This window comes from Notamacropus eugenii, chromosome 3, assembly GCF_028372415.1.
Source record: "Notamacropus eugenii isolate mMacEug1 chromosome 3, mMacEug1.pri_v2, whole genome shotgun sequence".
In the NCBI taxonomy this organism is placed as follows: Eukaryota; Metazoa; Chordata; class Mammalia; order Diprotodontia; family Macropodidae; genus Notamacropus; species Notamacropus eugenii.
In genome coordinates this window covers 298,794,936-299,038,728 of record NC_092874.1, presented here as the reverse complement: position 1 = coordinate 299,038,728, position 243,793 = coordinate 298,794,936, and the positions used below count along the sequence as shown (strand labels likewise).

Here is a 243,793-nt window from a genome sequence, read left to right as displayed (position 1 = left end):
AGGAAAGGAAAGAGGAATGAGGGGCTGGGATCTGCTGGAAGTATATCCATTTTTGCTTCTATCTCTGTCAGAGAAGGGACATCCTAGAGAGCTACAAGAGGAGACAATTTGGGACATCAGATGGGAGAGGGCAGTGTGGCACAATGGGCAGAGCCCTGGATGTATGTCTGAGCCCCTGCTCCACTCCTTAGGACTTGTGTGGCCTTGGGGCAAGTTACTTCCCCCTCCCCAGGCCTCAGAAGCCTGACTTCTAAGAGGAGGAGGATCCCTTCCAGCCCTGACTTCCTCAAATCCCTGGGGCAGAGTATGGGGTTTATATGAATGGACTGTGCTTTTCTGAGGGACCCTGGGTGACTCAGAGCAGACTGAGGCAAAGGGAATGGGGACACTGGGATGACATTCTAAACAGAGGGAGGGCCTTGATGGAGTCACTGTCCTGTTCTTTGGCCATCCTGGGGCCCAACAGATGTGAACTTTGGGTGTATGTGGACACCATGACTCATACTGCCCATATTGGCTTCGCTCAGTCCTTCTCTCAGGCCCAAGCCACTGACCACATGATGACTTTAAAACAAGTGAGGTCTGCTAGTGGAAATATGCTTCTGTCCCCCACCCCAGTCAATGCACACACAAGGTAAAGTCAGCTTAGTGCTTGGGCAGTTTTCCTCAACTGTCCAATGAGTGAACTGGCTGTGGCCAAACTCTTCCAACTCTAAATCTATGATCCTCCCTGGGTCTCAGTTCCCTTATCTGTAAAATGAGACTAGATTGAACCTGATGGCCCCTGATGTCCGCTTGGACCTAAATCTGTGATCTTTTCTACCCAGTAAACAAAAACATGGCAGCCCTGAGGGGATGGAGGAAGGCTCCCTTTCTTGAACTATACCCAGGTCCCTGCAAAAGCAGCCTCCACTTCTCAGACCTCCTCTTCTCCTGTCTGGCTTGCTCAGAAGCTAAGCCACTTTCCTCCCCCTCTCCTTCACCCTCACCCCCTTCACCTTCTTCAAAAGAAAGAGCCCAAGACCTCTATGAAGGAAATCTTCCCCTGGCAATCCCATTCCTTGGCCCTTTTCTCAGAGCCATGGTGTAAAGACCCCCCCCCCCCTTGGCTAGGCCACCTACACCAGGAAGCCTTCCCTGATTTCTCCTGATCTTTCACATGGTTCTTTCTTTTGCTGCCACCCTGACTCATGTGCCATCTGCAGGGTCATTTATGAGTTCAGTTCATTCCCCCCTCTTCAACTCTAAGTTCCATGATGGCAAGGATTGGGTCTTGGCTGAAATTCTTTATCTCCCCTGGTGCCCAGCCCACACACAGTAGGTGCTTAATTAATGCTTGTTAAAGGTTAGTCAAGGCTCTGCAATGAAAGTGAAAGCTCAGAACCATCTAGCACATTGGGGGTTCCAAAGCACACTAGAACCCTTTCATCATTTTTTCTCACTCTGACCTTGTAGGGATGGGTACATTGGTGATGCCCAGTTGATGGAGGAGACAAGCTCAGAGAGGAACGGAGAACAATGAGGGAGAACCTGATACCTTCCCCTTCTGGACTTCTCTGACTGATGTCAAGTTTAAATCTTGCTCTTCTCAGCTCCCCCCAGCCAAGGCTCTAGACAACTACCTTTCACATTCTGGAAGCCAGACACCAGGCTGAGCCCATTTTTCTCTTTGTCAAACATACCCTACTCTTTAAACCACTCCCCTCCTGTGTCAACAGACTCAAAGCTCCTCCCCAGCCTCTCTGCCTCCACTGGATTCAGCTTAAGGTGCATCCAGAACACAGCACCCTTTTCCAGGGATGGCATCCACCAGCAAAGGACAACACGCCTGTCACCTCCTCATTCCCAGACACTTTCTGCTCCTCTTAATGCACTCTAAAATCCCATTCACTCTTTTTCCTGACTTCCCCATCAGACTGGATGACTCTGAGTCTCCTCTTTGTCTCTCATTGCTCTAGGCCACTCTAGGCTGCAAAGATAATGCCAACCAGACCGGTCAGAGGGAGTTCCTTCTACCATGGAAATCTAGTCTCTGTCTCTGTCTCTCACACTGTTAAATCATGCTGAACTTATGGTCCTCTAAAACCCTCAGCTCTTTTTCAGGTAAACTGCTATCAAGCCACCTCTCCCCTTTCTTCACCCCACCCTTAGGAAGCTGACTTTTTAAAGCATCAGGGTTTTACATTGCTTTGCACTGAATTTTAAATGTAGTACAGGATATCCTGTTAGGACAGGGCTTGGGATTGATGCCTTTCTCTGAAAAACCCACCTGTCTCTAAACCCACCTGTCTCTGCCTGAAAAGTCTTCCTGCCTGACCATGTGTCATCACTCCCGATCCCCAGGTGATGAGCCCAGGTAAGACAGACATACCCTCCCACCCTGAAATGCCCTGAGCTGAGAAAAACACAGCACAAAGCATATTCTTCCTCATTCGGCTTCACCCAACTCAATGATTGTGGCAGATTGGAGTTTTAGAAACCGACCCAAACATTCTGCATCTGATAGTGTATGTAACACTCCACACCTGTAGACCTCCACCCCTCCACTGAAAATTCCCTTTTCTTTCTCATCCTGGTGAACATCCACAATTTGATTCTCTTGCTCTGGCCAAGCTATAGTTACCCTTGAGGCCTGGCAGGCTGCCTAGATTCCCCTTCCCTGACAGGCTGGCCTTGGAAGTCAGAAGGCCTAGGTTTCAGTCCAGCCTCTGAAATAAAATAAACTGTGTGATCACAGGCAAATCTCTGGACCTTAGCTTTCCTAGCTGTAAAATGGAAATAATAACCTTTGTCTCACCTACCTCACAAGGCTGCAGGGGGTATAAAGTACTTTCACTCCTTAAGGTACTATAGAGATCTTCCAACCCATTCAGGGACAGAGGGGTAGGGAGAAGAGTAGTAAGCTGTCTGAGTTTGCTTCTGTCTGGGTAATAGGAGGAAAGATCACTGGCCTGGGAATCTGCTCAGAAGGTGTAAAAATAAAAGGCATTAATTAAACTGCAAAAGTAAAAAATTCACGCTGTAAAGAAAAAGCTATATGGATGCAGAGAAGGATGTATATGTTTCTAATTACATTAGAAGTCAAATGTCCCAATGACTCATTTGGAAAATGGGGCTGTTTTCCAGCCTTGGCATCCCAGTTAACCTACATCCTTTTCTTAGGGCTGGATCTCTTCCCTGAGAATAAATACAGGTACCAACTGAACTCCCTTGTAGGTGACAACGTGGGAGATGAGTAAACCAACCCACCCTTACCTCTCCAGCCAAAAAGATCACCTCTACAACTCCTCACAGGCCTTGGTGGGAGGCTCAGAGTGGTGTCTGAACCTCTCACTTCCCTCACATACCTTATTAACCCTCCAACAGGGGGGAGGATATGAAGCCCACCCTTGGGTCTTGTTTTGCTTATGTGGAACTTGACCCAGTACTTTGGAAAATATTGAGGAAGCTAGAGCCAGTGTGAAAGCACATGTTTTTGTGTGTGTGTGCGAGTGAAATGGTATTTATGGGTGTGAACACATGGTGGGCATATGTGAGTAGAAGCCTGTACTTGAAAGTGAATTCTATGCTTTTCCCCCTCTTTGACATGAGTTGGACAAGATGACCTTTAAGGTCCCTCCCAGTTCTAAAGATGGGACCTATATAGGGATATGCAGTTCATTGACTGGAACAACTTGTGAGAAGACAGGAACCCCAATTGTCCAGGATGGGATGGCATGGAGGGGCTGAGATCTGTGACAAGTGGAAGGAAGTCTTCCTCAGAGGCCTGGCTGCCTTCTCCTCAAAAGCCCAGGCCAGTGATGGACTGAGGACCTGTTGTCTAGCTAAGTAGAGGATACAGGTATGTGGGGGATGCAGGGTGACAGTCAAGCAGGGAGCTCCTCAAAGGGCCAGATCTCAATCCCCACCCCCAGCCCCAGCCTGCATGTACTTAGGACAAGAGAATGGGAATGCCCAGCCCTGAATTCTGGAATTTGCTTAGATACATTTGGCCCCTTAAGGCCAAGACTGAGGAGAAAATCAGCTGGACTCAGGGAAAAATAAACGGATGAGCCCAGCTACATCCAAACGGAACTCTCACAGTCCAATCCAGTGTCTATCTGTCCTGGGCTAACCTCACCCCCCAGCCTCCCTCCATTTTCCCTCCTTCCAGCCACTCCCCTCATAACGGATAAGAAATTGTACTTGGGAATCAGGAAGACCTAGGTTCAAATCCTGTTTCTGATACTAACTAGATGACCCTGGGAAAGTCACACATACTCTTAGGGCCTCAATTTCCTCAGCTGTAAAATGAGGGAGTTGGACTCACCACTGAATCTCTTCTAGTTCTCATTGGCAGAGACTTTGCCTGGGCCTGTGATGGTCTCCTGGTTGTATGTATGCCCTCCCCCTTTATTCATTATTCTTTATCCTTTTCTCTGTCTCCATGAAGCCTAACTCTAATGCTTAAAACACTTGGAGCTGATGGGGAGACAGAAAGACAGAGGATTGGGGAGATCACAATCTCCCATAGCTCCTCCCTCCCCGCCAAGTACTGGAGCATCAGGTGGTCACACCAAGAGGCCCAGGGAGGGGTAGACTAAGGAAGGGACCCCACCCTAGAAGGGCAATGGTGGCCACTGGCATTGTCCAGGCCCTCAGCTCCAGGAGTAAGAGAAAGGCAGGGAGGGAAGGCCACATCCATGGAAGGTAGATCTTGGTCTGGAGTCATCGGTCATTCTGTGACCAAGGGAGGGCATGGTCAGCAGAGGAAGATGCCACCCATCCACCCTCACAACCTGCCTGCACCAGAGTGCCAGACTCATTGTCCAGACTCCAAAGACCTAGGTTTGAGTCCAAGTTCTGTTGTTCAATGACTCCCTGAGTGACCTCAGGTAGGTCACCTTACTTTCTGAGCCTTTGGTCCCCCCTCTGCAAAATGAGGGGCTTGGATCAGGCTGGTGGGTTCTGAAGTGCCACATGGTTCTGAATGCCACAGGAGGTGACTCTGGCTAACCCAGTGAGACATGCTCACCTCCTTTCTCCTATTACTGGAAAAATATACTTCCTCCCCTCATCTTTTTTTGTTTTTGTTTTTGCTACAAAAAAAAATATATATGTACCTATTTGCTAATTATGGATCCTGTGCCTTTGGGTCTCCTAAATACCACCAAGAATGAAAGCACAAAAAACTGACCCGTTCCCAGGGTACTAGTGGCCTCAGTGGGTTGCCCCAGAACATCCCTGAGCAGAGTGAACAACCTCAGGGCCTGCCAAGGGCAGAGCCCCAGCCAGGATGCAATGGCTCTGTCCCGCTGCGTCCTGCTCCTGGGGCCCAACTGGTTCTCACCAAGTTTTGCTTCTCAAACGCTTGCCCACCTCCCCATCCCAGCCCTTCTCTATTCTTAGCACTTTCTGGAAGTCATAAGCTTTCAGTAAAAAAAATAAATAAATAAATATGTCTTTGTGTGTGTGTGTATATATATATGTATATATGTATATGTATATACGGATAGGGCCTCATCTGGCTCGGCGTCTGGCCAGAGGCCCCCACGCCAGCTGAGCTGCCCCTGGCTCTTCCTGCCTCCCTGCCCACAACGCTCCCAGCTCAGGGGCATGTGCCTGCAGTCTCCCATGTGCCTGAGGTAAGTGTGTTGGACACCCAGCCGGGACCCTGGTAGACTCTCACTAGCTTGCTCACTTCGGTGGGAGTTTGGAAGTGACAGCCACAGTGAATGGCCTCCCCCGCTGGGCACCCCTGCCACAACCGCTCCTCAGCCTGCACCCCCCGGGGCCAGAGAACCTCATCTGTTCCTCTTGGCCACCCCTGCTCCCAGCTCCACCTGGGGAGGCAGCTTGTGTTCATGGCCACCTGGCCCCTGGGTCTCCTTGCTGGCTGAGTGGCGGTCCTTGCAGAAGTCTGTCCCCCAGGAGGGGGTGGACAGGAAGCCCCTGGGGTCGACTGAATAGGGCTGCATACCCTCAGTCCCCAGGGGAGGCAGTGGGCCCTTGGTGGAGGACAAAGGGCCCACCGTGGACAGGCTACTTGTGCTGTTACACCTCTTAGCCAGCCGAAGGCCTGGGGGTGGGAGGGCAGGGGAGAAGAGGGATGTGAGCGAGAGGCTGCTGAGGGTCTCTGACTGCTCACTGCTATTGGTGCCTCCACCCCGGAGGCTGCTGCCTACCCCCTCCTCATCAGAGGGGTCCATTGAGTCATGGTGAGTGCAGCCGGGGCTGGTGCTGCCCCCGCTGCTGTGGCTGCGCTGGTGGCCTCGGAGGGTGCGAAGGCTGAAAAGGCCACGGCCTCGCAGGCTCCGGCGCCGAGAGGCAGGAGACACGGCAGCTGCTACCACAGTTCTGTGGGAGGCCCTTGCATCAGGGCCGGGCAGCCCAGGGCACAGGGCAGAAGGGAGGTCCAGGGTGCACTGGGGAGAGTCGCTGAGATTCAGGCTGTCATCCAGGGTGGTCTGGAGGCTGCCCACCGAACCGCTGCTCCGGCTCTCATCCAGGGAGGTGTCACTCTCTGTGGTCTGGGAGAAAGAAATGAGATGGGGGGAGACAGTTGGTGGGACCCCAGTGATAGATGAGGAAACAGGTGCCTGAGGGCCCATGGAAGCAAAGACAGGATTGGAAGCCAAGTCTGACTCTAGAGCTAATGACACTCTCCACCACACAGGCACCTACTGAGCCACCTTCCTGGGAGAGGCCCAGGCCTTATCCCCAAGCTGAGCTAGCAGTTCTGGCCCTAATTCACTGTGGGACCCCAGACAAGCACACTCCCCTCTCTGGTCCTCAGTTCCTTCATCTGTCCAAATGACATGGTTAGAATTCTGAGATACAAAACAAAGCAAAGCCAAACCTAGGCTTTCTTCTAGTTTTTGATTCTAAGCATTTATTCAAGGGCACATGGTGCCTGACCCTGAGCTGAGCACTGTGTGTGTGACAGAGATTAGAAGGATGAAAATAAGTCAGGCTTTTCCTCTCTCTCTCTCTCTCTCTCTCTCTCTCTCTCTCTCTCTCTCTCCCTCTCTCTCCCCTCTCTGTCTCTGTCTCTCTGTCTGTCTCTTCTTTTTCCTTCCTTCTTTCTCTCCCCCTTCCCTCTCTCCTTTTCTCTCTGTCTCTTCCTCTTTTTCTTCTCTCCCTCTCCTTCTCTGTCTTCCCTTCACCTCCCTTCCTTTCTTTATCCATCTCTCCTCCTCAAACTCTCTCTCTCCTCTGTTCATTCTGGCACTTACTTCTTGTGTGACCTTAGACAAATGATTCTGAAGGTGCTGGTGGCACAGTGGATGGGTCTGGAGTCAGGAAGACCTGAGTTCAAATCCCATCTCAGACATTTATTAATTGTGTAACTCTAGCCAAATCACTTGATGTCTGCCTCAATTTCCTCCTCTATAAAATGGCACTTACCTCTCAGGGTTATTGCAAGGATCAAATGGAATAATAATTGTAAAGCACCTAGCATATATTATATAAATATGTCCGATTATGATGATGACTTCACCTCACTCTCTTGGCTGCAGCATCCTCATCTACTCTGAGGGCTCTTCCCAGACCTCACTGTGATCCTCCGACACTGTTAGAATGGTTGGACACTTGAATGGATCTTGTGATTTCCCCTGATAGATTGTAAGTTTCTTGAGGGTAGGGACTGTTCCATTTGTCTCTTTGTATCCTCAGCACTTAGCACAATGCCTGGTATTGTAGGCATTTTATTAAATCCTTGCTGACTGAGTGACTGAGATCATGGTATTCCATCCTTTATAACTGTTGAACGTTACTGGATTAGGGAGCAATGGTGGGAAGAGATAGGCCTTGGTGCCAGGAGCAGCTCTGCTTCTTGCCATTTTCCAAAAGTGAACCTGCCTGCTCTCCTCCCCCATTCAGTTCTGGGCTCAGCTGAGGGTCCAGCTCAGCTGCCTGGGGCTGTCCAAGGTGTGATCTACACTCATGCACCAGAGCCGTGGGCTGCCCATCCAAAGGAACAGGCATGCTTGAAGCTCGAGGCTCCTTCCCACTTGGTCCACAATGACTTTTTCTCTCTGAAGTCCCTCCAAGTATTCTGTGGCTTCATACAATCAGGTCAGCATGATCAGAAAATGGGAACACCCTGAGGGCTTCCCCATCTACAGGTGCTCTTTTCTGCAGACTCTGTGCAAGACCTAGTGAGTTTCCACTTGATTTTTCTCCCTAGTGGGATCAGATGCAGCACAGGAAGGTGGACAGAGCTCTGGTCTGGTCATAATAAGGAAGCCAGCCGCCAGGGACATTCAGGTGTCAGAAGTTCAAATCCCACCTTTGAAACCTGTCAGCTACATGACATTAGGTAAGGTATTGACCATCTAAGCCTTGGTTTCAACCACAAACAAGTCAGGTAATCTCTCAGCATCCCAGATATTCAAAGATGCTACATTGCAAAGAAGGTGCCCTCAGCACTGGTGAAGGTCATTCCCAAAGTGAGAGTTCTCTGGACTACTGAAGTCACAGGTTTGGTCCTCTGTCCTAGAACCAGAGAGAGGTGATTCTTTTTCAGGGATAGGGTAGACTACATTGCCAGTAGGTTTCCTTCCTCTTCTGGGGTTTTATGATTTTGTTTCAAATCTTTCTTTAAGTTTTCCTTAATGCCCAGTTGTCTCAATCGCTAAGAAACAGTGGCTTCTTCCTTTATTTATATTAAACTACAATAATTGAAGGAGCAGCTAGGAGGTGTAGTAGATAGAGCTCTGGGCCTGGAGTAAGGAGATGAGTTCAAATCTGACCTCAGACACTTACTAGCCATGTGACCCTGGGTAAGTCACTTAACCCTGTTTGCCTCAGTTTCCTCATTGGTAGAATGAGCTGGAGAAGGAAATGGCATACCACTCCAAAAAACTCCACAAAGGGGGTCACAAATAATCAGACATGACTAAAAAACAACTGAACAACAACAATTTATATTCAAGGGAGACACCTTGCTGGAGAATGGCTTATGAGACTACATCTTTCATGAGTCAACAGCTTGGTAAAGGAGACCCCAAAAATGCTGCAGAAAATAACACTTTAAAAATAGACTAATCTAAATGGCAAAAGAGGTCCAAAAAGCCAATGAAGAGAAGAATGCCTTAAAAAGCAGGATTGGCCAAATGGAAAAGGAGGTGCAATAGCTCACTGAAGAAAATAATTCCTTAAAAATTAGAATGGAGGAAATGGAAGCTAATGACTTCATGAGAAGCAAGAAATTACAGAACAAAACCAAAAAGAATGAAAAAAATAGAAGACAATGAGATTGCATCTTCCTCTATGGAATCAAATACTCCTTTGCAATCTACAAACAGTTGGGATGGTAGGTATCTTTGAACCTTTAGTCCATTTTGTGGCTATAATGATGTGGGCTATTTAGAGACCTTTCTACAAAAATCTGACTGTTCCCATCTCCAGTTTTTTTCAAGGACACCCCTGAGGTGTACACAGACCACAGACAATTTACATAAAGATTCTGTGGAGATTAAGTGGGTATATGGGTCACTAGTTATAGATATCTTCTACATCTTCCCTTTTGGGGGGTAATAATACCATTTATGATCCATTCTGTAGGAATCTTCCCTTCTCTGAGATAATTGTGAAAATTGGTCCCTGGTTATCCCTTCACAGACTTCTTCTCGAAGTCAGGTCCAGCCACATTCTTCCTGACTCCATTTCCTTGGCCTTGGGCACACTCTCACATTGTGCATAGGGCACTGAGATGGTAGAATCCAGACAGGACCATTCCATAGTCATTATGGATTAGCATAAGCCATTATGGAAATGCCACAGATCTTTTCTGCTTCATGAATAGTCCTTGAGCTCCTTCCAGTTTCATCTGGATGTTCTTAGGATGATCTATGTGGCTTAGTCGGATCTCACACTAAGCTCTCCAAAGGCTCATTTCCCATCTACTGATTTTCACTGTTTATGAAAAGCCCACAGTCACCCATCATTTTCTTCCATAATATTTTGCAAATGAGCTTGTACTCTAAACCAAAGACTAACATGTGTCTCTGCCTGTCAGGGTGTTTGCTGGCCCAAGTATTTTCTGAGATCTTTTTACCTCACTTCTCTGCAGTGGGTACACTCTTCTAAGAAATGGAGACTTTTCATCAATTTCCCATTTTTCAGTCAACAGCTTGTTTAAATCAGTCGTGTTAAATTACCATGATCACATCCAGTGACATTTCATCTTTGTCCTGTTTCTTAATGCAGGGTTCATTTTGACCTTCACTCTAACCAGTGGAGCATCCAACTACACATGGAGAGTTGATTCAGAAATGAATCAGCACCCCCTCCCCCACATCCCTAACCAGCCCTTTCCTGCCTGCTAAGGTTTGAGCAGTTTCACTTTTCATTAAGCTCACTGTTTGCCATGTTCAGCACCTTCTTCTTGAATAGAATATTTATCACATATTCACGTAAGACCTTTGAGTAATCTACAAGACTTCTTTTATTTCTTGATCCTGAATCATATTTTCCAAAATAGATTTTACTGTCACCCTCCAGGCTCATGCTGGCATTAGGGTCGCCAAGTATCAGGGTGAATACTGGGCCATTTCCTGTTCTTTATGGGAACTTCTGGCTTCTGCAATAGATGCTCAGCTAATGAGCAAGCACTGAAGTGCCTACTGTGTGCTGAGGATACGCAGCCAAGACAGAACCGTCCCTACCCTCAAGGAGCTTACGTTGTATCAAGGGAAACAATGTATATGCATATATATATATATATATATATATATATATATATATATACACACACACACACATACATATAAATATACATATATATAAATACATGCATGTGTATGAATATGTGTAAAGTTCTGTGTGTATATATATACACATATATGGATATAGATATGTAAATATATATAAAGATCTCTATATAAATGTGCATGTATATATGTATAAAGACATGTGTGCATGTATAGAAACATATGTACACATAAATATGTATGTATAAATATATGTGCACATAAAAATGTTTGAACATACATTTATACATGTATAAAGATGTATAAAGATACATATGTGTCTATGTATAAGTGCATGTAAATATGTATAAATATATGTATACATGCATTTATATAAATACGTACGTGTATGAATAAGCATTTACATATGCATAAAGATGTATACATAAATGTGTATAGATATAAATGTATTTAAATATGTATGGATATATGTCTAAAGACATATGTACATGTATATGAATACATGGGCATATAAAATGTGTGTATAACATGCATGTATATATGTGACTGTATTTATATACGCATAAAGATGTATATAGGTATATACGTATAAGTATGTGTGCGTAGGTATAAAGACATATGTATGTATAAATATATGTATGAGTATGTATTTACATGTATATAAAGATGTATATATGCATATGTGTGTGTCTAGGTATAGATTATGTAAACACATAGGACAGCTAGGTGGTGCAGAGGATAGGGCACCAATGCAGGAGTCAGGAGGACCTGAGTTCAAATCTCACCTCAGACACTTGACACTCACTAGCTGAGTGACCTTAGGCGAGTCACTTAACCCCAACTGCCTCATCCTGGGTCATCCCCAGTCATCCTGATGAATATCTGCTCACTGGATCCAGATGACTGTGGAGGAGAAGTGAGGCTGGTGACCTGCACAGCCCTCCCTCACTCAAAACAAAGTCAAGTGCAAGTCATGTCATTATTTCTCTGATGGCATGGTCTTCTTCGGCAACGAAGGACGAACACACACCATGTAAACATGTATATATAAGTATGTATGTATAGTATAAAGACATGCATATTGTATAAACATGTATGAGTATTTATATATGTATAAAGATTATACATACATGTGTATAAGTATAAATGTATGTAAATATGTATAAATGTATGTATAAATATGTGTGTATAAATATATGTATATTATATGTGTATAAATATACTGTATATAAAATATACACGTATTGATATATAGATGTATAAGATGTAGATATAAATATATGTGTAGGTATAAATGCATGTAAATATGTATAAAAATATGATATATGTATAAATATCTAAATAAGTGTCTATTAACATCTACATACGTATAAATACGCACAGATAAACAAACATAAAATATTGGCACTATTGAAGAGGGGGTGAGTGTCTTCTAGGAGGACCAAGAACGTGGCCTTGGGAAGCTGAGGCTTGAGCCAAGCTCTGAAGGACTCCAGGGATCCTTCAAGATGAAGGGGAGTGCACTGGGAGGGGTGGAGCAGGGTGGGGGGAGGGAGCATGGCAGGGCAAGGGGCAGTTGGTTCAAAGGTCTGGAGACGAGAGGATGCTGCTTGTGGGAAACAGCGCGAGGACCAGTATGCTTCACCTCTGGAGACCATGAAGAAGAATCAGCCTGGAAAGGTGGCTCCTTGATCTCAGCTGGGCGTGACCTCAGAGAGGATTTTACAGAGGGGGAAACCGAGGTCCAGAGAGAGAAAGCATTTGACTCCAGGTCACACTGAAGTAAGAGGCAAAGCCAGGATCTGAACCTGGGTCCTCTTGGCCCAGAGACAACCCTCTTTCTGCTCTTCCACACTGCGGCCTCACTACATCTATAGCCTGGAAGACCACAGGCTGGGGCTGGAAGACAGCTTGGAGGTCATTCCATCTCCCTCCTTCCCTATTTTACAAATGAGGGAACTGAGAGTCCTCGAGGTGTCTTGATCAAGGTGGGATTTGAATGTGGGATCTCTGACTCTGCCCCAGGCCTAGCCTTCTGGGAGCCAGTGTTACACTCTCCTCCACCCCACTGGACAATCCTGCCCACCCCTAGCCCAGGGCCTCTGCTGCCCCCTTTCTCTGGGCTCCAGGAGATGGCTGCTTTCACCATCTGCTGACTGGCCTTGAAGGTGGCATATAGGCCTAACCCTCTTGGTGGTCACCTCTAAGCTGGAGCTGGCCCCCATCTCCCTGCCCCCCTCCTCCTCCTTCCTTTGCCTTTGGAAAAGGGAAGCTAGGCTGGCTCAGTCCCTACCTGTCGGAGGAGGGCACAGTTCACACTTGGAGATCGTAAGGATGCCCAGGAGCCCTGCAGAGAGATCTTGGGGAGAGTGCCCTTGCAGGTGGCCTTGTCCTCGACTTTCTGACTGCTGGCCACAGCTGGATGAAAGAACTCTGCGGGCACAGGTAGGAGAGGGCTGGCAGCATCGGGCGAGAAAGGACTGGACAGAACTGTTAGAGCAGAAAGAAAGGAGGCCCTGAAGTTGAGACTCTCGCAGCAGTCAGGGCTGCTTGTCACTCTGAGCAGAGGCAGTGAGCATTGGGGACAGGCTCCTCTGAGCTAGGCCCACCCTCCTCCAGAATATTTAGAGTCTAAACTTAATAAAAGGATTTGTTCTGTGAAGTTTGGATCAAAGGATCACCCTTGAGGACCTATAAGGTCACATGTGGCCTCAAGGCCACAGGTTCCCCACCCCCTGCTTTCAGAACAGCAATGATGTAGTTGTCAGGAAAGGGAGGATTTCAACTGGCCACTACCAGATGGAAAAGATCAACAGTCACCCAGCTGATGATCCCTAATACTCTCATGCTCCCAGGGCTCAGCCTTGGACCCTGTCTCTGACAGGAGCCCAGGGCTGGGCTCAGGAAATTGATTTCCATTGTAGTATGAGATGCCATCACACCTGTAAGACAGAAGTGGTGGGGAAACAAGTTGGAGTTTGATCCAATGAAAGGCTTTCTAACCATCAGGGATGTTCTGCGATAGAAGGGGTAAGTTCCCCATCACCAAGGATATCCAAGTCAAAGCTAGATGGTCCTTCATTGTTTATGCATTGAGGAAGGGTTAGACCAGATGGCCTCTGAAGTCTCTTCTAGCTCAGGAGAGTCTAGGATTCCTCAGAGGCAGTCATCCTAAAGTCAGCCCCCTTCCCTACCCCCTGCCCCCAGAATATTGGCAGGAACCCTCCTTACCTTGACTCTCGTGTTTCAGCCAGGACTGGACAGGATTGAAGGGGTCCTTCTCCACCTCACACAGGTAGCTCTCTGGGGCTGCTGAGATGGCCGTGTTGGACAAAGGAAAGAAGCATTCTCCCAAGTCTCCAATATTGATGGGGTCAGGGGTCTCTGACTCTCCCTGCTGGAAAAAGGGAGGGCAGATTAGGAGGTGGAAGGGTCTCTGACCTCAGGGATTTGGCACTTTCCAATGGAGAGAAAGCTGGATGAAAAATCAGAAGACTTGACCCTGGTATTGGCTTTGTCTTTGTTAGCTGTGTGGTCCCTGGCAAGACTCTTAATGCCTCTGATCTGTCAAATGGGTCAATAATCCCTGATCCTTATGCCTGGTTTATTGCCAGACTCAAATGAGATCACAGTATCTCCCAAGTTTTGTGCTGGGCACTAGCGATACGAGGGCCAAAATAAAATGGCTCCTGAACTCAAGGAACTAACTTTCTACTTGGGAAACCATGGTTTTTTACATGGGCTGGAATCACAGGGGGTGAGGAGTCATGGAAGAAGGGAGAGCTGCCCCAGGTATGGACAGATACTGCCTTAAGAAAGGCACGAAGGACCTTTCTTAATCTGTGGTCTATGACATGGTGCATGGTAGAATATAAGCTGCTTGACAGCAGAATTTTGCCTTTATCTCTGTAGACAGTCTGGTGCCCTGCACCTAGTAGGTAAGTGATAAATGTTTATTAAATAGAATTGCGCTGAGGGTTTATCAGCGTCTCTCTCTCATTAATGTTCTACAAAATATTGGACCCAGAGGCCGTCTCCTCATCCACAAAGTGGGGGTGATCACGTTTGTACTATGTGTGTAACAGGGACTATTTATTAGATCACAGATCTGAGGGTGAGAAGGGACTTCAAAGGTCTTTTTACAGATTAGGAAACTGAGGCCCATGTGTGAAGGGACTTGCCTAGGGTCACAGAGGCAGTAAGTGGGGGATTGGGGATCTGACTGCAAATCCAGAGCCATTTCCACTGTATCACACTTGCAAGATTAAATTACATTGTCTAATTTCGGCGATAAATGCATTCTGATATAGTCTAATTACGTGACAAGTGGAAACCTGTGGAGTACTTGGCTCTCAGAACACTGGATTTGTAACCAGGAGATCAAGTTTGCTGTTTACTCTCCATATGACCTTGGTCAAGCCATTTCATTCTCTGAACCTCATGGCCTCTAAGGTATCTTCCAGCTCCAAGTAGAAGATGCTTTGCTCTGGATTCAAATCCTAATGCTGTAAACATAGTAACCTATTAACCATACTATAATAACAAAAATATAGTTACATAGTAGCTAACATTTAAGGTTTACATAGCACTTGTCTCATACGTTATCTCATTTGATCCTAACAACCCTGTGAGGTAGGGCATATGATCAGCTCTATTTCAAAGACAAGTAAACTGAACCCAAGAGAAGTGAAGTGATTTACCCAAGGACATACAGTTAGAAAGTATCTGGAGTGACATTTGAACTCAGGTCCTCCTCACCCCAAGTGCAGGGCTCTTACCCCCACCCCCCTTTACAGGACCTCTCCTGCCCTCGGTTCCTTTCTCTTCCGTCTCCATAACTACAATGTTAGAATTCTTTGTTGGTTCAAGTGTGTGGCTCACCAGTTTTCCCCACTCCCTCACTCCCAGGGAATTAGGGGAGGGGAACCCTTTGTATTTTGTTTGGGTCACAGAGGAAGCACCCAGGACCCTGGGGAGGGTGAGGAGAATGGAGAAGAGATGAACATTTCTGATTTAAAAAGAGAGAGAGGCTGGAGGTGGGGAGTCAGCAGACAGAAGTGCATAAAGGTAGTGTGTGTGTGTATGTGTGTGTGTGTGTGTGTGTGTGTGTGTATGTGTGTGAAAACAGTTGGCTTCCCTCCAGAAGTATTCACACAAAGAAGATCTCACTGCCTGGCTGACTGCAAGGTAGGACTCCCAATGGGGGAAGTTACCAAGGGCTCCTGGCTCTTACTATGGGTCTGCACAGGCCCTGCCATCAAACAGGGGACACATAGGGAACTCATCTCTCCCCCTCAGACTGGAGACCCCCTGAGGGTAGGGACTTGAGTCTCCTTCACCAGACTGTGGAGTTGTAAGCTTAGGGAATCTGACTCCTACCTACCAGTTTATATTAGAGCTGAAGGAGACCCCTGAGACTATGTAGTCCAAGCCCATGATTTTACCTAGATGTAAGCTAAGGCCTAGGAAAGGGAAGTCACTTGGGTAGAACCAGACCAAGGGAACCTGCAGGGGGCCGGGGAAGACTAGAGCTGGACCATGCAGGGATCTTAGGGGGCTTCCCCTCACACGGGTATTTTCTGGGGGCTGGCCTGGATTCTAGACCCCCAGGAAGCTTTCTGAGAGTCAAGAAGGAGGAATTGTTTCAGAGTGTCTGTGTCTCCTCCTCCTCCTTGGCCTCTTGTGAGCTGTGGACAGGCACAGTAAGGGGTTTATTTATCAGACAGTGAATCTGTGGAGACAAGAGTAATTCAGTTGCAGCCCAGGCTGAATCTCTAAAAGACCATGGTTCTGAGGCTGCCTTGGCCTCCCATGGGGGAGTGTGTAGGGCTCCTCGTATTAGCACGAGAAAGTCATTACAATAGTCCAGGGGAGAGGGAATGAGAGACTGACTGGGAGGTGGCCACAAGACTGGAGAGGAGGGTGGGTGTTCTGGACACTGGACTGAGCAGTTGCTCTGATAGAGGGTGGGGGCCAGGGAGAGGGAGGGGCCAAGGGTGGCTCTGGGTGACTGGATCTGGGTGATTGGGAGGGCATTGGAACTATTGACAGAGTTGGGGACATCTGGGGAAGAGCTTGTTTTGGGCTGGCTTTGGAGAAGTTGTACCTTTAGGTATATGTGGGGCTTCCAGGCAAAGGGGGTTTTACCTACATGATCAACGAATCATGGGATCACAGAGACATGGTTGTAGTGCTGTATGGGACCTCTGAGTACATCTATAGTCTGCTCTCTCATTTTACAAAGGAGGAAACTGAGGCCAGGGGAAAGAAGGGACATGCCCAGGCTCACACAGGAAAGAAGTGCCAGACCAAGAACTTGAATCCTGGACCTGTGGACTCCAAATCCAATGCCTTTTCTGCTTTACTGGGCTGCCTTCTCTCCCTTCTGAGAAAGGAAGTTTGCTTGTGATGACCAACAAAGCTTAGGCTTGGACAGTGGATACAACCGGGATGTGAGGGTGAAACAGGCTTTAATTTCTTGCTGTTTCCCAACAGGAGAAAAAGCGACTCTCAAACACAAGTGTGTAGCCCTATGAATGGAACTCAGTCTTAGATTCTGAATTCCAGGTTCCAACCATGCCTCTGGCCTTCACTAGATGGGTGGCCAGAGACCAACTACTTTATTTCTCCAGCCTCAGTTTCCTCATTAGAACAGCATCTCCTGCACCACGCTGTTGTGAGGCCCTAATGAGATAACCTTGCCAAGGTACTCTGCAAGCCTGAGAGAGCCATTAGAATGCCAGGCATTCTGAGATTGGCTGCTTAGTTTCCCCATTCCCCAGATGTCACCATCTGGGGTGACCTGGAGAAAATCATTCCTGTTCTGGTTTCTCCACTTCAAGTCCAGATCTAAACCTCTAATGACCAGCACCCTACTCTGTTTCTCCTTCCCAGCTGCTCTCCATTGAATACAATTTCTTTTCCAGAAATTCTTTCACACCTATGACCTCACTTTGTCCTCCTCACTACACTATGTGGAAGATGAGGAAAAAATTATCCACCTCATTTAACAGATGAAGAAACTGAAACACAGAGAAGGCAAGTTATTTTTCTAGAGTCACACATCCGGTTAATGGAAGCACTGGGGCTAAGAATCCAGCTCTCCGGACTTTATGTGGGGCATCATCTTGTATAGTTTGGTAGCCAAGAGCTCCAACACAGAGTTTGAAGGGAATCCCAAGGACCCTGTACAGCCTCTCATAGTCATATGGGGGGAGGGGGGGATGTGGGGACAGTTCTGCTCAGCCTTTCCTCCCACTTATCCTCTCTCACCTTGATCTCCTTGGAGGCCACAGGGCAAGCAGGAGGATCCTCTAGGCTCACATCATCCCCCAGTAGGATTGAAGAGGACTTGTCTGAGTTCAAGGAGAAGGCTTCAACCTCAGCCAGCTGGACCTGGAAGAAGTCACAGACTACCTGCTGAATCCTCAATGGGCTTGGGGAGGGGGAATGGTGGGTAAGGTGGGGGGAGGTGCAAAAGGAGGCAAGGAAAGGAAATATTTATACTTATTTATAACCATTCTAGTAGCAAAGAACTAGGAAAAATTGGGTGCCCAAAAATGGGGGGACTAGCTGAACTGATTATGGCATATGAATATCGGGATATTTTCATACCATGAGAAACGGCAAAAAGGCTAGATTCAGAGAAACCTGGGGAGACATATGAACTGATACAAGTAGAAGTTAAGCAGAACCAAGAGAACTATTTATACAATAGCCAGCCACAAAAATAAAAAGGGAAACAACTTGGAAAGACATATGGACTCTGATCAATGCAAGGACCAATTAGAAGGCTAAAGAAATGATGCAATTGATAAACTAGAGGTAAAAAAAGAGATATACATTTTCAGATAGTCATCCTTGGGCTTGTGGGAGGAGGGATGGGGAGTAATCATGGAGCCATCACTGAGCTTGAGGAATGGCTGAGGGATGGTCAAAAGGAGGTCAGGGAGGGCAGCATGTTACAGTGGAAAGAGCACTGGCTCCAGTCAGAGGACCTGGGTTCAAGTCTTGCTTCTGAAGTTTACTACCTGGGGGACCTTGGGTAAGACACTTAACCTCAATGAACCTCAGTTGCCTCATTTGTAAAATTAGGGAGTTAAAATATATGGTCTCTGATCTTCCAGATCTAGATCTATGATGCTATAACCACCCAGTGAGTCAGAGTTGGGGCTGGAGGTAGAGAGAGTAGAGAGAAGTTCCATGCTTGGAGGGAAAGAGAATCAAGGGAGATAAGAAGAGATCATAACACCACCACCACCCCCCATCCTGCCACAGGCTGTCACTGCACAACTTAGGAAATAAGGACCATATCTGAAGAGTCATGAAATTCTGGGATTTTAAAGCTAAAAAGGAACTTTCCAGGCCAACTGGTTGAATCTCCAAATTTTACATGTAAGTAAACAAGCCTGGAAAGGGGAAGCTATTTTCTCAAACTCAGAGATGGGGTTAGAAATGGATGAGTTTTCCCCCTGTTCTCTCTCTGGATTCAATCCACTTTCTCCAAATACTGTAGAGCTATTTGAGGCTGGGGATCTGGAGTACACAAACGCTGTGAGAGGCCTCAGTCAGGGAGGGCTAGCCTCCAGTTGGAAATCATATCAATAGCAAGAATGAGATGAGAGGAAGAGGGACCCAGTAATGTGATTACATAGCAGATTGAGAGAACGTTTTTCTGCCTAAGTGAGGATGATGGATGGCACACTACAGCTCAAGGAGCAGAGGGCTCTCATTCATGGAACAGTAAGGAGTTTCCTCCCAAGCTAGATGGATGGGAAGATGTCTTGTGCTTCCTGTCCATTGGAAAGGGAATTTCAAAATCAGCAGACAGAGCTACAGGCTGAGACTAGAAGAGGAAGACCCAAGGATGCACTGGTGGGAGAAACTTTGGAACATATAATGTCAGAAATGGGAAGGACCTTGGGACATGGAATGTCAGGGCTGTGAGGGGCTTTAGAACAAGGGATATCAGAGCTAAGAGGGGCCTTAATACAAGGGATGTCCAAACTGGGAGGGGCCTTAGAACAGGGAAGGTCAGAGCTGGAGATGGGACAGAATGTTAGAACTGCAAGGAACCAGTTCGACTCCCTCATTTTATCGATGGGAAATCTGAGGCCCAGAGATGGATTATGCTTTGTTCAATATCACACTATATGTTAATGGTAGAGCCAAGACTCAAATCTGGTTTTCCTTGGCTCCTAATCTAGTGTTCTCTCCTCTGTTCCATTCTGGGAACAAGGAAAGCACCCTCAGATCATTAGAAATGCCCCAAACCATGATCACTTCAAGCAGAGGTCAAGAATGCCAGCAGTCTTGGAATGAACACTGCACCCTTGGCAGACCTGTAACTAGGGCAGGGCAACCAGAGCTATGACCCAGGATGCCAATATTTAGAGGGTGCTTGACAGTCTTTGAAGTCTTTCCAGAGCTAGAAACAACCAAGCTTTAGTGCCTAATTAGGAAGAATAATTAGTTAAAATAGGAAGCTATCATTTAGTGAGGTTATTCCTTCTAACTCCAGCTGGCCAATATTCGAGGTACCCACCCCCAGCTTCTCTAGAAACTACTCTATCTCTAGCTTGCCATATTCCCCATTCTCACTCCCAACTCAAGTCTTTAAAAGACTTGACTTGAAGGCACGTTCCATGCTATCTGCCCCACTTACAAGAACAGCTCATTTGGTACTGACCACCTTCTCCCACCCCCAATCTCACACTATTGCTGAATTCTCTTCTTATAACAACCCCATGAGGTAACTAGGGAAGGGTCAGACAGAGCTAAAGAAAACAGGACCCAGAGAGGTCACTTAACTGGCCCAAGGTCACACAGCATGTTACAGATGGGGTCAGCACTTGAATTCAAGTCTGCAGAAGTCCTAGCCAAATATCAATGGATAGAAGGAGCTGCTCTGGCAACTGAGGAGCACACAGTGGGGCTGCCCCTCTATGCCATACACAAGGCTGCCCTTTCTGCCCTCTCACCCCACATTCCCACCCCACCTGACCCTGACAAGGAAGATGCTCTGGCCAACCCTGAAGGGAGCCAGGTCATCGAATAGCTCCCAAGCTGCTGCCTAAGCCTGTGCCAGCCTGGGGATGGGGTAGGGTGGGGGAGTGGCCCCCTCCCCCCCAGGACCCCTGCCCAGATGTTACCTCTTGCTGGTCATGATCACACCTCTCGCACACGGCCGGGGAGGAATAGTGGTGGAACACGGAGCCTGACAGGTTATCGATGATCATTAACTCTCCTTCGAAGGAGTCCTTAATAATTAAAGAGACACTGTCCAGCCACAAGTTCTCCTAAGGGGGGACAAGAAGGAAGGGGGTGGGGAGGAGGAGGGGAGAAATTACTGGAAGGAGTCGAAATGGAATATTGATGCCTGGTGGGAATTTGGGGGAAGAAGGGCAAGGAAGTGGAGGTGAGGAGCATATCCTTCTAGATCTTGGGCAGTGTTGGGAAACCATTAAGATCCGGAGTTGGAGGAGACTTGGAGATTACCTAGTCTAACCACCTCATTTTACAGAGGAGGAAACTGAGGCCCAGGGAAGGGAGGAGAATTGTTCTAGGTCACACAGCTAGTAAATGGGGAGCCAGGATTTGAACCCATATCCTCCTGGAGTGCTCTGTCCTCTGCACTAGGCTGTATTTCCAGGTTTTGCCCACTCTCCCGAAAGAAGAGGCCAATAGTTGGTCTTGGGAGAGGTATGTACCTTTCTGCCCTTCCAGGCCTCCAGGCCCACATCAATCTATACCAAACCACACCTGGCCTTCAAAGCCCAGGACTGCTCCAAAGACCCCATCTGCCAACTTTCCTCACCAGTCATGTTTGGAGGCAATCATGCCCCGGTCCTAGCCCCTGAGGGCTAACTCATTCCAGAACCCCAATACAACTCTGAGAGTCCCCCACCCCTAACCTCAGCACCTCGCCTTCGCCATTCCAATCTGTCTGGGTCTCCGAGCTGGCCAGTCGCCCAAATGTAGATCTCGGCTCAGCCAGGTCAGCGCTGGCCAGCGAATCCACACTCCCACAGTGCCCCGCGTGCACGGCCAGGTCTGTAAGGGCTGTGCCCCTGGGAGGCCCCTACCTGTGCCGGGGAGTAACAGCGCATGCAGCGGTGAGCTTCGGGCTCAGCCGGCGGCCCCCCGCCTCCTATCCCCGCGCTGGCCGTACAGCCCCCGCCTTTGCCAGAGCCCGGGGAGCCCGAGCCCCGCGGGCAGAGGCCGTGGGCCATCTCCAGCTCGATCTCGGCGTCCATCTCGGCGTCCTCCTGGGCCTCCTTGTTGCTGTCGTCCAGGTGCTTCATCAGCACGGCCACCACCACGTTGATGAGGACGAATTGGGCCGTGAGCACGAAGCTGACGAAGTAGAGCGGCGAGATGAACTGCAGGTTGCTGAGGCAGCTCCGCTCATCGTGGGTGCAGTCCCGCAGCGTGTCCTGCGTGAGGCAGAGGAGGACAGAACTCGTCTCCCCTGCTGCGCCCGGAGCCGAGGCTCTAGGGAGCAAGGATGCCCTTTCCCACATCGCCCAGATGAGTCTGTGGCAGACCCCCGCGGTCGGCCAAAACCTGGAAATACAGCCTAGTGCAGAGGACAGAGCACTCCAGGAGGATATGGGTTCAAATCCTGGCTCCCCATTTGTCAGACCTTGGCCAATGGCACAGTTTGTCCCATTGGGATTTTTCCGTCTTGTCGGCATTTATTTCATGGTGACGAAGATAGCTAGAGGGGCAAGGGAGTTTCCGGCCTCTGCCTGCCTACTTTAGGAAATTTTCTGAGATTAGTCCTTCTTGGTTTGAGTCCGTTGGGCTTCTCATGGATGGGAAACCCAGAGTAGTGGAATTTTCCAGTGAAAAGCAGCCTTGGAAAACCAATGAATTCGACTGTTACTTTACAAATGTAGAAACTGAGGCCCTCAGAGGAACAGTGGGATGCTAAGGTCACACAGCCCGAGTCTGCGGCAGAGCTGGCATTCACCCCCTCATAACCAGGACTCTTTTTTGGGGGGAGGGGGCAGTTTACATTCTATCTTCGGGACTTATTTCCAGTGTTGATTTATTCCCATGGCTCCTTTGTGGGTACCTTGTGCCCCTGCTGACCTCAGGTCATACTTTGTGTCCCCAACACCGTGTAAAATATATTATAGTTATCGGCACTCGTGTTTCAACAACCTTCTAGGCTGACCACTGTGCTGAGGGCACAAACTATATCCCTCAGAGCTGGCCCAAGTCTTTGTTCAATAAATGTTTGCTTAATGAATGAATGAGTGAATGAATGAATGAATTTTGGGACCACAGCTCAGTCCTCTTCACTAGATCACACTGCCTCCCCCAAGATATCACCAAGTGCAGATAGGCAGACAAGTGAAGAGGAAGTGAAAGGAAGGTCTGCTGATGTGTTCAAGTCATTTCACAGGAGAAGTCATTGATTCCAAAAAGCTGAGAATGCTCTCCTTGCTCATCGCTATCTCTTTAAACTCTTGGGTTCTTTCCAGGCTCAGCCCAGGTACCATCTCCTTCCTGAGACCCCTCTACATATCCCTAGTGGTAGTGACACTTCCTGAAATTACTCTGTATTTATTTTGTCTTGATCTATCAGTGACTGGTCGTTTCCCAGGAGACTGGAAGGTTCTTGAGGGAAAGGAGTGTTTTATTTTTGTCTTTGTATCCCCACTGTCTGGTACAGTGCCTAGCATATAGGAGATGTTTAATAAATGCCTATTGAATTGAATTGCTGAAAATGTGAAAATGGGACCCACGCTAACCTGAAATTCCTTTCATCACTTTGTTCTTCAACCTTTCCCTACCTCCAACCCTGGGGAATGCTGAGAGGAACATTGTTCCCTCTTTCATTTCTTCATCCATCCTTTCTTTCCTCTCTCTTCTTCTTTTCTCTCTCTGTCTCTGTCTCTGTCTGTCTGTCTGTCTGTCTCTCTCTCTCTCTCTGTCTCTCTCCTTCAGATGTCTAATCTTGCTGCTCAGGGAATTTTTTTTTGCTTCCTTCCCTATATCCATTTATCCATTAATTAAACAAAAATTATTTATTTTTCCTTTCTTCCTCCCTTCATTCACCTGTCCTCCCCTTTTCCCTTCTCTTCTTTCCATCCCTTCTTCCTCCATCTGTCCTTTCCCCTTTTTTCTATCCATTCCTTCTTTCCTCTTTCTCTCCCTCCACCCTGCCCTCCCTCCTGGTCCTCATTCACCTTCATGATTCCATTCCAGTTGTCCCCAGTAGAGACCTGGAAGAGCGTGAGGAAAGCCATGCCGAAGTTCTCAAAGGTGGCATGACGGCTCATGCCCTCACAGGGATGCTCATCACTGCACACTAGGAAGGGAAGGAAAAATGATGTCAGAAGTGGGCATCCCCTGCCTCCTCTGGGTCTATGGATGGTTTCCTTGCACAGACTGGCTGGGCATTCTAGGGCGCAAGCGACCCCTGTGCCCGTCAGACCTTCCCACAAACCCTGCTCTGGCCAGCGGAGACGCTCTGGGATGGAGCATGATTTCTTGGTCAGACTGAGCTGTCATCCTTGCCTCTTGGGACTGCAGGTGAGAGGGTGAGAGTGGGCAGCACAATGCCATCTGCTGAGCCAGCCTCCCGCTCTCTGAAGTGTGTCTGGCACATTGCATGGCAGAATAAGCTCAAGGAAGAAACCTGGGTGGTAGGAAGGCTGGGGCTGGAGGCAGCAGACGTAGGCTTGACGCCACTTCTGCCCTTCACTGGTCATGTGTCCTTGGTTAAGCCCTTGAAGCTCCCTTGGGTGCTTCCTCAGTCAAAAAAAGAGGGGGCCAAGCTGGATGGTCTCAAAGGGCCCTTCTCATGCCAAATGGAGGAGTTGGAGATTTTTTTAATGGTGAATTAAGAATATATCACCTTGGTAACATGAAAGCCGGCACCTTTGTATGAATTCAAATTGTAAGTGAAATCACAGGATTTTGAGTTAGAAGGGAACTTAAAGATTATACAGTTCAGCTTCCTCACTTTACAGGCAAAGAAACTGGCACCATATAAAGGAAGGGATTAGTTCAGTGTTGCACAGATAATAAGGAGCGAAGCTGAGAGCCAAACTCAAGTCTTCTGAAGCCAAATCCAGTTACCTTGCTACCTCTCTGTCTCCGTCTCTCTCTCTCCTCTGTGTGTGTTTCTGTCTCTCTCCCTCTATCTCTGTCTTTTCTCTCCTCTCTCTCTGTATTTCTCTTTTTTCTATGTGTGAGCGTTTGTCTCTTTCCCTCTGTCTCTTCTCTCTCTGTGTTACTCTCTCTATCTCTCTCTCTCTTTTTCTCTCTTCCTCTCTCCTCTTCTGTCTCTCTGTCTCCCTCCCTCCTCCCCCATCACTTGGTCTCCCTCTCCTCTCCCTGTCTCTCCCTCTCTCAAACATATAAGACCACAGATCTAGATTGGGCTAGTACGTCAGTCCTACTTTCTCATTTTACAGATGAGGAAACTGAGACCCAAGGAAGAACAGTTGTCTTGTTAAAAGTCATGCAAGTAGCCTAGAGTCACATGCAGCTTTCTGTCCTCCAGTTAAGGTCACCTTGGAGGGAAAGACCACCACATGAGCTCCATAATATCACAGAGATTATCTGAAGGTCTCATCAATCTCAGATTTCCACAGGGAACCACCTTTCATCTCTGGCACAAAAGCAATGAACTTTCCCAACAACCCCAAACCACAAGAAACCATAAGATCATAAAGCCTGGAACTAGAGAGGCCCTTGGCGACCCCCCTCCTTATTTTACAGATACCAGCCAGAGGCCCCAAGAAGCCAAGTCACAGCTCCTCTGTGCTCAGCCAGGATCAGAGCAAGGGTTCCAGGCTGTGACTTATGGCTCCAAGCTACCTCTCTGAGAGCACCTGGGCAGGACTCTAAACTTGGCTCAGAAACAAGGGACCAATTCTTTCCCAGTCTGAGACTTGGCCCATGCAAGCCACTATCCTTGCAATGTAATGGGAAAACTAGCCCCCAGCCTACTCCTGCCTGCGCCTTCCCTACTCACCCAGCTTCCCGAACAGTTCCACGCCCAGTGCAGCGTAGATAAAGAAAAGAAGCATGAAGAGAAGGCCCAGGTTCCCCACCTGAAAGAAACACAGACATGTTAGGAGGTTGCAGGCCCACTTGGCAGGTGGCAGCGCAGGGGAAGACCTGGACCGTTAGCCTTTGGTCTGCCCTTCCTCCCCAGAACAGAACCTGAGGGGTAAGTGCCTAATAATTGTGGTGGAGCGATTGCAAGGGCCACTTCCTCCTACCACGGTGAGCACCCTCTTGGTCAGCTCGCTTTGGGCAGGACCTGTGGTTTCATTGGACCACTGAGGAAGCTTCCACTCCCCAGCTTATGAAAGCATTGCCTGAGGCCTTGGGTGGCTGGTTTGGTGGGCCACAAGTCAAGCCCTTCCTGATTGAAGGCCAGGTGTAGACTGACCCCTCTCCTCTGTCTTCCTATGGATCTTCTGCCTAGCCACTATTCCAAGGCTTTGTATTGGTCCCTCTGCAAATACCACTCTTTCATTCTCATGGCTTCCACCACTATTTCTGTCTGAACCATTCCCCAATTGACATTTTTAGTCATGAGAACCATAGAGTCATAGGTCTTGAATTGTACAACCCCCTCATTTTACAGATGAGGAAACCAAGGCCTGGGCTGATTAAAAATGCCTTGTCCAAGATTACACAGGGATCAAATGTCAGATCCAACCAGCCCTGGATCAATATAAAGCATTTCTACACATCACCCCTCTCCTTAGGTTCTGCAGTTCCACCTTTCTGGCCTGCTCACTGTCTGGTACTCCATCTCTCACCTCCATGCTTTTGTACTACCCCATTTCTATGGTCACCCACCAGACATTTCTACTCAGATGAATCACTGTGGAGGGGGTTGACCCCTGGCTCTCAAAGGCCCTGAGGGCAGTATATAAGCTCTGACTGATCCCACCAAGCAAGATGGCCCAGTGTTGGCTGTGTGCCTATCATTAAAGTTGAAAGGGGAGAGGTCCATCACCCCACTCAGAAAAGTCAACAGATGAAGACTTGTTTTTTTTTAACCACAGCATGTCATAAGACTATCCATACCCTGCATACCATATATTTTCACGATGGTTTACATGTTTTCTCCTCATTGGAAGGTAACCTCTCTGAGGGCGGGGCCTGTCTTTTGCCTCTCTTTCTACTGTTTAGCAAAATGCCTGGCACACAGTAGGCCCTTAATAAATACTTGTTAACTGATAGAAGGGTTGTGAAACAGAGATATTATCTGTGAAGAGTGTCCCCATGGGTGAAGATCTCTTCCCCACCTGGTCCCTTCTTACCTTTCCATCTCCTAGCTCTAGGCCTTCGAACTGACTACCCCCCACTCCATAGTTGGATTACGATGCTTACTTTGGGAGCTTAATGAATGTTTGTTGAATTAAGTGATCTAGGTCTGTCTAAGCAGTAGGGATACAAAGAGAATCAAAATTTGGGGTGAGGGCAGTATCAGAGATGAGAGAAGGGGGAATATTTAAGAGATGTTGCAAAAGTGAAACCAGTAGCCTTGGCACCAGCTTGCATATGAGGGGGATGAGAGAAAGGGAAGAATCCAGGAAGATTCCTAGATTTTGAGCCTGAGGCACTGGGAGGATTGTGTTGTCCTCTGCAGTAAACAGGTAAGGTAAGAAGGGGAGGAGGGGTTGGGGGAGAGATAATGAGGTCACTTTTGAACATGTTGAGCTTAAGATGTCTACTGGACATCTGGTTTGAGATGTCTGTAAATCAGCTGGAGATACAAGATGTACACACACATCACAGGGTCACAAATTTAGAGCTGGAAAGGAGCTTAGAGACCATTAAGTCTAATTCCCTCATTTTATAGATGAGGAAACTGAGGCCCAGAGAGAGGCAAGTTAGTAAGAATCTGAGGTGGGATTTGAACTCAGGCCTTCCTGGTTCCAGCACTCTATCCACTACTCTGCACTGTCAGTGCGGAGATCTGTTGTGCTAATTGTTTGATGACACTAAAAAGAGCAGTTTATTATGCAAATCAGATGCCATCTTAATGGACTTTTCCCCAGCCAAGCATGTGTCAAAGCTGTGTAAGAGACTTTCGAAGATGGAACAACAGATTCTCCTTCCTCTGGTCATTATTACCAAGCAGGCATATGATATATCTTTGAGATGTTTACCACTGTCATGGAGAATGGCCAGGGCAAGGTCCAAATAGAGGAGAGAATACCAATAGATGATGGAGCCCTGCAGATGTTCTTGTTTGTGGGTGCCATTGGATTAATTACAGCAAGCCCTGGAACATTACAGAGCTTCCCTACATAAGAGCCATAAATCATTTGGAAAAGTTCTGCCTATCCACACAGGAAAAACCAAGTGGATGAGAAATGCTCTTTGTCCAAATATTGATGTGCAGTTGGAGAGACAGCCCATTCAAGTTGATGCACTGTGGATGGAGAGTGAGCCAGGCCCGGAAGTGAACAGAAGGATAAAAGTGGGCTGGGTTGCTTCTAGGAAAATTGTACAATGTTTTTAATGACCCTGAGCTTCTACCAGAAGTAAGAATCCAGTATTCTTCCAGTGATGTTGAGTGACTGTGAGTCATGGAATCTACAGTCTTGGAAGAGTTGAAATTGAGGCCATGGAAAAGTGCCCAGTGGGTGTGAATAGGCTGCAGGATCTTACCAGTAAGGAACTATGCAGGAGAAAGATGCCATCAGAGAAGTGCCTAACCAGAAAAAAAGATGAGTAACAATGAGAAAAAACATGATGAGAGGAAAGGAGAAACTGATGTGTGACTCATGTAGAATTAGGGGAAGATGCCCTATAACATGGGTAGCTAGTTGGTGTAGTAGAAAGAGCACTGAGTCTGGAGTCAGAAAGAACCAAGTTCAAATCCAGCCTCAGATACTTAATAGCTGTGTGAATGCAGACAAGTCACAACCCCTCTCTCGGACTCAGTTTCCTCATCTGTAAAGTGAGGAAGTTGGGCTTATTGGCCTCTGAGGTCACTCCCAGCTCTAAATCTGTGATCCAGTGGGCAAGCATGGTTGACCTGTGATCTGCCTCTTGGAGGAATGACCCGTATCATAAGATCATGGCTCCATTCAGAGTACTAAATTGTCTTATGGGGCAATTGGTCATGCTTTCAGGATAGGCCCGGGAAGAGACCATATGTCCTCTATCTGAGGACTAGCGGAGCTTAACATGGGGAGGCTTCTCATCAGACTGGCCATAAAGTGGAGAGTTTTTAGCCACAACAACTCATCAAAAGTTTCCACCAAGGTAGAAAAGGGTTGAAATCTGCAATAGTGGAGGGAATATCTATATCACTGAAATCACAAGATCCTTAACATATTGAATTATTATTCTTAGTCTCTACCTTTCCCCTGTTGTGATGAGACTGTCACTCATCATCACCCAGACATAACCGTGACCCATAGAAAATCTAAGAAATTTTTAATAGCTATGACCACACCAAATAAGTGTACTCTCCAATCTCCATTTGGAATTAAAAACTCTCAAAATCCATACTCTTAGTAGAAGAAATTAAAACCACATGGGAGACAGATGAGATCTGGGCCTTCCTCATCATCCTATCCACAGCAAGCCTACACAAGAGGAGTCTGCATCCCAATACTTTCATTCAATTACAAAAAGCAATCATTTTAACTATCTGAGCAGGAGTCTGAAGAATATTAAGCATAAAATAAAAAAGGAGGATAGTAACATGTCCGAGGAATATTCCTATCTGAGCTCCTTTGAAGATAAGATGCTGCTACTGCTACTACTACTACTACTACTACTACTACTACTACTACTACTACTACTACCACTACTACTACTACTACTACTACTACTACTACTACTACTGCTACTACTACTACTACTACTACTGCTACTACTACATTAATAATATAAATAATAAGAATAAGGTAACAATAATGTTTTCTAGAGCTTTAAGGTAAACATTTAGCTCATGTCATTTGCACAGACACCACGGAAGGTAAATATTACAGATGTTAGCATCATTATAAAGATGAAGAAACGAGGCTCACAGGAGAGAAAGGAATTGGCCAATGATTCACGTTGATTCAATGATTCAATGATACACGCAATCTGAATGAGATCCCTGAGACGAGGGAGCTGTATGGAGGTGTAACATGGGCTCTTTGCACTTGAGGCTGTTAGCACCACCAAGAAGGCAGAGCAGCTGAGCTATGAGAACAGGAAGGCAGCTCAGAGGCATCAGCTTCTCTCCATGTCTGAAGCAGTCAGTAAAAGGTAGAGAAAGACCAGGCTTCTGGGCTAGTCTTCCTTATGTTGATTCTTATACTGTGCTATCAAAATGAGTTCAAATAGCTAAGTGTAGGACTCAGACCCAGATCTCTCCTGACTTTAAGCCCCTTTACAAAGAGACTTTTTAATCCTCATTTCTCAGAAAAGGAAGCTAAGACATGGGGGTGACTTACCCTGGGGCTGCCTGGCCAGTCAGAACTCACACTCACACCCCATCTCCTGGCCATGAGTCAATGTTCTAGGGGAGAGACTGAGCACCGTCTTACCTGGGGGAGGGCCTGCACCACTGTGTCCAGCAGGGCTCGCATCCCGGTGGCCATTTTCAGCAGCTTCAGCACTGAGGGGGAGAGCCAAACAGCTAGTGAGGGGTTGAGAAGACCAAGAGTGACAAGGAACTGCCTGGATGCGTGAGTCTGTGTGAGTGGATGCGAAAGGGAAAGATGTGATTTGAAAGTCTGAGTGTGGGTAAGCTGTCTGCATGATTATAACCACAGGGAGCCAGAGAAATGGAACGAGCATGTATGTGAATGAGTGTGTGTGTGAGTGCTCACACGTGTGTGTGTTTGTGAGTGTATGTGTGTGAGTTTGTGTGTGTGCGTGTGTGTGTGCATGTGTGCTCACACATGTGTGCATGTCTGTGTGTGCTCACATGTGTGTGTGCATGCTCACACATGTGTGAGTGCCAGATCTCCTCACAGGACGCTCTCCATCCACACCCTGTCCCTTTTTCTATGCCTCTTACTTCTTTTGCACCTACTCCCACCTCCCTCAGCCACAGTACAATGGAGCATTGGTCAAGTCCAGAAAAAAATCACCTTCCTCTCTTGACATGTACAAAGGCTACAAGGGGAGGTTCTAAACTCCCCATCCCCAACAGAAAGGGGCATTTGGGGTGCCCACACAGCGGCCAGGTGGGCCCTCGGTCTATCTCCTCTCCCGCGATCAGGGCTATGGGTGTAGTTCAAGCAGTCTGCTTGAACGGGGTCTCCCTAAGAAGCATCCTCCACCCACCTCTAACCCTCTTAGAACCAGCACTCCCACCCTGGTACCTCCTCACCTCGGGCTATACGTAGTACCCTCATGATGCGGATGATGGTGGGATTGATGGGAAGGGCAGCATTGATCTCAATCTCCTCCAGGGTGATGCCCATGACTGAGAGGAGCACAATGGCCAGGTCCAGCTGGTTCCACCTGAATGCCCAGGACAGAAGGTGGAGACACACTAGTTCAGTGGCTCAGATCCACAGCAGTGATGTTGAAGCAGAGATAATCCTTACTGACCTCTAGGAGGCTTTGCTTTGGGATGGGATGAATTGGGGAGGGGGAGAGGAAGGGGTCCCCAACCTTCTGGTGCCTCTGGGGTCAGAAGAGCCTCCAGAGAGTTTCTGGCTCCAACCATCCCTAGGCAGCTGTTTGGAATGCCAGAACCACAGAACACAGAATTGGGATAAATGAAACCTTAGGGGCCAAGTCATTTCAAAGAATCATGGATTTAAAACTATCCATTTATTTCATTGGATCATAGATCTAGGGACCATCTGATCCAATTGCCCATGGGGAAACTGAGACAGCGGAGATTAAATAATGATAGTGGTTGTGTCAGAGTCAAGATGTGAATCCAGGTCCTAGGACTCTTTCCTCCACTCTATCACAGAACACCACTTTAGAGATCATTGAATCCAAGGTGAGGAAACTGAGGCCCAGTGAGGGAAATGAGCCTGGTCATGATCACACTGCTAATAAGCCCTGGGTCATAACTCAAATCCAGGTCTCCTGACTCCCAAGCCTAGAACTCTTTGAATTACAGCACATAACTTTTCAACAGCCCCAATATGTGGCTTATTTGCTTATAATGATCTTGTTGAAGGGGCATCCCCTATATCTTAGGACATCCCGTTCCATCTTGGGATGGCTGTCCCTATAAGTTGGCCCCTTACGTCAGGTTGAGGCCTGTCCCCATGCGGTTTCCCATTCCCCTCACTCAGCTGCTCCTTGTTCTGGTCTCTGGGCCAAGAGAATGGATCTGATCCTTCTTCCTCATAAAAACAGTGACCAGACACTACACCATGGCCCCTCTCACCCTAGCTTTCTCTTCTTTTTTGGAAAAGGTTGAGTTTGAGGTGGAGAATCCAGGCACAAACTAAGAGTCAGGACTGGAATTCCAAGAAGAGAATTCTGGAGGGTTTGTGAGGTCTCTAATCCAGCTTCCACCAAAACAGTCCCAGTGAGGAATAACGCATCCAACTCATTTGCTTTGCTCTTTAGGAAGTTTTCCTTTATGCTGACCTCAAATTGCCTCTACACAACTTTCTTATGACTCATTCTTCCTTGTTAAGCCCTCTGGGATCATGACCAACAAGGCTGAAGTCCACATAACAGCATCTCAAATTCTTTAAGACAACTATAACATTTCCCGAGTTTCCTCTTTTCTAGGCTAAATATCCCTGATTCCTTTAACCCAGGCCTCATATTGCGACAACTTCACATTCTCCAGCTCATTGATGGCCTTTTTTAACCCAGAATGGATTATAATATTCTAGATGTGGACTGATCCCTGGATTCTTTCAAAGGGTCTTTGTAAGCTATGACTTCCAGTCTTTTCACGCTCCTCTGGACGCTCTCCTTTTTGTCAATGTCATTCCTAAAACATGGCACTGAGATTTAGGCTTTGTCCAAACAGCACCAAGTAGGAGAAGACTGTTCTCTTATTCCTGTGTGGCAGCTGAAGGCAAAAGTCCAGCCAGCATCCAAGACCCTGGGTATGAGCCATCCTCTCTCTCCCATTAGTGATCTAGTCCCTGGACCACTGCACCAGTAGAGGCTGGAAGCCCCAAGGAAGGAAAGGATGACTTCCAGCTGGGAGAGTTCCATGAATGGTGGGTACAAGTTCATAATGCAGTAGGAAGAGTCTTGATGCAGAGTCAGAGGACCTGAGTTCAGATCCTGGGTCTGCCACCTTCTCTCTGTGTGACTGACCTAGGCCTCAGCATCTCCTTTATAAAATGAGAGGATTGGACCAGATGGCTGCTAAGACCCCTTCCAGTTCTAGAGTTATGGTCCTAAATCACTTAATCTCCCTAGGCCTCAGTTTCCTGCTCTGTAAAATGAGAGGGTTGGATCAGATGGCCCTCAAAATCCTCTCAAGCTTGAAACCTCTGATCTCAAGTCAGACTGGATTTGCCATCAAAGACAAATCACGAGGCTAGGGAACAGCTAATATAGCAAGGATGGTGCCATGGAAAGTACCCAGGGTTGATTGTCAGAAGACTTGGCTTGGCTCTTAACTCATTGGGTGACTTTGGGGAGAGGTCTAGGCAAAGAGAAATGAGAAAACAGAGGAGAGAGGGAGATTGCTTTCTTTTAGAGGCAAATCAGGAAAGGCTTCTTGGAGGAGGTGTCCAACTCAATAACCAAAGTCCATATGGTATTTTGAAATATGTAGCACTTTACATGCATTGCCTCACTTGAGTCTCATAGCATTGCTGTGAAGTAGGTATGGCAGTTCCCATTATACAGATGAGAAAATTGATGCTCAAGGGGAATTGACTTGCCCAGGATCACACAAGTTTTGGAGATGTGGCTTGCAACTGTATCTTGCTGGCTCCAGGACCAGCCTTCTATGCACTGGGCAACACTTGGCTTTCATGCCAGAGCTGGGCTTGCAAGGAAAGGAGTGAATTCTATAGAGACAGGATATGATGTTTGTATGTGAGGGATAGTGACATTAGTTACCCTTTGGCCCCATGGGGAGCTCTAAGGAGGAGGAAGAGGGAATGAGGTTCACCCTCACACCTGGTCACAGCTCCCAGAACCACATCCCATCACATTCTAACTGCCCCTGGTGCTACCACATCTCAATTTTCCACTGCTCTGCTCCTTTCTACGGTGGGGGAGGTAGGCACAGGTGTGCTCTACTTACCTGTCTTTGAAGAAACGTCTCAGCCCAAATGCTACCAGCTTCAACATGGCTTCCAGTACAAAGACCGTGGTGAACATGTAGTTGCAGTATTTGAGAGCGATCTCCAAGGACTGCGGGGTGAAAAAAGGAGGCATGAGTCATCTCACAGAACTGTCTTCCTTTGAGTTGGCCAAAGAGGGCACTGGAAGGGAGAAAAGGATGGGTCAATGGCTCTGCCCAGGCCCTGCCAGATATGTGGATCTTGAATAAGATTCTCTAGAAGAAGGAGTTACAGAGAGATAGAACATAGGCTCCCTGTTTCTGGGGCTGTTAGCACCATCAGGAAGGCAGGGCAGCTGAGGTTGGGGAATAGGAAGGCAGCCCAAACAAAAGCATCAACTCCTCTCCAAAGATTAGGCTTCTGGGCTGATGTGGCTTATGTTGTGGTTTCTTAGATGAGTTTACTGACAAGAGAATCAGGTGGCATTTCTTTAAGGTGGGCCAGTGTAATTCCAGGGAGTTCAGTCTTCCTATGATGCTTTCCCTGGACATCCATATGTGTGTTTCTCTTATGATAAGCGTGTCTTTAGGAAAGCCTTGTGTGTTGGGCTGAGCTGTAAGCTACTTGAGGCCTTAGACATAGGAGACTGTGTCACAAAGGCAACAACACTTTTACTAAACAACCCTTGTTAGTCCCTTCCCTTTCTTTTGGTTTATAAGAGGTTAAAGGAAATTAGCAGGCAGTAGTTTTTAAGTCCATGACTGGGGAAGCTTCAGAAATGGACCCAGGGTGGGGACACTGGGGACTGAAGAGAGGGCTACGCATATAGACTACAGTTTGCATGAAGTCACAGCTGGTTGGAGTACCTGGCTTCCTTAAAATCCCACCTTCTGCAGATGCCATTCCTTGACATCTTAATTCCCAAGCTTTTCCTCTTTAATTATCCTGTATGGAGCTTGCTTTGTATATATCTGTTTGTAAGTTATCCATACCTCCCCTCCCATTAGACTGTAAGCTCGCTGAGGGCAGGGCCTGTCTTTTGCCTCTTTTCGAATCCCTAGTGCCTGGCACACAGCAGGTTTCCTTATAAATGTTGGTTGAGTGATGTTCAGGGATTATCACAGCCTTTATCACTTCTCTCTGCACCTCTTCTGTTTCTGCTTTTCTCTCCATTTCTCTTTCTTCCTCTCTCTCCTCCCCCCCTCATTCTCTCTCTCATCCTCTCTTTCTCCCCCTTTCTCTCTCCTCCCCCCCTCATTCTCTCTCTCATCCTCTCTTTCTCCCCCTTTCTCTCTCCTCCCCCCCATTCTCTCTCTCATCCTCTCTTTCTCCCCCTTTCTCACTCCTCTCCCCTCTCTTTCTCCCTCTCTCATTCTCTCCCTCTTCCTCTTCTTTTTTATTTAAGGCTACTTGGTTCCTATTTTCCTCCATCACACAGACAATCTCCAGAATATCTATGAAGGCCAGAATGCAAGTGCTGCAGCCTCAGCAGAGGGTCAAAGGGCAACGTTCTGCCCATGCTTATTTGGTGGGAAGGGAAAATTAGCTCCTGAAGGGCCTTCTTCTTCTTGGAAGTTTCTTTAGTGATTCCTCCCTGAGGCCTTTAGGCCCTTCCTCCTCCCTGCCCTCTGTCCTGACTTCAGTGCCTGGGACATTCTGCTCAGCCGCCTGTCTGCCCTTTGAAGGATAATGACAGCTCTGCTTTCCCATGCCAGCTCCGCCTGAGGCTTGGTCCTCCACTCAGAGCCAGCCTTGTCTATCACCCACTACCCCCTTTGCTCCCTGCTCACTCAGACCGCCATCCCCCGGCCACGTCAGGGTGCTCATTAGCAGGGTGAGCATGGCACATTTGGAGACTTCTCTAACCCCTGAGGTTAATGTCAAGAAAGAACACTTCATATCCCTTAGTGTCCCCTGCCAGAGACAGACTCCTGGCCTGCCTTGGCGTGAGAAGAACCACTGGGCCATTTCTGATCTTATTATCTAGATAAAAAATAAACAATAAATCCTGAAAAGCCTCTCACGGACAACTACCATCTACTTACAGATCAGTAATGACTAACTGCCCGTCCCTTCCCTGGCAAGTCATGACAAAGATCCAGGGCCATCACACAAAGCAAGGAAGGGGAGTAGGATAGGAAGGGAGACAAGGGTCCCATCAGCCCATTCTCCATTATCTCATTGCCCATTGTCCTGAATGCTTCTCTTCCTACCTCTGGACAGAGTCTGTCCACCATGCCTCCACCTTCCTCTCTGCCTCTATCTTCACCTCTTCCTATCTTCCCTCCAGGCCTGGGTCAGGCACCACCATCTCCATGATTCCAGCCCCTCTTCCAGTATGCTCCCACCTCCTCAGATCCATTCTCATTACCTTGTCTTTGTATGTCCTGGATCCTTCCAGGAAAGTGTGAGCCATATTCTCCTTGTCTGTGGTGCCATCTGGGATATGGGATGGCTCTCCATCCTCTGTCCTTTTTTTTTCTCACCCTATCCCCTCACATCTTCTAATTCTAAGTCAGGGTCTTTCCAACAGAATCCACTGAGACCAAGACCTGGGATGAGCTTGGAGATAACAGTGGAAAGAGTGCCTGGTCTCAAGTCAATTAGCCTGGGTTCAAATCCTGCCTCTTCTGGTTACATACTTAAAGGAATGTGGGCAGGTTATTTCATTGTGGGCCAGTTTCCTGTAAAATGAAGGGATTAGGCTAGGAGACCTTGGAAGTTCATTCCAACTCAAGATGATGTGAATTCAAATCCTTCCTTAGACACTTGTAGTCTCTGCACTTTGACACTGACTATCCCCTCTGTGATCTTAGATCCTTCCTCTGTTTGGGCCTCAGTTTCCTAATCTGTGAAATAAGGGGGTCCTCTGGGTTCTCCTTCTCCTCCACATCTGGGCTCTTATGACCCTGTTTCTGCCTCTCATCTTAATCACTTAAAGTTTCTCCCTTCCTTCAAATCTCATGGGTAGAAAGTGTTACATAAATGCCACAGGTGGGATTTGAACTCAGGTCCTCAGACTCCCAAGCCAGCCGTTGCGTTGTGTTCCCTCTCCTACAATCAGAGAGATGGAGAGCTCCAGCTGGAGAAACTAAGATGGAGGTGGGAGTGGGTAGGGGTTGGGTCTGGGTACTGGGGGTAAACTCACCATGGGCTGATTGTAGTGTTCCAGGGACATGGTCACGACATTGAGGCAGATGATGAAGGTGATGAAGATATCCAGGTAGTGACTGGTACAGACAGAATGAATAAGGAGCCGGGTAGGGCAGTAGGTAGCGTAATATGGGAGCCGCTGGGCTTCTGCAGAGACAAAGGGGAGGGGACCCACCCCAGACAGACATGGGGAAAGAAAGAGAGGAGAGGAAGGAGGCACGAGGGGGAGGGAGGGAGCAGGGGAACCAAAGGTCAGGGGGACAGGTGGTAGGGAACCAGGAAGAATATGGGAAAAAAGGATCAAGAAAATTAAAAAAAAAAGAGAGGAAGAAAGTGAGGAGGGAGGGATCAGAAGAAGGAGGGAAAGACAGTTAGTGAATCCAGGACAATCTGTGGAGATGAATCAGAACATGCCTCAATGAACTAAGACCATGAATGAGAAGACAAGCTCAGAAGAGGGACGAGAAACAGGCAGGAAATGGAGATCCCCTATCTTGGGCTAGAGGTGGGAGAGGAGAGGAAGGCAGTGGAAGGGCCAGGCCAAATCTACCCCCTCCCCCAGATGAGCTGGCCTTCCAAGTGGAGATGGGCTCCAGAGCCAGAGTCTGAAGCCTGAGGGAGCATCTCCAAGGCCTGGGGCAGAGGGACCCGAGGAGAACTGAAAGGTAGTTTTCCAATTCATCAGGAAATACCTCCCTCTCCCCCTGAGGACCAATAGCCAGAATGTCAAGGCTTCTATCTTTCTCCATCTTCACTTGTGTACAAGCAAAAGTGGGCAAGGATTCTACCCAAGATGGGAGAGGATATTGGCAAGAACTAATGCCCTTGGGGTTCCTCAGTACTTCAGACATTCCACTGAAGATTAGATTTAAAACATAAGAAAACTAAGATGGCACCTAGGTACATGAGGTGTTTAATAAAGCTTGTTGAACTCAATTGATGAGGATCACACAGGCCCATCCTGTCCTCCCCACCTCCACAATCCAGGCTAAGGGTAGGGGCAAAATGGATGAAACTTTGGGGAATGGGAAAGGTGGAAGGAGTAGAGAAGAGGAGAAGGTTTTGCTGGGAAAACCTCAGCCTACGAACCCAACGCACACTTAGGCTGGGCCTTACTCCTTCGCTTCTTCTCCAGCCGCCGTAGTCGCTTCTCCTCCCGCCGACGTGCCTCTTCTGCTTCCTGGTGTTGTCGGCACTTGTGGAAATTCTCCACAACTACCCCCACGAACATGTTAAGCACAAAGAAGCTGACAATGAGCAGGAAGGAGATGAAGTACAACAACATCCAGGGATTGTGGTTGGTGACAGGCTAGAAAAAGAGAAGTTGGAAATCAGAGTTAGACCATCATCTTCCACCACACTGCACAATAATCACCAGATGGACATGGGCTTACATAGACACACCATCAAAAAAATTTCAAGGAAAATGGAAGAAGGTATCTTTCAGACCTATAGTCAGTGGGAAATTGTTAACCAAGATAATACAGACAATTTGTATTGCATAAAATGAAATAGCTTTTGTACAAACAGAATCAATGCAATTAGAATTGAAAAGGGAAGCAGTCAAGTGGGGAAAAAATCAAATACCTCTGATAAAAATCCAAGATATGTAAATAATTTACAGAAACATATAAGGCCAAGAACTTTTCCCCACTAAATACACAGCTAAAAATTATGAACTAACAGTTTTCAGAAAACAAAATGTAAATGATCAGAAACAATTTGTCAAAATGCTCTTAATGGAAAAAGACTATCCAGAGTGTCATTTATAGCAACTAAGAGGTTCACTTACCAAATGTGTCCAAGGTTATAAAATCTGAGAATAAAGCTCAGAACTTAAAAGAAACTTTTTTCTTTCCTTTTCCAAACTTTGCTTGATAGGGAATGTGGCAACATTCTAAAGACAGGTGGCTGCTTTGGGGAGAGTAAGGTGGATGGAGAAGCAAGATAAAGAAAAGGCATGGGAAAAGACAGTATGTACCAGCCAGGCTGTTCTCCTGGTCCCTACTTCTTCTCTCCCTATATCTTGACTCCAAACCTTCATTTACTCTGTCCTTGGGATGCCCCTTGCCTCTTCTCCACCTATCCAAATCCTCAACTTGCTCAAGTCCTCCATGAAGCCTGGCCTGGCCACTCCAGCCTACAAGGAACACTCTCTGACAAGGGAGGTCAGGACAGCACTGGTCCTCAACTCCAAACATCCAACAGCCTCCTTAATGTTTCCCTTAATAGTCTATTTTGGGAACCTATCCAGCCCTTTCTTAGACTTTTTACCTATCTCCCACCTTTCAGGGTCAGAATCAGTCAATCAGTAAGGATTTGTTAAGAGACTTCTTTGTGCTTGGAACTAGGTTAGGAGCTGGCGAATACAAAAGCAAAAGTTAGGCAGTCTTTGCCCTCAGGAAGCTGCTATTTTATTGGAGAAGACAACATGGACCTATATAAATAGGAGATAATTGGGAACAAGGGAGACCCAGTTGTTGAGGAGGGGGTTGGGTGGGAGGGATCAGGAAGGGTCTCCTGTGGAAGGTGATACTTCAGTTGAGTTTTGAAAGAAATTAGAATTCTATGAGACAGAAGAGAGAGAGCATTGCTGATGTAGGGAAGGGCAATTGGTACAAAGGCACAGAAGTAGGAAATGGAAGAATCCACTGCTCAGGTTCACCTATGGGTCACTGCATCACCCAGCTACTTCCACTGCAGACACTAACAAAAGACAACAGAATGAAGGCAGAATTACTCAACTCTTGAGCTTCTTTGTTTGTTAACCAAGGAGAACGTTGTTTGGACAAAGAAGTCATGAGATGGTTAATAAGCAATTGAAACCCCAATGACAAGGCAGACTATACCCCAGGATGCTACACTTGTGTGTATGAATTTTGAGAAGATATTGGGAATCTTTGGAAAAACCACCAAAGACAGGAGAGAAAGTGCAAGACTAGAAAAAGAAAAAAGCACTGAATTTTCAAAGGGGAAGGTTTTCCAAACCATAGGCTAATGAGCTTGACTCCAATTTCTGGCACAATCTAGAATTTATTCTTAAAAGGATGAATTGAGAATACTTTTTATTTTACTTTATGTAAATTCACATTATGTGAATTTGATTTTAAGTTGAGGATTCTGGAAGAAATCTGCATTCCAAAAAACCACCTATTTATAAATTTTACAGCACAGTACTGTGTTCTCTCACCTCTCTCTGTCTCTGTCTCTGTCTGTCTCTGTCTCTGTGTCTCTGTGTCTGTGTCTCTATGTCTCTGTCTGTCTCTCTGTCTCTCTGTCTCTCTCTCTCTCTCTCTCCTCCTGCCCCTAGGCTAGGTGGTCCAAGGCCACTCCCCATCCCACCACCAAAAAACCCTTCCAAGTGAAAACAGAACAGATGCATAGAAAGACCTCCTACACTGGCACCACTGGATTGGGAGCTTGGATTGAGACCTCCAGAGTCAAGACAGGAAACCTTTGCTTCCCCAACTCACTCCTGGATCCAGCCCTGGGTATTTCATATATCTGCACCTGGGCACCACATCTATCCCTAGCCCTTGTGTCCATCCATCCTTTCCTGACTTCCAAAAGAGTCTGGTTGGGGTGGGGGTGTCGTTGAATAACGGGTTAGAAAATGGGTCAAGTCTAATCAGATGGAATGTATTTGGGACAGGTTTGAAGTCTCACATATAAATTGATTTGAGTTCAAAAATCATCTGCATGAAAACAGGATGACTGAACAGACATGGCTGGACAATAGGTCCCATTTTCTTTAAGTCATAAGTTCTGTGAAATTTCTAAGCTCAACATGAATCAGTGGTGTGATGTGGCAGCCAAAATATTTCCATGGGATCCTGGGTAGGGTGGAAAGAAGGGAATAAGCATTTCTGAGCACCTACTATGTGCTAGGCACCATGCTAAACACTTTAAACATGTCATCCCATTTGATCCTCACCACAACTCCAGGTGCTAAGTGTTATTATCATTTTTATAGTTGTGGAAACTAAGGCAGGTAGAGGTTAAGTAACTTGCCCAGGGTCATACAACTTGTCTGAAGCTGAATTTGAACTCAGATTTTTCTGACTCTAGGCCCAGGGTCTCCATTTAGCTGCCTTAGGAGCTGCATTTCCAGAAGCAGAGAATCTAGAATGAGAGAGATTCTAGCCCTCTTCTCCTGGGTTTGACCCTATCAGGGTACCACTGACAAATGAGCACACCCAGAGAAGACTGGAGAACATGTTCCATGAGAATGACTTGAAGGAACAGAGGAAGTGTAGCTTGGAAAAGAAAAGAAAGAGCCTGGGACATGATGCCTGTATCCAAACATTTAAGAGTGGGGGAAGAGACAAGATGGCAGAGTAGAAAGAGGACCTATTATAGCTCTCCCCTGATAGCCGATACCTTTAAAAAATGACTCAAAACAAATTCTAGAGCAGCAGAAGCCACAAAACAACAGAGTGGAAGAGATTTCCAGCCCAAGACAGCCTGGAAGGCCAAAAGGAAAGGTCTATCACACCAGGCTTAGAGCGGAGCACAGCCCAGCTTTGGTGTACCACACTGATAGGACTGGAGCAGGCTTCAGGGTACAGAATCATGGGTAGCAGCTACAGTTCCCAGATTTCTTAACCCACAAACACCAGAGACAGCTTCAAAGGTCAGTAAGAAAGCTCTTTCACCTGGGTGGGAGGGGAGTGTCATCTGGCCCCAGCTCCAGGATGGCAGCAGCCACTGCAGTGACAGCTTCCACTTTTGGAGCCCTCAGCCTGGGGATCCTGGGGAGGGGGGGGTTGAGCAGCTGATCTGGGTCTCATTTCTGAGTGACAGTCTTGGGGTGAGAAGGAGCACTGGCATAGTGGAGCTGATGGTGACTATGGAGAGAGAATCCTACTTACAGATCCTGGGCAGATAAGAATGCTTGTGGTTGCTCCCAGACCACAGCACAGACTAGGAGAGGAGTAAACTCCTCTCCCTTGATTGTCCCAATCACAGAACTTACAGGTCCCTAGACTATACCCTCCACTTGACAAAGGACTCAAAAATCAAGTACCTGGCTGGGAAAATGCCCCCAAAAGATAAAAAAAATAAGACTATAGAAGGTTACTTTCTTGGTGAACAGGTATTTTCTTCCATCCTTTTGGATGAGGAAGAACAATGCATACCATCAGAGGAAGACATAAAAGTCAAGGTTTCTACATCCAAAACCTCCAAAAAAAATATGTAATGTCTTCAGGCCATGGAAGAGCTCAAAAAGGATTTGATTTAATGTTTAAATATTCAAATAATATTCAAATATTTAAGAGGGTGTCATGTGGATGAGGGATTAGCTTTATCCTGCTTGGCCCCAGAAAGCAGAACCAAGAGCAGAGAAGGAAACAAGTTGCAAAGTAGTGGATTTTAGCTTGATATAAAATGGAAAGCATATGGCCTCTGATGTCAAAGGACCAGGTTCTGATTCCATTTTTGATCTTCACTACCACTGTGACATTGGAATAATCACTTGGCTTCCCTTGGCCTCAGTTTACTCACCTGTAAAAAGAGGGGTTGGATTTGAGAGCTTTAAAGACTAAGTTTATCTAGCTTAATGAGCTCTTTGCATCATAGTCTGTCCTATAAGGGAACACTTCTTAATGAGAACTGTCCAAGGTCTTGGGGGGGTGGTAGTTTCCCTGGCAACGGAGGTCTTCAAATGAAGGCTGGATAAAAATCTCCTGGATATCTTGTGGAAGGGCTCCTCCTCCTCAGAGAGGGATTTAGCTAGATGACCACTGAGGTCCCCAAATCAGAGATTCTATAAGCTGGTGTATTGGGGCTCAAAGGAATGGAGAAGAGAGAATTGGGGCTGATATGAATGGTAGAAGGGCTCAAGATCTCTAAGGTTCCATGTGACTCTAAATACTATGCTCCTGGAAATATTGGAGATCAGGAGTCCCTAGACATGGAGAGGAGTGCTGATGTTGAAATGGGGGAGGAAAGATAGTGAGATATCTCAGAAAGAATACTGCCTCAGTGATCCATGCATACAACAGCCCAAAGCTAAGAGAGACTGGAGGAGCTCATGGATTCATGACCCTATAAAGAGTAGATGTAGGTTGGCATTCTGACCAGTTGCGCTAGAAGGCCATCTCCTTTCTCTTATTAAGGTGAAAGCAGGATGTTGCAAACCAACAACCAGCTACCTTCCAAGGGATCTGACTCATGGGTAGAAAGGAATTTGCAATGTGCCATGCCAGCCTGGTACCAGAACACCCACCACCAGAATGGGGGTGGAGAAAGCCAGAAGAAGGCAGGACAGGACCAAGACCAGCTCACTTGTCCTTTCCTGCTACCACCAGTCAAGAATTGGGGGTTCCAGGCAATAGGGGAGTGGGTGAGATGATGGAGGACACAGAGTGAGGCTGGAGGCTGAGGCAAAGGCAGAGAAAGAGCTGATGGAGCAATCAGAGGCTGATTTTCCTCTGTGCATCTATATCCCTTTATGGAGAGTGATGTGTCTGAGCCCTGAGGCCAAGGGAAGTGGGTGTGTTTTTATAAACTGAAATGTAATAACTTGTCATTCTACCTTGGTATTTATCTCACATCCTTTCTCCCTGGAGAACTCTCCCAGTAGCAGCTCATCCCTTGCTTTCTGTGGATGGGGGAGGGTGAGAGTGAGAGCTATGACCTCCATTTGCCTGAGAAGGGGAGGAGGAGGATGCTGAGGGAAGGAAGGATGCCTGGGGCAATTCTGGGACCAGATGAAGGGCTGAGAATCTAAGGCATGCTCAGGAGCAGGACTAGTGGAGAAAGTGACTTCTCTGACCTGATCCCTACCTGTGACTGCAGTCATGGAGACAGGCCACTGAGCTGAGGGAATAGGAAGGAAGAAGATACTGCCAACAACCTGATGGCACCAGCCTCTCATTCTGAGGCCACTGGGGAAAGCAATGAGAGTCCAGGCTTCCAGGCTGGTGCTCCTAAATTGGCCTTTCTCCAGTTTAATGGAGTTGAGCATATTGACAAGAGGGAGGATGAGAGAGCCAGGTGAAATGGCATGAGCCTTCAAAGGCACAGAGAATGAAGAAGATGGATGGATAGAAATCTGGCTTAATTGATACATAAGAAATATAAAGGAGAGTCATGATAAATAGCTTCCATTGTGGAATAACCCTATCCACCGATGTAATAAGGGACCACCTACTTAGCATGATGGAAAAAGATCCACAAAGCCCCTTCTTTCCCCAGAAATGAATGGCTCATGCCATCTCTAGGGCAGAACAGTCTATCTCTGTGGTTTGGCTAAGTGGGTGGCTCTCCTTGGATGTCTGTGTTCCCCTGGTTTGGGTCCCTGGGGAAAGGTCTGTATTGACTATGTTTTGAGCTGAGGAGGTCTGAAGCACAGAAAACACCAAACAGCTGGGCAGCCGTCAATCTGTCAGGAGATGAGTTCCAGTCATATCTCTGGCCACTTGTTCTGAGCCCTTCCCTGTTCTCTTGAGTAAAGCTGTGTCAGAGGCCAAAGGACCTGGCAGCCTGTGATCATGGAACTCTGGCACTCCCTTCCTTCTCTTTCTAAGGGAGTTGGTGGGAGAGGAGTAGAGTAGAATAGGGCTGAACACAGGTAAAACTGTGACTCTCCTTAGACATCTGTTGCTGGTGTACCCCATTTCTAGGTTGACCCTTCTTGGTCTAAAGCCCTTATGACACCTCCAGACCTGCAGGGCGTGTCCCTCTATCCAAGTCACTAAAAATTATCATCTCATATCCCCTTACTCTGTCTTCCAAGATATCCAAGGGGACAACCAGCTCACTTGTGCCAATGATCTGTGCTCATGGGAAAGGTCAAAGGCAGAAGAGAGAACTTTTTTCTTCCACCAAGAGGTGCTTCCTTCTCCCTCTTAGATAATGCCTGTGTAGCCTACCCGTCCAATCCAAGAGAGAGGAGAGAAGGTTGGTGACAAGGAAAGCTATCTGGGGAAAGAAGGGGCTTTGTGGATCTTTTTCCATCATGCTAAGTAGGTGGTCCCTTATTACATCGGTGGATAGGGTTATTCCACAATGGAAGCTATTTATCATGACTCTCCTTTATATTTCTTATGTATCAATTAAGCCAGATTTCTATCCATCCATCTTCTTCATTCTCTGTGCCTTTAAAGGCTCATGCCATCCAAGTGCCACATCCAGAATGGACTTCCCTCACCCCCTATTATTGAATTCCAAGTCCTGATCCTGATCTCACCTCCTCTGTGAAGCCTTCCCTGATCAAGTAAAAGCAACTGCTACACATTTACATGTCTCATAGTCCTTCTTGCCACACATTACTACTAGAATGTTCTGGCTTTACCCTGGGTAAGGAGACAACCACTACAGTCCCTTCTCCTATTCCTTTTCCCTCCCTCACCCTATTGCCTCCTGGCACAACTCCGAGTCTCATCATGGAGTCTAGGACATCCAAAGGTCATCCAGAGGATGTGCCTGTCCTTCTCCAGCATGACGACACTTGTTCAGCACAGGTTACATAAGGTAGGGGTTCATGTGAAGCCACTCATGGCACAGTGAAGTTGAAGGTTGGAGGCCAGCAGCTCAAGGGAGTATCCTGCAGTCCTGGTGCAGGCCAGGGGAGCCTAGGGGAGCTCCTGTCCAAATGGATCTGCCCTGCTTCTTTCCTTAGCAGCACAACCTCCCTCCCCAAGCTGTCTGGCTCTCATTCATCCCCCACTCCAGCCTCAACTACCCCAGGTGCTGTGATCACTGGTTATGGTTCTGCTGCCAGTGTAGAAGCCCACCGAGGAGAAAGACAATCTCCTACCCGGCTCATTATTCCCCACGCTGAAGACAAGAGTTTGGGTTGGGTATTTTGTTTGTTTTCATGCATTGGAGCATCTAATAAACGTTTGCTAACTTGAATGTCAAAAACATATCTCTCCCCCTTCCTTCTTACCCTTTACCCCCATGCTTCACAGGGAGGGGAGACACACTACCTGCTGGTCAACAGCCACCGCATCCAGTCCGTTGTACATGATGTTGACCCAGCCATCTTTGGAGGCCAAGACAAAGAGGGACATCAAGGCCTGGAACAAAGGATGAGAGGATCATAGCTCTAGATTTAGGAGGACCCACCCAAACCATTGAGTCCAACCTCCCCCATTTTACAGATGAGGAAAGGAAGGCTCAAGAAGTAAAGTGACTTGTCCAATGTCACACAGCTTGTTATAGGGGAACTTGGAGTGAGAACCCAGCTCTGATTTCCCAACTACTCTCTGCCCCACAATAACTCCCAATGGGGATGATCTGACTTCTTGGAGCGAGAATGCTGGGTCAGTCCTGCTTCCGATCCCTCAGACATTTCCACCATTCTCCAGCAGCCCTGACACCTTGGAAGATCCCTCTCCCCCAATGTCCAAGCCAGACATGCTCACTCCTTCCCTTCTCTCCTGGCTCTCATCCTGATCCTCAGTGTTTCTCTAACCTGCTCCCCTTAGGGAGCTCCTACTTCCTCCTCCTCCCATCTTCAGCTCCCAGTTATATGTCAGTTCCATCAAAATGTGTGCTCTCTGAGGAAGGGAATGTCTTTCTTCTTGCTCATCTTGTATTCTGAACACTTAGTATGTGGTCTGGCACACAGTAGGTGCTTAATTAATGCTCTGTCTATTTATCTGTCTACCTATGCATCTACTTATATATTTACTTATCTACCCAGGTATCTATTTACCTACTTATCTATTGGTCTAGCTGCCTATCTGGGTATCTATCTATCCACTTATCTCTGTGTCTATCTTCCTCTCTACTTATCTACCTAAGTATCTATTTATCTGTCTAACTGTCTATATATCTAGGTATCTGTTTATCTACTTATCTATTTCTCTGTCTATCTAGGTATTTATTGATCATCTATCTATGTGTCTATTTGTCGGTCTATCCATCTAGCTATCTACTTAATCTACTCAGATATCTCTTTATCTATCTACTTATCTATTTGTCCAACTATCTATCTATCTAGATATCTATTTACTTACCTATCTAGGTATCTATTTATTTATCTTCTTATCAACTATCTATCTAGATATCTATTTATCTAATTATCTATGTGTTCGTTTGTCTGTCTACCTATCTACCTATGTATGTATCTATCTACTTATCTATCTCTCTACCTTATCTATCAATCTACCTACCTATGTGTGTAAGTGTGTGTCTATGTATCTAGTATGACATCGTCCTAGGCATCACAACCTTCTTTGAAAATGAAGGTTCCAGAGTGCCAGTCTACTCTCCTGCTCGCTCCTCTGCAGAGCCGTGCTGCCCAAGGGGGTCCTGTCTTGGGCTGAGTCACTCAACCTGAACAAAGCTGGAGTCTGCACAGCAGGGTGGGCAGGGAAGCAGAGACATGGGGACGCTCCAAGGCAGTAGCTGTAAAGCCACCAGCCTCTTCCATGCTGTGGCTGCCCCCAGACAGAGGAAGGCTTTGGCTGCTAGTGTTGGAGTCTGATCCCCTACCAGTGCTTGTGGAGAAGCGTATCATGCTGGAAGGAGAGAAGAGACAGGTGGCTGAGGGCCTAGGGTATTCCTGGGCGTCTCTCCATGTGTGCCTGTGGGTGTACTCCTCCTGTGCTGGGTTTTCCAGGAAAGTCTTATGTGCTGGGCTGGGCTGCTCATCTACCCCAAGCTGAGACACAAACACTAAGGAACTGGGAATGTCTGTACCGAGGGCAATAACAGTCCTTGTTCCTCTCTAGGGCACATTAACATCAGGGGTCATGGGATCCCAACAGCCAGAGGCCATGGGACCCTGACATTCAGAGACAGAAGGTCCCTAAGAGCTGGAGGTCATGAGACCTTTGTAGACAGACATCTTGGGACCCTAACATTCAGAGGTCACAGGTCCCTGACAGCCAGAGGCAGGAAGTATCTAAGAACTGGAGGCAATAGGCTGTTTGGCAGAGACTGCCTTTTAAAGTGGGGTGACACCTGGGGCCAATGACGCTTTCTTAGTTCGTTAAACAATAAAGGAGAATGAAAGCCTGGGACCTGCCTCCTGAGCTTCTGTAAAGAACAGAGAGAGGTCCTTAGGATGAGATATCTTGACCTTGGAGGGCACACTTGCTCATTCTGTCACCTGCAGTCCTGGGGTTACTCGGCTAAATGAATCTTTCTCTGATTCATCATGCCCTCCTCTAGTGCCAGGCAAGGGTAATAAGTCACAGCCACAGACATTCAGTTCATTCCGGCAGTCTTCAAGTACATGATCCCCAAGGGTAAGATTAGAGCATTAAAAAGGGGGAGGGTGGGGATCAGGGATGGCATCACAGAGGAGACTTATGAGCAAAATTGTGAAAGAAGACAGAGATTCTAAGACTCATAGGTGAGGAGGAAGGTCATTCCAGACATGGGCAACAGCTTGAGCAAAAGCATGGTGGTTGGAGATGAGTGGGGAGTAAAAGGCAGGACAATTTAGTTGTGATATCAAGTTTGCAAGACTCTACAGGTGTGCAAGGGGGAGTGCCATGAAATCATTCAGGAAAGGGGGTGGGTACCAAATCGTGGAGAGCTTTAGACGCCAGCCTGAGGATTTCCCATTTTATCCTAGGGACCATAGGGAGCTAGTGAAGATTCTGGAGCAGGATAGTTACATGGTCAGATATATTGGAATGGAGAAACTAGAAACAGAATGAACAGGTAGGAGACTGATGCTATAGTAGTCCAGGTGAGAATGGGGCCTGAACAAAGGTAGTGTCAGCATGAGTGAAGAGAAGGGAATGGATCCAATCTCAGTCCATTGTTTCTGAAGAGTACTTTCTGCTTGTCCAAGAAGGTTCTCTTTTGGTGCTCACAACACCATCATGAGGTGGGGAGGATACACCAGATTGGGAAACTGAGGCTTATCAGAACCCTTTTGCAAACCTTAAAGCACCCAATAAATACACTCAGTCTCAGTTGCCTCATCTGTAAAACAAGCGAGTGGGGCTCAGCCTCTAAGGTCCTAGCCAGCTCTAAATCTGTGCTCCTATGATTGTTTCTGTGCTTCTAGAGTTGAAATTTTCTGGCTCAAACCCCTTGTTTTATAGATGAGGAAACGAGGGTTCCTCCCCAAAGGTGGAGACTAGGCCTTGTTCATCCTACACTAGTGCTCTAAACATCATAGGTACTTAAAACATGTTTGTTGAATGAATATTGAGTAAGACCCAGGGGTTAAAGTGATTTATCCAAGGTCTGACAGCTGGCTCATGAATCTCAGAATCTCAGGGCTAATCCAGCTTGAGCAGGAACCTCCCTAACACCCAACAAGGTATAATCTGGCATCTGCTTAAAGATGGCCACTGAGGGGATGCCTGCTTACTCACTAGAGCTCCCATCTCACTTCTGGACAGCTCTCACTATGGGGAGGTTTTCTTTGTGTCCAGACTAAAGCTGTTTCTCTTCCAACTGGCAACACCCTCCCTTCCCCACCTCGCCTCCAACTTCCAACCACCATTGCTTCTAGTTCTGCCTTCTGGGAATGAAACTTTATCCCCCTCCCACATGATGGCCTTTCCGAGCCTTGAATACAGTGATCAGTGCCCCTTGAGCCTTCCTGGCTCCTTCTGCCAATACTCGGATATCCTGGTTTCTAATCCTCTGTCCCCTGCATGGTGGTGGAGTGAGGGCTGACCCTTATGCCTTCTCTTCTGCCAACCTGGGGGTCAGGGGTCCTGGAGGGTCCCGGGGGCTGCTCACCTGACCCAGGTTGTCAAAGTTGTACTTGTGGTGCACCCAGCGATAGTTGGCAGCCATGCAGTCAGAACGGTTGGTGATGTTCCGGATGTCGACCCCCAGGCAGTGGTAAAATTTCCCCTTGAAGAGCTGAAGGGGGATGACCAGAGGATCAGAGACAGAGTGGCAGCCCACCTTGGAGGTCTGCCAGCCCAACCCCTTCACTCTGGGAAAGGACTTGTCCAAAGTTATACAAGTGGTACCTGACAGAGGACCTAGGTCCTCCACCTCCAAACCAGAATCTCCCAAGAGGCCTATATTGGGATGGAGATGGGGAGAGAAGGTGATAAAGTGAAACAGTGTGGGGTGGTGGGAAGAACCTTGGACTGAGGCAAGAGACCTGAGTTCAAATCCTGGCCTTGTTCCTTATTATCTGTGTGACCTGGAGTAAGCTTCCTAACCTCTCTGAGCCTTTGTTTCCTCATCTAGGGGAACAACAAGAGGTTTGAGCCAGAAAATTTCAACTCTAGAAGCACAGAAACAATCATAGGAGCACAGATTTAGAACTGGCTAGGACCTTAGACACTGAGCCCCGTTCCCTTGTTTTACAGATGAGGCAACTGAGACTGAGTGTATTTATTGGGTGCTTTAAGGTTTGCAAAGGACTTCTTCAAATATTATCTCATTTGATCCTCATCACCCCCCTTGGGACATGGGTGCTCTTATCATTCCCATTTTACAGATGAGGAAACTGAGGTAAGCAGAGGATAAGTGACTTGCTCAGGGTCACGCAGCTAGCAAGTATCTGAGGCCAGATTGAAACTGAGTTCTTCTTGGTTCCAGCTCCACTAAGCTATTTTGCTTCCTCTGGAGTCTCTTTATAGATTACCCAGACCCTGGTGAGGTCCAAGGTGAGCTTTGAGGGACAAGGCAAAGGAGGAGGTGAAAAGGAGAGAAGAGCCAGAGAAATTCAGAAAGATTCAGACCCTGGGTTTCTAAGCTGCTGATCTCTGAGATGAGAACCCTGACTCTAGTACCCTTGACAGAGAAAATACGGTGAGAAGAAGGGGGAGGTTTGAATGCTGGGTCCCTGGGGCATGGATGAGTTGCTGGGTATGTGAGTGGAAAACAATTTCTCATCCAGAAAAACAAACAGGCAACAAACAGCTGCCCTCCTGATCCCTTCCTCAGCGGCCACTGGCCTGCCCATCGGCGCCTGCTCCACGAGGAGGGGATGGGCGGACACGTGGGCCCCAAGATCCGTGCTATGGCCTATCTATAGCTCACTCTGTGAGAGGCAAGAAACACCCACTCTCTGTGTTCTTCTGCAGCAGAATCCCAAAATAAAGAGCCAGAAGAAGGAACAAAATATCATTGTGGGTGGACTTGGGCTCGTGAAGCAGGGCTGGGTGTGCCAGGGAGGGTCCAGCCTTGGTACAGGACACTCCTTCCTGCCCAGATCCTACCACTCTAGCCCGGGGGCTCCATCAGCAATAGCTGGTTAACAGGGTCCTCAGGAGGGCCAGTGCAACCCTCCCCTCCTCCCTTTTCTCCACCAGTTACCACCTGGAACGCTGCTGCCTGTCACCTCTATTCTTAGAATTCCCAAATGTTAGGTCTGGATGGGTCATGTCTTCCCAGCCGTATCTGAGCAGGAATTAATCATGGAGATGTGAGACGGTCCATTGAAAGTGCCGCAAGGAACAGCACTGACTGAGTGACCTCAGGCAGGACAATCTCCCTGGGTCTCAGTTTCCTCCTCTGTAAAACTGGGGAGTTAGACTTAGATGACCTTTAACCCCTTTTCTAGCACTAAATTTCTGATTCAGGCTAAAAGGAGTGTCTAATCCATTGGCATGCATTTATTAAATACCTACTATGTATGGGCACTGGCAGATATAAAGAAAAAATGACCAGTTTCTGACTTCAAGGAGCTTCTGTTCATCTCCAATAAAAAAAGCCCAGAATGTCAAAGCTGGAGGGAAACTTGGGGGGGGGGGTCTTCCAGCCCTGTACCTGCTGAACTTACATGAACTATAACTCTCCATTTCATACTATTAATATCATACCTATAGACTCCAGGCAACTCTCAAAAATGATGAGTCACAGAGAAGTCGCCAACCTACTCTGTGAGAGGGTTTTCCTCATCCTGGAGTTCTCTACAACTGTGAAATCTCATTTCCCTGTCCCTAGTCCTGATCTCATATAGGGTAATATTTTCTAAAGGGTACCATGAGGCAATTTAATAGGGTAAACAAGTAACTGGTCCCATTAAATTGCACTGACTAGGACACAGTATCAATCAAACAATTACCAAGCATTAATGAAGGGCATGTATTTCTACTCTACCCCTCAGTCCAGGGATAATGACATCTGTCCAGGAGGTAGGGGAGGGTAGGGGTTCCCATCCGAGGAGGCCTTCCAGGATGAGGTGACCTGCCAGGATGTGACAGGGCAGGACCTAAGCTAGGTGTTCTAGCCCCAATTCTAAGGCTCAGTGTCATCTGCCTGTGGGTCCTGTCTCCCCAGCAGAGGGGCTCAGGAAACCTGACTGCTCCAGGAACCATAGAAGACACAAAGGCCAAAATGAAATGGTCTATGCCTGCAAGCAGCTTCTAACAGATGAACACTGTCCAATGGCTTCTCATCCTGCCACTCAAGGCTCTTCAGAGCCTGGTCCAGTACTGCTGTCCACTTGGTCTCATGCTCATGCCCCAGCCAGACTGGGCTCCTTGGCCCCGTTGAGCAGCTTTCCCTTAATGTTGGCTTGGCACCTCATTTCCTGCTCATGGAATGCCTCTGGCCCTTCATTTCTATATGGAGATGCCTCCCCAGCTCTACCCAGTCCTTTTTACTCCACTTCTGAGGACTGGGCAGACTCTTCTGGAGACATCATCTCTACCTCTTCTCCACTGAAAACTGGGCTCTGTCCCTGGAACCACTCTGGGCTCCAATGGGCCAGTTTGGACCAGGCCTCCACAGTGATCTCCAGTCATCTTCTCTACTCTGGTGCCACTAGCGCCAGTGCCCCCTTGGAACTCCCACTTTTTGTCTCTCATTCATTTGCTGTGTACTCCATTAAAATACAAGCTTCTCAGCAAGAAACAGAAGGGTAGATCAGTGGAATATGTTAGGTACTCAAGACACAGTAGTCAGTGCAGTCAAAGACACAGTTGCAATCTGCTGTTTGATAAACCCAAGGATCCCAGCCTCTGGGATAAGAACTCGCTGTTTGACAAAAACTGCTGGGAAAACTGGATAGCAGTGTGGTGGAAACTAGGCATAGACCAATGCCTGACACAATACAAAAGAATAAAGTCCAAATAGGTACATGATTGGGGTGTAAAGATTGATACAACAAACAAATTAGTGGAGCAAGGAATAGTGTACTTATCAGATTTATGGAGAATGAAAGAATTTTTGACTAAACAAGAGACAGAAAACATTATGAAGTGCAAAATGGATAATTTTGAATGCATTAAATTTAAAAGATTTTGCACAACCAAACCCAATGCAACCAAGATTAGGAGGGGAACAGAAAACTGGGAAAGAATTTTACAAGTAGTGTCTGTGATAAAGGTCTCATTTCTAAAATATATAGAGAACTGAGTCAAATGTACAAGAATACAAGTCTTTCCTCAATTGATAAATAGTCAAAGGATGTGAACAGGCTGTTCTCAGAGGAAGAAATTAAAGCTATCTATAGTCATATGAAAAAACACTCTAAATCACTATTGTTTAGAGAGATGTAAGTCAAAACAGCTCTGAGATACCACACCTATCAGATTGGCTAACATGATAGAACAGGAAGATGATAAATGTTGGAGAAGATGTGGGAGAGTTGGAACACTAATTCATTGTTGGTGGAGCTGTGAGCTGATCCAACCATTCTGGAGAGCAATTTAGAACTATGCCCAACAGGCTACAAAAATGTGCATACCGTTTGACCCAGCAATATCGCTTCTTGGACTGTATCCCAAAGAGATCACAAAAATGGGAAAGGGTCCCACACGTACAAAAATATTTATAGCAGCTGTCTTTTTGGTGGCCAAAAACTGGAAATCAAGGGGACGCCCATCCATTGGGGAATGACTGAACAAGTTGTGGCATATGAATGTAATAGAACACTATTGTGCTATAAGAAATGATGGACAGGAAGACTTCAGAAAGGCCTGGAAAGACTCATATGATCTGATGCTGAGTGAAAGGAGCAGAACCAGGAGAAACGTTGTGCACAGCAGCAACGACAGTGTGCGAGGAATTTTTCTGGTAGACTTAGTACTGCATTGCAATGCAAGGACTTTAAAAATTCCCTATTATTAAGGAATTAGGTCTATTAAGGCAAAATGCCTTCCACATTCAGAGAAAGAACTATGGAATTTGATCACAGAATGAAGTAGATCATTTTCTTTTGTATTATGTTTTGTTTTGTTTTATGATTTCTCTCATTCATTGTAATTCTTCTATACAACATGATTAAGGTGAAAATGTATTTAATAGGAATATATCTGTAGAACCTATATAAAATTGTATGCCATCTCAGGGAGGGAGTTGGGAGGTAGGGAGAAAGGAGGGGGAGGGAGGGGAAAAATCTAAGATATATGAAAGTGATTGTAGAAAACTGAAAACAGATAAAATAATAAAATAAATTTAAAAAATAAAAAAAGTTTAAAAATATATAAAATATAAGCCTCTTCAGAGCAGGAACTTGGTTGTTTACATGTGGAACCTCAGTACTTAGTACTGAGTACTTAGTACAGTACCTGCCCCATAAAGAGCATGGAAGAAATTCTCTCTCTCTCTCTTTCCCTCTCCCTCTCCTTCTCTCTCTCTCTTTCTCTCTCCTCTCTCTCTCCCTCTCCTCTTCTCTCTCCTCCTGTCCCCCTTCCTCTTTTCTCTCTCTCTCCATCCCTCCCTCACTCCCTTCCTTTCTCTCTTTCCCACTTCTCTCTCCCCACCCCTCTCCCTTCTCCTCTCTCTTCCTTTCCCCCTTTCCCTTCCCCTCTCCCTTTTCCTCTCTCCCTCCTCCACACCCAGCAGGCAATGATTCTTCCCTCATGAGATCTCCTAACACCTTGCACTCTTCCCAAGTATTTGTAGATAGAATGTAAGGACCTTAAGGATAGGAATCGTTTCAGTTTTTGTCTTTTCAGCTCCAATGCTGAGCAGTGTCTGGCACATAGTAGGCTCCTTTAAAGTGCTCATGAGCAGCTTTCACTCTCTCAGCTCTCTCCTTTCAGAGATATTGAGCCCCAGGGTACCAGAATACTTGTATTTCTTTAAGACTGTGGGATCTGTAGTCAGAAGACCTGAATCTAAATCTGGCCTACGTGGTAAACCAGCATGCATGCCTGAGTCTCAGTGTCAGCTATAAAGTTATTAGAACAGGCTAGATGGTCCCTCAGGTGTCTCCCATCTGTCATCACCCAAAAGTACACAGTCAGCCCCTCTGACCTCCAGCCACTCACCTGAACTCCCAGGATGCCAAATATGATGAAGAAGGCACAGCAGATGAGGACAATGTTTCCGATGGGTTTGAGGGATGAGATCAGAGTCTCCACCACGAGCTTCAGCCCTGGGGCACGGCTGATGACCCTGCGGTTGTGTGTCAAGATGGGGGCAGCTAGGGATGAGGGGAAGGCTCTCCCTGGAGTTTATCAAGCCCGCCCTCATGACATTGAGAGAGTGAAGGGTCCCAGAGTCACAGGTTTAGATCGGGTTTTATAAATGAAGAAAATGAGCTGCCTGAAGTCACCAAGGTTGGTACCTTGTACTAACCAGGTTTGGCCTGGGGGAGGGAGGGTTCCCTGGAATGGCTGGTGGGCAGGAAGCAGAGGGCACAAGGAGGTGACCAAGGGCTTTCTCACCGTAGTGGGCGCAGGGTCCGGAGGAGGCGGAGGACCCGAAGGACCCCAAGAATTGTGGCTCCTCCAGCAGAGGCCACGGAGACCACAATGTCGATGAGAGACACAAAGACCAGGAAGCCATCCAAGATGTTCCAGCTGCTCCGGAGGTAGGCCTGCTCCCCAAAATACAAGCCCAGGGAAACCACCTAGCAAGGGCAAGAAGGGGGCACAGAGACAATCTCACAGTTATAAGGGCCCTCAGAAAGCACATGGTCCAACCCAGGATGGAGGTGAATCATCCCCTTTATCATTAGGAGCTGTCAAAGATCATAGTGATGGTGATGGAAAGCCCACCACTTCTAGAGGCAGACTCTTCCACCCTGGGACAGCCCTGTCATGGGCCATTACTTCTGACCTCAAATCTGAAATAGCTTCTTTGTGACCTCCCCATAGAGCTTCCTGTTCTGCCTTGGGGACCAAGCACTTTTTCACATCATAAGCCTTTAGATACTCTCTTCAGAGAGCCATCACACCCTGAGTCTTCCCCAGGCTGAACACCCCTAGAGGTCAGAATCTGCTCCCTCATTCCTCACATGCTGTGAGAGCAAAGACTTTTAAGTGCTTTCTGAACTTCTGTCCAATTTGATCTAAATGACAGAGCCCTGAGAGAAGTAAAGGTAAGAGTAATAATAGCTGCCATTTCTATAGGGCAAAGCACTTTCCATAATGCCACCTCATTTGATCCTAATAACAATCCTGAGAAGTAGGCACTATTACTATCCCCATTTTATAGATGAGAAAACGGAGGCCTAGAGAGATTAAGTGAGTCGCCCCAGATCACACAGCTAGGAAGAATCTGATACAGGGTCTGAACTCAGATCTTCCTAATTCCAGGTCTAGTACCTTATCTACTGAACTGCCTAGCTGCTTTCCTAGAGAGGTGGGAAGCAATAATTATTAGCTTTCTTGCCCATATGGGAAATTTTATATATAAGGCACTGATTAGAACCCAGACATCCTAATGTTTATGTGTGGTGGTCCTGGATGCCTAGGACTGAGGCAGAGAATAAGGAACAATTCAGAATGTGTTGTTAAGGACACAACTGTTGCTTACCTTGTTACACATAACTCTCTTTACCCAGCCCTCTGGCATATTCCGTGGGCACAATTTTGACATCTCAGAGCATGCCCTGGTGGACAAGACTTTTCCCCAGGGAAACACAAATACCCACATATGGAAAACATCCCAGCTACTAGACTCCCTGGAGATGCCCCATTCTGCCCTACAGTCATTTCACCTGGACCCCTCTTCTTCCTCCTTCCCAGTCACCAGGTTCAGCTGCCACAATATAAAGGTCAGTTTAGGGAACACTAGCTCAGAGGCCCGGACCAGCCTTGATAGTACATGCTGCAGCAAAGTCTTCAGAATGAGATATGGGACAGTGCTCTCATTAGGACCATGGACAGCAGCCACAGCCTACCAGAGGCTCAAACCATATGCCCTTCCATTTGGATGATGCTAACACTAGGTATCATTCCACTACATAACAATGTGGCTCCAGCTCTGCTTTGGTCCAAGTGGAACACTCCCTAATTCCAAGGGCAACTTTTATGCCATGGAGGAGCTGAAGAACCAGGAAAGGGGCAGAGACACAGCTGGTATAATTGGAAGGTGGGGGGCAGCATCCTCTGCTCCCAAATACCTCTCCCACCTGTTCTATATGCTCATAACACCTATAAGGGGAATGGAAGACAGGAGGGAATCTTTTATTTCACTCTTTGGAGTTAAAATTCAGATGTCACCAACATTAGAAAACCAGTGGTTGAAATTCATAAAAAGGTGCAAATAACTGAGGTTAGATCCTTTGCTGAGAGCAAGGTGGGATGTACAGATGAGGGAGGAAGCACAGTTTATCCATGGGCACAAAAAGAGGGTCATGAAATAAACTAGCTTAGGGAAGAGTCATCCCCAGGACTGTCTAACCTACCTTTAGCGTCATCTCTCCAACAAAGATGGCAGTGAAGATGTAGTTGGACACAGTGAGGAATATTCGCTCCTGGAAAGAGAAACACGGATAAAACTGGGCCCAGGAAGTGTCTCTGCACTCTCTTTTCCCTCTGTTCTCATCCTTCTGACAATCCTATTTTTCTTTCCAACAGGGCAGCCTAATACTCTCCCTCACTCTACCCTACCATCCCAACTTCGTTATCCCCCTTGTCTATCCTGGGTCTCAAGCCACCTGCATCAAACACTGTAGCCCAGGGTCTCTTCATTAGCCCCATCTCCCTTCCCTCTTAGTGTGGGAGAGAGGGTGTTAGTCAGTGTAAGTTGGGTCTAAGTTCAAATGCTCTTCATGGGAAATCATAAGATCCTAGATCTCAGGTTGGAGAGGACCTCAGACATCATCAAGTAGAAGCTCCTCATTTGGCAGAGGAGAGAACTGAGGCCCAGAATAGTGACACATCTTGCTCCAGGTCACATAGGGAGTAAACAGCAGAGGTGGAATTTCTGACTCCAAAGTTAGTACTTTCCACTGTACCTTACAGCACATGATCATTTCACATGGTTAGAAAGTAGCAGAATCAGGGTCTGAGCCAATTTCCTGGCTCCAGATGCAGTGGTTTTTTCCTGGAAGTACATCAGCCCAGTCCAAGACCCCCCAATCCCACCAGATGCTTTGCCCTGCCCCTGGATGGGCCCCACTCACGGTGCTGCCGGCCTCTATCTGGGGCCTCTCCAGGGCGATGGTGATGCAGTTGAGGAAGATAAAAGCTAGGACGACGTAGTCAAAGAGCTTGTGGGTGATGATGGTTTGGCAGAGGACCCGGAACCTGGGAGGAGAAAGATGCCCTCCACCTCAGCCTCTGTTCCCTAGGCCTGGGCCTGAGCATACTGGGCAGTGGGGAGGAGGGGACCAAGGCATAATGAGGGAAGCTATCCGGGGACAGAAAGCACAGCTCAGAGTGGCCGCAGACATCATAATGGGCTCTCCACATTCTGCCCCACTGAGAATACAGGAACTCTGAAAACCAACTGACCTGGTCCCCTAGTCTTTCTCCCTGGGTCACACTTACTCCTACACTGGGCTCAGCGAGATGCCCCCTCCTCCAAAAACTTTTCCCTGATCTCACAATCCCAAGGGACCTCAGGGGGCATCATGGCTGAACATTATCCCTTAGACAATATCCCTGATATTGGGGGCCAGCCAGTCTTTGCTTGAAGACCACCAGTGATGGAGAGACAAAAATCTTGCTAAAGCTCTTTGGAGTTCCCCTTTACCCCATTATTCTCCTCCCTTGTTATTGTATCATCTTTATGCTTATTCACACACATACACAGATCCATCCATACATACATGCATACACACATATAAACAATTACACACATACACACAAAAATACATGTGCACATATACCCCTATCTATCAACAAGCATATCCTGTCTCTGTGTGACCTTGGCCAGTTACTTAACCTCTCTGGGCTTGATTTCCTTCATCTGTAAAATGGTTGGGGGTTGTACTAGGTGGCCTCTAAGGCCCTTCCAGATCGAGATCTATGATCCATTTATTTAGCCCATACTAGATGCCAGACTGCCTCAGCCATATAGTAGGTGCTTAATAAATGCTGTCTGATAGCTTGAGCCCTCAGTTCAAGGCAGGCACTAAGTGTATTTCATCTTCTCTCCAGTGCCCAGTGCAGGGTGTAGGCATCTAGGAAATGTTTGTGGACCTGAACTGAACTGTCTGCACCTAGTTGGAAGTAATAACAATAACTGACACTAGATCCAGAGTTTTAGGGCTAGGAGGAAGCCTAGAGTCTGTCTAGTACAACCTACTCATTTAACAGAAGAGGATACTGAGGTTGAGAAAGGTTAGGTGGCACACCAAGGGGGAAAGAGGGAGAGATGGGATTTGAACTTGGGCACTCTGGCTCCAAATCCCAAATGTGCCATCCCACTGCCCCACGCTCAACTGAAACAGACCTTTATCATATTCAGAGTCTTACATCCCTCACTTGACCTAAGCCTCATGACAAATCAATGAAGTGGGTACTACAGGGATCAAACATAGCCTGAGATTTCATTGGTATAGGAAACTCCCAGGTGAGGACAGTCCTTCTACCAGTGTAGGTAGGCAACTTCTCTACAGTCTTAGAATTATCTGAGAGGCCAAGGGACTTGACCAAATGAGTCAGAGGCAGCACTTGACCCAAGGCTTTGAGATCAGCTCTATCCACTAGGCCATGGTGTCCCCTCCAGGTAACATCTGGGCCCATTGAAGGGCCCAGCCCCAGCCTCCATGGTTCCTCACTCCTGTAGTGCTCTGCCTCCCCCATCAACCAGATGTTTCCCCCTCCCCCTGCCCAGTCCAGTCCTCACCCACCTGTTCTCAGGAGAGAAGAGGTAGACAGACCAGTCTTCCCTGATCTCACACCAGTCAGGCTTGTAAACATCTATCATCTTCCGGATTCGGAAACACAGGCTCTGGTGGGGATAGGGAAAGGTGAGAGGCGGGGCATTGTGAGATGCTCATACCTCACCTCTGGTTTGTCCTGCTTGGTAAGAACTGAAATAGAGCACTCCCCTCTCCTGCTGCTAATGGTTTTCATGGGCTACAAGCCCTCCTGTCAGCAGTCTTATCTCCTCAAACATGGCAGACATCCAAGGATGGCAGCCTCCAACTGTGCCCAGGGCTCTCCCCCTTCCCTCTTCTGCCACCATCACTACTCACCTTCACATGCTTGGGCCCCCATTTCAGGTCATTATGTGTTTCTGTCTAGTGCAACTAAGTCTCCCTAGGAAGACTGTAAGGTCTCTGAGGGCAAGGATTGTCTCTTCCCTCCTTTTTCCACCCACAACCTCCTTCAAGTGTGCCTACCTAGGGCATAATGATGACTTAGTCCACAGTAATGGACTGATTGACAGTCCCTGATATCAGCCCTGGGTGACTCCTTTCTGAAATTGTACTAGATTCTATAATCCCTGAGGGCATTTGTTTGTTTATCTCTGTATACTCAGCTCCCGGATGAGGGAACCTGGACCTGTGGAAATGCCCTCCTTTGACACAGATTTGTGGCTCATTTGGAGCTGATCATTCTCCACTACAGCCACACTGCCTTTCTCTCCTTTCCCATAGGTGGTTCTTAATAAATCTAGGATGCATTCTAAATTTGAAGCAAGCAGATTTCCAAAAGTTCAGAGGAAAGAGAAGAAAAATCTCATGGAGTTAAATGTTTCAGAGGAAATCAGCCCAGGAGGGATGAGACATATTCAAGAATGAAATTGCAAAGAAACAAAGGGAATTCCAATGAGGAGGGAAAATGGGATTGGTCTTAAGAATCAGATGTGGATGCACAGGGAACTCATCAACTAGGTTAGATTTTAAACCCAGCAAGAGACTCGACAACAAAAAGGGTGGGTTTTCTTAAGCCGTGTTGGGAAGGAAAGGGGTACAACTTTGACTTGAGATGAATGGGACAATTATATAGAAAAAAAGGCAGTCAGGGAATGCATAGGGAATGGTAGCACAAAAATGATTAACGAGATGTTGATTCCCAAGACAGGCAAAGAGAAAGGAAGAGACCATTTGGCTGCCCTTGATAAATTCAAGACCCCTGGTTCAGATGTCTCCTGAAAGAGCTGGCGGATGTGACAACTATTTGAAACATCCTGGAAAATGAAAGAAGAATCACAAGAACTGGATAAGGGGAAATGTCTCCCTGCCAAAATTTCAAAATTGAGACCACCATAGAACTAGCAAACTCTGAGCCAATTCTAGGATGGAGGTAGATAGAGATGGCATGTTCATCTGACTTGCAGAGGACACTAAGCTAGGAGGGACAGCTACACAGCTGATGTCAGAGACAGGATCCAATAAGATCCCAACAAAAAATTGGAGTTCAATAAAGAGAAATATTAAGTCTTATACTTGAGTATTAAAAAATCAACATCAGAAATCTAAGAGGGAGGTGGCATGGTTGGACAGCAGCTGTTCTGAAGAAATCTGAGGGTCTGAGTGGACTGCAAGCCACATGAGCTGTCAGTGTGCTAATTCCATTTTGAGCTGCATTAAGAGAGAACTAGGGAGGTGAGAGTCACCCTCTGGAGTCTTGGGTTCAGTTCTAGGAGCCCAGGTTTAAGCAAGACATTGTAAACTGGACTTGTCTCATATGAAATTAGTCTCCTATGAAGATTAGTTAAAGGAACTGGGACTGTTCAGCCTGGGCTTGGGGTGGTGAGAAGTGCCTTTAAGCATCTGAGGGGCCATCATGGGAGGAGGGATGGTGGAACCAGGAGCAATGGGGGAGGGGGAAGTTGCAAAGAGGAAAATGGGGGTTCCAGAGCTGTCTGGGGAGAGGGGCTGACTGTAGTGAGGGAGGGGCTCTTCCCTCCCTGGAGGTCTTTAAGTGAACACCAGACAACCACTTCTCAGGTGGGTTATAATGGGGATTCTTTGGGGTGCGGGGGCTAGACTAGATGGTCCCTTTTAACTCCCAAGTTCTGTAATTCTACAAAATGTGAAATTAGGGTCGGAAGACCTGAGTTCAAATCAAGGAGGGAAATGAGAACAACAGACTTCAGAGGTGGAAGGGAGCTTAGAACAGGGAATGTCCGAGTTGAGAGGGGCCTTAGAATAAGGAAGGTCAGAGCTGAGAGAGGTCTTAGAGCAGGTCTTAGAACGTCAGAACTTGGAAGAAGAGTAGAAATTATCGAGTCCAATGCTTTCATTTAAAAGATGAGATCCCTGAAGGCCAGAGGGGGAGTGACTTGCCCAGGGTCACACATGAGCCTAGGTCCTTTCTCTCTTGCAGTGAGAAGGAAGGTGGGCTCTCGGGTGGCTGTCTGACTCCCCACTGCCCCCACTGCCGCTGCCCTGCCTCAGGGCCACTCACATAGTCAATCTCTTCTTCATCCTCCACATGGTCCTTCCGGCTGTCCATCTTGGTGAAAACATCTTTGGCAATGTTGGGCATCTTGCCATTGCAGTCCTGGTGTTCACTGGTGCCCAGGCCTGTGCCCACCTTCCGGGTGGGTCTCAGATGAGCATGAGGGGCTGGTGGTGGCAGCTCTGCCAGGTCTAAGGAGTCCTTGGTATCAAGGGAGAGCGTCCGACGGTGCCGGTAGCGGTGCGAGTGATGGAGGTGGTGGTGATGGTGATGGGGATGGGGAGGTAGGTGATGGGGTGGACCTCGAGGGGCACCATCATCCTGCTCCACCTCTGCTGACCGGCCCCTCTCCCCAGATAGGAGTGACTCATGTTCCGCAGAGGGAGCTCGGTGTTTCAGGCTATGGCCCCGGGCCAAGCTATTCCAACTGGACCGACGGCTGGCCCAGGCTCCACTGTGGCCCCAGGCCCCATAGTAGGAGCTGCGGGAGCTGGACTGAGAGACAGACACAGAGTAAGTGAGAGAGACTAGAAGCAGGGCGCAATGCTCTCCTGCTCAAGAACCTTCTATGGTTACCTATTCCCTACCAAGGAAAGTACAAATTTCTCTACTTGGCATTCAAGGTCCTCCAAAACATGGTACCATTCTACATTTTTATTCTTGCCTCATACTACCCCCATCCTTGTGCTTTACTCTCTAACCAAACTTTCTACTCACTACCAAACAGGAAACATGCCCTGTGACCCATACACTGTATCTTTCCTCATTCCTTGTGCCTGGAATATCTGTTGTAACTCCTATCCTTCCTCTAAAAGGCTTCCTCAGAGGCCATCCCCTCCATGAAGCCTGCCCTGATTCCCTGGCTAGAATGACCTCTTACCCCACATGCTACACTGCTTCCTAACCTGCCAACATACTCATCATGTAAATAGTTGATGTTACAGCTATGTAGCATCTAATTCCCTTCCTAGACTGTCAGGTCCCTGAGGTCATGGTCTCTGGCCATAACCTCTTTACTGGCCTCCCTGACTCCAGCCTCTTCCTTCTCCAATGCCTCCTCCACAATGATATTCCTAAAGCCCAGGTCTGACCGCATCACTGCCCCCTCTCTCAAGAAACTTCAATGGCTCCCTATGGTCTCTAGGATCAAATACATCTTCCATTTAAAAAGTACAGCTTATCATAGTTTACACATGACTCCCCATCATGTATTCTATTTTTCACCAGTTTGGTTCTTCCCCATATATGATATTTTATCCCCACCTCTATGATTTTGCCAAAGCCACAGGGACAGGACTGGGGATGAGGATGCAGCCTGGAGGACCCCACTATGAGCCTGCTGGTCTTTGGAGACTGCTAGGTCTTAGAAGGCTCCAATCCCAGGGGGCCTGTATGGCCAGGGGAATTCATCCTAGCCAGGGATTCTGGGGAAATCATCCTATCCTGGGTAGGGAAGATGGGGAACCCTAGGGCGGGAACAGCCTTGGCCTTCATTCTTCAAAATCCCCAGATCATTTATTCAGCAAACATTTATTAAGCACCTACTGTGTGCAAAGCTCTGTGCTTGTCACTGGATGGTTTAGAGATAAATGAGAGCTGGCCCTGGGTTCAAATCTTATGACTCACCAGAGACCTCTGGTCATAGCTCATCCTCCCCAGAGACATCACGCTGCTCTTTCGGGAATCCAGGGCGATTAGCACTTGGTCAGGTTGCAGGGAGTGGCAAGGGCCAGGGGGCATGCCCCCCGTGGTGGCCAAGGGGCCAGGGAGTGGAAGGCTGGGGTCCAGATGCCCATTGGGGGTCATGGGAATGGGACAGAGCTTGATATCTGAGAGGAGAGATTCAAAGACAGGGAGGGATGGGAGAGAAAGAGATACATGGAAACACAGATGCAGAGAGTGGAAGGGAGGGGAAGAGGGTCAAGAGCTTTCCCTTGCTGACCTCCCGAAGAGGGGCCCTCACCTGCCCACACACCCACATTCCCCCAATGCTTTAAGTTGTTCAGAAAGTACAGTCCTCTCACTATAATCCTGGGAGGCAGCAAATGCAAATTTGCTCATTCTCATTTTGCAGAGGAGAAAACTGAGGCCCAGAAATAGGTAATGACCAAGTCATAGAACCTGGAATCAAGCCCCAGTCCTCAACTGGGACAGCAGGCTCTCTGCCACACATGCCAGGACACCAAACAGGGAGAGGCTCTCAGAGACAGGTAGCTTTCTCCACCTTGCTTAGCCCAAGGTGAAAGAGACCTGATTGCCAAGTGGTTAGTGCCTAGGAGAACTTGAGCCTTCCCACAGTCAGTGGCTCAACCCTCCCTCTGTGTCTGGGGATGTGATGAATCCTTTTCAGTCTTAGCCTTTCTGGAGCTGGGCCTGGCTTGCTTTGGCTGGGGCTCCTAGCATGTGCAGATGGGGAGTTCCTTACCAAAATGGCCTTCATGAGCCTCCCTGAACTTTTCAAAGTCTTCCAAGTTGGATGAGCTCTGGTCTTCATCTGAGTAGGAACGGTTGGCATCTCCCTGGAGGAAAGGAAAACATTCTCTAAGGCTTACTCATGACCCCAGGAGGCATGGAATGGGATTCATACACCCTCCCACTCTACAGATGATGAAATTGAGGTTTGGAGTAAGTGACTTTCATACCACAAAGTTAATATCAGAACCAGAATCAGGACCCCAGTCTTCTGAAGACCTGAGGATCAGAACAGTGCTTTGCCTACCCTACCATACTCCAGGGGTGGCCAGTGAAGACAATGGGGAGGGAGGAGGGAGGCAAGTCCCCCGCAGACCTTGGCTCCAAGCTGGACCACCAGAAATATTTGTGAAGGAGAGACTGGTCTTCTCTACCTCTGGGGGCCTCAGGGCATGACTAAATGCCCATTGACTGACTGACTGATCAATGTCTCTCCATGGCAACACCCTGGCCACTTTGAGAACCTCTCCAGACACATTCTAACTAGGGTGGTCCTCCTCATCCTTCTCCCATCCTGTAAGGCCAGGGGCCCTAACAGGGAAGCTTCCAGACTATTCCACACCGAGCTACCTCAAGCATCCCCCTTTCTTCTCCCAACTCCCTTTCTGTGCCTTCTCTGCCTTCATAAAGCAAAGGCCTCAAGGGCAGGGCCATCTTTATGGCCAGTGCTTGGCATACAGTAGGGCTTAATAAAAGCATGTTCATTCATTCACTCCATCCAGCTCCAGATGTGCAGATCCTGTCTTACTGTCTGCTTGAACCACTAGCACCCTCCCCATCCCTGTGTCTGGAGGAAAAGGAAGAGCTTTTGCTGACTTGAGACTTCAGCCCTTGCCCAGGGCCTGGCTGACAGCATCCAGGCTGGGCCTGGAGGCTCCTTCATTAGCTCATTCCCTCCTTCTCAGCCTTCTCAGGAGGTGATGGGGACGTGTTAGGATTCCTAAAGCGTCTTTCCAGGCATGAGAAGGCAGGACAAGGACCTCCACCCCTGGGTCATAGCTGAGGATGCTCAGAGAGGGGGCACAGAGCCCCCACAGGCCCAGGCCAGAAAAGCACCTTACCTCTGCCTGGAAGCCCTCCACCAGGATGGCCACCAGCAGGTTGAAGAGCACGTAGTTGCCAAAGGTCATGAGAGCCACGAAGTAGAGTGAGGCCCAGGGCGAGGTGGATGCCATGCCGTTGTAGAGCACCATGTTCCAGTCTTCCTGGGTCAGGATCTTTGGAGGGGAGGTGGGGTGGGGGAGGGGGCAGGACAGGTCAGCAGCTCCCAAGCCCATTCTCAATCCTACACACTACATTGCAGATGCTTTCCCTTCTAGACATCTGCCCTCAGGACCAATTCCACGTTCATTAGGAGCGGGTTGCTCACACTTGTGCACCGCCCCATCCGCATACTTGCTGACTTGTGTGTTTTCAGGATGGTGCACTGCCTCAACCTTGCACACTCATTCTTGCACACTTGTGCCCTCTCACGCCTGCGCAGGATCCTCCAGTTTGCATGCTCCTATTTGTGCACTTCTCTCTTCCACACTCACCCTTGTGCACTCTCCTCTATTGTGTGTGCTTTTATTTATTTGTGCGCTACTCAGAAATCAGCCGACAAGCCCTCTTAGTTGTCCTGGGAATGACCTTTGCAGACCCAACTTTCATTGACTGCACCTCACTCCCCTTTCCTGGGCATCCACCTGGGGCTTGGTCACTGCTTCTCTTTTGGGATCTGCAGGGACATCAGTGTGTGTGTGTGTGTGTGTGTGTGTGTGTGTGTGTGTGTTGGGGCAGGAGTGGACCATGATTGTTCTGGGCCCTGGGGTCCTGGCCCAGTGAAGGGATGAGGACAGGGACTTTCTCTTTCACCCTCAAGGTACGCCCCTCTCACCTGGAACACTGTGACAATGGCCCAGAGAAGTGAATCGAAATTCTTCCGGTCCGGCACTGTATCTCCGGTGTCAGTCCTGAGGCTGAATTTGCAGCCAAAAATGTGCATCCCTAGGATGCTGAAGAGGAGAGAAGGGTCAGGTGAACACCAGGAAAGTGTTGGCTGGAGCTCAGAAGGAGCCCCTGCCTACTCCCATCCCTCCTTCATCCTCACTCTCCATCACTCCCTTCATTCCCCAGCCCCCCACCCCTGCCTCCTGGGCAGCCCTTCGCCTCCCTTCATTCCAATCCCTCCACAGGTCTCAGCTCTGTTCTGCCTCTGCACACCCGTTTGTTCCTCTCCCCATCCTGCCTTCTCCATTCCGGCCACCTGGGCTGACTTGCTGCTGCCCACATAGGGCCTTGCCACCTCCATGGTTAGTGGGCCACTGTCACTCACCTCCAGCTCCCTTCAAGATAATGCATGTGTCAGCCCCCAAACAGGGTGGGGTCTGCTCCTCCCTACTGAAATTACTCTTTACATATCTCCCATGTGCTTATCTCTGTCCTGGCAGACACTGGGGCCAATGCTATTTTCCTTTAAGGGTTTGTATCTAAACTCAGGGGCAGTAGAGTTCTCAGGTGGAAGGCTTCCGGTCCTCTGCCCTGAAGAGTGCCCAGTGCCCCTCTATGTGCCCAGTAGCTTGGGCCTGCCTTGCTCCTGTGGTGCTCTCTGTGCTCTGAGAGTCTAGGCATGGGAGTGCAATTGGGGGATTCCCTGGGCAGCAGTGGATAGAGTCTGGCTCCTGGGCAGCCCTGGGAGGATGCCCTATAGGACTGGCACCCCGGAATGGCTCGCCCACCTGAAGATGAAGATGAAGAGCATGAGAAGCATGCAGAAGGTGGCCACATTGTCCATGGTCTTCATCAAAACCACCAGCTGGCGGCGCAGGGCTGGCATGAAGCGGACCAACTTCAACACCCGCAGCAGGCGGAAAGTCCGCAACACTGATAGGCCCCCATCCGACTGGCCAATGATCTCCCAGATACTGCAGGGAGGTCAAGAAGGGGAGGGAGGAGAGAAAAAGGGAGGGAACAGACAGTGGAGGGAAGAAATGGGGGAGGGGGAGAAGAGAAAGAGGGAGGGAGCAGACAATGGAGGGGAGAAACAGGGGAGGGGGAAGAGAGAAAGAGGGAGGGAGCAGACAGGGGAGTGGGGTGGGGGGGTGGAATTTACATCAGAGACAAGGGGATGCACAGGAACAAGGAGGAGAGATGTAGAGAGGAGAGAAAAGTGGAAGGAGCCATAGGGTTGAGGCCCAGGGAAGAGGCAAAGTAAGTAAGAAAAAAGTCCAAGGAGGCATAGGAGGAGAGACGGCACCAAGAGAAGGTGAAGTAATGGAGGACAGAGGCAGAGGAAACAATGAATGAGAGAATTAGAGAAAAGGGAGAGACAGAGAATGGCCCAGTTGAAAAGGAAGAGGTCCAAGGCAAAGGGAGGCAGGGGGCCAGAGAAGCAGAGCCAGGGAGGCCGATAGGATAGGAGATGAGAAAGGAGGAGATGTGCAAAGGAGAAAAGAGATGCAGAGAGAGAGAGAGAACAAGGAGGGGAGGCAGAGAAGGGGAGGAAGAATGGGAGAGAGAGATGGAGGAGACCAGAGAGAATGGGGGGTGGGGTGGAGCACAGCATGAGGAATGGAGAGATGAGTTATTCCCACTCTTCTGCCCCACGCAGGATCATCCTGGTCCTAGGGCAGCCCTAGCAGAATTCATTAAAATTCCCCTAAGTCTCCAAGCTTTATTTTAGCCCAGAATTCCAACCTCTGTGCCACCTGCTTCCTCCCACCCCTTAGCCCTCTGACCAAAGCTGAGGACAGTATCTCTTTCCATTTCCCTTCCTCAGCCTCAGGAGGACACACTGCAAGGCAGGAGGCAGCAGGAGGAAGCCTTGGTTCCCATGCCACCTGCAGGATCACCTCTTGGATGATGGGGAGTAGAGACCAGGGGAGGAACTGAAGCAGCCTCTATGCTTGGGGGAGGGGTGGCAGGCTTCCAGTGAATGGGGGAGGGGTGTCCTTGACCACTTAGGAGGAAGGGGGAGGGGGAACCAACCCAGCCCCTGGCACCTGATGATGACGATGATACTGTCAAAGATGTTGTAAGGATTCCGAAGGTAGTCAAAGAGACCAAAGGCAGCAAGCTTCAGGATCATTTCCAGGGCAAACATGCTGGTGAACACCACATTACTGATCTCAAGGATGTTGGTCAGCTCCTCAGGCTGCAGGAGACAAGGCAATGACCTTAGACAGAGTCTCTGAATGCCAGATCTGGGAGAGGTCTTAGAACATGGCATGTCAGAGCTGGCAGGGGCCTGAGAACAGGGAATGTCAGAGCTGGAAGAGGCCTTAGAATAATGACGCCAATGCTTCATATCACCCATGAATTGATGCCTTCACCATCGACGCATATAGATTTAACTATGACTCTTCTGTTCAGGGAAGGGGGAATGAGGAAATGAAGACAGCTAGAATTGCCACTTAATATCATCCACAAACACATTCCCCAGATCCAAGGGATTCTAGACAATACCAGGGCTTAGCCTTATTGGCTTCCCCTAAGATTGGCCAAAGAGTGCAGCTCCTTATGTTGACTTTGGAATCAAACCCCAGGACCTCTAACTTCTACCATCAATCCAAAAGGTTTTGGCTGCCTGGGTGGAGCTGAGTAGAGTCTCTGGGGGTTCCTAGACATTTTTGCAACTTTTTGGCATCAGACCCAAGAAGGAACCTGCTTACAGCACTAAGGTAAGGGGAGTATGCTTGTCTTGAACATTTCTTGAATAAGCCAGTTTCTGCTGAGAGGCAGAATGTCATGGAAGACAGAGCCTTCAAATGAGGTATGTCTCTGCCCTTCCAGGCCCCCCAGGATCAGGCAACTTTCCAAGACTAAGCTGCAGGAAAATTGGCCATCAAACTTGGAGGGAGAGAGACCACAGATCTAAAGTTGGAAGAGGCTGCCTGGACCCTCTAGTCCAAACCAACTTTCTTTACTGGTAGTTTTCTCCACCAGGTCTAGACCATAAAAAAGGCCATTAAATCATTAATGGCTTGACCTATTACTTATTTATAGCTAAGTGGTTCTCACCACATTCTGACCACTTCCTAGCATGTAGGGCCCAAAGGACCCTTGGAAGTCATCGAGCCCAACCGTCTAATTTTATAAATTCAGAGACAATGGAAGTTCAGAAACATTAAGAGACCTGCCCAAAGTCACACAGCTAGTAACTGGAAGAATTGGGAGAAGGATCCAGGCCTCCTGTGCTCTTTTTATTATATATGATTTCTTTTGAGTATGTACATCATGTTTTCTCAATAAGGCTATAGGATCACCAAGACTGGCCCTGAAGGAAAGATGGAAAAATGCATCTCCTCTTCTTTATAGAGGTAGGAACATATGAGTAAAGAACATTGCACTTATGGGAAGCAACATGGTGCAGTGGAACCCAGCAGACCTGGGTTCAAATTCTCCCTCCGATGTTACTATCTTCTTGAGAGTTCCCTCATCTTAAAAATGAAGGGGTTGGGTCAGATGGCCCCTGAGGTCCCTTCATGTTCCAGAGCTATGACCCCATGAAGTATGAAGGCTTCTCGAGTATTTCTCAAATCACTCTGCCAGGTATGGCTGGTGCATGAACTTGTTTTATGGACTTCTCTTTCCACTTCATTCCTCTTCTGTCCTTTGTTATAGGAGAAGGCTTTCAGGGAAGGAAGGGGTGGGCAGAGATATGCTGGGAAATGAAGGTGATGTAAAAACAAGGGACAGTGATTTTGGAAAAGCCCTCCCAGTTACCAATCCCCATTTTGGTGTCATCCATCCTTGACTCCTCATGCTCACTCAGCCCAGATGGTCAATGGTGTCCAAATCTTGTCACTTATCTACTCACACAGCCACTGTCATCAGAGAGACGCTCATCACCTCACACATGGACACTCCCCTGGGGGTGGGTCTCTGTGCCTCCAGTCTATCCCCCACTCAGTCACCAAAGGAACCTTCCTAAAGTTTGGGTTGACCATGTCACTCCCTTCCTCAATAAACTACAGTGGCTCCCTCCTACTTCCTCCAAGATCAAACATAAGCACCTTTGTCATCAAAAGCCCTTCTCAAACCAGTTCCTCACCTTTCTAGTCTTCTTAAGCTTCCTCCTAATCTACAATCCAGCTCCACTGTCCACCTTGTCATGACATCACTTGTCAAAAATGAGCCTTTGGACTGGTGTGTGCTCCTCCCTCCATGCCTGGAATGCTCTCCCTCCCAACTTCTTGGTCTTCCCTCAGCACTCAGCTCCAATCTCACTTTCTGTGGGAGCTTTCCCAAGGCAGCCCAGCAGCTAGTGCCTTTCTCTGAGATTTCCATCCATTTCTGAGGGCAGGAATCCTGTTGTCTCTCTACAAATCCCCAGCCCTTAGTGCAGCGCCTGGCACACTGCAAGTATTTGTTGACAGACTCACTGACCAATACAAGATCTTTAGGGACCCTTTCATTTTACACACAGAGAAAATGAAGACAAGAGGACTTGTCCAAAGTCACAGAACAGATGAGTGATGAGAAGCATAGATTTAGAGCTGGAAAGGACCTTGAGAACCACTGAGTCCAGCCCCATTATTCTATATAAGAGGAAACTCCTCAGAGTGAAAGTGATCTCCCAGGGCCACAAAGCTAATAAGTCTCTCCACATCCTCGGCTCTCTCCTCACTCTCACAGCCCTCTGAGAAATACGCTTCCAAAATTCCCACTGTGGATGGAACTTCCTCTCCACACTCAGCTCTGCCCTCCCCTGCTCCCTGCCTTGGCCAGCACCTCTGGGCTCCAGAAAGCTCCCCTTCTCCCCCGTGGTCTCCCTAATTACTCAGGGAGCCAGCTGATTACATAAATTAAGCATCAGCAATAAGGAGTAACCCACTAATGCCCAACTCCAAAGGCGGAAGAGGCAGGCTAGGGGGACAGACTCTGACAAAAACAAACACTCTTGGGGGACATCAAAGAGAGAAGGAAGGAGGGAGGCAGAGGCTGAGTCAGGGAGAGTCATCCCAGGGAACCTCCCCTCTTCTTGCTTTAAAGAGCACCCTTCCTTGAGAATCTTCCAGGGCTGGGTGGAGCTGGTGGGGAAGGTAGCAGACAGGTGGAGGAAACAGAGGGGTCTGCTGAGGCCACATCAGCAGCAACAGCCTAAGACTGCACTGAGTGACAACATGGAGCTTAGCAGGACTAAGTTCTTCCTGATCTGCATTTTCATCTATAAAGGCACCTGGGGATGAGGAAACTCCCTCCCTCAATGTGTTCAGACCCTGCTTTGTAACTTAGAGTCTTAAGGAGTTGCCTTGGACTCTGGGTGATTAATTAACTTGCGCAGGGTCATACAGTCAGGTGGCACTTGAACCCAGGTCCACCTGGATCTGAAGCTCACTCTCTAACCACTATTTCACACTGCCTCCAAAAATGAAGTGGTTCCTACTCTCAAAAGTTTGGAATTGCTTTATTGGTGGCTCTTCATCCAAGCAGCTAGGTGGCGCCACAGTGGATAGAGCACTAGGGTTGAAATCAGGAATCTTCAAATTCTGCCTTCGACACTTCCTAGCTGTGTAACCCTGGGAAAGTCACTTAACTTTGTTTGCCTCAGTTTCCTTATCTGTAAAATGATCTGGAGAAGGAAATGGCAAACCCCTCCAATCCCAAAATGGGGTCACAGAGAGTTGGACATGACTGGAATGACTCAACAAATGGCTCCATCCAAGAGGTCCCACTGTTTCTCATATATGAACAAATCCAGTCAACAAGCATTTACTATATGCCAACCACCACACTAAACCACAAGTCATTTTATAAGCATGAAAGCACTATGAAAATGAGTTGTTACAATTATTAAGGATCACTACTCAGAGCCTTGAGCTCCTCACTTAGAAGATGGGGATGCCAAAATCTTGGCCAAATCAAAACACAGGGCTGTTCTAAGGATCAAATCACTGGATATGTGGAAAATGCTTTGGGAAAATAACGTGCTACTGAAATACGATATGATTTACATAATAACTAGCATTCCTAGAGTACTTTAAGATATTTTCTAAGTGCTTTTTGTACCGTATCCTATTTGATTCTTATAGTACCTCTGTGCTATTATTACCTCTCTTTTACAGTGGAGAAAACTGAGGCTAAAAGACTTGCCCATGGTCATTCGGCTAAACTAGTCCTTGTCCGAAGCAGAATTTGAACTCAGGTCACCTTGACTCTGGGTCCAGCACTATGGCTGCTGCACCAAAATAAATATGAGCGCTGTTGTTGTTGTTACAAAGTCTCATCCCCAAGGGAAGCCCCCACCCTTACTGGCTCCAGGCTGACTCTGAAGGGGCCATGTCCTCAGCATGCTTCCTCCTCAGGGGTCTTCTCCACCCTCCCTCCCCTGAGTCAGGCAAGGCCTCTTCCTGCCCAGGCTTTAAGGAAGAGGCAGTGTTTCTAAGGAAGCTGTCAAACCAAGGCTTGAAGCTGTCAAACCAAGGCTTGGCAGCCCAGCAGGCCCCTCCTACAGCAGAGGGACTCCTTCTTTCAGAAAGCCAGGAAGAGAGCCAGCGACTGGCCTCATGGGGCTCTTTGGACTGGCTGGCAGGGCCAAGGAGGATAGCAAAGGACTGGATCCAGGGGCCGTGTCCACTAGGGGAGACTGTATGTGCCCTGAGTCAGAGAGGGAGGCAGCACATCCATGTGTATGCTCATGGGAGGGTGGGTATGCCCTAGGAGCCATCATGACTCTCATTTGCCTAGAACCTCAGGTTGACAAAACACTTTTCTCATGACTGCCCACTGAAGGATCATGGCATCTTAGGGCTAGAGCTGGAAGAAATCCAGGCCCTTTATTTCACAGATGGAGAAACTGAGACCCAAAGAAGGGAAGTGATCTGTCCAACATCACACAGGTATGATGGCAGCTCTAGGACTTGTAACCTTGGGCAAATGTCTAGGCTCCAGTTTCCTTATTTGTAAAATTAAGAGATTGGAAGATACAATCTCAAGACTGTTGTAATGGATCTTGCTCTGGACTTAGGGTTAGGAAAACCTATTCAAAATATTGAGCAGTCACTTCCTCCATGTGGGCAAGTTTCCCCATCTGTGAAATGGGTTGGATTCAATAGTCAATGAGGTCTCTTTCAGTCTTGAAATCTTCTTGCCTCTGCTAAGGTCCCTTACACAGTTCCCGAAAGGGCTGTCGCTACCTTAGCCCCTAGTTTCCATTCCTCCCGCATCAGAAATCTCTGGTCAAATGCCCCCACCCACCAGAAGATACAGGTCTGCAATGCTCCCCAGCATCCTTGCCCTCAAAGCAGGATGGGGATGGGGACCCAGTCTCATTTCCTCTGAGTAGGAAAAAGGTGAGAAAATGCCCTCTCTAGCCCTATGTCTGGGGATTCTTATCTATATACTAGCTTTTCAAAAATCCAAATAAAAAGAGAAGGCCCTATTTCCATCCATAATTACATTTGAATACCAAAATGAGCCCGGGAAAGAGAGAACAAAGCCCCGGAGGGAGGGAGGACTTGTTGGGAAGAGGAGGGGGTGAGGAGGGAGGGCCCACTGTGGGGAGAAAGGGAGGGAGACGGAGCAGAGGCTGGAACCCGCCAGGCAGTAATGATGTCTGATGCCGGCTGGGCACCCGGAGCCCAGATGCTAAGCAGAGATGCCAATTTCAACCTGAAGCGAATGATGATGTCAGGGGTAATGAAAAATGTAGAAGGTGACAGGCCGTAATGGTAGATTATCCCCTGGCCCTGGTGGAGGAGGCCCAGCTCCCCCAGCCAGGCAGCCCAGTCTCGCCCCCTCCTCAGAGGAACTCGCTGAATGCTGAGACAAAAGTCGGGCTCTCCTCTCTTCAAGAAAGGTCACCAGCTCCTGCTCCCACGCTCCTGCCTGACAGCTGTTTCTCTAGTCAAGCACACACCTGTTAATCTTTTCCTAATGGGCCATCCATCACTCCTCCAAGCATCTTCTCTGGAGGGAGGCGGAGAGTGATGGGAGAGGGAAGGAGACAGACAGACTGACGGACAAATCAGGAGGTGAGGAGTGAGTGATGGAGCCAGATGCATGGGGGAAGATGGAGACAGAGATAGCCCTAAAGGGATGGAGAAAAGGAGGTGAAGGAGCGGGAGACAGAAAGAAGATTCTGGAAGAGGGGGCTGAGGACAGGGAAGGAGCATCCTAGGGAGGACAGAGGGTCCTGGAATCAGCATGGTTCTCATAAGCCACCTAGTCTAACTCCCTCATCTTAAAGATGGGGAAACTGAGACCCAGAGGATCCCAGAATCTGAGCTGGAAGGAACCTTTTTCAGTACCGTGGAGGAAAAGTGATTTGCCCAAGGTGACACAGGTAGGAAGAAATGATGGTAGGCAGAGAAGACAGTAGAAGGGAAAGAGGTCAGCTGGATCTCCGAGGCCAGGAATGATGCACAGCTGTGAGAAATGCCCAGGCCCCGGTCATTTTTGGAAGGCAAGGGCCAGGGCCTATCCAGCCCTTTGCTCTGTCCCTCAGTGGGGCCAAACTCTCTACTGAAATGAGGACTGTGTCTCCTGCCGAAGGGATATCATTTCTGGCCCAGGACTCCTGAACAGGACTCCTTCCTGGACTGTTGTCCCAGGGATAAGCCTTGGGGAGGAAGCAGAAAAGGGAGGTCCAATCTCTCTTCCTAGCTTGGGAAGGCTGATCAAGGACATAGCAGCTTCTGTCCTTGCCTGTCCCTCTCCCCCATACACACAGAGGCCCCAGCACCCCATCCAACTTGCCTGCTATCCCTCCCCACCAAACTTTCTGGCCTGAGTCATGGAATGATACCTAAGGAGGAAACGACTCCCTCAGGGCTCATCCTGAAAGCCTGGGAACAGGAATCCTTCCAGCCATGACACCCACAATTCCTCACACTGAGCCAGAGAAAGACAAAAGCCAGAAATGATGGGAGTGCTGGGAGTGAGCCTGGGCCGGGGAGGTGGGAGGAAATCCCCAGCTTCCTTCAAGGCTTGGCTTAGCTGACACCTCCTACAGGAAGCCTACCCCAATGACTTCTGCCCAAGATGGTTGAAATTCAATTCAATCCAACAAACACTTGTGGAATATCTACCATACAGAAAGGCAGCATCCCATATGGGACAGAGAACTGACTCTGGAGTCAGAGACTCTGTGTTCAAATTCTGCCCTCCATGGAACTTTGGACAATTTCCTAAACCTCTCTGATCTTCAGTTCCTGGGAACTAACATGGCAACCAAAAAGACCAGTGAGCTCTAGGGTTCACACACACACACACACACACACACACACACACACACAATTTGGGGGTAAGGCAAATCTACTGCATCCTATTCTACAATTCTTAAACTGCTTAGGAGTAAGATTGAAATTAAACAGAAAACTGAAAAAGGAGTGTCCTCCCTGGGCCAATCTAACTTGGGAGTGGGGAGGCCAGATCTATGATTTTGCTGATACAGGGAAACCACATGAGGAAATCCCCGTTACCAACAAAAATTGGTGATTGCTCAGCAATTTATAATCTTACAAAGTTACCAGAGGCATTCAGAATGGAAATGACTTACCCAGGGTCACACATCATTATGGATCAGGGGCCAGACTTGAACCCAGATCTTTGTGATTGTGAGGCCAGCCCTTCATCTACTAAGCTACACTACATCCCAATGTAAAAATAGATCCTGAGAAAAACTGGCTTTTTGTTCACCTGTTTCCAAGAGCCTTTGACCCAATATAGCTCATATTAAGAAAGTCCCTGGCCCATGGAGGGTCCTGTGCATGACAGTGTGGTAGGGACCACATTTCTATTAGGCACAGTCTGCCTCATAGAGTTTACATCTGTGTAGGTGGAGAGTCTGGGTATCATATACCCTCTAAGGGAGACAATGAGCACAGCCTGAAAATGAGGTAACTACAACTGAAATGAAATCTCAGATTCTCAGAGCTACAGGGGACCCCAGAAGTCCTGCTCTAGCCTGCACCTGACCAGTAAACAACATCCTTAGTGGGGGAGGTCATCCAGTTTTTGTTAAAAGATCTCCAACGAAGTGGTGTACACTTCTTCCCAAGGCAACCTGCTCCACACCAGGATGGCCCAAATTGTTAGGAAGTTTTGCTTTCATGATATTGAAATTTGCCTCCCTGAAAATACCTCCCACCATCATTCTGCTCTCTGGGACCAAAGTCAATTGCTCTTCTAGGTGACCACCCCTCCAATGCTTAAAGACGGCCGCCATGCCTCCCTCTTCCATCTTTTCTGGGCAAGCCTAAACATCTCTGTGAACACCACCACCTCCTAACCCAGGACAGCCTGCACTAGTTTGGGTCATCTCTCTTTCTTAGAAAGTTTTTGTCAACATCAGCCTAAATCAGCCTTTTTACAACTTCCCCCAATGGATCCTGGTTGGGACCAAAGAGGATAAGCTCAACCCTTCTTCCATGTCAGACTCTTCATGATCCCATTGACCACAGCACTTTCAGGTCTTTCTATCATCCACTGTCTCTTGAAGTCTGTCCAATCTTCCAAGTAACAGTCCTTCAAACAACGGAAGAAGACAGCTTCCATATCCCCCAGAGATTTATCTTCTCCAGTCACCCACATCCTGCAACTAGGTCTCATGTAGCACGATTCTCAAAATGTGGACCAGAGAGACCCAGAAGCCTGACACTCATTCCGAGGATCCACAAAGTCAGAACCATTTTCACAATGACTGACATTTTAATTCCTGGTATGGTAAACATTGATAGATATAAGTCACATAGACAAAAGCTCTCAGGGGATCCTTAATAATTTTAAGAGGGTCAATGGGTCTGAGACCAAAGAACCGCTGATCTCTGCCATCTTAGCCAGGCAAAGAATAGGAGAAGTGATAGATTTGGAGGCAGAGGATCAGGTTTAAATCCAAGTTTAGCTACTTATTCTTTGCGGGATCATAAGTTCTTTGCTCCACAGTTACCTCAGAAAGGGATCAGATGGTTTCTAGAGTCCTTTCCTGCTCTAATCTAGGCTCTATGCATTAAGTGCCTACCGTGCACCAGGCACCTGTTATTATGTTTGTCCTTCGTTGCCGAAGAAGATCATGCCATCAGAGAAATGATGACATGACTTGCACTTGACTTTGTTTTGAGTGAGGGAGGGTGGGGCAAGGTCACACAGGGTACCCCGTGCTGGTTGTACAAAGAGGGAAGAGGCCTTCCATTCTTTCCCCGCCATTGTCCCCAGATGGATGCCCTGCTTTCCAGATGGAAGATGCTGGTATTTGGTGCTTTCTTTTGCTTGACCTTTCAGGGCAGAATTAGGAATGGTGGAAGCTGCAAAGAGGTAGGTCAGGAATAATTTCCTTACAGGGAGAGTCACCCACATGTAAGGGCTGTTTGAGAGGTAATGTGTTTCCCTTCTTTAAGGTTTTTCAATAGACTCTGGTTGGGATGCTATCGATGGACTCTGGAGTCCCTTCCAGCTCTGGAATTCTAGGCTTCTTTCTGATCACAGCCAACCTGCTCCCCCACACTCAATCACTGACAGGAGATGGGGGGCGGTGTTGGTATAACCCCGATACTCTGGGGCACGATTGGTGGAACTGTGGGAGAGAGAAACGTGTGTTCGTTCTTCTGAGCCAGCGGCTTCCCATCCCTAGAGATGGCAGGCACTGAGATGACTGTCTCTACCTGTCAATCAGTAGATCGACAGTGTGGCAGAGTGACAACACGGAGGGGTGGACGCTCCCTTCTGCTGTTGTCATCCACCCCGCTCGCGGCTCACCGATAGCTCTCCTCGGTGGGCACGCGCCTTAGACAGAGCATCCTGAAATAAACACGGGGGTGGAACGTTTGCTGCTCTCTGTCTGGGAACTGAGATTAAAAATATCAATCGGCCCAGAACGATGCTTGGCTGACTTGAAACAATTGCTGTTGCTTTATAAAAATACCTTTAAAAATAACAGATTTGCCCGATGTCACCCTCATTTCTTTCCTGACAATCTGGATGTCTAGGCTGCTGGTGGGAGGGAATATGTAAGAGACGATGATCCAAATACCACAGTGTAGTGGACCAGAGCCTCAAATTTAGAGTCAGGAGTCTTGAATTCAAATCTTACCTCAGAGACTTACTACTTGTGTAACTTTAAGCACATTGTTTAATCCCTCTGAGCCTGAGTAAAATGAGAATAATGATACCTGAGACACTGACCCCACAAGTTTGTTGTAAGAAAAGCAGTTTGTAAACCTCAAAAGCATCAAATAAATATTATTATTATGATTACTGTTAGTCTGTGGCTGAAGCTACACATTCCTGGCTCTAAAATTTTATAGGCTTGTCAGAGAAAATCATAGAATTGGCCCTAATGTTTCTAGCCCATCGCCTGGCACACACACAGTAGGAGCTTAATACATGCTTGCTAATTGACTCATTGGATCAAAATGTCAAAATGGTAAAGGAAGCTATTTTGAAAAGGAGGAAACTGAGACCCAGTGGGGGGAAATGGCTGCCCAAGGTCCACAAAGGCCTTGTTTGAAGACAATGTGAGGTCATGGAGAGAGCCCCAGACTTCACGTCAGTAGCCTTGGGTTTACATCCCCATTTCTAATTGTTCCTGATTTTGTGCCAGGGATGTAGATTGTCTAAACCTGAAGATGAGGGCTGTCTAGGCCCTTTCTCACCAGCACCTTTCTTTTCTTAGGCTCTAGCTGCCCGGTTGCCATTTTTGCTCTATTTTTCCCCAACCAAACATCCTCCTTCTCACTGGAGAAGAGAGAGGCCAGATAAGGGATAAGTAGTTCTGCTTTCTTTCCATCAGATGTTGCTGTGGCCTCAGCTACTTGGAGCAGTGGTCCTGCCTGTCACTTCATTGATATTTCTGTATTTCTTCATAGGTTTCAAAAGTCCTTCCTGTTATCCATGTGAAGGTCTGGTAGGAGAGAAGCCCCATCTGGCAGGCTTGGAGGATAGGGAGAGGTCACTCCAAATCAATTCTGATCAGAGAGGTCCAGAGAGTGTAAGCAAAAAACCAGGATGAGGGAAATCCATACACAAACACCTACTGTGTGCTAGGGATATAAAGAAAAAAAGGCCCCTCCCCTCATCCATATTCAAAGTGAATCCCACCTGGTTCACTTTGCCCTGGTAGAGAAACGACTTGTAAGGTCTCTGGACTAGTCTCTAGTCAGTAATCATGGCCAATCTCCATGTGAACCAAGCTTCAGGCTTCTTACAGGTTCCTGATGCTTTGTATTCATGCCAAGGCATGAGCCTTTACTCCCATCTTCTCTAAGTGTCTTACGTGGCCTCACTGATACCTTCAGATAGTACTATCTTTCCTCCATGGTCCAAAGCTTTTGAGTCTGCTGCGTCTTCAGAATTCCATTGATGTGAGCCTCCACCCCTCTTGGACCAGCTCCCTCATTGAATCTCAAGCTATGGGGTTTTCCTCTCCTTTTGCTGAAGTCCCAAATTGAAGGGGAGCATCAGACTACTCTGGGCTCTCTTCCCTCAGCATGAACTCCAAAGATGGCATGAAGACTTCTTCCAAATTTCACCATTTCTCCTCCAGTCTCCAGGTCTTCCTTATTGGTGAGAAGAGTAGTTACCCCACTGGTGACCTCCCCCTGCTGAAGCATGAGAATTCCAGCAACACAAAGACTTTCTCCACAGTCCTGCTCTTGTCAGTCCAACAGTTCTAGGAGACCTCCAGAGAGCCAGAGACCCCACTGGTCCCCTATGCGTGCTGCTGCCCAACCCCCATCCAGAAGCAGGAGGTGTTTGGAAGTTGTGGTTGTGGTTGTGTGTTAGGGTTTGTCCTTCATTCTGTAAGAGGACCATGGCATCAGGAAGGTGATGGCATGACTTGTAACTGAATTGAATTTGAGTGAGGGAGAGCTGTGCAAAGTCCCCAGCCTTACCTTCTCCTCCGGAGCCATCTGGGTACAATGGCCAGGTATGGATCAGGACAAATGAAGATGGCCCAAAGGCATCCAAAAATGCTTGGTGGGTGAATCAACAAGTTCCAAAGTGATCTCTGTCTTACAAAGGAAGACTTGCCCAGGGTCAGTGAGTTTCTGAGGAAGGACTTGAAACTGAGTCTTCCAAGCCTTAACTCCATCACACATATAACATACCAGGCTACTGCTTCAAGGCCCTGTCAGTGGCTATCACGGTCCCTGTTAGCTGAGCTAAGTGTTTTTTGTTCAGCTAATCTCTTTCTCAGAAGTCAGGCAAAGTTCCTTCCTGTGTCTTGGATGATAGCCTCCCTGGGGAAGGGGGTAAACCAGCTGGGCCTGAGCCTGGAGCTGTACAGAAGATCTCCATTCTCTCCTACCTGGTGAGGCAGTCAGTCACCATGCCAGTGATGGATGCTAAGCAGTCAGTGAAAAGATAACTGGTCCATAAGAAACCCTGGGAATGGGACAGGTGACATTACAGGGATGTGGACATGGGAAGGTCCTGGGGGCTCCTACCATGAGGCTCCTCCCTATCAAGAACCCAGTGGTGTTTTTAAATCAAGTCAGAATGACTGGCAAACTAGTGACTCTGAACAAAGAAGCAGGTACAGTGCCTGAGCCATTCCCATGGGGGGTATTTAAGTAAATTGAATAGTTTGAGGACTGGGTTAGGTAATGAAGAGGGAAATGAGAGTGAGGAGCAGGAAAGAGAAGGAGGCTGGGAGAGGAGACAGAACCCCAGAGAGGGCTATGTGGGAGTGGGGGAATAGGGGAAAACAAGACTTCTGAAACAGAAGAAAGGTAAGGAAGAGAGAGAAGGGTGAAGGATGAGAGGGAGAGAGTGGGGAGGAAGGCAGGGAATATGAAGAAAATAACCCTGGAGAAAAGGCTCATGGGATGAAGAACTAGAAGGGACACACACACACACACACACACACACACAACATGTAGTTCAACCCTCCCATTTTACAGATGGGAAAACAGAGGCCCAGGGTGGGGGAATGAAAATGGTAACATGGTATAGTGGAAGAAATGCTGGATTTGGAATCAGAAGACTTGGGTTTGAATCCCTGTTAACCACTTCATGTCTTGTGACCCTGAGTAAGTCACTTCACCTCCCTGGGTCTCAGTTTCCCCAGACAGCCTCTAAGGTCCCAAGGTCAAAGTGAAGCCAGGAGCAGGTAAGCAGAGACTGAAAAGGATTATAATAATGACACTTAGGATTTATATAGCACTTTAAGGTTCCCACAGTGCTCTCCATGGAATACATTATTTCATCTGAAAAGGTAAGCATAGAATGACAGGTTGGAAAAGGGACCAGCTCTTACTTGTAGCAATAGTCCTGACAGCAGCTCATTGAGCCTCTCCTCAAACACCTCTAATGACAGGGAGCTCACTACTCACCAGAACATTTTGCCTCTTCCCATTACTATGAGATCTTTCCTTATCCTGAGCCCTGATCTATCTCCCTGATGCCAGGCAGAAGGAGCCACGGTTTACAGCACTGCCCCTGGGGTATCTTCATCCCAGCCCTAAGAGAGGGCACCCACCACCACCAAACAGTTGTTTGCACATCTGTAGCCACCATTCTGGCAACCCTCTAATCTCCCATCCTTTGTCAGAGCCATGGCTTTCTCATATGTCAAAGTTGAAAGAGACCTTAGAATTGGAAAGTCAGGGCTGCTGGGAGGGGCCTTAGAACAGGGAACGTCAGAGCTTAGAAGGGCCTAAGAACAGGGGATGTCAGAGCTGGGAGGAGACTTAGAACAGGAAGGTCAGAGCTGCGAGGGAGCTGAGAACAGGGGATATCGGGGCTGAGAGAGATCTTAAGGGATATTTAGTCCAGTACTTTGATTTTACAGATGAAAAAAACTGAACTCCAAAGAGACAGGTTAAGTGATTGGCTCAAGATAACACAGCTAGTAAGTAACTGGGTTGGGATTCTAACCTAGGTTCTATTACTTCTAGTCCTGTGCTCCAGGTAATTAATCTATGAGCTGTCTTCAAACATCAGAAATACCAAGTGTCATATGGAAGAGGGCTTAGCCTTGTCCGGCTTAGCCTCAAGAGGTAGAACCAGAAGCAGTGAGTAGAAGATAAGATGAGAGATTTAAGTTTGATGTCAGGAGACCCTCCCCCAAAACAGGAGGTAATCATGAGTTAGCCAGGTGGAAGCTAATAGGTTCTTTGTGAGCAGAGGCTGGATGGTCACCAGTCAAGGATGTTTTCAATAGGATCCTTTGGGGACAAGAGTTGGACCCGGAGGTCCCTGCAAACTGTGTCTCTTCCCCTCTGCCCAGCCCTGCTCTGTATGTAAAGGGTACAGACTTCCCCTGCTGCTGCTACTGCTGCTTAGTAAATATTTATCAGTCTTGCCCTTTCTGAGTTGTGTGACCTTGAGCAAGTCCCTAGATTTCTCTGAGTCTCAGAGAAGTTGCTTCAAAAACCTTCAAATGTCATGTAAATATAAGTTATTACCACTAGTAAGACTTTAAAGGCAATAGCCATTACCCGAGAACCTCAGCATCACTCTGCCCCTTCCTCAGCCCCACCCCCAGCTCCTACAGGCCAGAGTTTGGGGCAACACTCACCTGTTCATGGTGTTCGATGCCCATGCTGACTGTGTTCACCAGGATGGCAATCATAATGCCTCGGTTAAAATATTTGCTGTCCACGATGCCCCTCAGCTTGACCCTCACCTCCCGCCATATATCCCCACACAGCCTAGCTGCCCCATTGTCTTTCTCTCCCTCTTCTTCCTCCTTCTCCAGGTCCAGGGTTCCTTCACTGCTCTCTCCACCTTCCCCTTCATCACCATTGGCAGAGCCTTCCTCCTGCCCAAAGTCATCATCACTCTCTGCCAGGGACAGACGTTGATCTCTCTCTTGCTGGCAGTGGGGGCAGTTGCCAGGGTCAGAGGTCTGTGTCACAGAGATAGACTGCACAAGAGTATGGGGTGGGTAATCCAGGGGGATGTGTTTCTGGCACAACCCTGTAAGTTAAGGAGAAGGGGCTACAGTCAGGCTCCTTGTGGTAGACCAGTTCCCAAAAGACTCCAAAGGAAAGATCAGAAAATTGAATGAGAATCCCCTCACAACAAAAAGAACCATAATTCAACACCAAGTCTATGCACATTTTTCAAGAACCTACTCTGATAAATCCTGTGCTCAGTGTTGGGTATATAAAGACAGGTGCAAGCTCTGCCCTCAAAGAGCTCATGATCTAAAGAGGAAAAGAATGAGTACACAAATAACTATGACACAAGGGAGAGTGAGGTCAGTGAAAAGGAGAGATCTAGACAAGGAGAAGGAAAGGGAATGACATTTATATGTACCCATCCCATGTACCAAGCACTATGTGCTAAAGCATTGTGCTAAGTACTGTTTATGAATATTATCTCATCTGATCCTTACAACAGCCCTGCAAGGCAGATGCTATTTTCTGAGGAGGCAAAAATCAGTTGGCTCCAGTTTGAATCCAATTCTATTTACCAGTTGTATAAACGTGTCTTGAAGACATGATCCCAGAACTTTCTTCAGGAGGGATCAGGGAACAAATGCTTCATGGAGAAAGCAGCTCCTAAGCAAGGCCTCAAAGCACCATAGCATCTTCAATTTAGAGCTGGAAGAAACTTTATGGGTCACCCAATCCAACTCCCTTGTTTTACAGGTTAGGGTCAGAAGCAGAGGGTTAGGAAAATGAAGCAACTTGCCCATAGTCACATAGTCTGCAAGGAGCAGATCCAGGATTTGAACCCAGATCTTCTGATTCCAAATCCAATATTTTCCCCACTAAACCACACTGTTCATTCTTAGGAGAGACTTCAACAAAAGGAGCCATGGCAGGAAGGCAAGAACATTACACATATAAGGGACAGTGTGAGCAAGGGCACAGGGCTATCTTCTCCACTTAAAGGCTTACAGGATCTTTTGCTCAAGTTCAAATTTCTATGATGCCACAGCAGCTTTTCTCAAAGAGTGGTCTCTCCTGGGGGCCTATTTGGCAACTTGTTGCCATAATCAGGAAGGAACAAAGAAAAGAAGGAAGGAAGAAAAGGAAGGAAGAGGGGCAGGAAGAGAGGAAAGAAGGAAGGAAGGAAAGAAGGAAGGAAAGAGGGGAGGGAGGGAGGGAAGGAAGAAAGAAAAATGAAGAAAGAGAAGGAAGAAGAGAAGGAAGGAGAAAGGAAGGAAGGGAGGGAGAGGAGGGAGGCAGTAGCTTCTTGCTACACAGCTTAATTATAACCAACAGCCTTAATGAGGACCCCAGCCTCTTCTCCACTCCAGACCACCTGTAGGCAGTCTCTCTAAGCAGGGAGAGCCCAGAATTCTAGGCTTGATCTCCTAAACTGGCCATTAACTGTGATTCCAGTGCTAAGTGTGTTGACAGAGAACACCAAAGGTCTGGGAATGACGACCACCTATGGGCAATAAGCTCAACACCAGCTTTGTCTCTGATGATACTTTACTTTGTCAGAGGTCAAGGGACTTTGTCTCTCATGCTTAGTTAGGGGAATTCACTTAAGCTATCACTCGCTAGTCTCCTCAAAAATAGCAGCAGCCTCTGCACTGATTCTGGTGACCCTTTTCTCTCCCGGGGATAAGTATAGGGTTTAGGATTAAAGAATGAAAGAGACGAAAGGCATGTGGATGACTCAGAAGCCCTCTCAGATCATCTAGTCCAAGCTCTTCACTTTACAGACAAGGAAATTGAGGCCCTGGACTTGAAAAGACTTGCCCAGGGTCACAGAGGTTGTAAGCATCAGAGGTTGGATCTCAAGCCTCCCACTTTGTCATTTGACTTCCCAGGATCCTCCTGTGAGGCTCAGATGAGATCGAGTGCATTAAGTGATCTTGCAAACTTTAATGCGCTACAGAAATGTCAGTCATTGTCATTTTAGGCCCTCGACAATCTGGCTCCAACCTACAAACTACCATTCCAGTCTTCTCTCATACTTGTCCTCCTCCATGAGTACCATGCTTGAGGACCAAGGATAGCTCCAAGTGCCTCAGATAGAGCCTCTGCTCTCCTTCCTACCCTGCCTGTGCTCACCCCATTCTCAGACCCACTGCCCTCCCTCCTTCCCCTCACCCCCACCATCTTCTCTCATAGTATTCTGTTTTCCTAAGAGACTTTAACAGAACTGAAGTGATCTGACTTGGCAGCAAAAAAACTACCAGGTCATCTACCTCTCTGGCCATGGCTCACCTCTGAGAATGGCGACCATGCCATGTCCCAGCTCTTTCTCCTCAGCTCTCAGCATGGGGCCCAGCATACAACAGGAATTCAGTGAATGTTTTCGGTAGTCAGCTGTAAGTTACTGTTGTCGGCTTTAAGGGATTTTTTATCTTTGCATTCCCAGGGTCCAGCACAGGGCCTTGCACAGAGCTGGGCCTGTGATTTCATAACTACAAAGAACTCCCAGGTCAGGAAATTCCCTCTTGCAAAGCATGGTGGCACCTTCTCTGTATGTTAGTATCTTAGAGAATTGCCAAAAGCACCAAGAAGTTACTAAGAAGTTGCCTAGGGTCACACAGCCAGTAGGTGTCAGAGATGGAACTTGAACCCAGGTCTTCCTGACTCCAAAGCCAGCTCTCTATCCATGGTGCTTAATAACTATTTGTTGAACTGAATGGCCTTGTACCTCTGTATTTTGTTGGGCCCCTAGCCCAATGCAGTGTACACAGTGAGTTATAAGTGGGTGTTAATTAAGTAAATCAATGAATGAGTTTTAAGGGATGGTTATTCTTTCTGGAGTGAGTGGCCTGGACTTGTGGGGCATGCTTCCTCACCCCAGGGCACTTACTGTCCCGCTTCTGCTCCTTGGCATTTCCCATCTCAGGCTTGGCCCCCACGCCAGGCTCTACCTGGCCCTGGTGGCGGCTGCGGAGGGCATGGTAGAGGCCTAGGCTTCGGCGCTTGGCCTTTCTCAGAATGTGGCAGACATACTGGAATATCTCCTCGTAACAATCCCCAGGCTCTGCGTAGCTGGCCACGGTGCTGGAGGACAGGTACCGCCTGCGCTGCTCCTGCATCAGCTGGTGCTCTCTCTGCTTGGTCTCGGAGAACTGGGTCGCTATGACAACGAGGCACAGGTTGATCATGAAGAAGGAGCCCACCTGTGACCAACGGGGAGGAGAGGAAGGAGAACGACGGAGATGGGGGGGTGGGTTGAGGGGAGGGGCACATGGAGAAAGGCAGAAGCAGAGGCAGAGACCGGGGAGACACCGAGAGACAGAATGAGACCATTGGACCCACACAGGGGAGGAAGGGAGAAAAAGAGAGAGACCAAGAGATACGGTGAGAGAGTGAGGGATGACATACACAGAAAGACAAGAGATGAACATACAGAGGGAGAGAGGGAGGGAGGAAGGAGAAATAGAGAAAAGAGACAAGAGAGAATGAGAGAGAGGAGAGGGAGGAGAGAGAAATAGAAAGAGAGACACAGAGAGAGATATGCACACATACAAAGATTTGACAGAGACACAGAGACAAGGACAGATACACAGAAAGGGACCAAAAGAGACAGTATAAGAGACAGATAGATAGATAGACAGATAGACAGACATATACACAAAGACAGGAGAGACAAAGCAAGGGAAGGACATATAGACAGAGGCAGAGAGATGAAGAGAGACAGCCAAACATATATATATATAACATACACACAAAATCAAACAGACGGACAGAAGCAAGAGACATGAAGAGACACAGTCAGACATTCACACAAGATGAGAAAGAGACCAGAGAAAGTGAGAGACAGGTAATGGCACAAAGTTTTGGAGAAAGAGATAGTGAGAGAGAGGGACAGAGAAAGAAAATCAAATAGACACAGAGGCATAGAGACACAGACAAAGACAGAAGATAGAAGACTGCTCAGGTTGGGCCCTGAGAGAAGCCCGTTACAGGGAGGGGCTGAAGATGAGGAGCCCTTATTTTCTAGGGTTGGGACTTGGGGTAGGGGAGGGCTCATTTGAGGAGGGAGGGGGGCTCGGGGTGGCAGCCAGGCTTCTGCTTTGGAGCTCAGAGCCCAGTAGATGCAACCCTGCATTACCCATCTAACCTATTGTCTTCATTCCTTCTCACCACCATCAGGCAGGAAGGAATGTGTAGGGAGGCAGTAGTCTAAGGGACTCTGACCTTCCCAGAGAGGAAGGTTGCTCTCTCTCTCTCTCTCTCTCTCTCTCTCTCTCTCTCTCTCTCTCTCTCTCTCTCTCCCCCTCCCTCCCATCTCTCTCTGTCTTTGTCTCCCTCTCCCTCTCTCTCCCTCTCCTCTGCAATCTCCTCCCTTCTCCAGGGCCTTGAAGGAGGACCAAGAGAAAAACCTCTGGTGAAATGAAACTTCCTATTGGTTTTCAATGGGGAAAACACAGGAAGAGAAAACCCTTGGAGAGGCTGGCAAGGTTTCTCCTTCGGCCTGGACAGCTTCCTCTGCCTGAGAGGGACCAATGGCAGGAGGGAAACCTTGGCTCAGGCAGAGAGAACCCTTCTCTGGCCCCTCTAACCTCCCTGTACCCTATCCTTTAGGCCCCCAATTCCTCCACTCGTATTCCCGGCCCCCTGGCTTGGTGTATCCAGAACAATGCAACTTTAAGAGAATTTTCAAAGTCACCAAACAAGCACCTCCAAGCTCCGCCAGGCACAGGGGCTGGAGACAGAATCCCTCAGATTAATGCCTGCCTTCGAGAAGCTTACACTCTGCTTGGAGGAGGCCAGTAAACAGATGAGGGAATAGGAGGTGGTTTGTGGAGGGGCAGAGCCTGACCTTGGAGGACCAGGAGGGAGGCAGCTCCAGCTCCACGGAGGCAGGACATGGAAGGGCAAGTGGGGGAGTCTTAAAAAGGAGATTTTGAGTGGAGCATAGTGAATGGGAAACAATGAGAAATTGGCCTGCGTACCTCACTGAGGGGTGGGGGCTGGGGGTGGGAGGGAGGCCTTGCAGTCTTAGAGTAGATGTGAGCCTCCTTATTTTACACATGAGGTACCTGAGGTGCAGCTGAAGACCTGCAGAGGCTTACAAGACAGCAAATGTTCTGAGGAAGGATTTGAATCTAGGTCTTCCTGACTGCAAGACCTCTCCTTTATCCTCCATCCTCCAAGGTTAACATCCCTTCTTTTCAGGAGACTCTCAAAGCATCCAGGACCAAGAGTTGGAAAGAACCTTGGAGGCTCTGACATCATGTGCCCAAAGAACCCTCCCAGCTCAGACATTCCCTGTTCTAAGGCCCCTCCCAGCCCTGACATTCCACATTCTAAACTCCCCCTCAGCTGATGTTCCATGTTCTAGAATCCAATCGTCTTATTTTAGAGATGACTTAAGTCACTTGTCTAAGATCACACAGGTTGCAAGGAACCAAGCTAGGATTTGAACCCAAGGCCTCAGAATCTAGAACTATGTTCTCTTGGCTATACCATTCAAGGACATAAAGCTACCAACTTCCCAGCTGCTGATTTTTACCAGTTTGATATCTGCCCACCCCACCTGCCTTTCTGCTTCCCCTCCCCTTGGGCATTGGCTTTTGGGACACCCTTGGGTCCAACACCCTTTTCTGTTTTCTCCCTAGGCTCCCCCTCCCTCTGGGGCCCAGGTGCCTGAAGACTGGGGAGTCAATCCCAGCAACCCCTCTGTATTTCAAAGGAGGAAGGCCCTGCTTGCTGTCATTTGCATAAGCCTTTGAAAACCACCCAGGGCCTGCTTAGGAGCTGGACAGAAAGATGCTTTCTATCCCCTTCAAAGCAGATTCTAAATCCAATGTTTGCTGCCCTTTCAATCAATCCAGCCTCTTCCCTCCCTTCTCCTCCCACCCTCTAAACTCACTCTGATGCTTTCTCTTTCTCCCTTTTCAGAAAGAATGGAAATTGGTTTTCTGGATGGGAACCCACTTCCCTGGAGGATTGTGGGAAATGTCCCCTACTGCTACGGTCCAGCCCTCTGGACAAGCCTAGTGTCCTGCTCCCGTGCCAGCTGCTCAGCTGAGCCTTCTACTCTGTCCCCTCACAGAACAAGAATCCAGAGATACCTGGAGCTGACTGAGCCCTCTCAGAGAAGCTGGCCCCAGCCTTTATCTTACTGATGATGGAATAATAATCACAAAGTTTCATCTTAACAGATCTATAAGTACATCATCTCATCTATTGAGCTAAAGAGTCCTGGGTGGATTCTGTCCAGTCTCTGGGGACTCACAAAGCTGGCCCCAAATCCCTGCCACTTGCAGTTAAAGGAACAGAGACTCTGCAACATACGAGCTGCCTCATGAACATCCCCAGGCCTCGGTTTCATCAGTTAAATGGGGCAGCTGGACAAGACAACCTCTACAATCCCTTCCAGTTCTACATCCATGACTATGAACCATGAGATCTCTCCTCTGATGCTCCCAATCCCCAAACCCCTTGATGCCTCCCCTAGACTCTCTCCTTTGCCTCTTCTCCTTGTCAAGGCCAATCTCTCTCAATCACTCCTCTCCAGGCCGTCTTCGATCTTTATGTCTAATCACAATCCTTCCCCACTGTTTATGAAGATGCTCAGGTCTACACCATCCTTAAAGGAAAAGCATCAGTTGGCCCTCTTCTCTCCTCCAGCTGCCAGTCACCCTCCTCCCTTTCTCTGCTAAACTCCTAGAAAGAGCTGTCCACTCTCGCTGGCCCCACTTCCTCACTCCACACTCACTCATCTGCCCCTGGAAAGCTGGCTCCAATCCCTGGCACTCTGCTCTACCTATTCTTCCCAGAATAGGAACCAGGACCAGGAAATAGGACCAGAAACTTAATTCTCCATCCCATGGACCGTTCTCAGGACCTCCCTGCAGCTCTGAACACTGCTGACCCAACTCCTCCCTGGCCACTCCCTCCTGTCTTGATTTCAGTGACTTCTCCCTCATTCACAGGCCACCTCCAGATCCAACCTAAGACCTGAGGAACTAGAAAGTCCAGCAGCCTTCTCATCTTTCTCCACACCACTTGCTAAATCTCATTGGCTCAAATATCGATTAGCTTGCTCCAGCCTGAATTTCTCCCCTGGAGGCCAGTGAGGCATGGTGCCAAGTGCCTGCTGGAGATCTCTTCCTGTGTGGCCTGTAGGCATCTCAAACTCAGCCTGTCCAGAACTGGATCCATCCTCTTTCCCCCTGATTCCATGTCCCTCCTCATCTCAATCATTGTTGACTCTCTCCCCATCAGCTGCCAAATCTTAGCACTTCCACCTTCACAAATCTCTCAAATCCAGCACCTTCTCTCCACTCCCAGATAGTGCTACAGTTCTGGTCATGGAGACCATGATGAGAGCCTTCTCCTGATTGTTCCCCCCCTTCCCTCTCCAGCTGCCTAAATAACCTTCCTTAGATACAGATGTGCCAATGGTCCTCCCTCCTTCTCTGACCTCCCAGGATCCTTTACTTCCTTCAAAGCTCAGTTCAAGGGCCACCTCTGCCAGGAAGTCTTCTCTGTCTCCCCTTCTCCTATCACAAGTGTTTTCTCTCTTCTCCATTGTCTTTGTCTACAGAATCCTGGAGATGGAAGGGAGCTCAGAAGCCCTGAGTGCAACCCCCTCATTTTATAGTGGGAGAAACCGAGACAGAAGTTAAGTGACTTGCCCAGGGTCACACAGGTAGTAGGTGGATGAGACAGGATTTGAACCCAGGTCTTCCTATGTTCATTGCTTAATGTTCATTGCTATTTCCACTGTGGTAGGCTGCCTCTCTAACTTGTGGATATGTAGTTCCCCCACCCCCCACCCCAGCCCAGTGAAAGGTAAGTAAGCTTCCAGGGCTGTGTCCCTTCTGTCTTTTCTTCCCTAGAGTTGAGCATGGCCCTTGGCACAAGTAGGAACTGGGGGTCCTCTAGCTCCTCTGGGCTAGTCTCTCTCTATCCACCAGGCCATCTATTCCCTGCCCATGACCCCTCAGTCTATCTATGTTTCCCCTTCTGTCCTGTCTGGAATTTTGTATTTCAGATCAGAAAGGGCCAGTGTTTTAATGGATTCATGTCTTTCTTCCCCAGAAGTAGGAAATCAGCCAGGCCCACCTAAGTAGGACCCCTCCCTAAGAAATGTCTGAGTTGGCTTGAAACCTGGACCCATGAGGCATGGAGCCCCCATGCCCCCATCTTCCCCCTCCCAGTCCCAAGACCTGAAAGGTTCTACCCCTCTCCTGTCCTTTGCAGGACAAGAGGTGTCAGTTGCCAGTGGGAGGAGTTTGGGGGATGCTCTTTTTGCAGGCATTAGTCCTGGCTCCAGTGGGAGGGGCTCTTTGGGCTTTCCACATCCCTTTCTCTTGTTGCCCCATCTCCTGTCCCCCAGAGTCCCTCCAGTTAAGCCCCATGGCCTTCCCTTAAACAACCAAGTAGCAGAGCCTGTGGCTTTAGGCAGGGGCTAGCTGGTTCATTGTTCTATGAAGTCTTTCAGTCTCAGCTGCAGGGCTTCACCCAAAAGTCAGGACCCTCTGGTCTCTTTGGTGGGTCAAGGAGGGACAGGTTGGGGAAGCCTAGAGGAAGGAATGAGGGTCACCGGGGGAGGATGGCTCTGAGCCGTTGTCCACATGCTCTGCCAGCCGTCAGGAAAATAGGCTCAGAGTTGACTCTGTGGGCTGTGATGAGAGGCCCTGGCCATCCTAGGCTATGAATCACCTTGACATTTTTCAGCCGTACAGTCCCCAGGCCCCCAGGAATGCTTGTCACTGAGGCATCAGTCAATTCCCAGGGACATGGAAGGTGAGGAGGGGGGAGCCTGTGGCCACACTCTAAGGGGTATCAGAGGGGCCGTCAGGAATCAGCATGTTACTCTGAACTCCAGTGTCCCAGCTCCCAGAAGACAGATCATCTTACTAGAAAGCACTGGGCCAGGCACCAGAAAACCAGGAATAAAATTCCAGCTCAGCCAGATACCTCACTCTATGACCATGGTCAAGTCACTCTGCATGGACCAGTTTTCTTGTCTATAAGTGAGAGGGTGGGACAGTGGAAAGAACGCTGCATTTGGGTGCCAAGAAATCTGGACAATTCTCTGCTCTCATCCTTAGACTTGGATAGGTCACTTCACCAACCTCAGAGGATCATAAAATCATAGATTTAGAGGGGGCAAAGACATCAGGAGCCATCTAGTACAGTCTCTACATTTCAGAGGAGGGAAAACATTTTACAGATGAGGCGACTGAGGCCAAAGAGGCCTTATTTTACAGATAAAGAGAATGAGGCTCAGAGAGGCAACCTGACCTCTACCAAAGGTCACAGGGGGAATAAGAGGGGAAAGTCCTCTGTTTTCAAATCTACACCTCTTTCCAGTGTACCATGTGCCAATGTTAAAATCCCAGGCCCTGTGATCTTCTGCCCTCTCTGGCTGAGAGATGCAAAGCTCTCCAAGGATTATGAAAGGTTCTCAGCACATCTGGGAGAACTGCCAGGCCCACTCCTAGAACAGGAATACAACCAGGTCCTTTCATGATCTGGCTCCGTGACAAGAAAGAGGAGAGAGCTCCAGATTTTAGAGTTGGAGTCCGAGGACCTGAGTTCAAATCTTGGTTTTGCCACTTGTATGACCTTGAGCAAGCAATTTCATTTCTCTGGGACTCAGTTTTACCATCTGTAAAATGAGGGAGTCAGACCCCTCTAGGGTCCCTTCTGGCTCCATCTATTATTCCATGACCTTCAAGATCATCTCATTTCATCTGGGACGATAAGTTTAGAGCTGAAAGCTACCTGAGGGTCACCTAAGGGACAACATCTCATTTGACAGATGGAAAGAGGGGTCAGAGGTCCTGGGATCTGTGTGATGGGGATCAGGTCCACAACTTTGTTGGTCTGGGGAACTCCCAGGTGAGAAAGATTCCTACACGAAAGCAAATCAGCATCTACTCTTCAACTTTTCTGTTGCTTAGTCATTTTCAGTTGTGTCTGACTCTCCATGAACCCATTTGGGGTTTTCTTGATAGAGATACTAGAGTGGTTTACCATCTCCTTCTCCAGCTCATTTTGCAGATGAGAAAACTGAGGCACACAGAGTGAAGTGACTCGCCCAGGGTCATGCAGCTAGTGAGTGTCTGAGGACAGACTTGAATTCAGGAAGACAAGTCCTCCTTACTCCAGGTCCGGAGGTCTAACCATTTTGCACTCAGCTATTCTTTGCCTTAAGAGTCTATGAAACTGGCCAAGAGCCTTGGGACATGAATTAACTTGCTCATGGTCACACAGCCAGGACGGGTCAGATGGAAGACTTGAATTAAGGCCTTGCTGGCTTGGAAGTCAGTGCTCTGTCCACTGCACCAGGAAGTCTTTCAGTAAGAATACTCATAATAAGTGTGTGTATTTGTATAGCACTTTGAGTTGGCTAAGTAAGAGTCCCACACTCCCTCTCATTTGCTCCTGTGCAGCAGGTGAGGTCATTATACAGGCCTACCACCCATCCCCCTCCTCCCCATCCCCTCCCCAGGGACTCTAAGCTCCCTGAGAGCACTCGAGGACCCTTCTTTATCTGCTCAGAAAACAAATGGACTGAATTTCCTCAAACACTTTGCTCATCTCAAATCCTCCTCTTGCCTTCACCTGTGCCCACCCTGCCCCCAGCTCTCCGTGGAGAAAAGACACAGAGAAGCTGAAATTCCCAGAGATGACCCACTGAGCAGAGGTGGGGGGGGGGGGTCTGGAGGATTTGGGCTCTGCCCTCCCCCAAAAAACCAGACCAGTGGAAAATTGGAGTAAGAGAAATGATCCACCACAAACTCGGCCCAGGATGAAAAGCAGCAGTAATCGTACCTGATGGATCTTTGTTCAATCGCTGTCTGGCTGGTTGAGTTTAGAACTAATGCCTGGGCCTTTCCTCCTGCCTGCTTCCCTTTTCCTCTCAGAGTTGGTCTGTCTCTGTCTCAGAAGGATGCCCACTTGGGGCCCCAATGTCTCCAGGATCCAGGATCCAGTTCACTCCCCTTCCCTCCAAACGGACCTTGGTCTGGGAGCCCCTTGGGGGTCTGGCTCTAGGCCCTCTCCCCCCCCCCTACTTACTATAATTAGCAGGATGAAGTAGATGAAGTTGTAGAAAGAGTGGGCATCCATGACGTAGTACATGATTTCGACCCAGCCTTCCAGGGTGATCACCTGTGGAGGACCGGGGGGGAGAGAAGGGAGGAAGAGACAAAGGAAGGCCAGTTGGCTGCGTCTCATGTCCAGAGGCAGCTCTGCTTTGTGGGGTCCAGCCTGCTGGGTGCAAGGCATCGATCTGCACCCTTGTGTGTCCCACAAAACACCGGGATCAAGCCAGTCCCTTCTGCCCCATGAGCACAGAGCCCCCACCTGGAAGATGACGATCCAGGCATAGCCGATGTTGTCAAAGTTGATGGCGCCCTTGTGGGGGTTGACACTGCCCGTGCGGCACACGTTGTAGTAGCGGTTCCAGTTGACGCACATGCCGCTGATGTTGAAGTCTTGGGGAGCTGCGCTGTAGTAGGCGAAGTCATCTTTGCTCAGGCAGCACTCGCGGCCCTGCTCCTTGAGTGGGGGGATCTCATGGCAGCCCATGATGCCATTGTCCCCCGACAGTGAACAGATGAACGGCATCTCGTCATCCTCCTCCGGCTGGTAGTAGGGAGGGAGGGCAACATCTCCTTGTCTGACCCAGGGAGAGGGAGAAGAAGGGGGCTCAGCTGGGAAACCATAAAGGAGGCCTGGACCAGAATCCTCTGCCCACCATCCCACCAGGGAAGTGGGAACATTCTCACAAGGACAGGACACCAGAGGAAGGCCACTCATCCATTCATTTGTTCTTTCCTTGTCAATTCATTCCTTCACTTATTCATTCACTATATGCTTGCTAATTCATCCACCTATCCATCCAGTCACTCCTTCACTAATTCATTAATTTATGAAACAAACCTTTAAGTGCCTAACTGAGGAGATCCCAGGTTTTGCTACCTCCCCTTATCCAAAATTCCCTGAAATCTTTTTTTTAATTGTGTGCACAAGATCTGGTAAGGCTGAGCCAAGGTAATTGGAGTTTATTGTTGTAATCAAATAAAACTTAGAGCAAAGTTAGCTTCATCTGTTGTGTCTGCTTATTTTGGGGCGACCAGACCTGTGACCAGATCAACATCGGGAACTCCCAGTGTGGATGCTCTCTCCAGCAGAGCCCATCAGCCTCTGTCCCCAGGTATAGCAGGAGCTCTTAATCTGTGGTCAGTGAACATGTTTGTTTATACTGAATTGATAGCTGTAGTCCAATATAATTGTTTTTCCTTATAATCCTATGCCTTTTATGCATTCAAGAATGTGACTCTGAGAAAAGGCTCATGGGCTCCACCAGACTATCAAAGGGGCCCATGACATAAAAAAGGCTAAGTCCTAGTCTTAGATTAAGTGACTTGCCCAAGGTCACAAGGCTGGTAAATGCCTGAGATGGGATCTGAATTCAGGTCTTTCTGACTCCAGCAACGTCTATTATTATAAATTACAAACAAGCTGCTCTTCTGAATGAGAGGAAGTTTCTACCCCAGGGAACTCGCTGTGCCAGTGAAATCACAGGTCAGGACCCCATCCTTTCCCTCACCTCCCTAAATGTAAATGTACTGCCCAAGCTCCAAGCTAGTTTTTGCAAGGAGTCCTATTTATAGCAGGTGAATCCCTCCTATAAAGCAGATAGCCACTCCTTAACTGCCCTGCGTTGTGTACCTAAAGTGGGGCATATCTGCACCTGGCCCAGGAGGGGCCTGGGGAAAAGAAGACACAGTCTCTGCCAGGGATAAGCTACAGTTTCCCAGAGGTAGCAGTGAGGATGGGAGCCCATCAGCTCACAGTGGAAACACAGACTTTGCAGATGGGCAGAGGCCGGTGAGCTGGGCAGAGATGCCCCTGAGATGGTAGCTCACCTGCTGTGGGCTTCCCATGAGGCCATGTGGTGCCAAGTCCCTCCCTCCTGGGCCCCTACCCAACCTGAGCAGCCCTGGGTCCAGCCATACCTGCCCCCGCCCCCATCATACATGATCACTCCAGGCTCTTCTCCTCCCTCCTCTAGTTAAAAAAGAAAGAGAAAAAGAAAGAAAGGAAGGAAGAAAGGAAGGAAGGAAGGAGGGAAGGAAGGAAGGAAGGAAGGAAGGAGGGAAGGAAGGAAGGAAGGAAGGAAGGAAGGAAGGAAGGAAGGAAGGAAGGAAGGAAGGAAGGAAGGAAGGAAGGAAGGAGGGAGGGAGGGAGGGAGGGAGGGAGGGAAGGAAGGAAGGAAGGAAGGAAGGAAGGAAGGAAGGAAGGAAGGAAGGAAGGAAGGAAGGAAGGAAGGAAGGAAGGAAGGAAGGAAGAGACAAACAAAATAAAATCCACTCACTCAGGGCCAAGAGCCCAACTGGGTATTTAGAGAAAGCCATTAAATTTGAAAGAAGTCCTAGGCTTGAAGTGAAGAAGACCCAAGCTCAAACTCCACCTCGGACAGCGCCTGGCTGGGTCAGCGCTGGTCTGTCAGTGAACTTTTCTGAGCCTCCATTTCTTTACTGGTAAAATGGTGGCAATAAGACATGTTCTCCTTGGTTCACGAGAGCCCAGAAACCTGAGTACCAGAAGTCTGTCCTCCTGCAGGCTCTTCTTCCCCCTTTGGCTCTTTTCAAACACACACACACACACACACACACATATGCCATGCATGCGCACACATATATCCACATATGCACATACACACCATGCATGCACACAAACACACACACATATGCACATGCACACCATGCATGTACACACACATGCACATACACACACTTGCTCTCTTGCTCTCCCAGCCCTAACAGTCTCCTCCAGAAACCCCTGGGGGCCTCCTCCTGCCCAGACTCTTCCAGCCAGCCTCCCCCCCACCCCCCCTACTGCCCTCTCTCCAGCTCTTGGGTTCCCAGAATCTGGACTGTTCGCTGCCTGGGGAAAGACACTTGTCAAGATTGTTCTGCTCTGCCCTTTCCCAGGAGAAGGAGCCAACTTAACCATGGTTGCCAGGAACAAATGAGCATAGACAGGGGGCTGTAGTCACTTGAGGGGTTTTATCAGAGGAGCCAGGTAGTCCTAGAACTACATTAACAGATAATTAGTATCCTGGCTCTGGGCTCAGAAAACCTCAGTTCAAGTCTTGCCTTGGTATGATCTTGGGCAAGTTGTTGATTGCTCTATGCCTCAGTTTCCTTTTCTATAAAATGAAGGGGGCTGGACTGAGCAGCCTCTGAGCTCCCTCCATCTCTAGACCACTGAAATGGTAGTCCCACTGCCCTTTGCCCTGGTCAGGTCATGCCTCCCATGCAACTTATTTCTATGAGGAAAGTGAAAATCACTATTACCCTTTGACCCAATGATCTTACAACTAAGCATATCCCACAACGAGATCAAAAACAGAAAGAAAGGACCCATACATACCAGAATATTAATGAAAATTCTCTCTACAGTGGCAGGACTCTGGAAAGAAAGTGGCTGAACTAATTGTGGTCTATGAATATAAAGGAATATGATCATGCCCTAAGAAATAATGACTGAAGATTTCTGAGAAGTACAAGAAGATCTGTATGCACTGATGCAGGACCAAGAGAAGGATTTACATAGTGACCACAGTAATATCAACAAAAAGCAACCCTAAAAGACAGGAGAATTTGGATTAAAGGCAAAGAACAATCTTGATTCTAGAGTAATGAAGATGAAACACACTTCCTTCCTCTTGGCAGGATGGTGGTGAACTACAGGTGAGACATACTGCATACATAGTCAGATGACCTGTAAGGTATGAATCTGCACTGCCACAACTCTAAGTTACCAAGTGGATTCCGCCATCATGGGGGTCAGAGCTGTTGTTGCTGCTTAATTATGGGTCACATCAATGAGAGCCGCATCCCTGGACCCTTCATTTTTCTCTGTAGCAGAGCTAATCTAATCATTGTACCTCTTACATGTTTCTGAGCTGCCCCTGAGTTTTCTGACACACATGGCTGAAAACATCTGGAAGCCGTGTTCGGCTCCGGTTCATTTGAGGAAGGATGTTGATGAGACACAGCACATGCCAAGGAGGATGGAGGCAGAGATGGCAGACTTATCAAATTTTTCAGTGACATGAAGCTGTCAAGGACAGACAAACATTCAATGACAGGATCCTGATCTAAAAAGATCTTGACAGCCTAGAACAATGGCCAAATCTATTAATAAAAAAACACAATGCAGGTTGTTGTAAAGGCTCCTGCTTGGGTTATGAAAAACCCAACAAGGCAGCCAGAACAAGAGAAAGGAGATGTGACAAGGTGCCAGTTCATATAAAGGAGACCTCAGAGTATGAGCTGACTGCAAACTCAAGAGGCATCAACAGCATGATGGGACCGCCAGAACCACTAAATGGGGATTGAGGTGGGCTTGATAAAGCCATCATGTCCAGAACAAAGTGGGCTGAAAATCTGCTGCCCCTACCATGTGCAGACCACATTGGAGAACAGGACTGTGTTCCATTCTAGGTGACACATCTGGCAATCCAGAAAGCAATTAGAGAAATGCCACCAGGCTGCTAGATGGTGCCACAGTAGATAGAGCACTGGGCCTGGAGTCAGTCCAACCTGAGTTCAAATCTTACCTCAGACACTTACTGGCTGTGTGATCCTGGGCAAGTCAGATTCCTCCACTGCAAAATGTGACTAATAACATCATCTACCTCTCAGAGTTGTTGTGGGGAGCAAATGAAACTGTATCTGTAGAGTGCTCAGCACAATGCACATAGTAGGTGCTCCCACTCTCCTTCTCCCTTCCTCTATGGATTCTGAAAGCAGAAGTGAGGACTGAGGAGCAAGTCAGCTCCTCCCCCATCCCCAGCTGTCAGGAAATGTGGAAGAAGGAGCCATCAGCCTTGGAGAGGCAGCCATGAACTATCACGTCTTCAAGAGAAAGCTAGCCTCAGTGAGTACCACTGGATGCAAGGACCTTGAGAGAAAGAGGTCTCGGATCACAGATTTGGAGCTGGAATGAGGCCATTTTGTAGATGAGATTCAGGGAGATCAAGGAACTCCTACAAGTGGTAGAAACAGCATTCGAATTCAGGACCCCTGACTCTCAATCCATCTGCACTACAAAAGGGAGGGCAGAGGAGATAATCACTGGGGAGGGTAGATCTGAGTTAACATGGAGAAGGGGATGGTGGTGGCCAGTGTGGCCATCAGCGGCCTGGGCCAGTAATCACCTCCATCCCATCTCACACAGATACTTGGGGAGTAAATGAGATATTTGTAAAGTGTTCAGTACAGTATCTGACACATAGTAGGGACTTAATAAATGCTTCTTTCTTTTTCTTCCTCATTTCTTCCTACCATCTTCCATTCTTCCTTCCCTTCTTTTCCTTCCTTCCTTCCTCCCTCCCTTTCCTTCCTTCCTTCTGGCTCCTGTGGAGAGAGGCCTCAGGCAAAGCAGCTCATTCATGGGCATCTATAGTAGGATGTACGTTTGTTTGTTTCTGGAGGTTGTATTTGTGTGTGTGTGTATACACATTAACACATGTATGTGTGTATCTATCTATCTATATCTATCCTTCAGGGGCCTAGCTCAGTTCTCTGCACATAGTAGGTGCTTAATAAATGTTGCCTTGAATTACTGCTATTTGTGTTTGACTCTTATCCTCCTTACTAGATTCTTAGCTCCATGAGGACAGGAACCATCTTTACTACACTTTGTATGTCCCTTAGCCAAGCAAACTGTTCTGCGCAGAGTAGGTGCTTACTAAGCCTTTGTCGGGTTGTTGATTTTGATGTATCACCACTCCAAGTGCCCAGTGCCCGGTGCCCGGAGGGCAAGCCGATGCCTTATAGAAGAGCCAAACTTCCAGCCACTCAGATTGTCAGAGGAGCTGTTCCCGTGTCTGGAACACATCAGGGGCTCTGTAAATGCTTCTCCTTCCCTCCCTCCCTCTCACTCACATGGTGAAGTTCTCCTCCAAGAAGCAGCGGTTCCGAAGCAGGCCAGCCCACAGCTGCACGCCGATGATGCCAAAGATGAAAAAGACAAAGAAACACAACAGCAGCACGTTGCCCAACATGGGCAGGGTGTCGAGCAGCAGGTTCACAAGGATGCGCATGCCTGTGGAGGAGAGGGGGGAGGGGTGACAACATCAGTGGGGGAGGGGAGCAAAGTCAGATGAAAACAAGCCCAGGGCAGAGGAATAAGGAATGACGGCTGAAGCTGGGAAGGTGACTGCACCTCTCACAGCTCCCCAGTTCCCACCAGATGCAGGGAGATTCAGTTCAGTAGGTCTTCTCTGTCCCTCCCCCCATCTTCCTCCTAAAAACCCCAGAGAGGGGGACAGAGAAGGCGCTGAGATCATGAAGCGTTTCATCCCAAGCACTCTCCTCCAATGCCCCATCCAAAGATGGACAACGTAGAGGGCAGATTTGGCAGAGGACCCCATTTTTGCACCCCAACCCTTCATTCAAGCAAGGTGGGAACCAGCCACTGGTTGTTCCCTTATCATCTGAAATCACAAGGCTGGAAGAAACCAAGATTAGTCTCACCCTCTACGTACTGAGAAACTGAGACCCAAATTGGGGAAAATTACTTACCCACCTTACAGGTCACAGGCTAGATAGGACCTCAGCAACCACCTCATCCAACTTTCTCTTTTTACAGATGAGGAAACTGAGGCCCAGAGAGGTGAACCCATTTGCCCAAGGTCACACAAGTAGTAAGTAAGCAGAACTGAGATGGGAACCAAGATTCTCAGAACCCAGAGCCATGCAGCCCAGATATTCAGGATCATAAGGTCATAAATGGCAAGGTCATAGATTTAAAGCTGGAAGAAAGCTTAGTCTCACTTATATCCCTTCATTTTACAGAGGGGGAAACTGAGGCCCAGAGAGAGGTGAATGACTTGTGCCCTAGCATATAAGTTCCTTGAGGTCAGGACTATGTTTCCTTTTTGTGTTTCCCCAGACACTTAGCACAGTACTTGGCACATGGTCATGGAGAGCTTAACAAATATTTTTCCATTTTTTCATTTACTCATGGGGTCATAGATTTAGAGACAGACCTCAGAGATCACTGAATACATCAAATTCCATCCCTCATTTCATAAATAAAGGAGTCTGTGATGAGCCTATGGTCCCACCAGCCATAAAGTTCCCAAAGGGCTGCATCTACTCTGCGTGACACAGTTGTCTGGACCCTCGCTTGACGCCAGCATAGGCTCTGCAGTGGTGCTCAAGATGGCACAGTGGGAAGGGGAGATGAGGAATGGGAACAACGGAGAAACAAGGGAGGAGGCTGGTGTCCTTGACTAGAATTCTGTTTGCTCGGGGGCCAATGAGGACATCTTTATTAACGAGGTTAATTTTGGGGGATTTGGATCCCTGGCTCCAAGTACCGAGTGCTTGTGGATCAATAATTAATGCCTACCACCAACTTCTGCCCCTGAAACTAGGTCAGCCTCCTCCTGGAGAAGGGGGTGTAGCTTCTCTCCAGGCCCCAGAGTGAGCCAGGAAGCTGGCCCACATCTGAGTTGAGAGTTTCTGCTCCTCCTTCCCCCACCCCCACCCAACAGAGAAATCTTCACTGCGGCCCAGGTTGGGTGAGGGGAGAAATTCAACAGAGCTAACTAGAAAACTCTTTTCAAGAGAACCTGACTCCCAACAAACCAGAGCATGGGCCCATACAGGTTCCCTATTCATCCCCAGCCTCAGCTGCCCCTCCCCAGCACACCCCTCAAAGGAAAAGTTCCACTCTTTTTTCTTCAATTAATTATTCTTTCTCTTCTCTGGGGATATGGAAATTCAGGACAAGGATAATGAAATTCAGGAAGATGTCCTCTGAATGAGCCCCGCTGACTGGCCCTCAAAGGACTCCCTCCCACTCCCCTCTCTGAGGCTCTCTTCCTCTGGAGTGTCCTGGGAATTCCAGGTCTTTTAGACAATCCATGGAGTCCAAACTGTAATTGGCTAATTAGAGATTTGTAACTAGTTCGTTGCTTCTGCTGCCAGGGAAAAGGGGAGCATTGAAATCAGGAGTCAGGGAAGCCCCTGGAGGCCCCAGTTAATCCTTTTTTTTATGACTGTGGTCAAGTAATTAGTCAAGTTAGGTTGGGTCTCTAGCACTGTATGACTAGTTCTCAAGGGGGACCAGGCTGGAACCCACAGAAGGAAGGAGAATTGGAGGGGAGGGAAGAGAAAAGAGGAATGGAAATGAAAAATCAGAGAAGAAAAGAGAAAAGGAGAAACAAGGAAATGGGAGTTTCTTGGGAGGGGCCCTCATGCAGTGTAGTAGTGGAGCACTAGCCTTAGAGGTCTGGGTTCGAATCCTACAACTGATGCCTGTTCACTCATCCTGGGCAAATCATTTCTCTGAACCACCATTTCTTCTTCTGCAGAATGGAGGCATTCATTCCACCCACCTCTTGTGAGATGGGAGGTGCTCTGCAGGCTTCAAAGGCTGGATAAATGTGAGCTGTTCTCTTCATTGGCCCTATCTGTGATTTCATCAGTGTGGGGAAGTTCCAGTGTGGGAAATTCCTTCTACCAGGGGAGATCAATCGGTGCCTGATCTAAAGAGTTGCCTCGGGACACTGAGGGGCTCATGTTGACCCGGGTAGCTCCCTTAGCCTCTAAGGCAAGATGTGGCAAAGGTGAGCCTGGCAGATAGATTCTCCTGCTACCTGCCTTCTCTGTCTACTCCCAAAATGGCTGCCTCCTAAGCCACTATAATGACATTAAAAAGCCATTTGGACTCTCCCTCACTCCTGTAGCAAAGGTCAGTTAGAAGAAGTAGATCCTTGGAAGGAACCTTCTTACCCAGGTCTCCTTCACCTCTTGTGTCCTGACTGCCTTGGGCCGTCAATCTAGGGATGCCCATGAGCCCTTCTCAAAATCATGTGTTTAAATGCATGAAGGAAATACAGAGTGTGACAAAAGTAATTAAATCTATTGAAATATGCCTGTCACTGTTGTTTTTTTAAGTTCACAGCCCCCAGGTTCAAAGCCTTTGGCAGTCAGAGGATCAGGGGCTGGAAGGGATCTTGAGGATCAAAGGAAGAAACTAGATCTGAATAGGGAAGGGGCTTTCCCCGGCTCACAATGCCACCAAGTAGCAAAGTCTGGGCCCTTTCCATTGCTTTTCAGTCACATCCAAGACTCTCCAGAACAGGAATCTCCTCTGGAACATGCTGGATGAATGGCCATTCAGCATCTGCTTGGAGAGTTCCAGGGATGGGGATCTCACTACCTATCCTGGAAGCTGAGGGGTTATTGCCCTTTTCCTTGCCCAGGGAATTTCTCAGGGATTTTTTTTAATTTTATAAAAGTTCCTCAAGGTAAGTGCCCTCCAGGTCTGTCTGTAAAGAAGCTGGGGTGGGGGTGGCTCCCTTGAGTTCCTTTAGTCAAATGCAGCTCCCCTGCTACTGATCCTGTAAGTGGGCTGGCTAGACTTCATATGGGACAGGAGTGGGGTGGGAAGGGGCAAAGGGGAGGGCAGGACTGCCCGCTGGGATGGAGGTGGGCTGGCACAAAGCTGCTGTAAATATTTATAAAGCACTTCCCAGCTGGAATCGTAGGAGCAGAGTCACTTTGCCTGTTCTCCCAGCTTCTCCTCCCCCTTCACTGCTGAGAGGAAGGAGAGGTGGAGGGGGCACTATGGTCAGCCACTCAGGGCTGCAGAAAATGTCTCCCAGGTACAGACTGCTCCAGAAAATCCTTTTTTGCCCTCTTCCCCCATTTTTCTTTCCCTTTTTGTCCCTTATTCTAGATCTCCAGGCCCCCTGCCCCATTCCCTCCTTCACTGGGCGCTAGCCCTGACTATTAATTCCCAAGATTCTTTCTCACCACCCCACCCTTCACAGCCCCAGATAAGCAGAGCCAGGAGGGTCTTACAGATCATCTACTACAACCACAACCTTGTTTTTTACAGATGGTAAAACTGAGGCACAGGGAGCAGAAGCAATCTGCCCAAGGTTACACAGTAAGAGGCAGACTTCAGATTCCACCCAGACCTGACTCCAAATCCAGCTGCTTTTCCCCGTGATGCCTCTCTTTCAGTTCCACAGTCCTATCTCCCACAGATGGGGGGAAAGGGGTTCCTCTCTTTCTGTTTAGTTCTCCTACCCTATTCCCGGATCTGGAGGGGGGGAGGGTAGAGCACTTTCACAGCTGGTGACTGATCTCTTCCCTTCTGTCTTTGTCTCTCTCCCTTTTCTCTTTTCCTTCCTCTCTCTTCTCTCCTCCTCTCTCTGTCTCTATTTCTCTCTCCCTCCCTCTTTCTCTTCCCTCCCCCTCCACAGAGTAGTTGTGTGTTCCACATTCCCCCTTCCCCATCATGAGCTGACTATGTGGTCAGATGGGATGGATGATGGATTTGATGGATGGGAAAAAAGCTCTATCAAACATTTTTAAAACTACTCAAGGGTGGGGGCAGGGGTAAGCTTTCAGAGGGAGACAGGGGTGGGTTGGGTCTAGCCCAGAGACCTAGCCTGATCAGGCTCCAAAGGAAGCTACAAGAAGTCTAAAATATGGATGATGGGGGGGGGGGGTGACTCACAAAGTTTTGTCTGCATACATTACCACCCTACTCCCTGTCAATCTCATCCTGGCTCAGAATCTCAGGTAGGGGACCGAGGAAGTATGGGGCAAGGCCAGCAGGGAGAGAGGAAGAAGCATCAGGACAGCCCCTTTCCCACATCCCTATCCCTAACATCTCCAAACTAGAGAGTGGGAGCTTCCTTCTACCCCCTGCAAAGGGGAGGCAAGACCTAGGTGGAAACACCAGTTCCATCACATCAGCCCTTCTGACCACGCATCTAGCATGTCCCCCTGCTCAAAACTACTACATTGTTCCCAATGCCTACAGAGTAAGGATAACAATAACTTGAATTTCTATAGCACTTTTTAGTCTGCAAAGCACTTTCCATGTTACTTACTTGATCACCATAACAACACTGCTATTATTATCACTATTTTACAAATGAGGAAACTGAGGCAAAGGAAGGTAGGTGATTTGCCCAGGGCCACATGACTAGTAGGCATCTGAGAACAGATTATAAACTTGGGTCTTCTTGACTTCAAGTCCAGCACCCTGGTCAGGGCAGACAGCTGCCTCCACATTCTGTTCCCATCCTTTTTTCCCACCACTTCCTTCCCAAACACCCTGTGCTCGACCTAGCCCAAGGGATTAGGGACATGTGAGCTTGTGGTTGTTTTAATGCTTTAAAAACAGGAATTCAATATATTTGATTTCTTTTGTAATTCAATATATTTTATTGTATGTATTTAAAACTGTTCTGAGAATGAGTGCCAAATCAGACTGCCTAAGGGGTCCCTGGCACAAAAAGAGCTCTCGCTCTAGTCAACTCATCTCCAATAGTCTCCCACTTCTGTGCCTTTGCTCTGGCAGTTCCCGATGCTGCCATGCAGTTCCCCCACCCCAGCTAAAGTTCAGCTCAAAGATCCTCCAGCAGTCCTTCTCAAGGTCCACTAGACACAAGGTCTTTCCTTCCTCCAAAGCTTTATTCTACTGTCCTCTGGTATCCCCATTCATCACAACATTCTGCTTTTATGCCATGAGTTTGTACTGCTATTAGTCTTATTAGCTTAGACTCTATGCTGCTGAGGGCAGGCACCAGGGACCCACTGAATCTAAAGCCCAGAACCTCAGAGGCTGACAGGAGCTCAGAGATCATGAACTAAACATCCCCTCTTAGAACATCTCTGATGGCTCAAGGGCCTCCAATGAAGGGGACCCCAATTCTGGTTTTGGTCAGCTCCTCCTCACACCTACCACAGGGACAGTCCAAAAACACAGATCTGCCCCTGTAACTCTCCTGCTCAGGAACCACCAAGGACTCCCTACTTCTTCTAGGATGAAATTTTGGCTCCACCATATGTCTTCTGCCAATCTTTTTACTGTGCTTGCAAATATACTCTTTGCTCCAAAACGACTGGCTAGACATTCCCCACACAAACATCTCATCCTCCACCTCTGAGTCTTTGTGTTGTTGTCGTTGTTCATTTTTCAGTTATGTCTGTGACCCCCTTTGGGGTTTTCTTGGCAAAGATACTGGAGTGATTTGCCATGTCCTTTTCTCCAGCTTATTTTATAGATGAGGAAACTGAGGCAAACAGGGTATAGTGACTTGCCCAGGGTCACACAGTTAGGAAGTATCTGAGGTGAGATTTGAACTGATGAAGAGGACTCCAGGTCCAGTTCTCATCCACTCTCCCATATCAACCTTTGCCTGGAACCCAGCAGAGCCTGAATAAACATTTGGTGAATCAGAATTGAGTTTGCTCCTCTTCCATTCTTTCCCATGATCCAAGCTCTGCCCTAGAGGCCCAAGTAAAACAAAGTTGATTCTACTTCCATAGGACAGCCCTTTCAAATTCTCAAAGAGAATAGTATGTCTAGTTCCCAGTTAAGAATCCCCAGTGCCTCCTAAGGCACTGCCTCCCATCTTCCTCCTCTCCTTGGTACTCCCTGCATTGGGGCCAGTAGCCATTCAGAACCAGGCTGGCTCCCCCATGGCCCTGAGTTGGGTGCTGTGTACACTGGAAGTGTTCAGTGAACATTTCTGGAACTGAATCAGCTGAGTCTTGTGCATGAGGAGGCCTCAAGGGCTGCTGGGAGCAGTTGTACTGTTACAGTGCTCCTCTGACCCACCAGTCTGGTAGTCCTATAACCAAAGTGTTATCACCATCCAAACACAAATTCCAGTTATCGTTACCCCAAAGGATTGGGTATGCAGGTGGTGATGGAATGGATTCAGTCTTTCTAGAAAGACTGAGCTGTCCAACAGGAATCAGTCTTTCTTGCTTAGCTCCTGCCTCATTGGCCCTGCTGGAGGAGGGACCAAAAGTAGGGAGAAGCTGGCTATTCTTGAGTGGCTCCATTATCTTTGGAGACTGTGTTGTTCTCTCTCCAGACAGTCCCTGTCATCCTAGATTAGAGCTGCAGTCAGTGTGCCTGCCAGCATCCCCCTGGGGGGAGAACCTGCCAGAGTGAGGTGGGGAGGGGAGAGGCTAAGGGATAAGACTGGAGGAACTGGGACCAAGTCCCAGAACTTTGCTCAGTCTCCATTTCCTGATGGGTAAAATGAAGTTGCTTTCAATGTCCTTCAAAGTCCCTCTCAGCTCTAGATCCTTATCTGGGGGAGTTAGGATAAGCAGAAGGCCAAAGTAAGGAAGGGCAAGAGGTATGTGCACACTTCTGCAAACCATAGGATGCTACAGAAATAGGAGTTATTTTTGTACATAGACTTATGTGATTTAGAACTTAAAAGCAACTTGAAAGATCAAGCTCTCTGGACATCCTGTTTTATAGCTGGAGAAACTGAGGTTGAGAGAGTGTAAAGGACTTGCCAAGGCCAAGCAACGAAGGCAGAGTCAAAGGATCATAGATTCAGACCTGGAGGAGACCTCACAGGCCATTGAGGCCACCCCTCCACATGGTGCAAATGAGGAAACTGAGGCACAGAATCCAGGCACCCAGACTCCAAAGCCAGCATTCTCCCCACTGGACCGTGTCACTTCTAGGAAATGAGGCTATTAGATACAGTGCACAGTGATTTCCAACTGGAAATCCCAGAATCCCATTGTTTTTTTCCACCCACCTCTTCCTTCCCATCCTCCTTCTTGGCCCTCTGAAGTGAGGAGAAGGCTGCAAATTCCAGGGACAACCTTGGGGATCAGGACAGAAGGAATACTGAGGTTGGTGTGACCACTTTGAAAGGGAAGCAAGAAAAACTGAAGGGGGTGGGAGGAGAAGAGAAGGGGGAAGACAGCCAACTTCCTTCCTGTTCTTCTGCCCTTCTCTGTGCCAGTTAATCAGGGCCACAGCAGGGCACACCAAGGGGAGGGCAGAGAGAGAAAACATATGGTCCGTGGCTGCCCAGGTCAGAGCAGCTGGCACCATGCCCGGGCTGGCTCTCCCGTGGCCCGGATGAGGGCAGACAATGAAGGGATCTCAGCAGGGTGGCACGGTGTTAACCAAGCCTCAACAAGAGAGGGAATCCACGGGCACAAGGGCTGCCTCTGGGTAGACCCCAAGTTCCAGCCTAGATGGTGAAAATAGCTCTAGTCACTGACTTAAATTCAGATCCCACTTCTAATACTTTCTACCTGTGTGACCTTAGACAAGTCACCTCTCCACTCCCTGGTTTTCTCATCTAATGTGAGGGGGTCAGACTAGACTACAAGTCAGAGGCACAGCAGATAGAGTGTTGGCCCTGGAGTCTGGGAGATCTAGGTTCGAATCTTGCTTTGGGTTCTTCCAAGGCCAAGTCACAGAACCTTGCTCAGTCTCCATTTCCTTATCAGTAAAATGAAGGTGTTTTCAAAGCCTCTTCCATCTCTAGATCTAAGTCTCTTCAGCTCTACGTGGAAGGAAGGAGATTAGCATTAATTAAGTACCTACTAGGCACCTGGCACTATGCGAAGCATTTTACAAATAGCTCATTTGGTCCTCACCACAGTCCTGGGAGGTAGGGGTTATTATTCCCATTTTACAGATGAGCAGACAGAGATTAAGTGACTTGCCCAGGGTCACACAGTCAGTAAGGGTTGGAGGTGAGATTTGAACTCAGGTCTTCCTGACTCCAGGCTCAGCCTTCTATGCTAGAATTATAATCTACATCCAATTGATTATTCTTCCTTACTTTCAAGGGCTGACCTAGGTGACAACATTGTTTTAATTTACATTTTACCAGAAGCCTTCCCTAACCCTTCTCTCTGTTAATTATTTTCTATTTATCCTGCATACAGATTGCTTTGTAATCCATTTGTTTGCACAATTCCTCCCCCCTCAGATTGTAAGCACCTCTAGAGCAGGGATATCCTTTGCCTCTTTTTGTATCCCCAGTGCTTAGCATCATGCCTGGTACACAGGAGGCATTTAATAATGTTTACTGAATGAATGAATTTCATTAGTATTTTGAGGTACTTGAGGCACTCACCCTGTAACAACCTGGGATGTTATATATGTTAATAGAAGGACAAATCTCATTCTCCCCTTTTTTACAGAGGAGAAAGCTAAGGTTGAGAGAGGAAGTAACAAATAAGTAAGAGCCAAATTTTGAACTCAGGACTCTCAACTCTTAGTCTTATTCTCCTATCACCCTTCCTAGTGACCTAGGTCCCTTCCCTGCCCCTCCTACCCAGGGCCCTGCTCTGGGAGTGCTCCTTACACCTGCCTGGATCTTCCTTTGGACATCCCAACTCTCACTTGTCCTGGTAGAGGTCTCGGTGTCCCCTACTCCCATGCAAGAAAGACCCTCATCCAATGGGCACTTCATGGTGGTGTGAAGGTTTCTTTGCCTTCTCAAAGGGCATGACCAAACAACCCAAATTCAGGGAAGTCTGAGGTGGCCAGCATGACAGATTGGCCGAAGACAGGATTGAGTGGCTACCCATGGAGACAGTGCGGACACAGCCTAGCTGTGGATCAGCAGAGGACCCCCCCCACACACACACACACTGCCAAAAAAAAACAGAGGAAAGGTCCAGAAAGACCACCATCAAAGGGTCTGTCCAGCTTTTCCTTCAGAGGAGGGCCAGAAGAATTTGGAGAGTATATCCTGAGGGTCCAGCCCAGGTTTTACATGTTGCAAGTGCTTAATGGGGTGTCCTGATCATAGATTTGGGGTGGAAGTGATGGGGCTATAGGACCTGGACCTCTGGAAAGTTCTCCCTGAACTTTCCCACACATTTCCAGCTGCCCACTCCAGTCCGCCTTGGTTACTTATTTATTTTACTTGATCCTCTTTAATTCCATCGAGATCTTTCATTGTTGCACCTGGTATTTACCACTCCTTAATCCCACCAAGATCCCTTCACTGTCCTTTCCCCCACCCTTTTTTTGTATAAAAGCATCATTCTCACCCCCATTAAGATGCGGATCCACTAGGAATCTCACCAGCTCCAACTGGCATTACAATGAACCTTGCTACTCTAACTGAAGGAAGGCTTGAGTGCTTGGATTCTTTTCAGGCAAACTCACCCAGCAACCCCAGACCACATCAGAAGGGACCTTAGAATCTTGGACAGGTCTTGATGTCTCTGGGCTTCTGTTACCTCACTGAAGGGGGCAATAATGCCAGCCCTAGCTCCTAATGATGCCAGATGCAAGTGGAGAATTCTGAAGGGCCCTTGGAGATCACCTTCCCCCCACCCCACCCCCAGCCCTGCAGGGCCATGGTCAGTCAGCTGGGGCCCAGACACCTCCAAGTGACAGGGAGCTCACTAGGTCTTCCAGAGGCAGCCTGTTCTATTGTTAGATGGCTCAGCTCTGCTGGAGAGCTCCAATCCACCTTCCTGTAACTCCCACCCACTGGTCCTGTTTCTAGAGACACACACAAATCTATTTCCTCTTCCTCATGACAGTCCTTCAGATTTCTGAATACAGGGATGAGGTCCCCACAAAGACATCTCTTTTTGAGGCTAAATAAACATCTCCAGTTCCACCCACCATTCTTCAAAGGGGAAGCAAATAATCTCTATGTTCCCTTCATGTCCCAGGGCCTATGACCATGGGGCAGTTTTCAGACCCTAGAACTGAAAGTGACTGTACAGGTCATTGAATCCTAACCCCTCATGTTATGTAAAAGGAAAGTGAGACCCAGAAGGGTGAAGTGACTCTCCCAAGGTCATACAGCTAATATGTAACAGCCAGAATTTGAACCCAGCTCCTCTGTATCGTGATGCAGAGCTCCTGCCACTGAATCATTCTGCTCTCATTACCCACTTAGTCCTCAATAAGATAAACCTGTTTGTTGAAGCATATGAAAAGACCTTGAAACATACAACATTTGCCAGGATTATCCAAGGCAGTGTGGGATCACAGAGAGAATGATGAACTTGGGGCCACAGGACCTGAACTCAAACCCTGGTTTTGTTACTTACTATCTGGCTGACCTTGGGAGAGTTACTTCACCTTTCTAGGCCTCATCAGCCTCTCTGTAGAGTGACAGTTAGGCTACATGGCCTGTAAGTTCCTTCCCAATTGTTGATCAATAATGTTATGATTGTCACCAGGAGCTCATTAGTCCCTCCAGTCCCCTGGACCTCTCAACCACAAACCTGGGGTGTTCAAGGTAGAGTGGTCTGTTACATCCCTGATTCTAATTACTGAGGTGATATTCCCCCAAAGTTACTGAGTTGGGGGACCCCTTGAGCCCCCAGGTTCATTTGGGGCAGGCTCCCTCCATTCCAGACTGCCCCCTCCTCCTTGCTAATGCTCCCTATCTCCTTGCTGTGCACACAGCTGGTGGGCACCATACCAGAAACGTCCATGTCTCCAAAAAGGGTCAGGCGGCAACTGTGTTGCTCTCTGTGGGTGTTAAGGGCTCCAAACCCAGTACTCCATGCACGACACAACCCCCCACCCCTGCACCCCCCACCTCTCTCCCTACTTTGTGCAGCTGTTCTTTCTCTGTCTCTGTCCTTGGTGCTGAACCAGATGCTGGGGCCAGATGTTCTCTCTCAACACTCCCCTCCTCCGCCCCAACACTGAATCTCTTCCAGAAAGATGAAGCCCCAGCGCCATGGGTTCCACTCCATTTCAACTCCACTCCTTCCCTCTTCCTTCCCCCTCCCCTTTCTTCCTCTTGGCTGCTGTCCCATTCAGGAAAGCCCTTCTGGGGGTGATTGAGCCATTGTCATTCATTAGGAAGGACAGCTGCATTAACAGGGTGGGCCTGGGAGTGGGGGAGAAGATCCAAAGGCACTGTGAGAAGATATCAGCAGCCCCTCAGCCAGCCCTCCCCTGCCGCTTGCTGCTCAGCCTCTGGCTTCAGCTCCTCTCCCACCCCCTTCTCAACCACAGATTCTCAAAAATCCACCTGGAAAGGCCATCTAGTCCAGTGTAAACTTGCCCAGGAATCCCATCCTTAATATCCCTGACATATGGCTACCTAGCTTCTACTTGAACACCTCCAGAGAACTCATTACTTCTAGAGGCAGCTCATTCCACTGTGTAGCAGCTTGAATAGCTAGTAACTGTGTCCTTGCGTACATCTGAAATCTGCCTCTCTGAAACTTCTACCCAGTGTTCCTGGTTCTGCCCTTTGGGCAGAGGTTAATCCTTCCTCTATATAACAGCCCTCTACATACATGGAAACAGCTATCGCATCCCCCCCTGAGTCTTCCTGTCCCTTTATAGGACCCCTGATCTCAAGACTCTTCACCAACGTTGCTGCTCTGGGTCTCTGTGTCCCCATCTGCCAAAGGGTTTGAACTAAGGTTCTTTTATCTCTAAATCTGATTCCCATGATCTCATATCATGACACCTTTGAGTCAGTAAATACCTTTCCTAAAATGTGTCCCCCAGAACCAAACACCATCTTCCAGATGGGGACTGACCAGAGTAGAGGACAATGAGATCATCCCTTTGTTCTGTTCTGATCAGACCTTCTGAAAGCAACCCTAGCCTTGGCTACAGAGGAAGATAGAAGAACTGGCTCTGGAGGGTGCAGCAGAACCCACTGGACTCATGGGGCTGAAGCTCCTCCCTTCCTCTGCTGAGAAAAAGGTAAAGAGGTCATGACCCTTGAAAGACCACTGTGCCAAACATGGCTCTGAGGCTCCCCATTGCCAATAATTCCAAACTCCTCTCTTAGATCTCTGACATAACAAGAGTTACAGATAAGGAAAATGAGGCCTCAAATGGTTGAGTGATTTACCCAAGGACACACAGCTACTTGGTAATTCTTGGTATTACCTTGGTAATACTTGGTAAAGGGGATAGAAGCCAGGTCTTTTGCCTGGAAGTTTGATGTTCTCTTGGTCCTACATTTAAAAATATGTATATAGAATGAAAATGAAAAAGGGGCAAGGGACAAGAAGGGAGAAAGGGGAGTTTTGTGGGGCTAGTTAGGAGACAGAGATGACTGCCTTCAAAGGTAAGAGGAGGAATGTTGGGAGGGAAGGAGTTAAAATCTTTTCTTCTCAGAGCCCCTGAAGGGCCATTGTTGTTTGGAGCAGAAGGAAACCAAGGGTCAGCCTTGAATCCCTTCTCCTGCAAGAATTATAATAGGTAGTGAAATATGGTAGAAAGTGGGCTGGATTCAATACAGAAAATCTGGGCTCAGACCCTGGCTCTCCCTCTTACTATCTGAGTCTCTTCTCCATCCTAGGCACCAGATCTTATGCCCAGAGAGTGAGAAGAATGAACCAGAGGATGTCTAAGCCCTGACATTCTGGGAGTCTGGGAGTAGATGAATCTGAACAAACTGGTATAAATAAGCAAAATACACAGAAAGTGTGAAGAACTAGCCATGCCAAACTGTGGAAGAGATTTCAAAGGCGTTGACAGAAAGAGATCCCAGAGCTCCAGCTGGCAATGTGGTGTTTTCTCACACTGGGAGAGGTAGGACTCCTGAGTGGGGGAGGAGGAGGAAAGCCAGGTGAGCTCAGGAAGGATCACAAGGATGCAACATGGCATCATTGGTTTAAACCGCTGGTCAGAAGCAGCAGCAAGAATAGGCTGAGCCCAGGAAGCTCTGCTTCCTCCTTCTTATCAATCATTCCTCACACCCTCTCTACTTAAGACCTGCCAACTTATGAGGATTAGAGGGAGGCTGGGGCTCTGGAACCCCCAAACAGCTGTTTGGTTGTGGCAGTGCCAGTACTGGTGATTTGGGGAAGCGATCAGGGATCTGGGGACACCTGAAAGGCTGTTGGGGGAATCTCAGGTGGGGCCCTAACTACATCAAAATACTTAGGAAGATTTTCCCACTAGGAGATACTGAGGACCCAGATGGTATTCTTCTCCTGCCCCCTGCCCTACCAATTACTCATGAGATAGTGACGAGACCCAGGAAGACCTTCTGCAAGCTGTTCCTGTGAATGCCCTCCCTCCCCTATTAGTCTGATGAATTCTGCCCATCTTTAAAGCCCAGTTCCAGCACCTTCCTCTCCCTCCTTGATTCTCACACACGCACACACACAGACTCACACACACACACACACACACACACACACATTGTGCTCTGTGTCTTTCTACTTTACATAGCTTTGGGTTTTGCATCTCTCTGAGGCACCTACCTCATAATATTTAGGTATCACAGTTATCTGTTGGATGTGTCTTATTCCCCCTACTAGATGAGAATCTCCAGGAGGATAGTGTCTCATCTAAACTTTTCACCTCCTCCAGTATGTGCTCTGGACACAGTCTATCTACAATAAACAAATATTCTTTGTTGATAAGATAAGTCTAGTGAAAGGATTGTCTAGCCCAACCCCTTTAAGTGAGGGCCAAAGAGGTCCCTTGCTTGCCCAGGGTCACCTGGAGAGTGAGTATCTGAGGTGAGATTTGAACTCCCAAGCGCTGTCTCTGCTCTACCATGACACCTGGACACCTTGGGCTTTATCCCATCGACTGTTGCCCAGGAATTTCCAAGGTATCTGTGGCCCTCAGCACCACTGGTCCGTTGCCAACCTGGAACCTTCTTACACTGACTCGGGAGAGGGCATGGAGAAGGCTCTGCAGTGAAGGCTCTCCGTCTTGGAGAGATGAGCTGTCCTTCAGCACCAGGCTGATCATCAACAGCACGGCAGCCAACTAAAGCCTTCCCTGGATGACCTGAGGCTGAAGGGGCAGCTCCAAAGGGAGAGAGGGCAGAGATGGAGAGGCAGCCTGGTGTTACTTGGAGTACCCAGGTTAGAGCTGGGAAATCAGGGGTTCAAATTCCATGTCAGACTCTGGTTCTCAGTTTCCTAATCTATAACAGGAATAGGTTGGACACTTGATCCTGGTGGTCTCTTGCTCCATCTCTCACCCCATAGTCCTCGGAGCCTAAATTCTGATTTGGAAGCCTATCATCATAACAGGAAATCCCACTGGTTGAAGATTTCAAGGATTATCCCCTTCACTGGGGATCCTGTGGTGATCACTAGAGGTAATGGGTGGGGATCCCAGGTCACCTTTAAAGTGCTTTGTAAATGACCAGTTCTCACTGTTATTATTCATTTGTGTCTTTTTCTAAAGCCCCAGAGAGGAGAGGAAGGAAGAGGAGAGGGAGCAGGGAGGAGGGGAAAACCTGCTCGAGGGTAACCAGCCCACTCTCCCTAAGCCTGCTGGAACTCTGGGGAGGCTGGCCCAAATAAGCAGCAGGAGGGACAGAGTCTGCACTGCAGAATTTCTTTAACAATTTGGTCTTTCTTCCAGGATGAGGACTGAGGCCTCAAATCACTGCTGTTTGTAGCTGCTGGAGACCTTTGAGATCATCTAGTCTAAATGCCTTATTTTATAGAGAAGGAAACCAAGGCCCAGAGAGGGGAAAGTGATTGCCCAAGGTCACAGCAAGTAGCAGCAGTGCCAAGATTAGAACCCAGTAGCCAAGTAGCCATAGATTCAGATTCTGCTTGCTCTCTGTGAGGTACTCTGGAATTCAGTTTTCTTCTCTGTAAAGTGAGGGGTTCAGGCTGGATGACCTGGGAGGCCCCTTCCAGCTCCCAATCCAAGCTCCTACAGCCCTACTGTCACACATTAGTTCCAGGGACAATATTTTAGGAAGAAAGAGCAGGGGATATGTAGGCTGGTTAGATTCTCCCTAGTCCCCCACCTACTAGCCCAGGAAGTTAGATGTCTGGTTCCCAGGTCAGAAGACACATATTTCTAGGGAGCTGTGGGTGGTTTCTACTAGAGATCTGACTCCATTGACCTAGAAGGAAAAAGATATTCTGAGAGTTCTAGCTTGATGAATCTCAGTTAAGAGTTGTCTAACTCTTTAGGCCCCACAGCCCATTGAAAACTAACTTCTTGTGATGAGACACACTCTGGACAGGAAGTCAGAGGAAATGGGTTCAAATCCAGACTTTACCATTTTTTAGAGGCATGGTCTTAGGCAAGTAATATAATCTTTTGATCTTGGTTTCCTCATCCGAAAAATGAAGGGGCAGGCTAGACTAGATAACCCCTTAGGTCAGCTATAAATCTTTGTGTGCCTAACCCAATGCTTAACACAGAACCTGGCACACAGTAGGTGCTTAATCAATGCAGGTCAGCTATAAATTTTTGTGTGTCCAATCTAATGTTTATAGAACCTGACACACCATAGATGCCTAATAAATGCTTGTTGGTTGGTTGATGGATTGGATTTCTATGATGAGTTTCTAAAAGGAAGAGACAAGTAGGGAGAAAGGAGGGTTGCCCTCATCTGAAGGTTATCCTTTCCAAGAGGACACTCAGACTCTGGAAATTAGATCACTGCCTGGTAAATACTGCTTTGAAAAACCTTTCCTAATAGTCTACTTTTCAGTATATATTTAGCTTTTTAATAGTGTCCTTCTTTCTCCGAGGGTCAAGCGATAATACTGAGATGTTTGCTTCCTGCTCCCCACTGATTTCTGGGACTGACTCTAATGTAGAATAGTAAATTGTGAGCAGAAATCCACAGTGCAAAGAATCGGCTGCCTAGCGTAGTGGGTAAGAACGTGGGCTGAAGGAGACCCAAGGAGGACACTGGAGGTCTGTCAGCACAGCTGGCTGTCCCCTGCTCAGGAGGCAAAGAAGAAACCTTGCTTAGGTATGAGGTAGGGCCTCCGAGGCGCCAGCTTGGGGGTGGAGGGATTTCTCTCTCTGGGGCCATAGTATTTTAAGTCATTCTCATTTATCTGGCAATTACCCACCACATCCACCCCAGGACAAGAATCATGGGGCGAATGTATACGCAGCACCTCCGTAAAGCATGCTTACAAAAGGGAGAGGGCGTCACCAGAGGATGGGCTGGGCTTCCCGAGTCCTGGTTCCTGGTGCTGGTTTTGATGTTCACAAGCATGAGGACTGTGGGCAGTTTGATCAGCAGAAGCGATGACTCAGAGCACCTGGGTGCAAATCCTGCTTCCGTGGCCTTTGGCAAACCATTTCATCTCCTCCTCTTTCAAGTGAGGAGGTTGGGCTGGATGACCCCCAAATTCCTTCTACTTGGGCATTCTGAGAATTGATCCAAGGAAATGTCACTCCCTGAGGCCTGGGAAATGGTGTAGAACTGCTGAAATGAGTGCTGAAAGTAAAAGGACCCGGGTCTGAGTGTTGGTTCAGATGTGTCCTAGCCCTGTGACCCTGGAGAAGTCACTTCCCCTCCCTGAGCCTCAGTTTTCTTAGCTGTGAAATGGAGATAATATGCGAGCATTACCTTCTTCCCAAAGCCAAGAGGAGGAAAGCACAAAGTGTTAGAGAAAGGTGCACTGTTCTATGATTCCCCTTCAAAGTCCCTTCTGAGAAGCCAATGGGGTGAGCAGAGCCTGGGGACAGAGCCCACCACAGGCAGGAGGGGTTTGGGGACCCAGAAAACCTGAGTTCCATCCTGAACTTATCACATATTTGCTACTGAAAATTGGGCAAGTCACATGTCCTCCCTAGATCTCAGTTTCCCCATTTTTAAAATGAAAGTGTTGGACTTTATGATTTTGAGATTCCATCCCAGCTTTAACATCATCTTTTCTCAGGCCCCTCCCAGCCCTGACATTCCATGTTCTCAGGTCCCTCCCAACTTTGACATTCCCTGTGCTAAGTCCCCTCCCAGCCCTGACATTCTATGGCCTAATATTTTACGTTCTTGTGTCCCTTCGGGCCTGGATCACTTTTGACCCAATGAAATGGGAGAATGAGTGGGCCTTTCACGGTGGTCCCTGGTGACCTCCTGCTGGCTCAACTTGCCCTCTGGGCTCCCCTAGGGCTTTTGGAGTGGGAGCCATTCCAGGGAGAAGGAGCTTAGGAAGAACAGACTGGGAGAGAGAGAGGTTATTCAGCCTCAGGCCTCTTGCAACAAATGTCCTAGTTTCTTATTAAAGAGCCCCAAAGTGCCTTTCATACTTAAATGGCTGGATTAGCAGCCAGAGGGATTACTGGCAGCCACCAGGGTCCAGAATCCTAGTGCTCACAGGACCAGGAGAATCATCAAGTTCGATACCCTAAATGACAGAGGAGGAAACTGAGGTCAAAGGAAAGTGACTTGCCCAAGGCCACACAGTGAGAGTCAGACCCAGGGCTCCACAGCAGATGTAATGGGACATCTTTTCACCAGCGTATGCAGGTTGTACTCAGCGCAGTCAGGGTTAGGTTTGAATCCTGCCTTCTGACACAACTCGTGTGATCCTGGATGAGTTCTGCCAGCTAAGTCTGTCTTCGTATGTCTGGGAGTGGATATCTCATTCCATCTCATTTCTAGCACACTTTTAGTCTTATTTTCCCCATAATAACCTTTTGAGGTAGAGAGTCCAAGGATTATTCTGTTCCCACTTAATGAATGGAGAAACTGAGGCTCAGAGAGGTGAGGTGACAGCCTGACAGTGCAGGATGAAGGATCCAGCCCCACATCTCTGCTCGGACCCAGGGCTCTTGCCACTGTGTCTGGATTTCTGTGCTTTCTGTGTGTCCATGCATCCTGAAGGGCCTGTGCACCCTTACCCACCTTACTCCCCTTCACACCATCTTGGGACCATCAAGACTGGCATCACATGCAACACCTTGCCTGCATCTCTACCCTTCTGGGGGGCTGTTTTCCCCACTCCTAAGCCAAGAACACTCTCCCTTCTCATCCCTTCTAGGACCAAATTGGTGCCTCCTGAGTCCAGATGCTTCATTGTAGAAGTGACCAATCAGAGCTGTGTGACCTTAGGCCACTCACGTGCCCTTTCTGGGCCTCAATTCTCCATCTGTATAGTAAGGGAAGGTCAGGAAGAAAGTGGATGAAATGATCTCTGAGTGTTCCCTGAGAATGGGTGATTCTTCTCAGCTGAGCCTTGACCTGCCCTTCCCCACTCGTCACCTCGAAGGAGCTGGGTGGGGTGGGATTTCTTGCATTCACACAGAAAGACTGAGATGCCCCCCTCCTCCCAGTCCAGGTTCCCCCTTCATAGCCAGACTTCTACCACCTCAGCCAGAGCCTCAGTTTCCTCTTCTGTAAAACTGGAGGATCAACCTCAGGCATCTCTTCCAACTCTAAATCTCAACATTATCCTACATTAACATTATCCTAGTTACCACTTTTAATATTATCCCACGCACACACACAGGTGGTGCTTTTAAAAAGTTTATTTCTCCTGAAGTCTTTTGGGATTGGTCCTTTCCAGCTCTGACGTTCAATGACCAGCAGCCTCCAGAGATCATTCATTCAAGTAACTTGAGTGATCCTGCCCAACAGCGGGGCCAACAGTTCCAAGCAGGCTGGTGAGCTCCCTATCTGTACACGACACAGAATATGAGTTTACTATACCCCAGATTGAGAAGGGCTAATTCCTACCAGTCATTCCTTCATAGAGCAGAGTCATGGAAAGTGAGCATAAAACTAGGAGTGACTTACTGGGCACTCGATTGATGGCTTTGAGGGGCCTCAGGACTCGGACCGTTCGGATGGCTGACAGGTTGATGTTCTGAAGGTCCAGAGAATATTCCACCATCCTACAGGGAAAGACGGGAAAAAAAGAGAGTGAGGGCAGACAGCAAGGGGGGAAGATGGGGTTTGGCCACTGGAAAAGGACCTCAGATCTCACTTAGACCAGACCAGTCACAACCATGCTAAAGATAAAGAAATAAAAGCCCAGAGTTGGAAATGACTGCTCAAAGGTCACACAGACAGCTCAGCCAGGACTAAAAGAAGGCCTCCTGACTCCTGTCACATTCAGTCATCATAGCTAACTCATATATTATTCTTTCAGGTTTGCAAAATGCTTTACAAAGATTCTTTATTCCAATCTCACAACAACCCTGGAAGATGGGCACTGTTATCATTCCCATTTTACAGATGAAGAAATGGAGACACGTGGCAGGATCGGTGACTTGCTGAAGGCTAGTATTGAACTCAGGTTTTCCTGACTTCAGGTCCAATCTTTACCCACCAGGCCTAGATGTCCACTAGAGTCTGCCACAGATAATGGGAGGGGTACTGTAATAACCACAGACATAGCTCATTGTGTATAGTATGGAGGCAGAATGTATGGTGGTTAGAGGGCTAGCTTCCAAGTCCCTAAGACCTAGTTTAAGTCTTAACTTAGATATGTAGTTTAACCTCTCGGGGCCCCAGGTCAATAAATTACAGATAGGTATGAACCTGCTTTGGGAGAAGGCATTTCCACACAAGGAGTTCCTTATACTGGTAACATTCCAGGTCTGCACTCCCACCCCACCAAAGGAACTGCTCTGGCATCAGAAGGAATACAAAAGAGATGAGGTAAGCCATCCTTAAAGAATAAAAAAAGCCTTCTTCCATAACCTTATAGTCTAATGGGGGGGGGGGGGAGGACACAGAAATAAAGATGGTGGAATTGCTAATGCCTAATGTGAGCCCTGACCAGGTCACGTGTTTGTCTCTCAGTGTTCTGGATAATTTTCTGAACTGCAGAGAAGGTGTCAACATTCCTGGGACGACAGTTTTCATCATCAGGGAGTACTCTATGCTAACAAATCCTGGATCCAGTCCCTTTCACAATCCCTAAAAATAATGGGAGAAATCAGAATGGAAAATCAGGAAAGGGCCTTCCTTAGAGAAGCCAATTCAAGCGCTTCATTTCAAGAAGGGAAGAGATGGGTTGGAGCCTAGCTCCTTCTGCCCCTCACCATGACCATGTGGTCTGACACCCTCTGTCACTTGAGGCCACAAAATCCCCACTGAGGCTGACCTAGCCATCCTGAACCAAATGGTCTGGCCTCTGACAGACATGCACCATAACCTCGGAGATGTGGGGATGGATCTGGCAGGGGGCAGATTTTGCCTCTGAGAAGAACCCAGAAGCCAGTGGGTGATCTAGAGTATACTCCCGATCCCTGCTGCCACCTAGACTGATTGGTATCCAAACATTTAGCAAGTAAAGAAACAGGCAGGTAGGTTCTTTTACTGCCCCCCACCTTCTCGGTGTGGCGCCAGACGCCAATGCAGCAAGCTCTCATTTAAGACATGCCCAGGTTTGGATCAGCCTACTGTCTGATGAGCATCATGCCCTAGGGGACTTGACTAAGGACCTAAATCAAGCCTGCCCCAGCTGCTGACTCAGTTTACACTGCTTACACTCAATTATCTGCACTAGCAGGGAGGAAAAGAGGCCCAGACTGAAGGAATGAGGGTTTGAAGCCTGCGTGTGCTTGGCGTAGAAAAGCAGACAGTGAAATTCCCACCTCTGGTATCCCCCTGGCCTGACTTTAGCCCCTTCCAGCTGCAAAGTCTGGTGCTGGCTGGATCCAGACAGTTAGGAATCCCTCACCTGCACCTCCCAATTCACATCGCAAAAGATATGATGGAGAATTTGCCCCATCCGTAGGATTCTAGACCTAGAGCTATGAGGTACCTGAAAGGCTGCCCACTCCAACCATTTTATTTTACAAATGGGGAAACTGAGGCCCAGAGAGTTGAGATGACTTACCAAAGTCACATAGATGGTAAACAAGAGATACAGGATTTGAAACCAGGTCCTCTCATTCACAGAATCCTTGATTTAGAACTGGAAAGGACCCCAGGGGTCACCCAATCTGACCTCTTTATTTAGCAAGTAAGGAATTGAGGTCCAGGAAGGACAAATGATTTGCCCAAGGTCACGTGGGTAAGAAACATCACAGGCAGAATTTGAACCCAGGCCTTGATTCCAAGTCCAGGATTCTTTCTGCTCTACCGTGATGCCTCAGGAGCCATCTTGTCCAAGTTCCTTATTTTGGAGAAGAGGAGACTGAAACCCAGAGAGGGCAAGGGTTCGAGGTTACACAGTCAGTTGTTGTCAGAGCCTGAGCCAGAATTTCTTGGATTTCTACAAGCCTTATTTCATTTGAGCCCAATCCCCAACCCAACAACAGTCTCTCTGTCTGGAAGGAGCCACGGCCAAGCCTAGAGGACTCAAAGGATGTGAGCATCTCTGCATCTTCCAAAACTGGCTCTGACACAGGGCTTCTCCATACCACAGGGTGATGGGCAAAGCAAGGACAACTGTCCCCATTCTACAGAGGAAGACTGAGAGTGAGACCATGACTTTCCCCAGTGGCAGCAGAGAGACTATAAGCCCAATCTCCTGACTGTCAATGCTAGGCAGGGTTTCCACAAACCCTTCTGTCAGATGAAGGCTGCTAGTGACTTACTAACTGGCTTTTCAAAGCCCTTAGATTAAAGAACAGAGAAACATTGATCTTAGATTCAGAGCTGGAAGGGACCTTGGAGACCATCTAGTCAGAAGATCAAAGAAGATGATTAGAGAGACCCTGGATGTCAGGTAATCCCACCTCCCCATTTCACAGATGTAGAACCTGAGAACTGGCAGGGAGAGTCAGACTGCCCAAGGCTGCACAGGGACAAAGGGTGGAAATCTGGACTAAGGGGGAGAGGGATGAGTGAGGGAATCTGTTAGCAATCTGTGGGTGAGACACCTGGCTTGAAAACAGGGCTGGAAAATGGGAAAATGGGGCTGCGCAGGGAAGGGGCCTTGCCTCATTTTTCTCTGAATAATCTTGAGAGCAGAAACAGTCCTAATCACAATTTTAATAGATTTAAAATAATAATAAAGGAAAAATAAAGACAAAGCAATTTATAAAGCTGGCCCACATTTCATAAAATCCTAGACTGAGAACTGAAAGGGGCCACTGAGTTCAATGACCTTATTTTACAGATTTGGAAACTGAGGCTGGGGGATGGTAAATTCCTTTTCCAAAGTCACATAGGCAGTAAGTGTCTGAATCAGGATTTGAACTCAAGTCTTCCCACTTCCAAGCCCAGCATTCCATCCACTTCACCAGCTTGCCCAAGCCAGACAAGACAAGGCCCCACCAGGCCAAAATGGGACCAAATGCATATGTTTTTTCATAATCTTCCCATGACAAGAAAGTGTATCCAAAGGGAATCTGTCTTCTCCCAGTAAACAGTATAGTCAGATCACCTGATTCTGAGGTTTTGTCTCTGTTCCTAAAAATTTTAGACATTAGCACTAGCCCAGTAGCCTAGGGAGAAAGTGATCTTTATAACTTAGCTTTTGCTATCAATTTTGAAGGGGAAATGGGGAACGGTGTGATGCACAGTCTAGTTGGGGGTGGGGGGGGAGGGTGGGCACTGATAGCCAAGATTTCAGAGAAAAGCTGGGTCCCATGGCATAAGAGTAAAGTCATCCAAGAGGGATGGAAAGTCTCAAGAACAAAATTCTGAGAGAGGAGAAAATGGGGGGAGGGGAGAGCATCCACCAAGGTAGATATACAAAGAACTCTTTAATCAACCTGGAGTTTTCAAAAGGAGAAAATCTCTGTCTCCCCCCCCACCAGTCTCCTCTATATGTTGCCCCTCCTCATAGAATATAAATTCTAGAATATAAATCCCTTAAGGTCAGGGGTGGATGGCTTTTGGCATTGTATTCACCAAGTCCAGCACAGTTCCTGGTACATAGTCAGTACATAACAAAGATTTTCCATTCATTCAAAGTCTGAGCTTCATGGCTAAATTAAAAATGTGAATTTCGTGACCCAAAGGGGAGACAGAAGCCAAGAGACCTGAGATGAACTAGTTTCGTGACCTGGTACAAGAAAGTACACTCCCTCAACCTCAGTTTCCTCATTTGTAAATTCCTTTCAATTCAACATTAGACAAGCTTGATGTACCAGACATACAGAACTTTTCAAAACTACTGTCTTTGCTCCCAAAAAGCTTGGAGTGGGGAGAGACAAGAAGAGAAGACAATAGATACCTAAGATAGTGAATATGACATGCAGACCAAGTAATCATAGAAAGTAATTGAAGGACTGGGAACTGGGGAGTTAGGAAAGTCTTCCTATGGAAGATAGTAAGTGAGCCATGCTTGGAAGAAAGCCAGAGAATCTCGGAGAGAGGGATGAACAATCCAGAGTGTGCAGAAGCAAGTAGGTAGGATCTGTACAATGTGATGGTCTCCATCCCAATCTATGGGGTTCCAATCCACCATGATTTCCCCTGATCCTCCACAGAGGATCCATCCAACCTTGAAATCTTTCTCTGATTCTTTGATACCACGATGGTGCAAATATCTACTGGGCTAGGTATTGGTAAGAAGTTGTCACCTATCTGTTTCTTCATGTCTATGTCCAGTCCATGTTATTTCCCAGGCCTATCTGATCCCAGTGATGTCTGTCATGTGGTTGTTGTCAATACGCTCCAGCCTTCTTATGTTCCCTCATCCCCACTTGTACACTCTCATGGCTCTTCCATCCCCCATTAGTTTCTGTTCATTTTGATTCTCCAGAGATCATGAGGTGCCATGATCTCTTGCCATGTGGCAGCACTAGGAGAGGGCCAGTATTTAAGAAAATGGCTTTTGAGGCAGCCAACAGCTTATGCTCATTGAAAGTCCCAGGTAATTTCCCCAATGTAATTTCTTCCAATTTGCAGAATCCCAGGATTTAGAGCTGAGAAAGATCCTAGAGATCATCAGGTCTCACTCCTTTTTAACAGATAAGTAAAGGGGCAGCTAGAGGGTGAAGTAGCTTAGAGCCCCAACCCTGGAGTCAGGACTTGGTACCACATGTACCAGCTGAGTCCAAATCATCTGGTCCAACTCCCTAATTTTGCAGAGTAGGAAAATGAGGCCCAGGGAGGCAAAGTGATTTGTCCAACTCAATTCTGAGAATGTTCCTCTGAGTTCTAAGCAAATTCTAATTTTCATCTCCCCAAGCTTCCTCTAAGCCACAGAGAGGCCTCTTCTGCCCTGGTTGTGCCAACCCACAAACCTTTTTTACCCTCCCCAGCTAACAGAGAGCTTGCTCTGCCCTGATCCTGCCAGCCCACCAGCCTTCCCTGCCCTCCTCTAGCTTAGCAGTTGCCTATCTCTACCTGCCATGCTGGAGTTGGTATGAAATGATAGATTTCCCAACACACAGAGGGAAACCTGTCCAACTGTTGGGAGTGCTCTCCCCCTCCTCCCACGACTCTGCACTCGTGTGTAAGAGTAATTGAGTGAAATAATTCTTTTCCTGAAATGCAGCCGCCTTGATCTATCCCCCAGAGCTGTCACTGCCACACAGGCACACACCAAACCGAAGAGGAGTTCAGGGGGAGCTAGAGAAGAGGGGTGAGGGGAGGGAGGCAGGCAGAGTCTGACGCTGTGTGGGGATTTCATGCGGGGATCTGAATATTCATTTTCATATATATGAAAAAAGCTAAACACCAGAGGCAGCTGGGGAGTCAGAGTGTGATGGCAACAATGCAATGGAGGAGGGGCAGTCCGCCACAGCTGCCGAAGAGAGGGAGATGCAGGCTGGCTGACGGACAGATGGATGGGCAGACAGGCAGGTGGATGGATGGACAAACAAATGGTCTTACAGGCAAAAGAGAGGTAGAAAGGCAGATTGATGGATGGACAGATATACAGGCCAACAAGCAGACAGAGAGGTAGACAGATAGGTGGACAGACAGAAAGACTAACAGGGAGATAGAGAGGCCAACAGGCAGATGGATGGATGGATAGACAGACAGGCTAACAGGCAGACAGATAGATGGACAGACAGAGAGGTGGACAGGCAGATGGATGGATGAACAGGCAGACAGAGAGGCGGACAGACATGTGAACAGACAGAGAGATGGACAGGCAGATATAAACTGGCACACAGACAGATAGGCCGACAGGCGGATGGACAGACAGACAGACAGATGAGACAGACAATTCTCATTCTCCAGCACAGACTCTCCTAGACTTATAGGCACACAGAATACCAAGGCTTGTAAGACCAACAGAGCACAGAATGTTACCACTCTAATAGACCTTAGAATGGAGAGTGTTAAGGGCTCTTAGGACACAATATTACCACCGAACAAATCTTAGAACACAATGTTACACTGGAGAGGGCCTTAAAACCTACAATGTTTCTATTGAAAACAAAGAGTTGAGAGGGACCTCAAACCTGGGCTGGCTAAACTTGTTTGAATATTTTGGTAACTATTTCAATAGAATTGATGTAATTTTAAAACATGGTTCATAGGCCTCAACCTCCAAAGGAATCCATGACACATAAAAGGTTGAGACCCACTGGATGAGGTCAACCGCTTCATTTTACAGATAGAGAAACTGAGGCCTGGGAGAGACAGGAACCTCACCTACAGCCAGCCAGCCAAGAGCCTCCCACAAGTAGGGCTGTTCAGGCTGGGGGGAGGATCAGAAGCGGTTCAGAGGCCGACAAAGATGTCAGTAATAGGGGAGCTGCCTCCCACCTCTTGCCTCTCCATCCCTGGCTCTCAAAGGGAATGCGCCAGCACCATAGCGGCACATCTGCATATTTGTCCTCTGCTTATTCTCTGGCTTTCTCACCCACACACAGCTCCCAGGCACTGTGGCTCCCGGACACACACGCACTCACACGCCCACGCACCAAGCACAGACACACGGCCTCCCTCTTCTCTCCTCCTCCCATCTCACCCTGACTCTCACACACAGGGGCAGTAGCTTCTCAGGGAGGGCTTGGGGGCTTATGTGGTCTCAGAGGGATGGAAGAGAGGGTTCATAGGAGGAGGGAAGTCACCTCCAAAGATCGGCTTAGCTGGAAGGAGGAAGGATGATCACCTTGTGAAGTCAGAGGCTTGTGTCTTCTGACCCTCCCCCCTCCCAGCTCTTCTCTCTCCTCCCTTTCAGCCCCTCCCCCCACGGAGCCCTGGACTCTCTGATTAGCCCAGGCTCCTCAGCTAGGAGAAAAATGAAAAACTTAACTGCTCCACACTAACTTATGTCTGGTCACACAAACCTTTGTTAGAGGACCAGACAGCTTTTTCCAGAATTAACTGGGTGGCTGCCTATATGTGGAAAATATATTAAATGTGTGGGAGTAGATAAGTCCTGGGGGGGGGGGGGGGGGGGAGGTTAGGGAAACAGCGATAGAAAGACAGCATTTATTAAGCACTTACTACATACCAAGCAGGTGACACAGAGCACAAGAAGTGTTCCAAGTCAGCACTTTAGCTCTGTGACCACGGCCAAGTCACATCACCCTGCTTGCCTCAGTTTCCTCACCTGTAAGATGAGCTACAGAAAGAAATGGCAAACCATTCCAGTATCTTTGTCAAGAAAATCCTTAATGGAAGAAGACAGAATGTAAAGGGGAGTTGGAAAGGAAGGGGGAAGCTAGGGCTTAGAGAAGGTGCTTTTGAGAAGGTGGCTGGGAAGTGCACTGGCAGGCTGGTTCTGGACCAGAGAAAGTGAAAAGACTTCCCTGTCAGAGTCCAGGATGGTTGGAAAGGCAGGGTCCTTTGAGGAGGAGGTGGAAATGTGTTGTGTATGTTTGTGTATCCTGTGTGAATGTATATATTTTAGGCTCACAGATTCAGGGCTAGAAAGGGAAGACCCATTTTATAGATCAGGCAACTGAGGCCCAGAGAGTTGACGTATCTTGGCCAAAGTCAGCCAGCTGGTAAATTCTGGGCTAGCCCTATTGTCCCTCCATCAGCTTGTTCCAAATCTCCAGGAAGATGCCTATGTCACCCCAACCCACGGTAAACAAGCCTTCTTTCCTCCGACCTGTTAGTCTTGACTATCAGGGCCCATTATTTAAGCCCCACTAAGTCTGGGGGGGGGGAGGGTGCAGTTGGCCAATGAGGAAGCCAACTCTTTGGGGCCCTTTTAACATCTGGTTGAGAATTTCTCTATCCCCCTTGACAAAATGAAGGTAGTTAGCTTAGATGGCTCCTCAGGAGATCTCTGGAAGCTCTGATATTTGAGGATCTGAAACTCCCTGAGAGTCCATCAGCCTAATCTGAAAATGTGGCAAATCTGGCTTCCTTTGAAACTAAGCTCCAGCATCATTTTCTTCCAGAAGTCCTTTCTGGGCCCCTCTTATGCTCATTTTGGTTACGTGATGTATAGAAGGGCATGTTGTCTCCCTCCTGAGAATGTAAGATCCTTGTGGGCAGGGACTCTCACTTTGCCTTTGGGTTGATAACACATGCATAGTTGGGGGGAGGGGTGTCTGACACACTGCAGGGGCTTAAGAAAGGCTAGTTGACTGATTCTGGCATTGGAAGGCCTGTCCTGGGGGAAAAGGATTAGCCTGGTTCTGCCTGGCTCCAGAGGTCAGAGCAGAGTCATGGATGGATGGTACAGAGATGTTGATTTAGATTTTACATGGAAAAGCTTCCTGCCTATGAGAGCTGAGCTAAAGTCACCACCACGGGAGGGAGGGATGCTCTTCTCGCTGGAGACATTCAAACTACTTTTCTGGAATTTTAAGACCTTAGATCTTGGTTTCTCACCTATACACCATTCCCAGGCACTGTGTCTCTGTGTCAAAGGACCTCAGAGGCCTCATTTTTGCTGTTTATTGTTTCCTCATTTTATAGATGAGGAAACTGAGGCAGACGGTAAAGTCTTGACTTGGGCAAGGTGACACAGGTAGGAAATGGCATGTCTAAGACTCTAGCCCCAGCCCTCCTTCTGCTGTTCTGTGCTGGCTCACCTAGATGAGGATATTCTAATCTGTATGTTGAGGCCGTCAGCCTCCAAGGTCACTTCCAGACCTGAGTCTATAAGCCTCTGCAAGAGGAGCTGTCATAGCTTCCCAGTGAGTGGACCAGGGCTGGGGTGGGAGAGGCTAAAGGAATAAGAGGGATGAGGGATGAGCTGTGACATCTCTGAGGCATGGCCAGGGGCTGTCATCACAGAAAATCAGTTCCTGTCCTCTTCTGTATGGCTGCTCAGAACAAGGCTAGCTCAGCAGGACAGAAATCCTGGAGGGCAGTGGCAAGCGAAGCTCTGGGGACACTGGGGAGGGGGCCATCCTGGAGGGGAGGGCACCTCAGCTGGCCTCCCAGGCTCAACAATGTGACTCTTCATTCTCCTTCCTTCCCAACTTGGTCATTCCACTCTAGGATCCTGGAACCTAGAATTCTTGAAAATCCAGTTTGGGGGCAATTAGCAGGCTGTTAAAGCTAAAGACAAATTGGGGATGAGGAGATAGAGAGTAAGAGAAGGACCACTGCTGAGTCAGTCCAGTGGACATTGGATCTCTTCAAAAAGCCCTGTCAAAAAAAAAATCAGGAAAGTCCCCATTCATGGTATGATAGAAAGAGTACTGACTCTAGAATGTGAGTTAAAATCCCACTTCTAATTCTCACTTACCAATGTGACTGAATGCAAGTCACCTAACCTCACTGGGCCTCAGTTTCCTCTTCTGTGAAATGAAGTGTATGGACTAGAAGGCCTCTGAGGTTTCTTCCAACCCCAGATTCATGATCTTAAAGTCCCATGATGCAATATAACAAAATCTGTGCATATGAAAAGCTTGAACAAGGCTGTTGTCTAGAAACTCTGGAAATGACTGAGCAAACTCATCCATGAATATAAAGGAATATTATTGAACCATTTTAGAAAAAGGCAAATAGAAAGAATTCAGAGAAACATCAGAGACCTTATATAAACTAATTCAGAGCCAAGTATATACAATGACCCTATAAAGGAGAACACTAAAAAAAATCAGAACTTGGATCAATAAAAATCTCCCCTGTTTCAGGACATGAATGGCTCCAGGGTCAGAATGAATTATACATTGTTATATTAATAAGCATTTTTAAGGGTTAAGTGACTTGCCCAGGGTCACACAGGAAATTAGTTTCTGAGGTCAGATTTGAACTCAGCTCCTCCTGACTCCAGCATTGGTGCTCTATCCACTGCACCAACCAGCTATCCTTCATCAATAAGCATTTATTAAGCTTTTACTCTGTGCCAGGTACTGTACTAAGTGTTTGGGATGTAAAGAAAAAGCAAAAACAGGCCCTGCTCTTTAATGGGTATATAGCATTTATAAATAGGTACAGTAAAGATACAGACAGAGTAGATGGAGAATAGCATTGGAAAGCTATCTATAGTCATATGAAAAAAATGCTCTAAATCACTATTGAGTAGAGAAAGGCAAATAAAAGCAACTCTAAGGTACCACCTCACACCTATCAAACATGACTAAAAAGGAAAATAGCAAATGTTCAAAGGAATGTGGGAAAAATGACACTAATACATTGTTGGTGGAGTTGTGAACTGATCCAACCATTCTGGAAAGCAATTTGGAACTATACCCAAAGGGCTATGAAACTGTGCATATCTAGATCTATATTGTAAAGACATAAAAAAGGGAAAAGGACCTAACTGTACAAAATATTTGTAGCAGCTCTTTTTGTGGTAGCCAAGAACTGGAAATTCAAGGGATGTCCATCAACTGGGGAATGGCTGAACAAGCTGTGATATGTGATTCTGATGGGCTGTAAGAAATGGCAAGCAGGATGATTTCAGAAAAACTTGGGAAGACTTACATGAACTGATGCAAAGTGAAGTGAGCAAAACCAGGCTAATGTTGTACACAGTAACAGCAATGTTGTATGATGAAGAACTGAATGACTTAACTCTTCTCAGCAATATAATGATCCAAGACAATCCCAAAGGACTCATGATGAAGCCTACTATCTACCTCCACAGGAAGAACTGATGTTGACTGAACACAGACTGAAGAATGCTATTTTTCACTTTCATTCCTTTTTCTTATTTGAGTTTTCTTGAACAAAATGACTAATATGGAAATATTTTACATGATTGCACATGTACTACCTATATCTAATTGCTTACTATCTCACAGAAGGAAAGAATTTGGAACTCAAAATTTAAAAAAAAACAACAACAAATGATAAAAACTGTCTTAGCATGTAATTGAGGGGCAAAATAATGTATATTGTTTTAAAAGTGGCATTGGAGCCAGAAACACTAAGAATAGCTGGGAGGCCTGGGAAATGCCTCCTGCAGAGCATGGGATTTGAGTTGAGTCTTGAAGGAAGCCAGAGATTCTAAGAGGCAGCAAGGAGGGAGGGCATTCCTGTAAGGAGTGAGTGCTACAGGACAGCCTTCAGGGAAGAGACCAGGACTGGACATATCAGTCTGGAAACCATCAACTTAAAGATAATAATTGAACCCTTGGGAGCTGATGAGATTCCCAAGTGAGAGAGTAAAGAGAAAAAAGAAAAGAGAGTCTGAGACAGAGCCTTGGAGGTCGCCCATAGTCAATGGATGTGACAAGGATGAAGATCCAGCATAGGAGACTAAGAAAGATCAGGCAATTAGGAAGACACCAGTAACTTTAGAGAGTACAGTTTCAGTTGAATGATGAGTTCGAAAGCCAGGTCACAATTTTATTTAAGGAAAGGGGCACCTGGTATACATGGCTTAACCAGAGTTTAGCTGAGAAGTGGGGGGGGGGGTAGATGGTAACCAGCAGAGATGGGAGGAAAGAGTGCAGGGTTTTAGGATAAGGGAGATGTTGACATGTTTGTTAGCTCCAGAGGGGAAAAGTAGATAGGGAGAAACTAGCATTGAATAGAGTGAATGGGAGTGTGAGTCTGGCAGAGAAGCTTGGAGGGGATGCTGTCAAAAGGGGGGTGTAAGATAAAGGAAAGGGATACGTCTTCATCAGACACTGGCATGAAGGATGTTGGGGATGCTGTCAGAGGAATGTGAAATGGGGAAAAGAGAGAGTTCTCCAAGAATGGCTCCAGTTTTCTCAGTGAAGTGAGGAGAGGTCCTCAGCCAAGAGTGGACCCTTAGAACAAGAAATGTCAGAACTGGGGGGTGGTGCTTAGAATAAAGAATGTCGCCAGTGGAAAGGAGCTCAGAAGCCACAAGTCCAGAGCTCTCATTATACAGATAAGGAAACGGAGGCCCACAAAGAAGCAATGGTGAGGATTCAGGTCTCTGTCCTGCATTCTTTCAGCTGTTACTAAATGTATGCCTTGGCACAGAGCATGTACTCAGTTGGAGCTAAATAGTTAATATTTTTAGTCCAATCCGTTGGGAAGCAGGGCCTAATAATAACATCCTAACCATTTGCTCTATAACACTTTACAGTTATAGAAACCCTTGCCCCATATGAGCAGAATCAGCCCACACCTCAGCTAGGAGCCAGCTTTGAATCCAGCTCCCAAAACTCTTTGCACTGTCTAATAATGACAGCCTCTATTTCTATGGTGCTTTATGATTTGAGAAGCATTTCACCTGCATAAAATCATGTGAACCTTGCCCTTGTCTTCATGTTATCAGTGTTATTTCCATTTTACAGGTGAGTAAACTGAGGCTGAGAGATGTTTCCTGTCCTGCTCAGGATCATACCACTAGAATCAAAGGTAGGATTTACAACTCAGATCATTCTGCCTCCAACTTGTCTGTTCTATTCCCTTCATTTTAAGCTTTGAACTTGTGCAAGGTCAGTCCTGATGAGAGGTGGGTGGGTAGGAGAATCGATTAATCAATAAACATCTATCAAGCATCTATTCTGGATCAGGCACCAGGCTAGATACTGGAGAATGGAAGACAATAAGATGTGTTCCTGTCCTCAAATGGTTTACAGTCTATCAAGAGAGACAATATTAGACATCTAAATAGCTCAGCAAGTGGTTATTAAGCTCCTACTACAGCCAGGAACTGTGCTAAGCTTTGGATGTTAGGAAGATGGAACTGAACCAAGGCCTGCCCTCAAGAAACTCACATTCTGTTAGGGAGGTAATGCAGATGCATCTAAATAGATCCCCAAAGGCATGTATTAAGCTCCTTCTACTACACGTCAGGGGCTGTGCTAAACATAGGGGATACACATACATGGAACGAAACAATTCCTGTTCTCAAGGAGCTGACACAAAATAAATACAAGATAATGATAGGGGGAGTTCAGGAAAGGCCTCATACAGATGGGATGGGCTTTCTCATTTTTATTCCCTTCCTTTAATACACTTATATGGCATTTGGGGGTTGTTCAGTTAGAGGGTAGCTATGCAGGCTGGCAGATCGGCACACACACACACATACATACACACACACGTAAGACATCACTCTTAGGAGTGAGAATTTAATTACTAATCACACAGTTATTTCATTGTGAAGATTCAACTGCTAAAAGGCCTTGGAGTTTAAAGGGAAAAAAAAGCCCCCACCATAGCCTGCCAGCTCCAGAGGGCCTAATTGGGTAAGTAATTTGGTATTAAAGTCATCATTTTCTGCCTCAGTTCTCCCCGAGGGGAGCCCAACTGAACTGGAGCCCAGAACCCCTCCTCCAATCCTTGGAGGGTACTCAGAAAGAATGTCCCAGGGAAAGGGGGCAAAAGGGAGCGGCTGCCATCTGGGAGGCTGGGAGGGCAGGACGCTGGACAGCGCACTGAGCTCCTGGTCCGCTCCTTCAGTCCTCACGTTTTACAGAAGAGGAAGCAGAATGGAGATGCAGAGAAGCATCTGAACCCAGATCCTCTAAGTCCACTGCTGAGGCCGTTTTCACTGCACTACTTTGACGATGATGTCAGGGGAATTAGAACCTACAATAGCCCCCTGATGATTTCAGAGGAAATCTCTCCAAGGAGCTTACATTCCCCTGAAAAGACAGTGAGACAATCCCCTGGGGTCTGACTAGTGGGTCCAACTCTACAAAACACTGTCATATGCATTCCTATGTGACCTTGGACAAGTCACCAAACCTCTTTCATTCCCAGTTTCTTCATCCCTTAAACGAGCAGGTTGGATTTGAGGTTCTTATGATCCTATGTTCTCTTAGATCCTCACAACAGCACTGTGAGAGACTGATGTCCCCATTTTAAAGGCAAATAAATCGAGGTCACAGAGCTCTGCAACTTACTACCTCTGAGACCCCAAAACCTATCTAGGTCTCAGTTACCTCATCTGTAAAATGGGGAAAGGGCATGGACTAGATTATCTCTTAGGTCTCTGCCAGCTCTAAACCTCTGACTGTATCAAACTACGCATGAACATGAGGATTCACAAGGGCCTTCGGGAAATGGTGCTTCATCTTAGGGAGTAAAGCAGGAGGGGAATGTAGTACCTGGCCAATGGGATAGAGACTCAGGATCAAGAGACTCTTACAGTACCACTACCTTAGACTATTACGGTCATTCTTCAATGTACAGAAGAGGAAATGGAGGTTTGGGGAGGAGAAGTGAGAGGCTAACATAGAGTTAATGGCAGAGCTGGGACTAGAACCCTGCATTGCTGTCTCCTATGTCCATTCTTCTAACTCCCCCAGGCGGCCTGTCCGAAGATAATGAAACTGCTCTCATTATAGCTGAAAGTGGCAGCTGCCCAAGTCCTAGAAATCATTAGTACTTGAGTTTAGATTTACCTGTGTACAGTCAAGTCATCCAAACAGGCGTTCAATTAAGGTCGGCTGAATTGGACTTAATTAACTTCTCAAGGTCCTCAAGCTAGTTCACTGGGATGTAATAGAATCATAACATTTCTGAGCCTGAAGGGTCCTTAGAACTGAAAATATTAGCATAAGACTTGTCAGAGCAAGTTGGAGGCTGGGGGTGCTAATCTGAGAGCTTAGAGGAATTTAGAATACAGAATGCTAGAATGTTGAACTTCAGATCTAGGAGGGCCCTTTCAACAGAGGGCCTCAGAGCTTCAAAGTGGCAATGTCATGACTGAGAGAGCTCTGGAAGATCTCCCAAGCCAACTGGAATGGGAGGCTAAACCCTTTCTAAAAACTTCCCCAGCGGGTGGCCTATTGTCCTTTCCCTTACCTAATATAGGAAGCCCACTGCCTCTTGCAGTCACCTTCCAAATTCACCTAGTTCTAGTTTCTATACATCTATACGGTCTTGGTGGTTTAACTTGTTCAGAGATTGTCCTTACACAAAGCTGAAATGTTGTTTTCTGTAATTCCTCCCCTTCCCCACTTCTGGTTCTGCCCCTTCCCCACCCCCACCCACTCAAGCAAAACAAGGCTGATCTGCTTCCATATACTGATAAGCCCTTCAAATACTTACTACACCACCTCAATTCTTCTCTTATCTAAAAGCATCCTCAGTTTCCTCCAAAAATCCTAATAGGACCTAAGCTTCTGTTTCCTCATTATCTGAACTTGTGGATATTTGCTACTGGGGATTCCTTTCATATATGGGTTGAACCAGATGGCCACTAAGATCCTTCCCAACTCCCCAGATCTGTGGTTCTGTGATCCAAAAGTTTGATGCCACCTGTGTCTTTACTTGGGTGACTGAGAGAAATGATAAACAGCACAAGGTCAAGGAGAGGTCCCTGAAGGAATTCACTGGAGCCTGGATGCTCCTTGGATCTTATTACTTAGTTCCAAATCTGCTTAGTTCCATTATCTAATCCCCATCTCTCCATCCTGACCGTTGTGATAAGGAGAGGTTTTGTAAAGCTTCTTGAGGAAAATCCAGGTATAGGATTCAAGGTCTAAAGTATGAGATCAAATGAGACAATATATATAAAATACCTGATAAGCTATGAACACTGAGCTCTCATCCTCACTTTGGCAGCATCATTATAGCATTTCCATGATCTGTTAGGATGTTTATAGTGTCAAAAAGGGAAATGAGTTTAGTCTGGCAGGGCATACTCCTGGAGAGCCCAAGTCTGCTTTTAAGTGATTGCTGCTTCCCTTTCTAAGTATCCACAAAGCATCCCTTTGACAATACATTCTAGAATTTTTCCAGGAGCTATTCATCAATCTTATTAAAGTCTAAAAAGTTTGAAGAACTCCCCCTACCCTCATCTCTGTTTCTGTGCCGACTACCTCTCTATCTGCCTCTGTCTCTATCAGTTAGGACACCAGCCCATTTCTGGTCTTTTGTCACCTCTCCTATGCACTACAATTTTCTATTGTGGAGAAGCGGTAAGGGCACTGATCCTGTCCTGTCCTGATTATACTCTCCGGTTGTTTTCTCTTCCAGCTGTCTGAGTAAGTAAATGTCTCTTTGCACTCATGGGACATCCTGCAGCTATATAATGAGACAACAATGGTCAGAAGTTCAAGGACCTCTCCTGAGCAATCCACCCCTATTGTCCTCATACATAAATTACTAACTAGTTAAGCATTGTTTCCTGTTCTGCTTTTATCATTGATGATTATCATATCTATTTATTCTTATTCAGCCCTAACCAATCGCTCAACCTCTAGTCTCCCATCTCCACCTGCCTCAGGATCCATCTTGAACTGGATGTCTCAGAGACATCTTAAACTGAACTTGTCCAAAACTGAACTCGTTATCTCCTTCTCTCCAAGTCTTTCCTTCTTTGTAATTTTTCTATTTCTATTCAGGGCACCATATCCTCCAAATCACCTGGGCTTGCCGTTCAGGTATCACCCTTTACTCCTCACTCTCTCTCTCTCTCTCACCCCATATCCAATGATTGTGAAGTCCTCTCATATACAACCTCTCTCTCTCTCTCTCTCTCTCTCTCTCTCTCTCTCACACACACACACACACACACACACACACACACACACACACAACCGCACACACATGTATATATTGTATATGTGTATACATATATACAACAAAAATATAATATGTAATTATATTACATATAAACATAGTTGTTTGCATGTTGTCCCTCTTGAGCTTCTTAAGAGCAGGGACTGGATTTGGGAGTTTTTCCCCTTTTTTTATATTCTCTGTGCTTAGTGCAATGTCTGGTATATAGCAGGTGCTTGATAAATGCTTGTTGACTGACTGATGCATCTGTTCTGTGAATGGTACTCTGTTGTGACTTCTTGAGATTCTGGATAAACCATCCTTGTTCTGTTATGTTCTGATGTGCATTTGATGTTTCGCTGTACTGTTTCAGGTGCCAAGAAGATTCAGCTGATTTTGCAAGGGACTGCAAAATTCTAAACCTCCAAGAGGAATGGGAAGCCTTCTTCACAAGTTGCACAAGTCTCTAGAGACTATCTGCCTGTGAAATCTCTGTGAAATAGAGTTTGAGGTTTCCATGGAATACTTGTGATTTAAACTGCAGGGGGATTTGGGGGAAAACTTGGGAAGTTTTGAACCAATGGGACTTTGGGGACTGAATGAATGAGAGAAGAGAAACATCTTCCCCTTCTCTGATAGCTGCACGAGCAGCTGGGGATGGAGAGAGATATGTCAGCTAGAGCATCGAAAAGGATACCTACTTAGCCACAGTAACAGCATTTGGCATTTCTCCCTCCCTCTCTCCTGTGGAACTAACAGGAAGAGAGAAGTGATCAGAGGATAATGACTGTCCTTGATCACAGAAAGGCCCCCATTTGGGATTATGACCCTGGTGAAATACCTTTGTGGAAGAAATGAACTGTGTCTCTCTAAAAAACTGAGACAGTAAGCAGCTTTCTCTTCTCCTCTCCAATTCCATCCAAACACTGTAAATGGAATTTAAAAGTGAAGTCTCCTATTTCCCTGTCAAGCTATTTCTTCACTGTTGTAATAATATTTTGTTATCCAGTTTCTTCGGATGAAAGGTTCTTTACCCTTTTTGTATCCTGGGTTCCTGTGGCAGACTGCCGAAACCTATGGATGCCTTCTCAGAATTATGTTTTTAAATGCATCAAATAAAATACATGGGATTACAATGGAAAGCAATTCTATTGAAATACAGTTATCAAAAAAAATGTTTAAGTTCCCAAACGTCAGGTTAAGAACCTCTGCTTTAGATAAAATTCTTTGTTCCCCACCATCTTACAGGTATGTCTCTGCTTAGGGTCAGGAGATGCAGTGAGCATTGCTGGAGTTGTGTAGCTCACACTGGGTATAACTCCATGGTAGCTTAACTTGGTGGCTCCAGGCCACCTGAGGGCAAAAATGAGCTAATATTGATTTATTTTTTCTATGTCTATTAATAACTCCCTCACTCTCCCGAAAGACAGAATCTTGGGCGCCTGGGAATTTTCAGTCTGTCTCTTTGACTAAGCTAGCTTGTTTCTACCTCTCTTGTGCTGAAATTATGATAGTACATGCCTGGTGTCTCTGCCACTGTGAAGAGTGAGGCTGGTGGATTGCTTGAGCTCAGGAGTTCTGAGTTATAGTAGGGCTTAAGCTGATCAGTTGACAACACCAAGTCTGGCACTGATAGAGTGAGCCCCCTTGAGTTGGGGGGAGGGAGTATTAGGCTACTTATAGAGGAACCAACCAGCCCAAACCAGAAACAGAGAAGATAAAACTTCCTTCTAATCAGTGGTGGAATTGGTCCCAGGAATAGCCATTTCTAGCCCAAATTGAAAAAAAAAATGCAGATCTAGCTTACTAGGACAGCTTCATGTGGATTTGTGGGGCTATGCTGGCCCAGAAGAAGAGAGCAGTGTGGTCTGAGAGAAGCCCAATCCTGCCCCTTTGCTTTGGGAAATGAGGGACCCTCAGCCAGCTGTCTGTCACACTGACACCTAGAAATTGCAGAAATAGAAGGTGAATAAGATCAATGTTCTGCAAATTATATGTTATCATAGAATCCAAGAGCCAGAAAGGAATAATAATAGCTAGCAATTCTATGGTGCCCTAAGGTTTTCCAAGCATTCGCAGGTTAACTCATCTGATCCTCACAACAACTCTGTGAGGTGCGATTATCCCCATTTTATATATGAGGAAACTAAGGTGCAGAAAGATTAAGAGAATGGCCAAGGGTCAAATGGCTAGTAAGTGTCTAGTTCATAGAATGACCTCAGGTCTTCCTGACTCCAAGTCTTAGAGTCCTGGCCCTTCCAGAAGGAATGTTCCCTCCTCTGCACAGGAGACTGCAGCCCAATCTTCGCATGCACACATCTAGGCACAGGGAGTGCAATCCATCAGGAGGCAGTCCACTCCACCGTGGAATGCCTCTTCCTGTTACTGATGAAAAGCCACCTCCCCCCATAGACAGCCCACAATGTCCTTGACACACCCCGACCTTGGCTCTGCCTTCTGGGGCTAAGAAGAACAGTCCCAGTCCCTATTCCAATTCCCACAGAGACCCAGGAAAATGAATGCTGAAGCAGAGAGCAGGTGAAGTAGACCCCAAGTTACTGTGCCATGTTCCTAACAGCCATGGGGGCAATATCTCTTATTCAGAGGCACTATGAGGGGGGCAACTATTGCTGCTACATAAAAGATAGGCCACTGCACCATTATCTATGGGCAGACCTGACCTTCCAGAGCATCAGTAATGTTTCAGGATGCAGTGAAGGCCACAGTTATCCTGGAAGAGTATGCCTCAAAATAATCAGTTATAGGGGTATTTCTGTGTTCCCCACAAGTATGCTGATCCTCTGGGAAGGTGGCCAGGGAGGGAAGTGGGGTGTCTAAGTTCCCTCTCAGCCCTGATATCCCCTGTTCTAAGGCCCCTCCCAATTCTAACATCCCTTGTTCTAAGGCCTCTCCCAGCTCTGACATTCCCTGTTCTAAGGACTTTTCCAGCTCTAACAATCTATATTCTAAGACTTCTCCCAACTTTAACATTCTATATTCTGAGCTCCTTCCCACCTCTGATATTGAGTGTTCTATGAGTTTCCATTTCTAAACCCTGTGGGCTATGATTCCTACCCTTTACCCAACCTTAATGCCAAGGATAGGGCAGAATGGATAGGTATAGATTTCACTATATTGATCTAAAAGGACCTGTGAATGTTCAACCCCATCCACCCTTAATTGGCACACAATCAAAAGTTTTATGTCTGTACCTATATCTATATCAATATTTGCACAGTATAAATACAATTAAACACCAAGCAGTTAATTACAAGATAGCTTGAGAGAGAGAACATTAGCAATTGGGGGCAATCAGGGAAGGTTGCTCCAAACAATGTTTTGAAATGTATATAATAAAATAGATAGGATTAAAGAGAAAACTAGTTATATTAAAATACTGTTAACAAAGTATCAAAAAGAAAGTCCATAGACTCTAAGGTAAGAACCCCTGACTAAAGAAAGAGTGGGGCTATTGGTGCCAGCCTTGGTGTAGTTGCGTGAAGGATGTTAGCCCTACAGCTGCTCAGAGCTCCCGAGCTCAAACAATCCACTGCTGCTCAGAGCTCCCGAGCTCAAACAATCCACTGCTGCTCAGAACTCCTGAGCTCAAACAATCCACCAACCACATCCACCTTTGATCAGACTCGATAGACATTTCCTATCTAATCTACATCATAGTGATTTTTATATGATGGCCTTTAGGTGATTCTCTATCCTTTCTCAAGTAATTAGGCACCTGGCTCACTGTTTTCTCTTCCCCATTTATTCTGGAGACTTCACTAAATTCCCTACTTTTACAAAGTCTCATTCTCCTAAATCCTAGACCTTGTCCTTCTCTCCTCCACCTCTCTCTCTCTCTCTCTCTCTCTCTCTCTCTCTCTCTCTCTCTCTCTCTCTCTCTCTCTCTCTCTCACACACACACACACACACACACACACACATACACACACACACACACACACACACACACAGAGGATCTCACCATTAACCTCAGGGTTCCACTTCCTCAATTAGATACCCCAATTTGGTCAGAACTTCTCACTCCATCTCTCCCTATGCTTCTCCCCACCATTCTTCCAGCCCCCCATCCCTCAGTACTTTCTCAGGATTGTCCTTATTCTGCCTTCACTTTCCAATCCTGAATGTAGAATAAGCCTTCATCTCCATGCCATCCTCTGCTCTCCCTTTGCCCCCTTATCCCCTTGCCATTCATCTGCTGCCAGACCTCTGGATTCCTCCCAGAATCTGCTTTCTCTATTCCTAATCACAACCTGCTATGGGGGAAACAAATCTCACAACCATGCTAACTGAGCACCATACAAATCCATGCCCTCTAACTTTGAGTGGGTTCTTACTGCAGCAAGGCAGTCCTTTTGCTCCTAAGTAATTCCCTAGCTCACATCCTGCAGAAGCTCTTCCAGATCTACTCTTCCCTCCTCAAATTTCCCACACTTTCTTGCCTCCCTTTCCTCAGCTGAGAACCTCACTTCTTGCTTTTTGGACAAAACAGAGGCCATTCAATAAGAATTCCCTCTTCTCCCATTTTCTCCACTTCAAAACCCCCAGACATGCCTAGACCCTGACTCTTACATCGTTTTCCCTACTCTGACAGAGAGGAAGCCCTTCTCCTTGCCTGAATCAATCTGCATATGCCCTTGATTCCATCCCCAGACAACTTTTCCAGCAGACGGCATCAACAGTCATCCCCCTCCAGGAAATCGTAGATCTCTATCTACCACTTCCTTCCCTATTACCTTTAAATATGCCTGTCTCCTCCATCCTTAAAAACCTTTCACTAGACTCCACCATCCCCTTAAGTAATCATCCTGTATCTCTGTCCTCTTTCTCAGCCAAATTCTTTAGAAAAAGTCTCCACACACTGCCTTCATTTCTTCTTCTCACCCCTCAACCCTTGGCAATCTGGCTTCTACTCATCATTCAACTGAAACCACCTTCCTCAAAGTTACCAGTGATGTCACAAACTGCCAAGTGTTTCCATCAGTGCTAATCCTTTCTGCTGCATTTAATACCATCGACCTTCTTCTGGTTGCTCTCTCTTCTCTGGCTTCTTGTGATCTGACTCTCTCCTGGTTCTGTCCTCACTGATCAATCCTTCTCAGTCTCCCTTCCTGGCTCATTATCCGCATCACATCCCCTAACTGTGGGCATGCCTCAAGGCTCAATCCTGGGCCCTCTTCTCTCTCTACTCAGGGCTTCTTAAGCTGGGGTCTATGAACTTGGTTTTTTAAAATACTTTGTTGATAATGGTATTTTAATATGGCTAGTTTCCTTTTTGATCCTATGTATTTTATAATATACATTTAAAATTTTTTCGGAGAGGCCTTCTCTGATTCTCCAACTGCTAGGGTCTTCCCTCCCAAGCACCTTGTAATGAACTGCTTGCTGTTTAATTGCATTTACACTGTGTACTTGGAAGCTTCTGAGGAGCAGGGATGGTTCCATTTCTATGTCTAGCACTATGTCTGGCACACAGAGAGGGTTTCTTTACTGACCCTTCACCCCCTGGACTCTCTCATTCAGTGCAACCATCCATCAAGAGAGGAAGAAGATGAGGGAGGGGGGAAGGACTCAGACCCCACCTGCTCTGATACTACTCCAGAGAACCGAACAGTGCTCTTATCACACCATTCAAGGCCTGGCCACCAGCAAGGATGGGCACACAGGTGGAATTATAAGTGCACTGGAACCATGGATAAGCCCCCTTCAATGACAGCAACGGTCACAAATCTAGGGAAGCGCTTTACAGTTTGCAGTGGTGTTTCCCATGCTCATCCTGTCCAATCCTCCCATCCGTCCTGCAGGGCAGGTGGTCCTGGTTTTTTAAAGAGAAGTGAAGTGTCCAAAGTCGCACATCTAGGAGGTGAAAAGGCCAGGATTTGGGCTCACAACATTTCCATTCAGCCATTTAACAGTTCTGTCTAGGAAGTATTAAGTCCAGTTGTGGGGGAGGGGATTCCATTAATGTTAGAGCCATATTGATTTATGAAAGCTTTTAGAAGAAGCTTTTTTTAGGACTTGGGTGAAGGAGGAAATGGCCTGTAGCCAGTCACTTTAGGAAAATATATTTCCAATTTATGATAAATCTTAGAATTAATACTAGCTGACATTTATTGCCAACTCTGCGGCCCACCTTGGCATAGTACGGAGGTGACCTGGACTCTCCGGGATCATGCCAGATGATCTCAAGACTGGGCAGGCTCCCACTAAGCTGGGAAGACTTCAAAACAGGCCTAGTGACAGACTGGGCATCTGGTGTCAGGACCAGAACTCCTAGAGTCTTGTCTCCCCAAGTCTGACCACCAGGGTAAGACTTTCTGCAACCCCATTCAGTGGTGAAGGTGAAGCTGGGAGGGGTGGCAGTCTTCATCAGTGAAGGGACAGGCTCACAATTTATGCTTTCAACGCATCAAAGTAACACATTGAGAGCACTGAACTTGGAGTCAGGAAGACTCATCTTCCTGAGTTCAAATCTGGTCTTAGACACTTACTAGCTGTGTGACGCCAGGCAAGTCACTTTACCCTGTTTGCCTCAGTTTCCTCATCTGTAAAATGAGCTGGAGAAGGAAATGGTAAATCACTCTAGCATCTCTGTCAAGATCCCAAATGGGACCATGAAGAGTCAGACAGGACTGAAAACAACTGAACAACTTCCTGGTTACCAAGCACTTCTGTACTGCATGTCACAGCATCCTCACAACTTTCTGTACAGAAGATAGTTCAGAGATATTGGTCCAACTTGCCAATGAGGAATCCAGGGTTCAAAGAGGGAATGAAACCATCATAGGCTCAGAGATTTAAGAATCTGGATGGCAGAGAAGAGAGAGGTGGACCTGGAGTCAGGAAGACCTGAGTTCGAGATGTGAACTATTTGAGCCTGGACAAGCCACTTAATCTCTGGTCTGCCTCAGTTTCCTCAACTGTAAATTGGGGATAAATAATAGCATCTATCTCATAGAATTGTGAGCATTAAATGGGACAATATTGAATGTAGAACTTTGCAAACCTCAGAGCACTACATAAACACTTGTTGTTAATTATTTAGAGCTGGAGCTGACCTCAGAAGTCACCAAGTCTCATACCCTCATTTGCAAATGATAAAATTTTGGTCCCGAGAGAGGAACTGGATCAAGGTCTCTTTGGCAAGTCCCAACCCAGCATCCTCTCCCCTGTACCACTGCCACCTGCCAAGGCTGACATTTGCCCCAGGTCATTCGGCTGGTGAGCATCAAAATGATTTTCCTTACCATGTCACTTCCCTACTCAATAAACTCCAGTGGCTCCTTATTACTCAAATAAAATACAAACTTCTGCAGTTGACTTTTAAAGTCTTTGACAGCCCAGACCAAACCTCTTTTCTAGCCTCATCATACTTTCCTTTCCTTCCTATAATCTATGGTCCTTTTCTGTTCTTCTCTCCCATCTCTGTGCCTCTGCACTGGCTGTGCCCTATGCCTGGAATGCCCTTCCTCTTCCCCTCCACCTTAGAGAATCCCTCAAAACTCAGATAACTTGCTCAACTTCTACAAGAAGCCTCACCTGCCCCCCGCAGCTGTTAGCAACCTATTTCCCCAAAGCACTTTGCATTTATTTCTGTTTATTCAGTATATACTTTGGTGTGTGTATACCACTCATCTCCCCTGAGAGATATAAGAGAATGAGGGCCCCTTTGACATCTGCATTTACATTTCCAGCTCTGAGCACAGTGTCTGGTGCACCCGGCATTCAGAAATGCCTGTGGATTCACTGATTGTGTAGAACCTCAGCCCAGGCCGACCTAAGTCTCCATCAAGTACTCTTTGCCAATGAACCATCTGCTGAAAAGGAGAAGAAGATGCCGCCCTCCCTCAGCATTGCTGGAGCAATCAAGGAAGCCAAGAAAAGACAGGAACCAAAAATAACTGTGCCTGGGGTCTTCAGCCACCTGCCCCTTCAGCTCCTGAGCATGGCTTCTGGTCAATGTCTGTTATACCAGAAAACTGCTTAATGCTCAGCTCAGGATGGGGAGAGGGAAGCCATGTCAGTGGGCACAGTGGAAAGAGCAGAGGATTGGAGGCAGTAGTTTTGCCATTACTACCTAGAGGGCATTCTCCTCTCTGGGCCTCAGTTTCCTTTTCTGTAAAATGAAAGGATTAGACTGTATGGTTCTCAAGGTCCCTTCTAGTTCTCACTCCATGATCCCATGGCTTCCCCATCAACACGGCTGATGACAAGAGGCTGGGAAGGGAGGCCAGGTAGGACCTCAGCTTCCATTGGCTCCTTACATAAAGTGCTTTCCCCACAACTCTGCAAGACAGAGGTGCAAGTACTGTGATCCCCATGTAATAAATGAAGAAAGAAAGGTTCAGAGACTTGAAGTGACCTGCCCTGATGTGTTAGATGCAAGAATAAGAGAGTTGGGGTCCTCCTCAATACACATAGATACATTAGGTAAATGGATAGACAGACAGACAGACAGACAGACAGGTAGATAGATAGATAGATAGATAGATAGATAGATAGATAGATAGATAGATAGATAGATAGATAGATAGATAGATAGATGATAGATAGATAGATAGATAGATAGATAGATAGATAGATAGACAGATAGATAGATAGATAGATAGATAGGTGGACACATATATATGTGTATCACATAAAGTAAACGTTAGGCAATTTATGTGGGAGGCACTAACATCTTGGGGGAAGGGACAACCAGGAAAAGCATCCTGCAGGATTCAGAGTCTGAGTGAGCCTTGAAGGAAACCAGGGACTCTAAGCAGGCAGGTGTAGAAGGGAATACATTCCAGGTGTGGTGGGGGAGGAGGAGACAACCAAGAACAAGGTGGTCATGGGGAAAATTTGGAGGGAGATGGATTTCAATTCAATATAAGGAGCAAATCTCTAAAAATCAGGCTTGTCCCACTAAGAAATGGACACTGTGAGATGTAGAGCTCCCCCTCACCCAAAGTACTTGAGTGGAAGCATCAGGGATGATGAAGCTAATGTTTTTGAATGGGGTAGGAGGTTATCTTGGATGGACCCAACAAGGTCTGCAAATGCTAAGATCCAGGGAGTGTCTGGCTCGAGGTGGGGTGCTTGGGGGGGCGGAGTATGGCGGACAACAAAAAGAAGAAGCTTTCTGGGCATCCTCAGCTCCTGTTGCCCAGGAAACAGCACACTGACCACACAATGCACAGAATCCTGGAGGCCCTTGTGGCTTGCCAGGTGTGAGGAGGGGGAGGGGAGGAGGAGAGATTACAGGGAAAGCAGCAGGGGGAGTAGGGAGATTGGCATTTTGGGATGGGAAAGCAAGGCCCAGAGTCTGCTGAACACAAGGGGATCAGGATGAAGAGGAGAAAGCAGCAGCTGCTTTCCCTGTAGGAAGACAGAGAGTCCCCAAGTTTGGAGGAACAGGGGACTGTGTGGGGGTTGTGGTGTGTGGTCACTTCTCTGGTGTCTGTTGGCCTCCCTCAGACAGCAGGCAACATGATAGTAAAGAGTCAGATGGAGATTCCCATGTCCTGCCTCAGTTGTTTCCCTCTCCCTCTGAAGTTTCCAGCCCATTCCTCAATCTGGGTGTGCCAGGCTCTCCCGTTGGGCTCTTCTCCTGTGCCCAGCTCCAGAGGGGACATGCTCAGTCCTGGGGCTGCTTTTACTGGCCTCCTCTGTCAGAGCTCCATCAGGAGAACAAAATGATGCAAACAACCCCTTCCGTTCCTAAAACATTTCCCATGGGCCTTTCTACTGGCTTCTCCAAATGACCCTGATGTGGGTACAGAGAGCACTGGATTTGGAATTCTCCTCCTTACCAGCTGTGTGACCTTGGGAAAATCTCTGCTCCCCTCTGAGCCTCAGCTTTCTCCTTTCTACCCTCTTGGTCCCCCACAATCAAACTCCCAATATCGCTCCAACTTCCCCTAGTACCAATTTTCTTCACGGATGCTATGGCAGTCACATTCCACTAACTCATTGGTCCCAGAATACCTTCTGTGCCAGGTGGTACAGCCAATTTAGAAGCTGCTGAGGCAGCAGGCCTGCTCTCCTGTGGCTAAAGGCTCCAGGCACCCTAGGACTTGGTAGGGAAGCATCGGTGTCAAAGGGAAAGTCCAGCAGCAGAGAATGAAAGGTACAAGGATTGGGGGTCAGATCACCTGGAAATCAATCCCTCCTCTGACACTAACTGTGTGACCTTGGGCTCATTCCATGAGCCTCAGTTTCCTTGGAGATGGCCTCTGATTTCCTTTCAGCTTGAAAGTCATGAGTCAAATGACCTCCCTCTGATACTCCCTTTGCAAGTTTCCCCATCTGTAAAATGGCACTGCCCTGCCTACCTCCCATCTTGTGAGAAATAAGATGATGGTGGAAAGCACCAGGTGCTAAGTGACTATCAGCCTTCATTGTCGCTGTTGTAAACAAATCGATCTCTTACTATGCCCTCCAGCTTCAGTCCCTTTGGGGAACCAGAGGTCCAGCTCAGGCAGAGACAAGGGGACTGCCACAAAGGACATCCAATGGATGCTCAGCCAAACTCAAGTCCTTCCTACAGAGCAATGTCTCTGCACCTGAGCCGTGCAGGGACACGTGAGCTCTGACTGTGAATCCTCACTAAGCAAGCTGAGGCATCTGTGTGGATGGATGGCCAATACTGAGTTTCTAATGAGCAGAGAGTATGGGAAATTGGGCTACACAAAAGATGTCAAATATGTCCCTTCAGCTGTGGTAGTCAAACCAGATTAAAATGGAATTGGGAAATATTTAACAAAATTAATGAGATAGAATAGACCACAGATAATGCTCATTTGAGGTTTTCTGAGCCAATAGGAGGCCTTGTGGCTTGATTGATCTGAATGTGACACCACTGGCCCAGCTACCCATGATGATAGTTTATATGTCTGCTCCCTGGGAGTATTGTGGAGAATCAGAAATAGCAAAGCTTCATTGTGAAGGTATATCCTATAATCACATGCCCCAGCTTCCCACTGTCCCCATTTTACAGATGAGGAAACTGAGTCCCAGAGAAATTAAGTGGCTTGCCTAGGATCACACATGCAAGTGATAAAGCAGAGGTTTTCCATTCAAAATTCAACTGAGCTCTACAAAGCACTAGAGACAGAGGAAATTTAGACACCACAGCCCCCCACCCCAGAACAAACAGGGGGATCCAAGGGTAGGAGAGGGACACAGACGGAGAAGGAGGAAGGTTGTTACCAGCTGAAGGGACCAAGGGATGCTTACTAGAGGAGGTAACATGGGATTTGTCATTGGAGTAACTCTTGAAGGGCCCCAGTAATCACAGGGCTTCACTCTTTGGAAATGTCCGTAACTGGTCATGGGCTCTTGGGTGTTGAAAGGGACCCTGGGCCGTATAATCCAAATTCCATCATCTTATACACAGACAAAAATGAGGCCCAGAGGAAAGTGACCTGCCTGAGGGAGGTCAAACAAGAGTGTCAGGATTTGCACCCAGGTCTCAGAATCCAAACCTAGCCTTCTTTCTACTATACCATACTCCCTCTCATTTAAAAACAAACAAACAAACAAAAAAACCCAGACTAACAATTTATAAAGACAGAAACAGCCATACATTCATCCAGTGGTCAGACTTCTGCCAACTTCGTTTCTTGGGAACCAAGCCATGGCACCAAGAGTTGCCCTTCTAGGCCTCAGTTTCCCCACAAAAAATGAGGAAAAGTTCAGCCCACAGTCTTCTGATTCAATGTCAAGCAGATGGGCTGTGTGACCTCCAGTGGAGTCACTTTCCTCTCTGTAAAAGGAAGGGGCCGAATGAGGCAACTGCTGAAGTCCCTTCATGCTCTGACATTCTATGTTTATGACTAATGATGAAGTAAGATGCTTTTCTTTTCTTCGAAGACCTGGCGAGACAGTGCCAGGCACCCAGCAGGCATTCAAGGAAGGCCTTCAGATGAAGGTAAAATCATTGATGAGTGTTCCTTATAAATAAATCATCTGCCCAGGAGACCAGCTTCTGTCAACCATCTCAGCACAGGGTGTACTCAAGACCTGTCAAGGGCACACACAAGAACAAGGGGGAACTTTCCCAGTCTCAGTCTGGCCATTCTTGGAGCCGACCAACAAATGTATTAAGCTTTTACTGTGTGCTGGCCCCTGTGCTGGATGCTGGGGATCTAAAGCAAAGACAAAACAAAATCTGCCCCTCAAGGAGCTCAGAGATACATAGATAGATAGATGGATAGATGGATGGATGGATAGACATATAGATGGACAGACGGACAGAGAGAGAGATGGATGGATGGATAGTTAGGCAGATAAACACACAGATGGACAAACAGATAGACAGACAGAGACATTCAGACAGATAGACAGGTAGATGGATGGATAGATAGATAGATAGATAGATGGATGGATGGATGGATGGATGGATGGATGGATGGATGGATGGATGGGTGGGTGGGTGGGTGGATGGATGGATGGATGGATAGATAGATAGACAGACAGACAGACAGACAGACAGACAGACAGATAGATAGATAGATAGATAGATAGATAGATGGATGGATGGATGGATGGATAGATAGATAGATAGATGGATAGACAGACAAACTACGGACCAAATAAATGAACAGAAGTGAAATACAAGGTCCGTGATGGGGTACTAGCAGTTTGGGGAAATCTGGGAAGGTTTCCTGTACACAGTGGTACATGAGTTGCTTTTAAAAGGAAGAGAGGCCTTCTATGAAGTAGAAGGGAAGGGGGGGGGTGTTCCAGGAATGGGGCACAGCCAGTACAAAGGCACAGAGTTGGGAAGCAGTGTCATATATAAGGAAAAGAGAAGTGTAGTTTAGTGGGATTTGATTCTCATAACAACCATTCAAGGTAGATGCTATTATCTCCATTTTACAGTGGAGGAAACTGAGGTAAACAGAAATTAAGATATTTAACCAGGGCCACACAGCTAGTATATGTCTGGGGCTAAATTTGAAATTGGGGCTTCCTAACCCCAGGGCCAGGGCTCTATCTGCTTTGGCACCAGTTGCTTCAGTCAGGTATAATGAATCTAAAGAGACCCTAATAGGCCAAATGGAGTTGACATTTTATTCTAGGGGGAACAGGGGACAGAGTGCAGGTGCCTGAGCAGGGCAGTGCCATGGGCAGATCTATGCTGGCAGCTGAGCACTGAAGGGAAAGAAGAGGGGAAGACTTGAGGCAGGAAGACTGGGAGGCTGCTGCCATTGTCTAGGGGAGAGGGAAGCTGGATATTGGCTGTGTCAACACAGAGAAGAGACCAGATGGGAAAGATGGGATAAAGGCAGGAAGGATGAGATCTGGCCAGTGATTTGAGGTGGGGGTGAGGGAGGCATTGAGGCTGGAAGCCTGGGAGGATGATGGCGTCCTCGACAAGTGATGGGAAAGCTGAGAAGAGTGGAGATTGGGAGAAAAGATCTTTTCCATTTGGGGCAGGTAGAGTTAGAGATGCTAGCTACTAAAACCTAGAATGAGGAGACCCAGGGCCTGTTCCAGGATTTTGCCCACTGGTTTTCAATGAGGCCTTGGTCAAGGGTAAGAGATGTGGTAGTATAATGGATAGAGAGCTGACCTTGGAGGCTTCCTACAGCACATGCTGGCTGTGTGACCTTGAGAAGATCACTTAACCTCTCTGTGCTCTAGGCACCTGTTCAAGACTTTCAATGCCCTCATGGAAAGAATCTCCTATACCAATCCCTTGGACAAGTTGTGTCCATTTTCATCTATGTAATAGGGAGGTTGGACTAGTGGGAAGGGGTATCCTGGTCTTAGAATTGGAACACAATCTGAGTTCAGGACCCAGCTTAGACAACATTAGCTGTGAGACCCTAGACAAATCACTTACCTTCCCAACATCTCAGTGGTCTCATCTGCAAAATCCTGTCATGACGATGCCCAACACAACCAGGGGTACAGCTTTGAGCAATGGAATTTAAATATGCAATGGACTCCACTGCGGTGGGGATGGTGGAAGGTGTCACAGGATGTGGGTTCAAGTCCTAGTTCGACTTAGTAACTATAGACCCAAGGCCAACTCAGGCCCATCTGAGCTTCACTTGAACTCTTGTAATCAGTCTTCTAATGGGTCTCACCCCTCTCCCCCTTTCTCCAAGACCCAGCTCAAGCCCTGCCTTCTACTGGAGGCCTTCCATGCCCCACCCCCTGAACTACTACTGCCTTCTCTTCTGGGTTACCTTCCATCTACTCTCCATATTTCTTCTGTGTTCCTGATTCCATGCATGTTGTCTCCCCAGAGACTATGAAGTCCTTGAGGGCAAGGTAAGTGTTATGCCTTTCTTGTACCCCTAACACTTAACCCAAAGCCTGGCACATAGTAAGCATTTAAAAAATGCTCTCAACTCTAGTTTTCCCACATGTAAAATGACAGGACTATAATACATTATTTTTAAGGTCCCATCTAAGTGTATTTGGGGGTTTTTTTAGTTAAAAAACAAAAAAGAAAGATCTGAGTGATCAAGAAAGCAGTTATAACAAAACCCATACACTTTTCTCCATAAGAGGGGGGCAGAATGCATTATATATAAAATGTTACCTGCTTAATTCTCTGGTTTTCCCTAGCAACCTCCAATCCCCTAACTCACAATATTCTGTAGATTAAAGGCATTGAGAGAGGCTGTCTGCTTAAAGAGTCCTCTCCAGGCTGATGACGAAGGAGGAGACAGAAGATATCTCCACAACAAAAACTCAGCAGGCAGGAACCATTCAGTTTGGCCACAAATGGATGTACAAAGACCCACACAACTGTGCTGGTCAATAACTCAGATACAGCTGTGCTGGTCAACAGCTCAAACAGCCTGTGAAGAGTCATTATATAAAGTTCTACAGTATAACCATGGGCATTCAGATTGATGACTGAATCATCCAGAAAAGGTGAAAGTCTATGTTCTGTATAATCTATCTACTAAGGGAGGGAAGTGAAGAAATATTTTTAAAAGATTTTTATAAGACATGGTTAAGATTTTAAATGTTTCTTCATTGGACACTTTAGTTATTGCAAAGTTTCACTTATATGGAATACCCTGTGCCCCTCAAAATCTGGATCAACAATCTAATGCTTCAACTGAGCTTTGAACTAGCCTACCTGCATGCATCTGCCTTAGAACCTGCTGCTTCACGTACTGTATGACTTTGAACAAGTAACCTCCTCTGGACTTCAGTTAAATAATCGTCCTAGTGTTGAACTGGATTATCTCAGGGGGTCTCTTCTAGCTGTGACAGACATTCTGTGAGTTCACAGGAGGCAGTGAAAGATAGCACTCTGGCTGTTACCATATGATAAGAAGTCACATTTCTATAACCCTTTAAGGTTTAACAGGGGTGGGGAACCTGCACCCTTGAGGGCACATGTGGCCCTCTAGATCCTCAACTGTGCCCCTTTGACTAAATTCAAACTTCACAGAACAGTTCCCTACCCCTGGTTTATGGGATGTGTACTTGTCCTTTGAGAAAGAAGGTATTATTATCATACAGAGGCTGAGAGAGAAGGTAAGTGATAAGCCCAAGATCACATAGACAGAAAAGAGGCAGGATTTTAACTCAGGCCTTCTGACTCCAAACCCTTTTGGATTAACACAAATAGCTTCTCATCTAGAATAAATCAAAACCAATTTCACACATATTCTGACAATACCAAAATAGAAACCTTCTGGATTTCGCTAACAGAATCCCAGAGCATGGAGAGACTTGAGATATCACTCCTCCTCACTGCCATTTACAACTACCTGTGTGACCTTAGTCAAGTCACTTTCTCTATCTGGGCCTCAGTTTTCTCATCTGCAAAAAGTACCAGAAGACTTCTGAGGTCTCTCTCAGCTCAGGGTCTAGGATCCCATGATTGTCCTATAGAACTAGAATCTGAACTAGGAAGTCTCTGACAAATACTTGAAGACCTCCAGTGACAGAGCTCACCATCTAAGGAGACAGTTCATTGACTCTGGGATAGCTCTGAGGTTAGGAAGCTTTGCCTAACACCTGGTACTGACCTCCAGGCCCAAGAAGAACAAGGCTAACAACTCCCCCATATGACCACCCTTCAGGGGCTTGAAGGCAGCTCAAAAAGAGCACCAGTCTCCTGCCTCTATACACTCTTTGGTCTACCTGTAGTCTTCCTAAAATATATTATTCTGAATGAACTCAAATCCTCAAGATGTGGGATGATAAGGAAAGAGAACAGAACTCTCAGTTCCATCATTCTGGACTCTCCCTCCTTTTAATACAGCCTAAGATCAATTCATCAGACTTTCTGTATGATCAATGCACTGTTGACTAATACTGAACTTGCAGTACACTAGGACTGTCCCCCTCTGTCCCCACCAGCAATCGGGGTGGAATGACTTGCCCAGGGACACACAGAAGAAATTATCTAAGGCCAAATTTGAACTCAGGTCCTCTCGACTCCAGGGCCGTTGCTCTATCCACTGAGCAACCTAGCAGCCCCAACTCCCATCTCTTCTTCACGAGAACATTGTCTACCCTTTCCTCCCTATTGTGTACCTGGGCTGGAGCACTCTGAATCCAACCAGAATGTGACTGATAAATGCCCTTGTGACAGGATCTGTATAGTGTCAGTCTACAATAACATGGTTGAGACCTTGTAACCAAATCTCTTCGTTACATTGCTCAGCTCATCAACCAAGTACAGCATCTTTATGGCACTAACTGCCATGGTTAGTTAGGTGAAACATTGTTTTACCTGAAGTCCTATTTTCTTGGAACCAACTGATGCTAGGTGACTAATGCCCCTCCCCATACTGCCACATGGCAAGAACCAGATGTCCATGGCTTTCCTTCCCTCACCTGTCTCTGATCAATCCATAGAAAGGCTAAGGATCGATTACTCAGTCAACAAGCCCCCCAGCCTGGCTTTCCTCCCTCTTCCAGGTCCCACCCATCTCTGTCAGGAAGAGGGATGAGTAGCCTTGTGACCTACCCAGCCATCACAATGAAGAAATCCAGCCGATTCCAGGTGTCCCCCAGGTAACACTTCCTGCCGAAAATCCCCAGGGCCACCATCTTCAGCACCATCTCCATGGCAAAGAAGATGAAGATGAAGTCGTCAAATACCTGCAGGGGGTGAAGGGTGGGAAGGGGGAGACAAGCAGGGGAGAGGCGTGAGTGAAGGTCAGGGCAGACTCAGCTCAGCAGATAGAGTGGAGGGAAGCGGAAGGCCCCCAGGAGGGGGAGCCAGGGCTGACCACACCAGCCCTCTGCCTGCTTAGGGTGCTGGCCTGTGCTTTCCACACTTTTCAGTGGAAGGTGGTGATCACTGACTCCAGGATTCTGTGGGGTTGTGGTCAGTCTGGCTGGGGTCCATGCTTCTGCCTGGTGCTGTAACATCCCCTGCCTCTATTCCCTGCCCATTCTGGGCCCCAGCACTGTACTCATCAGGCCTGCACATGGTGCCTAGCTCATGGGGTCCTGTATGCCCAACTAGACTGGCCTTCTCTCTCCTACAAGGAGGGCAAGGGAGGGCATCACCATGGTATGCCCTGGTTCTATGAACCAGCATCCAGTGATCAAGTGGGCCTGGGAGGCTGACTTTACCTGCAGGATCTTGCAGCGGTCAGACAGACAGTCCATGTCCTCACATGGCTGGTACATGCCCAGGGTGACGCAGTTGAGGAGGATCACCAACATGCTGATACACTCGAACCAAGTGAGGGCAGAGGGCGCAACGTCAAGGAAGACACAGATGGACATGACTGAGTCCTCTCCCCCATGCCCGGGCTTAGGAGCATCCCCATCCCACCCTATCCCCAGTCTAAATACTTACTTAGCCCCCTTCCCTAGGACTGGGACCATTGAAACTGTAAAACAATCAGGCAGAAATTTGATTTAGACAAGCATCTTGCATCATGTACTAAAATGAGCTCCACATGGCTACATGACCTAAAGATAAAAAGTTATATCATAAAAATCAGAGGAGAACAGAAATAGGCACCATTCCCAAGAACAGAAAAGAAGTGATAAAGCTGATCCTAAAAGACAAGGGAGACAGTTTTAATTAGACATAATTAAAGGCCTTTCTAAGAAATGAATCAAAGCAGATAGAATCAGAAAAATGTTAGGAAAAAACCCTTTGCATCAAATCTCGCAGATAAAAGACAGATATTCAAGAAATGCAGGGAGTTGATATGAATGTATGTGACACGGAGCCACACACTGATACAGAAATTGTCAAAGGCTATGAACGCTTTTCAAAAGAGCTACAAATTATATACGATTGTATGAAAACATTTCAGATAACTAATGAGCAGAAAATCACAGCGGAAAAGGTCTTTTAACTCATGGAAGCATAGGCTCTACAGGACAGGTGGTCCTTAGAAGTCACCCAGTCCCTCTTCCTCATTTTACAAATGGGGAAAAGAGAGATCAGAGAGGAAAAGTGACTTGCCCCAAGTCATTCAGAAGTGTTGTTCAGTCATGTCCAACTCTTTGTGACCCCATTTGGGATTTTCTTTCTCCAGTTCATTTGACAGATGAGGACACTAAGGCAAACACGGCAAGGTGATTTTCCCAGGATCACACAGCTAGTAAGTGTGAGAGGCCAGATTTGAACTCAGGTCCTCCTGACTCTAAGTGTGAGACTTTATCCACTGGGCCACCTAGCTGCCTACAGTAGGAAGTAAAATCATAGATTTCAAGTCAGAAAGGACCTTCGAGGCTTAACTAGCCCAACCCCCCTCATGTTACAGATAAGGAACTAAATTCCAGAGAGGCTAAGGCCCAAGACCACACAATCATGGAGACAGGATTTGAACCCAGGACTCTGACTCTAGATCTTTTCCCATTGTATAACAGTGAGACTTGAAACTGGGCCCGTGGATCTTCCCACAGCACTGAGCTGAGCTAATGCCTCAGGGCCCATCCCTAGGCACACAAATTCTAAAAGCTCACAGTGCCAGTTATTTTCATCCATCTTCCACCATCGACATGTCCTTGGCCTAGGGAACTTGGGGGCGGCCACTTGGCAGTCAGGGTCTCTGGGCTTTGGGGTCCTCCACTAACTTGCTATATCTTAGAGTCATCTGCATCTCCCATCAGTAACATAAACTGGGCATGAGAGAGCCCTCCACTACCGTCCTCTGCAGCCCTAGTGCTCTTGAGGGGACCTAGGAATCCCCCATGGCTCACCCCACTCTGTGAGGGTGGAGTCAACAATGTGACAATCCTGGACAGACCCCACCAGGGTCCTTGGACTCAGTGGAGGGACAGAGACAAGAGAAGTGAGTGCTTCCAGAGGAGGGAGGCCTGAATTCGAGGTCACTGGCTGAATTCTTAGTCTTGCTCCCTGATCTTCTACTACTACATGAGCCTAGGGGCAGCTAGGTGGTGCAGTGGATAGAGCACCAGTGCAAGAGTCAGGAGGACCTGAGTTCAAATCTTATCTCAGACACTTGACACGCACTAGTTGTGTGACCTTGGGCAAGTCACTTAACCCCAATTGCCTCATCCTGGGTCATCTCCAGTCATCCTGATGAATATCTGGTCACTGGATTCAGATGGCTGTGGAGGAGAAGTGAGGCTGGTGACCTGCACAGCCCTCCTGCACTCAAAACAAAGTCAAGTGCAAGTCATGTCATCATTTCTCTGATGGCATGGTCTTCTTCGGCAACGAAAGACGAACACACACACACACACACACACACACACGCCTATGATTTGGAAACCATTTCATGGACAGCAAGGTGGGCATCAGGGTAGAACAATGACAGCTCTGGCCTCGGGGGAGAAAAGGCCTGGATCTAAATCCTGGATCTACCATTCCCCATGTTGTGTGACCTTGGCCAAGTCACTTTCATTTCTCTGAGCCCTGGTTTTTTTCATCTATAAAATGGTAACAATGATGCCAATAAAAGGTGATGATGATAAATAATACCCACCTCAAGGGAGTGACTGAGGACCAAAGAAGGTAACGGAATGGAAAGAAGATGTCAGGAAGTTCTTGTAATGACAGGGATGTGATCGCAGACATCAAGCAGACCACCAGCCTCTTCTCTGGATGAAGGAATGGACAAGATCATCTCCAAGGGCCTTCCTGACTCTTTGATGGTCTCCGTTTGGTGACTGACCTGTGCTGAATGTGGAGTCTCAAGATCTGAGTTCTAATCTCAACTGTGTGATGTTAGCCAAGTCATTTCTCCTTCTGTGGGTCTCAGTTTACAGGGGAGAATCTATAAGCTGTGGGGTTTGGACTAGATGTCCTATGTGTCTCTCTTGGAGCCACTCTACCTTTCTTTGGGCCTCATTCTGTCTCTCTGTGTCTGTGTCTCTTTTTTGTTTCCCTCTCTCTTTGTGTCTCTGGATCTTTCCCTGGGAATCTCTTTGTCTCTATCTCACTCCCCTTGTTGGGATCTCTGTCTCTATGTCTCCTCTTGTTCTCTCTCTCCTCTCTCTCTCTCTCTCTGTCTCTCTCTCTCTCTCTCTCTGTCTCTGTCTCTGTCTCTGTCCTCTCTGTCTGTCTCCTCTTCCCTCTCTTTTCTCCCTTCTCTCTCCATCTGCCTCTTCCTGTCCTCTCTCTCTTCTCTCTCTCTATCCCCTCTGTCTGTCTGTCTCTTCCCCCCTCCCCCCCCCTCTCTCTCCCTCCCTCTCTGTCTCTCTGCATCTCAGTCTTTCCATCTCAGTTTCTGCATCCCTCTGTGTTGACCTCTGTCTCACATCCTCCCTGCCTCAGTCTCCCTCGATCCTTTTGTTTCCCTCTGTCTCTGGGCCTCTCTATTCCAGCCTCCCCATCCTTCCCTTGTTTCTCTTTTTCTGCCTGGTTTGAAAGCATCACCAAAGTTAAAGGCAGCTCAAAGGCGCCACAGGCCAGTGCTGGCTAATCACAAACCCAGGGCTACAGGGTGTGGATGAGTGAGGGCCAAGGAGAATGAGCCTGGTCTGCCTTGCTGGGTAATGAGCTCTGAGTGTGTATGTGTAAGAAGGGGAGCAGTGGCTGACCCTGAGTTCCATCCAAGTCTGTCCCCTGCAGTTGTGTACCTGCCCAGCCTCAGGCACTCCCCCTATTTTCCCATATGCTCTACCTCCCCTCTCCCCTCCAATGCTGGACACTATTCTCTTTAGGATTCCACAGCCAGGAACTAATTAAACACAATATAAACGTTTGCCTTTATGACGCAGGGAACACTGGCGCCTTAACTTTGCCAAAAGCCTTCCCTGGCCTGAGCTGGGTGGATTCCATCCTGCTGGGCGAGAGGACCATGGGTTAGCTGAGGTGGGATCGCCATGGCTACCAGCGATTGGCCAAAGAAGCTGTCCCTCTACTCAGAAAGTCAGCTGAGGACTTGCCTCAAGTGGAGGCCAATTCAATTAAATCAGTCCACAGCCATTTATTAAGCACCTACTGTGTGCAGAGCACTGTGCTGAGCACCAGGGGGACACAGACAAAAGTTAAACATATATTTGAAGAAGACAACAGTACTGATTAAGCACCTACTGTGTGCAGAGTGGTGTGTCTCCTAGTAGCCTCTACCCTCATGGTGGGGAGTGAGGTCAAGGCCAATAATTATAGAACTAACAATAATAAGCTCTGCAGGAAAGTGGAAGGAGGGTGGAGTTGACAAGGGAATCAGCAGCACTGAAGCAGGGCTTTAAAGGATTCAGGAACGTCCAAAGGGACAAAGGGAAAGGGCAGCACGCTAGGCCCAGGGAGCCCTGTCTGAGCCAGGTCAGAACCATTCCCCGGGATGCTGGGCTGCCCGACAGCTCTAAGGCAAGGAAATTCATATGGAAAAGTAGAATCGTGGCCATGGAGTCTGAACTTCTTCTTCTACAGATGAGGAAACTGAGGCACAAAGTCAGGGTTAGAGGGGCGAAATCACTTGCCCAGGGCCACACAGCTGGCAAACGCCTGAGGTGGGATTTGAACACAGGTCCTCTAGCTAGGTGGCACAGTGGGTAGAGTGCTAGGTAGGAGTCAGGAAGGCTCATCTTCCTGAGCTCAAATTCAGCCTCAGATACTCACTAGTTGTACGACCCTGGGCAAGTCACTTAATCCTGTGTGCCTCAGTTTCCTCATCTGTAAAATAAGCTGGAGAAGGAAATGGCAAACCCCTCCAGTATCTCTGCCAAGAAAACCCTAAAAGGGATCATGGAGAGTTAGACATGACTGAAATGATTGAACAATAAAACCTCTAACTCCAGAAATAATGCTTCAGCCTTCCCGGCTCCTGGGACCCCCGGACTTGCCCACTCAACTCCCAGCATGCTATAGTCCATGACATTCTCATTTCTAAGACCTTTACCAGCTCTGACATTCTCTGTTCTCCCAACGCTGACATTCTAGGATTCAGAGCTCTGAGGATGACGCAATTCCAATTTCTTAGCACCATGTGCTGTCCATAAGAATGGATCTGACTGCCAGGCAGGGAAGCAGCCCTCAGCCTCTTGGAATTTAGAGCTGGGAAGGGACAATGAGTGTCAGAACTGAGAGGGCCCTTGTTCTGCAGAGGAGGAAACTGAGGCACACAGGATTAAGTGGGTAGCTGGATGCCCCACTGGTCAGAGATGCCTCCTGGGAAGGATTCCTTCCCTGGGTTGGGAGGATGGCCTGGGATGACTTTCAACTCCAGAGTTGCTGGTTTCTCTGTTCTCTGAGGGGGTGTCACATCTGATTTCAAGGTGTCTAGAAAGATCTTAGAGTCTCTTAACCCAGGACTGTCCCATGCTTATTTGTTCTCAGTTCAGAGATGAAATGGATCTTAGAGAGCATCTAGGACCCTTCACCCCATTTTACAGATTAGGAAACTGAGGCTCAGAGAGGGGAAATCACTTACTCAAGGTCTCAAGATAAATTAATACCAGAACTGGGATGGTAATTCAGGCCTTCTGACTCCTGTTCCATACCATTCAATGCCCAATGATTTCTGCTTTCACCCCAATTACCATCATCAGAGGATCTTGGCAGGTGAGAACACTTCTTTCTGCCTTTCATACAACATGGTGCCATGGAAGGCTGAAAGACTCAGTCTCATGTCTCAGCCTCTGCCCTGAGCTGTTTGCGTGACCCTGTGCAAATCACAGCAGCTTTGGGTGACCCAGACAACAGCTATAAGTTGTAAAGAAGGCACCAGTCTGCATTGGCAAGAAAGTTGACTCATCTGGGAGGACTGAGGCCCAGGCCCTTGCCCTCTCCTCATCTTTCATATACATCCTAATAACAGCTTTCCATTGTAAGGTGTGCCAAGCACTTCCCTGAGTTTAGTGGTACAAGTATTATTAACCCCTCTTTACAGAGGAAGAAACTGAGGCCCAAAGAGAGAGACTTGGCCAAAGTCACGCTGCTAGGTAGTGCAGAGCTTGGACCTGAGCCCAGGTTTCTGAAGTACAGAGCTAGAGCAAAGGAGAGAGGTGGGAAGGGAAGGGAAGGGAGACAAATATAAGGAACCATGCTATATATTGTGAAGGCAGACAAAATAGACCCTGCTTCTACTCTCCCAGAGGGGTATAACACATCACCCCAAGAATATACATGCTAATTTAAAATATGCACCAGCATAGAGAGGGTCAGGAAGGGCTTCCTGTAGGAGGCAGTATTGGAATTTGGCTCTTAAGGAAACTTGGGATTCTCAGGGCTGGAGGAGGTCTTCATTTATACTGTACAGGTGGGAGATGGGAAGCCAGGCTCACCCACAACCAGCAGGACTCATTTGGCAGAAGCAGGTTGGGACAAGTGAAGTCTATTGAGCTAAGAAAGGTAACCTTGAAGGCCCCTCTCAGACCTTATGTTTAGCAGCTTGGGGCTTGATGATGGCACCTGAGAATAAATTCTCCCCTTGTGTTTTAAAAGGCCCCATGATCTGGAGTTTCCTGAGAAATCCCTGAACCTCCTGCTCCCATCCCATATATGGTGAGCCATGGTGGGCCCTGGTCACCATAGGAATGCCTTCCCGAGAATCCACAGCCCTCCTCCTGCCCCATTTCCAGGCCCTTCTCTCCCCTACCTTCAGATTTCCTCCCTGCTTCTTGGATTGACTCCTACCCCCTCCCCTATAATCTCCCATTCTTTCACTCTGTCCCTTCTCGTTCAGCCTCTTTCCTCCTCCCCAACTAGTCACAAGCCAGTGATTAATTCTGAAAGCTGCCAAAGCCCTTTGCAGAATCTGCATCAGGCAAATTCTAGCTTCATTATTAATTAACTTCTCTGAAGTTCAAACATTCTAATTACAAATGAACTTTCTCCTTACCGTCTTTCCCCCTTCCTTCTCTCTTTCTCTCTCTCTCACTCTCCATTCTCTGTCTCTTCCTCTCTTCTCTCTCTTTCTCTCTGTCAGTCTCTGTCTACCTTTCCTCTTCTCTTTCTCTTCTCTCCCCTCACCCTTTCTCTCTCCTCTGCCTCTCATTCTTTCTCCTCTGTTTTCCTCTTCTTTCTTTTCATCTTTCCCCCATCTTCCCTCTCTGCTCTTCTCTTCTCTCTCATTACCAGCATGGGAGTCATTTCAGAATCATCCACTGTCTTTGGATGGTCAGATCACCCACTGATCAGAGCAAAGTGCAGAATCAACCCCCAAGAAAGTGAGAAGGCATTGTGTACAATTGCACCAGCTCCTACCCAACCTACTTACACAGAATAGAAGCCCGACTACTGACTGGCACTCTAGGATTTGTACATCCAAGGGAAAGATAAGATTTCTTCACAGCCCTGAGAGAAATTTGAACTAATGCAATCTTGGAGCAAAAAGGAAGACGTGTCACATCTGGGAAGTTTCCAAGAGACACAGAACCTCCAAAAGAACACATAGAAGGCCCCTCCTGGGGCCTAATAAACAGAACTGCAAAGTGTTGGTAGCACCAAAAGAACAAACAGAAAAAACCCAAAGGAGAAAGCTGAAGGCTAAGCTGCTGGGAGAGGGTGATGGGAACAGAGAGAAGGATGGAGGCTGGTCCCTGGGCTTCTGCAGGCATCTCAGAACAGCATCTTAGGCTGAGACCCCCCATGAGATGCCACCTTCAAAGAGATATTCCCCAAAGACAGTTGCTCTTTCCTCAACTTCCCCTCCCTCTGCCTGTCTGATCACATGCACTGTGACATACCCAGCCTGGATATTTTGCCCCCATGTTTTCTGGGGAAGCATTTTTTTGGCTTACTCCTGTCCTAGGCACTTAGGACAGGGAGGCACAGGTCAAAGCATAAGATATGGCCCCATTTCCTCAAGTTGTGCATAGAGAAGGGAAGACAGGACACACTCATGTGAAAAGTTTTTAAAAACAGCTCACAGTTCACAACAAGCAAACAGTAGATGCTACCAGGGCTCAGTGGGTGGGATAGACAGTGAGTGCTGAGGAATTCTGAGTGTGAGAGAAGGGTGACTGGGGGCCGGTGGTCAGAAATGGCTTCCTGGAAGAGGCAGGCCTGAAACAGGGCCCTGAAGGTGGAGGGAATCTGGAGGAGAGACTGGTTGTGGGGTGGCTGAGATCTCTTCATCTATACAAGTTCTACTCAGTCAGGTCCCTGAGGCCCTTTCCAGAGGACATTTGGACACTGGGTTCAAATCATGATTCTACAGCTTACTGCTTGTCACTTCCCACTTTGGAGCCTCAGTTTCCTCATCTGTACAACAAGGGGATTGGACTAGATGATCTTGAGGGTCTCTTCTAGAACTATGATCCATAAGGCCAAAGGGAGTCAAACTCCTAGAGACATGGGTGAGGGTGGAGGGAGGGGAGATGCCTTTGCAGGGGAAGTACATGAGAATCAACACAGATAAAGAGCTAGTCTGAGAGGCAAGAAGACCTGGGTTCAAGTCCTGGTGCTCCCTCTCTTTTGTGTGTCAAAGAATAATGAAATAACATGGGTTACCCATCTATTAGGTAACAATGAAACAAATTATAGTGGGTGAATATAATGGGATGGTGGCAGAGAAATATGGGAAGACTTGTATGAACTGATGCAAAGTGAATTGACCAGAAGCAGGAGAACAGTTTCTACAATGACGAGGTGACTCTGACAGACTTAGGAGTTCTGTTCAATGCAGTGACCAATCGCAGCTGCAAAGAGCCACCAACGAGGTCTGTGGTTGACTCAGAATTATCAACATATGACCTGGCCAATGTTAGAGCTCCCTCCTCCCCAAATCCCTCCCCCTTCCCACGTGCGCTCTACCCTCTCAGAACCCTGTTTGCTCCCAACTAATCCAAGACAAATGGGGTTATATTAATGAAGATGGTGACTTTCATAAGACTTTAATTACATTTCTGTAATGTTTTATTGTGACAAAACTCTTTCCTCACAACCACTATGTAAAGTGGGTAGCGTGTGGATTATTATCTCCATTGAAGATGAGGAACTGAGGCCCAGAGATGGCAGGTGACAGGAATATCTGCAGTGGATAGAGGGCCAGGCCTGAGCCAAGAAGACTCATCTTCACAAGTTCAAAGTCAGCCTCAGACACTTATTAGCTGTGTGACCCTGGGAAAGTCATTTCACCCTGTTTGCCTCAGTTTCTTCATCTGTAAAATGATCTAGAGAAGGAAATGGCAAACCACTGCAGTATCTTTGCCAAGAAAAACCCCCAAATAGGGCCACAAAGAGTTAGACATGATTGAAAGGACAACAAACTCTCAAACCCAACCAGTTAAAAATTAGCACATAGCCTTTTGCATCAACCTGCCACTTCTCCAAACTTCCCTGTCTCTGCTGAAGGTACAGCTATTCCTTGACTCATCTAGGACTGAAGTTCTTCCTTCTCTTCTTACATCCAGTGGGTTTTTCTGGGTCATGGCTTCTGCCTTCTCAATACCTCTTACAACCATCCCTTCCTCTCCACTGGCATGGCCACCATCCTAGTCCAGGCCCTCATCATTTCTCACCTGGATGGCTGCGGTCACCTCCTCCTTGATGTCCCTACCCCCAATCCCTCCTCTCTCCATTTCATCCCATACCCAGCTGGCTGCCCAGGCCACTCCCCTGCTCATGTAGTCTGGGGTTCCCTAGTGCCTCTAAGATGGTCTACACTACTCAAGGTCTGATTCAAGCCTACCCATTCCCTTTCACACACTATTTTGTTGTTTTCAATCATTTCAGTTGTTTCTGATTCTTTAGGGTTTTCTTAGCAAAGATATTGGACTGGTTTGCCATCTTATCCTCTATCATGCACTCTTCCAGTAAAACTGCCCTACTAACTTGACATCCCATCTCCCACCTCCCTGACTTTTCACAGGTGGTCCTTCATGCCTGGAATGCACACCCTCCTCAGGTCCACATTTTAAAATATTTAGAAGCTTTCGAGAGTGTGCTCAGGGGCCACCTGCTACTACAGGAAGTCTTTCCCTCCTAGTTGCTAGTACTCTTACCTTCCTCCAGGTATATTTTATTTATTTGTGTAAATGTTGTATCAACCTTAACAGAAAGCAAACTTCTTGAAAACTGGGACTATGTTTTTGCTTTCTCTTTTTATCCCTTGAACTTAGTACAACACCTGGCACATAGTAGGTACCTTAATTCAGCTCCTTAAGCTGAAGTAAACTGTATGCCACTGATGCCTCTTAGTAGCTAATAACAATTAATTAAATTGGAGCTAACATTTATATAGATCAATGTGCTTTTCATCATTTTATTCTTAAAATAGCCTTATGAGGTCAGTGCTCTCCTTATCCTCATTTTACAAATGAGGAGACTAAAGCTGGAAGAGATTAGGGGACTTCTCCAGGTTCTGAGGTAGGATTTGAACTCAGGTCTTCCTGACTCATAATCTAATACTCTATCAACTCTACCAAGAAATACATGCAGTCTCCTTCTCTGGTGATTCAATGAGGTATCCCTCCCATGTTAATTCAATTTCATTCAACTAACATATATTAAGCACCTATTAGGTGCCCAGCAATGAGGACATTAAGGAAAAAAGTCATTTGGGACAGCTGAGTCAAGAGATTGAAAAGTAAGTGGTAGGAAGAGTAAGGAGGCCAATTTGGCCGCCCACCTCACATCAAGGGAAGAGAGAAATAAAGCTGGAAAGGCTGCCTTCAGTCAGAGTTGAGAGTTTTTATGGGCTAGCACTTCCAGGTAACATATGTGTGTTTTTGCAAGGGCCTTCTGGAGACCCCAACTCAACTGAGAAGGAATAAATCCAAGGGAATTTCCAGCAGCAGCAGCAGTCCCTAGAGCTAAACACAGCTGCTGACTCCAAGCCTGAGAAGTCCCCAAGTGGCTGGAGCCAGGGGATCAGTGAGTCGTAAGCTGCCTCCCTGCTGTATACACTCCAGATGTACCTACCCCATGCCTTCTGCTTCCCCTGACCTTCTCAGGGTTCATAGACAAATCTCCTCCCTGAAATTGAAAAAGGTGCTGTTCCTGTTTGAAGCCAAAATGTCAGAGAGAAACAAGCCTGGAGAGAAACAAACATCCCTCCCTGCTCAGGCTCCTGAAACGGCCCCCATCAGTACTTCTTTAGGGTTCGGGACTCTAAAATTTGGAAGGAATCTCACATGCCAGATCTGAAGCTGGAATCCATTCTACTACACTCATGGTCATCCATCTTGTGTCTGAAGACCTCCAGCAAACAGGAAGCTCACTACTTTCCAAGGTAGCTAATACAATTGCTGGACAGCTCCTTTTACACTGAGCCAAAAATGGGCCTCTCTGCAGCTTCTAGCTTTTCTCCTAGTTTTATCCAAGCAGAGAAAAGATAATCCCTCTATTTTTTTAAAATTAATATATTTTTTTCAGTTTTCAACAATCAATTCCATAAATCTCAAATTTTCCCCCCTTCCTCACCTAGATGGCATACAATCTTATATGGGTTCTATACATACATCTTTAATAAACACATTTTCACATTAGTCATGTTGCATACAAGAATTAAAATGAATGGGAGAAACCATGAGCAAAACCAAACCGAAACAAAATATAACACAAGAGAACATAGTCTGCTTCATTCTACATTCTGATTCCATAATTCTTTCTCTGGATGTGGATGGCATTTTGCATCACCAGTCCTTTGGGAATGTTTTAGGTCCTTGCATTGCTGTGAAAGGCTAAGTCCATCAGAAATAGTCCTCACACCCTGTGGCTGTTACTGTGTACAATGTTTTCCTGGTTCTGCTCACTTCATTCAGCATCAGTTCATATAAGTCCTTCCAGGCCTCTCAGAAGTCCTCCTGTTCATCACTTCTTATAGCACAATAGTATTCCATTACATTCATATACCACAACTTGTTCAGTCATTCCCCAATGGATGGGCATCCCTTTGATTTCCAGTTCTTGGCCACCACAAAGAGAGCTGCTATAAGTATTTTTGTACATGTGGGACCTTTTCCCATTTCTGTGATCTCTTTGGGATACAGTCCTTAGAAGCAGTATTGCTGGGTCAAAGGGTATGGACATTTTTGTAGCCCTTTGGGTATGGTTCCAAATTGCTCTCCAGAATGGTTGGATCAGCTCATAGCTCCACCAACAATGAATTAGTGTCCCAACTCTCCCACATCCTTTCCAATATTTATCGTCCTTCTGTTTTGTCATGTTAGCCAATCTGATAGGTGTGATGTGGTACCTCAGAGTTGTTTTGATTTACATCTCTCTAAACAATAGTGATTTGGAGCATATTTTCATATGACTACAGATAGCTTTAACTTCTCCATCTGAAAACTGCCTTTTCATATTTGATCATTTATCAGTTGAAGAATGACTTGTATTCTTGTAAATTTGACTCAGTTCTCTATATCTTTTAGAAATGAGGACTTTATTACAGACACTAGTTACAAAAGTTCTTTCCCAGTTTTCTGTTTCCCTCCTAATCTTGGTTGCATTGGATTTGTTTGTGAAAAACCTTTTCAGTTTAATATAATCAAAATTATCCATTTTGCACTTCATAATGTTCTCTACCTCATTTGGTCATAAATTTCTCCATTCTCCATAAATCTGACAAATACACTATTCCTTGCTCCACTAATTTGTTTATAGTATCAGTCTTTATTACCTAGATCATATATTCATTTGGACATATATTCATTTATTCTTGGGTACAGCATTGGTCTATACCCAGTTTCCACCATAGTGTTACCCTGTTTTCCCAGCAGTTTTTGTCAAACAGTAAGTTCTTACCCCACAAGCTGGGGTCCTTGGATTTATCAAACAGTAGACTGCTATATTCATTGACTACTGTCTTGAGTACCTAATCTATTCCACTGATCTACCTCTCTACTTCTTAGCTAGCATCAAATTGTTTGGATGATTGCTGCTTTATAATACAATTTACGATCTGCTAGGGCTAGGGCACCTTCCCTAGCATTTCTTTTCATTAATTCCCTTGATATTCTGGACCTTTGGTTCCTCCAGATGAATTTTGATATTTTTTTTCAGCTCTAGAAAATAATTTTCTGGTAGTTTGATTGGTATGGCACTGACTAAGTCAATTAATTTAGGTAGAACTGTCATTTTTATTATATTAGCTCAGCCTACCCACGAGCAACTGATGTTTTTCCAATTACTTAGATCTGACTTTATTCGTGTGAAAAGTGTTTTGTAATTGTGTTCATATAGTCCCTGGGTTTGTTTTGACAGGTAGACTTCCAGATATGTTATAGTGTCTATTGTAACTTCTTTTTCTATCTCTTGCTGTTGGGCTTTGTTAGTAATACATAGAAATTCAGGTGATTTACGTGGGTTTATTTTGTAACCTGCAACTTTGCCAAAGTTGTTTATTATTTCAAATGGTTTTTATTTTATTCTCTAGGATTCTCTAAGTATATCATCATATCATCTGGAAAGAGTGATAACTTAGTTTCTTCTTTGCCTATTCTAATTCCTTCAATTTCTTTTTCTTCTCTTATTGCTAAAGCTAACATTTCTAGTACCATATTGAATAACAGTGGTGATAGTGGACATCCTTGTTTCACCTCTGATCTTATTGGAAATGCATCTAGCTTATACCCATTGCATATAATGCTTGCTGATGGTTTTAGTAGGTACTGCTTATTATTTTAAGGAAGGTTCCATTTATTCCTATGCTCTTCAGTGTTTTCAATAGGAATAGGTGTTGTATTTTGTCAAAAGCTTTTTCTGTATCTATTGAGATAATCATGTGGTTTCTGATATGATTGATCAATAATGCTGATAGTTTTCCTTATAATTGAACCAGCCCTGTATTCCTGGTATAAATCCTACCTGATCATAATGTATTATTCTCATAATAAGTTGCTGTCTTCTTTTTGCTAAAATCTTATTTAAAATTTTTGCATCTATATTCATTAGAAAAATTGGTCTATAATTTTTTTCTCTGTTTTGGCTCTTCCTGATTTAGCTATTAGAACCCTATTTGTATCATAGAATTTGGTAGGACTGTTAATCTCTCTTCTAACTAACAGCCTTGAAGATAGCAATGATGACAATGACAGCAACCATCATCACCCTCATCACACACACCCACAGCAGCCCACTTCCTCTTTCAAACAGGTCTAATTATTAGGAAGTTCTTAATTCTGTCAGACCCAAATCTGCCTCTTTGCCACTTTCCAGCATGATCCTAGCCCTGTCCTCTGGGGCCAAGAAGAATAATCCTGATCCCTCTTCCAAATAAGGGCCCTTCAAATACTTACAGTCACTACTCTCTCCAAGCCTTCTCAGCTCCAGGCTAACCATACCTGCAGCTGATCCTTGGATAGGACTAGTCTCAAGTCCCATCCTCCCCACCCTCAGTTCGTCTGATCTCAGACTGGGAGACTGTGGGGCAGGGAGGGGCATCCAGGTCCTGCAGTTGATGTGAGAGAGTTTGATTCCCGACTCTCATCATTGCACGAGTTCCTGTTGAGGGGAGAGGCTGATGAAGTTTCCCCAGCAACATTTAGGGAATCCAGGAAGCAGGATATCTGCTGGTGCATGAAGACAGGTGGGTGGGAAATGTAGAGACCAGTATTAGTGTAGGCAAGTTTGGGGGAACAATCAGAGGCTTGCAGAGCTGGACATTCCTTGATGGGAGAAAGCAGGGCAAGTGCCTGAAAGAGCAAGAGAGGCTGGGAGAAGCAGTGGCCATAGTGCCTTCCTTGAGTCTCCAGCAGAATGCAGGTGAAAGAGGACTATATTTGGGATCACCATTCTTGGGTTCAAATCCAGACTCTGATCCTCACCACATGTGGTTTTTTGACCAAGTCACTGTCTTTTGTGGACCTCAGTTTCCTTTTGTATAAAGTAAATGAGGACCTGATGCTCTCTGAGGTCCAGCTCTAACTCTGTGAACTTACTGTCCCCATGCCACCTCCATGGTATCTAAACTGTGTGTTCACAGGAGCTTATCTGCAGGGGTGTGCTGTTAATGTTTAACAACCAGCTCTCAGTGTGTGTGTGTGTGTGTGTGTGTGTGTGTGTGTGTGTGTGTGTACATGTGTGTGTGAGAGAGAGAGAGAAAGAGAGAGAGAGAAAGAGAGAGAGCACTATGCTTTTAAGTTCAATCTGTAATATTAACATTTTCTTCATCACTTTCTTAAATCTAGACAATGAACAAAACAATCAATCATGCCGTGGATCATACACACAATACACATATACACAAACACATCTATATCTATCTATCTATCTATCTTTCTATATATATATACATATATATATGGAGATCAAAGGATGCTGGGCATTATGATTAGGCTTGTTGTGTACAATAGGTGTGAATCATGTCAAGGACTAGCTTGTAGTTCCCAGTAATGAGAGAGAGAGAGAGACAGAGACAGAGAGAGAGAATATGCCTGTGAAGACAGGCACTAGGCAACCTTTATGGTCAGATTCTCTCCTTGTTTGTCCTGGGCACTGTTTTTGTAATTTACAAAAGAAGATCTTGGCTTTTTGTTGGGTTGAAAGCCCAAAATGACTCAATAGTGTGCTGTGTTGTGCTGTGCTGTGCCTGATGTGGAATCCAGGACAAAGGAGGCCCAGGTTCCTCCACTGATCCCTCCCAGGCTCCACTTTGCTCCGACCCCATCTGAAGGCACCTGAGGGCACCTCTGAGCTCCACACCAATAAGCTGGAGTGTCCAGAGGAGGGATCTTGAGATCACAAGGCTCAGGTGAAGAACTGGAGACATTCAGCCTGGAAAGACAAGACTGGATGATGAACTGTCATGTGGAAGATGATTTAGCCATAGTCAGCTCAGCCCCAGAGGCAGAGCCAGGAGTGAAAGGTAGAAGTTAACACTGGGCAGATTCTGGGTCAATAGAGGAAGATTTCCTAACACCCCAGAAGTGGACAGGCTGTCTGGGACAGCAATGAGTGTCCCATCCCTGGAGGTATACAAGTAGAGACTGGATAATTATTGGTCAGAGACCAAACTTGAGAGCCAGAAGGGGACTTTAAGCTCATTTATTCCAGCCTCCTATTTTACAGACAGGGAAACAGTCCCAGACAGGGGAGGCCACTTTCTAGGGTCATATAGGAGACCTAGGATTCAAATCACATTCTCTGCGAGCAAAGTCCTAAACACTTCACATTAAATCCTGCCGCCTCCCTACAGGGGAGTCTTGCCCTGGGACAGTTTGAACTAGGGAGATTAATGAATAGCTAGCATTTTAATGTTTAGGAAGCACTCTGCCCGTAGTATTGCATCTGATCCTTACAACAACCCTGTCTTGTAGGTATTATTATTCTCCCTGATTTCCAGATGAGGAAACTGAGGCTCAGAGATTAAGTGACCAGCCTAGGATCATACAGCCTGGAGGTGTCAGAGGGGAGACTGGAACCCAGGACCCCTGACTCCAAATCGGAGACTCTCCCCACCCCCAACCCCACTTCAACCCTGTCTCCCGGCCCTTTCAATAGCTGAAATTCTCTCAGACGGCTGGTTACTGCTTCCTAAGATCTCGACAGCGTCTGTGGTGGCCCTGTCATTGCTGACTCATCCAGAGCTTAAAGCAATGAGGGTAAGGCACTGAAAGACCCTGTTAAAATGCCAGACTGCTGCTAGGGAGGGAGAGCCCAGCAGGCTATTATCTGTGGTAAACACCTTAGCAAAAGCATGTTGATTGGCTGAGCTGGCTGAGAACTTGGCCCAGAGGGAGTGGGGCTGGGGCCAAGAAGGATGAGACATGGCCTCCGAGCCTGGGGATGGGGTGGAGGGTCAGGGGCTCTCAGGGGACTTCCCATCTGACTTGGCCCTCACCCCATCACTAGGGCCTGGTCCCCCAAGGGACCTGAATGACCAGAGGTGAGGCCTGGTTCCATCCTTCTCTGGGGCCTGTGCAGCCTGAGAACCCTCTTGTGTTCCAATTCAATTCAGTCCAACGCCACAAGCATTTATTAAGTGACTACTGTGTACCAGGCATGGTGCTAGGTACTGATGACAGAAATATAAAAATTCAACACTGCCTGCCCTCCAGGTGCTTCTATTCTACTGGGAGAAACAATAAATACCAGACAAGTGGATGCAACTATTTAGGAAGCAAACAGCTTTCTGTGATGGGGAGGGGAGGGACTAAGGGGTGATCAAGGAAAGCTTCCTGTAGGAGAAGATGAATCTGGGCTGGGCCACTGGTCCTCCCTGTCCCTCCCCTCTCACATCCCATCAGATGCCACATCCTGTTATTTTCTCTTCGACATCTCTCATGTCCACCCTCTCATCTCTGTTCCCATTGCTGCCAACTGCCCTTGTCTAACTGCTCATTACTCAGACTTCCTCTTGTACCCAGTGGCAGACTAGTTTTCCTTTCACAGAGATCCAGACAGATAATCCTTTGCTCCCTATTGCCTTACCTGGCACTCAAGACTGCAAAAATCTGAGGCCCCAGGGTTCTCCCATGAAAAGTGAAGAGGTTGGGCTAGACTGCCTCGGAAATTCCTTCTCCCATCCAGAATTCTACCTTTACTGCCCTCTCTTCACTCTTCACTTTTCATTTCTCCCAATCTCCCACCTCTGGGCTTTTGTTCATGCTGTGCCACCTGCCTACAATAGACTTGCTGCCTCCTTCTGCCTCTTCCCAACGGTGGTCAGGCCCTCATCTAGGCAGAGTCAGAAGACTTGAAGTCTGAGTTGATCTGAGTCCCAGCTCTTCCATAGAGAAATCAAGGGACTCTGGGCAACTCACTCAAACTGTCAGCCTCAGTTTCCTCAACTGTAAAATGAGGCAGAGCCCTACAGCCTTCCAGGTCCAAATCAACTATCCCATGATTCTTGCATTGCAAGAATCCCACACAAAGTTGTTGTGGGAAATGGGTTTTGTACAGTTGGAGGGGTTGAGAGGAAGTATGTTGTAGTGGTTAGAGCACCAGCCTCAGTGCAGTGAAGACGTGTTCAAACTCTGCCTCTTACACATACTGACCATGTGTCCCTGGACAAATCGATCCACCTCTCAGTGCCCCGGCCAACTGGCTAAGACTTTTACTGGCAAAGCAGGTACTCTCCTACATTTGGTAGAGGGCATTTCCTCAATGGAAGTTCTCTACTCCAATGAGATTCTCAAGTATGGGAAAAATGGGATGGGGGCTTGTGAGAGCTTTGGCATCTTTTGTCACTCCTCCCTGATGAATTCTAGTATCCTCCAAGGCCCAGCTCAGGGGCCGCCTCTTCCAGGAAGTCTTTCCTTCCTCTCCCCCTCTGAACCCACTGGACATTCTCTCTCCCCTCATATTGCTCCTCAGTAGCCCTTGGTTCACATTTCTTCTTTGCCTTCATCACATCACATTTGCTTCATCTTCTCATCTCCCCTACTAGAGGAGAGTCACTTGCCCTTCTCCTGGACTCAGTCTCTATATCTGTGAAATGAGGATGACACTCCCCAAGCTCCATAGCTCCTGGGGTTTCTAGGAGGGAAGTGTCTGAAGGAAACCTCAAAGTGCTACAGAAATAGGAGCTCACCTTTGGGATCACCCTTGTTATTAAGCCCTTTGGAGAGGAAGGAACTGGGGATCTTGGGTCTTTATATCTGAGGCTTCCAGGCCTGGACTCTACTCTGGCTTCATTAATGTTCAATTGACCCCAAGACAGCCCTGAGGTGGAGGTAGTTGCCTGTGCTCCCTGAGGGCCTGATCCCAAGTGAGGCAACTGGGGAAAGCCTGCCAGGTCCAGAAAGCCCAGAGTTTGGTTTCTTTTCTTGGAGAGAAAACTGGAAAACAGAGACTAAGGACCAGAACCTCTGCCCAAGAGCCCAGGATCCTGTGGATGGATCCGGTTGGAGCAGAAGTGGGAGGGCACCAGTGGGCAATCAAAGTGCCAAGTACATAACACAGATGCCCATTGCCCATTGCTAGGGCTCCATGAGGAATACAAATCACTTTCCTCACAACTATCCAACAGGAAGGGAAACTAAACTGTATCATTCCCATTATGCAGCCCAAAAAGGGAAAATGACTTCTCCAAGATCAAGCCCTCTTTCAATCCTGAAAGTGCTCTGCACTGTGCTGCTGCTTCTTCCCCTTCCTCCTCCCCTTCTTCTCCTCCCTCTCCTCCTTTTTCTCCTCCTTCTCCTCCTCTTTTTCTCTTTGTCTCTCTCCCCCCAATTCCCAGACCCATCACACCACTCCTCTGCTTAAGAGCCTTCAATAGCATCCTCATACCCACTGCATCAAATCAAATTCCTCAGCTTGATATTCAAAACCCTCCAAAATGAAGCCCAAATACTCCTTAACCAATGTCCTCCACCATCCCAAGCCTTGAGTTCAAATCTCCATTCTGATGCTTACTGCCTGTGCCATCTTTTCTACATTCTGACCTCAGTTTCCAGATACACAAAGTGGGAGGTCAGACAAGGGAATTTCTAAGAGTCTTTGGTCTGTGAATTTTGCTCATTTTTCTCAAGTCTGAACCCACTGCTCCAGTCACCTGCTTTTGCCTTTCTCAGTACCCTCTGTGAACAGCACAGTGCCTGACATATAATAAGTACTTGTTGATTGACTTACTGACTGATAACCATTCACAGACCTGCCTCCTGCCTCCCCTAGACCTCTCTAAACTTTCTTTGCCCTTCGAAGCCCTGCTCAAACCCTTCCTCCTCCAGGCATGTGGCCCCTCTGCTCTGAGTTCCTGCACCTCTGTGGTCCATACCCCATGTTCTAATACTAATTTGCCCCCACTCATTCAGTTTTGTCTCCTTTATGTCCCTGAGTGTCTCATCTCCCTGTCTAGATTTGTGATCTTTGAGAACAAAGGCTTCTGTGTTTCCTGCTGCCAAGCACATGGCAGATCCCAAAGTCACCAGTGGATAGGACATTAGAGGGCACTCAGCCCAACTCTCCTATTTTATAAGTAGAGACCCAGAGAGGGGGAGTGACTTGCTCAAGGTCACACAGCAAGCATACTCCCCAAGAATCCTCCACTTGCCAGGTCTTCCTCCCTCACCTTGGCCTGGAGGCCCTGGGTTTGGGGGAACAGTTGATGAGGAGAATGTGGAAGAGGCGTTTTGTAGAATGGCCATCCCACTGGGGTCTCCCTGCTCTGCCAAGCACTCTCCAGGGGCAAAGGGAAGTGGCCCCATGGACACTGGAGCAAGAGCTCTGCCGGACAATCTCAGCTGGGAGAGCCCCTCAAGAAACAGGGTTGGAAGCCAATGAGGTTTCCATGGTGACCAGTATCTCAATCCAACCTGCAGCCAGCAGGCCAGTTCACGGCTTCCCATGATTTCAGGGGGCCTAGGTTGGTGAGTGTGGGGTTGTGTTAGCTGGAAAAAGGCAGGGGAGTATGTGCCTTTGTTTTTATTTTTACATAATTTGAAATCAGAGAGATTTCTAAGTATGATTATCAGTTGTCTAAATAAAGGGGCCAGAGACCAAGGAAAGGGGGCAGCTTGAAGCTCTGTTTTCTGGAGAGTAGGGAGAACAGAAGGAAGAGAATGGGAGGGTGGGCCTCGGAGGTCCTGTGGTGTGTAGTGGTAGGGTTTGGGCTGAGTGCAGGAGGAGCGGGGAGAGAGAGATCAGCCTGGGACTCCAGACATCTGGCTCCTCCATGAAACTCCGATTCCGTCTTACTATCTTGCACGTTTTGTTCTTCAGTTGTTTTCACTCATGTCTGACTTTTCATGACCCCCTCAGGGGTTTTCCTAACAAAGATACAGAAGTGCTTTGTCATTTCCTTCTCCAGCTCATTTTACAGATGAGGAAACTGAGGCAAACAGGCTGAAGTGACTTGCCCAGGATCACACAGGTAGGAAGTATCTGAGGCTGGATTTGACTCATATTTGGTGTTTAATAAAATGTTTATTGACCGACTTATTGATTGCTAGGCCTTCCCTTTTCCCTCCACTCCCTGTTTCTCCAAACTTCAGGAATAGAGAGATGCAATGAAAAGAGTCAGAGAGCCTGCCTTTGAATTCTGGCTTTGTTTCTTACCATCTATTTGACCTTGTGTAAGTCATTTCCCTTCTGTGGTCCTTAATTTCATCATCTCTAAAATAGGACTGTATAGGACCTCAGTCTCTGTAGCTCTAAATCTTATGATCCCATTTTACAGATGCATATCTTAAGGCTCATGGAGTTTACATGACTTGCCCAAGGTCATAGGATCCTAGGATTTGTTCTGTAATGGATATCAGAAGTCACCTAGGTCAACTCCCTTATTTTACAGCTGAGAAAAGTGAGTCACAGAGAGGCTAAGTGATTGGCCCAGGTAGGATTCAGAGGCAGAGCTTGAATCCAGGTCTTCCTTTCTTCCACTCGGCCATGCCAGGTGCTTGATAAGTGCTAATTGACTAATTCTTTTCCTCCTTCCTTTCCTCTCCCCCCTCCTTCTCCCTTCTGCCTCCTTCTTGGCCATGAAAGGTCACCCAGTCCAGGGATAGTCATGTCAGCAGCTCCCTTCTTTTTCTAAGACCAGTGAGGACATCTCACGAGCTCAGACTCCAAAAATGGGCTATTCTTTCACTGAGAGCTCTATAGTAGAAGGAATAAGCCAAAGCCATGGAGGAGAGGGCCAAGGCAACTGGAAGCCCTTCTCCTGGTTAAGAGCCTGGTACAGATTCCTCACCATCCTGGGGCCCCATGCTGAGAGAATAAGGCTACTTCACACCCTCCCCGTCCTGGCAGGTTAGCACTGCCATCAGATTCAACCCCTCTCATCAAGTAAGTGAGGGAACCAGTCCCGTTGAGTCAGCTCAGTCAATAAACCAGTGTGAACCAAGTTGCTGCCCACCTATGCATCCATGGAAAGACTCTCTTTTCTGCTCTGACCTCTCCAATACCTAACCAAGCTTCAAGACCTCCATGCAGGCTTCCTTGACTTCTGACATCCCTCCCCTACACAATCAACACCACCGGTTGATTTCCTATGACCTCCAAGATTCAATATAAAGCCTCTGTTTAGCATTTGAAGGTCTTCCTACCACCCTCCATGATGCCACACGGCTCTTTGGCTGATCCTGCATCACCCGAATATCGGGCTTTCTAACTGAAGGTCCTCCAAGCCTGGAATTCTCCTCCTCCTTGTCTGCATCTCCCAGCTTCCCCAGCTTCCCCTAAGACTCAACTCAAATCTCACCGTTTCTTCAAGGACCCTTTCCTGGTCTCCACTCCCCCACCTCCTTTCCCTATCCCTTCTTCATCCTTCTCCCCTCCCTTCCCTCTCCCTCTGAAATTGCCTCCTAATTAGTACAGACAGATATAGATACAGATACAGATACAGACATAGACACAAACACACAGATACAGATACAGATCTATGTTGCCCTACCTGGTTTCAGTTCCATGGAACAAGATGCCCCCTAGTCTCCAACATCACCCCCCATCTTGGCTTTCTTTACTCCTTTTGCATGTTGTAAGCTCCTTGAGGGTAGGGACTGTTTTTGCCTTTATTTATAGCCCCAGCACTTAGCACAGAGCCTTACATATTGTAGGTGCTTAATATATGCTTGTTGACATGACTATGTCTCTTCCTTTCTCCTGATATTTTTATTTTAATTTTTAATTCTGAATTTGACACACACCAAATAATCATGGGAATTTCTAAATACACAGTAGAACAAGAAAGGAGGATTGTCTATGAAACTGGAAATCTATTTTGTATAGCTTGCTTTTCTATACATATATATATATAATAAATTTAGCATCTAATTCTTAATGCCATGCTGCTTGTCTGTCCTTCCTTTGAGCCTTCCTTCTGTTCTCTTCTGTGAACTTAAAAAGACGTTTCACCAACCCTCTTTTGTTCCTTTTGGGGGAAGGCATCTGTATTCCTACACACACACACACACACACACACACACACACACACACACACACACCTCTCCCCATCAAAAGAAAATTTTTAATGAAATCCTTCAAATAAATATACATATTCAAGTAAAATAAATTCCCACATTGGCCAAGGCTAATAATTGTGTCTCTTGTTCATCCTGAGTTCATCACTTCTCATCATCAGTCTCTCCTCCTCCTCTGAATTCCTAGAATCCTCCAGGGAAGTATGATGTCATGGAAAAATCAGCAGACTTGAGTCAGAGTAGAGTTGAGAGTGAGTCCTAGCTCTGATCAGCTGGTTGACTCTAAGTAAGTCATTCACCCCCTCTGAGCCTCAGTTTCTCCACTTATAAAGTGGGGATAATCATCCTGGCACTGCCTACCTCACAAGGCCAGGGAGTAATTTGGAAACCTCAAGGTACCCCCCAAATAGGAACTATTCACTCTCTGTTGCATCAGGGTATGAGGAGGAACGTGCATTGTAACGCCCAACAGAAGCTGTGAATGATTATTATGGGCTTATTCCCAGTCTCTTATTGTTTCAGCACACTCATTAATTAATTCAACAAATATTTATTAAGGACCAACTAGGGGTAAAGTACTGGTAGGAAGTAGGGTAAAAAGATAAGTAAGATGCAGGCTGAATACCAAAGAGTCCATGTGCCCCAAAAGGAGAAGAGTGAAGGCTGGCTAGGAATGCTAAGGACCATGGGAAAAGGAGGGGTAGAGCAACTGCCCAGAAAAGATGAGTTAACTGTAATGGACAGTGGCGAGGCAGCAGAATGGTGAGATTCCCCTGCCAATGAGAAGAAGCTTCATGCAGAGAAGGATAAAATGGTTCACAAGAAACTGAAAATAAAGAGAGAAGGCGGGAGGACCCCTGGCTGCCCTCTGGGAGCTGAAGTTCCCAGGATCCAAGTGAACTCTATCCCAGGGCCCTGAAGGAATGAAGATCGTGGAGAGGGCTGGGGGCATTCTGAGCTGATGCTGGATTGGAGGGGAGCAAATGTTCAGAATTTCAAAGAAAGGAAGGAAATAAATGTTTCAAGCAATTGATCAACGAGTTTGGTAAAATTTTAAAGTTTCTAATTAATTAAAGGTATGGTTTGTGAGCATTTGGAAAGTGAAGCAGGGATCCTCAGAATCTAGCATGTTCATCAAAAATGGGTCATGTTAATGTGAAAGAAGTGGAATCAGGAAAGCAATATCCTCAGTAATTACAACAATGTCGACTGAAAGAACAGCAAAAATGACGCAACAGAAAGTGGATGGGATGGATGGTGGCTACCTAGCTCAGTCCCAAAGAGGAGAGGGGAAAAGGTAAAAAAAAAAAAAATGAGCTATGGCAAACACTAGACAACACTAGATTTTTTCAATATGTTGTTTAGTTTTGCTGGAATGACATTTGTCTTCTTTGTTATATAGCTGGATCTCTGGGAGGGGAAGGATAAAGAATACATTGGGAAATAAAAGAAGGTGATATCAAATCCACAGATATGAGTAAAAAAATTTTTAGTGGACCAAACTAAACAACCCTATCAGGAAGGAACTTGTATTATCAACTCCATTTTATAAATGAAAGAACTGAGGCTGAGGAAAATTAAGCAATTTGCCCAGGGTCACATAGCTCCTGAGTGTCCAAGGAGGAATTAAACTCATGTCCTCCTGCCTCCTGGCCCAGAATGACAACCATGACTCTATACTGCCTCTCAGTGGGAACACCAACTGTGAATGTTCCTGTTTGCAACCTGGGGCAGACAGGACAGGTGCAAGCTAAAAAGTCAAGTTCTTCTCCTTCTTCATGGCCTCTAATGTGAATCCTAAGCCCAAGATAACTTCAGCATTGTCTCTATGCCCATCCTTAGGTTCTTTAGTTTCTCCGGCTACTGGTTGACCAGGCCCAGGGTCCCCAGACTCAACAAATTATCCCCAAAGATCAACAAAGGTCAATTCCACTCTTGTGAAGTCAATGATCATTTCCATAGAGATGACTCCCAAGTCTCTAACTCTCATACCAATCTCACCTCTGAGTTCTAATCTGACTATCCCAGATAACTATGGGACATCTTGACCTAGATGTCCTATGGAACACCCCCAAGTCTGAAAGCATCATCCTCTAACAAAATGTTTCCCTCAACAAACATTAAAGGTAGACCATGGTTCCAGCACCCAACTACGTCAGCCTTCCAGGGCTAGCCTATCTAAGTATGGACAGGTTCGACAATAGTAGTTTGGCCACTTGGAAATGAATTCTTTGGCTATAAAATTCACAGAAAAAAGAAAACTACCAAATGTCTCTCTGCCTTATTTGTTCTCCTTCTGCAGTGACAATGGAAGAGCAGCCAAAAAATGACAGAGGGTGCTAAGAATCACAGTTTTAAGTCCATCCATCACCTTTAATTTGCTTATTGGCACCATAAATGGGAATTCCTGCCCAATGGTCAACAAATGTGACGTAGTAGTACTTGACCTGGAGTCAAGAAGATCTGAATTGAAATCCCTCCTTGCACACTCACTAGCTGTGTGACCCTGAGTAAAGCACTTAACTATTCTGTGCCTCAGTTTCCATGCCTATCAAATGAGGGAGTTGGACTAGGTAGCCTCTACAGTCCCTTCCAGCTCTATGATTCTAAGCAGGCTGACTGCTGGAGGAGCTGATCTCCATTGGTCTGGACAATCTCCCTGAAGAGTTCCCAGGTTCTCCTTGGGGAGCGAGATAAAGGAGGTAACAGAGTTGGTTTTATGGGGCATCCAATGGCAACAGGAACATGTGGCTACCCCTTATCTAAGTGCTCGTGATAAATACTTGCAACAAACAAAGATTATCGACAAGACCACTGCAACTTATATACCAATATCTGATACAGAGGCTAAAGAGATAAAGCTACATTTAAAAAGCCTGCAATTAAATGAACATACTTCAATCACATTCTTCATATTTGTATGTCCGGCACCCTAACACAGTGTTTAGTACACAGTACATGCTTAACAAAGGCTTGTTGATTGACTTATTGATTGAAAAATGAGCACAGAGGAAGTAGTGAGAAATATCATCCTATCTTAGAAAACTTGATTCCAGAATAGAACACATGAGAAGTCAAAGGCTTGTGGACTACACAGAAGCTGAATACCTATGTTATTGTTGAGTTGTTTCAGTGGTGCCTGCCTCTTTGTGACCCCATTGGGATTTTCTTGACAGAGATGCTGAAGCGCTTTGCCATTTTCCTCCCCAGTTCATTTTACAAATGAGGAAATTAAGGCAAACAGTCACACAGCTAATAAGTGTCTGAGGCTGGATTTGAACTCATGAAGATGAGTCTTTGCAATTCCAAGCCCAGTGCTCTATCCACTGTGGCGCCACCTAGTGCCTACACATGCCTATATATCATGAATATTTTTCCCAAGAAGATAGTCAAGATGCACCATTCATAGCAAGGACCTCATGACATCACAGGAAATGAAACTGATTCTATTCGAACGGGAAGCATTTGGCTCCCATTGGGGGAGTTAGCCATATGTATACAGTCAGATCCAGGCTTGTCAGAACAAAGATGAAAATCAACGCCAAATTAGAAGGAAGGGTAGAAATGAGAGGGTGTGAGGTGTGATCGAGAAAACTCCTCCTTGGCCTACTTTTAATCAACAACCACCTTGCTGATTCTGAAAAAGGGACCACCACCATTTCCTAAAGAGGAATTTCTTAACTGATACAAATCTATCCCCACAAGATCAGAAAGAGAGCTAGGTTGGCCAAGGGCAATGCCATTTTAGAATAGAATCTTGTTTTTAAAATCTGATGGAGGCAGATAATGTGACATTATGAACAATATTGCCTCACAAAATAGCAAGAAACAGTGGAAGAAATAATGAGTTTGAAGAAAGCTTGTCAAGAGACCCATCGATGCTAGCTCATCCTAAGAGTGCTGAGATGCTCTAAAGCTGGAAAGAGAACAGGGAGAAGATGAAAAATGGAAGATGGAAATGCTATGCCAAGATCTCCATAACACTCTTTTCTCCATCAATGGCCACATTTGGACTCTCAATTACTCTACAAACTGCTTCTCATTTATCAGCTTATCAACATATTACACAGACTAAGGATTTTTAAAGATTTATGTGAGAGACATATTTGAAAAGAAAAGTAGATTATGTATCAAGAGTGAAAGATAAATTTAGGCCACATTCTCCATTAGTACCCAAACTACAGTGGGAATGATGCCTCCAATGTGGAAAGATCTCTTCTGGAGGAGTTAAGAGAGGAAATAAACAAAAAGGCATAGATGGGCTGCTATCTGCTCTAATCTAATGGAGGGACTTGGATATCCATGGAAGCATGCACCAGGCATTTTGCTCAGTACTTCAGGCAGAAACAATCCCTGCACTCAAAGAGTTTCTATTTTATGATAATGTTTAAAATACAGTTGTAGTTGAGTATGCCCAGTGCCTAGCTCATTAATTGATGAGCACGTTGATTAAGTGATCTAAAGGTGGTATCTGTGAGTGGCACCACCATTCTCCCAGTCAACCAGAATCCTAACTGAAGAGTCGTCTTTGATTCCTCCCTGTCTTGCATGCCTCATAGCCAATCCTCTGCCCAATCTGCTTGATTCTACCTCCCCTATATCTGTTCCATCCATCTTCCTTCTCTCCATTCACCTAATCACCACCCTAGAGTTCCAGGTCTCCATATTCCATTACAATAGCTTCTTCATTTGTCACCCTGCCTCATATCTGTCCCCTCTCTAAAGCATCTACCCTACAGGTGCCCAAATTATCTTCTTAAGACACAGATCTGACCACTCTTTCCCCTTGATCAAACATCTTCGTTGGCTCCCAACCACCTCTAGGATAAAATACAAAAGCCCTAGCCTGGCACTGAGGACCACCTATAATCTAACTCCAACCTCCCTTTCCAGCGTGATTTCACATGACTTCCTTTCACACACTCTACTCTCCAGGCAAAACGGGGTCCTCCCTGTTCCCCAATCTGGACCTGCCATGCCCCATCTCCATGTATTTGCACGGGTCTAGGATGGAATCCTGCTTCTTCAGCATCCTTAACTCCCTTCAAGGCTTGGTTCAGGGCCAGCTCCTCCAGGAAGCCTTCTCTGATCTTCTCCTCCTTCCCTTGCCTAGCAGCCTGCTCTCACTCCCCAGGATTTCCCAAGCTCATCAGTCGCTTCCCTCTGCATTCCCTCCCAGCTGTGGGATTCTGTGATGTCACCTTGAAATCTCAGCATCTTCGTTATTGTTACTTCATTTTTCCTCATCTCAGTTCAATGAGTTCAGAGAGAAATGATCCTGGAACAAGTCAACGCTCTGCTGTTATGACTTTCGGGTTAATACTCAGGGGACAATTGCACAGGTGGAGAAAATTAGTGGGTTTTTATTGTTGTCATTATTAATTGAATATATAAATGGTAATATTTCTGGCTGCCTCATCATACACATATTCTTGAGAAGAAAGAATTATTGAGTGTGAAGCAGAGGGCTGGGCAGAATGACCTCTAAAGGCCCCTTAGATGGACCCTGATACGTAGCTCCCAGGGGTAATGGGGGTAACAACCCCTGCCTCGGTTTGCCTGATAGGACTGCGTTCAACCAGCCAGTGTCTGTGAAGGTGCCAAGTGGCCATCAACCATAGAAAGAGTCTTATTTCTGCCGGTATTGTTGTTTGGGGATAGGATGGGGATCTTTAGGAGGAGGAGGCAGCTTGGGTCCTCCTGTGAGATCCGTGGGACCCCTCCCTGCTGAGTTTGTCAAGTCTGGGGCTGTAGACAAAGCCTGGCAGGGAGGTGGGCAGTGGGGGCAGAGTGCCTCTGGCTGAAGAGAATCACAAGGATGTAATTCATAGGGCCCTGGAGGGAAGGGGGAACCCTGGATCTTGCTGAAACTTTTCATCTTGATATGGCTCAGTTTCTGCATTGGTGAAATGGGAATAACAGTAAATGATGGCAGAGCAGATTGATCACTCCAGCTCTAGCCCTGGAAGAGATCTCAGGGCCACCTACTTCAAGACCCTTATTTTCTAGGTATGGAAACTGAGGCCAGAAATTTCCCAAATTCATACAGACAGAGAGCCTCAGAAGCAAAATCTGAATCCAGGTTCTCTGACTCCAGAGACTGTTCTTTAAACTTTACCACCAAGTCTAAAGAGATTTGGAGTCTGAAAACCTGAGTTCAGATCCTGACAAGGATTCATACTGCCTGTGAAACTTTAGGCAGGTTATCTCTGGGTCTCTATTTTTCCATATGGAAAATGAGGGACTTGGGCTGGATTCCATTTCATTCAAGCAGGTTTTGAGGACCTACTATGCACTTATCACGGAGGATACAAAGATAAAATGATAAACAATCTCTCCCCCTAAGGAGGTGACATTTGGAGGAGAGGAGAGGTACAACATGTAAACATAGAAATCAGTCCAAAGTCAGGGGGAAGGGGCGTGAGTGAGAACACCTATGACTGTCAGGGGACGTGTGTGGGAGTCAGCAAGCACATTTTAAGCTTCTACTATGTGCTGGGCATTGTGCTAGGTGCAGAGGCTTTGTCATATACACATACATGTGGGGTGTGTGTGTGTGTGTGTGTGTGTGTGTGTAGTGTTTATGTTCCAAAGGGTTTGGGAGCTGACAATGTAGGCACAGAACTAGATTTAGATACAGGAATCCATGTGGATACAGAGATAGTGAGAGATGCTGATACAGAAATAGGTACAGGCTTAAACACGGACACAGAAATTGATACCATGATAGATGAGGGGACAGAAATAGATCTAGTTGAGCATGTTGGGGCCTTTAAACAGGGCGGTGCTTCCTCCATGGAGAGAGGTAAATGTTCACTTGAGGTCTACACAGGGGTACACGTGGAACATGTCTGAGTCTACGATGGCATACACTGAGGTCTACATGATGTAGAGGGATAAGTATGGGATCTATCCTAGAGCATGAACAGTGCATAGATGAGGTTACAGGGCCAATATATCAGATTGCATGCCATCTTGGGGATCAGGGAGGGGGAAGAATTTAGAACTCAAAATCTTATTAAAATAAATGTTGAAAACCAAAAATTAATTAATTAATTTTTTGAAAGGGGTGGGGAGAGGGGGCAACTATATAGTATATATGCCTGAGGATCTCCATGGGAACATTCATGAAGGCATATGGGGAAACATAAATGAGGGGATATATTGGCACACCTAGGGGATTATAATTGGGGTACATATTAGGATACATAAAGGGCAGAAGATATAAGAGGTTGTTAGAGTACCAAACCTGGACTCAGGAAGACCTGAGTTCAAATCCAGCCTTAGACACTTCCTAGCTGTGACTTACCTGGGTAAGTCATTTTGTCCTGTTTGCCTCAGTTTCCTCATGTGTAAAATGAGCTGGAGAACGAAATGACAAGTCACTCCAGTAACTGCCAAGAAAACCCCAAATGGGGTTATAGAGAGTCTAATGTGACTGGACAACAAGTGGACCTGTGATTTCATCAATGCTGAGAAAGTCCAGAAGAAGAAAATCCCTCTACAAAAGCAGGTCAGCATCATCTCTGCAATTTAGAGTCTGTAGTATTGAAAGGTTAATAGATTTGCCCGAGGTCATATAGCCAAGACGGGCCAGAAGTGGGATAAGAAAATACTTGTGTGTATATAGACATATCTATATCTGTCTAGCTATCCAACCACATTCATCCATCTCTCTATCTGTCTGTCTGTCCAGAGAGGGAGCATAGCCTGGTGGATGGAGCTCCTGTCTCAGACTCAGCACAATCAAGGCTCTCTGTGAATGGGAAGAGAGAAAGACAGGATGGTGGCTGAATGGGGAATGGGGTTGAGGGAGGGTCTTTTCTTAGAACTGGGGAGGGATCTGGGCTTGTGGTCTTAGGTTTGTAAAGCACCTTCCTCTCCATGATCTTATCTGAGCCCTGGGAAGTCCCCAGGGATGATATTCCCATTTTATGAATCAGGAAACTAAAGTGGACTGCCCTGGGAAGTTGAGGAACCAGGCAAAAGGCCATGAGGATTAAGCTGGTACAGGGGCCCACCTAATGACTCCTCAGGGTTCTCTCAGCTATACCCTGCACCCTATTGTCAGAGATGGAAGATGCCAGCCCCCACCCCAGGAAAGGCAAGGGCTCCTTATGTGACAGCCTGGCCTGCTCCTGGGCATCCCTCTCCTTAGAGAACAGAGTGGATTTGTCCTAGCCATCCTTCCCAGATGCCCCTGGGGCTTCAGTGCCCAGCAGAGACAGCAGGCATGGAGGAGGAGGAAGGGAAGGAACAGAGGCTGCCAGCTCAAAGGAAAACACCAGGCCCAAGGTCTCTGGGATGGGGGCATTTGCAGCAGGGAGGGGAGGACAACATTCTAGGAACAGGGCCTGGAGAAGGCTCAGGAAGCCCTTGGGCAGAGTTCTGGATCTGGTGGCTCAGGCCTCTGGCCCTAGGTCTGACCGGGTACAGTCCAGGATCCAACAGCCAGTACGTTTCAGGGGCAGGATGTGAACCCAAGGCTTTTGGGAGAAGAGCCTCATCTCCTGGAACAAGTCCAGCCAGGTGGGCCCAGGGTCAGATCACAAGAGTGCATTCGATGGTTCCCCCAGGCCTTCAGACTTTCCCTCTGCTGATTATGTCCCAGCATCCTGTATGTTTGTTTATGGTCTTCCTATCAGATTGGGAGCTCCAGGAGGGCAGGCACATATCTCCAAGTGCTTAGCACAGGGCCTAGTACACAGCAAGCACTTAATAAATGTGCCCTGTTTTGTTGTTGAGCCTGATGCCTGGCTTAACCAAGATTAGGAGGGAAGCAGAACACTGGAAAAGGATTTTTACAACTAGTGTCTGTGATAAAAGCCTCATTTCTAAAATATATAGAGAACTGAGTCAAATGTACAAGAATACAAGTCATTCCCCAACTGATAAATGGTCAAAGGATATGAATAGGCAGTTTTCAGAGGAAGAAATTAAAGATATCTATAATCACATGAAAAAATGCTCTAAATCACTATTGATTAGACAGATGCAAATCAAAACAACTCTGAGATACCACATCACACCTATCAGATTGGCTAACATGACAAAACAGGAAGATGACAAATGTTGGAGAAGATGGGAGAGTTGGAACACTAACTCATTGCCGGTGGAGCTGTGACCCAATCTAACCATTCTGTAGAGCAATTTGGAACTATGCCCAAAGGGCTACAAAAATGTCCATACCCTTTGACCCAGCAATATCGCTTCTAGGACTATATCTCAAAGAAATTATAAAAATGGGAAAGGGTCCCACATGTACAAAAATATTTATAGCAGCTCTTTTTGTGGTGACCAAGAACTAGAAATCAAGGGGATGCCCATCAACTGGGGAATGGCTGAACAAGTTGTGGTATATGGATGTAATACAATACTAATGTGCTATAAGAAATGATCAACAGACGGATTTCAGAAAAACCTGGAAAGACTTATATGAACTGATGCTGAGTGAAGTGAGTACAACCAGGAGAACATTGTACGTGGTAATAGCCACAGTGTGCGATGACTGGTTTTGATGGATTTAGCCCTTCTCAGCAATGCAAGGACTTAAAACATTTTCAAAGAACTCATGATGCAAAGTGCAGTCCATATCAGAGAAAGAACTATGAAACAGACTATTTTTTCCTTTGCTATGTTTTGTTTTGTTTTTCCTCATGGTTTCTCCCATTGGCTATAATTCTTCTATGCAACATGACTAATGTGAAAATGTGTTTAATAGGAATGTATGTGTAGAGCCCATATGAGATGGCATGCTGTCTTGGGGAGGGAGGGAGAGGTAGGAGGAGGGAAAGGAGAAAATTTAAAACTTATAGAAGAGATTGTTGAAAACTGAAAATAAATAAATGAATAAATTTGGAAAAAACAAAAGTTTGCTGATTAATGGATGGATTGGGGTTCCCCATACCCAGGTCCACCATCACATCCCACTCTGCTTCCCGGAATTCCAGCCTATGTAACAGAGATGGAGAGGACCTCAGGGAACATCTTGTCCACCCTCTAAATTTGGGCCAGTCCTGTTTACACCTCCCCCAGTGTACACACACGTGCTCACACATACACCCCCAATCAGCTGCATCCCCAGCTCAGTGACATCCTGACCTCCTTACAGACGATTTATCTGGATTCTATCCACTCGCCCCATGGGATTGAAGAGAACCCCCCAGCCTGCCTCTGCCTACTGGAGAAAGGAGGGGAGGGGCCAGGAAGGAAAGGTCCAGAAATGGGCCACCAGGGAGGAAGGCCAGAAAGAGGAGAAGCTGGGGACAAGAAACCTCAACTGTGGGCTCTGCAAGCAAGGATGGGGTCTCTCCTGTCACAGGGTCTCGGGTGCTAGGTGGCCCCTCAGAGGGCATCTTCTGTGACCCAGACTCGAGCAGGAATCTCACTCCCAGTATCCCCTACAAGATCTTCAGTAATGAGGAATGCTCTGCCTCAAGGGGTTGCCCATTCCACCTTGGGAAGCTCCCAGTGTTTGGGAAACTTTCCTTACATAAGTCTCTTCTCTAACTTGCCCAAGTGATCTTGTTAAGGCACTGATTTGATCGCATCACTCCCCTACTCAGTAAACCGCAGTGGTTCCCTATTGCCTCCAGGATCATCCCAAACCTTTCTTCATCTGGCCCCTTTCCACCTTTGTACTTACTGGCCTGCACACACTCCACAATCCAGCGGTACCAGCCTCCTTGTATACAATATGCCATCTCACCAGGCACTGTCCCTAAGTGCCCCAATGCCTACTCCTCACCCCCCATGCCTGGGATGCTCTCCTTCCTCATCTCTGCCTTCTTCCAAGACTCACCAGAAGCCTTCCAGGCCCCTCAATGTTAGTTCCTTCCTCCTGAAATCACCTCCAATGGACCCTGTGTAGACCTTGTGTGCGTATCATTCTTTGCTCATCGTAGCCCCCCATTAGACTATGAACTTCTTGAGGCAGGAACTGGTTTTGCCTCTCTCCCCAGTGCCCAGTATGGTGCCTGGCAAGTAGTCAATACTTAAGAAACACTTAGACATTGAATAATCCTTTGTCTGGCATTTTAGGTCCTCTCCAGACTCCATGTTCTTCTGAGGTACCCTAGGGTATGGGTTCAAATCCTGTCCAGATGTTTACTACCCATGTGACCTTGGGCAAGTCGTTTAACAACTTCTCTGTAAAAGGAAGGGGAGAGATGAACAACCACCAGCATCATGTCTGTGGTCTCATTCCAGTCTCATTTCATGTGACTTTCTTTTCTGATTCCCCCTCCCTGCCAAACACTAGTGCTTTCTCTAAAACCTTATCTTATGCCCACCATAAATATATATATATGTGTGTGTGTATGTGTGTGTACATATATATGTATATATACATATACATACATACATACATACCTCTCCTACTTTGAAGGCTGTATGGCTAAATGGATGGACAGGAGTCAGTACTGGGTTCAAATTCTGCTTCAGATACTTCAGATAGACGCATGACCCTGGATGAGTAACTTATCTTTGTGCCTCAGTTTCCTCATCTGTAAAATGAGGTAGTTGGACTTGATGACCTCTAGGATCCCCTCCAGCCCTAAATGTAGGCTCCTAGGACTTTCACTTTTGTCTTTATGTCCTCACCACCTAACACAGGGCCTGGCAAACAGTAGGTGCTCCATACATGCTTGTAGCAGCTAGAAGTCACAGTGTATACAGCCCTGGGCCTGGAATCAGGAAACCTGAGTTCAAATCCTCTCTCAGACACTTACTACCTATGTCACTCTGGGCAAGTCATTTTTACCTGTTTGCCTCAGTTTCTTCACCTGTAAAATGGGGCAATAACAGCACCTTCCTCAAAGGGTTGCTGTAAAGTTTATTAGCAGACTCCCTTCCCCTTCCCCTCCTGCACTGATCGACTGACCCACTGCCCCACTGCCCATGCCAGCCAGATTAGCCAGACTCCCTATTCCTAGATCCTAGGAGGCTATCTCCTGACTCCCTGCCATTCTGGAAACATTCTCACGACACCATCCTTGAGGCCCATCCTGGGTGCTACCTCCTTCAGGAAGTCTTCCTGATTACACACTTCCACCCCAGCCCATCACCGGCCAATCTGTATTACACTTATTGGTGCCCGTGTCATAAATCACCCCTCCCCGGCCGTAGAACAGAAGCTCCCTAAGGGTAGGGACTGAATGTCCAGTGCCCAGCACAGTACCTGGCACCTAGTAGGCATCTATTAAATGCTTCTCAGATTGAGCTGGTGCTCTCGCAGGCTTCCTCCCCCACCTTTCTCCTCTCTCCACCCCCCCTCCACCCACCCCACCATGCTCTATTCTGGGCTTAATTATATCCTGTAGAGATGGGAAGAGGGTGCTGGGGGGGAGCGGCCCCCTCCAGCCTCTTGCCTTCTGCCTTCTCTGTGCTGCGTCCTGAAGAAAAAGAAACCAAGCTCAGCACCTTTGTTCCCTGGCAGAACAAGGCCCTTCCCATTCTTTCCAGATCTTCTTCCATTGCCTGAGGATGCTGCTGGGCTGGCAGTCAGGACAGGATCACCCTATGTGCGGATGGAGTTGGGGGAGGAGGGCAGGCAGTGGGAGGGGTCCTTCTGTACCCTGAGTGCAGCATGCGGCACTGAACCAGATGAATGGTTAGCAGAGTAAATAAAAACACAAGAAAACATAGATGATGTTAAGGAACTATGTACCATTACAGCCCCCAGTTTTTCTGAGTTTGGTATCAGTACTCTATTGCATTCCCATTAGTTTGCTGATGAGGAAACTGAGGCACAGAGAGGCCATCAGGACAGTGACCCAGGACTTGAAGCCAAGCTCAGCCAATCAGAGTTGGGATCTGGCCCAGAGGAAATGGCCTTCTTCCTCCCCTTTTCTTGCACCCTCCCCCCAACTACCCTGAGACCACTGGAGTGGGCAGAACCATCCCTGACATACAGGGTTTAATAAGTGCTTGTTGCTCCAAGAGGCAAGGACAGAAGCAGGGAGGGAGACCCCAGAAGGTAAGCTCGAAGCAAGCCCTCTTTCCTTGTTGGGTAGTAGCACATAATATAAATCTGTGGAGTTCAATTGAATTAAGAGACTGGCCAGAGGCTGGAAGAAGGCAGAGTGTGAGAAGGAATGCACCTCAGGGAAAGCCAGTGACAGAGAAAAGGAAAACACTTTGGGCTGATTAAAACGACTTATTGATTTCTCTCGAAGGGAAACAAATGTAGGAGCTTGTCTACCAACAAGAGCAGGAGAACGTCTGAGGTGAGAGGAGGAGAGAGAGCTGAGGAGGGGAAAAGAGAAAGGGAGGGTGGGGAGGGAGAGAGAAGAGACTGGAAAGAGAAGGGGAGAAAGAGGCAGAGAGAAGAAGAGAGAAGAAAAAGAGAGAGGGAGAGGGGGAAGAGAAGGGAGGGAGAGAGGTAAGGAGGGGAAAAGAGAAAGGGTGGGAGGGAAGAGAGAAAAAGGAGGAGGGAGAGGAGCAGGCTGAGGAAGGGCTCATCCCTAGAAGAGCCATAACCAATCCAATCCAATCCAATCTAAAAAACATTTATTAAGCACGTGTGTGGCCAGCATGGGCTCAGCAGTGGGAGACACAAGGGCAAAAAATAAAAGGAAAAAGTTTCTCAAGGACCTTGGGAAACTGAAAGCTGTTTCTAAAGAACAGCAAGTGGGGTCAGTTTATCTGGAGGAGAGTTGGTAAGGGGGAGTGAAGCCTAACAGGCCCTGGAAAGATGGGCCCCAGATGGCCTGCCAGGCTTTAAATGCTGAGCAGAGTCGTCCATATCTGATCTTGGAGCTATCAGGAGGATGGGGTGGGGTGGGGACAGTCTCAAGGCAAGGAGACCAATCAGAAGGCCTCCGGGAAGGGCCTGAACTAAGATGGCATCACCATAGGGTAGAGAGAAAAGGTCAGATGCCACCAATGTTGTGGAAGGTAGAAATAGACAGATTTGGTGGCTGTTTGGAGGGTCCGTGGAGGAAGTAATGAGGCTGACACCGAGGCGGGACCAGAGGGTTGACTCCATACAGAGAGCATTAATTTATAGCAAAGCTGTGAACAGCTAGAGGGTAAGTCAATTTTCTCTCATCCAAATCCTATTTTAAATATGCTCAGTCCACAGCCAGTCACTAAGTGAATCCATTCTTGCCCTCAAGGAGCCTATGTTCTATCAGAGAGAAATTCTATTTGAAACTAGATTTGTGGAGAGAAGCACCATCTGGTTTGTCCTTTGCACATATCTAGATGGCTAAGAAGGGACCATGACTGATTGATCCCTTAATGAGACTCTGGGTTCCAGTCAGCATATATTTATTAACTACTGACTATTCGCACACCCTTTGCCAAAGCACTCCTAAAGCTATATGGAGGTGAAAAAATTTTGGCCAGTCCCACTAATCTCGAAAGGTTTCTCTTACAGACCCCAGAATGACTTTTGCATTTGACCTTGGAGGACCAGACCAGTCAAGTTCTGAGAGTCTTGCTATAAAGCTGAATTTGGAAAATGAATTTTTCATCCACAGAAACTCTTGAAAACCACTGACTATGGTATAGAAAGGCTGCTCTTTTCATTGGCCAACAATCAGGTAACCTTGAGATCAAGGTCTGTCCAGAGCATGGGTTCCATATTACAAAGACAGATGGGACCCAGTAGGATCTCATGATATAAAAGAGAGGATATAGCACATACAGAAAATGCAGAGAAGCAAAGGACAAGTAGTAGCAAAAATACCAGTTTTGGAGTCAGAGAACCTGGGTCCAAATTCTGCTGCTGTCACTTACTATCCTTATGGTCTTAGGCAAGTTGCTTAACCGGCTTGGGCCAAAGTTTCCTCCTCCATGAAGAGGTTGAACTAAGTATCTTCCAACTGTAGAGAGATAGGTAGGTAGGTAGGTAGGTAGATGGACTGATAGATGAATATATGATTGATAGATGGATAGATGGGTGACATAGGGGTGACTAACTGGATGGATAGATGATAGAAGGATAGATAGGGCATTGATAGATGAGAGATGGATGGATGATAGGTGATTGATAAATGGATGGATAGATAGAAGGATGATGGATGGATGGATAGATAGATGATAGGCAGGTAGATAGGTGATTGATAGATGATAGATATTAATAGATGGATGGTAGAGATAACAGATAGAGAGCCACAGAAAGATAGATAGAAAAACAGATCACACGTTGATAAAATGCCAAGCACTGTGTTAAACCCTGAAAATACAAATGCAGGAAAGACAGGACCTTGCTCACGTGCCTTCGCTGGGCATCGGTTCTTCCCCTATAACATGCAGGGACTTGGACTACACGGACTCTGAGGTCCTTTCCAGCTCTAAATCTTTAATCCCATGATGCCAAGATACAAAGGGAAGGCAAAAGAACAAATCCTGGCAGAGCACAGAGAGATGTTTCAGGTGGGTTGGAGAAAGCCCTTTCAGCGGGAATGTGGAGGAAGGCTTCAGGGAAGAGCTGAGCTTTGAATGGACATAAAGATGCTGAAAGCTAGAGATGAGGAAGTCATGTGTTCTGGGCATGGCAAAGGCATGGGGGCAAGAGATTGCCTAGGGAGTTCAGTGAAGGGCTAGGGAGGCCAGCTGGATCAGGGAGCCCATGAAGAGGAGAAATGGGGCATGGGGGTGGAGAAGTCAGTGAGAGACAGATTGTGGAGGGCAAACTGTGGCTCTGAACAAGCCATGTATGGAGCTGGGCATATGGGCAGGACAACCAGCCATATCATGCTCTGAATCCTTCCTGTTCTTCATGGGAAGGCCTGACTTCCTTTCCACCTCCTTCAGGAAGGGATCACAGCAGCCAAGCCCATCTCTGGATTCACAGACTCCGGGTGTCAGTTGAAAGGGCCTTCAGAAGCGGACGTCTCATCCCACCCCTGCCTTAGAATCCCTTTGACCGCCTATCCCACAGGGCCTCATCCAGTCTTTGCTTGCTCTCCAGTGATGAGGAACTTGCTATCTCCTGAAGCAATGCATTTGTCTTGTTAGGAGTTCTTCTTCCCATCAAGGCTAGCCTGATCTCTGCAGAAGCGGTGGATATAGAGGAGGGTGAGCAGTAGAGTGTGTTACCCAATAGACTTTGTATTTGTATAGACCTTTCACGTGCCTCTATGGGATCAGCTGGCTGTCCCAGCAGAATGAAAGCTCCTTCTCCGTATTTCCAGCATGACCTTGCATGCCCTGCCTCACTTAAATCCAGGTCACTTGCACGTCATGGTCACCCCACCCCACCCTAGTCATGATCCTCTTCCAGAAGGAAGGATGAACAAACACCACCCAGCAGAGTGCCTGGCACATAGTAGGTGCTTCATCAATACTGCTCCCTCTGACTGTTCCTGCCTCTTCCCTCTGGGGCCAAGAACGAGTCTGTTCCTTCTTCTGTGATAAGATAGCCCATTTATGATCCCCACTGAGTTGTATCTTCTCCCGGCTAAACATCCCCAGTTCCATGTCAGATCTAAAGTGATATGTCCCTATGAAATGCAAACACAGAGATGGAAATTAAAATACCTTATCAGTAACTGACAGTTGGGCAGGCCTCGAGAGCAGGCAGGAGAATTCAAATGCAATAGGGGCCCGGGAGTTGTGTGTTCATTGTAGTTTCAATCTGTCACTGAGGGTGCTCTGCCCAAAGGAAAGTACATTTCCATGGCCAGAAACTGCCTCTTTAACTTCGGGTTTACTGGCTTGATTTCCTTCTCAAAGACCAAACTTTAAACCCAATTCACTCTGGAGCTCATAGATTGGATGGGTCCCTGCCCTGCTAGCACAGAGAGAAAGTAAATTGTAACGGTTTCTTTTGTCCAGCAACCCTGAGGGTCTTCCTCTCCCAGTTTGATTTTTTTTTTAATTAAAGGGGCGATCCCTTGACTCACTTCTTAAAGAGACTCTTCATTAATGGGAGTTACCTCACTAAAAGTGAGAACCTGAAAAGACCTTGGCCGAAAAGAGCCAGTCTCCCATAGCATCCTGGGCCACCTCCAGTCCTGATGAATATCTGGCCACTGGAGTCAGATAGCTCTGGAGGAGAAAGTGAGGCTGGTGACCTTGCACAGCCCTCCCATATTCAAATCAAAGTCAACTGCAAGTCTTGTCATCATTTCCTTTTCCAAAATGAAGGACAAACACAAGTCTTTCACCACCGATCTATAAGGGAACTTCAGAGGGGTAACCTCAGAGCATTTATTTTGGAGGCCAGAAAGACCTTCAGGCATACAACATCAGAACTTCCAGTGCAAACTTCTAAGTACGTACCTGTTGGCTTGTCAGGTGGACCCTAGTTGACCCTTTTCTGTCTTGCTCAGGGCTTTAGTATATAACAGGCACTTAATACATATACATACTTAATACATATTTAATATGTATTAATACATAATACATATTGATTGATTGATTCAATAATCTCATCATTCAATCTCATCCCCGGGCTGAGTTCCTCTATCCAGCTCTCCTCCATTGGGCACCATCCCCAGACTCCTTTGAGGGGTAATAGCTGGGGAGAAATGATCTCCTGTTTCCTCTCTCCTCATTTAGCCCAACTTCTTCCTAGCCCAACTGCTGCCTGACCACATGCTCTACTCTCCCTACGACCACTCTCCTTTAGCTTTGGTTTTCTCAGCCAAGCTGAATACTCTCTGAGGTGGAAAAGTCAAACGAAAATGGCCAATGAGAGCTGAAACCCAAGATGAGTAAAGAGATGGGACAGAACATCAGAAGCCCTTGATGAATACAAGTCACCTGGTCTTTCTGAGCTCTATCATCAGGCTTTGAAAGGGATGAGTGTTGAACCAGTCAGCGATCTTGGAAAGATCGTGGGGGAGCAGGGGAACAGACAGGGAGAATTCCTACAGGATTGTAAAAGGACAAATGTTGTCCTGATTTTTACCAAATGAAAGAGATCAAAATTTGCTAGCAAGCTGGATTCCAGGCAGAATTCTAGGACATGTCCCTAAAAGACTAGTCAGTGAACACTGAGAAAGGGAGTGACAATCACAAAGCCCCAGCAGGACTTCAGCAAGAGCAGGTCAGACCTGACTCATCTCATTTCTTTTGGAAGGGTCACTAAACAGATAAATCGGGGAATGTTGTAGATTTTATCTGCCAAGCTTTAAGTCAAGTATTTGATAAAGTCCCTCAGGTCATTCTTGTGAACAAACAAAAGATGTGGGCCAGATAACAGTATGATCATGAGGATAGATTCCAAGGATATCAGTATTGGAAGGATGTCCCCAAGGGGCCACCCAGGCATCCTGCTCACCCTTGGAGTGTTGGCCATTTTTACCGGTGATTGTAATCAGTGACTCCAGCTATACACTGTTCTTCTCTCTGGAATCCCTAATCCCCTTATCATATCACATAGCCTCCCCCCCATCTGACACCTTCCCTCCCACACAGGTGCTGCCACTCACAAACAAGATGCTCCATCTCTCAGTTCTGGGCATTTTCTCTGGCTGTCCATGTCTGGAACACTCTCCTGCCTCTGCTCTGCCTACTGATCTCCCTGGTCCTCTAAGTTTCAACTCAAATGCCTTCTTTTACTGAAAACCTTCCCCAACCCCTCCTAATTCTGGACCCTTCCCTCTGGTAATTACTTCCTACTTATCCTACTTATTTTATAGATATTTGTAGACATGTGCCTGATATACAGCTGGTGCTTAATAAATGTTGATTGACTGACTTGGATAAAGTCATAAGTAGCATTGATTTCATTCCAGGTGAGAAAAACCCTCTGTGTTGCAGATTGGCCCCTTCTCTGTGATTCCGAGTTTTGGAGAATGGCCTGGGAGCACTGAGAGTTGAAATTACTTGTCTGAGGTCCCATAACAAGTAGGTGTCAGAGACAGGACTTGAAGCCAGGTCTTCCTAATTCTGAGGCAGCTCTCTGTCCATTGTGCTAGATTGGCCCTCACTGGGGACAGTGCTAAGACAGTCACAGATCAGGCTGGATAAAAGGGTAAGGATCCAAACAATTCCAGATTTTGGGCCAAATTTAATCAGGTGAAATCTAATAGGAATAAACAAGGCCTTGGAGCTGGATTCAGAAAATCAGCCTCACAAATGGGTGACAGGCAGATTCAACCAGAAGGCAGCTCATCGAATGGTCACTATTCTGATGCAGCTACTGCCCACCTCCTGACAGAGGGTGGAGACTCAGGGGCAGGTGGACTAGCACGCTCAGGGACCCAGGCAATGAGGAATTTGTTTTGCTTAATGAGGTATATTTGTTACAAGGGCTTAATTTTTCTTTTCTTTTTTTTTCCAGAAAGGAGGGAGGCAGAAGAGAGAAAAATAAATACATGATAATTTTTAAAATCTTTAATTAAAAAAAAAAAACAGGGAATGTTTGAGCTGGGAGGGATACATTGAATATCAGAACTTGGAGGGAACTTAGAATATGGGATATCCAAACTAGGGTGGGGCCCTTAAAACATGGAATATTCAAACTGAACCTTAGAACATGGAATATCAAAATTAGGGGGAGACCTTAGAACATGGAATGTCCAACCAAAAATAATTCCAGAAGAGTCATGATGAAATAGGCTATCCCCCTCCTGATAGAAAAGTGGGGGATGCAAAATGAAGGCTGAGGCATATTTTTTCCACCATAGCGAATGTAGGATTTATTTGTTTTGCTTAACTATATGTGACTGAAAGACAGGTTTTGTTTTTATTGCTTTCTCAATGTTGGGAGTGGGAAGTGAGGTAAGGAGTAGGTGGGAGAGAATGAGGATCTAAAATAAAATTAAATTGAATTAAAAAGAAAAAAACATGGAATGTCCAAGCTGGAAGGGACATCCAAGGCCATTGTCTTGTCCAACCTATTCATTTTACAAAAGGAGAAACTAAGTCCCAGAGAAGGGAAGGAACTTGGCCGTGATAACCTATCGAAAATTAAATAATAGTTCTAGAAAATGCTACAAAAGATACCACAAGCCCTGGACTCCCTGGGCACACGACTTCTGGTTGACCCTTCACCCCTCCTTCCTTCCTTCCCCACTGCCCTGCTCATCCCCCTTTTGGGTCCTCTCACCCTCATTTCTTCACTGATGTGCAGTGCTTTGGCATAGTCAGCTACAGGTTTTGTCTAAAACAAAGAGAATGCTGGCTCCTCCCAATGATGACCCTCACATTGGTATGTCTGGTGCTGGGACCAGGAGAGGCTTCTGTCCCCAAGCAGAGGGAAGGTAGGCCAAAGAACCATAGATTTGGAATCCGGAGAACTGCGTTTGAATCCTTTTTTTTAATACTGACATGAGTCATTCTCCTCTTTGAGACCTTGTAAAATGTGAAGAAGAGACTAGAGGAAAGCCAGTTCACTTCCAGCTCTGACTTCTATGAGGCCTCTTGGACCTGGGGACCAGGGCCAGGCTCTGGGTAGATGAAACCCTCCCTCTTCATCGACTTCTCCAAGGCCAAGTATCTTCCATCTTTGGAGCACTGCTTCCCCAGCTTTGCAGGAAGATCCTCTGCCCAGGATCTGGACTGGAAGCATCCAGGGAAGTTATCCACCCTCATCCCCTCCATGGCAGTTAAGCACTCTGTACTGCTGCATACTGACTGGGGCCTGAGAATGGATGACATGTGGTGGGGAGGTCATCCCTCCTAGGGCCCCAAGACTTTCACTCTCCAGGGAGTGAGTGTCCAGCTCCGTTGCCATGACAGCACTGGTTCTGACTCAAACCCTGACCTTCAGCCCTTCTAGGGCAGGGAGAGGAGGAAAGGAAACAGATATAGGGGAAAGGAGAAGAAAGGAAAGGGAAAGAACACAGGAGGGGGAAGGGGAGAGGGAAGAGCTAGGAAAGGAGAGAAGGAGAGAGAAGAGGAAAGGGAGAAGGGACTAGGGAGAAAGATCAGTGTTAAAAGCAGGGATATTGCACCAGGGCACAACCTGGAGACAACCTTCAAGGCCTTCCTCAAGAAGCTACTGACAAAATGTCCAATGCAGGCTGTGCAGCAGAACACTGAGACAGCCTGGCCTTGAGGGAGGAGGGAAGAAAGGCTTGGGTTTGAATCCTACTCACTAGCTGTGTGACCAGAGCAAGGTGAGTCCTCCTTGCCAGTCTCATTTCACTCTTCTGCTAAGTGGGAAGGACTTACAGCATGCCCCGCCTTGGCTGATTATCTCTAAAGATACAATAGATGCCAGCTTTGCACACCTCCCATGCCAATGTGCTTGGTGTCTAGTAGGTGCTTAATAAATGCTGTGGAGACATAAGGAGATGGGGCCTGAGCATCTGATTTCCCTGAGGCAGGGAGCTCCTTCTACCAATGGTATCTTCTCTTAAACAGTCTTGGAGAGGAACCTGGAACACTGATGAGTGTGCCCAAGGACACACGCTCAGGATGGGCCAGAGGCCAGAACTGAGCTCTTCCATCTTCTCCACCAAAGCTACCTTCTTTGAGCACCAATCAATGGGCAGTCATGATCTGTGGACAGACCTCAAGTGGAGACCAATCCTCAACAATGAATATCAGAGTTGGGGGCAGGGGGAACTTAAAACTGTGAATGTCAGTGCTGGGAGGGAGCTTAGAACAGGAGATATCAGAGCTGGGAGGGGCTTTAGAATGCAAAATAAAAGAGCTGGGAGGGGCCTGAGAACAGGGAAGGTCAGGGCTGGGAGAGGCCTTAGAACAGGGGATATCAGGGCTGGGAGAAGACTTAGAGAGATCATCTAGTTCAACCTTTAAATTTGACAGATGAGGAAACTGAGGCCCAAAGGGGGACATCACCCACCAAGTCAGTGGCTCAACCAGGACTTGGCCGCTAGATCTCCCAGGCTGAGGCTCCTCCAGCTACACCCAAAGCCACCAGATACCCACTCTCTCAGATCCCACACTGCTAGGTCTGAGGTGGTCCAGATGGGCTCTTCTTGGTCCAGGCTCCTCAGGGCTGCTCAGCTCCCCAGTCAGAAGGAGGCTTGCTGGGCCAGTTCCATCTTCCCTCTCTGCTACACCCACCACCCCAAGTGTCTTCAAAAGCCCACCCCAACCCTGACTTTTACTTAAAAGAAAAACAAGCTCCTGCCCAGATGGAGGAAGTCGGACCACTTCCCAGCCATCTGCTGTGTCCTGGGCCTGATCACTCAGCAAAGGCAGGACAGCCTGAGAACAGGAGCCAAGCTCTGACGGGTGACTGTGGATGGGGCATAGACCAATGGCCTGCAGCTATTGTGGCAGGACAGAAAGAGCACAAAGGATCTGGGTTCAAATCCTGGCTCTGCTCTTACTGTGTGACCTTGACGAAGTCAAGTCACTCTGTGTGCTTCAAAATGAGAGAGCTGGACTGGATAAAGGTGTGACAAATCTCAAGGACTGTGGTCCTAAATATGCCCAATGACCCCAGTCTGTGTATGGGTCTTACCACCAGGAAGTACCCACTGCCCACCCCTGAGTGCTAAGATGGCCAGGAACTCTAAACAGGGCCCCTCAGGGCCTCCAAGTCCAAGTATCTGGGCAAAGGTGAGGAAGGCATGAGAGAGGGGGCAGGAGGATGCTCACACAGAGCTCTGAGGCTCCTAGAGCAGGGCCTGAGAAGCACAGACAATGGAGTGGGGCAAAAGACCTTGGGATACCAGGCCCAGAGAGCAGGAAAGAGCTAGGCCGGGGTGAAGCTCACCAAGAAGGGGTCATGGGGGAAAGGGTGATGGCCAAGCATGCAATCTGGCAGCTTCCTGGTCTTATTACTGCCTGGTAAGTGCCAAACAGCCAGTTATAGAATATTAGGGCAGGGAGGGGCCTTGAAACTGGGAATGCAAGAGCTAGGAGGAGTCTTAAAACCTAGAACATCAGAGCTAGGAGGGCCCTGAGAACAGGGAATATCAGAGGTGGGAAAGGACTTAGAACGGAGAATGTCAGAACTGGGAGGGACCTGAGAACAGGGAATGTTAGGGGTGGGAGGGGCCTTAGAACAGAGTGTGTTCCTGTGCTTGAGAATCTAGAATCCCAAGAAAAGTCCCAGATGTCTCATTCTAGTTACAAGTCTGGGCTCTGAAACGTATCACTCTCCTAGCCACAACCTCAGGCTATCCTGTGGGGATCACCCTGGGAAAAGCCCTGGACCATGAAGCAGAAAGCCAAGTTCTAACTCTGACTTGGCCATTAACTGGCTAGGCGATTTTGGTTTAGTCATTTCCTTTCCCTCCCTTTCCATTTATCTTTAAAATGGGGGATGATGATTGCAGGTCATCTTCAGGAGGGAGGAGGGGAGGGAAGGGGAGAAAATTGATAACTCAAAAAGCTCATGGAAGTGAATGTTGAAAACTAAAAATAAATTTCTTAAAAATAAATAAATAAAATTATGAAGTGGCATATATATGGATGTATGTACATATGTATGTGTATTCCTTGAGAATTAAAAAAAAAAGAAAGAAATGATGAACAGATGGGCTTCAGAAAAAAAACGCAAAGACTTACAGGAACTGATGCTGAGTGAAGTGAGCAGAACCAGGAGAACACTGTACACAGTAAAGGCCACATGGTTCGATGACTAACTTTGATAGACTGAGCTCTTCTCCTCAATGCAAGGATCTAAGACAACCCCAAAAGACTCATCATGGAAAATGCCATCCACATCCAGAAAAACAATACGGAGTCTGGATGCAGATGGAAGCAGACTATTGGCTCATTTTCTTCTCTTGTTTTCTTTTGTTTCTTCTTTCTCATGGTTTCTCCCATTGGTTCTAACTATTTTTGACAACATGATAATGTGAAAATATGTTTAATATGAATGTATATGTAGAGCTTATATCAGATTGCAAGCCGTTTTGGGAAGGGGGAAGGGGAGAGGGGTGGAGAAAATTTAAAAGTCAAAATGTTATGGAAGTGAATGTTGAAAATGGTGAAAACTAAAAATAATTTTTTTAAAACTTTCTGATAATATGTTTTAAAGTAAAAAATGGAGGAATGGGTTAGTACAGGGTACTAGAGCAGGAAAGAGTCTTTGGAGTATAAGGACCTGGATTCAGTTCCTGCCTCTGCTACTTACTAGGTGTATATCCTCTCACAAGGCACTTAAATGTCCCTGAGGCTCAGTTTCCTCACCTGTAAGGTGAGAGGATTGGCTTTGGAGGCCTCTTCAAGCATTAAACATCTAAATGTTCTTCCATAAGCCAGTAGACAAGTAGGTGCCAGCTCCTTCTCTCTTCCTTGGGCAACTTGCCCTCCCTGCCCTTACCACCCCTGTCAGAAATCTCACTACCCAGCACCTGGCGGGACCCTCTAAACAGTCACACATTGTTTCAGAACCATCTCTCACCTCCAGCTCTCCTCTATTCCCACTGCCCCTCTCTGCTCCAGAATCTCATTACCACCTGTCTGGCCTTCTGCCTCCCTGTCCCTGACTGGAGCTGTCCCTCTTGCTACTGCCAGACTTCCCAAGCTTTGCACAGCTCTGCTCATGTTAGCCCCCTACTCCCACCCCCACATGGTTTCCCTACTGCCTAGTGAGAAAAGCTCACATTCCCTTTGCCTAGTATTCAACATTAGTCAATTAGTTTCTATTAGTAGCTACTACATACCAGAGCCTGCACTAATCTAAGGGGGCACAAAAAAAGGCAAAAAGGAAACCAAGCCAATACCTGCATGATCTAGTCCCAGCCCACCTTTCCTTCTCTCACCCCTCACCCCTCTGAATCCTTAAAAATGAGCACAAAGGAATAGGGGATGGGGGATGACAGGCAGACTAAAGAGCTGCTGGCAAAGTGGGTGAATTGGTGCAGGCATTCTGGAGAGTCATTTGGAACAGGACTTTGAGAAAATCACTAACGTGTGCATCTACTCTGACCCAGGGGATATCATGACTCAGTGAATCTTAGCGAGAAGGAAGGGGCCCGCATGTACACCCATATTTATAGTAGCACTTTTCATAGTAGTAAAACATTGGAAACTAAGGGGGGGTACCCACCTACTGGGGACTGGCTAACAAATTATTAATATAATAGTATTGGGACATAAACAAAAATGGATGGCTTCAGAGAAACCTGGGAAGACTTCTACAAACTGATGCAGAGTGAAATGAGTACAACTAGGAAAATAATCTCTCTAGTAACAACATTGTAAAAACAAACAGCTTTGAAAGCCCTAAGAAGTCTGATGAACATAATGATCAACCATAAATCCAGGGGACCAGTGATGAGGAGTGCCACCTCTAGAGAAAGGGATAGTGGACTCAGGGTGCAGGGCCAGTGTTCTCCCATGAAGTACTTAAGTTGAATCAAAAACAGAACAGTCTAGGCCAAGAGAGAAGCAGACATATTAGATGGATGATGAGTGTTTGTTGAGGAATGCAACAGCATTCTGAGGTTGTTGCCAGAAAGAGGAGACCAGCCCCAGATGTCCCAAGAGCCTGACTAGAGGATGTGACCAGAAGGAAGGATTCACATGAGGGTCTGATGGGAGATCATAGGATGACAGGGTCTTCAGCAGAGCTGAGAGGGAGCCCAGAGGCTATAGAGTCCTACCTCTTATTTAACAGACAGGGAAACTGAGTCCTAAGAAGATGAAATGACTAGCCCAGGGTCACCTTTAGATACTGTAGCAAATGATCTTCTATCTCACCACAATCACTGATACTTAAGATGACAAAAAACAGAAAGATGGATTTCAGGGTCTTTACCATTAGCAGGCTGCACACTCAGAGTCATTCCCTTCTCCTCTCTGGGCTTCAAGATCCCCTCCTTAAAATGAGGGGCCACCCATGGACCTCTAAGCCCCTTGTACCTCTAACATTCTGTGTTATAATCTTCTTTTCAGCTCGAGACAAGTAAAAGAGTTCATTAGACTGGAGCAAGGGAAAGGACCAGTGCCCCATGTGACCTTGGGCAAGCCACCTCCCACCTCTGAGCCTCAGTTTCCCCATCTGTAAAATGGGGGAAATAAAATTGACACTCTCTGCCTCTGAAGAGGCTATATCAATGTCAGTTAGTGTTCTGCTCGAAGGGTCCTTCCAGCCCTGACACTCCGTGTTCTGAGTTCTGACATTCCCTGTTCTTAGGTTCCATCCCAGCTCTCACATTTTCTGGGCCCTCCCAGGTCCAACTTTCTCCGGATCTAGGATCTACTCTAATGATGCCCTTTTCAATCTGAGGGACTGATATGACACCATGGGTTCTGTAAATCAATGCTGAAACTTCTGGAATTCCCTTGGAACTCCATCCATTTCCCAAATTTGATGTCTCCTTCCCCTGCCCTCTACAGAGGCAGGAGAGAAGAGCAAATGCCAGCTATCCCTTGGCTGATCCTTGGATTTAGAACAGAGTCCAGTTCCTTTAAAGTATAACAGTGATTCCCAGAGGAAGGGAGAGGGGATGGGAGCAATAGGGCCTTATTCCAGAACTTGAAGCTAGAAAAATAATGAGAAATGGGAGCATGTGTGCATCCTGCTGGGAGACAGAGGCTGCTCACCCCTCTTGAGGGCCCAGCAGCTTCTGGAATAGAAAAGAGGCCAGAACAAGGGGCCTCTCTCTGAGCAGATGCTGCTATAGCTCGGCAGGCTCCCCCCTAGGCCAGGCAGGGCCCTCAGAAATGATGCCCACCCCACCCCTCCTTTCTTCCATTCATCAGGCTCTTTCCAGGGCCTTCTTATGGAGGAGTCCCTCCCCAGCTCATTGTACCATCCCCAGGCCCACATCCCACAATTGGGCATGTCTGCCCCATGATCAGGTGGGACTATAAGAACTTATCATAGCCTGATCATGGTCAGGCAGTTTGGGGACCTGCATGGCCTCCAGCATGTGGCTGAGCCCTCAGTTTCTTTCACTGTCAAATGCAGAGACTGGAGTGTATTTATACAGCCTTTAGAGAATGCCAAGCAGATTCATGTGATCTCATCTGACCCTGTGAGGTAGCTGCAGTTATTAGTTCATTTTGCAAATGAGAAAACAGAGGCTGAGAGAGAGATTAAGTGGCTTACCCAGGGCCACAGGGCCACACTGGCTAGTAAGTGCCTGAGGCGGGATTTAAACTCAGGGCTTTCAAGTCCATAGCTCTAACCTTCAGACTGCCCAGCTGCCCAAGGTGATCCAGATGGCTTCTGTGAGGGCCCTTCCAGCTGTGATACCACAATCTTTTTAAGTTCCTTACTGCTCTAAAGCTCTGTTCTTATTACAGAGGAAAGTAGGGTAAGGAACACTGTCTCCATTTTACAGATGAGAAAGACTGAGGGGCTAAGATTTTGTGCACCCACTTGCCCAACTCTGGACATTTTCTCAGGTGTCCTTCCTCAAAGGTGACCAGACCTGAACACAGTACTCTCAATCTTCAGGGAGGGGGCCAATTATCCAAGATCTCATAGTGGGAATTCCTTTAATAAGGTTATAATTTGAGCTAGAAGGCCACTGAGGTCCCTTTTAATTCTGGTCATCCAATCACTGCTTGGATCCCTCTGGTGATGAGGCACTCACTACCTCTTGTGCAGGCCCACTCTATTTGGAATCAAATGTAAGCGTCATGAAATTGTTCTTGAAATCAAACCCAAATTCTGTAGCAGGAGATGTCTTTCTGTGATCAGATCCCTTCCCTTCACTACACCACACACACACACAAGCACACACACGCATGCATGCACGCACACACACAGATACAGACATACACATACCACACAGACACAGACACAGACAGAGACACACACAGACACAGACACACACACACACACACACACACACACACACATGCCCTGGGACATTGGTCCAGCTAGCTGAGTCTCCAATGGAAGGTATCTGAAGTCTTTTAGAAAGAAGGAGACCTTGGCCTGGGAGAGGTCAGCAGTGAGGATTCTTGGGCAGCGGCAGGAGTCAATGATCTCCAAAAAAGCTTTTGCAGGAAGGGGAGAGAAGAAGGGAGGGAAGAGACATGGCCTCGGACCTCCCCCAGCTCCTACCAGGCAGCAGCTGCCTCTTTTCCCATAAATGTTTCCCTGGCAGTGGCCCCTTTCCTCCCAGGCCCCTGGCATCTCACCCTGGTCCTTCCTGACCTGGGAAGCCTGTGCCAACCTTGCCTGGGGGCTGCTGGGAGTCTCTGCCACATCACTGCTGGGGCCCTACAATGGCCAAGGATGTGCCCTCTGAGGACAGAGGCTTCCCAGGAGCTGCTCAAGATGCCCGCATGGTCGGCGTGGCTGAGACACCAAAAACTGGACAAGACAGCTGCCTCTGGGCCTGCTCTACTGCTCACTGCTTATACGGCTTTTGGGCACAGCATTACTCCTCTTGGAGTCTCAGTCTTCCCATCTGTAAAATGAGGGTTTTATATCAGAGGAAGAGCCTAGAGCCCTGCAAACTAGACTGTTCTGTGAATCTATAAGAAAGGGAGAGTGGAGGCAGGAAACAAGGTCAACAAGAAACCTCCTGTTTCCTGCCTCTGTCAGAGTTGAGAAGGGCTTTAGAATATGTTTGGGAGGGGCCTCAGAACAGGGAAGATCAGAGCTGGGAGAGAGCTTGGAACAGGGAATGTCAGGGCTCGAAGGGGCCACAGAACATGGAATGTCAGGACTGAGAAGGGCCTTAGAACATGGAAAGTCAGAGATGGGGGAGAGCTTGGAACAGGAAATGTCAGGGCTGGGAGGGATCTTAGAATAAGGAATGCCAGAGTTGGGAGGGATCTTAGAACAGGGGATGTCAGAGCTGGGAGAGGCCTTAGAATAAGAAATGTCAGAGCTGGGAGGGACTCTATTTTACAGAGGGGTCACTGAGGCAGGACAGGAAGTGAGCTGGCCAAGGTCACCCAGCAAGTGCGGTGGCAAGTCCAGCTGGAAGTAGAGCCTGTGGCCTCCTCCCCCATGCTGTTCTGTCTCTAACTCCCTCTGATGTACATGATTGTTTTCACAGCTGGTTAGCTTTCCCACTAACACTTCCTCGACTCAGATAATACTGGAAGACTGGCTTGCCTTCCATGACAGGCACAAAGGCATGGGGGGTGGGGTGGGACATGGCTGTGAACCGGCCCTATGCCCAGATAACCCAGGCTTGTCCTCTTCATCCACAGCCCTGGACAGGCCACATTCAACCTTGGCCAAAGGGGGACCCTCACCCTGCTGATGGCAAAGGAGAAAGTCAAAGACCCCCATCCACATCATCACCAACCCACTTCTGCTAAGAAGCAGAAAGGTCAATGTCAGGAGGTCAAGGCAGGAGACTTGAGGTCTAGTCCCACCATGGCCCAGACATCCCAGAGTGAGTCATTCCTATCTCTGGGCCTTGGTCTACTATTTGCTCAATGGGAAAGTTAGGCAAGCTTCCTGGGATCCCTCAGGGCTCTATGGTCCTATGGCCTCTGAGGCAGAGCTGGATTAAGGGAAAAAACTAGTGAGATTTAGACAGATGGACATGAAGTGGCCCCAGAGGCTGTTTTTAGCGTTTTGTGCCGACTTTTTTATAGTTCTTGTCTCCTACTGTACAGCTACATATCCCAGTGCTGTCATTGTGCCTGCTCCTGACAGCTCCCTTCTTCTGAGCTAAGATGAGCCTAACACTTACAATGTCACATTTGTTAATAGTGTGTCAAAAGTAAGAGTGAAGAGGCTCTGAGGGAGGGCTTCTTTGAGAGACAAGACATTATGTACTAGGAGGGGCCTGAAAACAGGGAATGTCAGAGCTGGAAGGGAGCTTGGAACAGAGAAGGTCAAAGCTGGGAGGGTCCTTAGAACAGAGAAGGTCAAAGCTGGGAGGGGCCTTAGAACAGAGGAGGCCAGAGCTGGGAGGGACCTTAAAACGTCAGCATTAGAGGGACCTTGGACATCATTTTGTCTGATCCCCTCATTTTAAGGAGGGAGAATTGAAGCTTACTAGGTCAAATGATTTGATCTGGTCACAGACCCTACCCATATCAGAACATTTGTAGTATCTGGTGATTTGGAGATGTCCATGTCCCAAGGAAAAGGTTCTGGGGATGGTGGTCAGGCAGGACGCCTGGATTCAAGCCTCTGTTTTACAAGTCATTAGCTACACAACTTTGGACAAGTCCCTTGAATCCTCTGAGTTCCAGTGACCTCATCTGTAAAATGGGCAAAATCTTAGAACAAGGAATGGCAGAGCTGGGACCCCCTTTGAACATGGAAGGTTAGAGCTGGAAGACAGCTTAGAACATGGAACATCAGAGCTGGGGGCAGGGGGAATTCTTAGAACAGGCTTAGCCTCAGAAGGCTACTAGGAGGAACTTACTTTTAAAATGATACAAAACATACCCCTAGGAAGTTAGTTATTGACAAAAATCTAGGCCCCATATACATTAAAAAATTTAGGGTGGTACCTTTTGTGCTTTAGCTAAGGCACTTTTTGTGATAGTGAAGAACTGGAAACAAAATAAATTCTCAGTGACTAGGGAATGGCTAAAAATGCACGACATGAATATAATGAAATATTACTTCATTATAGGAACCAAAGAACACAATATATACAACAAAGCATGGAAAGATTGATCTAAACCCATGCACAGAAGAGTGAGCAGAGCTGGGAAAACAAAGGACATTATAACCACGATAATGTAAGTGAAAAGAACAAGGGCCACAAAACAGCTGAAAATGGAAGTGGCTAAATTGTCAACGATAAACTCGGTCCCAAAGGAAAAAGTGATGCAGAAGTGGAGAAGTGGCGCTTGGCTGGGCCAGTTCATTATCCCACCCCAGCCTCCCTTCTCTTACTAACTAATCCTGGCATGACCCCCAAAGGTCAGCCCGTGGTATCCCCACCCTCCACTTTTGGCCCCTCTTGGTCCTGGGGTCTGGACAGCACCCACTATCTCTGCTTTGACTCCATTTCCTGAATTCCGACCCAGCCATTCCTGGTACCGGTACAGTCTGACATTCCTTAGTCACTGACATCTCCCCAGCCATCAGCTACCCCCTGCCCTGAAACATCTGCTGAATTCTCCCCACAGCCCTTACAGCAAGCCTTCCCTTATATCAAAGGGGAAAAGAGAATTAATTAAAATAAACCAATAAATCAACCATGGCCCACAGGGTACACAGCATTCTGTATCCATAGTCTCCCACCTCTTCAAAAAAAAAAAAAAGTATGTCCCTATCCTTGAGACATAGCTTTCCTTAAATCTCTACTCAAAGAGAAGGTGGGGAAGTGAAAAGAGGCCCAGTCTTGGGCTGGATTCCAGGCCTGCTGATCACTTGCTGTCATTTCCCATCTCTGGGTCTCAGTTTCCTCTTCTGTGAAATGGGGAGGTGAGACTCAATGATCTCTGTTGTCCCTCTTTTTCTTGAAGAAGAAGCAGTTCAGGCAGGAAGTCTCTCCTAATCCCCCAGGTGCTGATTCCCTGATCCCCGAGCTACCTTGTATTTACTCACGTTGTATATGCTGGTACTGACTTAGTTTCTATTAATTCTGCATACTTCTATATGATTGTGCCCACTGTTAGGATATCTGCTCTTTGGAAGAAGGGCTTGTTTCATTCTGGCCCTTGCATGCCCAGAACAGTGCCTGGCACACAGTAGGGGCTTCATAACTGCCTGCTGATTGTTTGATTGGCCAGACAGAAAAGGAAGTTGGAGTCCTATTTGCCAGGGAGGCTGCTGAGAGGATCCCCATTCAGATCCTTGTGGGAGGCCTCCAAAGTTCCTTCCAACTCATACGTGTTGTGATTCTAAGGTGGGCCAGAAAGAAGAAGGCTGGGTGCAGGAACAAGGTGGGGGGCAGCCTTGACCACCAAACCCTGGCTCTCTAGACATCAGAAGCTCCACACGGAGCATGAAAGGGATCCACCAAAGGCAAGCCAGGCTCTGCCCTCCTTCCTGCCTAGGAGGCCAAATATGTGGCACTCTCAAAGGCAAGACCAACAGACATCAAGCCTGGCCTCAGAATGAGACCATTCTTTTTTTTTTTATTTCCAAGTTTTATTACATGCTTTGCAATAGCTCTCTAGAATATTAGTGCAAACCAACACATTAGCTTGATTGGACACCTTCCTTTCTTTTTATAATTTTTTAAAATTTTATTTGTTTTCAGTGTTCTACAATCACTTCCATCTATCTTAGATTTTTTTCCCCTCCCTCCCCCTCCTTCCCCCACCTCCCCACTCCCTCCCTGAGACAGCATACAATTTTATATAGGTTCTACACATACATTCCTATTAAATACATTTTCACCTGAGTTATGTAACATAAGAAGAATTAAAATGAATGGGAGAAACCATAAAACAAACCAAAACATAATACAGAAGAAAATGATCTGCTTCATTCCATTGCATTGTTCTTTCTCTGGATGTGGAAGGCATTTTGCCTTATGAGACCAGAAAGGGATCATTCCTAAGGGGAAGCTGGGCAATGAGGGAAGTCCCAGCAGTGCATAACCCGTCCCTAGCCTTGACCCTAAAGCTTTATTTCTGCCTATCACTTTCACATCCAAGTTACTCCTGAGTAGACCTCCTTCTCTGGCGTCCAAACCCATCCCTAGAATGAGCCTTCCCTTCTTTCAAAGAAAACAATCAAAATCACCAACAAATTGATCATGTCAGATACTACATTCCAAACCTGTGGTCCCCCATCTCTCCAAAAAAAGAACATTTCTATTTAGGGACTCATGGAAGAGAAGGAGAAACCTTTCCCATCACCTGGCCCTTGCTGCAGGAGGAAGAGACAACTGAGTTATGAAACTAGGAAGCCAAATCCAACAGGCCATCAGTGCCGCCTAGAGTCATCCACAGCATCCCCCTATTCCTGGCCTCCTGGACAGAGGTCCAAGCCACTCATTCCCTAAGATCAGTGCTGCAGAAACCCCAGAATCACAAGGTTTTGAGCTGGAAGGGACCTTAGAAGACATCTAGTCTATGCCCTTCACTTTGCAGATATGGAAGCTGAGGCCCAGAGAGGGGATTAACAAGACTTATCCTGAGGTAAACCAAGTTAGTAACTGGCGGAGGCAGATTCCCAAATCAGGTCCTATGATTGTCAGTCTGGTTGGTCTTTCAGACCTGCTACAATACTGCTCCTCTAGCTCCTGGTCATCAGGCCTGTAGCAGTACTGATGTTATCAACACTGAAGCATTCTGGGAGCAAAGCACACTAGGGAGTCTGGAGCTCAGGCTCCCCCCAAAATCCCTCCCAGGCTGCTGGGAACTGTGGCTTTGGGGAGGGGAGGGGGGCGTCCTTCCTGGAAGAGCATTGGAAAGACCTCCTAGCCCAGCGGGCAGAGCACCAGGAAGGCCACTCTTAGCTCTGAATTTCTTTCAGTTGGGAAGACTTGGCTTTATGAAAATAGAAGTGACATCTCTGGAAAGGGTCACATGCTAAGTCTGCAAGTGGCAGCTGATATTTGCAAGGGGCTTCAGGAACTACCAGGACCAGCAAAGACCCAGAGTCAGGTCTGCATGGAATTATTTGGTGCATGGCCTGGGACATGTCATCATCCCTCTGAGTCATTTCCATATCTGAACAATATGAGATACACACTTAGATGAGCTCTAAGTTCCCAGCCAGCTTTCATGTCCTCTGTTCTAAGGCCTCTCTCTATTCTGACATCTCCTGTTCTAAGGCTCTTCCCCAACTCTGACATCCCCTGTTCTAAGGCCTCTCCCTACTTTGACATCTTGTGTTCTAAGGCCTTCCCTGCCCTGACCTTCCCTGTTCTGAAGCCACTCCCAGTTCTGACATTCTGTGGTTCTATCATGGGTCCTGGTGCTCACCTGCTCCTTAGCCCCTGCTCATACGCGGAACAGAGAACTACTTGTTAGAGGCTCTTTTGGCCTTCTATCCCTAGAGGAATTTGAAGTCATGAAGCTGAAGTGATTTGCTCAGAGCCACTGACTTAGTTGGTGAGAGGGCTGGGCCACAGGCTACCCTCCCACTGCCTGGGTTGGTGATACTGGCTTTATCCAGCCTCCATGGAGGCGTCTCTGCCCAAAGGGAAGGGTGGAGAAGGGAAGGTAGTTTCTCCCACCCTCAGTACCAGCTCCAACCCCATCTCACACACAGGCCCAAGTCCTCAAGTCATAACATGGGGTGGGTGCAGGGCTGGGGCTGGCCCTGAGCTATGAGACCTTTTCTTGGCCTGAGATCCCTAAGAGACGTATCCAAGCCCCTGTGGACAACCAGGTTGAGAAACAATGTGAATGTGAAGCAGAAATGAACATGGAGGAAGTCACTGGATCATATATGTAGAGCCAGGACCCCATAATTTTACAGAGGAGGCAATTGAGTCCCAGAAAGGTAAAGCAATTTGACCAGAGTCACACAGTCACCAGGCTGCTAAGTAATGCAGTGGATAGTCAGGAGGATCTGAGTTCGAATTTAGCCTCAGACACTTACCAACTGGGTGACCCTGGACAAGTCACTTCACCCTGTTTGCCTCAGTTTTCTCATCTGTAAAATGAGCTGGAGAAGGAAATGCCAAACCACTCCAGTATCTTTGCTAGGAAAACCTGACATGGGGCCACAAAGAGCAGGACACCACTAATTGACTAAGCAATCACACAGCCCTGAAGGGTCTGAGTCAGGATTCAAGCTTAGCTCTTCCTAATTCCAAGGACAACGTCTATCCACTACACAGACTAGCTGCCCATGATCGGGCAGAGCCTGCCTTCTTCTTCCTGCCCTTTGGGTCTTCACAAGCCAAGAATAGGGATGGGAGGCAATGACAATTGGGGGTAGAGGCAGGGGTTAGCTCCCATTGGATGGTAAGCACCCTGAGGGCAAGGACTGTCTTTTGCCTCTCTTTATACCCTCAGCCTTTATAGTGCCTGGCACATAGTAGGCACTCAATCAGTCTTTACTGATTGACAAATAACTTCATAAAACCAGTCTCTCAGAATCCCCAACTCTTAGAAACACCGTCCCAGGAGCCTGAAAGGCTTAGGACGCCCACACGTGACATCAGAGGACCTGGGTGCTAAGTCCAAAGCTACCACTTCTCCCTAGCACTGGGGACCCCCTGCCCCACTGTGGGCTTCAGCATCCTCATGGCTAAAGGCTGGGCTTGGACCAGATGGCTCTAACTCCAGGTTCCTGACCCTTTTTGGCAGTCAAGCTGTAGAAGTCCGCGGACCCCTCCCCAATTTAAGGTTTTAAATGACTAAAATAAATAGCATTACAAAGGAAACCAATTCTGTTAAAAAAAAAAAAAAAAGAAGGTATCAAAATATTTTAAAAACAAGCTCAGGGGCCCAGGATAAGGACCCTGATTTTAACAGGTCCCTTTCAGCCCTAATCTAGGATGTTTAGAATTCAAAAATCTCAGCCTCTCACCCTGATAACTCTCATTCATACAAATCACAGAAAGGGTTAACGTTTACAAAAGCATTTTCCTCAGAACAATCTGGCAAGGAAGACAGTTCAACCATGCTCCCCATTTCACAGATGAAGAATTTTAAGTCAGAGGACCTGTGTTCAAATCCTGGTTTGAATTCAATTCAATAAACATTGATGAAGCACCTACTATGGGTCAGGTGCCATGCTAAGTGCTGGCAGAAGACAGGTCCTGCCCTCAGGGGGCTCACCTATAATAACCCTGAGGCCTCCCTGGACTTCAGCTTCATCTGCAAAAGAGGAGATGAGACTCAATGACTCTGATGGGTCATATGGGTCTACCAGGTGGGCAAAGAACGCTCTGAATTGAGGTCTTTCCCAACCCAAGTCCATGATTCTTTCCACTTTAATCTGGCATCTCCTGTACTGTCAGACTCAGCCTCCAGATCTCAGACACTCAGAAACTTGGAATCACCGAGAAAGAAGAAACTTCAGAGGCCACCTGGTCCATTATTCATTGCACACACACTCACACACTCACATGCACACTAACACACATATAGCACACTCATACACACAATACACATACACTTTCACACACTCATATACATAAACATACTCGTACACACTCACATGCACAATCACACACATGTGCACACTCATACACACACTCACACAATACACACATGCATACTCACACTCACACATACATTTTATCACACACATGCACACCCATATACTCACATACTCACACAATACACATGTGCACACACACATGTATACACACACACACACATCAGAGTCATTGGGTACAAGAAGGTACTCTTAAGTGACCTCGGGTCCTGTCCACTCTGAGGGGCTCACTGCCTGCCAAGGTGGATCACACCATCATTAGGCATCTCTCCCTGGTAGAGTTCTCTTTTTCTGCCTGTGATGAGTCACCCTCCTGCCACCCCCAGACTCTGAGCCCAGGGATGGGACCCACTGGGCTTCCCAACATGGGCTGGTTCCTACCAGATATCATTCAGAGCCTTGGAGGGGTGGGGAACCGGGCTGCCTGTGGGCCTGCCAGCCATCTGGTGTTCCTACATGACTGGGCGGTCCTGGGGGGGGCTCCAGCCCACAGGCTTCATCACTGGGGGCCCTTGGCCAGGACTTCACTCATTCCCTCGTGGGGGTAGAGCTGAGAGAAACCAAACTGGAATGGAAGCCAGGCCCTGGGATTAACTGGCAGAAACGGGGACAGCGTGGGCTCTGGCCTCAGATGGAGTCCTGGAGAGAGAGGTAAGGTTGGGAGGAAGGGAACCATGAGAGGGATGAAGTCCCATGCCTTTGGACCACGCCTAAGCTGGCCTGGTCTCAGCACCTGAGCGGTGGGCTCAGCCATCCTGAATACATCTGTCCTAGAGCGGATGCTGGAGTAGGGAGGGACCTCAAAAATACCCTGCAATGAATTCCACTTGAAAAAACAAAGCCATCCCCCCACCTTCCCACTTAGTGTCACCTTTGGTCCTCCCAAGACCTGCTATTCCATCTTCTATCAAACATGACTCAAGATCCTTGGGCTGCCATTCAAGGCCTGCTAGAGAGTCGCAGATCAGAAGGTAACTCAGAGTCTATACAGCCCACCCCGGAGCTGGCTGAGAATGTCCCCCATAAGAATCCTGATGGGGATCCACATGGGCAGAGGATGGGGGCACTCACTGAACATCACTGCCCTGGCCAAAGCAGCCTCCCTGCCAGGCCCACACCTGAATTAGGCCCTCCTTACTTTCCGCAGCCTGTGAAAGCCTGTGCTGTCTTCCCCCAGCACCGCTGTTCATGGCTGCCCACTCCTGGAAAGGACTTTCCATTCACTCTGCAGGAATCTTGCTTTTTTTTTATTTCTCTGTGCCTGTGTCCCTTCCCACAACAGAAAGTGAGCTCCTTGAGGTCAGCCACCTCTGTATCGCCCATGCTGAGCGCTGAACCTGGCGCATCATGTGAATGAATGAAAGAATGAACGACTAGCCATTCCTTTCTTCATGAAGCCTGAGATCATATGACTTTGGGGGGGGGAGACTCCCACTGAGCAGGCCTCTCTGTTCCCTCTCACTCAGTCCCTGTCCCTCTGTGGTTCCACCTCACTCTGAGGCTACTTGTCATCCCATGTCATCCCTAATCACCTTGTACCACACGTACTCTGGGTCAACAGGTCAATCAACAGACATTTATTAAGCACCTACTATGTGCACTGGGCTCCATCCCCTACTCCAAGAACTCCTTCTTCCTTGAATCTCCAGCTGCTGAAAACTTACCCACCTGTCACAGGGCCAACCCCAAGGCTGCCTCCTCCAGGAGCCTGCTCTGATTCCCCGATAGCCTTCTCTACCCTCTGAGCACCACACAGGACAATCAGCGCTCCCTCCTCTGGCCCAGACTCTGCAGCCTGCTGTTCAATTGTTCCTCAGCCAGAGCCAATCCCCAGTGACCCTAATACTACAATACTTTACCATTTCCTTCTCCAGCTCATTTTACAGATGAGGAAACTGAGGCTAACAGGGTGAAGTGACTTGTCCAGGGTCACACAGCTAGGCAGTGTCTGAGCCCAGATTTGAACTCCTGAAGATGCAGGCCCTGCAACTCTATCCACTGTCCCATCTCTGATGATTACAAAGGAGCATTTGACTTACTTCAGCGCAGCTGGTCCTTAGGGGCCCTCCTCCATCCTGGAGCACCCCCACCACACACACACTCACGTGTTGAAGTCCTGCAGGCCTCCTCAATGGGTACATCCCCCCGATGGCTTTGTTCAATCATCTTCTGGGTTCTAATAGCATAGAATCATAGAACTTAAACCCAGAAGGGGCCCAACAGGCTGGCATCTTATCCCTTATCTTACCAATGAGGAACTAAGGTCTAGAAAAGGCTAGAAAGAGACAAAGACAGGATTTGAACCCAGACCCTCTGCCTCCAGACTCAGTGCTCTTTGTACCACACCATGAGAGGGTCAGAACTGGAAAGAAGCTTAGGAGGCATCTAGTCTCACCTCCTTCATTTCTGCAAATGAGGAAACTGAGGCCCAGAACATGGAATTGATCTTCTCAAGTTCACATATGCTGGGATCTCAGATTTAGAGCTAGAATCAGAGAGATCATCTTGTCTTAGCTTCTCATTTTTCAGATGAGGAAACTGAGGCCCGGGGAGCCAACACGACATGCCTGAGGTCACCAAGGAAGGAAGCAGCAGATCTGAGTTCTCTGACTCCAGAGACAACACTCATTGGAGGTTTTATGGAAGGGCATTGGTTGTAACATAGAGAGAAGGACCACCTCTCCCGCCCCCGGGGGCCCCTGAGCTGCATGGGAGAAGGCAGGTCGTCCTCCTTGGAGGTCTTCAAGTAGACTCGGGACATTGGAGTAGGAACTGCTTTCCAACATGAGTTGGGCAAAATGAGCCTGGGGTCTCTCCCAATCCTAAAGTCTGTGATTTTTACGCCTCTTACTTGAGTGTAATCTCTTTGGGGACAGGGACTGGGCCTTGTACATCTTTGCATCCAAGCAGAGGTGGTGCTTTACCAGCAATTTTCATTTGAAAACAAGCAAAATAAGTTGTGTATAATGATCACCAAATTACAGATGAGGAAACAGATTCAAAGAAAGGAAGCAGTGTGAGATCATCACATTTGGGAGGGCCCAAGGCTGCCCATCTTGGATCAGAGGACTTTCCTTCAAATATCTGCTGTCTATGTGACCTTGGGCCTCTGTTTTTCTCATCTGTAAAACAAGATGGCCTCTGAAGTCCCTTACAGAAAAGAGGACCCAGGCATCTTGTTTTCCACTGGAGAGGTAAAGAATCCATGGGGATCAACCAGGACTGGAACGAGAAGGGCCTTGTCACTACAGGGGCCCAAACTCCACCAGGAAGGATGAGAGACTTCTGTTTCTGGCACAATGGCCTTTTAGGTGAACTGTTGAGGAAGGTCATCAATAAGCCAGAAAGTATCTAGAGGGACCTAAATGTTCCTGACTCTTGGGTCAGCTGTGGCCAGCACCAGAAGTAGATTCGTGCATGGCCAGGAGGTCCAATCCTGAACTCCTTAGCGTGCTCAAATGATGCTATCTCTGTGTTATACTTCCAAGAAGGTCTTTGGGCAAAAAGGAGTATTAAAGAGACCATTCATCCGAGGGAAGGATGAAGAGAAAGGTCCAGTGGAGTAGAGGAGAGTAACAGAGAAATGGAAAGTGGGGAGAGAAAAGTGGTGGGAGAAGGAAGGAGAGGAAATGGGAGAGGGAAAGGAGGAGGGGAGGAAGATGCCTCTTTATTTCCTCAACACTCAGCACAATTCCTAGAACCTCGAAGATGCTGTGTATGTGGCTCCAGACCACCACAATAAAGCGAATCTCATAATAACACGAGTCACATAAATTTTTTTGTTTCTCAGTGCAAATAAAAGTTATGTTTACACTGTACTCTACCCTACTAAGTATACAATGGTATTATGTCTAAAAAATGACGTTTTAACTAAAAAATACTTCATTGCTAAAAAAAAAACAAAACAAAACTGCTATCCCCTGAGCCTTCATCGAGTCATAATCTCTTTGGGGTGGAGGGCTTGTCTCAGTGTCACTGGCTGCTGATGGATCAGGGTGGGGGTTGCTGAAGGCTAGGCTCACTGAAGGCTGTCAAGTTCTTAAAATAAGACAACAATGGGGTTTGCCCCATTGATTGACTCTTTCTTTCATGAAAGATTTCTCCGTAGTATGAGATGCTATTTGATAGTATTTTATTCAGAGCAGAATTTCTTATAAAATTAGAGTCAATTCTCTCAGACTCTGCCACAGCTTTCTCTATAGGTGTATGTAACATTCTTCAATACTGTTGTATCGAAGGGAATAGGGCAGCCGAAGAGAGGGAGAGAGATAGGAAGGGGGCACGGTCAGTGGAGTAGTCAGAACACACATCATTTATCGGTTCAGTTCATTGTCTTATATGGGCGTGGTCCATGAAGCCCTAAAACAATGACAGTAGTAATAGCAAAGATCATTGATCACCAATCATGAAAGTTTGAAATATTGCAAGAATTACCAAAATGTGACGCAGAGATATGATGTCAGCATATGTTGCTGGAAATATGGTGCCAATAGACTTGCTCCATGAAGGGGTTGCCACAAACTTGCAATTTGTAAAACAAAACAAACCACAACGAGGCGCTAAGGGGCACCACAGCGCACAAAGTATTCGACATGGAATCCCTGAGTTCAAAGCCAGCCTCAGATACTTCCTAGCTGTGTGATACTGGGCTCATCATTCTACCTCTGTCTGCTTCAGTTTCCACTGTGAAATGGGGATAATAATAACACCTCCTTCCCAGAGTGGTTGTGGGGATCAAATAAGATAATATTTCTAAGGCATTTTACAAACATTTTTTGTTGTTTGGTCATTTTCAGTTGTGTCTGACTCTTTATGACCTTATTTGGGGTTTTCTTAACAGAGATACTGGGGCGGTTTGCCATTTTCTTCTCCAGCTCATTTTACAGAGGAGGAAACTGAAGCAGAGTTAAGTGACTTACTCAAGGTCACACAGCTAGGAAGTGTCTGAGGCTGGATTTGAACTCGGGTCTTCCTTACTCCAGGCCTGGCACTCTATCCACTGTACAAAGGCTTTAGAAATGCTAGCCATTATTATTGCTACTACTACTAATAAATTGTTGTTGGCTGAGAGAAAAGGAAAAGGAGGGAGAAGGAGGAAGAGAAAAGTAAAGAGAGAGTGACTGAGAGGCAGAGTAAAGGGGAGGAAATAAGGAGAGGGAGAGAGGGGAGGGAAAAAGTAAAAGCTCCTTGAGGATAGCATCTCCCCTTTTTCTTTGCTTCGTCTTAGAGCAAGCACTTAATTGATTCTTATTGATTGGTTATAGATGCAGAGAGGGAGCAGAGAGAAGGAGGGGAGGAGGAGAGCAGGGAATGAGGGAGTAAGGGGACAACTAGAGAGTTTGAGTGGATTTCAACATGGCGGTGGCCTTGGAGTCAGAGGCTCTGTGCCTTAGTGGGATCACAGGCAAGTCTGTATATTAAAAAAGAACTGAATGCCGTGGCCTGCTGAGGGCCACCCCCCCTTCGATGCTCTCAGGGAAGCCACTTGGGGGGCTCTGTTCTGCACTACAGACACACTGGAGTGGCTTTTCACCCACCACCCTTCTCTCCACTGCCCTGTGGAGCCCGTGCACTTTCGAGTCTTTTGAAATGATGAAGCTCTATGATTCATAGGCACAGATCAGAGAGAAAATAGGATGAGAAACAAAATAAATCTCCCCCCCCGGTTCCTTGCAATTTCTCAGGAAGGAAACAGAACGTGCTGTGGAAACGTTCAGGATTTGGAGGTGGAAATGGGGGGTTCAAAACCTGACTGCACAAAGTAGGGGAGGTATTCAACCAACTCATGTGACCTCTCTGGCCCTCAGTTTCTGATATAGGCGGGGGCTGGACTAGGTGGTCTCTGAGGACCCTTCTAGCACCAAGTCTATGAGCCCAAGCTACATTGGCTACTTGGGAGTTTTCTCAAGGTATGAACCCCTGTTTAACCTAGTTATAAGTTTTTACTCTCAGAACTCAAGTCAGAACTGAGAGGGGTCTTCAAACAGAGAATATGAGAGCTAAAAGGGGCCTCAGAACCTATTAGTCAGAGCTTGGCAGGGTTTTAGAATAGGGAACATCACAGCTGGGAGGGACCTTAGAACACGGAAGGTCAGAGGTGGAAGGGGCCCTCGAATGTGGAATGTCAAGGCTGGGAGGGCCCTAGAACATGGAATGTTAGAGCTTAAGAGACCTTAGAATAGCAAACTATAAAGCTGAGAGTAACCTTGAAACATAGAACTCCAAGGGACATTAAAACTTAGAACATAAGAGACAAAACGTTCCTCCAATCTCATCTAGCTTAACCCTCTCATTGTAAAAACCTTGAAAGAAGATGTGATTTGCCCAAGGTCACCCAACAAGTGGGTAGCCAGAGCAGCTCTCAGGCTCCCAGCTCTAAGCCAAGTTGTCCCCTCAGGCATTCACCCACCAGGCCTTCTCCCACCATCTGTGGTTGGGGTGAGGTTGGATGCTCTCCTGCATGACCGGCTGCTTCCTGGAGCAAAACTTCAAGTCTAGACCAGACGTGTTCCTGGGCTGCTTGAACGCACCCAGCCCAGAGAAGGAGGAGGGGTTGGGCATTGGGGGAAGCCTTTGCAGACACCCCACTCTGGCAGTTCTGGGCCATGAATCAGGAAGATGACTCAAGAACAAAGTCTTGTCACTGGAAGGATATGCAGGGGGAGGGGGGATTGAAGGAGAGCTGAAGCCTGAGTCAGAGCAGAGGGAATAGGGAGTGTCAGAGCTGAGATGGATTAGAACAAAGAAGGTGAACCTAAAAATGTCAGAATTAGGAGGGACTTTAAAAGCTGAAAGGTCTGAGCTGGGAGGGAACCTTAGAACCTTAAAGGTCAGAGCTGGGAATGTCCGAGTTAGAATAGGTCTTAGAACGTGGTAAGTCAGGGCTGAGAGGAACTGGACACATCATTTAGTCTAATGACCTCATTTTACAGAAGAGAAAATTGAGTCAGAGACAGAAAGTGACTTGCCCAAGGTCACTCAGCCAGTCAGTAGCAGATGCAGGATTCAATCCGTTTCTACTGACTTCCATTCTCTTAGTTCCTGACAACATAGCTAAGTTTCGCAAAGCAGTTTTCCTTCCTGACAGGTGGGATCAGACATCATGAGAACCCTGGGGTGCTCTGGCCTGCCCTTGAAGGCCCTTCTCCATCCCACTCCAGCCTACTCATCCTTCCCTCTATTGAACAATTTTATGAATTCTCTTCCCACGCTCTACACGTCAGCTAACCTATGGGACACCCAGCTAGACTTCTTTCAGCTTGACACTCCTTACATCACACAATCCATCCCCCAAACCTGCTCTTGCCCCTGCTGCCTCCGGGATCTTTATCTTCTCTCCTCCAAGAAGCCTCAGGCCCTGATCCCCAGCCTTGCACCCATGTCTCCATCATTCACTTGAGTTTGCTGTGTAGGAGACTATAGTATGGCAGGGATCTGAAGAGAAAGGAAACATTTATATTTACTGTTCTGTGTATGTCACATCTCCCTTGTAGACTATAAGTTCTCTCAGGGCAGGAATAGTTTCATTTTTCTCCTTTGCCTCTCTAACATGACAGAAGATAAAGAACCTGCCTCTGCCACATATGGGCTATGTGACTCTAGACAAATCACATCACTTCTCAGAACTCCAGGAAGCTCTGTAGTGATATAAGCTACAGAGGAGGTGCTGGTCTACATTGAAAAAGGGAATTTCTTCATGGGGAATACTCTGCATCACTGGCATCAAAGGCCTAGACACCAAAAAGTCACCAAAACCTAACTCGGTACCTTGAGGGGCAGTTCCTCAATAATTATTGAGTTGAATTTTGAAGGGGAGACCACTGTTGTTGTGAATCTAGAGGAAGGACTTGGAGTCAGATGATGTCCTTACTTCTGTGAGGCCCACATAAATGATCACTCTCTCTCTCCTTTCTCTCAGATCTTGTCTTGGTCCTCTCCTCTGCCCTTCCTGCACTCTCCATGGCATCATGGTTCCTTTTGTTCCCTCTGCCATTTTAATGTACTCTCAGGGAAAGAAGGATCTTTGTCATTCTCTTTGCACGACCTATGTGGATCACAAGGCTCTGTATATATAGCAGTCACTTGGAAGGGCAGAAGTATATTACATCAAGCAGAGGGTATTTGTGCTGGCCACAATCCTGTTTCACCACCCTCTTCTTTTTGAAGATAAGAGACAGGGAAGAAAGAAAGGAAAAAGCAGAAGAGAATAAGATGGCCATAAATATATAAATAAATTATTAAAACTGTGAGTGTAAATGGGGAGAACTCACCCAGAAAATAGAAGAGGACAGTAAAATAAATTAGAAAGCAGAATCTAACAGTCTGTTGTGTGTGAAGACACACGTGAAGGTTCACATAGATTTCAGATAAAGGGATGAAATAAAATACATTATACTTCAACTGAACACATAGGAAGCACATAATAAAATATCTGGTCACAGAAACATAGAATCTCTGAGCTGGAAGATCAGGCATTGTCTCCCCCATTACAATAGAAACTCCTTGAGAACAAGGGGCTGTTTTTGCTTTCTTTTTGTGTCTCCTGCACTTTGCACTGACTGGAACATAGTAAACACTTAATAAATGCTCGATCAGAAAGGCATTTAGTCCAATCTATACCTGAGCATAAATCCTCTCTAATGACATTCTTACCTGGGTCCCACATTTTAGAAAGGGCATTGATGAGTTTGGGGGTGTCCAGAGGAATCCAACAGTGAAATCATGCCATGAAAATATTAGTTGAATGAACTGGAGAAGAGAAGACTCAGGAGAGATGCAAAGGCCATCTTCAATAATCTGAATGGCTGCCAAGTGGGAAGAGGATGAGAAGGCAGATCCAGGAGCAGTGAGGAAAATGGTGGAGAGGCAGAATGAGACTTGGCACAAAAGAAAATTTCTAAACAATGAGCACTATCCTAAAGGGGAATGGGCCACCACCAGAACAGCAGAGTCTTCCTCCTTGGAGTCTTCAAGCAGAATTTGAACAAATGTTGAGGAGACTGTACAGGGGGCTCCCATTCAACTACAGGTTAGACCAAATGGCACCTTTCAACTCTGAGATTCCAGAATTCTGGGGCCATTCGGCCTCTTTTTGGAGACCTCCAAGGCCTCCTTCACTACCTCAACTGCCAAACTGAATTGAGGGCTCAAAGTCTCTTTTGACCCTTAGACCCAAAGACTCCAGACCCCAGGCTTGTGTCCTGAGGTTCTCAGGTCACTATTTAGTTACATCCCCACAAGTCATACCCTTTCCATAGCCCCAACCCAGAGCCCCTTAAAGCTTTAAACTTGGGACATCTCCAGTTTTGTATTTGCCAAGAAGTTAGGGAAACAAGTGGCCCTCTATTCTTGACTCTGACATCTAGGGCCAGCTGGAATGCATTTGGCTATCCTCACTAGTTCACAGAGCAGAGTCCATAGGTTCAGCCATTGGGCCCTGTTCTCCACCACCCATCACCCCTCTCCAAAAAATGTAACAAGTGGATTCTTTGCCCCACTCCTGATGTTTGTCCTCTGAAAGCTGGTATGAGTCCTCCCACACTTTCTTTACTTGGCCTCAAGCCCTAAGAAGGCTTGAGGACCTGGAAAATCTGAAACTGAGCACAACCTAGACCTACATGGGGTTCCAGATTCAGAAAGATAGAGAGAAACAGAGTCTGCCATGATGAACAGCAGAGACAATGGGAGAAATGGAGAATAACAGAAAAAGGGAACAAAACACAAACAAACAAATGGAAAGGGAAGGAAACAGAGGGAAGGCGGACATGGAGAGAGGGAGGAAGTGGAAGAGACAGTGGGTGAGGCAGCAGAGACAAAGACAGAGAGAGAAGGATACAAAGAGGTAGAGAGAGAGAAACAGACAATGATAAAGAAAAGGGGGAAACCAATAGAAAGAGACAGATGGACAGACGGGCAGAGACATAGAGAAGACAGAAGGGAGACCAAAATGAAGAGAGAAGTCAAAAGCACAGGGAGACGGATGGAAAGGGAGAAAGAGACAGACAGACAGACAGATCTGGAGAGAAGCTGATTCAAGATGAGGAAGAGAAGACAGAGGAGGCCTCTGTTCCTGGCCACGGCCCAGCCCTCTGGCTTCTAGGCACCTGATCAAAGAAACACTGTCCCTTGATATCAACTCCAGACCTACATATGTCCTGCTGTTGCTCCTTGCTAGCATCTGGCTTCCCTAGGGGAGAACTCGAGGGAAAATTCTGTTTGCCAGGCTTCCTCCCTGGACTCTGCTCTCTCCTCCTTCCTCTGCAACTGTGCTCCCCCCAACACACCTCATCCCTCATCCTCATCCTCTGACTCTCTGCTGGTCATCCTGGCTTCTGCCTTGCTTCTCTCTCTCTCTCTCTGTCTCTCTGTCTCTGTCTCTCTCTCTCTTTGACTCTCTCTCTCTCTGTCTCTCTCTCTCTCCTCTCTCCCTTTTCTCTCTCTCCCTACTTCTCTCTCTCCTCCCACCTTGAGAAACCCAGATGGAACTAATTCAGAATCCCCAGAGATTCCAGGTACTTCTCAGGATCCAGAGGCCTAAAAGACCAAGAGAATCCAGAGCCCTCAAACCCCTACCCATACCCAGAACAGGGGATGTCCCTAAAGGAGGAATGCCCTCTATGAGCATAAAATCTACCCCAATAGCACTTGGATTTCAAAGACTCTCACAACTGGAAGGGCTGTAAGGGTCATCCCACCCAAGAACTTCAAATTTCTACTGCATCCAACTGATAGAAGACTCTCCAGTTAACAGTACTCTGCCCTGAGGTCCAAGAAATTAGTCACTGAACAAACAAGTCTATGAGAAAAGAAATAAATACTTGAATAACAGATGTACAAGACTAGAGGGCTACAATCTAGAGATTGAGGAGAATTTTGGTTGGAGATGATGATTTAATCCATCATTCTTTATTTTAAGGACCCTCCCAGCCCTGACATCCCCTGTTCTAAGGTCCCTCCCAGCCTGACCTTCGTTGTCTAAGGTCCCTCCCAGCTCTGACATTTCTTGGGGGGTTTTATGGGGGTTCTTAACACTTCAGTGACCATTTTATTGACCTTTTAATAGAAAACAGGCCTTTATTTGCCATCATACTTCTGCTGGTATTAGCACATGGCTTCCACTTTGCCAAGTCTGGGTTTAGCTCTGATGCTGCTTGCCTACAGGGCTTCCCCACGATTCTGAACCTGGGCTTCCAGCACCACACAGACCTCCAAGCCATAGATGTTGATACTTGGACTGCATTTAATCCTCAGACTGATCTGCTCTTGGAGCCCAAAGCCAAGGTTGTCTGAGAAGTTGTTTTTCCTGACTTCATATTCCCATACCTTCGGCCTCTTCTCCAGAATCTCTTCAGCTTTGGCTCCATAGACTGTATAGTAAACTGTCTTCTTTTCATTTCTCCGAATTCCAAAAGATCTGACAATACTGAGCTCTGGAGAACACTGGGGTTTGGTGGGGGAGCTGTTCCAGCACTCTGGTGGCCAGGGCAGCTGGTCCCCACTCTCCCCAACACAGATGCTGAGGCAGAGTTTTCAGAGGCTCAGGTCCTGAGTGGGGATTTGCTTTTCACCCTGATCTTGTGCAGAGATGGCAAACCAGAAGGAAAGACATTCTCTGTTCTCGGGCCCCTCCTCCCAGGCCTGACATTCCCTGTTCTCAGGCCCCTCCTCCCAGGCCTGACATTCCCTGCTCTAAGGACCCTCCCAGCTCTGACATTTCCTGTTCTTAGAGCCCTCCCAGACCAATATTCCAAAGGCACGAGTATCAAGAGGAGTATCCCATGCAGCAGAACAGTGAGGTAGAAGGATCACTGAGATCTGTGTCAGGAGACCTGGGTTCAAATCCTCCATCTGACTCTTGATCACTATGTATCATTTCACAGATTATGTGCCTGCCTGAATTGTTCATAAACATGACAGGGGACAACACAGAGGGGCCCTTCACGAGGCAGCATCTCCTTGGACTCAGCTTTCCCCACGCCCACGTTTCTTGTTGTGAGATACCCCCTACAAGGCCATGAGCTCATTGTGGGGTAGGAGCCTGTCCCTGGGGTTCACAGTCTACATGCAGTTATAATAGTCACAGATAAATATGCTACCAGGTCAGCATCTCTGCCCAAATCTCCTGCACCTCTATCTGGATATCTCCTTTCACTCTTTACCTCGCATTATATTTACCTTGAATGCGCTAGACATCCTCTCCTCCAGCCCCCAGACTGTAAGCACCTGGAGGGCACAGATTGCATGTCACTAGTGTCAAGTACAGTCTTTTGTACGTAATAAGCATTTAACAAATGTTTGCTAAATGTAGAATACAATGAGTGCCCAGCTCCCTACACATGTATTCATGGAGGTACACCCAAGGAAAATCAACATACACACTTGCCCAGGGTCCTCCAAGATGACTCTCACTCCTCCCTAGGTCTGCAAGCTCATGCATCTGCGCAGGGAGGGATGCACTGCCTCCTTTTATAGACAAGAGGCCTATTAACTGGGATGAAATAACTTCCATGGCATTGAAATGGGGCCAAATCAGGCTCCACTCCATCAGTGGGCAGATTCCTAGATTTCTCTCCACATCTCAGAGAGATCAACGCAGTCAGCTCTCCAACATCCACAGTGGCAGGAAACATAGCACCGAGAAGCCTGAGTCCTGCCAAAAAGCCAATCTGAACCATCCCCAAATCAGCATGCCATGACACAACTGAACTAACAGAATCAGGGAATCAGTGAATCAAAAATCATCAAGCCGAGAGAATTTTAAAGATCATTAAATCTTGGAATCAGTAGAATCTGAAAATCACCAAGTCAACAGAATTTTAAAATCACAAATCCTGGAATCCATGGAATTGCACAGTCAATGGAAACACAAAATCATGCAACTGTAAAGTCACAGAATCAGCGTTTTAAAGCTAACCATTTCACCCTCAGGGTTCCATTAGCATTTCAAGCTCAATCGGTCCAAAACCAAACATCTTTTTCCTCCTAGCTCTCTTTCCCAAACTCTCTTTTTTCAAAGAAGGCCCCTCAGTCTTCCCAGTTTCCCAGATTCTCAACCTTGGAGTCACGTCTTACTGTCTTGGACCACCTCAATGCAGACAGTGTTCATCCCACGTCACACCTGACAGAACGAAACCCCCTCAAACTACACCTCTCTCAGATGGCGCCCTCCCCAGACCTCTTCCCCAACCATCTCTATGCCTCTTCATGGAATCACCAGTCTCCTAAGTTCCCAGACTCATAACCTTCTAGTCTCCTCTGACCCTCCCAGGGTCCTCACCCACCTCATGACCTCAGTAGTCACATCGTATCATTCCAGGTTCCAAAATCTCTCTTCTCTCCAGCTGCCCCACCCTCCTCCAGACCCTCACTCTCTCCCACCTGCTCTGTTGTGTCCTCTTGGCTTCTGCGATGCTGTAGCCCGGACCAAGAAGACAAAAGCCAGGAGGTCAGAGCATGACAGAGCCCAGCTCCTACCTGTTCAGATGAAGCCCAGGGTGGGTTGATGGGTTGGTAGCAAGAGGGAAAGAGCCTCAAAGGATATGGATTGCACACCATCTTGATGCACCAGTTTCGAGGGCTGGTGGTTTGCCTGAGACAAAAAAAGACCACAGGGGCCAGGTCCGGGTGTGGGATGTCAGGATCGGTGCTGGTGCCAGGCTCCTGGGCTGGCGAGGAGGGCGGTGTCCGTGGTTGGGGCTGCTGCTCCATGACTCCACACTCTGAGGCCAGATCCGGGACTGAAGATCCAGGGGGCAGGGGGCTGGGATTCCAGGCAGCAGCAGGCAGAACACACTCTGCCATGTCAGCACTGAGCAGGGAGCCCTGAAGGAGATCCAGACAGGGAAACATATGAGAAGGACACTGCCCTTCAGGGGATCAAAGCAACCTCAAGCAACTCCCATCTCACAGCCCAGGTCTAACCATTCAGCCAGCTGATTAGCCAAATGCCAGTGGAGAATCCAAGAACCACAGAATGTAAGGCCCTCAGAACAAGGAGGATCCTTAGAACACAGGAAACTCCTAGGACAAGGAATGTCAGGGCTAGAAGGGCCCTTCAAACAGGAAATGCTAGGGCTGGGAATGATCCTAGAACATACAAATAATGGAAGGACCATTAGATCCTAGGATGTAGGCCTGTAAAACCACATGCCATTAGAGAGGTTAGAGTTTAGAAAGGCTGACCTGGAAGGCTTGGAAGCTGTGTTATGCACCTACTCATCTGTCCTTAAGGGAAGTGCCCACCCCATCCCTCCAGTACCTATCCCTCCTGTTTCCCTACCATCCACTCTTCTCCCCAAGAGCCTGTCTTTCTAGGGGCCCACAGTTTGAAGGAATAGCTCTTGGGGGAGGGGCCCCATGGCCCTCATGGTGAGGGTGGGGGGAAAATGTAGCTGTGCCTCAGCCAGCTAGCCCTCTTTATTTCCCATTAGTGTGCAGGCCACTACCAGTCACCTCCTGCCTCCCAGGGCTGAGCAGCCTTGGTACCTGCTTCTTACAGGTCTCCAACACCAACTGTGGATGACTGGGCTGGCTGTGCCCAGGTCATCCCCTGCACACACAGCCCTAAATCTTCCTGTCTACCTACAGGGGGAAGAGAGAAGGGAGAGCCAAGAGATCCACAGGTAACTCTCCTCCAGCTCTTTATGGTCCACAAAGACTTCCCTCACAACAGCCCTGTGGTGGGCAAGGATCATTTCTCCATTTCAGAGATGAGAAAACTGAGACTCAGAGAGATTAGACTGTCATCTGGCTTATCCATGATAAAGCAGGATCAGAATACAGGTCCTTTGGAGAAGACAGTGGCAAAAACTCTAAGTTTGGAGTCCAAGAACCTGGGTTTGAATCCCTGCCCAGCCACTCTCTGCCTGAATGACCTTGGACAAGTCCTCTGTGCTTTTCTGGGACTCAGCAAAAGGCTGAATTAGACAACCAGAAGGCCCCTTCCAGCTCTCAGTCAAGGATAGCATGGACCCATCTTCCTGATGCCTTTGTGGAAGATGTCAGGGTGGGGCAAAGATAGAAATCCAACACGGTGTTGGCACCTCAGGCCCTGCCTCTCCCCACACCCAGATGCCCTCATCTGGCTCAGTGTCAGTCAAACAAATAGCAAGCACTAATTAGTCACCTACTAGGTGCCAGGCACTACATCCTGTATAGAGAGCCAGCTTTGGAGCCAAGAAGATCTCGGTTCGAATCTTATCACTGATGGGCATTGGCTGTGTGATCCTGGACAAGTCACTTGACCCCTTTCATGCTCTTGGCCACTCTCTGAGAAACTAATTTGCAGAAGAGGGACTGATCCACACCGGCATAGGGAGTTTCCTCACTGGGAATCCCCTATACCAATGAAATCACTGGTGCCAGACTGAGTGCTGAGCTGGGACTGGGCATGGAAGGGAGAGAGGAGACTCTCACAAGGCGTATGGAAAGGGGCACACCCTGGAGGAACCTCCATTTCATGAGGGCAGGAAGAATAGCAACAATAATTCCCAGCAATAACACAGGGTGTTGGGGTTTGCAGAACACTTTGGGCCTCACTATAACCCTAGGAGAAGGCGCAGTTGTTATCCCCACTTTTAGATGAAGAAACTGAAACTGAGAGAATTGATTGGTCCTGGGTCCCCCCGCCAAGTATTAGAGGCAAGATTAGAACTTGGGTCTTCCTGACTCCAGTCCGTTGCTCTCTACTGACTGGCCAATTCTAACCCAAGAACAAGACAGAAGAGTCTGCATACTTTCTCCCCCTACAAACACCATGCCCTCCCCCATTTGCCCACACATTCCTCATACCCACATTTACCAGCCCTGCCAAGCTCAGGCCCCCTGCATACATCCCACACTGTCACCAGACCCACTCAGGAGGCCTCCTCGCTCCCCACCCTCTGTTTGTCCCAGACACACAGCTAGCAACACCCCCATGTTTAGCCATACACACACACACACACATATCCATTTGCCCTCATAATACATATTGGTTTTACACATACACACACACACACACACACACACACACACACATTTGTCCTCCTAATACATATTGGTTACACACACACACACACACACACACACACACACACACACACACATACATCACTCTTCCCTAGTCCCAAGTGACCCATAGCCATGGAAGCAATTCACCCCAACCATAGATAATGGCCCACAGACCTGGCAATCACAGTCCTGGGAATGGGGGGTGCTAAGATTCCCCCACTCCTTCAGTCCAGGGCAGCAGGGGCATTCCCAGCCCCATATGGAGACCTACATGGCCCAGTGGACTGCAGGATCCAACCTACTGGCTCTTGCTCTCTGCCCCCCCCCAGCTCTGCCTGTGGGATCTCATCTCTGACTAGCTCACAGCCTCAGACAGTCCCCTGAATGCTCCTGGGTCCTTTCCCAGTCTGTGTCAGGGCAACAGAGTACATCAGCCCTGGCTCCGGCCTTTTCTCTTGCCTTGGTATACCTGGTCAGACTAGGCCCCAATGCTTGGCAGTGTCCCTGATGGCGCCAGCCTGTCAGCTCCTGTTCCCCGCCAGCCCACGCAGAGACAATGCGCTTTCTCTCCCTATTAGTGTAAACCTTCCACGTCAGAAGATTGTTGCTACTTCTGCCCAGAGCAGAGGAGGGAGAAGGAGGAGAAGAAAGGGGTGCACTTTGGCGGAGTCCCTGGGTTCCAGGGCAGACCACTCAGCAGATGGCAGCTGGCAGCCAGCTGGAACTGTGGGAGGAAAGGCCAAGGAGGACTCCCCTGAACCAACACTGGGGAAGCCCAGTGAGGGCCGGAACATCATCCCTTGGGCCTTCATGGGCCTGACTACACAGGCCTTGTGTGGATGCAGCTTTGGCAACCTACTCCACTTTTGTGTCTGTGAAGAAGAGAACTCCCCAGTGCACCTTGGACTCACATGGATGGGAGGTCTACTTGTATGCATACATACATACATACACATTCAAGTGGGCATTGGGAGCATTTGGGCCACAAGTATTCACTCATCTGCGTATTCACAGGACTTGTGTGTACCTGTGGGTGGGTATGACCTTGTGACTACTCAGTCACATGACACTAGGTATGTCTGTCATGTGCACATATATGGACATATATACACATCCATGTTGGGAGATACAAACACATGTGAGGAGCAGTACCAGGAGCACAGAGTCTTGGCTGTGGCAATCAGCACTCAGGGAGGTCCTTCCTGCTTGGGTCATCACAGAGTGTTACAGCCAAGAGGGACCTCAGAGGGCCTGAGTCCAACCTTTTCACTTTATAGAGGAGGAAACTTAAGGCCTAGAAAGGGAACTGACTTGGCCAAGGTCATGCAGCAAACTGGTCCAGCTGAGAGTCCTCACTCTACCTAATCAACATCCCCTGTTCTAAGCTGCCACCCAGCTAGGACATTCCTTGTTCTCAGGCCCCTCCCAGCCCTGACATTCCTGGTTCTAAGCTCTAAGACATCCAGAAGGATCCTGCTCAAGCAGGAGCATGGAGCCTGACCCTCACCTCCAAACAGCACATCAGAGCTGGGAGGGGCCTGAATATCTAGTAAGTATCTATTCTAAACCCATAGTTATATGGAAGCCTAGACCTCTGGGGAAGATAAATTTGCTATATTCCAAGAGAATTCATTCTACTTTTGGTAGACCTAAGCTAAGGCCAGATGAAACATGGCTAGGATTAGGAATTACTGTCTGAAAGCACTGGCTACAAGTCATGAAACAAGGATTAGATGATTGTCATACAACCCACTCACATTTCCCAAGTGTACTTGGGTGAGGTTGAACACTAGGACCTCACCTGCCGTTTTGGGCTTAGGGAAGACTAAATCCCAGTATGATAGGACTGTAGAATTCTGAGTTAGAAGAGAACCCTGAGGCCATCCTGTCCAACCCATTCCTTTTACAGTGGAGAAAACTGAGGCCCAGAGAAGGGAAAGGACTTAGGAGAACAGCTGGTCCAATTCTCTCCTTTCACAGAGGGCGAAACTGAGTCTGATGGGGTGAAGAGACTGGCCATGGGACAGTCAGGCCTTGACCCCAAGCCCAGGAGTTTTTCTACTCTAACATGGGGAAGGACTTCTTTAGCTTCTCTCCGAGATACCCAGGGCTCAGAAAAAGGAAAGGACTTGGTCAAGATCACACAGCTGCTTAGTTGCAGAGCTGGGATGGACCCAGGTCCTCCAGCACAGAGCTCGTTCCATAGGACAAGCCCTTAGGAAACCCTCATGCCCCCCACATCTTCCCTTCTCCAGGGAAAATGCAACATTTGTAAAGTGCTTTGCAAATTTTAAGATCTCTAAATAAATGTATGGTTATTATTCCAAGATAAACCCCTCCCCCTTATTCCAAGTGCCTCTTCACTCATCAACCAGACACATTTTAAGAGTGTTAATAAGCAAAAGTTAACTTATCCTGGAGGGTAAAGGGGGGAACCCAGCAAAGGACAAGCAGGCTACTAGTTCCATTCTCTCCATCCGCAGTTCCATCCCTCCCCTCTAGCAGCAGAAACTATGGAGAGCTCCCAATTGTGGAACCAAATGACCAAACCCTGGAAGTGGTAGGGATATCTGAGGCCAATGCTCCCACTCCCAGGAGAAAGTGGCAGAAATCGTCCATGGCCCTGGGGTCCACCATATGCCAGGGAGCATCGGGATCTCTCTTGACTGACTGAAGACTACCCTTGGCTTGGACATTCTACAGAAAGTTTGCCAATTGTAGACAAGGCCTACAAGGGTCCTGTGGAACCAAAGTCAGCTTTATCCCCACAGGAGACATTGGGGGGAAAGGCCAGAATATGACTGGAAAGTCAAATAGAAACCAATTTTCTACCTGGGCTAATGACACTGGGTTAGTGTAGGGAATGGAAGGATACGTGGGAGCCACAAAGGAAGATGCAGACAGGGCCAGCCTTGGTGGGAAGGGCGCAGGCCAGACTCCTCACTTCCCATCTGCCCTCTCTAGGCCAAACACCCAAACGGTCAGAGGAGAAAGAAGAAGAGAAGAGAAGGAATGTGCCTCCAGGGAGGTTAAGTCTGGGCACTAGGGGGCAGCCTGAGAGGTTCATTACCTTCTCTCCATCACAGGAAACCAGGCCTCCTCCCAGGGTCCCCCTGTGCCCCCTCAAAGGGCAGGCCAGGGCTGGGCCATGAGAATCCCATAGATATGGGTAGCAAACTCATGATACCAGATCCAAGGGTCCCCTCTCATGACTAATGCCTAGAATCCAGCCCCCCAGCCAGACTGGCTCCTCCCATTCTCCCTTTGCCAGGTCTCTTATACAGACACACACACACACACACACACACACACACACACACACACACACACACACACACACACACACACACACACACACACACACACACCCCCTCTGGGAAGGAGACAGTGCTGAAGATTTGGAGTGTGCGTGTGTCTTGCGGAGGGGGGGATGGGAAGGAAGGGGGGGAGAGGAGGGGGGGGCTGCCTGCCTGTCAGGGGCTATGTACCGCATCTGAGTGCAGTTTCTGTGCCTGGTCTGAGAGGCCCTGGAACAAGCAGTACTGGCAGGGCTTTAAGAGTAGCTGAGGTTGAGAAGAGCTTTAGGAGGAAAGGGAAGGGGAAGGATCTTGGAGGGGGGGTTTGATCAGGGAGGAGCCCCAGGAAGTGAGGGGGAATCTAGTCAGGGAAGAGGAGCCCTAGGAAGTGAGGGGGCTAAGGTGAAGAGAAGGAGCCCAATGCTTTGAACCCAGGCCTGCTGTATGAATGCTTTTTCATTCATTCATTCAAGGCAGAGGAGGGAGGAAGAACCTCAGCAGCTGTGGAGGCTGAAAATCTGTGTTCAAATTCCACCTACAATCTGAGTGTCCCAAGTGCTGGGGATTCACAGAAAGGTACAAAAGCTCCTGCTCCCAGGACTTCACTGTTGCATGGGGAGAGAGCGTGCCAACAATTTGGTACAAGCAAGACCCAGACAAGATGAGTCAGAGGCAAGGCACCAAGATTCAGGGCTGGCTCTTTGCAGGTGGTGGGACTTTAAGGGGAGCCTCTAAAGTCAACGTGCCAGGGACCCAGAGGCTGCAAGGAGGAATTCTGGGAGCTAGGCAAGGACGATGGACTTAGCCTGTGAAAGGTCAGGGCGGGGCTGGGCTGGGGTCTGAACAAGAGATGTACAAAGTCCTCTCTAGGCCCAGTCAAGGGAGGTGAGATAAGACAGGCGGTAAAGGCATTGTGGTTCAACAATGCTGGCTTTGGAGTCCCAAGACCTGGGTTCAAATCTTGCCCCATTTCTTTCTAGCTGTGTGACCCTAGGCAAACCCCCTTACCTTCTCAGGACCTCATTTTTCTCATCCGTAAATTGAAAGCCTTGGACTACATGGCCTCTCAGGCCCCTTCCAGCTCTTAAATCTTTGAGCTTCTGAGATGTACAGAATCCAAGAGCTGGCTGGCTATAAACTTCTGGAAGACTGAGAGCCTGTCTTATCTAAGCCCTGAGCTCAGGCTTCTACATTCAGGAGATGCCTAATCAGTGTGCAGCTAAGTCTTCTAGGAAGCCTGCCTTTCTGTGGGCTACCTCAAGGACCCCTGCCCCAGATCCAATTCTGGAAGGGGTACTGGGGCCATTCACAGGAGACAAAATTGTGTCTGCTTCTTCATTTATTTCTACATCTGTGTGTGTGTTCCTCCCACCCCTCACAAGCCTCAAATTCTTTCTCATCCTTTACATCCCCATCGGCTGCCTCCAGCCTCTCCCTCATTCACCAGGTCACAAGGATGCATCTTTGATTTAAGGCTAGAGAAAGAGTGGAATTTTTTTTTAAACACCTTTCAGTCCAAAGGCAGAATTACATCCTCCATCAGCACTCGCCAGTACACACACACACACACACACACACACACACACACACACACACACACACACACACACACACACACACACACACACACACCCCTCCTAAACAAATTAGGCACTTTTCTGATTTTTAAGGAGACTCCATTCTCAGGAGGTGTGTTTGGCAATCTAATCAGGAGGATGGTGCAAGAGGTCAGGATTAAGTGAAAGCAGCCTCTTTGACGTTTGGAGATAGAGGCTGGGGGGCGGGAGCACCTGGAGAGAGCAAAAATAGGGAGGCAGCTTTCCTAAGTTGGAAACCAGCCCCTCTGATCCCGCAGGCTTGTCTCCCACTCTCCCCGTGACAAATCCCCCAACACCGACTCTGGAGTCAGAGAAGCTGAGTTCCAACCCCAGCTCTGACCTTGTGCAAGGCCCTACATTCTCTGGGCTTCAGTTTGCTCCTCTGTGAATAAGGAGATGGAGCTAAACACCTCTGAGGCCCCTTCCAGCTGCAGATCTGCGGTACTGTGTGTGACCTTGGGCAGGTGGTTTTACCACTTGGGGTCTCAGTTTCCTTATCTGTGAAATGAGAAGGTTGGACCAGAGAACCTCTGAGGTTCTTTCCAGTGCTGGGTGTAGGATCGCCTTCTCTTAAGCAGAACACTGGACTGTGCAGAGCGGCACACACGCACACACACACATATACACACACACCACATGCATACATACATACACACACACACACACATACATATATACACACACACACTTCTCCAAATTCAGCCCTCTTCCCTGAACAGTCCTCATCAATGTCCCCAAGAGTCGCTCATCTCCAACCCCCAGGTGTCTTAGCAGCACAGAGCACAGGAATGCTTTTGGTGTGCCCAGAGCCTGCCCACCACTCCCCTGTCAGCTCCCACCCCCACAACTCCCTGGGGGCTGTTGGAGGGGAGGAGGAAGAGGAGGAGCAGGCAGGGGGTAGCCAGCTCTCTCCTAACCCACTGACCTGACCCTCAGGTCTCCTCGTGGGGGCAGGAGCTCACCCAGCAGGTCCCACATAATCAGACCATTTCACCCATAAAAAGAGATTTTTCACAGGACCATCCTCCCCAGTATCCCCCATCACCACACAGCAAGCGAGGACACACAAGGCAGCCGATGCCATGAAGAGACAATTAAGACCCAATCATCACAAACAGTGATTATGTAACGAGACCCAGAGCCTTGATCATTTTGTCCCCTAAACAGAGCAGTCCAGCTGACGGGCCTTGGTGTCTTCTAGCAAAGAGAAGCCACAGACTTAAGGGGGGGGGGGGGGGGGGGGCTGTTTAACCCTTCAATGCCCTAACCAAAGTTGAGTGCCTCCGGGGCTCATCTCTTCCCCCATCTCTCCCAAGGACTTCCCCCTCGGTTTTTCCAACCCCCAACCTTCCTTGATTCCTGGGATCCCCGACTCGGAGCCTGCCAAGCCTCACCAGAGCCCCTCAGGTTTCCAGCCGGCGTCACAGAGCCCTGATCGAGGGAGGACCAGCAGAGGAAGCCAGGCGCTGGGAGCCAGGACCGCAAAGCTGCTGGGGAGGGGGAAGCCACCCCCGCCTCCTAGCCCAGCACCTTCAACCTGACTTGTTGAATGGGGCAGGCAGCCGAGCTGCACACACCGGCCGGCATTACCACTGAAAGAACTTTCGTCAGTGCTGGGATGGAGGGGGAAATCAAAGTTTCCCATTGCCTCCTCCCTCAGGGGGGAGCAGGTGCTGGACTGGAATGGGAGAGAAGGAGGGAATGGGACCAGGGGGAGGACAGGGCCTCCGGGGGTCTCTTTTCCAAAGAACAACCTCCAGACCACCAGCGAATAACTAGAGTCAGGTATGTGCCAATCCCGTCAGCCCCTCTCCCCCAATATACACACCTACCTTCTCATGGAAGAGAAAGCTTTTGAGAGGTCCAGGTCAGAGTGGAGTCCGGGGAGAAAAATATCCCCCGCAAAAATTCCCAACCAGAAAAAGGAGGGAGGATGCCCCTCACCCTCAGTCCTCACACACCCATGCCCACCCCCCAAAAAAAATCAAGATCAGCTGAGTCTCCGGGGACCGAGAAACTGCAGGCACGAGCCAAGGGGCTGTCTCAGATCCATAACAGCCCGGCAGTTGGCTCTGAGGATGAGGACGGAGATGACCAAGAAGCTGGTTCTGTTCAGGCTGGAGCCGGGGACTCTACAGAGTCAGAGTCTCCTGGTGCGGGAGGCGGGGGGAGGGGGGGGGGGAAGCACGCATCTGAGGGGGGAGACTGGGGAAGGAGGTAGAGACTGTATTTGGGGAGAGGGGCTAAGGTGGATGGGGGAGGGGAGGGGAAGAAATGGGGGGGAATATCTCGTTCAGAAGGACCAGTGGGCACCCACTAGCTAACAGATGGGGTGGGAGATATGGGGGGGGGGGGGGTAACAGAGATGAAACTACTCCATTCCAAGGGGGTGGGGGGAAGGAAGGATGAATATGAAGAGGGATTGGTTCTGGTTTCTCTCTCTCTCTCTCTCTCTCTCTCTCTCTCTCTCTCTCTCTCTCTCTCTCTCTCTCTCTCTCTCTCCCTTTCTCTCTCTCCCTGGAGCTTACGATAGGTTCACCAAAGCCTTATTGCAGGGAGAACGGGTGCCAGCCAGGGAATATGAGCAGATCTGTGCATGCAGAGAAAGCCACGCAAGGGATAGACCATCCTTCTACTGACACCACATGTCTATAGGGGAAGTTACAGTCACAGGGAGAGAGGACTGGGAGCTGGGAGCTGGATGCTCTCGGCTTGCTGGGGATGCTGGAATGGAGTGAGTGAGAGGCTTGGAGTCAGAAGCCAACCCACATTCCAATCCTGCCTGTGTCTTCCTCATTGGATGACCTTTGGACAAGCCCCTTCCCACTCTGAATCTTAATTTCCTCATCTGTAAAATGGAAGATAATAAAACTGGCATGACTGGTAGCAAACTAGGGTCACAGAAATAAGAGTTGATGTTATCTGAAAAGGTAGATCCTTGCCTATTCCTCATGGCCATAGTCAAGAAAATCTCCTGTTACTCCCCCCAGGCTGGAGATAGTACACACACAGACACACAGACACACACACACACAGCAGAGGCAATTCAAGGTCATAATCCTTCCTCTTACTCCCCACTCCCTTCCTGGAGAGATGGACCATCATCTTGCTGTGATGGGTAGGGAGGCTCAGTAGAAAGAGCACTGGACTTGAGGCCCTGGGTTCTGAAATTTTGTCCCTTTCTATTTGCTACTTGTGTGACCTTGGGCACATTTCGTCCACTTCTCAAGATCTTTTTTTTTAATATGTCTTGTGAAGGACCTGAGCCATGTTAAAGGAAAGGGTTGGACTAGATCATCTCAAAGGGGCCATTGGATCAAAGATTTTGAGCCAAAAGGGACCTTAGAGATTATGTACTCCACCCACCTTCTTTTATAGAAAAGCAAACTGAGGCTATGAGATTAAGTGACTGGTCAAAGGTCCTTTGCAGATATAAAAGTTTACAAACATTTCTATTTTGTTCTTAGTTACAAGAAATAGCTCACATGTGATAGGAGAGGCAAGGATTTAGTTAGAAATAAAGGGGACATAAAAATGAAATATATCTTTTAAAAAATTGAAGTCTACATGCAGCACTTTTGTATTAGCAAAGAAGTGGGAATGAAGTGGGTGCCTATGAGTTGGTGGCAACTGGACAAACTGTGGCCAATTGGTGCTTCACAAGAAAGGTTAAATGTGCCAAACCCAGAGAAGCAGGCAAAGGTTTCTATGAACTGATGCAAAGTGAAGTGAGCAGAACTGAAAAAAAACACAACAATGTAACAGAAAGAATAATTTGTTTCCCCACACACTTGTATAAGCACAAGCTACCTCCCCTAATTGAATGAATGGTCCTTCAGCAAGGATTGCTTCTCATGTGAGTTTGTAGCCCCACAATATAATACACAGTCAGAGGCGAATAAAGAGTTGTTGCTGAATGAATTGTAATTATAACAATCTGAGCTTGTCACCAGAGTAGAGAGGAACAAACTCACTTCCTACTTTTGACTGCACAGGTGGGGAACTATGGATGCGCCATTTTGCATACCCTGCCAGGTATGGCTGATATGCCAGTTGGCTTTGCTTAACTGATTTTTTCTTCATTATAACAGAGTTGTGTGGGGAGTGAAGGAGTGCATGTTTGGAAATAACTAAGATGTACTAATAACATTTTTTAAAAACAACTCAAGTCTACAAGCACTTCAGATCCACATAAGGAGAACGGTTTCTTGTCACCATCTTCCCCAGCTGGGGGGGGGGGGGGAACGGGGAACACTGTGGTGCACTGGAAGGAATGCCAAGGATGAGAGGTGTTTCTTGAAAAGCCTCAATTCTAGTTCTGGCTCTTTGGGGTCTTGGTCAGGTTCTTTACCTCTCTGGACATCAGTTTCCTCATTTATATAATGAGGGAGTTGAAGCAGATAGCCTCTGGGGTCCCTTATGTTCCTAAAAATCTTATGATCCTAAAGCCTATGTTTGATTCAGGACACGAATCAAGACTAAGACACTGAGATATTAAGACACTAAGACTAGATCAGATCATTGGGTGACTTTGGACAAGTCCCTTCCCTTCTTGAGCCTCAGTTTCCTCATCTATAAAATGAGGGGGTTGGACTAAGTCTCTAAGGGTCCCTTCCATCTCTCTCTATATAATCTTCTGACAACGTAATTTCCCTCTTGGATCCAGTTCATTATTCAAGAGCTCTCATCCTCAAAAAGCCCTGCACTAAGTCACTGAAGCTCTCCACTTGTTTCCACATCTGTAAAATGGGGATAACAACAGCACCTGTCTCCCAGGAGTGTTGTGAGGATCACATGAGATAATAATATTTGTAAAGTGCTTTGTAAATCTTAAGGCTCTAAATAAAAATAAAGAAATAAATAAATTCTAGTTATTGCTATTAAACTCACCACTTAGGAAGGAAGGAAGGAAGGGAGGGAGGGAGGGAGGAAGGAAGGAAGGAAGGAAGGAAGGAAGGAAGGAAGGAAGGAAGGAAGGAAGGAAGGAAGGAAGGAAGAAAGAAAGAAAGGAAGAAAAAGAAAGGAAGAAAGAAAGAAAGTCCTGTTTTGAGTCAAACCTAAGCCACTCACATGCCAAGTGAAACACTCCTCACTCCTACTCTGCCCCCATCCCCTATGGCAGCCTCTCCTTTTTCTTTCCTGGATAAATAACCACCTTTCTAAGCACTGGTATCTAGAGTGGAAGGGAGAGTCTCTGTAAGCCAAGAGAGGGGATGGGAGGGCACAGGAGAGGGGACAGGAGAGAAAGTGGAGTAGCATGGCCAGTGCCAAGCAGAGGGGGGAGTGGGGGAAGCTGACCAGGTTCTTCCTGGTCTCAGCTGGAAGTAACATTCCCCATCCCCCCCACCCCCTACCTTCTTTGTCAGTCATTATTGCTAGTTATGTTCAGCCTGCTATTTGTGAAGTGCTGTGTAATCACTATTAACTTCACACATTGACTAGACCTTATGAGGACTCTCCGACCCTTCCTGAGATTCAAGCTTCAGTGACCCACAGACAAGGCCGAAGTGGGCCATCTCTAGTTGTTTCGATCTATATCTTGCCACTGGCCCAGATGTCTCTGGAGGTGCCAGTGAGGCTGGTGACTTTGCACAGCCCTGCCTCACTTAAATCCAATTCACTTGCAAGTCATGACATCACATTCCTGAAGTCATGGTCCTCCCCAAGAATAAAGAACAAACCACAATCTGTGACTCACAGACAACCATCTATCTGGGCACCTCAATTAGGCCTCAACCCACCTTGGAGCTGTCCAAGGTACCATTGCTTCTGGCTCCTTTCTAATCGTCCAGAACCCTTGAATTCCACTTCAAGTCCCCTTCTCCAAGCTCTCTGGCTGGTCCCGGCCCCTAACCCTGTTTGGCTTTGACTCCATAAATTCACCAACCACAACCTCCAGTTTCCTCATCCCTTATGACTAAAAATACTGATTTTTAAATCTCAGAACCTTACCTTGAATCCTGGCTCTAATTTTTAGCACCTGGGTGGACTCTGGGTGAGTCACTTAGTCTCTCTCTAGTCTGAAGAGGAAGACTGAAATGACCCCTATGATGGTGCCCAGTCCTTGCCTCTTTCCCTCACTCCTTTCTCCACAAACAAGACTAATTTCTCTTAGATTTATTTCTAGTGGGGAAAAAAATTAACAGATTTGAAAAGAACGAATACATCAAGGGCTGTGTAGCCTAATGGAGGGAGGAGGAGGTGGGTTCCAACCTTAACTCTCATGCTAACTAGCTCTAACGCTAACTACGCATAAGTGACTTAATTCAACCTCTCCGAGTCTCATTTTCCTCATCTATAAAATAGAGATGAACATACTTATGCTGACCACCTGACAGAGCTGCTGTGAGCAAAGAAATGGATTTCAGAAACATGAGCCAGGATTGTAATTGCTCCAGTCGAAGTCCAGGTGACCTTTAACTAATGCTCCCCCACGGCTGATCAAGGGTAATTCTTCCAATACCTCAGTGGATCAGAAAGCCTCCTGGGGTGAATATGGAATTTGTGGTGCTTCCCTCATATTCCTATGGGAGACACCCTGCCTCCTTCTGCCCAGATGGGGTAAGGAGGAGCAAACACAAATATCATGCAACATTTTTTCCAACACCTCAAAAATGAGATCAATTCCATCAGATGTAGAAATTGCACAGACCTCATTTCTTTCTTTAAGAATGCCTCTGGCATCAAGACCCAAGAGAGACAATGTCAAGTCAGAGGATCTGGATTCAAATCTTGACTACCACTTACTATCTGGGTGACTATGAGCAAGGCCTTCTGCTCTCTGGGCCTGTGAAATGAGAGGACTCAGTGGCCTACAAGACCTGTCTGGCTCCAGAGTTGAGAGAGAGCTCTAAACTCAGTTTTGTTTACCTTCCTCCTAGAAGGAGCCAAGAGGCCCTGGGATGGGAAATGGTTGGCCCAAGTGGGGTCCAGGCCCCAGGCCTCTTACCTCATAGTGGGGGACGTTGGAGCATTTGCCATGTTCCCTGTCCAGCAGACCCCAATGGCCAGGAGCCCTGGCAGCTCATTGCACACCAGCAAGGGGTAAATGAGGAGATGCCCACAGTGACCAGCAGGGAGAGTAAAGGGGGAAGTTCAGTGAGGAGTGTGCCAGAACCTCCATGCCCCTCATCTTTTTCCTAAGAGGATCCCACATATACAGACCCTAGGAGGGGCTTGGTGCAAAGCCACTGGGACAGCCCGGCTGGACAGAGTCCGAAATTCCCCCTGGAGACCAAGCAACCTCAACCCTTAGCTCACTTTGCTCGGGGTTCTCCTCATCCCCAGTTCCCACTCAACCTCTATCTCCAGGTTTTCTCTGAACAAAGCTGCCTGTCTTTCCCTCTCTCTCCTTCCCTCAGGCCAGAGTCTGGAAGAAGGCTGGGACAGCCTATCCCATACCAAATGACAAACCTGAGAATTAGATGATTTCAAATCCTTGCAATTTACAAACAAGCCCCCTCAGGGAGAAGAAGGGAAATAAATTGAATTCATTCATGCATGAATATCAATGAGTAGAGAAAAGAAGGAAAGGAAATGGAGAGGAGGGAGAGCACTCTTGGAAGAAGAGCCCAGCTGAGACAAGATGGTAGGACTGGGCTTCATTTGTCTAGGTGACCCAAGAGGACTTGGTGATCCAAGATGGAATGACCCAACCCCTTCATGTTACAGACAAGGAAACTGAGGCCCAGATAGGTCAAACAACTTGGCCAAGGTCACATAAGTGGAAATAAAAAACACTTTTCAACTAAACTATGTCAGAATGCTGCAGGAAGCCCCAATAAGATTGAGGGGTACACAGTTGAGATTGGTTTAGATAGAAAGGGTATAAAATAAAGCCTGGTGGGAGACTTGGAGCACATCTCCTCTTCCTCCTGGGAAGGATGAAGGGATTGGATCTCGAACTGGATATCCAGTAGACACCTTCAGCTCAAATCCTCCCCTTTCCTATCCCTAGAATTGTAGAGGGCATCTTTGTCCTCCCAATCCCTCAAGCTCCTAACCTGGGAGTCCTCCTGGTCTCCACATGCTCACCGCCCCCCTCCCAATATCCAGTCTCTTAAGTCCTTCGGTCTCCATCTTTGTGTCTTCGATGGTCCCTTCTCTGTTCTCACACTGGCATCTCTCTGAGACAGGCCCTCATCACCTCATCCTAGGATCATTGCAATAACCTGCTAGTGGGAGACGAGTGAAGGGAATGGAAGTGTGGTCTGAAGGAAAGAAGGCCAGCTCTGTAGTTCTGGAGTCAAGAGGATCTGAGTTGAAATTTCACCTCTGACACTACCAGTATGACCTTCGGCAAGTTCCTTAGCCTCTGAACCTTTCAACCCACAAGTGATTTAAAAAAAAGAGAGGAGGAGGAGGAGGTAGGAGATTGGTAAGGAAGGAAAACAGAGAAGGATGAGGGGTGCAGTGCATGGGCGATGGGGTGTGCCTGCAGGGGCAGCCCAGATGAGGAAGAAGCAAAGGCTGGATGCTGTCTGCTGGAGCCTGGCTGGCCACTCTCTGGTCCACTCCCTCCCTCCCTTCTTTCCTCCCTTCCCAGTCCTCTTCACTGGGCCCAGGTTGCTCCAGTGGCTCTGAAGAGGAATAATAAAACCCAAGGCTCATCCGTTTCATTCCCTGAGCTGGCCTCTCTGCTGAAAAAAGCTCAGCCTCCATTCTGGCTTAGAAGAGCTCCCAGCTCCCTCCTGGAAACAGACTTCAATGGTTTCTATTAACGCCTCCAAGAAGCGGCAATTACCTGCATTGTCCTGAAGTCACACACAGCCCGGGGAGAGCAGGGAGAGGCAGCCAAATGGCAGAGAAAGAGCCTAAGCCGAGGTCTGCAGTCTGGAAGACTAATCCACCATCCCCTTCCCTGCTGTACCTTCTCTTCCCCCTTCTCATCCAAAATTCCTTCCCATCTCCTTTGACCTGGACCAGCCTCCCATCCAGACCTAAGGGGCTATAGGCTAAGTCCTAGCAATCACAGGGGAAGCTTGAGACGTGGGTAGGAGAGGAGACTGACTAGCTGACAAGTCCCTCAAGCCCTCCCCACCAGGCACCAGTTAGTGCCTAAAATTACTCCTGTCCAGATGAATAAATCCCTTGAGTTTCCAACTTGACTTTCTTTGAAAATGGAAAACTTCCAGAGGAAGGGGGTGGGGGGGAGAGAGTAAGGCAGCACTAAAAAATGTTTACATCATCAATTGTTAAGAAGTTGGGAAGGAAAGGGCTTAGAACACAGAATATCAGAACTGGGAAAAAACCTAGAACATAGAATTTATATTCTACAGGGGAGTTTAAGACATCAGGACTGGAAAGAACCCCTGAATAGAGAATATTGGAGCTCAGAGGTCTTTAGAACATAGAATATCAGAGAAGGGAGGGCCCTTAGAACAGGGAATGTCAGATCTGGAAGGGAGCTGAGAACAGGGGATTGTCAGAGCTGGGAGAAGCTTAAGAAATGTATAGAGGATATAATAATTCTCCTTCAAGGTTTGCTAAGTGTCTTACATTCATCAGCGCCTTAATGACAACCTTGTGTGATGGACAATAAGGGCTGGTGGACAGAAAGCTGACCTTGGAGCCAGAATGACTTGAGTCTCCATCCTGCCTCTGATTCATCCTGTGCCAGGTGTCCTGAGCCAAACCTCCTTTACTTGTAGCTCCACCTGGCAAAGTTGCTCTAGACAGGTCTCTAAAACTATGAAGGTGCCAACTTGCATGGTAAAAGGGGTTTCTTCACCCGGGAGTTGTCTTTGCCAATGAAATCCCAAGTCCCATCCCTCCCCTTTCAACCTTGTGAGGGAGATAGTAGTGATTATTAAATGCCTATTTTACAGATCAAGAAACTGAGGGAAATGACTTGCCCAAGGTCACAGTGATGAGTGCCAGATGTGAGATTTGAGCCCAGGTCTTGCTGAGTATAAGGGTAGGGCTCTATCCATTATGTGCCATGGCCTTTCAGCACTGTAGAGGATAAACACTGGGGGTGAACATGACAGAGGACAGAGGTGAAGAGATATTGGAGAGGAGAGAGACCATCTTCAAACAGAGTTGGGTCATGAGCTCTGGGCATCCCCTGGATATTTGAGGCCTCGGGAACAGCCTCAGTGGCCATCAGGAAGACCTGGGTCCAGATCCCACAGCTGATACTCCCTGTGTAACCAGGGACAAGTCATTTCTCTTCTCCAAGATTCAGTTTCCTCTTCTGT

At 47.4% G+C, this 243,793-nt stretch overlaps 1 protein-coding gene, 1 long non-coding RNA gene and 1 pseudogene across 3 annotated transcripts; 1 reads left to right on the top strand and 2 right to left on the bottom strand.

Moving 5' to 3' along the window:
* Nucleotides 1-5,477: 5,477 nt before the first annotated feature.
* CACNA1I (calcium voltage-gated channel subunit alpha1 I) lies at nt 5,478-226,508 on the bottom strand. Its single transcript, XM_072656199.1, has 36 exons — nt 226,251-226,508; nt 154,372-154,483; nt 153,758-153,891; nt 119,935-120,032; nt 100,586-100,745; nt 94,986-95,301; nt 94,698-94,790; nt 86,518-86,830; nt 83,306-83,706; nt 68,847-68,998; nt 67,584-67,769; nt 66,743-66,860; nt 65,928-66,083; nt 64,820-64,913; nt 64,021-64,223; nt 62,401-62,889; nt 59,892-59,992; nt 58,218-58,341; nt 57,498-57,566; nt 55,531-55,715; nt 55,132-55,258; nt 49,688-49,813; nt 45,958-46,047; nt 38,138-38,330; nt 37,017-37,168; nt 33,889-33,998; nt 31,027-31,160; nt 30,236-30,306; nt 25,693-25,771; nt 23,897-24,018; nt 21,782-22,132; nt 20,849-20,995; nt 17,970-18,092; nt 13,929-14,091; nt 12,991-13,187; nt 5,478-6,509 (listed from the first exon to the last, which is right to left on the bottom strand). Exons 1-36 carry the CDS (start codon nt 226,415-226,417, stop codon nt 5,784-5,786), a joined length of 6,582 nt encoding a protein of 2,193 aa, XP_072512300.1. The 5' UTR covers nt 226,418-226,508; the 3' UTR covers nt 5,478-5,783.
* LOC140534767 (uncharacterized) lies at nt 15,566-18,454 on the top strand. Of its 2 annotated transcripts, XR_011977454.1 has the most exons (4): nt 15,566-15,884; nt 16,942-17,403; nt 17,624-17,735; nt 17,993-18,454. It is a non-coding gene; the product is annotated as an uncharacterized lncRNA (long non-coding RNA). The 2 variants fall into 2 exon arrangements; XR_011977453.1 differs by lacking the exon at nt 16,942-17,403.
* On the bottom strand, nt 223,784-225,815 carry LOC140531110 (large ribosomal subunit protein uL5-like; annotated as a pseudogene).
* Nucleotides 226,509-243,793: the final 17,285 nt, after the last annotated feature.

Coding starts and splice junctions, on each gene's coding strand:
- CACNA1I (XM_072656199.1), bottom strand. CDS start 226,417: ATGGAGCAGCAGCCCCAACCACGGACACCGCCCTCCTCGCCAGCCCAG. Junction 55,716..57,497: donor TTGGAGAGATGACGCTAAAG/GTAGGTTAGACA, acceptor TGCCCTTGCTAG/GTGGTTTCCCTGGGCTTGTA. Junction 18,093..20,848: donor GTGATCATGACCAGCAAGAG/GTAACATCTGGG, acceptor GACTTCTTCCAG/GTCCAGCTGGCTGAGGTTGA.